The 283,412-nt window shown below is 44.0% G+C and overlaps 11 protein-coding genes and 1 pseudogene across 29 annotated transcripts in view; 3 read left to right on the top strand and 9 right to left on the bottom strand.

Annotated features, from left to right (window-relative positions):
• Nucleotides 1–1,473, top strand: part of ENSA (endosulfine alpha) — a 6,926-nt gene extending 5,453 nt beyond the window's left edge. Inside the window, exon 4 of the mRNA XM_082613157.1 lies at nt 740–1,473. Within this exon, the coding sequence (XP_082469283.1) occupies nt 740–755 (16 nt within the window). The 3' untranslated portion in view covers nt 756–1,473. The remainder of the gene's footprint in view (nt 1–739) is intronic.
• A 21,908-nt stretch (nt 1,474–23,381) lies between these two features.
• MCL1 (MCL1 apoptosis regulator, BCL2 family member) lies at nt 23,382–28,428 on the top strand. Of its 2 annotated transcripts, XM_082615368.1 has the most exons (3): nt 23,383–24,159; nt 24,506–24,753; nt 25,441–28,428. In XM_082615368.1, exons 1-3 carry the CDS (start codon nt 23,469–23,471, stop codon nt 25,555–25,557), a joined length of 1,056 nt encoding a protein of 351 aa, XP_082471494.1. In that variant the 5' UTR covers nt 23,383–23,468; the 3' UTR covers nt 25,558–28,428. The 2 variants fall into 2 exon arrangements, with proteins under 2 accessions (XP_082471495.1, XP_082471494.1); XM_082615369.1 differs by lacking the exon at nt 24,506–24,753 and having other exon boundaries at nt 23,382–24,159.
• A 114-nt stretch (nt 28,429–28,542) lies between these two features.
• ADAMTSL4 (ADAMTS like 4) lies at nt 28,543–48,542 on the bottom strand. Of its 3 annotated transcripts, none has more exons than XM_082615367.1 (18): nt 48,439–48,542; nt 45,879–46,108; nt 45,604–45,661; nt 44,937–45,292; nt 44,071–44,752; nt 43,727–43,829; nt 42,820–42,956; nt 42,245–42,449; nt 41,845–42,017; nt 41,580–41,691; nt 41,290–41,475; nt 40,965–41,094; nt 40,423–40,627; nt 39,913–40,089; nt 39,391–39,597; nt 39,118–39,297; nt 38,694–38,838; nt 28,543–32,726 (listed from the first exon to the last, which is right to left on the bottom strand). In XM_082615367.1, the coding sequence occupies exons 2-18, from the start codon at nt 45,896–45,898 to the stop codon at nt 32,701–32,703; spliced, it is 3,102 nt and encodes a 1,033-aa protein (XP_082471493.1). In that variant the 5' UTR covers nt 45,899–46,108; nt 48,439–48,542; the 3' UTR covers nt 28,543–32,700. The 3 variants fall into 3 exon arrangements, with proteins under 3 accessions (XP_082471493.1, XP_082471491.1, XP_082471492.1); XM_082615365.1 differs by lacking the exon at nt 28,543–32,726 and adding an exon at nt 37,659–38,543; XM_082615366.1 differs by lacking the exons at nt 28,543–32,726; nt 43,727–43,829 and adding an exon at nt 37,659–38,543 and having other exon boundaries at nt 42,820–42,951.
• Nucleotides 48,543–64,836: 16,294 nt separating this feature from the next.
• On the bottom strand, nt 64,837–90,372 carry ECM1 (extracellular matrix protein 1). 5 transcript variants are annotated; one of them, XM_082612803.1, is made up of 12 exons: nt 90,131–90,371; nt 88,902–88,964; nt 88,720–88,821; nt 88,537–88,614; nt 88,362–88,442; nt 86,918–87,240; nt 86,275–86,649; nt 85,540–85,760; nt 85,283–85,370; nt 82,800–82,946; nt 81,271–81,348; nt 64,837–65,532 (listed from the first exon to the last, which is right to left on the bottom strand). In XM_082612803.1, exons 1-11 carry the CDS (start codon nt 90,198–90,200, stop codon nt 81,307–81,309), a joined length of 1,590 nt encoding a protein of 529 aa, XP_082468929.1. In that variant the 5' UTR covers nt 90,201–90,371; the 3' UTR covers nt 64,837–65,532; nt 81,271–81,306. The 5 variants fall into 5 exon arrangements, with proteins under 5 accessions (XP_082468929.1, XP_082468928.1, XP_082468931.1 ...); XM_082612802.1 differs by lacking the exon at nt 81,271–81,348 and having other exon boundaries at nt 90,131–90,372; XM_082612805.1 differs by lacking the exons at nt 64,837–65,532; nt 81,271–81,348; nt 82,800–82,946 and adding an exon at nt 84,370–84,850 and having other exon boundaries at nt 85,540–85,646; nt 90,131–90,370.
• LOC309800460 (serine/threonine-protein phosphatase 6 regulatory subunit 2-like) lies at nt 71,484–76,235 on the bottom strand (annotated as a pseudogene). The gene is made up of 3 exons: nt 74,270–76,235; nt 71,905–74,069; nt 71,484–71,828 (listed from the first exon to the last, which is right to left on the bottom strand). The product of its transcript is annotated as a serine/threonine-protein phosphatase 6 regulatory subunit 2-like (transcript).
• A 400-nt stretch (nt 90,373–90,772) lies between the features above and the next one.
• On the bottom strand, nt 90,773–101,800 carry TARS2 (threonyl-tRNA synthetase 2, mitochondrial). 2 transcript variants are annotated; one of them, XM_082613156.1, is made up of 18 exons: nt 101,655–101,799; nt 101,132–101,328; nt 100,697–100,820; nt 99,894–100,018; nt 99,007–99,124; nt 98,824–98,888; nt 98,492–98,570; nt 97,161–97,307; nt 96,872–96,970; nt 96,352–96,569; nt 95,707–95,869; nt 95,352–95,489; nt 95,092–95,169; nt 93,300–93,400; nt 92,986–93,087; nt 92,738–92,810; nt 92,112–92,226; nt 90,773–91,146 (listed from the first exon to the last, which is right to left on the bottom strand). In XM_082613156.1, the coding sequence occupies exons 1-18, from the start codon at nt 101,718–101,720 to the stop codon at nt 90,998–91,000; spliced, it is 2,157 nt and encodes a 718-aa protein (XP_082469282.1). In that variant the 5' UTR covers nt 101,721–101,799; the 3' UTR covers nt 90,773–90,997. The 2 variants fall into 2 exon arrangements, 1 of the variants encoding a protein (XP_082469282.1); XR_014293327.1 differs by lacking the exon at nt 90,773–91,146 and having other exon boundaries at nt 92,162–92,226; nt 92,986–93,083; nt 101,655–101,800.
• Nucleotides 101,801–102,896: 1,096 nt separating this feature from the next.
• Nucleotides 102,897–194,135, bottom strand: RPRD2 (regulation of nuclear pre-mRNA domain containing 2). 5 transcript variants are annotated; one of them, XM_082616494.1, is made up of 12 exons: nt 192,932–194,135; nt 155,313–155,442; nt 136,105–136,205; nt 135,165–135,242; nt 133,826–133,878; nt 133,107–133,233; nt 131,458–131,633; nt 120,960–121,242; nt 119,439–119,699; nt 117,035–117,235; nt 110,619–113,379; nt 102,897–103,050 (listed from the first exon to the last, which is right to left on the bottom strand). In XM_082616494.1, exons 1-12 carry the CDS (start codon nt 193,134–193,136, stop codon nt 102,957–102,959), a joined length of 4,470 nt encoding a protein of 1,489 aa, XP_082472620.1. In that variant the 5' UTR covers nt 193,137–194,135; the 3' UTR covers nt 102,897–102,956. The 5 variants fall into 5 exon arrangements, with proteins under 5 accessions (XP_082472620.1, XP_082472616.1, XP_082472617.1 ...); XM_082616492.1 differs by lacking the exon at nt 102,897–103,050 and having other exon boundaries at nt 111,887–112,057; nt 112,198–113,379; XM_082616490.1 differs by lacking the exon at nt 102,897–103,050 and having other exon boundaries at nt 108,469–113,379.
• Nucleotides 194,136–202,472: 8,337 nt separating this feature from the next.
• On the bottom strand, nt 202,473–222,432 carry PRPF3 (pre-mRNA processing factor 3). The gene is made up of 16 exons (XM_082612800.1): nt 222,365–222,432; nt 219,497–219,684; nt 218,688–218,818; nt 216,534–216,680; nt 215,117–215,200; nt 214,696–214,916; nt 213,425–213,731; nt 212,586–212,752; nt 211,722–211,801; nt 209,591–209,734; nt 208,553–208,652; nt 208,267–208,380; nt 206,772–206,890; nt 206,422–206,505; nt 205,076–205,137; nt 202,473–202,832 (listed from the first exon to the last, which is right to left on the bottom strand). Exons 2-16 carry the CDS (start codon nt 219,639–219,641, stop codon nt 202,686–202,688), a joined length of 2,052 nt encoding a protein of 683 aa, XP_082468926.1. The 5' UTR covers nt 219,642–219,684; nt 222,365–222,432; the 3' UTR covers nt 202,473–202,685.
• A 9,348-nt stretch (nt 222,433–231,780) lies between these two features.
• Nucleotides 231,781–245,116, bottom strand: MRPS21 (mitochondrial ribosomal protein S21). Of its 3 annotated transcripts, none has more exons than XM_082616487.1 (3): nt 245,046–245,116; nt 244,493–244,607; nt 231,781–232,357 (listed from the first exon to the last, which is right to left on the bottom strand). In XM_082616487.1, the coding sequence occupies exons 2-3, from the start codon at nt 244,573–244,575 to the stop codon at nt 232,177–232,179; spliced, it is 264 nt and encodes an 87-aa protein (XP_082472613.1). In that variant the 5' UTR covers nt 244,576–244,607; nt 245,046–245,116; the 3' UTR covers nt 231,781–232,176. The 3 variants fall into 3 exon arrangements, with proteins under 3 accessions (XP_082472613.1, XP_082472615.1, XP_082472614.1); XM_082616489.1 differs by having other exon boundaries at nt 245,036–245,057; XM_082616488.1 differs by lacking the exon at nt 245,046–245,116 and adding an exon at nt 244,824–245,029.
• A 5,454-nt stretch (nt 245,117–250,570) lies between these two features.
• On the bottom strand, nt 250,571–262,620 carry LOC309801393 (uncharacterized protein C1orf54 homolog). Of its 4 annotated transcripts, XM_082616210.1 has the most exons (9): nt 262,554–262,620; nt 261,278–261,361; nt 260,805–260,863; nt 260,278–260,388; nt 254,151–254,567; nt 253,908–253,983; nt 253,597–253,675; nt 253,360–253,462; nt 250,571–251,187 (listed from the first exon to the last, which is right to left on the bottom strand). In XM_082616210.1, exons 1-9 carry the CDS (start codon nt 262,597–262,599, stop codon nt 250,660–250,662), a joined length of 1,503 nt encoding a protein of 500 aa, XP_082472336.1. In that variant the 5' UTR covers nt 262,600–262,620; the 3' UTR covers nt 250,571–250,659. The 4 variants fall into 4 exon arrangements, with proteins under 4 accessions (XP_082472336.1, XP_082472337.1, XP_082472338.1 ...); XM_082616211.1 differs by lacking the exons at nt 260,278–260,388; nt 260,805–260,863; nt 261,278–261,361; nt 262,554–262,620 and adding an exon at nt 255,134–255,177; XM_082616212.1 differs by lacking the exons at nt 250,571–251,187; nt 253,360–253,462; nt 253,597–253,675; nt 253,908–253,983; nt 254,151–254,567 and adding exons at nt 255,420–257,392; nt 258,066–258,167.
• Nucleotides 262,621–264,998: 2,378 nt separating this feature from the next.
• APH1A (aph-1 homolog A, gamma-secretase subunit) lies at nt 264,999–268,611 on the top strand. Its single transcript, XM_082615364.1, has 7 exons — nt 264,999–265,327; nt 265,886–266,056; nt 266,222–266,295; nt 266,531–266,653; nt 266,807–266,934; nt 267,355–267,478; nt 267,815–268,611. The coding sequence occupies exons 1-7, from the start codon at nt 265,215–265,217 to the stop codon at nt 267,877–267,879; spliced, it is 798 nt and encodes a 265-aa protein (XP_082471490.1). The 5' UTR covers nt 264,999–265,214; the 3' UTR covers nt 267,880–268,611.
• Nucleotides 268,612–269,178: 567 nt separating this feature from the next.
• Nucleotides 269,179–277,012, bottom strand: CA14 (carbonic anhydrase 14). The gene is made up of 12 exons (XM_082612973.1): nt 276,481–277,012; nt 274,944–275,005; nt 272,951–272,971; nt 271,807–271,986; nt 271,151–271,293; nt 270,831–270,926; nt 270,569–270,635; nt 270,214–270,371; nt 269,983–270,103; nt 269,743–269,763; nt 269,533–269,617; nt 269,179–269,410 (listed from the first exon to the last, which is right to left on the bottom strand). Exons 2-12 carry the CDS (start codon nt 274,996–274,998, stop codon nt 269,347–269,349), a joined length of 1,011 nt encoding a protein of 336 aa, XP_082469099.1. The 5' UTR covers nt 274,999–275,005; nt 276,481–277,012; the 3' UTR covers nt 269,179–269,346.
• Nucleotides 277,013–283,412: the final 6,400 nt, after the last annotated feature.

Here is a 283,412-nt window from a genome sequence, read left to right as displayed (position 1 = left end):
TGTATTCTTTTCTTTTCTGTCTGAGCTGCTTTCTCTATCGGTCAGTAATGACTCCTCAAGACTGAGGCCACAGTGAGTCTGGTTTTTAGGAAGGAATAGAAGAAATAGGGAAATCAGAAAAACTGTCGGTCTCTCTCTCCACCTGGTCATCTTCAAGGCTAAGAAAACAAAGAAGCAAGCTACGTTCTGTATATGCCACCTGTTTCCACAGCGTGAAGTACATAGCTTCCATGGCAAAGAAGGGTCATTTCAAAATCCAAATCCAAATTGCTTTGATTAAACCTAGATTATTAAGTCCACTCAGAAGAACATGTGTGCTGTCTGGCCCTGACCTCCGTGCAGTTACCACCTGATCACTGTGTGCCCCCAGTCCGTCCGTCTCCGCTGCTGCACGTGGCTCTGGCCATGCCTCTGAAACCAAGCCTGCTCTGAGCCAGGCAGCTTATACCCCTGAAAACCTCCAGTTATTTTGATCTTGTCTAAAGAATTTGTTTTTGTTTTTGTTTTCATGGGTATCTCCAAAAAGACAGAGAACATTTTGTTTTGAAGACAGGAAAAGACTGAAATTCTCTTTTTTTTCTTTTTTAAACAACTCGCTGGATAGGATTGAGACATGTGCCAGGTAGCCCTAATGATTGTTAAGTGTGGAAGAGTGATGGGGTAGAGACTGGGGTGGAACTTAGGGTTCTTTCCCTTACTGCTTGACAGTGTTTTCTTTTTCTTCTGTGTTCGTCCGCAGTGGCCAAGTTGAATGATGCTGCCCGGGGCTCCGCCAGATCCTGAGACGCTGCCCCCCTGGGTCCTGTGCTGGCTCCTGCCCCTCCCTGCTTTTGCAGCCAGGGGTCAGGAGGTGGCTCGGGCGCGGGCTGGAGAGGCAGAAGCCCCTGCCCGTCGGTGTCCCAGCGCATGGAGCCCCTTGGGCTGAGCACCAAGACCTTGAACCCTTTTTGTTTTTCCTTTTTCTCCAAATAATTGTTGGGAGACATCTCAGTGAAATCCTGGGGGTGGGGTGGGGGGTTGGGAGGGTGGAGTGGGAGATTTGGAGGAATATGAATTAGGGCTTGGAGTTGATAAAAACATTCTTGACTATCCTCCTTAACCATGTGGCTGGTGTGGGGTGGGTGTGAGGAGGAGGAAGTAAAATGGACAAAAGATGAGAGGCTCTAATTCAGCTCTGTAGAAGAATGCCTTGTTTGCTTGGATGTGGCTGGGGACCTGGTGTCAGATAAAAGAAACTGACCGTCTAAATATGAAAGATGCAGACAGCTCCTCTGGTTCTGCAGAGCAAGCTGAGAACTCAATTATTCATAAAAAAAAAAGTGCTGTCCTTGAAATAGATTTGCTGCGGGAAGAAGGGCAGTGAGCATGGGAGAAGGGGGCCATGAGCGTGGGGAGGCCCACAGAGCCCAGGGGACTTTTTCAGTTTGAAATAAAAAACAAAAGAAGATCCACAAAAAAAACCCAACCCAGAAATACTCTGAAGCAGTTGGTGTGTTTTATTGGGGTTTGGGGAAAGGGAAGAAAACAAGACTGAAGACACCATTCAAGGGGAGAAGCCAGTGTGGGGCCCTAAGTTTCTAAGGAACAGGGGCCCTTCATGTGGGATGTGTCTGGGTTCCCCGTTTCCCTAATTTACGGAGAGGGAGCAGGGACGTTGGCATATAGACCAGGACTTTTCCTGACTCCTGTCCAAGCTACTGTTTCTGTAGCTAATGCAGAAGATGCAGCCACCTCAGGTTTTGACTCACAAAATAAGGGGTTTGCCGTATTTGATCTAAATGGTTTATTGACACCTAAAGCTCAGTACAGGCTAAGCAAAAAAGGAAGCCTGCTCTTCCTTTTCCCTTTCAGTCTTCCATTCCTTCACAAGCTCTCATGTCTGTGAAGGAGAAATGTGACCTCTAGTAATAAGCCAAAAGGAACGCAAGCCTTTCTGCTAGTGGCCAGCAGGGGGCAGAGTCACTTCTTTCCTCATGATGTCCTAACCATCACTGGAATCCTGCCACTGAAAAAAGTTTAAAACTACTTGTGAATGTAATATACAAAAGAAATGTTACCCAAGGAGAAACAAGCTCACTTGTCTCCTCTCACACGCACACCAATCTACCATGTGTGAAGATTGAAACTTGCCCATTTGCCCAAGTTTGATTAGGAGAATTTATCATGGTATTTTCCCAAATGTGATTGGCTTCTCAAATGAGTATGCATCAAGGAAGATAAACAGGGTCCAGGAAACATAGATATTCCAGAGAAATCTCTATCATTGAGGGGGAGGAGTACTAAACTAGAGAAGGAATGTTGTTCTCAGTATCTAACTCATTCTTCTTAATCAGAAACTTTCCAAATAAGTTTTCAGCTACTCGGGATGTTACACTGACTTGCTCTCTCCTGATTTAGCCAGCGGATTGTGATGCCTCCTAACCATCAGCCTTTCTAAACAGCATGCTAGACACTAAGTGAGCCAGGTGGTTTGGAGAAATAAATTAAAGGCATTCCCTACCTTTGTGGGTTTATTGTCTAACTGGAAGAAAATATATGAAAAAGTTCATATACTTCAAAAGGTATAAACTTTATATCTTTTTTTTAATACAGAGAACATTTAAAATTTTTATTTAGTGATTAGAGCCATTTTTCTCTGGTCTCCATGTTTTGGGGTTGTTTTTAGATACTTCTTCATTTCTTCTTCATTTCATTTTTTTCTTTTTTTTTTTTTGTGGTCACGCGGCACATGGGATCTTAGTTCCCCGACCAGGGATCAAACCCACGCCCCCTGCATTGGAAACACGGAGTCTTAACCACTGGACTGCCAGGGACTTCCCTAAACTTTATATCTTAAAGCTAGGAGATATATGAATGTTTATTGTGGTGGGGTTTCTGAGCCTTCTCATCCTTATTCCCCTTAAACCAGTCCCATGACTTCTTTTTGAGCATGTTGTCCCTAGTTTTATGTTTGCCAGGTGGCTACAGCTGGGGAATGAGGCCAGCAAGTCTCAAGATATGGAATCATCTAGTTAGTGCAGTTTCATTTAATAAACAGGTAACGGAAGTTGACATATAGAAATAAGTTACTTACAAGGTGGCAGTGCTACTTTAGTGAAGAGCTTGATTTAATATCTGGGCTTTTATATGATTTTTCCATTATTCTTGGCTTCCCTGGCCCTTAGGTTTAAGCATAGCATTAGGGATCCTGGGGTGCTAAGAAATGTTTGTTCCTATTTCTGTTTCAGTTTAAAACTTGCCATTCCTTTTCCTTCACTCCCATGCTATAGGGCTAGGCAGTCAGGGAAGACTGATTCTGCAGTGCTTCAAACAGCTGTTCCTGCCCATTATTTTAGCTCGGTATTTTCTAAAATCTTTATTCCAAACAGTGGATTCAAGGGTTCTTCTCCCCCTCCAGCATGGTTGAGTGATAATTGTGCTGACAAGCCTCTCAGTTGAGCCATCTGATATGCAGGGTGGAAGTCACCATTTTTATTGTCCAGCAGCATTTATTTTAAGCTGTTGTGGCCCGAGCATGGAAAACACAGGCAAAAGAAAAATAGCCCGGAGAATTGCCATTGACGATATCTACAGTCAGCCAGGGGCACCCACACTAGCAGCCCTTGTGTGTATAGTGCCCTCTACTGGGCCTTGAGGGAGGTAAACAAGGAAAGGGAAGATTTCTTCCCTTGGAAGCTAAGACATGACAGTGGCATACAAATAAAAGCAAATTAATGTAAGATCCCGAGTGGCGGGAATTTCCCTGGTGGCGCAGTGGATGAGACTCTGTGCTCCCAAGGCAGGGGGCCCAGGTTCGATCCCTGGTCAGGGAACTAGATCCCACATGCATGCCGCAACTAAGAGTTTGCATGCCGCAACGAGAGTTTGCATGCTGCAACTAAGGAGCTGGCGAGCCACAACTAAGGAGCCTGCCTCCGGCAACTAAGACCCGGTGCAACCAAATAAATAAGATCCCGCGTGGCATGCGGCATCTTAGTTCCCTGACCAAGGATTGAACCCATGCCCCCTGCAGCGGAAGCGCAGAGTCTTAACCACTGGACCTCCAGGGAAGTCTCCAAATTAATGTAGTTCTAAGCAGAATTCCCACAAGCTAAGAGAAGGAGGGTCAGGAGATGAGTTGTTAGCTGAATTTTCTTAGAGACAGGTGACTTGCTAATAAAGATAAGATGAGGCTGCCCATGCTTGAGCAGCAATATTTTATTTTATTTTATTTATTTATTATTATTATTATTATTTTTTTTTTTTTTGCGGTACGCGGGCCTCTCACTGTTGCGGCCTCTCCCGTTGCGGAGCACAGGCTCCGGACGTGCAGGCCCAGCGGCCATGGCTCACGGGCCCAGCCGCTCCGTGGCATGTGGGATCTTCCCGGACCGGGGCATGAACCCGTGTCCACTGCATCGGCAGGCAGACTCTCAACCACTGCGCCACCAGGGAAGCCTGGGCAGCAATATTTTAATTCACAAGTATTGGGTTGGCCAAAAAGTTCGTTCAGGTTTTTCTGTAAGCTCTTTCGGAAAAACCCAAGCGAACTTTTTGGCCAACCCCAATAATTGTTGAACTCTAACTTTGCGATTGGAAATATTAGCAGTTGGGCAGATAAACAGTGTAAGAAATGGTGTCTGCCCTGAAAGAACTTGAAGCCTCATTGAGACAACACTTCTACATATAATACATGTCAGTGGTAAAAGAATTCTGAGAAGGGGAAATTCAGAGGGCTGGAATAATTAGGTAAATATTAGTGGAAGAAATGGAGATTGAACTGGGCCTTGAAAGATGGGTAGTATTAAATTGTCTAGTTCAATTATCAGTTAATAAGTGCCTATAATATGCCAGGCATTGTGCTAAAATATAAATGATATGTGGGTGCTTCTTTCAAGGAGATTCCACTCTGGTGGGGAAACTACACATGAGGAAATCATATGCAGTGTTAAGCTTGCAGCAGTAGAAGCCCAGCTACATAGAGGAATAGGAACAGGTATTTAATAGTAATTGCACCTAGCCCATTGCTAAGTACTCAATTGACATCATCTCATTTAGTCCTCACAAAAATTCTACAAAGTAGGTAGTCTTAGTCTTGCCATTATACAAATGAGAAAACTAAATCAGTAACTTGGCCAAGTCACAAAGCTTCCAAGAGTGGAGGCAGGATTCCACTGCCTGCAATGGGATGGGGAAAAGAGTGATCAGGAAGCACTTCCACTGCCGGGCTGGTTCAATCCCTGGTTGGGGAACTAAGATCTCACAAGCTGCATAGTGCAGCCATAAAAACAAACCAAAAAAGAGTGATCTGGGGACTTCCCTGGTGGTCCAGTGGTAAAGAATCCGCCTTCCAATGCAGGGGACATGGGTTCGATCCCTGGTCAGGGAACTAAGATCCCACATGCCGTGGAGCAACTAAGCCTGTGTGCCACAACCACTGAGCTCGCACACCACAACCAGAGAGAAGCCCTCGCACCACAACGAAGAGCCTGCGCACCACAACGAAGACCCAACACAGCCAAAAATTAATTAATTAATTAATTAATTAATTAATCTTTTTAAAGAAAAAGTGATCAGGAAAGGTATCATGGAGCAAATTCTGAAGGAGGAACAGGATTTCTCCAGAAAGGTAAGGTGAGAAAGGGCATTTTTGTACAGGGACCAACACTTAGAGAAGGATGAAACTGTGGAATCTGTGGTGATTCTGCAGTAGCAGTATCAAGTGAGTCCTGGGGAGTCAGTGGAGACCAGGCCAGGAAGGTAGACAAGGATATGGCTTGCAGGCAGGCATAGGAAACACTGAGGGGATTACAAAGAAGAAATCTTGTCAGTTCTGTGTTTTAGATAGGTCACTGCCAAATTGTGTGGAGAAGGGATTTAAAGGTAATAGATTTAGTGATGGACTGGTTCTAGTGTCAGGTTTCCTGGTTTTGATAACTTGGGACAAGTTTCTTAAACTCTCTTTGCTTCAGTTTACTTATTTTGTAAAATAGGAATGATGTAGTACCCACCACAAATGACTGTTGTGATGATTAAGCAAGATAAAGCATGAAAAGCCCTTACTTCAGGGACTACAACAGTGCCTAAGATATGGTTCCTGCCCCCAGGGAGCTTACAGACTACTGGGGGATATAATAAAGATAGGTAGACTGACAATTATTAGAATACAAGGATTCAGTGCTAAGATAGGGATAAGCACAAAATGCTCTGGAAGCACAGAATACACACCTAATTTGGGCAGGTGGGAGAAGAACAGTCAGGAAAATCCCTTCACAGAAAGTAGCTTCTAAGCTGAAATATGATGGAGTAGTAGGACTTAGGTAAAGGGATTAGATTGGGAAAGGTCTTCCAGGTGGAAGAAACAGTATGTGAAAAGATGCAGAGGTATTACGTTCTGGAAACTTAAAATAATTGAGAGTAGCTGTAGCATAGCATGCAAGGAATGAGGCCAGATGTCGGTGGAGGGAAGCAAGGGTTAGATCACAAAGGGCCCTTTAGACTTTATTCTGGAGGCAATGTGAAGCTGCTGAATAAAGATTTTGAGCAAGGAAATGACATGATCAGATTGGCTCCTTAGAATAATCTTTCTAATTGCAATGTCAGGAAGTGATTGGAGAGGGTAAAATGGATGTATTAGAGATGCTATTAATGGGATGGAAAAGTTGGGAAGGGTTAAGGCTATTGTGAAGAGGAAGATGATGAATTCAATTTGAGACATAATAAGTTTAAAGTAACAATGAAACATCTAAGTGGAGAATTCTGTACTACACTTAGTAAACTGTTACCATGGGTTAGTTATGAGTGAGACAGACTGTATGTTGCTACAGTACTGTAGGTTAGATATGACTGGGAAATAAAGAAGGTAATGATGGTGAGGATGAAGAAGAGTGAACAGATTCAAGAGATATATGAGAAGTACAATCAACAGAACTTCATGGGGGTGGGACTCGGGAAGAGATGACTCCAATAAAAAATTCCGAGGTTTCTGGCCTGAGTTGCTGGGTAAATGATGATGCCATAATCCAGAGAGAGAATACAGCTGGAAGAGCAAGTTTAGCAAGGAAGACACTGAGTTCAGTTTTGCAGAAGAGTTGATTTGAGGTGTCTATAGGACATCCGAGAGTAGATGACTAGAAAGTTACTGGATTTATGAGTCTAGAGGTTGGAGAAAAAGAATAGGAGATACAGATTCTGTACACTTTAAGATGTACTAGTAAAGCCATGGCCATGAAAATATAGAGAGCAGACAGACTGAAGAACTGATCCTGATGAAGGCTAACTTCTGAAGGGAATAGAGAAAAGGGCCCAACAAAATAGGAGAATCAGGAAGATGTCGTGCCCAAGGACAGAGTTTAATGGAGAAACTCAATCAGTCAATAGTGTAAAATGCTATTAGAAGTTAAGTTTAAAAACGAGACTATCTCACCTATGTAATAAAAAGTGCCCCCAAATTTCAGGAAAGCAGTGTGCCAAAATCGTGAATAACTGTTCGCCAGGATTATGGTTTAAGGTGTGTAGGTGTGTGTGTCCACTTTCTGTACTTTTCAGGATTTTGGCAGTGAGCATGTATTTGATCACTAGCGGTAATTTTAATTCTAAAAGCATGAATAAAATCACAAAATGTTTTTTTTTAAATGGACTAAAAGGGGCTTCCCTGGTGCAGTGGTTAAGAATCCGCCTGCCAATGCAGGGGACACGGGTTTGAGCCCTGGTCCGGGAGGATCCCACATGCCACGGAGCAACTAAGCCCGTGCGCCACAACTACTGAGCCCGTGTGCCGCAACTACTGAAGCCTGCACGCCTAGAGCCCATGCTCTGCAACAAGAGAATCCACTGCAGTGAGAAGCCTGCGCGCAGCAACGAAGACCCAACGCAGCCAAAAAAAAAAAAAAAAAAAAAAATCAACTAAAGGGTGTCTGTTTGATTTGCCAGTTAATAACCTTTTTGAAACCAGTTTCAATGGATTGGTAGAGGTAGAATCTTGCATGTAAAACTGAGTGGTGTGCGAAGGTTTTGTTGCTTGCTGTTGTTGTTTTAGGATGGGAATGATAGGCATGTATATTTACCAAGTGAAAGGAACAAGTAAAAGTAGAAGCTCAATAGAGAATGATGATAACCAAAAAGCAGGGTTCCAAAAAGAAACGGGGAGTTGGGGGGCAAGAAAGAGCTCAGGTGGATGTGGTTAATTAAACAATAGTTCAGCAAACATTTATTGAGCACTTACTATGTGCCAGCCACTGTACAAGGTGAGGTGCTGAGTTAGCAAGTCAGCTGAGTAAGGAATTGGTCTAAAGCAGGAGGATATATACCTCATCCTGCATGAGACTCAAGGTGAAGATGTAACAAAGAGTAAACTCACAGCTGTTTGTGAATAGGGGTAGGTAATTGATGGGAGTCCTTGTCTGACAGCTTCCTTGTTCTTTGTGGAATAGGATGTGAGGGAAGTGGGAGTTAGGGGGCTTAAGAAGAGTGGCCATAGTGTTGGAGAGGATGAAAGGGAGGAGGATGAAAGAGCGATGATAAAAAATACTAAGTATTTAGTATTACGAGAAGCCCGCTCACCACAACGAAGAATAGACCCCACTCGCCGCATCCAGAGAAAAGCCCGCGTGCAGCAACGAAGATACAACACAGCCAAAAATAAAATACATTAATTAAAAAAAGAAAAAACTAAAAGAGTTAGGAAACAATGTTGAGGGTATAACAGAAACCATGAATATGTGATCCTTGGAATGCATCATCCATTGGAATGGTATCAATCCATATATTTCTGCTGTCTTCTCTAGCAACACCCAACTGCCTGGGTACAAGAGCAGAGAAGACATATTATTGTATAGATCCTGGATCATGATTTGTAGACAGATGAAGAGGATTAACAAAGGAACAAGGGGATTGAAGGTGCTGGTGAAAGATGGAAGCCACCCAATTCAGACTGGCAAGGAACGTTAAACTCTGGTCAAGAGAAGTCTTGATAAGGTCAAAGAGCAGATGATTTAGAAGTGAAAGTGGTAAAACTGGAAGCACAGGCAGGACATGGTGTCAGAATGATGTTGGAGTTTAAGATTTCAGAGTTGGAACTCTTCCATATAATGACAAGGGCAATAGGAATGGGTGTTTTCTAAGTGGAGTAAAGGTAAAGATTATTGGAGAGTTAAAGAACTAAGGGAGTTTCCATATCCAACTGCCAGGGTAGGTGGCTCATGTGTCTGAGATTTTGTACTGTTATCTCTTATTAGACCTAACTATTTTTATAAAAGGAAAATGGAAGTGTCTAGCTTAGTAAATGACAACAGCAACAACAAAAGAATTATGGGCTTAGAGTGTTGGGTTAGTAAATCAAGGTGTTTAAATGAATCCAGAATTATGCAAGCCTGGGGAGAAGATGAAGCCAGCTGCCAGTCCTGGTGTGGGAGTGACCAAGAATAGCAGAGAATATGAAGGAGAGTTTAGCTTGATGGGATGAACTCCAAAGCAGGAGGGGTAGCGTGCAATAATCTTGGAAAAATAAGGGCCTGAAAATGACACTAGGGAACCAGGAGTATCTCTGTTCCCCCACTTTCTGATATAGGAGGGGAAAACCCTCTAGGTCTGCAAATAAAGTTGTGTTTGGGGATAACCTCAGTGTAATTTGAATGAGTGGGTTGGAAATTCTCTAAAGAGGAGTTTCTGTGTGAGGCATCAGAGAAATGAGGGGACCAGGAATGAAAGTATAAGTAGGAGAGATCTGTATTTGGGGCAGGGTCCAAAGATTATAGAGATGGGAACCACTTGTGCAGTGAATTAGCCTAAGGTTCCCAACTTTGGTTCAAAAGTTGTTTGGTACCAGTCTTGACTGAAGGCCCCATAGGGCTATGGAATCCAGTCTCCTCAGGCCTCCCTCTCAGGGTTCTGAGGGGAAGATTAAGCATTCCATCTCTGAGAAGACATTCTAGGAGAAAGAGAATGGAACAGTAGCTTGAACAATGATTACAAAGAGGAACAAGTAAGCTAGACTAAAGCGAACAACTGGAGGAGGGTCCTTCATTCACACCTTTATCAAGTATTTATTGAACTCCTACCAGGGCTTTGTCTTGTTCATTGCTATATCCCCAGCATCAAGTGTTTGGCACATATGTGTTCAATAAGTATCTGTTGAAGGAATAAATTGTTCACTAACTTATGTTCAGATTAATCTATAAGTATTCAGAAAACAATAAAAAGAGTTTGACCTCTTTCAACAGTCTCTGAATGGCAGCAGTAGTGGATAAGCAGGGAAATGAGACTTGTAAATGAGAGAACAATGTTGGAAGGGTACTCCCCACACAAAGCTGGGTCTCTCTTTTGGAAAACTTCTAGATGAGCCACATGACTAAAAGAACAGGTAAAGGCCGAGTGCTCAGAAGGTCAACCAAGGATAGCTTTTCTGTAAAACGTTAACATATGACAGGAAGAGAGCACTAAATACTGATAACCACATTGTGGTAAAGTGGCCTCTTCAGGTAAAAGAAAAGTTTTGGTATAAACGGAAGTTTAGTGACAGAGGCACTTAGTGTTTTTAGATGGGCTTTTTTTGAACCTTCTTCTGACATATATTTATCATGGGTAGATCTTAGAGATTAATGCAAAATATGAACTCAGTTATTAAATCTTTATTATTATATTTAGATTGAAAAGATTGAACTGAATAGAATTTACACAGTATAAGAACTTTTTTCAAGTTATTCATATTAACTGCTAGAGCTACATACCCATCAAGAAGCATCATTCTTGATCAAGTGCCAGCTACCTTACAGTTCCAAACCCAATTAGTAACATCGAACTGATACTTACGCTAAAATATTTATATTTTTAACTGCATATAAAACTCTCATGGTAGAAATTCGAACATAAGCAGACCTATGGCGGAAATTTTTTTGGGGGGGTGGGGGGCGGGTAGAGACAACTTAATCTATCTTCTTACCCAATCTGAATCAGGTGGATTCCTTGAACTGTCTTTCACCAGCACCATTAATCACCCCACGTAGATACCACCTACTCAAATATACAAAGGAAAGACCTGGAATCATTCAGTGATCATGAGTCCTGGTTTGACATTAAAGTCCACGTCTGGGACTTCCCCAGTGGTGCAGTGGTTAAGAATCCGCCTGCCAATGCAGGGGACACGGGTTTGAGCCCTCGTCCGGGAAGATCCCACATGCCGCAGAGCAACTAAGCCCGTGCACCACAACTACTAAGCATGCGCTCTAGAGCCCGCAAGCCACAACTACTGAGCCCGCATGCTGCAACTACTGAAGCCTGCGTGCCTAGAGCCCGTGCTCTGCAACAAGAGAAGCCACTGCAATGAGAGGCCCGTGCACTGCAACGAAGAGTAGCCCCCGCTCCCAGCAACTAGAGAAAGCCCGTGTGCAACAACGAAGACCCAACGCAGCCGAAAAAAAAAAAAAACCAAAAAAAAAACTGGTAAAGTCCATGTCGGAAGCACCTTTTATGATTAGGAAAGTCTGAAACACCCTCAGACTTCCCTCCATTACATTTCTGAGTCATTTCCTTGTCCATTGACCCAAATTGTGTACAGCTACATGCAAGAATTATCCAAAAGTACAGAGTTTAGAACTAAAGGAACATTTGAGATCATTGAGTTCAGTGAAACACTGGCCAAGAGATCGTGCCTTTTGTCCAGTTGCACAGCCTCCGTCAGGCAGCTTTTCTGATACCCAAGGCCCTCTTCGCTAGAAGCTGACTTTACAGCAAATTTGGGACTCCAGCTTAAATTTGTTTTTGTTAGGAGTAAACAAACAAAATACTTGAGTTGGAAGTTTGAGAGGAACTCAGGGCCCAGGGTAATAAGCTGGCATCCCATGGTATTCCCTTCAAGTAATTTGATCTATCACTGGTGCTCCTGCAATGGACGGAGGAGAGGACTCATGTAGGACCAGAATATTCTAACTTTCAACCTTGGGACTATTGACATTTTGAACTAGATATTTTGTTATGGGAGCTGTCCTGTGTATTTTTGGATGTTAACAGCATCTCTGTGCTCTACCCACTAGATGCTCAGTCAGGACAATCAAAAAAGTCCCCAGACATTACCACATGTTCCCTGGGATCCCGTGGTTGGGAACCACTGTGCTGACTAAGGAAAAGGTTCTTGTAGCTCAAGCCTGGGGCTAGTTAATCCTCTCAGCAGTGCCTATTCTTATTCCTACACCCTTGTGCCTGGTTTCTCTCCCTCACCTTTCCCTCTGGGGCCACCATGCCTTCATCAGATGGGATCCTCCGACCTCTCTCTACCCTCAGTGGCCCTGAAAGTGGCACCTGGGGTGAAAATGGGAAACAAAAGTTTCTACCCTTCCCCTCTTGCACCAAGGGGATCTCCCTCGCTGGATAGGAATTTACATAATTGGTTAAAATAAGACAACATGTAAGCAAGGCTTAGCTCTTACATGTAACTGCTGTGAATCAAGGAGAGAGCAGGGCTTTAAGCCCCTTTCCTATCTTGAGGGTGGGTTGGGAGGGAGAGATGAGGGCACACCAAAGGAATCTGCCCTTTCTGCACAATTTCCCCTTGACTCAGCGGTCCTACTTCCCCTCCCCAGCCCACACTCATCCTCACCAGTGCCCATATTTAGACACTGCAAGACTATGTTGTCATAGAGAGACATAAACCAGCTGGTTGCTATGAAGATTTACACACACACACACAAACACACACCCTAGGGTATGGCCCAGGCTGAGCAGTGGGGATGAATGGCAGTTCTTACTGGGACATGCATTTTTTCTTTCTTTTAATTTGCTATTGTCCTACCTCTCCTTTTCTCCCCATATTTTCATGCTTCTCATTCCTGCTCCCAGATGACACTTCCCACGGACGAGTATTGTTCTTAAACATCTCCCTTGCCTCAGGAAGTCACAGTTTAAAAACAGAATTACTTAACCTTTTTGAACTTCAGTCCCTTAGTCTGTAATATGAGGATAATTATAATACAAACCTTATATGGCTTTTGTTAGAATTAAATTGGATATATGTAAAGAAACTTGTATCATGGCTGGCAAAGTACGTGCTCACTAAATGGAATTTGTTCTTATGCTAAAATAAAAGCCTGCTCGGGGGCACCTGGGAACCAACCACAGGTGCCTTTGGAAATCTTGGCTTGTGTGTCCTCTCTGATAGTAGAAAAAAGCTATTGTGGGAGGGTCCCTCGTCCTGTAGAATGATGGAAGAGCAGAATTGTGTGGGAAGATTGCTTTGTTTTTTGCCTTTGTTGTAATCAGCTGGAAAGCTGTTTTGGGAAGGAAAATCTGGGTATATGATCTCTTCCTTTCAGTAGTTTGAAATGAAAGAAAAGACACAATACATAAAATCATTGCCTGGCTGAAATGGAAGAGTATAATGGAGGCAGAGTGCTCTCTGGGCCTTCGGCTCTGGCTCCCCTTCTCCAGCAGACCCCTATCCAAGAGCAGGCTGCCTGTGTTGGTGTAACAGGCTGGGGCTTATTCCCACTGTAGATTCTATGCATGATGTCTACTGAATTGTTTTCGAAAAAAAAAAAAAAAAACAAAAACCTGGAACTTTCTAATATCAGATAAAGGGCAGGTATTTCCAACCCTGAAAATAGGTAAGATTTCTCTTCTTCAGCTTGAATTTAGTGTACACCTATGTTCCTGCAGGAGGTCTCAGTTCCTCCCAACACACTGAGAAAATAGAAGAAAACATTATGCACCTGCATTTTCACCTCTGTCCTATTTCACAGAATAGATATTACTATCCTATTTTTACAGGTTAAAACAGATTTGATTGAAAAAGGAAAGATAATTTCTAAACTAAGAATTGTGGTTACATCTGGAAGGGAGTTAGGGGAATGGGATTGAAGGTGGTAACCAAAGGAAAGTTAGTCTCATCTTCATGTTTTGCTTTTTTTATAAGGAGAGTATTTATACATTAATTATGTGATTAAAATTAAATTTTGAATTAGAAGGTAAGACTATTTTACAGACGTTTAATGAAGCTCAGAAAAGGTAATTTATCTAAGGTCATTTGGTAATTGACAGACTCCAGGGTCCATGGCTGCCCCCCACCCAAAACAACAATGTCCTAGGTACACCCTCATGGAGAATTAGGTTTGGAGCCAAGAGGGAGTCCTGAGCTTTCCCTCTCATGGGCAGTGGGATCATTGTAGTGGGCCCTAGACATTAGCTTGGCTTTTTTATCACTAAAGGGAGGTGTAACCAAACCACGTCTGACCAACTTGATGACTACCCTATGACTTGGCCTGTGAAGTATGACTAAATCACATAGACTCGAAGGTAGGGAATGGGGAAGGATGTAAAGCAGGTTGATAAAGGAGATTATGTTTTACACTTAAGATTAACTGGATGTTTCAGCTGGGGTACCAAGATATAATAGGTATGAAATTCCAAAGGGAGACACCAGACAGAAATGCAAAGATTTAAAGGAAATTAAAAAGGACCAGTTCCACAAGTCTTGAATCCTCATTTCAAGAGTATAAAAAGTGGGGATAGGGTTTACAAATGAGATTTCTTTGGAGAGAGCTACTACTGTGTTGTGATACACATCCAATCTGGAGGAGAGGGTGTGGGGAGTACTTCCCTCTTCTCAAGCCTAGAAGGGGGGGCCTTATGGGACAGCTACATCTTGGAAGCAACTGCACTTCCTTCTGACAAAGGGTCAAATATACATGAATCCTGGGAACCAAGTATGAAGCCAGGGTAAATCCTGCTCAAGAGAACTTTCTGGACACATAGTGGGACTCTTTACGAAAGATTCCATGTAGAATGGACCTCTGGAAAACAGAAAGATGAGGGGGTAGTGGTGGCCATAGAAATACAATGCATCATCTCACTTAAGGGAAGCTGATATTGCCATTGAAAGGCCCAGCAGGGAAGCCTCTGATGGATCCACACAAATGCCCATGAGACAGTCAGCTTTCAACATCAGCATGAGGAGAGCATGAAGCCACCAAGAATATTCCTCCCTCTTCCTTCTGCCCCATTCTAGGAGGTGTCAGTGTCAGCATCGAGGAAGTAGAGGAGAAGCCAACTACCATTATTCCACAAAGGCAAGCTTGCAGGCTATACCGATCCTAGCTGTGGGGTGAAGAGTCTGTTCTGCTACTTAAAGTGATCACAAGACTGTTACCCAAAGGTGAAGAAATGTTAGGGGGGGATGCTGGAATTTTCATCCAGATCAGAGGGAAACATCTCCTACTGAAATAAATTTTTCAGTGTCAGGAGACAAAATTAAACTTTAATTTTACTACATCCCTTCAATTGGTACTTGTTAAACATTCCAACTATCATCTTTATATTCTCTGAGGCATTTTTTTTTTTTTGCGGTACACGGGCCTCTCCCGTTGCAGAGCACAGGCTCCGGACGCGCAGGCTCAGCGGCCATGGCTCACAGGCCCAGCTGCTCAGCGGCATGTGGGATCTTCCCGGACCGGGGCATGAACCCGTGTCCCCTGCATTGGCAGACGGACTCCCAACCACTGCACCACCAGGGAAGCCCTCTCTGAGGCATTTAATTGGCACTCATGGATAACGAGATTATTCCTTCCAGTTTGTAGTCCAAAGAGCCTTTGAAAGGCTAAGATCCTCTCCACCATAAAACAACTCAAAAGAAGGGAGTTTTAGGGATTTGGGGTTTGGTAAATCTGGCTGAGACCAAGGGAATTTAAAGTAGACTCTTAGAGTTAGTTGGAACCTTGAAGATCATCTAGTTCTAATTCCTCCTGAATTAATCTTTTCCAGAGCATCCCTGACAAGTGATCATTTAGTTTTTTCTTGAATAACTCCAGTGTCTTAGAATTTACTACTGTCTTCACCCTCATTAAAACTCTTCGAGGGACTTCCCTGGTGGTCCAGTGGCTAAGGCTCTGCGCTCCCAATGCAGGCGGTCGAGGTTCCATCCTTGGTCAGGGAACTAGATCCCGCATGCCACAACGAAGATCCCACATGCCGCAACTAAGACCCAGCACAGCCAAATAAATAATTTTAAAAAATAAAATAAAATAATACATCAATCGACCCTCATTATAAAAAACAAAACAGGAACTTCCCTGGTGGCACAGTGGTTAAGAATCTGCCTGCCAATGCAGGGGACACGGGTTTGAGCCCTGGTCCGGGAAGATCCCACATGCTGTGGAGCATCTAAGCCCATGCACCACAACTACTGAGCCTGCGCTCTAGAGCCCGTGAGCCACAACTACTGAGCCTGCGCTCCACAACTATGGAGGCCGTGCACTCTAGGGCCCATGTGCTGCAACTACTGAGGCCCGTGTGCCTAGAGTCCATGCTCTGCAACAAGAGAAGCCACTGCAGTGAGAAGCCCACGCACTGCAACGAAGAGTAGCCCCCACTAGAGAGCAGAAGCAACTAGAGAAAGCCACCCCCTGGCAAAAAAAATAAAAAACACTCTTCATTTGAGGACCACTTCTCTCTACATCTCATTTCACTAGTCTAAACATTCTCCCTTCCTTCAGTTATTGCTCCTTGACATGGTATGGACTCCTGGCATCTCCCTATTTTCTAGATGAGCTCAAATTGTGTCAATGTACCTCTCTAAGTCTGGTCCAGATGTGACCTGAATCAAGTAGAAATAAATCATCACCTCCTGGTTGTAGACTTGGACTGTGAGAGAGCCTTAAGTCCCCTTAGATTTTCTTCAGTACTAACCCTATCACTATTGACTCATTAAAACTAACTAAAACCTAGAGATGTAATTTTGGGGATGAGATAGGGTTGTTTTGATTTATTTTGATTTTATAAATAATATATGAATACAATTCCTTTATAAAACTTGTAAATAATAGAGATTAAAATCTTCATTCAAAAAAACTACAGACAAAGGCAAAGTCTTCCTTGATCATTACCCCAAATCCTGGTCCTCTAGTTATGTATCCTTCCAGACTTTTTTCTATGTATTTACATGGATATACAGTTACATGTAGAAATACGTAGTTGTACAGGATTTTTAAAACATAAATGGTATCAGATGGTTTGTGTTATTCTACATCTTCTTTTTTCACTTAACATGATTCAGATACCTTTTCATATCCGCACATGTAAAGCTATCTCACTCTTTGTAGCTGCTATAGTAAGGATCCCATAGTATGAATGTATCACAGTTTATCTAACCATTCTGTTGTTGGACATATAGATTGTTTCCAGTTTTTTGCTATTACAATGTTTCACAGAAAATTGAATTGAACAATTGCAGGCTCCACTGTCAGACTTCACAGAGGAGAAGTCTGAGTTACATATCCCAGGCCAAGAGGAGAAAAGTTAAAATTGAGTAGTAAACCAAGTTTACTACCCCTTTCATGGCTAGTCCCCTCATTGTTGTTCCTTTTTTTTTCTTTCTTTCTTTCAAGAGCCTCTTGGCTAGTCTTGGCCCTTTGGTCTTACATGTAAGTTTTAGGATCAACTTATCAATCTCCTTATCTGGAACTGCATTTAGTCTATACATCATTTTGAAGGAGAACTGACATTTTTACAATTATGAGTCTTCCTATATATGAATATGGTTTGTGTCTCTATTGGGTTTTGCTTAATGTATTTCAATAGAATTTTATAACATTCTCCATATAGTTTTACACATAGTGGTAGAGACTGCTGGTTATGCTTCCTTTCTTCTATAGTAACAGAGTCCCTCAATTTTTAGCTGGGCACACAGACATTCACAATAAAGACTGCATGCTTAGAATAAAGACTCCCTTGCAGGTAGGAGACCATGTAACTAATTTCTAGCTAACAGGATATTAACAAAAAAAGGTATGCAATTTCAGGGAAGTGTCAATAAAGAAAGCTAGATACCTTTTGCCTTCTCTTTTCTATTGTATTTCCCACTGGTTGGAATGCAGATAAGATGGGTAAAGCTAGCCGTCTTGGACCATGAGGTAGAAAAGTATGTATGAGGATAGCAGAACAACACAACAGAAGGAATATGAGTTCCCGATCATTATGGAACCACTATGCCAACTCTGGGTTTGTCAGAAAGGAATAAGGATGAATATTGGATAAGGCAACTAGCAATGTTTGTCACACCTTATGAAAGGCTACTGAACCCTAGTTCTATGCTAGTGTTACCTGTGGAGACTAGGGCCCGAAATTATAATCTTATAGGCAAAGATGATAGATTACAGTGTTGTGATGGCAAGGTAGGAAGATACTGAAGGCACAGTATGAAAGAGTATGGTATTCAGTAAGAAATGTAAGAAATGTCCAACTAAGCAAGAAGTTCAACTAATGATTTTGACATAAAAACATGAGATCAACTTTTTAGTGTGTGATCAAGAATAATCTTTAGAAATTATTTATGGTCACAGGGAGGAATGTTTGGGGAAAATTACGTACATTTTAGAAATAAGGCAAAAAGATGACTACATGATCTTTTAATATCATGTTAGAGCATTTTCAAATAAGTCCACCTGAGGGTTACTAGATTACCTTGGTGAATGTGATTTTATTTGATTAGAACCCAGGAGTTTTACAACCCTCAAAAATTAGAGGATAATGTGATTGAGTATGGTATGAAGAAGCCTTAGAAATAGTTTATAAGCAAAAGATTAGCCTCAATTTAGAGAAAGAGAACAAGGTGCTCCAGTAGTTCTGGAAATTTCTATCAGTTGAGTAGAAAGCCTCCCCAAACTTGGGTTACATATAGGGCCTCAAAACAAAACAAAACAAAAACAAAAACGCTGCTTTATTAGGCTGAGGAATAAAAGGGTTGAGTAATTAAGAGAGATGGTAAGGATAAGAGCAAGAGATTTTTAAAAAGATTTTTTTATATTTATTTTATTTAGTATTATTTATTTTTAGCTGCATTGGGTCTTCGTTGCCAGGCGTGGGCTTTCTCTAGCTGCAGTGAGCAGGGGCTACTCTTCGTTGCGGTGCACAGGCTTCTCATTGCAGCGGCTTCTCTTATTGCAGAGCACAGGCTCTAAGCGTGTGGGCTTCACTAGTTGTGGCACACAGGCTCAGTAGTTGTGGCTCGCAGGCTTAGTTGCTCCGTGGCATGTGGGATCTTCTGGGACCAAGGCTCGAACCCGTGTGCCCTCCATTGGCAGGCAGATTCTTAACCACTGCACCACCAGGGAAGCCCAAGAGCAAGAGATTTTTAATTAGGAGGGAAGGCAACATGAGATATTAAGTATGCCCAATTTCAGGCCCCAGAGAGTGGAGAACAAGACTATTTGAGTGGACTTCCCTGGCTGTCCAGTGGTTAATACTCCGTGCTTCCACTGCAGGGGGCAGGTTTGATCCTTGGTCGGAGAACTAAGATCCCACATGCCGGGACTTCCCTGGTGGCACAGTGGTTAAGAATCCATCTGCCAATGCAGGGGACGTAGGTTGGATCCCTGGTCCCAGAAGATCCCACATGCCACGGAGCAACTAAGCCTGTGCTCCACAACAAGAGAAGCCACTGCAATGAGAAGCCCGTGCGCCGCAACAAAGGGTAGCCCCCTACTTGCCACAATTAGAGAGAGCCCATGTGCAGCAACGAAGACCCAAAGCAGCCAAAAATACACAAATAAATAAATAATCAATCCCACATACCTCATGGTGCGGCAAAAAAAATTTAAAAAAAAAGGCTATTGGAGTACATCTTAGATCCTATGTTAAGACCTTTTCTTTGTCTATTTTGAAAGAAATTATGTAAATGAATTCTCTGAAACAAAGGCACATTTTAAGGAGGAAATGTGCTCACAATTTGGGGACATTTCAAAGGATTCATGCCTACAAGAAAGAATGACATAATCAAGATGTCAACAATGCTTTTCTTTTCCGGTTCAGGACTGTGGCCAATATAGTTATCCTAAGAACAAGAGCCATTCTTTTTTTTTTTTTTTTTTTGCGGTACGCGGGCTTCTCACTGCTGTGGCCCCTCCTGTTGCGGAGCACAGGCTCCGGACGCACAGGCTCAGCGGCCATGGCTCACGGGCCCAGCCACTCCGCGGCATGTGGGATCTTCCCGGACCGGGGCACGAACCCGCATCCCCTGCATAGGCAGGCGGACTCTCAACCACTGCGCCACCAGGGAAGCCCCAAGAGCCATTCTTGATATGGAGTGTGTACAAATCCAGAGGCTCCTGTGACTCTGAATAATGTTAGGGATCAGAAGACCCTCTAAGTGAAGTAAAATTCCCTGAGGACAGGACCTCCCAGACATCCTGGAAACATGCTGACTCCTTGCCTCTAAGCTGCATAGATCCCTTCCCCCACTGGTGAGAGTAGTGGCTTTCTAGGGCAGTCCATAGTAGTCTGGAAGGTGGTCTACCTGTTGATCGTGTATAATATGGATGCCTGTTTTATGATAATGTCACACTCTGTTCTTCCATCCTCTTAGTCATCAAGCCCTGTAGACTCTGCCTCCACAGTGTCATGTTATTTTTTCCATTTCTACTACCACCACCTGAGTTCAGGTCACCACTAATTCTTTTTTTAAAAAATATTTATTTATTTATTTGGTTGCGCCGGATCTTAGTTGCAGCAGGCGGGCTTCTTAGTTGTGGCATGCTAACTCTTAGTTGCAGCATGCGTGTAGGATCTAGTTCCCTGACCAGGGATGAACCCAGGCCCCCTGCATTGGGAGTGGAGTCTTATCCACTGCGCCACAAGGGAAGTCCCTAATTCTTGCCTATATCATATTGCAGTAGCCTCCTAATTTATTTACTTCCAATCCTTTCTCTCTCGATCCATTCTAAAACCAACAATTAGAGTAATGAACCTAAATTAGAGCATATATCATGGTACTCTAGTTCTTAGAGATTCTCAACTGCCTAGAAAAGTTCTAAGCTCTTCAACTGGCTTTCAAAGCCCTCAATAATATGACCCCATCCCGCTTTTCTAGCTTTTGTATATCCCATATTAGTAAACATTCAGATTTATCCATTCAACAATGGAGTGTTTGCCATGGGTCAGGCATAGCTAGGTTACAAAGGGAAACACGATAAGTGTCCTCATCAAGTGGACAGCCAGTGGAAAAGAATAAAACTGAAGAGTAGCCCACATGGAAGAAGGAAAACCAGGAGAGTATTTTTCCCTAAAAGGCACATGAAGAAAGTGTTTTAAGAAGGGAACAATTAAATACATGTTAAATACTAATGAGAGGTCAAGTAAAATGAGGACTGCAAATTAACCACTAGAGTTTGGTCATGTGGAGGTCATTGCTGACACTGACAAGAATGGTTTCAGTGGAGTGGGGGGAATGAAAGCTTGACTGGGGTGGGTTCAAGAGAGAAAAGAAAGTAAGGAGGCTAAAGATTTTTGCTACAAAGGGGAACATCAAGAATTTAGGTTCTAGGGCTTCCCTGGTGGCGCAGTGGTTGAGAGTCTGCCTGCCGATGCAGGGGACACGGGTTCGTGCCCTGGTCTGGGAAGATCCCACATGCCGCCGAGCGGCTAGGCCCGTGAGCCATGGCCGCTGAGCCTGTGCGTCCGGAGCCTGTGCTCTGCAACGGGAGAGGCCACAACAGTGAGAGGACCGTGTACCGCAAAAAAAAAAAAAAAAAAAAAAAGAATTTAGGTTCTAGGGACTTTCCTGGAGGTTCACTGGTTAAGAATCTGCACTTCCACTGCAGGGGGCACAGGTTCGATCCCTGGTTGGGGAACTAAGGTCCCGCATTCCGCGCAGTGCGGCCAAAAAGAAAAAAAAGAATTTAGGTTCTAGGGAAGGCTTTCTAAAGATGTGAGAGAGAATATCAAGTTTGTATGCTGATTAATGAAATGATTCCATAGGGAGAGAGAAAGTGATGATGCAAGGGATAACTGCAAGTACTTGAGTAGGCAAAGAAGATGGGATCCAGTGCACAAGAGGTTGATCTGAGATAGCAGAGAAGGTTCAATCATTTTAACCACAGGAATAGCAGAAAGAATGGAAACAGAAGGAGTAAATTAGTAGATTTGGTGGTGAGACATGAAGTTTTTCTCTTCTGATTGCTTCCATTTTCTCAGTGAAGTAAGTTAACAGCTGAGAGTGAGGAAGGGAGGAGGGAATTATGCAGGCTTAAGGATAGAAGAGATGATGTGCAATAGTCACCTTGGATCACAGGACAGTGAGTTGATTAAGGAAATGCAATAGGATTACTGAGCACTTGAGATTTCTGGCTATAATTAAGGTGAAACCTGCAACGCATTTCTTTTTTCAGCCTCTGAAGAAGAAAATGCTTTTGCATGCAAATTTGCTCAACCTCTCTCCCCTTGATAAAATCGCATTCTAGAAAGCAAAGCAGAAAAAGCTACCTCTTCCATAAAGTCTTCTTCCTCTAGCTCTCCTAGTCCAAAGTGAATTTTCCAACCTCTCAACTCCAATATTAGGTTGTTGATGCCTCCTATAGAGCATAAATTCCATCTCACATTATGGATAGTTGCTGTGCAAGACTGGAAGTTCCTTAAATAGAGAAACCATTTCTTATTCACTACAGCCACAAGATGTTTCTCTCCATCCTCTCTGCCACATATAAATCTCCATGGTTCTAGGTCTTGCCCAAATACATAATTGTGTGGTATGGATGCCCTATTTCCTTACTAACTTGATATTTTCGGGAATAGGAACCTTGCTCACCTTTCCTGCTTATGTCCCTGAAATATATTGCTCTTGAATTTTAGTTATTATTATTTTTACAGGTGTTTTAACAAAAAGGTTGCTTCAATTAATGTTAATTCATACATACGGTATATACCAGGATCCTTGTCCTCAAGGGGTTGACCGCTAGAGTCAAATGTCTCAGAAGAGGTGCTGACAGAGCAAGGCTTGTATGTAAATAGCACCAGAGGGTAGAGATGGGGAATGGGAGAAAGCAAACAGGGAGACAGGAATAAAATTTAGGTGGAGCAGAAAAATTTCGTTTTGTCAACTTACATAAAATGATTCTATAGGGCAGTCCATGGAGCGTCCCCATTTCCAAAGAGCTGAAGATGTGCAAAATAACTACTGGTTCCCAACAGTGCCCTCTTATTTATCCATATTATCTAAGACTGTTGTTCCCCATCCGTGGCAGAATTTACTCATTCCCTTTCCTCAAAGTCTGAGCGACTAGATGGTTAAGACTTTGGTGTGGGAAAAAAACCTCTGGCACAAAAACAACAGCAGGGTCTCGCAAATCAGGGATCAGGGAAGCCCAGAGAGAGCCATTATTAGCAAGCCCAGGTGAGCACGGGGCAAGAGAGCGAGCCCACCAGCCCAAGCGCCTGAGCCGCTGTTACGTAACCGGCCGCGAGAGGCTCCGAAGAGCCGGAAGCCCCGCCCTGCCCCAGGCCCCGCCCCTGCCCTAACCCGGCGGTTGGTGTCGTGCGCAACCCTCCGGAAGATTCCGCCCTTTTCACCATTTAAGGATACAATTTTTTTTTTTAAGCGTTGCTGACGCCATTGCGTAGGACTGGGCCCTAAAACCGTGATCTAGGAGCGCCTCTCTCACTCGTTACTTCCGCTCTTCAAGATAGGAGTTGGGGCCTCCCCCATTTTTCTCAGTAGGCGGCGGCGGCGGTTTGAGATGTTCGGCCTCCAGAGAAACGCAGTAATCGGACTCAACCTCTACTGTGGGGGGGCCGGATTGGGACCGGGTAGCGGCAGCGGCGCCTCCGCTCCGGGGAGGCGGCTTTTGGCTGCGGGAAAGGAGGCCACGGCCGGACGAGAGGTAGGGGGAGGGGAAGCCGGCGAGGTGATTGGCGGAAGCGCCGGCCCGAGCCCCCCGGCCACTCTCGCGCCCGACTCCCGGAGGGTCGCGCGGCCCTCGCCCATTGGCGCCGAGGGCCCCGACGTCACCGCGACCCCCGCCAGGCTGCTGTTCTTCGCGCCCACCCGCCGCGCCTCGCCGCCCGAAGAGATGGAATCCTCGGCCTCCGACGCCATCATGTCGCCCGAAGAGGAGCTGGACGGGTGCGAGCCGGAGCCTCTAGGGAAGCGGCCGGCCGTCCTGCCTTTGCTGGAGTTGGTCGGCGAGGCCAGTAACAGCTCGGGCAAGGACGGCTCACTCCCCTCGACGCCGCCCCCAGCAGAGGAGGAGGAGGACGAGTTGTACCGGCAGTCCTTGGAGATTATCTCTCGATACCTCCGGGAGCAGGCAACCGGCACCAAGGACGCGAAGCCACTGGGCGGGTCTGGGGCCGCCAGCCGGAAGGCGTTAGAGACCCTGCGACGGGTCGGGGACGGTGTGCAACGGAACCACGAGACGGCCTTCCAAGGTAAGGGGGTTATTCGCGAAGGCCGCGCTGCCTTTTTTCAACTCTCTGGACTCACCCACCAAAGGTGGGTGGAAACCGAAACGAGTCAGTGTTGAAACGACTCTCATCCTATTTCTGAAACCAGAATATTCTGGCCGTGAGTCATTGTTTCCACCCACTTGATTCTTTTGGAAATGGCAGCTCTGCTCAAAGCCCGGAAAGGGTGGGATGTCAATTTTCAAGTGGGATCAGCCTGAGTTCTATGGAGCCCGAATAGCGATTTCCCCCTCCGTGGGTGGGCAGGCGAATCGTGCCCTGGTTTAGACAAAAGAGGCCGTGAGAACCTGCATGCTTTTCTTCCTCTTAGGCATGCTTCGGAAACTGGACATCAAAAACGAAGACGATGTCAAATCTTTGTCTCGAGTGATGGTCCATGTTTTCAGTGACGGAGTAACAAACTGGGGCAGGATTGTGACTCTCATTTCTTTTGGTGCCTTTGTGGCCAAACACTTGAAGAGTATTAACCAAGAAAGCTGCATCGAACCATTAGCAGAAAGCATCACAGATGTTCTCGTAAGGACAAAACGAGACTGGCTAGTCAAACAAAGAGGCTGGGTAAGTTTGTTTTAAGGCTGAGGAGGGGACTTGGAGTGGAAATGAAATGGAGGATTTTATAGAGAAAGAGGGGATAGCTAAAGGTTTTTAAGATGCACAACTCGGTTTTCAAGGCTCTAACTAATGGACCTCTGGTTGCTTGATGTTGATTTAAGTAGTTGGTCCTTAGAGATGGTATGATTGTCGTGAATTGTATCAAAAATCCTGGTTTTGGGGCTTCCCTGGTGGCGCAGTGTTTGAGAGTCCGTCTGCCGATGCAGGGGACACGGGTTCGTGCCCCGGTCCGGGAGGATCCCACGTGCCGCGGAGCGGCTGGGCCCGTGAGCCATGGCCGCTGAGCCTGCGCGTCCGGAGCCTGTGCTCCGCAACGGGAGAGGCCACAACAGAGAGAGGCCCGTGTACCGCAAAAAAAAAAAAAAAAAAATCCTGGTTTTCTGTAGGCTGTTTTATTGGTTAAGAAATAAGAATCACCTGGGCGTGATAGCAAATACATTTTTGAGCGTGCTCCACCTCCCTTTTAATTGCATAATGTGTCTCCTTTGCAGTCTGGGGGTAAATAATAATTGGTTCGTCATTGCGTTTGGGGGTAATAAACCTTAGATATTTTAATTCATCTTTTCTTTGTAAATAGTGTTTTTAAGCCAGTGGAAGCCCGTACTTGAAACTGCTTTTTTGTTTGTTTTCTAGGATGGGTTTGTGGACTTCTTCCATGTAGAGGACCTAGAAGGCGGCATCAGAAATGTGCTGCTGGCTTTTGCAGGTGTTGCCGGAGTAGGAGCTGGTTTGGCGTATCTAATAAGATAGCCTTTTAAGTGCAATAATTGACTCTTAACCAACTCCAGCCACCAAAACCACATACGCCTGCTGTGAAATCAGATGTATTTATGAAGTTGGACTTCAAGCTGTGCAGGCCATAACCTCCAGGAGTTCTACTGTAGCAATATAGAAAAGCAAGCGGCAGGGGGCTTATGGCTAACAGGAATAAATACATGGGAAAAGTAATCCCTCTTGAAGAGTCACTGTCTGAAAGAAGTGGAATTCAGTTTCAGTAACAGGCAAACTTTGGGAGGCCACGGAGGAGGACTTTTAGATTTAGTGAAGACGGTAGGGTGGAGAGACTTTAATTACCTTGCCTAGAACAGGAAAGTGGCCAGTAGCCAGGCTAGTCATAGAGTTCATTAAATATGCCCACTGAATCCATTAACTTCTATAGTGTTAAAGTAGGAGCACTAACAACGCCAGCGTTATGTGTAAAATGGATTTTAAGCTACAAGTAATAGAACCTATGACTAGAAGCCTCAACACTGTACAACAGAGTGTGAAGGGAAGCTTTATCCTCTATAATTAGCTTTCCTAGATGTGCTTCTTGAATAGAAAGTCCAATGCTCAGGATGTTTATACCTGTTCTCCTTTGGCTTGGTTTGAGTGATTCCTAGTTTATTAGCCTAGTGTCATGGCCAAGAATACTTGACTTAAGGCTCAATTACACATCTGGAATATTCTGTTTTTAAGACAAAAACTTGTAATCGTCTGTAAAAATTGTATATATTTTTACAGAACATCTGGTTGAAGTGTAAAGGGAGAAAAGTCTGAAATTACATTAGCTTTTTCATACCCTTTTGAAATTTACAACTTCTGTAGTTAGGAACCTGTTTCTTATAGCTTTTTCTATTCTAAATTTTGTGCTAGTCAGTTCTAGATTGTATACAGAACCAACTGATGTAATTGTATGCAACCTGGTTGTAGTACAACAATTCTGATTCATAACTATGCAGGCTTTAATTTTCCTATCTGATTTTGGTAAGTATTTCTTAAATACCTGTTTGGGTTTTGTTTTTTGTTTTTTTTTTAAACCTGGGGCTGAGAAATTGAGGAATGGAAATTAATCCTTTCACTTTGTTACATGTGGGTTTTCAATAATTGAGTCAAGGTTTTAAGGATTTATTGGGAGGGCGGGGCACATGGGCTGATGACTTAGAAGTAATGGGCTCTGATTGGGCAACTACTCATTTGAGTTCCTTTCATTTGTCTTAATTTAACTGGTGAAATTTTAACTGAGTTCATGAGCTCATCTTCAAAGCTTTTGCTAAAAGATTTTCAGCTGTTCCAAATGGGACTTATTAGGAGTATGTATAAAAAGATCACATTGGGTGGATGAGAGACATTTGATCCCTTGTTTGCTTAATAAATTGTACAATGATGGCTTGGAAAAGCAGGCTATAGTCTAACCATGGTGCTATTACTAGGCTTGCTTGTTAAACACAGGTCTAAGCCTAGTGAGTTAATAAAACGAATACTTATTTCATTTCTATTAATGATTCTCAAACTTTGTTTCAAATTTTTGCATTGGCATCTCTATGGACTTCAGACTTGATGTTTTATCAAACTTACCGTTTATTTTCTATCCTTCCTTGAAATATTTGCTGCTTGTTCGGCTCCCTCTACAGATATTTATAGTTCCTACAAATTTACCTTGCCATCCCTGAACTCTTACTAGCCCTTTTAGTTTTTGGCTCTAGGAACCCAAGTGACCGCCCAAGGAGTCCACAGACCTTCATCCTTCTTGAATTTTATCCTTAGGAGGTGGCAGTACAATGGGTGCTGACAGTAACAGTGATGAGGTGAGAAGAGTCCCTTTTCCGTGGACTAGTATCTTACTGGTTGTTGCTTAATCCTGTCTTTGGGGAGAAATTTTCAAAATCTCCTTAGGGATTTTCAAAAGAGGGGATGATATCTTAGGTGACTTTCTCTAGGTTCTTTTGCATTTGAATATGCTCACTTAAAATTATAGAAATTGATGGGCTCTGTTAAACCTCAGAGTTATATAAAAGCTACTAGTAAACTGGAGAAAACTTTGATAGTGGAACCAGGGTCATTTTGAAACCTTCAGCTTCTGAACGTGACCTTTAGTATGTGGACTCCGGACAAAAATAGGCATGAATAAAATGACTAAGAATGTAATAAGGGAACAATTGCCCTGCCCGCCCCTCTCCAAGCCTTAAGGTCATCTAGCTAGAACTATTTTTATCTGTGTATTTATCATTCTTGATCATAAACCACTTATTTATATCATGTCTATCTCTAAGGACCTAAAAGCACTTTATATAGTTAATTAACCTTCGGATCTAGTTAAGGTGACTCAAAAGGCCTGTCTCCCCATAGCCAGTTGTGGAAATAAGCACAGAGCTGTAGATTGATGGAGTTTAGGGGCCCCACTCCCCAGTTTACTAGGTGTGACTGCTGAAATGTAGATGAGAATCTTCAGTTGCTATTTTGGGTCAGAGGCTGTGAGGGCTTAGGGAGCCCAAGTGCTTTGGGGCAGGGTGGGTGATTTCTGTAGGGAGAAGAGGCACATGTTTTAAGTGCTGACTAGCTGCGTAGTTCAGGCAAATCCTCCAAAATGGAAAGGGAGGGGCTGCCTGGAAAGATGGCTCTCAGCAACTTCTGTCTGTCTGATGCTTCTCTCAGGGAAAACCCTGCAGTCCTCTAGTGTCTGTGTACATTCTGTTGGGGGTGAACACCTTGGTTCTGGTTAAAACAGCTAATGCTGTTTACATCTGTGCCAGGAAGGGTTAGGACCAACTACAAACTAATGTGGGCTGTAAAATGCAGTGTGTTTCCCTAACTTCCTGTTTTTCCTGAGATGAAAATAATAAATCTTTTATTCAAATGCAAGGTGTGGTACCGGTGTTTTCTAATCAATGCCTGTTTTCCTTCCCCCTCTTAGGCAAGCATCTGAGGGAAGTCAGCTGAACAAACAAGTATAGGTGAATTAACCAGCAAAAGCCCCATAAAGCTGATTTGCCTTAGAGCAAAGGTCAGTTCCATTCAGAATAACCCCTCCTTTCATTCAAATTAGAGCTGTTGGGCTTTTTTTAAAATATTTTTTTGGCCACGCCGCACGGCATGTGCGATCTTAGTTCCCTGACCAGATATCAAACCCGCTCCCCCTACATTGAAAGCGCAGGGTCTTCACCACTGGACCAGCAGGGAAGCCCCGGGCTTTTAATTACATGTATTACTGCTGTACTTTGGAGTAGTTCAGAAGTACAACAGTATATTTTAATACAAAAAGCATAATCCCCATCCCAGTTTCTTTTAGTCACCAAATGTTGGTATAACTGGGGGGTAAGAGGTTTCACTACAGCAGTTATTGTATCTCCCTATCTCACTCAACCTTTTGAGGTGAGTAAAGAAGCTAGAAGAATTAACACCCAAAGTTAAGTTTCCATAAGGTTGTTGGTACTAATCTTTCAGTACCTTTCCCCTTTCTTCCCAAGAAGGAGGTGAGAATAAGCAAGTCAATTTCAGAAGCCCTATCCTGTCTTTATTTTCAGCTACCTTGAAAGGGAGCGGAATCACCATGGAAATGTGCAAATATGAGGTTTGCATATTGGTTTTAAGCCCTGAGCACCAAATGCTAATCATGCAAACAGGATTCTGCCCTTTACCCCCTTCAGGTTTTGTGCATTTCTGTTTGGCAGCCCCTCTCTTTCTGGAGCCTAACTACCAGAAGATGGCAGTTTTTTCTCATTACAAAGAAAGCTGTTTCGTACAAATGAACTCCCGAACAGGTGTGGAGGGGGAGTAGCACAGATCATGAGCGCCCAAATCGTGGTCAGAGTCAAGTTCTGCTGTGCAAATACTATTGCTCCCATTGCTCTGTTGTGATGTGAAGCTATTTCTGTGGCAATGTTCCTTAGCTTAACACCTTAAAAACTTGGGTCAAATGGTAACCAATAACATGAGTCACTGAGGGAGTCAAAATAATCAACACTTCCCTTCATTTGATACAACCAAACTTTTTCTTTCAGTTCCTGTTTTGCTACTTTAGTGCTAGCTCTTGCTTCAGACTGTTTCAGAACATTTTTCTTAAAGCAGTTGTGACAGCTGGAGGGTTTTACAAAAGTTAAAGTGAAATAATTTGTACAACTGGTGTGTAGCACGGCTCCAGCCAGATGCCCAGTGCACAGGCCATTAATTCCTGGAGTTCAAGATGATCAGCTGAGTCTGTCTTAATTTATCCTAGTTCTTTTTGGCCCCACTTTTTCAATGATTACAGAGCTTTGTCTTCTGGAACCCTCCCACACTCTTTAAAGGCTTCTCAGTTTCAAGATTTGAAAGCTTAACTCTGTCCCTCTTCTTTAGTTTCAAAGTTGTTACAGTGTTATCTTAGTTATGTGAAGCATGTGGAAAGTTGGGAGTTGGGAATCTGCCTGCAGGCAGATGTAACAGACCTCTCAGGGAATTCTGTGTTCTTTACTAATGATTCTTGTGAGGTAAAAAAAAAAAAAAAAATAGGGCAGGCTTTTGTTCCCATGCTATACCTGGTCTTTCTTTTGCAGTTCCTTTCTTTACCTGCGTAGAATAATAGTTCTTGACTGTTGGGAAATGTGTTTGGGCCAAGAATACTACTCTGGATTTTACCCCTTCCAAGTATCCATTTCCATGGCTTGTCTCTGCCATTGGGTTTCTGTATTCTTACCCACTTTGCCTTCTCTCCTCTTCCCCTGTTCAGGGGTTACTTTAGTTTATTAAGAATGTTTCAAACCTTCAATGAACTGGGACATTTAATGAGCTCAAGGCAGCCAAATGTTTGTTGAATTTCTTCATTTGTCCATTACCTGGCAGGGGACTGCTTACTATGCACCATGCACTTTTGGATGCTGGAGTTTTGAAAAGACTAATTCTTACCCTCAACGCAATCAAAAAAGACTAGGGTGGAGTGGGAGGTTGGGGTTAGCAGATGTAAGCTTTTATGTATAGAATGGGAAAAAAACCAACCAGGGAACACTCGAAAGAAACATGACAACTAAATGCAGGGTGATCTTTGATTGGATCCTGGATGAAAAAAGCTATAAAGGACTTGGGAACAATTGGGAAAATTTTGATATGGGCAATATGTTAGACAGTACTGTATCAATGTTAAATTTCTTGAGTGTGTTAATTATATGTGGTTATATAAGAAAATGTCCTCGTTTTTAGGAAATACATCTGAAGAATTTATGCATACAAATCCATGGAAAGAAAGCAATTGTAGCACAAAGTTAAAGCTCACAGTCTAATAGGAGTGATAACATAGACAAAAATAGTTAGGATACAGTACACAAAATACTATAATAAAGATACTATAAGACAAGGGGTGGGACAAAGCAGGGTGACAACTTCTGGAAGTAGAAGGTGGTCAAGAAGGCTTCAAAAACATTTGAGGTTGGACCTTAAAATGAGTAGGAAACATGCACAAAAGCATGGAGCTGGGAAAGAACCTCTGGTGGGGTGTAGGAGAAGGGGGAGATGTGTAGATAATTTTTTTTCTTCTCATTTCATCTTCCCTCCCTGCCTTCCTTCCCCTTTACCATACATGGCCAGTGAAGGTAGTATCTCTTCAGTTTCTTCCATTTAGGGCCTTATATAAAAGTATTGGAAAACACTGGTAGGAAAAAAAAAAGATGTCTCTTCAGTCTTAGAAGTCCGAATTTGGTATAAATACACACAGCTGGGTGGACTGTGTTTATCTGGGAAGTAAAGAAGATAGACTCTATTGGCCGTTTCCTCTGTCTTGTTAAAGTGGTAGCCCTGAACACACACAACCTAAAGATCATAGCCATCACTGGATCCTGGTGTAGGAGCTGGCATTGGCAGACCTGCTTTGAATAAAGATGTCTTAAGAGCATCACCTAAGTTCGCTCACACATCTCACCAGCCATCTTCACCCACCCAAGTTCACATAGGGAAAGGAACCAGGTTTTTGAACATGGACCCGAGACTGCTATGCTCTCTGCAGAACAGAATTTAATAAAGAACAGCCCCCAAAAGTTATTTAACTGGACTCTAAGATACTGAATGATGGCTCCACTCTCCCTAATCCTGTTCCCATGGGAGACTCAATTACAGCTATTCGCATCCTGGTTCAAAAAACTAGTTTGCTCTGACTGCCCAGACTTCCCCACAGGCTGCATTCTTGCCCATGAGCTCATTGTTTTGGCTTCTCTGCCTGTATAAATCCACAGACAGGGCCCGAAGTCTCAGTTCCAGCCCCCTAGCTAGCTGGGGCTGCATTCCATTCAGAATTTCACCACCCCCACTTGGTCTCCCCTCCCCCCACCCTCTGTGGTCACATGTGTATGTTTATTGAAGTTATTCTGGAACAAGGTGTGCTGGGAAAGAGCCAAGGAAGCAGACGAGGAAAAGAGTATTTAACTGTTGGGTTTCTACCTGAATTAGATGAGTTTTCTCCTTTATTTTGATTAAGAAACGCCTTCAATTCTGTGCCCCTAAAAACAGTTCGTTTTCTAGTCTAATAGGAGCTGGTTTCAGAAATTTTGGTACACATTTCATAGACACCCCTACAGGGCTGGTATGACTCAGGTGTTCAGATTTGGGGTTGAGGGGGGAGGTAGGGGTTTTCCCTAAGAAACATTGGTTTCATAAACATTTTATTCCTGAATCTCTATGCCCAGATCTTTCATGCATTCCATCCTCAGTTCACACCTCTATTCCTGAGGTTGCCTGCAGTGGTTCCCACCCATATCTAGACCCTGAACACCCAGATCTAAGGCAAGGTGGGACCCACTTTGGCTGAAGCGCTATGGGAAGGGCATTTTGCTTACTTTGTAAAGCTTTGGGTTAATACTGTATGCCCAGTGTACGCCTTTCCTGTCTCTCTTCATCATACAAAACAAAAAACAAAAAACAAAAACCAAAAAACAAAACTGCAGACTGAGACTGTGGGAGGTGACTTTTTTCATTTCTCAGAAATCCTCTGTGAGGCAAAGTAGAGAAACAGAAAGAGGGAAACAACTTCGTGTCGAAATGAAATGAGGTTGTCTGTGTGTTTTGAAATGAGGTGGCTTGTTTTCAGCTTTAAGGAACAACAGCTGTACAGAGGAGCTTGGTAATGGTGGGGGAGTGGTTGGTTACCTGCTGCTTTTGCCCCTTTCTCTCACTTCAAAATTTGATAGTTGGGGTCAGGTCTGAAACAGGATAGAGGTTCTGTATCTTCCTTTCCCCCCTCATGAACCATGATGGATAGATCTGTCAATCCATCACAGTACTATTGAGTGACAGAAAACCTAATACAAAAGAAGGATTTGGTAAGCAATCCCAGAAATAGGTTATTTTAAAAAGAAATGCAGCTGCATTGCTTTTAAGTCCAGAACATATTAACATACAACTTGGATAAAGTTTGTTCTAGGGAAAAACACTGTGACTCAGTTAGTAATATATAAGCCTATGTTTGTATGACAGTGTGTGTACCTTACACAAAGGCCATGTATATTTATTTTAATTATTTCCTGGGGCCTAAACACAATATATTTGAAAGAATTTTTAATTCCTTGAAACTTTGAGTTGAAAAATGAAATTTAGACAGGATTTTCCTAAAATGCAGAGAAGTCATGAAAGACGTTTGAAAACAACAAAAACACTTGATCCCATCCAACTTCCAGATCACTGTGGCCCAAAGAACTGAGTATTTTGATAAAGGGTGCTCTGTGGGAATGAAATTGAATAGCAGATCAAAGGAATTCGAATTTTAAAAGTTAAAAGACTAGACTTAATTTTCTCCCCTGTAAACTGGATTTAATTGTCTTCCCCCATCTTATTATTGAGAAGATTCAAAGAGAGAATATATACAAATGCTTTACCTTAAAGCACTAAACAAAGTGCTTTAAGGAATTTCGGGAAAAGTCCCTTAAGGATTTACTCTGTCAGCCATGTCCAAGTCATTGAATTCCCAGGGAGAAACCACTAAGAAGCCGATGTCAATAGATAGGATGTTGAATTAAAAGGGTCTACAGCTGTATTTTGAAGCAGAGGGGACACAAACAGGACTTTCCATGGCTGGGCATCGTGGGAGTTCAACCAGATGGAAGAAATCCCAGGGGTAAGTAAACTCCCTGCCAGCCAAATCTGCCCTATTGCCTTTTTCTGTATGGCTCAAAAGCTAAAAATGTTTTTTGCATTTTTAAATGGTTGAAAAAAGATATTTGGTGACACATTAAAATTATATGAAATTAAGATTTCAGTGTCATAAATAAAGTTTGGTTGGAACACAGCCATGCCCATTTGTTTACAAATTGTGTAGGGCTGCTTCTGTGCTACAGCAGCAGTCAAGTAGTTGCAACAGAGATTCTATGCCGTGCAAAGCCAAAAATATTCACGGCTGGTCCTTAAGAGAAAAAGGTTGCCCACTCCCCTGCTAGAGCTAAAAAGGCGTCTTATGATGTCATGAAAGAGGCAGGCAACAAAGAATCAGTAGTATCCAGGGGAGGGAGGAAGAGATGAAAGGGGGGTCTGGTTCCAGAGCAGATTAACTCTGCCCCTCCCATCAAGGGCAGGGCCTCTTGCCTTTTGGCCTAGGGATCACAGGGACACACACAGTCTTCTTTTTATGAGTAACTCCACCCTCTCACCCCTAGTTTCTTTTCCTCCTCACTCAAAGTTCTGTAGAGCTGTCTCTTAAAAAGATTCAGGCAAGGCTCAGAGGAGTACAACACACACACATACATCCTAACCTCAACCTGGGACATTCCTGAAATTGAACCCATCTCTCCTCCAATACTGAAGTTCTTTCCCAGGACATTCAAACACAGCTCTCTGGTGCTCGCTGAGAAAGTGCTCTGGCCTGGTTCCTAGTCATCCCTGCACCTCCCTGTCAGCTGGTGTGGCTGATTGGTTTCCTAGCATCTGACTGCTATGGCTCATGCATACCTTGTTTGGACTAATTTTGCACATTCCTCCCTCCAATCCTTTCTACCTTCTGACCTCAGCCATGAAACACCCCCCTCTAGAGCTTTCCCCAATCTCCAGGGTCAAGGAGCCCAAAGTCAGATTGAAGATTTGCGCTGTCTAGTTTGGTTAACCCAAACTGTTTCTCCTGTTGACTGACTTAGTCTTAGGTACTTTCCTGAGGCTTTCTACTTCCTGTAGAAGATGCCTCTCACCCTTTAAAGCAGACATCTCTTCATCATCTGCCTGTGACAGATAAGCCCCCTCCGCTCTAACTTCCCCACCCACCTGACTCCCAGAACCAGAGATGATGGATTTGAGGGATGCTGGTCGGAGAGAGGGTGGGAATGCAGGAACCCACGCCCCCACTCCACCTCCAAACTGTTGAGGTACTCTTTAGCATGATTCCCCATGCTTCAAGGAGAGGAGAGGTCTCTGATTCAGTTTACTCTGGTGGGGGAAGGGTGTTAAGTTCAGATGAAGTCTCTGTAAAACTGGGGAGAAGGGGAAACAGGAAATGAAAGAGGATCTGGTTGGAGGGAATCTGGAAGGGCCCTTCTTGCATTTTGTTCTCACTCTCATCCCTCTGCGCTCCTGCCGCCCTCCAGGTCTATCTAGATCCTCCCCTACAGGGCTCCGGAGGGAGGGTGTCTTCAGGTTGAGACACTCATGCCGTAGGTCAGCACCTGGGGCCTGTGCTCTGCTTCACTCCTCGTCAACCACAGAGGTTGGATCTGGGTGAGTGGTGAGTGTGGGTCTGGTCTCCTCAGACTCGCCCCTGCAGCTGTGAGCACCTGCTTTCAGGGAGGCCCCTGGTTGGGGAAGTGTAGAAGCTAAATTTAGTCTGAAGGCTGAAGCTTAATTGGGTGGGTAATTACCCTGGGGAAACTGGGAGGGGGGAGGGGAGAGGAATTCTGACCCAGCTGAACTGAGACCTCACAAGTTCAGCCCTAAGTCCACTGACACAGAACCACAATCCCCTTCCCCCAACAAACACCGAGAAATGAGAAGCCCTAGCAATTTGCTGGCCTGCACGCTTGATCTCTCTTGTGCACATCAAGATTGTTCCTATCACCACCCCACCCCCACCTCGATTCTCAGGGGTCCAGTTCCTCTGAGTCCTTCCCTAAATTCCACCCAGGGCACCAAACCTACGGGCCCCTCCAGCACATCTCCCTGACCTTGGGTTGCAGCTTCCTCTCTCCCCTCTGGAGGCAGAGGGTTTCAGAGGTCATCAAAGAGGCATCTGGCCACACTACTACCCTCTAAGGGGCCAGGAAAAGGGGTGCTTGGGGTCAGGTTTCCCTTCCTGAAGACTTTCACATTGACACCCCCCTCCCCAATACTGAGTGACCAGAGAAAAGAATCCTTAGGGGCTGCACTGAATCCTAGCTTTAAAATGAGGTGAAAGGGGGCAACCCCCCAGATGAAAGCCCACATCCTGAGCAGTCAGAGGCTGGAGGCTATGAGGGAGCTGGGGGCTATCACAAAGAGAAGGGAGTTACTGAAGCTGGGGGAGCCCTTAGAGGGGCTGTGGCTGCATTCCCCACCTGTGATTGGTTCTCAGGCTCAGGCCAAACTCCAAACCTGCCCGGCAACAGCCCAGAGAGGCCCAAAGAGGGAGGAGGAACTTCGGGGAAGTCAGCTGAGCTGGGGCCACCGCCCAGCCTTCAGCTTCCAGGAATCACTGGGAGGGCCCCAGCTATTCACCACACCCCTCCCTCCGTCTCAGGGCTCTGCCTTCAGCCCTCAGTATCTACAAGGCGGGCTCAGGTCCCACTTCTCTGGTCCCCCCGCGTCTTTGATCCCCTTAGGGGTTCACCAGAGGAACACATCTGACGCCTTCTCTTTACACTGAGCAGAGACACTAAGACTGGGCTTTCCTTGTACGCCCTTCCTCACTCCTCGTCCTGGACTAAAGTCAGTTTCTTTCCTTTCCTCCCCCCATTTTCTTTTGCCTCCTTCCTCATGCACTGTCCTCCCAAGATGTTGTCCGGAGTCTTCCTTCTCAGCCACTTCCAACCCAGGGAAAGCCTCCTTCCCAAGGCAACAGTATGACGTGAGGGAGCTGCCAGAGCAGAGAAGTCCTGTCTCCTCAGGCAACTCTGGGGTCCTCCCCAGTGTCTGGGTGTCTGGGTGTGCATGCTCAGGGAACAGTAGTCACTGAGTTCAGCTGTTTCTGCAGGCCTTTATTTATGGTCTTACTCGACCAGACTTGTAGAGGTGCAGGGATGGGGGAGGGATGCTTCTAATGGGGAGAGAAGCTCAGTTCTATTGCACTTCCCCTCTTCCTAGGCATGGGGACCCCTGGGAAGTCTGGCTCCCACAAGTGGAGATCTGGACTCAGACCTCAGAATTGTAGGGGTCAGGGAGAGGATCTGTGTTATGGAAAAGGCTGCCCACTCTCACACCACCTCTAGCAAGCTATTTACCTTGAGAGTGGACATGGGTGGGGGAGGGAGGAGGGAGGAGACTAGGGTGAGACATCTCTGAAGAATGTGTCTTTGGCAGGACATCCAGTACTGCCTTGGCTCCACCCTCGACTCCACCCCCAAGTCCCCTAGAGCCGGGCCAGGCTCCTCCTCCGGCCGTTTCTGCTGAGGGAGAGGGGTGTGGGGTGTGGGGTGTGGGGTGTGAATCATTTCCTTTCCTCCCACCCTATAAAGAGCGATAAACCAAAAGCTTAATAGGGAAATGGGTAATAGCAGAAAGGATGAGAGGAGCAGGAAGGCAGGGCCAAAGAAAGGGAACAGGAAAAAGGACCCCTGAAAAGGCAACCGCCATTCAGCTCAGCCCCAGATGGGACAAAAGTGCTACTAGATTCCAAGAGACTTTACAGAAAGACTTAGCCTACCAAGAAACCCACCATAGGCCAAGCAGTTTCTTCTTCAGCTCTGGACCCAAGCGCCCAACTCCATAACTAAACTGGGAGAAGTGGTGACCTCTAGTGGTCAATGACCAACCTGCAGGGCCCGAGGTCGGCCAGGATCCTCTCCCTCTCTGACCAAGGCTCCTGGTCTCAGGTGACTGGGGCTCATTCATTAGCCTTTCTGGGCCCAGACTCTCTCCACCTGGGCTCCAAGTACTGTTCCCCTTCCCACCCTTCATTCTGATCTCACACTGCTTGCTTAGGTGGCCTGAATGGCTGGGTTCCCACGAGGACAATGAAGAGCCTGTTTCTCATTTGTCATAATCATCTTTAATAAAAAATAAATTAGTTCTGGGGTGGGAACCATTTTAGGAGGTGGGGAGCGGGAGCAGGGGCTCGGGTGTCTTATTCTAACCTTTCTCTTTTCCATCCTCTGCCTAGCTGGTCCCTGCTCTGGGGTAGATAGTCTCTCTTCCTGGGGAAAAGCAGGATTGGCAATGGCTCACCCCATCCCTAGCTAACTATGAGAGGGAGGGATAGAGAGACTAAGTAAGGGGAGAAAGGGTCAGAGGACAAAAGGATGGTTTAGATGATGTGTGGCCTGAACAGGAGAAATGAGGTTTAGGACACAAAGTTGGGATTAATGGGAAGGCCAGACTCTAAGTAGCTCGGATTCCCAAAGAGTTGCAAACTTGCTTTCCTTTCAGCCTAGAAAACTCTCACGGGAACAGGCATTGTCCCCTCTCCCGGTTCCTTCTCAGTCTGTGTAACTTCTTTTTGAGAAGTGATACAGATTTATGGGCGCACACACACCCACACAGGCCCATATACACATCTGGGGGCATATGTGCACACACACCATCACACCCCCGCACAGACCCAACCACACGTCTTGACAGTTACTGTTTGTCATCTTGCCACCTTCGACCACCCTGGGGGACGTCCCGAGTGAGACCAGGACAGGCTAGAGAGCCAGAGGGTACAGAGTGGGCTGATTGACAGGTGACTGATGGTGGCATGAGAAAACCACGAGGAGAGGGTCTCCTGGACCCATTTCAGGCGGGCTCCGGGGGAGACCGCTCCAGGACATGGGCGCAAGAGCGGCAACAGGTAGCTGTGTAGTAGGGATAGACGCAGAGCCGGGCCTGCACCACCAGGGGGCAATGTGGAGAGCTGTCCTTGCATTGATCATCTGGGGACAGAGGAGGCCATTGGGCACAAGAAGTCACCAAGATCCATCCCGCTGGAGGTGTGTTGCCCACTCCCACTCGTCCTTCCTAATCTCCACCCACACTCCAGCTAACTCCGCTCTGCTGGGGGCTGGGGAGAGGGAGCTCTTTACCAGGGCGCTGGCTGCAGGGTTGGCTGTTACAGGATCGTTTCCTGGAGGGCCGCAGGTGAGGAGGGCATCGGATGCTGAGGGTCTGGTTGGCGGTCAGGCACTGGACCTCCCTTGTCTGCGTGCCCCCCTGGCAGGAGCGAGAACACTGGGGAGACCCCAGCTATCAAATCAGACTTTTGCTGTGCCCCAGGCTCCTCCTGAACCCCAGGCCTCCTCCTCCTCTGGAAGGAGTTGGGGGGCTCTCCTGGAGCATTATGAAACCCCACGTGGAGGGGGCCCACCTGTCCTCCTGGTCTAGGAAATGGGACAAGTTAAACTGCCGCTGGCTTTAGCCTGGGGCACAGAGGGAGGTACAAGGAGGGAAGCCTCTCCTCCCCTCCCCTGGAAGTCCATGCTGAGCAGGGCAAGGGTGCCAGGCACTCACCGGACTCCAGGGTGTAGAAAACCATCGGTCTTGGCAGTCCTGCCCCTGACAGGGCTGCAGGGCAGGGGGCCTGGGCAGGTGGGAACAGTTGCTAGGAGAAGTCACATTGAACTCAGTCCCCAGTTTGGACACACAGATGATGTCTCTACGCTGCGTGCCAGAGCCACATTCTGAGGAGCACTAATGGAGAAGACGGGAAGGGAGAGCAGGATTACTCCGACCTCCCCCCAGGGAATCCCACCGACGGGCCCCCCTCCCAGGCTCTCAGCTCACCTCTGCCCAGGGCCCCGTGTACCAGCACCACGTCACCTCACAGGGCCCCAAGCTGCAGGCACGCATGTCAGGGGGGCGGCTTCCTGGAGCACAGGTCTGCTCAGTGGCTCCTGCCCCTGCTTCCTCCTGGCCCTCCCCATGGGTCTCCCCACTCCCGAGGCAGACGACAGAACGTCGCTGGATTCCCGTCCCACACTCAGCTGAGCACTGTTGGGAAGCAGAGTGTGAAGGGAGGCTGGAGTGACAAGTAGGGGAAGGGGAGGGGGCTGAGGACAGACACATCCAGGATCCGGGAGTTAGGGAATGCCCCAGGGGTACCAGCCAGATATGGGGAAACTTTGCCAGGCAGGAGTCAGGATGTCAGCGTAAGTTTTTCTCTGAGTCCCCAACATAAGCAGTGTTTAGCAGACGTCAGGTGCTTGCTCAATCAACGTTATGCAACCATGCTGGAAAGGCCCCGGGAGGGTGTCCTGGGTGGGGGTACCGGGGGCGTGGGGCTCGGCTAGGGAGTGTGAGGCCCACCTTGGAGCTCCAGTCACTGTGGAACCAGGCTGTGATGCAGGGCCCCATGTCACAGGCCTCTCTGCTGGGGGGCCGAGGGGGGCCTGAGACGCACTCCTGCTCGCTCACTTCATCACCGTTGTTGCCGACGCAGCGGACCTGTCGGCTCCTCTGGCCGCGCCCACACCGCACAGAGCACTGAGGGGACGAGGGGCATTCAGGCCTGGGCTTCCCTGCCTGCCTCACCAGCCTCCAGCTCTGGGGCCTCTGAACCAGGATCTGCCTTTGATGCCTGGCTCAGCGGTTACAGGGCTTCGTGGGCTGAGGAGCAGGCTGAGTATGGGGCTCTGGGCCCCCAAGCCCAGGTTCCGTCTCTTCGCAGACTTACAGATGGAGGTTCTACATGAGATCTCATTTGTAAAAGTTTCTGCTGATTAGAACGGAGTTGGAAAAGCCACTGCTCTAGCTCACTGGTGCCCATGCCTCCAGGATCTTCCCGCTCCAAGAGCTTCCTTGCCTGGGACCACTCACCTGGCTCCAGGGGGAGCGGACCTCCCAGCGGCCGCAGAGGCGCAGCTGGCACGGCTGGGTGATGTTGGGCCGGGGCAGATGTCTGCAGCGCTCCAGGGGCACCGACGAGCCGCCGCCCCCAAACTCCTGCCGGCAGCGCAGCTGACGGTGCTGGGTGCCGGGGCCACAGGAGCGGCTGCAGGACGTCCACTCGCCGGCCTCCCAGCTATGGGCGTGGGCAGGGAGGGGAAGGGACAGAGACACAGAGGGCAAAAACAGAGATGTGTGGGACTGCCATGTTTGGGGAAGGGGACGACAGACTGGGGGTGGGGACCCCTCAGAGGAGAGTGGGCATATTTGGAGTCTGGGATCCCTTGTGGGGCTCAGGGTTTCCTTGTTGTCTATGGAATGTCAGCCTTTCTCACTGAATAACGTCTCTCTGAAGCCAGGAGATCTTGTGTTGAGTGCAGAGTCCAGGTGAGATCCTATGGGGGCGAGGATGTGTTTCCCCGGGGCAACCGTCATGTCCCCAGGACCCTAACCCTCCCGTGGGGCTCACTCACTACGGTGGGCACGGGGGGCCGTGGCAGGGTTCCTGGGAGGCTGGGGGCCTGGTGCCCACGGCACAGCTGCGTTCATCCAGTTCCTCTCCTGACTCACGAGAAATGCAGTGGAAGACAGGGCGCCAGACACCTGTAAGGGATAAAAGGGAAGCCAGGGGAGGCAGGATAGCTCGGCATCCAGTGTCAGTGGGGTCCCAGGCACTGAAGTCCGATTCGGCACAGAGTCAAGGTGTGGACCCACAATCCAGGGTATGGGGTCAGGAATGCCAAGCTGGGCATCTGGGCTGAGGGTGCCAGGAACACAGGCTGGTGGGTGAAGTCTCACCTTTTCCACAGGATGCCGAGCACTCAGAGTGTCCCACCCGTTTCCAGTATCCGGCTGGAGATCCCAGGGGTGTCCTGGGATGGGGCGGGGCGGGCATCTGGGGGATCCGCACCTGACGCTGGAGGGTGCCTGGGGTGCGGGCAGGGCGGGGTACTGAAGCAGGTGGGGGTTCTCCCCTCAAAACCTCTGCGCAGGGAGAGTCGGGTAGACAAATTAGATGCATCCCCATTGCCTCGAGCTCCCCTCAGCCTCTCCCCACCTCCTTTTAGGTCTGGGGATCAGAGTCTTACCAGGCTGGAGTTGGGGGAGACGGGGCTCTGGGGTGGGGTTCTCAAGGTTTAGAGGTGGTGAAGAGATGACATACTGGTAGAAAACACCTGGGTTTTCCTCCTGAAAGATCATCTGGGGAGAAAAAGAGAAGGTAATGAATGTTTGGGGGTGGGCAGGGGGGCATCCACTAGCCTTCTGCCCATCTTGAGACCCACAGCTTTCCCCTCAGAGGAGAGGCAGCGGAGCAGCCTCCTCCTCCCGCCCCGGCGCAGGCCCCTCGCTCACGTAGACATCCACAGGCTGGGTCGTGGGGCCTTCCGCAGACAGACTCTCCCCCACGCCCTCCTCTCGAGGAGGACGGCTGTACCGGAAGACAGTCCCGCCGGCGGCGTAGGACCCAGGGGGATCCACAGCCCAGTTTCCATTAATGATGGACCGGCCCCCAGGGCCACGAAGTGCTGGAGGTGGCAGATCAGGACATGCGAGGTTAGTCATACTGTCCTCCTCTCCCACCACTTCCCTGACAGCACAGAACGCCACATACCCCGTGCCCACGGGGGAGGGAGGAAGGGAGCCCTGACTTCCCGGGTGGCCCATTTGCCGTGCTGAATGGGGGTGTGAAGGGCAGAACCAATAGGCCAGGAATGGAACGGGGGACCAAGACTCGGGGAACCCAGGGACTCACCAAGGTAGTTGGAGCTGGGCCGGAGCTGGGTGATCCAGAGCCGGGAGGCTCCAGCAGGAATCAACAGGATTTTCTGATAGCCCAGAGGGCCCCCCCTGTCAGTGAGGTTCCCCGAGACGAGGCGACAGGTAGAATCGTCACCCCCGCAGACTCCACAGCCATCTGGACGCCTGCCCGAGCCGAGGATCCCATCACAGCCAGGGCTCTGGGGGAAAGCAGAGTGAGGGAGGGGCTGCCAGAAGCCAGACACCACCTCCAACCCTGGCCTGGTGGTCTTGGAGCCTTCGGCTCACCGCGTGTCTTGACCTTTGCACTACAAGTGAGATTTGTAGTTTCTCTGTCAGCCTCACCATCCCAGCCAGCCTCTGGGGAGCTTGGATGGGCTTAAGGGGGTCTTTCTTTCAGATGGACTCTTGACTCTGCTCAGCCCTGCTTGGCAGGTAAGAACTTTCCTCTCTGCAACCTGAGTCTGGGGTTTTGCCATTGTGATGATGAGCAAGGAGACTCTGTGTGTGTGCCTGTAGCAGTTATTAACATTGCCTCTCTCCCCATGTGCGCACCCCGTCCTCCCTCACCAGACAGCGTCCGGCCACACAGATGTCTGGGGCTCCAGGCTGACACAGGGTCCCGTCCTGGACCTTTTCGGTGTGACGGACATAGAAGCGGAAGCCACGGGGACGGCAGTTCAGTTCACAGCGCTGGGAACCCTGAACTAAGAGACAGGGTAGAAGGGTGGTTAGCTGGGGTCCCTGGCAGGAGGTTAACTGAGAAAGAACCCAGGGCCCTGAGAGCGGCTTGGCTTGCCTTATATTAGCAATAGGGCATCCTGAGGTTGCCGAGGTCACTGTGGATGAAGGGAACACGACAGTTCTGTACTCTGAAAGGTCAGTTTGAGGGTCACACAAAAGTTGGGTCAGATCAATTGAGGTCACTAAGACCAGAAACGGGGTTGTGAGCTCTGAGAGAGGACAGATACTTGAAACTATGATTATGTGAGTTCAGAGCTCATGAGGGCTTGTCTTGGTATCAAGGTGACACAGGCTGAAAATCAAACGGATGGTAGCTTGGGAGAAAGTGATACAACACTGTCCAGGATCCATGGGGCACCTCCACCGAGCTGTCACCACTGGACAGGATCTCTCTGACCATGCCCTGCTCATGTCACATCTATCCCACCTCCTGGGTTGGGCTTCTTCCCAGAGGAGACCAGCCAAAGGGCACCTCTGGACACATCCCTTCTCCTAGCCTGACCCCTCTGCTGACCATACACCGCCACCTGACAGCTAGGGCTCTTTCCGAAACCCCCAGCCCTTTCTGGGCCTGTTCTGTCTCTTCACCCCAGCCCTGGGAAACAAGGAAGACAATATGACACAGGAGAAATACAAGAGCCTACAGAGAAGAAAAAGAGGGGCTGGGTGTCTCCTTCCCCATCATCCCCCAATCTCCAGCCCCCCTGTCCAGGGAGTGGGCTAGAAATCTCACCTTCTGTGAAGGGCTCCCACTGGTACAGCTGACCCATGAACTCCTGGGAGTCAAAGGCTGCACACTGCAGGGCCCGGGGGTCTGGCTGCTCAGGGGGGCAGGGCTGAGGTGGGGGATACAGAGGAGTCAAAGCTGGGGAGGAAAATGGGGGTGTGGGTCAGGGCTGGATTGGGGGGATAGGGAGGCAGGTCAGGTCTATGGAAGAGCTCCAAGGTCCCTACCCTGAAGAGGTCAGATGCCAAGGCCCTTCTCCCTCAGGTCCAGATCTGACAGGCTGAGGACCCAGGCTCAGGGTCAGGGAAGCAGAATTGGAAGTCTGGGGAGGGGTCTAAGAAGGAACTCACCGCTTGGCTGCAGGCTCTCAGCTGCTCACTCTCCCCAGAACATCTTGGGACAGGACTACTGGGAGCGAAGAGGCTCCAGAGGGGGCTGGAATGGGGGCCAGCGCTCAGCAGAGGCAACCAGCCATCTGGGTAGTGAGGGGCAGACTCCGTGAGGGACCCGTGAAGATTCCCCCCAGGTCTCCAGTGCTCCCGGCTCTGCTGGCCTCGGCTCCGAGGGACAGAAAGGAAAGGATTAGGGTGTCTCTCTGCCAGCCGGGGACCGGCCCAACCCTGGGAACTTGGCCTTCTTGGCTGAGGGGACATGTGAAAGGAGCTACCTTCTCCTGGGGATGGAGGGAACAAGGAGGGCTCTGTGCCAGAGGCCTGGGCTCTGGGGTGGGGCCGTGTGAGGGCAGGCCTGGTTCTAGAGGGCACCTCTGTCTGAGCAGCTTCGGGGCTTGGGGGTTCTCCTGGGGGGGACAGGGTGTGGGCAGACGGTTCAGTAGGAGGGAGTTCAGTTTGCGGGGTGTGGTTTGCAGAAGATGGCTCCGTTCTTGGAGTCAGGGATGGGAGATCTGAGGTCTGCGAGAGCTCAGAGCTGGGTGGTCTCCTGGGGTGCCTGCGGTTCCGATGGAGTGGCAAAGCAAAGGGCACTCTCCCATAACCAAACATTCCTGGCTTGATGGGGTCTCGAACCCGGGACCTGAGAAAGTGTTACAGACGTAGGGTCACAGCGCTGGCTACCTCGGAGCCTGCCTCCCCAGGCGACTCCCTAGCACCAAAGATAAGCCTTTATAAACCCTGGATCCTTTGCTCTCCTTTCCTTCATCCCTAGCTCCGCCCCTTGCCTAAGGCCCCGCCTCTTCCCTCAAAGCCCCACCCCTCACCTCCTGGATCCTTGAATCTCCTGGGCCTCCTCTCTCCCTAAATGAGAAGCAGGACCTCGAAGGGGGCCACCTCTTCCCCGAGGTGGTGGCCTGTACAGGGGAAGGGTTTCTCGGGAAGTATGAGGTCTGGTGCCTTGACCCCGAGGGAGCAGGGCTTCTGGATGTCTTGGGGGCCGGGGTGGGAGGGGCAGGCCCTGGTGGAGTTGAGCTGTAGGGAGCTGACACGACCGGCTCCTGCGCTGCACCCCAACCCCGCAGGGCTGGGAGCAAGAGGCCCACTGGTCCCAAGGATCCCAGACACCCTCAGGGCCCTGGTTCTCCTCGGGAGGTGTCTGAAGAGAGTGCCCAGACAACACCTGTGTAGACAAAAAGTTCAGCCAAAATTAGAATGATTTTCGAGGGAACTGTACAGAATATCTAGTCCAATGCTGGAGGCTTGGGGCAGTAGTGACTGGCCCAAGGTCACATTCAGCAGCAGAGGTGGGACTTGAAGTGATGTGGCAAGGATTTAGGGAGTTGGGGAGGCTGGGAGGCTGGGAGGGCCAAGTGTGAGAGAAAGGGGCCACGGCTTATCAGAGGCAGTGGAAAATGCAGACGCAGCCTGGAGATTGTGGGAAGCCGGGAGGCAGGGAGAGGAAAGGATCATAGTCTCTAGTCCCTGGCTCACCTCCTGATCCAGGCAGAGCTGAGGGAGGAACAGAAGCAGCATCAGACACAACTGGGGCCTGCAAACCAAAGGCAGGAGTGAAGGTGTCAGATAGGAGCTGGAGGAGGTGTTACGACACAGCCCTCACCCCAAGGAGGCTCCGCACATCCTGATGCCAGCTGCTCAGAGTCCAGAAGTTACTCATCACTTCCCCCGGCCCCTCCCAGAGCTCCTTACCCTCCCTTCCAGAGACCGAGACCCAGCCATCCCTCCTCCAGGGCCGCCCCACCTCTTACCTGCCCGCCCACTTCTCCATCTCTCCTCCCTTGATGACCCCGGGGCCAGGGAGGTGGGGACCGGAAGTCAACTCTACTCAGGCATCTGGGCGTGGGGTGGGGGATGCGCTCTGCAGGGACCGAAGCCTGGTCCAGTCTCCAGAAAGCTGGGGGTTGGGAGGGATGACTCCTCAGAAGGACATCTCAGAGTGAGAATGGATGGGTGAAGACTGGCCCACCCCTTTATGATCCTAAGGGAGGGAGGGAGAAGGCACACTGCCCTTGTCCATCCGCCCAGGCTGGAGGGGTGGCAGTCTGCCCTCAGCCTCCCAACTCAGGCTCAGTCCCCCTCCTCAGCTTCAGGAACTTCTCAGCTCCATGTCCTAACTAGGAACTGTCTCTAGGCCAGCTCAGGCACACGCATCTTTCTTAAGATGGTTTTCATCTGGCTCCCCCTCCTGCCCTCCCAGAGGTCCTGGAAAGCTGAGGAGGGAGGCTCAGTGAGGACTTACCAGACACCCCCTCTGAGCTGCTGACTGGAAGCCCCTTGGGCTTTCCATTTCCTACCTGACTCCCAGCTTTTTCTTCCCTTCTTAGCTAATAAAGCTCCTTCTGGAACACTCAGGCACATCTCTGTCTGCCTCAAACACTTTCCAGTCAAGGGATAAACTAAATGGGCTGATGGTTTAATCTCTAGAGAAGCAGGTGATTTTTCCCACTGAGATTTAACCTCCCTCTAGGGGCCAGCGTCCAGCATTAGATCAATGAGGCCTTACTTCAGGCAAGACTCTGATGGGCTAGGGAAACCTGGGAAGGGGATATGCAGCTAGAGATGCTGTTGCTCCCCAATCATGCATGGTCTATCTTCTGAAGAGCCAGGAAGTCCCTCCTGAAGTCTAAACTTGATCCTTGGGGAAGTGGAGCTTGGAACCCTCCCCTGGTCTAAGCCTGACTCTCCCATCGCTCCCCTTGCCCTCCAGCCCCTTCCTGCTCACAATGAGCCCTTCCCACCCCCACTCCTCATGCTTCTCAGAGTTCTGCTTTCCAGGAAAAAAAAAAATGTTTCTGTTGGATCCGAAAGGCACCCGGGAGAGGAATCCAAGGAGCTAATGCCGAGGTGGGCCAGCTCAGGGGCAGGAAAATGACAGAGGGAAGGGCAGGAATGTGCTTGGGGGTAGCAACTCTCAGCCCCACTTCCCTCCCTGAGACCCCAGGACTTGGGAAGTTAAGGAAGGGATCACAGTGGTTGAGCCTGAGCTGCAGGGTCTCCTCAGCTGCTTTTGGTTGGGAAGGGGGTTGCTGATGGCTGCTCCTTCCCTTGGCTGGGCTGACCATTGAGGTCAGCAACTCCGCCCTGATGGGGGTGGGTGGGTAGGGGCTCCAGAGAAGGGCCAACGTTCCACCCAAAACTTCAGCTCTCTGCCTGACTCTGTTACTGGAGGTTGAAGGAAAGGAGAGATGGGGTGACGATCACTGCCTCTTCTTGCTGCCAGGTCCGGGTCCCCTCTCTACTCCCTCTCTGCCTCTGCTTCTCTCTGCTACCTCTTTCCCCATGGGTCTACCCAGTACACATAATCCTGTCCTGAGCTGGGTTTGGCTTTGGCAGTTCCCTGGAGAAGTAAAGGGTGGGGTGGCGTGAGCTCTTGGGGCCAGGGCCAGGCCTGGCTCCCTCTCTGGAAAAGTCCTACCCCACCCCCTGCATAGCTGGGCAGGGGGCCGACACTCCCCCTCCACCCCTGCAGAAACAGATACACATTTGTGGTTTTCACCCCTTCTCATGTTCCTCATCTGGTGTGTCTCACTGCCCAGGGTGAAGAAAGGAGAGGTCAGAAGTGGTCACGCTTGGGCCAGGCTGACTCTGGTCTAGACAAACCTGGGCTCCTCCCGGCCACACCTCCACACTGGCCAGTGAAGATCAAGGAAGAGAGACCTGGGCAGAACGAACCCCTTCACCCCCAGGGGACCCACCTCTGGGAAATGGGCGGTGCTGCGGGGCAGGGCGCCCCCCAGCAGGCTCCAGGGCTGGCTGGAGAGTCCCTATCTTGGATGAGAACTCCATGGTCCTCCTTGTACCCTCCACTGCTGGGTCCTGGAGGCCCATCCCAACAGGCATCTTTCCTTTCTAGTCGTCAGGCTGAGCTGGATCAAGAGCACCCACATGCGTCCCTCACAGCGTCCCTGTCCCCCAACTCCAGGACAGAAGACAGTGGCGGGGTTGGGGGATGGGGGAACACATCCTCCAGGAGCACCCATCTAGAGGAGGGCAGGAGGCGCCAGGCGTGTGCCGGGAGGTCCTGGCTACGTTTTCCAATTTTACTCTGTGACTTCGTAGGAATTTTGGCTGATTCTCCGCCCGAGTGATGGGGGCCAGAGTTCCAAGGGACCAGAACCCCCTCCCCAGGAATTTGACCCCAGGGACTTCCGAGGCTATAAGAGCTATAAGAGCTGCGGCTGGGGTCGTGGCTGGGGCGCGACCGCTGGGCGCAGGGAACAGGGACGGCGCGTGCGCGCAGGGCGGGGGGTCTAACGGGACAGGGGAGAGAGGGCGGCCGGGGCCGGGGGTCCCAGGGAAGATCTGTACCTGCTCTGCTCGGCCCCGGCGGCCCGTTAACCCCTCTGCGCCCGGGCGCTCTCTCCAGGCAGCCTTGCTCCGCGGCGGCCACGGTTGCCCCTGAGCCCGGCTCCGGACACTGCCGCCTCCGGCCGCGGCTCCGCCCTCGCCCCGCCCCCCGCTCCGCCCGCCCGCCCGCCCGCCACGCGCCCAGCCCGCGCCCCGAGCCGGCCCCCCGGGTCCGGGCGGCCCACCCCGAACCCCTTGCCCGCCAGGGCCACCCACCCCGGGCTTCGGGCCTTGGCCACCCCAGCCCGGCACCCGCCAACGGCTCGAGGGGGCGAAGCCGAGGGGGTCCCAGCCCGCTTCGGAGGGAGCCATCGCTGCCGGGCTGTCCCCAGGCCCGGCTGGGGCTCGGGACTCCCGGACCCCGGCTCCAGACCGGCTCCGAGTGGGCGGTGCGAGCGCTGCGCCTGCCCAGGCCAGGCGGCCACGAGTGGCGCCAAGGGGCTGGGTGGTGCCTGTACCCGAGCGGCGTGGACGAGCCCCGGGCCCCAGATCTGGGCGTTGCTGGACCGAGATGGTCCCGCCCGACGCCAGATCCGCGTTGGTCAAGGCCCTCTCCTCCACGCAGCCTCCCGTGCAAGCCCAGTCACCCCTGCCTCTCCCGAGTTGGGCTGTGAACCATGTGGTTCTGACTGCTCAGGGACCTCTATGGGCCTCGGTTTCTTCATCCGTAAAATTTTACACACGGGGCATAGCGGAAGGAATGCGCTGATTTAGGAATCAGACGAGCTGGATTTGAATCTCAGCTCGAGTACTTATCAGCTCTGTGGTCTTGGATGAATACTACAACTTTTCTGTGCTGCACTTTCCTCATCTGTAAAATGGGGCTAATCTGATATATACGAATAAGCTTGGAGATATGTCTGTCTATTCATTTATATCTGGAAGAATACACCCCAAACTCGGAATTGGGGGCAACACCTGGGCAGGGGCTGTGGGGTTGGGAGAGAAAAAAAAAACAGCTTTCACTTTTTACTCTACATGCTTATATGTTGTTGAATTTTTAACCACAAGCGTTATCTACGTTTTTAGTTATGTTAAAGAAATAAATAATATACATGAAAGTGTATGACAAAGTAGATAATAAATGGTCACTACTATTTTTAAAGTTTTAATTGCCATTTATTCATGAACCACGATCCTGTATTGCTGGGTCTACTCAGTATTTGAAAGGTTTTGGCTTTTATTCAGTGACTTGTCAATATTTTATTTTATTTATTTTAACTTTCTGGCGGCACCGCCTGGCATGCAGGATCTTAGTTCTCCAACCAGGGATCCAAGCCACGCCCCGCGCCGTGGAAGTGCGGAGTCTTAACCACTGGACCACCAGGCAAGTCCCTTGTCAATATATTATTTTAATTAATTAATTTATTTATTTGTTATTTATTTATTGATTGATTGATTGATTTAACATTTGGCTGTGTTGGGTCTTCGTTGCTGCGCGCAGGCTTTCTCTAGTTGCCGCAGGTGGGGGCTGCTCTTCGTTGCGGTGCGCGGACTTCTCATTGCGGTGGCTTCTCTTGCTGTGGAGCACGGGCTCTAGGCTCGCGGGCTTAGTTGCTCCGTGGCATGTGGGATCTTCCCGTGTCCCCTGCACTGGCAGGCGGATTCTTAACCACTGCGCCACCAGGGAAGCCCTAAAATGCTTTGAAGTGTAACAGGTACACCCTTATTTGAAGTTTAACATCCATATTTTGTTTTCTCAGTAAACCCCTAAGTTTTTGCAACACAAGGAAAGAACTTCAGACTACTTTGTGTCATCTATATTTTTTCATATTTTGCTTTTATGGGTTTTTTTTTTGTAGAGTTAAACGAAATATTTGAATTGGAATGATATAGAACAGACAAATGAGTCCCAGGTGCCCAGGCCTGCTTTCCAACTTTTTTACCCAAGCTCAGGCCCACAGGATGGTGGGTAAGCTGGCTGGGAACCCCTAAGACCCCTGTTATTTTGTGCGGGTGCAGGACGATGTTGCTAGAGCTTTTTTATTAAGTTTTTATTTTTTAAGAGACATTATAAAGCATCCTAGTTTTAAAATGTTGACAAGTCACTAAAAAAACAAGTTTAAGACATCAAGTACAACCTACAAAACATGACTGTTGCTCAGATTTGTCTGCAGGCCTTAAGTTTGTGCCTCTTCTGAAAACATCCTCAGTCTTGGTCTCATACTCCTAAAGAGCTTGGGAAGATAAAGGGTTAAGGCCCCCTCCCGGTAGGGGTGGTTTATCTTGGGACTGTTGGTGACATGCAGTCCTAACCCAGAGGCATATTTATAGTCCTGGATTTGGAGTGGGAAGCCCCTTTGCTCAGACCTCAGAGTACAATGCTGATGATGAGATGCCCAGTCCACAGGGACAGAGGAAGATATTTTAGGTCAAGGGCCTTTCAGTGCCCCCAAGTCACACCCCAGCAGCATTCACTTATCTATCAGGAGGCAAGCTGCAGGACCAGAAGGTGTGACCGAAGACAGCAGAGTGGGAAGGAAGCCTGGCTGGAGGGAAAGGTCCGCCTTTGACATTTGTAATGCTATGAACTGAGGGTCAGATATAGTCCTTTCCATTAAGAAGTGGCTGTGAGCCAAAGAGCACACGAGATTTATTACAGCTGTCACCTCCCATGACTTGGTGGTCTGAAAAGATTGTATAAGGAAAGGAATTTCCTATGCCTCGGCAGTGTGCAAAATGCCAGATGAAATTTGTGGACACTGTCTCAAGGATAAAAAGAAATTTCTTAAAAGATTATGCAGTAAGTAGATGTTCACCCAAAAGTACCTGTAGGGCTAGGACAAACGAAGGACAAAAAGGGAACAGGCTAAGTATTCATTTGACTTTGAGCTTAACGTAGTGATTTAATAATAATAATAATAATATAGCTAACATGTATATAGCACTTACTCTGTGTGCAGGCCTCATTGTAACAGATTTGGAAACAGACACAGGGAATTCTAGGGGTCTGGGTTTGATCCCTGGTCAGGGAACTAAGATCAAGCAAGCCTCACAGGGTGGCCAAAAAAAAAAAAAAGAAACAAAGACACAAAGAAAAATTCGGTAATTTGCCCCAAACCTCACAGTGAGAAGCTATTACCTGTGTATGTTGGGTGCAAGTGAAATGTTTGAGAAATTTAGCTAAGTTCACTTAATAATTCTTTTTTCTGGTAGTAGAATAAGGAAGTTTTATTTGTATTGAACCGAATAACATTTTAAACTCATGTTTCCTGTGAGACGTTGTCCCTACTCCAACATAATGCTGATGCCGATACCAGTGTGCACAGGTGGGGCCCAGAAACTAGCGTGAAACTGTATGTCTTTTGGTTTGTGGCCATAGCACCCATTTTCAGAAAGCCCAGTGTTTGCCTTCCTGCCTCTGGGAATCGTGGTTTGCTCAACTCCTTTGTTCCAGAGTCACTCTATTCCCAGTTGCTACACACCAGGCTGGTCTCCAGCTGTTGCTTCTCAGTGTCCTGTCATGTTGTTCCACACTTTCTGTCACTGATGCCATTCTGCTGGCCTAGTTAGCTTACTCCCCACAACAGTTATGAGAACAGCCTCTTGTGACCTGTTCTCTACAAGGAACCTGGAGGGTGGGGGCCACCCAGCCATGTTTACCTTTGTGTCCGTCACCTCGCCTGGCATTTAATAAATGCTTGTGGGATAAGCCATGAACGAGAAACGGTGTTCCCTGCCTCAGCTCTGGCCACATTCCAGCACTTTCTGGTTGTTGTGTCACCCATTTTGGCTGAGCTGGTTCTAGGATGATGAAATCATGAAGAAACAGGATGTGACCCGTTTGGTAAGATGAGGTCCAAGACGAGGATGGGACTTTCTGGTCTCCCAGTCACTGCTCTGGAGACATTAAATTTGGTCAGAAACTCTTAAAGCCAGGATTCTTTTTTTTTTTTTTTTTTTTTTTTGGCTGCCTTGGGTCTTCGTTGCTGCCCATAGGCTTTCTCTAGTTGCGGTGAGCGGTGCGCGGGCTTCTCATTGCAGTGGCTTCTCTTGTTGCGGAGCACGGGCTCTAGGCGCACGGGCTTCAGTAGTTGTGGCACAAGGGCTCAGTAGTTGTGGCTCGCGGGCTCTAGAGCGCAGGCTCAGTAGTTGTAGCTCACGGACTTAGTTGCTCTGCAGCACGTGGGATCTTCCCAGAACAGGGCTTGAACCCATGTCCCCTGCATTGGCAGGCAGATTCTTAACCACTGCTCCACCAGGGAAGTCCCAGGATTCTTTTTAATTTGATTACCATATTTCAATCTTCCAGGCCTTCTCAGGCAGGTCCTGGGGTCCTTGGTGACAGACTTTGCCTCAGTATCGCCCTGAGCCATGTGTCTGTCAATCGGCATTCGAAAAACAGGAAGTGCTCAGTAAATGTTTATGGAATTGAATGAATTAATCAAACATAACCCCGGCAGCCATTCAGTTTACAAAATCGTCAGTACTTTGACAACTATGTTAAGTGGTTTGAACTCATGTGCACATCTTACATATGTGATTGGAAAACATGGCCATAACCTAGAGCTTCTGGATTAGGCCTCCAGACTGTTTGAGAATATTCATTGTTTGCTAAATTGGGAAGATTTTCAGATGATATTCTTCCTCTGTTATAGTCTCAATATAACCGATTTACAGATTTAATAAAAATGGTACCCATCACCAGGCATGGGGAACAATTAGTCAGGACCCATTCCTCTGACACAGGCCTCCACTTAGTCCTGTCCTTAGGATCTTGGAGAACATTCTCAAGTGGCCACACTGCCCTCAGCTACTGGGGTCTGGGGAGCCCAGGGCAGTCGGCCGTCCCACGCTGCCACTGCCACTACCGCTGCTGCTGCAAGGTCCAGCCCTGGGTCCTAAAGAGATTAAGCGCTGATCCAGATTCCATCCCAAATTTGCATTCAGGGGCTGTGTGACCTTGGGCATGCTAAGCTTTAGGCTTCTCATCTCGAAAATTGGAGTAACAACAGTACACAGTTTACCTACTTCATGGATTATTGCAAAAGCCAAAATAAAAATAAGAGCAAGTATGTGAAGCTGTAGAGTCATAGAGAAAAGTCAGTCAGCGTTATGATTAACGATGCATTGAAAATTCTATTTTAGAGCTTCCCTGGTGGCACAGTGGTTGGGAGTCCGCCTGCCGATGCAGGGGACACGGGTCCGTGCCCCGGTCCTGGAGGGTCCTGCGTGCCGCAGGGCGGCTGGGCCCGTGAGCCATGGCCGCTGAGCCTGCGCGTCCAGAGCCTGTGCTCCGCAACGGGAGAGGCCACGGCGGTGAGAGGCCCGCGTACCGCAAAAAAAAAAAAAAAAAAAAAAAAAAAAAATTTTAGTTGATGTGCCGCGTAGATCAAGACTCTGCACTGTGTAAAGACTTAGACCTGCCCCATCGCGATGCCCATGTTCTGTGCTGAGGATCCTCTCTCAGAGTCCAGCAGGATTCAGCAAGGATTTGCCAGTGACAGAGCACATATTAAATGTGTTCTCACAGCAGGTTGACAACAGTGGCCCAGCCTCTGTGCCAGGGATTGGGGAAAAAAGTTATGTTGCTGTCTGGGTAGAAGCTATCTTCCTTACTAAGAAATCTGGCAGCAGATTGGCCACCAGGACTGAGTTCTGTGATGTCTTCCCAGCTTGGCAGGCTCCTTGTGCCTTGGGGTTTGTGGGCCAGAAGGTGAGGTACTCTGGGCTGGCACAGGTTCAGCAGCTGTTGAGGGCAAAGATGCACTGGGAAGACATTGTCCCAGAGTCACAGAAAAAAGGGCAGGCCCTGCTTGGTGGAGGTAGGGTGAGGGTTGAGGCCTCCAAGCATTTTGAGAAAACAGAAAAACCTATTGTTTTGTTCTTGAGTCTGGAATTGCACTTAATGTACTGGCCACACATAGTACTGTGACCAATTCCAAGATCAACTGCTGATGTGAATTAAGAGCAGGAAACAGTGCGTTTTGTCCCAAGTAAGGAAGGTGGCAGAAACCCATCTTTCCTCTCCAAAGGGGCTCCTACAGAGAGAATAAATGTCCGTGTGATAACTGGCCCCAGTGTCCAACCCCTCACCTAATTCCAGAAGTAAATTAAGAATTTCTCCAAGCTGAGCAGAGGTATACAGAGAGGCAGGCTCTGGAGGTGATGTGGGCCCTGTTTGTGGTTGGAACGGGGCACCCCTTTCAGAGTTATAGAGTAAAGCGGGGAGATCAGCTGATGTGCTGGACTCCATGGGCCAGAATCTGAGCAAGTTATTTCCACCACTTGAGCCTCAAGAAATGGCTTCTTTCTTTAGTGGATTGCTGCTGGAGACAGAGGATTCTAACCTCAGGACTGCCCTAAGGAAAGGGCCATGGTAATTCTCCCCACATGAATCTTGCTCTCGTGCCTAGAAGTTTCCCTGACTTTCTAGAGAAAGCCAGCTTGGTGTCAAATTAATTTTGACAAATTGTGCTGAAGGCCTAAGAAAGGCAGACATAAAAGGGTAGGAATCAGGGTACAAAACTCAAAACTGCAGCCAGAGAGGCGGGCAGGGCAGCCAAAGGAGAGGCAAGAATTTTGTACATACCAAGGACTTGAAGTCAGAAATGGAAGACTCAGAGCTTGCTCTGAAGGAAATGAGTCAAGGCAGGAGGTAGTGCAGGCTTGCTCTTCTGACCACAGGCCCAGGCTCATCTCAGAGACCTTGAGGGCCCTGTGTGGACAAGCAGGGGGCCACATCTGCTCCTGGTGCTGGAAAGGTCTCCCTTCTCTTGCTCACAGCCTTCCCTGCTCCTGGCAGCTTCAGGATCTAGTCCAGCTCTTAGCGTGGCATTCAAAGCCTTGCCCTCTTGGCCACAGCCTGCCCCTCCAGCTTCACCACCCCAAACAGGCAAAGCCCCCAGCCAGGGCGTGTGCCTCCTTGCCTGAAATGCCCACCCCCATCCATCTCCTCTGAGGTTGGAACCTTCCATGCCCCAGCACAGTCCCTCTGTGAGTGAGCCCCTCACCTCCCAGAACCACCTCTGTCCCTCTCTCTCCTTGGCCCAAAACCCTGGCCCTGGCAGCTCTCTAGGCCCAGGAGTCTCTCACTTAGGTGTGTCTGACAGTTGCCTGCGAGGATATTAAAATACAGCTGCCTGGTCCCCAGTCTGGGTGATCTCGTTCCTGAGCTCCACAGCGGTCCTGTGCACACCCACGGGGGAGGTCCACTGGTCTAAGCCACTCCTTGGGAAGTTTGCCTGTGAACCAGGTACCCATTTGGGTCCTCCAACCCAGGTATGCAGGAACCACACTTCATTTCTCAATAACAGCCTCATTTCTGTTTCAAGCCCCCCTTCCCCCAGGGGTGATGGAAACTTCATTGTCAGTTTAGGGGCTTCCCACCCTCACCTGTGGGCCCTGGGCAGCCACACATTTCCTAGCAAGATTGTGCTGGTGATGGAGAAGGTGTTTATTCACAGAGGAGAAGCTGACAAATCTGGAGCAAAGGCCAGGTCCTCTTCCTTACTCTGGCCTTGATGCAGCAGGGTCACGCTCTCCCAGGGGAGGGAAGCAGCGGATGCCAGGCAAGACTAAGAACAGATCGGCCTGTGGCAGTGGGGACCAGAACCCAGTGGAAAGAAGGGTCATGAAGGGGTACACTCAAATTTATGTAAAACTGACATCCTCTCCCCAAACCTTGCTTCCTCTCCTGACTTCTCCTGACCTCCTGTTGTTGGGACTGTTCTTCAAAATCCTAGAGTCATCTTTACTCCTTTCTCTCCTTTAATTCCAGAATAGTATGGAAATTTAGAGGTTGTTTTACCCAGTCCCTCCATTTTCCAGGTGAAGTGATTGTGGCAATTTCTGGCAAACCCAGAATTAGAACCCAGATCATGTCATGGACATGAAGTCCAGTCCTCTTAGCCCAAAGACTTCCTGTCCTTCACATAGTTATGTGTCCTCGTCCCTTCTGTGGCCACCACCTGACAAAGCTCTCCTCACCTCCTGTGTGGATCACGGTGACAGTGACCAATACTAATGTGTGACACTTTGCTCCTGGAGTCCATGGAATGCCTTCTCTCCTTCCCATCCCTTACATCCTACTCATCCTCCAAGGTCAGCTCAAATGTCACCTCTTCCAAAATCAGGTGCTGGCCCGATGTGTCCTCTCCCCCTCCAGCTGCATTTAGCACCGCACCCCAACGGCTCACGGCAGGTGAGACGGTAGGCAGGCTGCACCTGTATGCTACTCAGTTTTCCGTAATTAGATGAGAAATTCCTAGGAGCAGGGACTTGCCTTACACTTCTTGGTTTCCCCTACAGGGCCTGGCATCGAGGACTACATGAGAAAATTTCAGTTGCTGCTTGTGTGGTGTAAGCTAAGAGGGAAAACTTTAGCAAAATGCTTAGAGGTGGCCACTAAGCCGCTGGCCCAAGTGAACTGGGAACACAAACTGAGAAGGAAATGTTTAATTTCTGGGGTAAGCAAGCTCCAAGAGTGTCTGAGGGTGAAGGAAAGAACTGATACAGTCCAGCAGGCGTCTTCCAGGACAAGAGGAAAGACTCTACATACCAAGGATCTGACGTCAGAAATGGGAGGGTGTAGGCTCGCTGCAGGGGGGGATGCGGGGGAGGTGCAGGTGGAGGCAGGAGGTAACCAGCTTGTCACTCGGACCTCAGGTCCAGGGTCACCTGCCCCCAGATGCACAGATGTGCCTGGACTCTGGCTGAGCCACTGGCCCCAGCTGGACTTCTAGGGCTCTAAGGTGACCACTGCTCTTCCTGGGGCCAAGAAGCATAAGGGTCCCTGCTCTGTGGCCTCACGTTCAGTCTGGGACTGCAGCTTGGCTCCCCAGCTTCCCTAGTCTGGCTTCAGCCGCTGCTCCCACTTGATTCTCTTCAGTCCATGTTCCCGGACAGGCCCCACATGGTCCCTCGGCTCTGCTGGCTCAGTCAGTGCGCAGGGGACTCCTAGACTCACCCGCAGGGCATCCACCTTGGGCACTTGGGAGCTCACTGTTTTCCAGTGTCTGGTACGCGGTAGGTGCTCAATTACATTGTTTAACGATTGAGTCATCATTCTGGGGTTCAGTTCCCTGAGCCTCCCCTTTGAAGCCCCGACAGTCAGCCCAGGGTCAGCATCAGAAAGAAAATCCCTGTTTCTGAGCCCTTGTGTCTTCTCCTCACCTCAGCCCCCTGCTGTCTGGCTGTCCTCTCACCATGGGGAGGGGCTGCTGCCCCAGGATGGGGGGCCTGGCAGACAGGGTGACCTTGGTGGAGGATGAGGGGAGGTTATGCCCAGCACTGCCTGCCTGTCTCTCACTTCAGGGCCTGTCCTCATCTCAGAAACTCCAGGATGCAGAGGGTAAGAGACCTGCCTTGGCCCCAATTCTTCACTGTGCACAGAACCTCCAGTCTCCAAGTGCTGTTTATTTTTCTTTCTTTTTTCTTTTTTGGCCGTGCAGTTTTCGGGATCTTAGTTCCTGACCAGGGATCAAACCCGTGTCCCCTGCAGTGGAAGCACAGAGTGGACCGCCAGGGAATTCCCTCCAAGGGCTTTTTTAGATTCATCATCTCATTTTATCTTCTCCCAAAACCATATAAAGTGGGGGTGGGCCTGTGGACATTACTTCCATTTATCAGATGAGAAAAATGAGGCAGGAGAGGATGCCAAGCGCTTGACTTAGGAAGCAGAACTGGAGCCAGAACCCAGGTCCCCCCACCCCCGGCCCAGCAGCTTCCCGGCACCGTTCTGAGCCGCTGGGGCAAGGAGAAGTGTTGGCAGGCCTGGTAGTGGTTTTCCCAGCCAGCATCCCAGCAGGAGGAGCTCACACTTTTCTGGGAAGTAACCTGCAGCCTTTCAGAGCTGGGAGCGCTGGAGCAGTATAGGCTGTCCCCTCATTTTACAGAGGAAACGGCAGCCTGGGGCCCCTGACTCCAGGCCGGCAGCCGGTATCCCCACTGCGTGCTTGTGTGCAACAGTCAGGACCCTCGAGTTTGTTCTCTGATTACTGGGCCCGGATTGCATCCCATTTGATGCAAGACTGTGGGGCCCTTCTGCGAAGTGCTTTATTTTTATTGATGCAGCTATAGGCACAGCGTTCCCAGGCTGCCTGGGTTCACATGCCAGCTCCTTGACCAATTGGCTGCGTGACAGGGGGACGTGACCATGCCACTACCTCGGGGCTCAGTGGGGTTTCTTTGTGTGTGTGTGTGTTTTTATTTTTGGCTGCGTTGGGTCTTCATTGCTGTGCACGGGCTTTCTCTAGTTGTGGTGAGCGGGGTACTCTCTGTTGCGGTGGGTCAGCTTCTCATTGCGGTGGCTTAGGCTCTAGGACTTGGGCTTCAGTAGTTGTGGCACGCAGGCTTCAGTAGTTGTGGCTCGCGGGCTCCAGAGCACAGGCTCAGTAGTTGTGGCGCACGGGCTTAGTTGCTCCGCAGCATGTGGGATCTTACCGGACCAGGGCTGGAACCCGTGTCCCCTGAACTGGCAGGCGGATTCTTAACCACTGCGCCACCAGGGAAGTCCCTCAGTGGGGGGTTTAAATGGGATGATACACGTAGTCTTTAACTGAATAGCACCTGATCCATAGTAAGTAAGTAATATTGGATGGTATTATTATTTAATTTAGAGTTAGAAGACGGAGTGGTAAAATTCTATTAGGCTACACAATTATAAATGCCTGTGCTGACACCACAGAGGTGGCCCCAGGAGGAAGCTATTGAAAGGTCTGAATTTTTCCCCAGCAGGAGAGCAGCTCTGTGGTTTAATTGGCCTGCACAAAGCCACCCTGATCCCCTCCCCCAGTGTGGACAAGGAGGCCCTGGCCTGCTCTGCACCCTGCCAGGAACCTGTCATCAGCAGCTGATTCCACTCCCCAGCTCGTGGACCGGGATTGCTGCGGATCTGAACACCCTAGGGAGGCGAGTCCCTGCCCACTTACTGATCACTGAGAACAGGTGGGTCCTGAAGGTCGGGCCAGACCTATTTGTGGGGAGGCAAAGCACAAGATTCTGGAGAGAATTAAGAGAAAACCCTCCCGTCTCAGCCTCCATCTGCCTGGCTAGGGCTGGCGTGGATGTCAGGCAGAGCAAGGGAACTTTTACTCAAAGCAAAATGACCAACAAAGATCATTTGTTGGGGATGGACCCCTCATAAAAGCAGCTGAGAGATGCATTCAGATCTGAGCCCAAGGCTCCTGGTGGGGTCGGCACTGTGCCATGCTCCGGAAGACCCGGCTTCTCTTGGTGAAGTTGCAGGGCTCAGAGGAGGCTGGGGCTCAGGCAGAGGACAGTGGCCTCAGGTCCTGAGCAAGGGCATCTCTAGGCAATCTATTTTGACTGAGGCAGGAGACAGATGGGCCGCCGGGGCAAACAGTTTGAGTTTGTTCCTTGTGGACCGATACTCCGTGGCGAAGGGAATAACAGGACAGTTGAAAGAGGAGGCTGGGCCCTGCCCAGATAGAAGATAAGAGACCACATATTCCTCATTCTCGAAGTCAGGAGACCTTCCCGACTACACATGCGCAGAAAGGCTCCTTGGAGGTCAAAAGGGGTGTGATGCCAACTAATGCTCACTTACCTATAGGCCTCTTCGGTAGAATCCATCTTGGATAAGAGATGTGAGTGCACACGTGGGAAAATCCTGAGCTATACCAAATTCAGACTTTGAACCAGGCAAATCAAGATGATTGGCCAAAGGAAACCTGGAAAAATTGCCCCATATAAGTGATTTAAACTGCCATGAGGGTGTGACTCTTTCTGCGCCCGCCCGTGTGTCTATCCACGTGTACTGTACTTTTTTCTCCTAATAAATACTTGTTTCACCACTTTCCATCTCTGTGGGGATTCTTTTTCTGCAAAGCTATAGGGCCCGGGCCTTGTCACTGACCACTGATCTAGTGCCTAGGATTCGGTGCTCTCACCGCTGTGACCCGACCTCAATCACTGGCCAGGAACCAAAACCCTGCTTCAAGCCGCTGCAGGCCGAAGCCATCTGAGATCATGACCACTCTCCCAAAGCAGTGCAGTGGGTGCTCACTGGGCAGCCGAGTCCTCCTGCACAGACCCACATCTCTGGGACAAACTCTTCAGAGTTGAGGGTTGTGAGCACAGGTTAGCGGTGGGGTGGGTCAAGTTAGGACCAGCAGGTACGTCACTGCCCTGCCCTGGCTACAACCAAGACTTTTGCACCTTCCTCCTCACCCTATCCATTCTCCTCTGGCTTCAGTCCTTTACACTGAAGCGGATTTTTAAAAATAGGTAAAGCAGTGGTGATCATTTTGTAATGTATAACTAATATAACGTTTTAAGTCAATTATACTTCACTTAAAAAAAAAACAAAAATAGGTAAAGCACATGGTGCACAGTACAACGCGTCTCCCTGCTTTCCCCCCCTGACCCCTGCCCCTCACTGGCCACATCCGTGGGTCCTTACTAAGATGGCATACACGTGCACAAGCATACAAGTCAGTAGCCTCCTTTTCTATCTCTTTTGGTTACAGAGACTCCTCTGGGAATCTGACAAAGCCTGGGTTCTTCCCTAAAATAGGGTACACACATGCACAAAATTAGCGTACAACTTCAGGGGTTCACACACTCTCTGTGGCCCATTTTGTCCTCCTGAACAAGGGATTCTGGTTGTGATTTAGCAGCTGGGCCTGAGCCACCTCCTATCTCCTCAGTGCCATCCCCCCACATACACACATCCCCCAACTACCAGGATCTTGACAAAATCTCAACAAGGGAGCTCTTCTAAGGCTTTGACAAAACGGCTGAGGCAGGCAAGCCGTTTAGTGCCTTCTCTCAATAGCTTCCTATTATATTTAGAATAAAATAAAATCTAAACTCTTAACATGGCCTCGAAAGCCCTCCTTTCATGCCTGGTCTGACCTGTGCTTCCTTTCCTGGTCTCATCCCACCACTAGTACCCTCCCCTCACACTGCTCTAGCCACACCCACCTTCCTTCTGTTCCACCTTCTTTCTGTTCCATATTGAACGTATCAAACCCAGTCCCACTTCAGGGTCTTTGCTTAAGCTGCTCCCTCTGCCTGGAAAACGACTTCCCCTGGGAGAATTATTGCTGGTTCCTTCTGGTGTCAGTGCAAATGTCATTCCTCAGAGAGGTCTTCCCCAACCACATTTCTGTACGCTGTGCTGCCAACCCCAGCACCCCTTCTCTCTGTCCAACATCCTATTTTATTTTCCTCAGGGCACTTACCACTTCTGAAATTATATATATATTAAAAAATTATATATATATATATATATATATATATACATATATATATATATATATATATATTTTTAGTCATTTATTGTCTGTCTTCCCCCACTAGGGTGTGAGCTCCATGAAGTCAGTGGCCAGTGCCTGGTACACACTATGCACTCACACAGTAAATATCTGTGTTTTGGATAAAGGATTTTGGTGGAGGTTAGAAAAGAATTTTGACTCAAATCTCCATCCCACCCAAGCAGCTCCAGGCAATTCCTGCTCTGGTTCTAGGCAAGATTCCTGCCTTTCCCTCATTTTTCTATTCCCAGTTGTCCTATCCTTTTCCCAGGTCTTTGGAGCCTCTCCCTCCCAATCAGCATCTAACAATAACTCTTTTGTGATTTTTATGCCTGGGGGATTTAATCTGAGTCAATTTGGCCTCCCCAGCTCTCACTCAGTTGAGTCCAAAGGTCTGCTCAGCATTTCCAGTGGATCAGCCAGCAGCTCTGCTGTTTATGAGGGCTCAGAGCTCCACCCCAGGGGAAAGCAGGGAACTGACAGGTCTGGGTCTCTGCTCCCTGCGCTTTCATTCGGGGTCTCATGGAAATAATCAGCCAAATGAGAAAAGCACAGGCAGGCTATGTATTCTGTCCTTGCTATAGCAAGGGAGTCAGCCAAGGTCACTTGTGTTTTAGGAGAGAATCAAAGGCAGGCAGAGGAATGGGAAAGCTTCATAGTGGATAAAAGGGAAGGTTTCAGGTGTGCCCTGATTGAGGCTGTTGGCATGGGGAAGCTTGTAGGCGGGCTAACTAGAAATGGGGCATCCTGGGGCATGACTGGTTATGGGTACATATTTGGCTTTGTATGGTTGCTCCCACATTGGAAGTGGGGACCAAAATTAGGGAAGTTGTCAGTTTTTAATCAAGTCCTGGCCTTTTTCTTTTTTTTTTTTTTTTTTTTTTTTTTTGCTGTACGCGGGCCTCTCACTGCTGTGGCCTCTCCCGTTGCGGAGCACAGGCTCCGGACACACAGGCTCCGCGGCCATGGCTCGCGGGCCCAGCCGCTCCGCGGCATGTGGGATCTTCCGGGATCGGGGCACGAACCCGTGTCCCCTGCATCGGCAGGCGGACTCTCAACCACTGCGCCACCAGGGAAGCCCAAGTCCTGGCCTTTTTGATCCAATTGTTATAGAAGTTATTGGTTTTTTGTTTGTTTGTTTTTGGCTGCATCGGGTCTTAGTTGAGGCATATGGCATCTTTGTTGAGGTATGCGGGATCTTTTTCGTTAGGGCGTGCGGTCTGCTCGGGGTTTCTCTCTAGTTGCAGGGCATGGTCTTCTCTCTCGTTGAGGCGCGCGAGCTCCATAGTTGTGGTATGCAGGCTTAGTTGCCCCGTGGCATGTGGGATCTTACTTCCCTTGACCAGGGATGGAACCCGCGTCCCCTGCATTGTAAGGCGGATTCTTTACCACTGCGCCACCAGGGAAGTCCCTAGAAGTTATTGTTTATCTTCCGGATTGTTGCTAGAGATAGTCTAACTTCCTACAAATCTGATTTATAGACTTCCTGGGTGGTTTACTGTAGATGAGTGGTTGGTTTCCTGGGCAGCTTTCAGAAGGTTGTGGGTGAGTTCTCTTTTTCCGTATGATATGGCCACTGTTTATGTGCTCAGTCTCTTGGTCTACAGGGAAGATCAGCATTTCAGTGTCTCTTCCTCCCTTCCCTTAGACACGTGAATACCTTGGAATAGTAGAACCATCAAGTATTTAATTTCCTTCACTCAGCAGCTCTCTAGAGAAGGCATTTTCTGTCCAAAGAGCGGTGATAGGTGCAATAGAAGGAGTAGGACTGGGCCTGGGAGTCTGCAGCTTAGTGGGGAGGTGAGCCATGAGGTCACTGCAGAACTGTGAGCATGCCATGAAGTGGGTCCCAAACAGGGATTCTGATTAGGGGAACCAGAAAGGCTTTGTAGTCGGTGTGGGATTTCACAAGTGGGATTGTTGTAGATGGAGACCAGGGAGAGGAAGGGATGCCATGAGCAAGGGGGCAGGTGGAGGGGCCTTAGGTTTAGTCCCTTACTCTCTTTGGGTCTCAAGTCTTCACCTCAATGAACTGCTGTGAGGTAGACACGGTACATGTGAGGTGCTTTGTGAGTTGTGAAGGTTTCAGTGTGAGGGAAGTCTTGGGAGCCAGCTGCAAAGAGCTGCTCTCATCAAAATGAGGAGCTTGAATATACCAAGGCAGTAATAATAATATTAATAATAATAATAATACCAGCATTTAGTGAGTTGGACTCACTGCTCTGAGCCCATATAGAAGACCTACAACAATCCTATGAGGCAGTTACTAACTCCATATTAGAGATAAGACAACTGAGGCACAGACCAGTTAAGGAACTTGCCCCAGATCACACAATAAGTATTAGGGAGAAGAGACTACTCCCCCAAATGATGCCTCCTGATTCAACCTCTTTGTCCTGAATGTGGGTCCTGACGCATCGCTAACCATTAGGTATAATAAAAACCAGCTCTTGGAGCTTCCCTGGTGGCACAGTGGTTGAGAGACTGCCTGCCAATGCAGGGGACATGGGTTCATGCCCCGGTCTGGCAAGATCCCACATGCCATGGAGCGGCTGGGCCCATGAGCCATGGCTGCTGAGCCTGCGCGTCCGGAAAAAAAAAACAAAACAGCTCTTACTAAGTGCCAAGCATGGTCCTAAGCACTTACATGTACTAACTCATTTAATCTTTGCAACAGCTCTCTGAGATAAGGAACTGTGATTATCATTCCCATTTGATAAGAAACTGAGGAGCTAAGTGGCATAGCCCAGGCCTCTGACCCTGGAGTCTACACATCTACCACTGTGCCATGCCACCTCTCGTTAATAAGCAGGGCTGTGACTACCCATCAGTCAAGCCCTGATTGACAAAGTGGATCCACACAGTGGCTCACGGCTAGGAGCTAACCCCAAGTCAGTGGTTCTTGCCTTTCTGGATCACAGACCCTTTTGAGAATCTGGTGGAAACTACAGACACTCCCCCAGAAAAATGCACAAGCGTGCACACACACACACACACACACACACACACACACACACTTTAGGAAATTTACACATCCCCCTCATAAGCCTTTCCATGGCAAGTGGGAGATGGGGGCAGACCTCTGCAGTGAGTGCTTCAGCCAAGGGATATTCTCCAGTTTGGAATGAAAGGGCAGGCCTTTTGAGTTCTACAAGGTTTAATCTATTGAGAGATTAAATAAATTAAATAAAATTCAATATCTACTTTTACTTACTTTACCAGAGACCAGAACAGAAGGCAGCCTGTCCTGAGAGCCCCCATCTTTGGATCAATCTAATTACCCAACTTCTTTCCCACACCCAGGCAGCTGACCACTGCTGGAGGAAATCTCGTAATTCTGCCGACTGATGCCAATGCACATACACGGTTTCTAATCCCAGCTGGGTCTTTAGCACTACTTGGCAACTCTTACTTTTCCCAGATGAACATTCATACCCAGTTCTCACGATGGTCATTCCAACCCTCTGTAATGATCCTTTTTTTTTTTTTTTTTTTTCCTGGCTGTGTCACGGGCTTTCTCTAGTTGCGGCGAGCAGGGGCTACTCTTCATGGAGGTGCGCAGGCTTCTCATTGCGGTGGCTTCTCTTGTTGCGGAGCACAGGCTGTAGGCATGCGGGCTTCAGTAGTTGCAGGATGCGGGCTCAGTAGCTGTGGCTTGCAGGCTCTAGAGCGCAGGCTCAGTAGTTGTGGCACACGGGCTTAGTTGCTCTGCGGCACGTGGGATCTTCCTGGGCCAGGGCTTGAACCCGTGTCCCCTGAATTGGCAGGCGGATTCTTAACAACTGCGCCACCAGGGAAGCCCTGTATTGATTCTTTGAGCTTTAAGAGTTTTTGTCTGTTAGAAGAAGAACAGTTGCACAAATTTAAATTCACATCCTCCAGGGTTTTTATCTAGTTTCTCCCTCCACTTGTGCTCTTGATGCTTTTATTTGTCTACTTGGATAGTTATTTATTTATAAGAGGCTGCCATGCCTGGCACTGGGCTGGGCTCTAGGACACCTACCATGGTCTCTATTCTCATAGAGCTTACAGCCCAGAGAGAGACTATCATTCAACAGATATTAGAAATATGATGAGGGGCACTAAAGGGAAAGTAGAGTGTATTACTGAATGTATTGATCTGGAGGTTTCAGAAAGGCTTCCCTAAGGAAATGTTATTTAAACCTGAGTGTCGAAGGATGATATGTCAATTAGGAACACTTTGGACTGCACGTAACAGAAAACCTGACTAACAGTGAAACCATAAGAATATTTCAGAAGCTTGGAAGCAAAGGGTTCCAGGATTTTTAAGTGGCTCCACAATATAAAAAACCATGAGTTGGCACTTCTGCAATTTTCTTGGCTTTTCCCTCAGTCATAAGAGGGGTGCCACAGACTCAAGTGTGACTTCCTTCCATAACATCACCCCAAAGCACAATAAAGAGAAAGGGCTCTGGTTCCCGATCAGCTCTCTTTTAAAAGGGCACAAAAATTCATCCACAAGTTCTCAGGAATTTTCCTCTTGTGTCTTTTTATTCCCTCAGAAGTGGGTCATATGCCCACCTCAGGCATAGAAGAAGGGGGTTACCATGATTGACCTAGCCCAATTATGATTCATCCTACAGCAGTGAAGATATTGCTGCCTATTGGATCCCTCAAATGAGGGTCAAAGGGACTAACAGTTCTGGATATGGAAGCCTAGATAGTTCAGACAAACCCTCATACCAATAAAACCAAACCAAAACAAAACAAAAACAAAAACTTTACAAAGTCATCTTAAAAGCATCGGAGAAATAAGGAGATTTGAAGAATTGCTGAATTGAGATGCTGAGATACTGAAGAGCATGAGAAAGTGAAGTGAAACCTTCCCTAAAGGCTGCTTATGCCTTGGGGTTCTTGTTTTGGAAAAGGCTGAGCTGCAATACTGGCAGCCTCAAGGGGCTAGGGTGAAAATTTCAGACTTATGTGGTTCCAGATTGCTAGTGCCCTCAGGAGCTGGCAAAATAAGTTCTGTTTAGTGGAGATGATATTATCTTGAGCCTCAAGGAATTTCTATAAATAATTTCTCAAAAACTATGTCCAGCACACAGATATAACCCAAGGGTATAAAACAGCATAAATAAGAATAGGGGGACTTCCCCGGTTGTCCAGTGGCAGAGAATCTGCCTTACAATGCAGGGGACGTGGGTTCCATCCCTGGCTAGGGAACTAAGATTCCACATGCTGCGGGGCAACTAAGCCTGCGTGCCGCAACTATTGAGCTCACGCACCTCAACTAGAGCCCGTGTGCTGCAAACTACAGAGCCCATGCGCCACAACACCTGGAACCTGTGCGCCACAACTAAAGAAGAGAAAAACCCGCATACCATAACTAGAGAGAAGCCCGCGCACCACAATGAAGAGCCCATGCACTGCAACTAAGGCCTGACACAGCCAAAAATAAATAAAATAAATAAATAATAAATAAAATCTAAAAAAAAAAATTAGAACAATAGGTACCATAGATAATAGAGAGGCAGATGCCACTATATCTTTCACTTCCTAGCCTCAGAAGTGACATACCATCAATTCTGCCATGCTTGTTGGTCACATAAACAACATGAGAGAGGGACTACACAAGGGTGTGAACACCAGTAGGCAAGGGTCAGTGGGGACCATCCTGGAGGCTGCCTGCCACAATCAAGAACCACACAAGGTCAGGATGCCCTCAATCTCTGCTTCCCATCAGTGTTTTTTTGAAGTCTATCCAGGGGAGTAAAAAAGAAAAATAAATAAAAGACAAGAGGATTAGAAGGAAGAAACAAAACTATTGATACTCATAGTGGTTGTGATTGTGTGCATAGAAAATCCCAAAGACTCTACAGTTAAGGCACATCTTCTTTCCCTCCCACAGTCACTTCTGGGATGCCAGCGCCTAAGATCACATCCTGCAGTTCACGAGCCAGTTCCACTGCCAGTTCCACTGAAGGGGAGTTACAATCCATGGCAGATGTACAAGGTTGCCCTGAAAAAGTTGAAGCCAATCAAAAGAGACAGGAAAGGATAAATCTCCAGATTTTTTTTTAAAAAGTCTAAACAATATAAAAAACGAGGAAAAGCAAAAGAGAGAGTTAAATAAGAAAACAAACAAACAAACCAATAATGGTATGTAAAGAATACCTCAAAGAAAAGGGAGGAGGAGGAGGAAGAGAGGAAGACTTACTAGAGAAAACAAGGAGGGTTTTGGTGCAGCCTTGGGTGCACAGGAGATAGGAAGTCACGTCTGGGACATTTTACATCAGGTTTATCAGTGGTCCTTGTATCAATACTAACCCTCAAAATAGTTTGTAAATGACTTTGTAAATGTATATTTTCAGTAGCCCTGGAAACATTAGGTTTTTTAGTAGCTAAAAACAAATTTTCAAGAGGGAGGAAATTCTACCTCACCTCATTATTTTTTACAAATTTAGATAAATGTAAATGCATGTGTGTGTGTGTGTGTGTGTGTGTGTTTCAGTATGTGGGCCTCTCACTGTCGTGGCCTCTCCCGTTGTGGAGCACAGGCTCCGGACATGCAGGCTCAGCGTCCATGGCTCACGGGCCCAGCCGCTCCGCGGCATGTGGGATCTTCCCGGACCGGGGCACGAACCCGTGTTCCCTGCATCGGCAGGCGGACGCCCAACCACTGTGCCACCAGGGAAGCCCTGTGTGTGTGTTTTAAATGAGGCTGTTGATATTTCTGCACAACCATAAATTAGTGGCATATCAAATTAAGGGAGACATATCACCTTGACTGCAAACTTAACATTCCATAGGCAGGGAAGGGGAGTAGTTTCTATAATGGATAAATACATTTTGGTGAAATACAAAGCATAAATCAATGGCAATTTGGAATCATAATTATGTATTTAACATGTCTTAAGTATTTTAAATGGTCTATCTTCTATACCCATGTTTAAAAAAATAACTTTAGGGACTTCCTTGGTGGTGCAATGGTTAAGAATCCACCTGTCAATGCAGGGGACACGGGTTCGATCCCTGGTCCGGGAAGGTCCCCCATGCCGCGGAGCAACTAAGCCTGTGTGCCACAACTCTTGAGCCTGCGCTCTAGAGCCCGCGAGCCACAACTACTGAAGCCCGCACTCTATAGGGCCTGCATGCCACAGCTGCTGAGCCAGCGTGCTGCAACTACTGAAGGCCCTGTGCCTAGAGCCCGTGCTCCACAACGAGAAGCCACCGCAATGAGAAGCCCGCGCACCACAACGAAGACCCAATGCAGCCAAAATAAATAAATAAACAATAAATTTAAAAAGTAACTTTATTAAAGCCTATTCTGCATATAATTTAATTCACCTTTTTCAAGTGTACAATTCAATGACATTTTTAAAAGTTTACCAAGTTGGGTAACCACCACCATAAATCAGTTTAAAAATATTTTCAGGAATTCCCTGGCGGTCCAGTGGTTAGGACTCTGTGCTTTCACTGCTGAGGGCCTGGGTTCAACCCCTGGTTGGGGAACTAAGATCCCACAAGCCGTGTGGTGTGGCCAAAAAAAATTTTTTTTTCATCACTCTAATAGGATCCCTCATGACACATTTACTCTTTTTTTTTTTTTTTTTTTTTACGCGGGCCTCTCACTGTTGTGGCCTCTCCTGTTGCGGAGCACAGGCTCCGGACGTGCAGGCTCAGCGGCCATGGCTCACGGGCCCAGCCGCTCCGTGGCATGTGGGATCTTCCCGGACCAGGGCACGAACCCAGTCCCCTGCATCGGCAGGCAGACTCTCAACCACTGCGCCACCAGGGAAGCCCCAGCACGTTTACTCTTAATCCTGTTCTCCCACTCCTACCCCAGGCAACCACTAATCTACTCTTTGTCTCTATAGCTTTGCCTTCTCTGGATAGTTCCTATACATAGAATCATACAATATGAGGTCTCTTGTGTTTGACTTCTTTCACTGAGCATGCTTTTTGATGTTCATCCATGCCATAACATGTATTTTGTTCCTTTTAATTGTTGAATTGTATTCCATTGTATGGACATACCAGATTTTATCTATCCATTCTCCAGTTGATGGACATTTAGGATGTTTCCAGTTTGGTTTCCTTTTTGGCTATATTATGGAATAATATTGCTAGGAACATTTGTGTGCAAGTCCTTATGTGGATATATATGTTTTCATAGCTCTTGGGAGGACACCAAAGAGTGGAATTGCTGGGTCATATGGTAAATATATTTCAACCTTTTGAGAAACTTCCAGTTTTCTGAAGTGACTGTACCATTTTTTATTCCCATCAGGAATGTCTAAGGCTTCCTGTTTTAACACAACCTTGCCAACATTTGTTTTTATCTGTCTTTTGTTTTGGTGTGTGTTTTCTTTGGCCGACACGCGGGCACGAGGGATCTTAGTTCCCCGACCAGGGATCAAACCCCCACCCCCTGCAGTGGAAGCGTGGAGTCTTAACCACTGGACCACCAGGGAAGTCCTTCTGTCTTTTTTTTGTTTTTAATGAATTTATTTATTTATTATTTATTTATCTGTGGCTGTGTTGGGTCTTCATTGCTGTGCGTCAGCTTTCTCTAGCTGCGGCAAACAGGGGTTACTCTTTGTTGCGGTGCGCGGGCTTCTCATTACAGTGGCTTCTCTTGTTGCAGAGCACGTGCTCTAGGCACAAGGGCTTCAGTAGTTGTGACTTGTGGGCTCTAGAGCGCAGGCTCAGTAGTTGTGGCGCACAGGCTTAGTTGCTCCATGTCATGTGGGATATTCCTGGACCAGGGATCAAACCAGTGTCCCTGCGATGGCAGGCAGATTCTTAACCACTGCAGCACCAGGGAAGTCTCTGTCTTTTTGATTATAGCCATTTTAGTGGGTGTGAAATGGTACCTCACCGTGGTTCTGATTTGCATGTCCCTAATCACGAATGATATTGAGCATCTTGTCATATGCTTATTAACGATTTTTGTATCTTCCTATGTGAAATGTCTATTTAAATCTTTTGCCCATAGTTTGATTGGATTGTTTGTTTCTTAGTACTGAGGTGTAAGAGTATGGCTATTCTCTTCTGGATATACACCATGCTGTCCTTTTTTTTTTTTTTTAATTATTTTTTTTTTCGGTGAGAATAACAACTTTTATTGGGAGTTGTGGGATCTGGGTGCCCTGTCAGATTATCACAACAGTAACATGAGATAACTCTGCACACCCCCAGGACAGCTTGTCCCTGCCCTCCACGGCAGGTGCAGGGTTAGCCCCCCACCCACGGGCACTGCTGGGCCCTCCGCACCCCGTCCTGCAGCCCGTGGCCAGCTCCTGCCAGGCGCCCCCACTGCCCACTGCGGAGGGAAGCCTGGGACACCCTGCCAGGCTGCGGGGGGCTCGTTTTATTTTTAAGTCAGTCAAGTTTGCAGCCTGGCTCAAGGCCAGCTCCCAGGGCCACCAGGCAGCTAAAACCCTGTCTGGCCAGCCCAGCTCCAGACCAACATTTGTCCCCAGAGCCTCGGAGACCCTCTCCTGCGCTGGATAAAAAGTGTAAACATGTGGCTCTATCTGCGTTTTTTAAATAATGGATAAAAACAGGCTCAGAGCCTGTGGCGCCCAGCCCAGCCCTCGGTCCTCGCAGCGTCTGGAGTCACGGCCCCCCCAGGCAGAGCCCCCGTCTGAGGCCTTATTGCTGTGCATGGGGTTGGACCCTCGAGGCCCACCCACAGTCAGGCAGGAGAAATGCAGGCTGGGCCGTCTGACTGGTTCCAACTGCCAGCTTTACCAATGCAGCATTTATTTTTAAATTAAATTTAATTTAATTTAAAAACACGAAGTGCGTCACCAGGTAGTTTTCTTGGCTGGGGCGCCAAAGCTGGGAGGCAGCAGCAGCATCACATAAGGCCATTTACGGCAGCTCCTGCAGGCGGCGGCCCGTCAGTCTGCCTGTCCTTTGTCACCGTCCCTAGGGCAGCTGCCGTGGAGACAGCTGGGCCAGCTGGGGCTGCAGTGGTGACGGCCACGGCCAGCACAGGAGAGACTGCCAGGGTGGCCAGGGAGGGACCGGTGTTGCTTGGTACTGTGGTGGCTGCCATGGCAGCCTCGGGAAGGACGGCCACGACCGGGGCAGAGGTCACTTCCACAGGCTCAAGGGAGGCCAGATCTGGAGGCGTGCTGGTGGCGCACTCAGTCCACTCTGTGGGCCACACAGGGACCAGGGCCCTTCCCTGGACACCTCACAGGCCACGTCTGTCCACAACACTCCCGCCCACACCTGGGGACTGACATGCGAGGCAGGGGGCGGCCTCCTGACCGGGACCCATACTAACAGCCTCCGAGGCAACAGCCGCCATCTGCTTGTCCTCACAGCTCTTGGAGGCCACCAGGGGCGCCTTCCTGGTAACACATGCGTTCCAGGCACCCGGAGTGGCCGGGCCAAGGGTTCTCTCTGGGCCCTGGTTCAGGCCACCCTGGGCATCACCATGACCTCTGTCCACCGGGGAGCTGCACCTGGGCCCCGACTCAGAGCAGCAGAAAGGCTGGAAGCCAGGGAACTTGGCCCAGCCTTTCTCCTCTGGAGCCAAGGCACTGGGGGAGCTGGCCACCCACACACTGGAACCCACGCCCATCGCCACTGCCGGTGCTGGGACCGAGGCCATGGAATTCTCCGGCTCATCAAACACCGTCCACGGGGCACCTGCTTCTGAGCCACCCTCAACACGAGGACCTTCCTTCTGGGTGGCAGCCCAAGGGGCACCCGCCCGAGCCGTGTCCCCGTCTGCTATCGAGCTCTCCTCCCCACCCTGGCCTCGGCGCTCCGGGTCGTCCTTCCGGAAGCTCTCTGAAGCATGAGGACCCCCAAACCTGGCTCTGGTCACTTGGGCCACACAGTGTGCCTCCTCGTCCTCCCAGAGGTCATCGTCCTTGTCGAAGGGCTGGATGTGGTCACTGAAACAGGCCTCCAACAGAGCGGCACCGGGGCTGTCGACGCTGAAGTTGATCTCCACGATCCTGTCAAATGGGGCGTTGACGCTGTTGTCCTGCTCAGCAAACTCCTTGTTGCTGAAGCCAAACTGGTCCACGAAGGTGGCTGTCATCTGCTGGACCTGGTACTCGGAGAAAGCCTGCTGAAGGGACAGCTCATTAGGGAAAATGCCCTCCACGTCCTCTTCCTCACCTGAGGGGTGAAGATGGTGGGTGCTAACCAGGTCCACCGCGTTCCTGTGGTTGGCCTCCATCAGCGTCTCCTCCACAAAGCTCTCCCAGTGCCCGCGGCAGTCCCAGGGAGCCCTCGGATGACCTCGCTGAGCTGGGTCTGCATGGGGCCCCCCTCCAGGTTCTGCACCACCGTGTTGGCAACCGGGTGAGGTGTCCCATGTTCCCGCGCCTCATGCCACCCGCTGCCTGTGTGTGGTCACTGGCTTCCCAGGCCTCCAGGATCCTCTGGACCAGGCAACACTTCTGGAACAGGTGGGCCACCATCGTGCTCTCGGGGCGGCTGGCGGCAGGCTGGGGGGTCTCTGGGTCCCTGATGGAGGGTGGAGGCTCCACCCCGTCCTCAGGTCCACTGGCCAGAGCCCTGTCCACCCGGGCAGCGTGGGACAGGATGGCGGCCATGCACAGCTCCACTTGGAAGTGCAGGAAGTTATTCCAGGAGTATTTACCAAACAGGTGCAGCAGCAAACCCATGGTGTTGAGCCGGCAGAGCTCCTGGTTGATGCTGGGCATGTCCGTGTGCAGCAGAGCGGCCATGAGGCGGGCTCCGTGCGGGTTGGCTTTACCCAGGGGCTCCTCCAGCACGCTGATGGTGGTCAGGATCGCTGTTTTCTTTGGCGGGCTGAGCAGAAGCTGGTGGAAGTCCTTCAGCCATGGCTCGATGCCACGCCGCAGGATGCTGGAGCTGATGGCACACAGCCTGTCCAGTCCCTGGGAGCAGGAGTCCAGCAAGCCCTCCATCCCCGCCCTCCTGGGCTCAAGCAAGGTCAGTAACACCTGGGTCCCACTGACGAGGCAGAGCTCAGTCTGGGCTCCGTCAAACATGTTCTTCAGCAGCTGCTCCATGCAGTCCTGCGACTCCAGCACCGTGAGGAGGGGGTCTGGCTCCGGAGGCTCCTGCAGCTGGCTGCCCTGCTCCCTGCCCAGCCTGACGATGTCGCAGAGCGTCTGAGAAGCGTTGGACTGCCTATCTTCATCCTGACTCACATGGATCAATTCCACGAGTCTCTGGATGATCTTCTCTTCATTAAGCCAGTGCAGGACCTCCTGCCGGAGCCCCGTGGGCTCTACGCAGCTGACCAGGTGCAGCAGCAGGTCCATGAGGGCCGAGGTGCCGATGTGCTTCAATACCAGGCTGAGGAACTTGTCCTTCTTCCTCAAGAACACAATCACCTGTTCGGTTCTTCTTGCAATGAGACTGCCAATGGTCTTGCTGAAAAAACTGGCGAGGAGGGGCTTCCCTGGTGGTGCAGTGGTTGAGAGTCTGCCTGCTGACGCAGGGGACATGGGCTCGTGCCCCGGTCCGGGAAGATCCCACATGCCACGGAGCGGCTGGGCCCGTAAGCCATGGCCACTGAGCCTGCGCGTCCGGAGCCTGTGCTCCGCAACGGGAGAGGCCACAACAGTGAGAGGCCCGCGTACCGCAAAAAAAAGTAAAAACTGTCGAGGAGAGGATTGAGGGGCGGCTCACGGTTCAAGAAGTCGTAAAGAAGGTTGAGCCAAGTCTCATCTCCTGCCAGCCGGTCGTTGATCTGTGGCACGTCACACGTCAGCAGTTCACAGGCTGTATTTGGGTACTTGAAGTGGACCTTCTCTTCCATGTCCAGGGCCGGGTCCTGTGTGACGAGGCTCACCAGCTCCTCCAGCTCCTCCATGCTCTGCTGCCTGCACAGAAGTCCAGCAACTTCCGGTTCTGGGCCTTGCACTCCTACAAGATGTCATCTTCGTCCATTAACTCTTGCAGCGTCATGTCCTCATCCAGCAGCTTGTCGACGTGGGACGTGGTGTTCAAGTCAAACTTCCAGAACATGGTGACGGCCACAGAGCAGTGTATTTGGGGAGAAGCTTCGAGAACAAGTTGAGGAGTGGCTGTCCTTCTATGACACTGGAGAGATTCCACGAAACAATCTTCATGTCATGAAGGAGGTGTTCAGGCAGGGGAAGCAGCTGCCGAGATTACTAGGAAGCGGCATCTTCTAGACTCTTATCCAACAGCCAAATGAGAGGAACTTCAAGTTCTGCCTCTTCATTTTTTTCTGGTTAGTATAACCATCAGACAGAAGGCAGCTTCCAAAGAGAAATGTTGTCCATGTAATCATGCAGTTCCATGAACAGAGCCCTGTGAACTGAGGACAAGGAGCACCCTCCGCATAGAGCTGCTGTGAGGATGAACTGAGCTACCCGATGAGGAGCCCAGAACAGGGGCTGGCACACTTTCTCCTCAGAGGTCCTGACTTCTGTGGAAACTCCTTGTTTAAATTTTGTATTTAGGCAAAATATAAAAACATTTGGGATTTTCTCTTGTAGTATATGCAACTTTAAGAAAAATTTTTTCATTCAGTAGATTTATAATCTCTTCATCTGCCCCGCGGGCCGGGCATTGCGGCGGCTCCTCGGAGGCCTGGGTGAAGGCCAGGGCGCGGGCGGGCGGCCTGGGGTGGGCCGCGAGCACATGGGCCCGGCCGGGCGATGCGGCCACGGACACGGCGCCTGCAGACTCAGCGCGGCGGGCCGGCGGTTCGGGACCTGCTTGGGCCGTGGGCGGCGCTCCGGTCGCTCCAAAATGGCGGCGGCGGGGGCCGGGCGCGCCCATGCTGTTCTTAAGTAGAATTGCCTCCTACACACAACTATACTATGGTCTTGGATCTCCCTCTCAGAATCATGTGCTATCCTTGACATCTTTGGTAGTGTAGTCTAGTTTTTCCTAATAACGTTGATATGTGCTATGAAAGCCTAGAAATTTTTATGGAATATATGGTGTGTATAATATTAAAATTAAAAATAATTTTAGAAGTACATTGTCTGTATTAGTTTCCTATGGCTGCTGTTACAAATTACCACAAATTTAGTGGCTTACAACAGAAAGTTATTCTCTTACAGTTCCAGAGGCCAGAATTCCGGAAGCCAGAGTCTTAGAGAGCTAAAATCAAGGTGTTAGCAAGGCTCCTGAAGCAGCCTTTTGGAGGGCCCAGGAAAGAATCTTCTGCTTTTTTCTTCCAGTTTCTGGTAGCTGCCTACATGAATCACTCCAATCTCTGCTTCCATAGTTGAATTCCTTCTCTTTTGTTGTCATATCTCACTCTGCCTCCTTCTTATGAGGACCTTTGTAATTACATGTAGGGTCTGCCCAGATAATCCAAGATAATCGCCCCATCTAAAGGTTCATACCCTAAGTCACATCTGCAAAGTCCCTTTGGCCATGTAAGGTAACATTCACAGGTTCCAGAGATTAGGACCTGGATATTTTGGGGGGCCACTTGTCAGCCCCCCTGGATGTTGTCCAACAGAAATATAATATAGTGTGTGGGATTTCCCTGGTGGTCCAGTGGTTAATACTCCGTGTTCCCAATGCAGGGGGCACAGGTTAAAACCCTGGTCGGGGAACTAAGATCCCACATGCCACACCATGTGGCCAAAAGTTAAAAATAAATAAATAAATAAAAAGAAATATAGTGTGAGACAAGCCACGTATGTAATTTTTAATTTTTTAATAGTCACATTAAGAAAAAGTAAAATGAGACAGGTAAAATTAATTTTAATAATATATTCATTTAACCCAATATACCCAAAAGATCATGTCAATATGTAATCAAAAGAAAAACTATTAGTGAGATATATTGCATTCTTTTTTTCATGCTGAGTCTTTGAAATCTGGTGTTTTTTTACACCAGGACATTGCACTTCAGGCTAGCCACATTTCCAGTGCTTGAGACCCACGAGTGACTGGCAGCTACTGTACTGGACAGCATGGCCAACTACTGTACTGGAAAGTCACTGTTCAGAAAACACTTACAACATGGCTCTTCTATTTTCAATACTTACATAAAAGAATCTGTACAAATTTGTGACTGATCATTAAACAGCAGTCAAGATACTCTTAAAAAAGAACGAAGTGGGAGGGACTTGCCCTACAGATATCAAAATTTGTTATAAAGCTACAGACTGTGTAGTATTGTGCAAAGATGAACAAATAATAGAACAGAGGGTCCAGAAAGAAACCCATGCACATATGGACACTTGATTTATGACAAATGTGGCTCTGCAGAGCAGTGGGGAAACAGCAGTCTTTTCAACAAATAGTGCTGGGATAACAATTTCCAAATGGAATAAAATATGAATCATGACCCCAGTATAAACAAACATCATCTCCTGGTGGATGCTAGCCTTAAATGAGATAGGCCAAATGCTAATACTTTTCAGAAGATAGAATAAGAGAGGATTGGGGCTTACCTGGTGGTTCAGTGGTTAGGAATCCACCTGCCAATGCAGGGAACACGGGTTCGATCCCTGGTCTGGGAAGATCCCACATGCCGTAGAGCAGCTAATCCCATGCGCTGCAACTACTGAGCCTGCGCTCTAGAGCCCGCGTGCCACAACTACTGAAGCCCCTGCGCCTAGAGGCCGTGATCAGCAACAACAGAAGGCACTGCAATGAGAAGTCCCTGCACCGCAGAGAAGAGTAGCCCCCGCTCGCCGCAACTAGAGAAAGCCCATGCGCAGCAACGAAAACCCAATGCAACCAAAAATAAATAAATAAGTAATAAAATAAAATAAAAGAATAAGAGAGGATCTTTGTGATCTGAGGGTGGGAAATTTTTAAAAAACATGGAAAAAGCACTAAACATATTAACAATTACATTAAATTTAAGAACATCTTTTCATCAAAGACACTATTAAGAGGGTAAACAAATTTCCAACATATTACATGCCAAAGAGTTAATATCCAGAATAAAGAACTACAAACCAATAAGGAAAAGTCTAATAGAAAAATATGCGAGAGACTTGAGCAGGCATCTGACGGAGGATATCCAAATGGCCAATCAACATATAAAAACGTGTTCAACCTCATTTAGAGTCACAGAGATGCAGATTATACCTGCACTGAGATATCAACATAAATTCATCAGGATGGCTAAACAGGCAGACAACCTTAAGAGTTGGTAAGGATATGGAACAAGGGGAACACTCATACCCTGTTGGTGGGAGTAAAAATTAGTACAACCACTGTGGCATTATCTAGTCAGGTTGAACAGCTTCTATGACCCAGCAATTCAACTCCTAGCTGTATATTCAACAAAAATGCATACAATATGCACCATTTTCATAGTATCATATTTGAAATAGCCTAAAACTGGAAGCAATCCAAATATCCTTTAACAGTAGAATGGGTAAGTTGTGGTATATTTCTAAAATGAAAATCTATATGAAAATGAATAAACTATAGGTATATGAAATAACATGAATGCATGCTTTATTTTTATTTTTTATAATAAATTTATTTTATTTATTTATTTATTTTTGGCTGTGTTGGGTCTTCGTTGCTGCGTGCAGCCTTTCTCTAGTTGCAGCAAGCAGGGGCTACTCTTCGTTGCACTGCGCGGGCTACTCATTGCGGTGGCTTCTCTCGTTGTGGAGCATGGGCTCTAGGCGTGTGGGCTTCCGTAGTTGTGGCACGCGGGCTCAGCAGTTGTGGCTCACGGGCTCTAGAGCACAGGCTCAGTAGTTGTGGTGCTCGGGCTTAGTTGTTCCGCGACATGTGGGATCTTCCCGGACCAGGGATCGAACCTGTGTCCCCTGCATTGGCAGGTGATTCTCAACCACTGCGCCACCAGGGAAGCCCTGAATGCATGCTTTAAAAGCCAGACATAACAAAGAATATATCCTGTCCCATTGCATTCTCATAAAATTAAAAAATGGGCAAAATTAAATGATTGTGCATTATTCACAATAGCCAAAAGATGGAAACAACTGAAGTGTCCATCAACAGATGAATGGGGGACTTCCCTGGCGGGGCAGTGGTTAAGAATCAACCTGCCAATGCAGGAGACACGGGTTCAAGCCCTGGCCCGGGAAAATCCCACGTGCCGCAGAGCAACTAAGCCCGTGCGCCACAACTACTGAGCCTGCGCTCTAGAGCCCATGAGCCACAGCTACTGAGCTCATGCGCTGCAACTACTGAAGGCCGTGCACCTAGAGCTCGTGCACCGCAACGAAGAGTAGCCCCTGCTCGCTGCAACTAGAGAAAGCCCGCGCACAGCAACGAAGACCCAATGCAGCCAAAAAAAGAAGTACCTACAAATATTGTACATGAGACTCCTAGAACAGGCAAATTCATAGAGACAGAAAGTGGATTAGAAGTTACCAGGGGGACTTCCCTGGTGGTGCACAGGTAAAGAATCCGCCTGCCAATGCAGGTGACACGGGTTCAAGCCCTGGTCCGGGAAGATCCACATGCCGTGGAGCAACTAAGCCTGTGCGCCACAACTACTGAGCCTGCGCTCTAGAGCCCGTGAGCTACAACTACTGAAGCCTGCACACCTAGAGCCTGTGCTCCACAACAAGAGAAGCCACCGCAATGAGAAGCCCGCGCACCACAACGAAGAGTAGCCCCCACTCACCACAACTAGAGAAAGCCCACGCACAGCAACAAAGACCCAACGCAGCCACAAATTAATTAATTAATTAAAAAAAAAGTTACCGGGGCTGCGGAGAGGTGGAAATGGGGCGTAATTGCTTAATGGTTATAGAGTTTCTATTTGGGGTGAAAAAAATGTTTTGGAAATTATATGGTAGTGATGTTTGCACAACATTGTGAATGTAATTAATGGCACTGAATTGTGCACTCAAAAATGGTTAAAATGACAAATTTCATGTTCTATATATTTTACCACAATCTTAAAAAGTTAATAATGGAATATATTGAAAACCATTGCATTGTACACTTTAAATGGGTGAATTGTATGGTATGTGAATTATATCCCAATAAAGGTTTTTTGAAAACCTAAATGATTGTTTTTAGGATTCATATTTAGGTGGTAAAACAATAAAGAAAAAGCAAGTAAATGGTTACGATAAATATCAGGACAGTAGGACAGTGGTTACTTTGTGAGGGTTGAAGGAGTCTATGATCAGCAAGCAGTATTATGGGGGATTTCTGGGGTGAAGGCAATGTCCTTTTTCTTGAACTGGGTTGTTGTTGCAGGGGGGTTTCATTTTATGATAATCCATTGAAATATACATTTATGTTTAGTGCATTTTAAATATGTGGATTATTTTTCACAATGTTTTTTTTTTCTAAATTTAAAATTCAGCAAGGGCACTTCCCTGGCAGTCCATCAGTTAAGACTCCTTGCTTCCAATGCAGGGGACATGAGTCTGATCCCTGGTCAGGGATCCCACATGCTGCGTGGCCAAAAAGTAAAAATAACTAAAAAAGTTTAAAATAATAAAATTTAGCAAGAACAAAGTATTGGGGGGTTGAGGTGGATGGGTCGTTGAGGAGATAAGAAGTGTTTGTTAACCAATTGAGCAGAGGGGGTAAGAGAGTTCTATGCGGACAGAGCAGCATGGGAAAGTCCCTGAAGCACAAAACAGTATGGTGAACCTGAGGAACAGAAAGCCCAATTCTGACAGGGCTTAGAGAACAAGAGGAAAGAGGTGTGTGTGACATGAAGTCCAGAGACTGGGCAGAGGCCAGATGGCAGAAGGCTGGGGCAGCCATATGGAGGTGTTTTAAACCTTGTCCTAAGGGACCAGTGGGATGTCATTGAGGGGTTTTAAAGCAGCAAAGTGACCTGCTCAAATCAGTTAGCAGGTCAGTCTGCCTGGAGTGTAGGACATGGATTGGACAGGCTCAGGGGAAGGAGCCAGGAGACTAGTTGGGAAGCTGTTTCAATAATCCCGAGGGTTGATGGAAGCTTGGACTAGGGTAGAGACAGTGAAGAGGTGAGAAATGCAGCATCCTTGTGCCCTGTGTACATTTAACAACTACATGCAGCACTATCTCACTTTTTTTTTTTTTTAAGATCAACAGGTTTATTGAAAGACAAGAGCAGAGCCCCTCCTCTCCTCCTGAGGTCCTGGCAGCATTGGCCTCAGGCTCTGAGCTTCCACATGTCCTGCAGCTGGAGAGAGTGCTATCTCATTTTTGTATGTAGTTGAAAATACTTTAATGTTATATTGTATACCCTATTATATACTGTACATTACTATACACTGGCTTACACATACATAGTTGCACATACATTTTGTTTACAGAGTTGTGCACACAAAACCATGGCTGCTGTATATATATATATTTTTTTAACTTTTGGCCCTATGGTGCGGCATGAGGGATCTTAGTTTCCCGACCAGGGATTCAACCTGTGCCCCCTGCAGTGGAAGTGCCAAGTCTTAACCACTGGACCGCCAGGGAAGTCCCATGACTGCTGTATTTTATGAGTGATTTAAGGGATTTCCAAAGGTTATGTTGACTATGTAACTTTTGCCTTATGTACTGACTTTAGAACCTAACCTTGGTATAAGGTGCAACTCCATTGTTGCTGGATGTAAGAGATATTTAGGAGATTTGGTGACTGATTGGAATAGAAGGGAGAAGGAGAGGGACTAATTAAATGACACTCCCAGGTCTGTTGCCTAAATACCTGAGTAGATGGTGGTTCTGTTTATTGAGATGGGGTTCACAGGGGTAGGGAGATGTGGAGGGTAGAGATGATGAGCTCCTGTCAAAAATGCAGAAAAAGGTTGACAGATTGAATAGTGAACACCCATATGCCCACCACCCAGATTCTACAGGTCACTTATTGCTACATTTTCTTTTTCACATCTCCCCATTTACCCAGAGGAATTCATTTTTGAACAAGCTGAATTTGTGCTAAGGGACTTCCAAGTGTCGTGTCTAGGACATTCAAAGAGCAGGCTACACATGCTGCCTCCTCTTTTTCACCTCCCATTCACAATCAATTCCCTAGAATTTGGCTTTTGACATCTTCCTCCTGAAGGTGCTTTTCAATAAGGACACTGACTACTGAGGACTCCAAAACTGAACACTCATCATCCTCCTGTAAAACTTGCTCCTCATCCTGCATATCCTTACCCAAACCTCAAACTTGAGAGTCTTCCTAGACATCTCCTGTAGCAAAGAGGTTCTGTCAATCCCATCTCCTAAATGTCTTTAAAAGATGTCCCTTCCCTTTTCACCCTCTCTACCATTAACAAAGTTCTGGATTTCAGAGTTTCTCAGTTTTATTGATATTGAAGAACTACAATTTCAACCTCAGAACAGGTTCGGGTCTCTACCCTCTCCAGCTCATCTACTGCTATCCACTTGTCTGTCCATCTAATTTATCTTTTTTAAAAATAAATTTGTTCACATCACTTTTCTTTTACAACCCTTTATAGGTGCTTATCCCCAAGTTGGCGTGACTTCTATAGTGCTTCAAGATCTTCCAGAAAGCCTGAAATTTCCAACCTCATGCCTAGCTACTCCCCCACACTATTTTTACTACTTAGTGGCTCTTCAAATATACCAACCACACTTCCTGCTTTATTTCCTCCTCCAGAAGACCTACCTGAAAGCCAGGCTAGGTGGCTCCCAAAGAATCCTGAGAATATCTATCATTAGATATTCAGGTCTCCATAGAGCTAAAAATCCTTGAGGATGATTTTTTAATATTCTTTATAGCCAGAATACTTAGCACTCTGTTTAACACAAACATACACTCTGTTTACTTTAGCTGAACTTTGCATACACCCAGTGCTTTGTTCATCCTCTCTTTCCCTTCCAGCAAGATCCTACTCAAGCTTGCATTCCTCCACAAAGCTTTCCCCGGCCCCTCCAAGTAGTTAGGGTCTCTGACTCCTTTATCTGAACTTAGTACATTTTATTTTACTTATTTTTTTCTTCCAGTTTTATTGAGATATAATTGACATACAGCACTGTGTTGAATTTAATATATTTTAAGTTTTTCTATACAACGAATTGCCATAAACGTTAACACGTTCACCATTTGGTAACTAACAGCAATCCTATCCATGCTTCGGGGCTCTGTGGAAAGCCACCTCCTCCATTTAACAGTACCCCGATTCCTACAGATAATTACTTCTTTTAACTCTCAGTTATTGATGCTTATATCTATTTAGCACTTGATATTCTTTCATGATAGCTGCTTACTATTGTTTTCTTGGTTTCCTTCCTCTCCTCCCCGGTAGACTGTAAACTCCTCGGGGCTGGGACTGTGGTCCAACTCGTCTCGGATTCCCTCTCCAGACTTGGTGGGGCGCTTTGCAAATGCAGTACGAAAGCATCTCCGGGAAGCTCCTGGAGGGACAGAGCCCGTTAGTGGTGCCTCTGCCGGCGGAGCTGCCCGCCCGTCCCTCCACCGGCAGGGGCTCCGCCCCGCGAGCTGGTTTGGACCCGTACACCGAGGGCGGACGAGCGCACGGGGTCGGGGAAAGAGCGCGCCCTGCCTCTGCCAGCCCGGTCTCTGGCGCCCAGAGGTGATCAGAAAAGGGCGTCGAGAGCGCTACCCGAGCGCGCGGCCGGGGTCACGCAGGCCCGCGCTGGCCGGGGTGCCGTCGCAGGGGCGGGGCACGGAGTGTCTCTCTCCCACTCATTGGCCCCCGTGTTGACGGACAGGCGAAGGAGCTGCTAAGACGCTGATGGGTTAAAAACTGCTATGCGAGCAAAAGTGTAAGTAAATAAATAAAAGGCGGTGGAGGAGCGGAGGGAACGGCGGGTGTCAGTTTTAGAGCTGCTGGGGCTCATCTAGTCCCCGGCTGGGGAAGGACGGCAGTCCCTGTTTCACCCTCTTCCTCCGTAAGCTGGGCCGGGGACGTCCTGCTTTCTGGAAAGTTGTCCAGGCAGCAGAATCACAGAGGACTCGTCCCCACGGGACTAAGCCTTCATTCTAGTTCTTTCAGCTCCAGCCTGGAGGCTCCAGTTTCCTGTGGTCAACCTCGAAGGGCCACAGGGTCCCGCCACCCTGTGGTCTAGCTCCGGTCTGGGTGCTACGGCGCCCGCCCCTCAGGCATTGGCACGACACTGTCAGAACTGAACTGGCCTCCCAGGTTCCTGCCTGGCTGGCTGCTGACTAGACATCGTAAAAGGCAAATATGAACACATATTCTGCTTGAAACCGCCGGCAGAGGTGCCAAGATGCCCTTTAAGCCGGGCAGATGAGTCATTCGTGATGAGCTCCTGCTTATCTTTCCAGTCTCATCTGGGAGGAACAACCACCAGTCAGGTCCTTTCAGCCTTTGTGCTTCTGCAGGAGTTGCCCCTTCGCCTGGTCCGTCCCTGCCCCCTTGTACCCTCTACTTCTCCTGGAGAAGCTCCGACCTCACCCCTGCAGAGGCCTTCCCTGGTGCACCCCTACTGCCCCAAGCCCTACTCCCAGCTCTGGCCCGGTTATCAAGTGCTCTGAGCATACTGGCACTCTGGCAGCCCTGTACCATAACACTAATCACACCTGCTAGGTTCCTGGAATGTGAGCAACCTGAATGTTTTCCGAATGTGTATCCTGCAGTCTAGCACAGTGCATATCGACAGGAGTTCAATCAATGGAATAAACACATGGACTTCAAGGATCAGAAGTGAAGATTAAAAAATGTCAGGCAGGGCTGTGCGTTTTGGGGGCTCACCAAAGACATGAATCATATCTTTTTCACTTCTGAATCCTGATAGCCAGCTAACAAAGTGACATTCCTTTTAAATGTGTGAATAAATTCAAGATGACAAATACTGAAGTTAAACCATTTAATTTTGGTCCCAACAAAGCCTGTGGAAAGACTTCTGCTCAGTTAGTGGGGGTGGGGCAGTGGGCCTCAGGGGCCAGAAACTGAAGAAAATCGGGCAGGTTTAGGAGGGTGTGTTTGTGTGAGACAACAGACACAATGAGGCCAAATCCAAGAGGTGTTTACTGTAATGAGTATTCCAGGAGGGTGTGGTGGGGTGGGGTCCCCTAATCCGATCCTCCAAGGCTCTGAGGTGACTCACTCTTCCTTGGGCTCAGGGGTGGGGCTGATATTTGTTCCCCAAGTTGGGCCCTGCTCCCCCTGGTCCTTGGCATCCCTAATGTCTCCAGCCACTAGAGCCACATTACTCAGATAATTAGTGTTGAAGCAGTTCATCTGTTCATCCCCAGGACTCAGTTTACAGCAGAAGGCAGAGTCTCGCCAGAATTTACGTCGGGGACCACACAGGTCATCAATAAAGGCTGATTTCTGATGAAGGAGTAAAGCAGACATGATAGGGGAGGAAGGTTGTCAGAGGTCAGGCCTGGTTATTTGGATGTCCAAAGTCCCTCTTCCCTCAGCTTCTGCTGCTCTCTCCCTAGATCCCTTCTGGGGCTCAGAGAGAGTACAAGGCTGCCTTCCACAGCTAGATGCCTTGTGATGGACAGATGTGAACATCTGGAAATGCCAGAAGCTAGAGGCCCAGAGAAGGCATAATAGGCATTTAGAGATGGGGAGCAGGTCAGGTCAGGTCAGGAGTGAAGGCTCCTGGAACCAAGAAAAAAGATCTCCCCAGTAGTCCTCATTATTTCTGTGGGCTGATTTGAGGTACTAAAAGAAGGGGTATCCTGCAGTTCCAGCCCTCTCACTCCCCTCCTCTGTGTTCCCCTGGAGACTATGACCCCCTTCCCTCACACTCACCTCCTCCTCAGCACAGCAGGCCTGCTCTGGAAATGGCAGGTCACAGCAGCGGGCAGTCACGTTCTGGATCAGCCCACGAATCTCCTTACTATGTTGGTGGGAAACGGGTAGGGGTCAGGGTCTTTGGGTGTCTCCAGGCATCAAAATGGTGCTTGCAGACCATGATTTTGCTCTTCCCAAGAGTGCCCCAGAGGGTGCCCCAAAAGGGAGGTTTTGGAGAAGGGAAAAGAGTTGGGGAAGAACTGGGCAAGACTCACTGCTTGGTGAGAACTCTTTGATTTCCACAGAGATGACTCATGAAGTTGGGGGTGATTCGGCTGAGGTCCAGGGTCAAGATGTCCCGGTCATAGTTGGGATAGGGAGCCTGCCGGGCAAAGCACTCATCTCGGGCAGGGCTAGGAGGGTAGTGGCAACACAAGTAGTGGTGGGTATTTGTAGCCTTTTCCTGATCACAGTAGCCATTAAGGGTATCCTCCCACTGTGGGCCAGAGAAAGGAAAATCAGAAGCCTGGACACTTGGCCCTCCTGACCCACCGCTTCCCTCACTGCCCTACGCTATGAGATGAGGGACTCTCAGCCCCAGGTGCCAAAAGGGAAGGGCAAAGAACCAGAGGGCAAGGAGGCAGCTGTAGATGTATGGGATTGGGAAGGTGGAAGGGTAGAAGAACAGATGAGGTTCGGAGCTGGCCACAGGAGATGTGCTGGAACGGTAGACAGAGAGGGTCAGGTGAGGACAGAGCTGGACAGATGGATGGCAGACAGGTACATGTGTAGGGTACTGGGTGGACGAGGCCAGGAGTGCAGGATGAAGGTGCGCAATGAACAGACTCAGACGAAGAACACAGTGGATGGATGGACATTCACAGGCAGATGAATGGGCAGACATGCTCACAGTGGGTAGGTATATGGATGATGAATAGGCTGGTGGGATCAGAGGTCAGAGACAGGAGGGCAGGCAGACAGGCTCTCAGGATGCTGGGATGCCCACCTACCGCCTTCCATGTACAGGTGTGGTTGTTCCCCTGCCGGCAGCAGTGCTGGAACTCCCCCTCCAGCCGGGTCAGAGCCTGCAGCTGCCTTTGGATGGGGTCAGTAGCTGGGAGGTTGCGTGGCACACAGCGGAAGCGTCTTAGCTGGCAGATGTTCTTGATATTGTCCAGTGTGGGTAGCCCAGGGGGAAAAGGCAGCTCAGGACCCAAGGAAATACCAGGCTGGTGGCTGGGGCAGGCCTGGAGCTGGTAGTGTGGCCAGGGAGCTTCGTCTTGGAAGCAGGAGAATCGAGCCTCCCCCTGACGTTTGCAGCACCAATGGGCTCGGGTCTTGACAGAAAACTCGGCCTCACAGAACCGGGTCATTGCGTCCTCCCACTAGAGCAAGAGGAGTAGATCAGCCTGTTAGCCCACTCTCCACGTACCTGTTTTCCTCCCAGGCTCCAAACAGGACCCTGGGTACGCAGATAATAAAGAAGCAGAGGCTGTCCTCTGCTCTTCTGGCACAATGAGAAGGCCCGACGTAGAGCCAATGAAAGGGACCTGAGGTTCCTGAACACCCAGGCCTAGGCCTCTAGTCCTTGAAACACACACATACTGTCTGGGGGTTAAAGGACATCCCCAGGATCAAGAGCCCAACCCTTACCACAACTTTTGCACAGTCCAAGCGGTTGGTGTTGCTGTGGCAGCGGCAGCAGCGGGAATATCCAGTCTCCAGCAAATTGAGGGTCTCACCCTGACGAACAAGGTGGGAAAAGCCAGTCTGTGGCAGGTTCCAAGGGCCGTACACCACATGCTGACGATTAGGAAGGCAGATCTGGTCCAGATTGTCCGGAGAAGGCCGCCCAGGGGGGAAGCCATCCAGCCGGTGGCCCCAGCCACCTTGGTGGGGGCCTTGTTGGCAGTGCTGGCCTGGATTCCAAGACTCAGTCTCTGGGGGGCTGTGGTCCATGAAGGGAGCCAGCTTTTCTAGAATGGGGAGAACAGAATGGGAAGGGGGAACATGCAGAGGGATAGAGAAAGGCTGGATTGAGTTGGGAGGATTGAAAGAAGTTGGGGTTGAGGAGAAAGTGTTGGGAGGATATAGACGAAAAGGGGACAAATGAATTCGTGGCTCTTAACTTCAGAATGACTGACCTAAAGGAAAAGAGACCTGAGTCATGAAAGGTGTCACCCTTATAGCTCCCTGACCCCGAATCACGCCTGTTCCCTTTGCTGCTTCCCAAGGCTCAGAATACCTGCTCCCCCACCCCACTACCCCGACCAGGGTCTGAGCATTAAAGCTGGGGGATGGACAGACTAAAGCTGTCACTCACTCTCTCTCTGCTTAGATTGGAAGGTCATCTCCTCTTGATAAAGGAAAGATGGGTCTACTGGGGTAGAAGGATGCGTAAACAGCATTCATGTTGGGACGGGCATCTCTAGAAGACAGGCCAGTTCCCATTCATAAAAAGTAACTCAATAGAGGGACTTCCCTGATGGTCCAGTGGTAAAGAACCCACCTTCCAATGCAGGGGACGCGGGTTCGATCCCTGGTCAGGGAACTAAGATCCCACATGCCACAGGGCAACTAAACCTGCATGCCACAACTACTGAGCTCACACGCCTCAACTAGAGAGCCCACGCATTCTGAAACCTGCGCACCACAACTACAGAGCCCATGTGCCCTGGAGCCTATTGTGCCACAACTAGAAAAGAGAAAAAAACCCACACGCCACAACTAGAGAGAAACCTGCACGCCACAACGAAAGATCCTGCATGCCTCAACAGAGATCCTGCATGCCGCAACAAAGACCCAACGCAGCCCAAAATCAATCAATAAATAAAATTAAAAAAAAAAAGAAATAGCATACGCTTTAAAAAAAAAGTAACTCAATAGAGAAGTGAAAATAAATGCTACTTTTGTGTCATGTAATCTTATAATTTTATAAAATAGGTATTATTTCCCCAATTTTACAAATAAAGAAACTAAGGCTTGGAGAGGTAACTTACCCAAGGTTATTACACAGCTAGTAAGTGGCAGAAGCCCCAAAGCCCATGCTGTCAGCCATGGGTAGGCAGGAGGGTAAAGAGGGGAAGGAGTCACTTACCTTCCTTCTGTTCAATAGGGACCTGGGGAGGGGATAGCTCTGCTTGTAGGGGGATGGTCTCTTGAGGGAGAGGCGGATCCCCTGCAAGATAGGGGTGAAGACACAAAAGAGCAAGGCTCAGGCTGATGTCAGCAAGATGTAGTGGGTGGGAGTGAGGGAAAGGGCAAGCACTCACCTTTCTTTTCCACAGGGAGTTGGGGAGGGGGCAGCTCCTCTTGGACAGGGATGGCTTTCTGAGATGGAGATGGCTGTACTACAGAAAGCGGAGTGTGTAAGTAGCCCACTCCTTCTTCCCCTCCCATTCTGAAGATCAGGAAGTAAGTCAGACTAGCAACCTAGAGATGCAACTGAGACTTACCTTCACTCTGTCCTTCAAAGTGAGGGCTATGCTGAGAGGTGTCAGGGTGATCCATGGGGAGACCTCTGGTCAGAGGTGGGGAAGGGGGTGCAGCATAGCCAACTACCGGCAAGAAGGGAGATGGTCAGAGCCCACATTTCCTCCTGGAGCCCCAATCCCATGCCACTCCCCCAAACTCTTACCTTCTTGAAGGGGGTGGGTGAGGTGCACTGGCCCCAGCTCCCTCTGCCCTGAAGCCTTGATGCCTGGAAGAGGAAGGGTGAGTCAGGGGTGGTTTTGAGGGGCCCTTTCCTGGCCCTGAGCATGGGAAGGGGAGGCAGTAGATGTTAAGAGCTTAGAAAAGATAACCAAGACACCAGAGCCTCTCTGTACTGCTCCTGCCCCATGTCCCCTAAGCCACCCCCCAAACACACCTGGTCAAGGCCGACTGGGTGTGATAATCTGAGAGCCTCACCTCTACCACACTCAAAGCCTTTGGTCTCCCAAGTCCAGGCCTAAAGGGAGTGTGACACATGGGGCTGGGGAGGAAGGCCTTAATCTTGTGTCAGTGTCTTTCCCTTACAGCTTCTGGGCTCTCTCCACAGTCCAGACCTTGAACTGGCTGGAGCCTCACCTGCCCATCTCCTCCACCCTCCTGCCTACCACAGGCCCGTTAAACATCTTTGGGCCTTCTGGTAAGGAGCCCACACAGAAGTTGAAGTGCCTCCCCTTCAGCTAGTCTCAGATCCCCCTTAGTTCAGGTCTCAATTTAGGACCTGGGAAACTGGGATGGTTCAGGACTCCTGAGGCAATTCACCCCACAGCCACAGGGAAAGTAATCACCTGTAGCTGATCTGCAGTCACAAAAGACCAGGACCTGGGAAGGACAAGACAGGGCCTTCCAGATAGATTAGATCTATGACACTCTTGCAATAGTTTCCCACAGTAACATTTTGTTTGGCATCCAAGCAGATAATGTGTGTGTGAGCTAGAGAGTGGCTGTGCCTGGTCCCCTGTAGATGGATGATGCCCTCTCTTCTCCTAACCAGGTAGGGAGTCAGTCAAGGCTCTCTGGGTCAGTAAACTGGTTTTGAGCAGCCTGGAAGCTCCTCTTCTTCTCACTTCTGGCTAATAGGTGCCACATAAACATCAGGCCCCTCACTCTGTGAATCCATCCACCCCTGCAGTTGTCCGTTTGACTCCAATGTGTTTCTTGGCAGCAATCTCTAGGAGCTCCTTTCTTTCTGTACCCCTGCTCCCCTCCCTGGTTAAAGGCTCCAGTGCCTAGGCCCACCACAGGCCTGCTCAGAAACAGGCAGCCAAATGGGGCATCCTTTTGCTGGTGATGAGCCATCCGGGATGGCTGCACCCAGGCCCCAGGCCCATGCTAGCCAGGCCCCCTTTCCAAGTGCTGGCTCCGACCCCAACTCACCTCCCTTAGAGGCTACAGAAGCAACAGCTAAACAGGCCAAGACCAAGGCTGCTCTGGACGTGGTCCCCATCCTGTGGCAAGGACTGGTCAGCAGCCACTCAAGTAGGTCCTCTCAGGCAGATCTGAAGAGCTGGGCTTCTGGGAACCTGCTTCTCCAGTTGCTGTTACTGCTGTTGTGAACTTCAGGGCTGGTTCCTTCTCCTCTTTATAGTCTATCTGGGGATAGCTACCGCCCTCCTCAGCTTCCTGCCATGACTCAGTCCCAGCTGCTCCTCCTCTGGCAGACACTCCTCCCACACACCCTATAGGCTCCTGACAGGATTGAGAAGAATGGTGAACCCAACCCCAAGAGAAACTGATTCTGAGAATCCTGGAGCAAGAGAGGTCTGAGACTTTATTTTGTGCCTCAATTTCTCCATTTGGCCTTCTTTGGAGAATGGATCTGACAACCTGCTGAATTGGGGCTGGGGAAACAGGGCACTGTTAGACAGGGGAACAGGACAGCTATCCCAGGGAGCTCCCCGACCAGTGAGAGCCATGGGCTGCCCCTTTTCAATTACCCCAACCCCCCAGGACAAAAGAGTGGGAGACAGAGTCAAACTCCCTTTTATGTCCCCATCAGGAGTCAGAGATGAAGACACATTCCCAGTAGCTTCAAGTTTATTATTTTTAGTTTCACTCTCCTCACATCCAAACAGCTATAGCTTCCCCCAGACCAAATCTCTTTTCATGAGAGCAGATTCATGCCTCCACACAAGTTCTGAGGGGTCTGGGGGACTTCAGACTCTTGTCAGTTAGGTTGGGCCCCTCCGTGTTAAGGGGGCCTGATAGCTCCTACAGGTCTTTGCCACATCTATACACAAAAGCTTAGAAAATTTCTTCAGCATTTGGGACCCTGGTGTTCTGTAGCTCCAGTAGCCGCTGTACAGCCTCGGCCAAGTCCTGTTCCCCAAGTCGACGATTATCTCGAGTCCGAATGTTCACTGTTCTCTTACTCTGCTCTTTCTGGCCAACCACTGCAGAAAGAGGGGAGGTTTGCGAATCTCAGGGAAAATTTATCCAGAGGATATCTCCTTTTGCTACGCAGAAATTTAAGAGACCGAAATCTTTAGGAAGAGCAGAGCTCAGACATGGTTCCGGAAAGGATATATTTAGCTAACTCTTGCTCTCCAGTTCCCTGGTCATCCTGAGGAGATAAAGAAATATTCCAGACATTCTCCTACATGCCTTATCACTTCCACTCAGGATCCCAGGAGTCAGAGATAGTAGGGTCAGCCAAAGAAAGACAAACAGATCAAGAAGCAGATCCAGAGAGAGAGAGAGAGAGAAAGAAAGACAGAGAGAGACAGAGAGACAGAGAGAGAGTGAGTGAGTGTGTGAGTGTGTGTGTGTGTACATTAGAGAAAGGGGAGGGTGGCAGGGTGGATGACACACGTGCAAGTCCAAGGGATCATGGGCAGCTTGATCCAAGGCTGGCAGGATGAGTGGATGTGTAAAACTAGAGAACCAGGTAATCTGGCTGAGACGTTCCTACTCCTTGCCTTCAAGACAGAGCTCTGAACCTTGGAAAATGAAAAAAAGGAGCAAGGTAGGCCTAGACTACTTTTCTTAAGGCCTTTCTCCTCATCCCTTAGGGCTGGCTCTATCTAGGTGTAGAATAAGCAAAGCTAACTAATTAATGCCTTATTATCCCTTCCTGTTCCTTTCTGATGCTCCCTTGGCTAATTACTAACAGACACCAAGAGCTAGGGCGGGGGTCAGAAGAAAACTGTTCTGAGGGTCAGAGGTGCTGGTCAGGGGGTGAAGGAGCCTAGGGCCCAAATGGCTCAGGAGTTCTGAATCCTGGCTCCTGCCCAGCTCAGGTAATGAGCTGCAATTTACCCAAATACGCGGATGACCAAACGTAGTAGACAGGGAAGAACAACATACAGGCCGAGTGGAAGAGTGCAAGGCTCTGAGGGCTGTGCTGACCCGGTCTTACCGAACTGAAAATTGTAGTGGGCAAGCTGAGCCCGGCGGATCCTCCGGCCGAGGGTCAGTCCGCAGTCAGCGTCCAGGTCGCCAACCAGTCCTGCAGCTCGCAGGCTCCGCTGTGCCTGGGGTAGAGGATCATTGACAGGAACCTCATTTAACGGAAGGCTGAGGAGCTAGAACCGTCTGATGCCAGTTCTCCTCAAGCTCCCCCATCTGCCCCTCCTTCCTCTGCCTCAAGGCTCTCCAGTTCTCAGGGACAAACCTTCCTCACTCTATACATTGAGGCCTCTCCCCAGCCCCCCAGCCTCCTTGTCGGCCTCCTCCTGGAGCCAGGCCTCCCTGGACTCTGCCTGTTTCTAGACACCACTCTACCCAACCAGCTGCTCGACTCTAGTACTGTCCATATCCTTACTTCTCTCTAGAAAGGAAAAATAAAACAAACATTTCTCCAAGCCCCCTTTTGTGCCAAGTGCTCAGTTGTCAGCATTCAACATTTATTAATTTGAGTGCAGTCTTGTGATTCCAAGTGCCGTGCCCCTTTCACTACCCCATGTGGCCTCTGCTACCCATTGCTCATCCCCAGCCTCCCTATTAGTCTTGCTTCGGCCCCCATCCTCACCCCCAACTCCTCACCTCCCTGGCATATTCCTCTTGCTCAGTCCCCACAGGTATGACCACCACCTGGAATGGTGACAGCCATAGTGGCCTGATTGAGAGAACAGAGGAAGGCAAATTATTTATCCTGGCTCAGACCCCAAGTGTGGCTGCAGGGAGCAGATTCTAGAAGGAAACAGAAGCTGGAGTCTGAAGGGAGCCAGGATGTGGAGCATGCACTACCTGGCTTGAGGGCCAGAACAGGAATCGGAGGTCGGAGGTCTCACCATTTTCCCCCGCAGCTTTCCGCCAGCACTCCCAACATCCTTTCCACAGAACCTAGCACTGCTCGATGAATGAGGACTGGACGCTCCAGGGCCCCCGCCTGCCTTGGAGGGAAAGGGGAGGGGGGGTGGGTGGAATGGAAAAGTGTCACACAATGTGCACCCAAGATCACCTTCCAGTTTCCAAGAATCTTCAGCCCTGGCAAGGGAGGGTGTGGAGGATGTGGTTTAGTTTTTAGGGTCAAAGGCTGAAAGGGAAGTTGTTCTCCACCTATTCCATGGGCCAAGGGAAAAGGAGACAGGACAAGGTTCTGTACCCCTTGTACTGGAGGTCAAATCTCAGGGGCAGTTGGAAGTCAAGCTGGATTGTCCCACACTGATGGGGCCGACCCAGGGCATCGTGGAGGTGCACGTCAATCTGGAGGAGACAGAAGGGAGGACATGAGAGAAACCAGAACCAGTATCCTCCATTATGCATGCCACCCCCTTCTGCCTAGCCACATCCCAGGCTGTGTGGAGAGACGTGTCACCCAGCTGCATCGTGCTGTCCGTCACTCGCTGCAGACTCTGGTGGTGGCTCTTTCCACTTAATAGTGGTGTATTATTAGGGAACATCAACATTCACATGAATGGCCCATCCTCACCCTGGCCTCTCAATTCCTTGAGTTCTTCATCTTAGAGACCTTCATCCGCGCCCACACTATGGCTACATCCTTCATGCTGTCATCGCCCAGAATGGCTGTACCTCTGAAACAGTCCATCAGACACCTGCTCTGATTACTATCTCTTGTCCTTCCAGCTCTGACAATTATTCCTATTAATGGCTCTTCAATCTCTCGGCTCCTTAACTCCTCATTTTTCTTCCCATTCACAGGCCTCTCAGCCTCTCCCACCCCTGTTTCTTTCCCCATGAAGCTCTCCCTGGTTCCCTGGTTTCACTGTTCTTCTGTCACATCCACATGACAAAACCCCACCCTGGTGGCACCCTAGCCTCCCACCTCCTTGGCCCTGGAACAGAAGTGGCCAGTGCTGCCCAACACGCCACACCACACAGACGCAAAAACAGCGATTGATTGCAAGTCGCTGTTGGGAACCTCAATTGAACCCTTGCTGCTGCCTGCAATCCTCTGGCTGCCCTAATCAGCTCTGCATCCTGTTCTCCTCAAGGATTTTCAAGCTTTCTCCTCTCTTCCCGTCTTCAACCCCCGCGCTGACAACTCTCCTATTCCCCACTCCTATCTCAGCAAATGGTCCTGCCTCCCATCTCATGGAGAATTCTGATAGTTGGTATCATGAGATGGGAAAATGTCTCAACTTCTGTCACCACACCTGTAAATATCCTGGCACCTACCCACAAGCCTTTCCTTCTACCCCCTAAACAACAGCACAGGTGGTTCTTTCTGTGGAGGGCTCTGGATCCCACTCCTCAAGACTCCCCAGAAACTTTCCTCTACTGAAACCCCTTCTACAACATCAACTTCTCCCTGACCCAAACAGGCTCCCTCCCATCACAGCATTTAAACATTCTCAAGTCTCTCCCTTCATCAACATCTCTTTGGATCTGCCAGCTACTCTCCTTTGCATTTATAAGAGCCAATGTTCTGGGAAGTGTTAGGTTCATTCATTCACTTCTAACTCCATGTCGTCCCCACTTTACTGAAAAATGGACCCTCAAAACCTAACAGCCTTTTCACTAAATCCAGGAGACACTTTACAGTCCTTTTTCCCCGACTTCTTACACCTCTTCCAACTTGCCATGTGAGTTTTTACTCTTCGCCCCAGCCTCTGCCTACAACGTTCCCTCCTGAAGCACCTTTTTACTTGGCCAACGATTACTTTTCAGATCGGAGAGAGATTCCTATGGGAAGCCTTTCCTGACCCTCCTGAGTAACGTGCCCCCTTAGTACCTACACAGCACTGATCCCACGGTGCTGCAACACCCTATTTACCTCCCAGAGCCCTCACCAGACCTAAGTTCCATAAGAGCAGGAGATGTACTGCTTTTCTTTATATCTTACACAAATTTAAAAACATTCCTTCGTATTAAACAGTTAATAAACTAAACAAAAAAAGGAATAAATAAGACTCTAACCACGGTCCCCAGCTTACCTTAGGCCCATAGAAGGCACCATCTCCAGGGTTGAGGTCCCAGGGTTCTCCAAATTCTTCTAGGGCCTGTTGAAGGACCTTTAGAGGAAAGGATACAAGAGAGGAATATGTCATCTTAAACTTTATGAGCAACAGATCCCTCTAGTCCCCAACAGTGACCCTCTCAGCATATGCCTCTACCAGGGACCCTGATTCCCATCTCCCCTCTCCTTCCATCAGAGACTGGTTTATCTGCCTCTGCTTCCCTACCACCTGCTCACCTGCTCAGCCTGGTCCCAAAGGCAAGGCTCTCCCAGGAAGCCAGATGGCCGGGTAGACAGTGCCAGGTGGAAGGAGAACCCAAGGACAGTGTAGACAGAGCGGAGGAAATCAAGACAGCCTCGGATCTCTGCTTCCAGCTGGGGGAATAAGGGCAGGTGAGCTGCGTGCTAGCTAGAGCTCTGGGGTGGTGGTAGTTTGGGGAAAAGAGGGCAAAAACATAAAGGAAAGGTTGCGATAGAATGTAGCTAAATTATCGTATATAAAGAGGGCAACTGAGGGTCAGGAACGTTGGCAGTTCACAAGGAGAATGAAAGGCGGCTTAGAAATGCTTTGGTGGAGCTGGGGAAGGGCCACCTGATCGGGTGCACAGAAGATGTGAGCGTCATCTTGCTGGAAGCACCGCAGCCGGGTCAGTCCCCCCAGACTGCCAGAGGCCTCGGCCCGGTGCAAGGCCCCGAAGTCAGCCAGTCGCAGGGGCAGCTCTCGCCAGGATCTGGGCCGGTGGGCGAACATCAGGCTGAGGTTGGGGTGGGGAGGAGTCAGGGCCACAGGGAAAACTAGCCCCTGAAGACTGCTCCTCCGCCCAGGCTGCTTGCTTCCCTTCTCTGCACCATCAGCTAACACGCTCTCCAGCCTCGGCATGCCTGAGTCCTGTCAATCCCACTCATCACAATCTGGGCCCTGTCTGGTTCAAAAGTGAATCTCAGTAACAACAATAATAGACGTCACTTACTGTGCCCCTGTTCCGTGATAGGCACTGAACTGAAAGAAGAACCTTAGACAGCAACTCCAAACCCTTGATATTACACATGAGGAAGGAGACTGAGGCTTAGGGAGGTGCAATGATTTTTCCAAATTCACATAGGGAGCTAGAGGGCAGATTCAAGACTCAAATCAGGTGTTCCAATACGATTGCAAGTTTTCTACAACTTAGTACTTACTAACCAGCTGCCTAGCCCTAGCCCTGGGAGGACCCAGGTCTCCTGGATCCCAGCTCACCAGTGCGCAGGACAGTTCATGGGCTTGAGGGCGAGCGTGCCTGTGGGATGGCTGGTAGAGTGGGCACTCTGGGAGCCGGCATGGCTGTCAGAGCCTGGGGTCTGCAGGGCAAACATGTCTTCCCGGTAATGCTCCCAGTGCCCTGACAGTTCCCAGAGTTTCGTAGAAAACAGCGTGGGGGTTTTCACTTCTGAGAAACCACGGCGGGTGTACTCGGCCTAGAGAGGAGGGTACAGACATGGAAGGCCAGAGTGACTGGGGGGAGAGGAAGCAGGATGGCGGCTGTGTGATTCTTCTGGGCCCTCAGGTCATGCTGAACACAGCTACAACCTAGTACGCACCATCCTCCCTCGCTATGCTCCACACTGTAGACCACACATTTCTAGGCCCTTGCTAAAAGTCACTAGCACTTTACGATATTTATGTTTACACTTCTAATCCCCCTCTTTTAACACCTGGCTTCTTCTAGGCCCTCAGTCCCTCCCCAGTCTTCCTTCCCCTGAACATGGGTCCTCCTTACCCTGATAAAAGCCACGAGTACATTATACACCCTTGTCCCTCGAGGCAGGAAGAAGCAACTCCCGGGGCTCAGTTCATGGAAGAAGAAGAGCTCCTGTTCCTGGAGTCGGGAACGGCAACGGTCACTTCAACGGGGAAGCAGGGGCTTGGGAACCCAGAAGAGATAACTGACCAAGCTGCTCAGTCTGCGGGATTCCGAATCTGCTCTCAACTTCACAGTCAGGTTCCTTCATCTCTCTCCAACCCTTATCATCACCCCCACCCTGACCCCATTTTCCCAGTCTCTGTACCTTCCCAATGCGCCGGTGGTCCCGTAACTCTGCTTCCTCCCTCCACTCTTCCCAGGCCCTCAGCTCCTCTGCAGTGGGGAAGGAAATTCCTGACACTCTCTGCAGTGTCTCTGGGGTGCTGGAAAACCTCCATAAGGATGATGAGTTCTGTGGGAGGACAAAGGGAGTCAAAGGGAAGATGAGGACAACCTCTCTTTCAATCCTCATATGATACTCTGAGCATAAGCATCACAGGTATGACACTTGACAACGATCCCATCTCACCTCTCTCTCTACTTTTCCCACCATCACCACCAGGATGGCCCCTGCCATCCTCCAGACACCCCCTGCCATGTATACCACCCCGGAGGTGCCTGAGCCTTGATTTCTACATATGTCCTGCTGAATTCTAACCTTACCCTGCCACTTCTTTTTGTCCCCATTCTCACTACCACTGCCCTACCAGCACCCGTGTACTTTGTTCCTTTCCCTTCTAATCAATGACTGCTCAGGGAAGTAACCCTAAGTTCTGGTCAAATATTAGTCTATCCACCCCCTTATCAACCTCCCATACAGCTGCTAGAAAACTCAGTCTCCCACACTAGGTCCTGTTCCTGGATCCATGCAATTCAAATACCTCTGCTTATTCTTTCCTTGAACAATTGTATGGTACTAATAGGAAACAGCCTGCATTTTATAGCACTTTTAACTTTTCCTCAAACGCTTTCTCTTGCGTTAGTTGGTTTTGTCTCTATGATGTGGATTTACTGGTAGGACAGGAATCAACAGCTTCATTTTATAGATGGGAAAAACGGGTAAGGAGATTTACCCAAGGCCGTATACTTCATCAGTAGCAGAGACAGGACTAAGAGCAGATGCCTAGGTTTTCAGTCCAGGGCTTTTTGCTCTGCACATCTGCCTCTCCCCTCTCTCCCTGCTCCTATTCCGACTAATAGCTCACCTTGCCCAGGAGCAATATTTTCAGAAAGGGCAGGCCTTTGACTTAAGAGTATTCTCTCTGTGCCTGTCAAATGGTGTTCCACACTGGCTCTCTCCACAGGAGCCTTCCCTACATGACCATGTCCAGCCTGTTCATGCCCTCCCTCGCCATCTCCCTTAGTGCTAATGTCTGACTATGGACTCGGAATTGGCTTCTGGGCCCTGGCAGGGTGTCCAGTATCTGTTATCAGATGGGGATTTCTAAAAGGCAGGGACAGAGTTTCTTTCTATTTCTGGATTCCCCCATAGCTATCAGAGCAGAAAAGGGGCTGACAGAGAGGGTCACCTTCCCATTCCCCAGCTCACTCCAGTGAAAACAGTAATCTCAACCTAACCCAGCCCTCACAACTGACCGTTAGCAGCTTCAGGCCTCCAATCTGTCCAGTATGCCGAAGGTGGGGGCCTCTGCACAGATCAACCAACATACCACACCTGGGAGAAAGAAGGGGCCAGTTAGTGATTTCCAGATTCTTGAGCTTCTAGGATTCTCCCTCTAGGGTGTTTAGCTGACAGAAAGAGACATAAAGAACTATTCCACAGAGAAAGCAATGGGAGATAAAAATCAATTCCCATTTCTTTTTTGGGAGCAACAGATTACCTCTATCTTCTTTCCCTTATCCCATTTCTGGCCTTCTTTAGTGCATCCCCACCTCTCCCTGTTTCCCTCAGTCTTGACAGCTCTCACCCATATACTGTTGCCGTTGGACCTGTCACTTTCTCCTTGATCAGGTGAAGCTTAAAGGGGTTATCCTGGAAGAAGGGAAGAGTGAAGACAAGTCTTTATTCCCACGAAGAAGTCCTGAGAGAGAGCCACTCCTTCCCTCACGTCTCTAGATTATCCTCCTAAACTTGTGTGTCTCCGCCCCACCTTGAAGAGCTGCCGAAGCTGATCCTGGGAAGCCTCTAGTCTCCGGAAGGGTTGAGCAGCAGCTGCAAGTTCCTGACAAATCCGTTCCAAAACAGGCAGCTCTGAGCCCTTGATTGTCCTGGAAAGATGAGGGTTGGTTGGCTTCCATCCTCTAAGGAGCATCACCTGGGTGTTGGCCAGGGGATGAAATCCTGCCTTTCAAAAACATCTAAGATTATTGGCAAAGACAAACAGACTAGGGGAAAACAAATAGGAAATCAGGTACAAAGTTTACAGCTGGAGCAAAAGCTCTCTGTACGAAATTAAATATTGTGTGCAGGCAATCTGGATAAAGAAAACTAGAGCAACAGTAATGAGGGATGAAGTAAAAGTTGAAGAATTCATAAAAGCTAGAGAAGGTAAGTTTCAAGCAGATTTAGAAAAGGAAGGACATGAACTAGTGGAGAAAGTGGTACCTATGTCACAGTTGAGGCATGGAGGGACCTGCCCCTAGCTTTCTTTCTCCTCCAAACTGAACATGCCTGAGGCCCCAGAAAAAGGCCTCAGGAAAGAGGTACAAACTTTCAGTTATAAGGTGAATAAGGTCTGAGAGACTAATGTATAGCATGGTGACTATAGTCGATAAATTCTGTACTGCATAAGTGAAATTTGCTAAGAGCAGATCTTAAGCATTCTCACACACACAAAAAAAGCATGTGCTAATTAACTCGACTGTGGGAATCTTTTCACAATGTATACATGCATCAAATCACCATGTGTACACTTTATATTACAATTTTATTTGTCAAATATAGCTCAAAAAAACAGAAAAATAAAGTAAAATATGGTGAAATCTTTGAAAAAGAAACCACCCCAGAATCATTCTCTTCCTTCCTTGCACTACTCACCGTTCCTTTCCAAGGAAGAAATCATGGTAAAAGCCACATCCTGTGCTTGGACCTTGACAGAGGACAGCACCTAGAAGTTGTTCAGCTGCTGCCCCCAGGACACGGGTACTGGAGTGCCAGAATACCTGGGTTCACAAGAACGGAGGTCATGAGTTCATAACCTTCTCCTTTAGCCCCTAGCTCTCAGATCCTCTCCTCAGAGAAGCTGGCATGAAACCAGTATGAATAACTATCACAAAATGGGGAACCTGACTTTGGGGTGACCACCAAATAGTAAAAAGTAAAACGAAAACAAAAACAACTGAATAGAAAAGAAAGAAGGCCACTAGAAGCAATGCACAGAAGACAGTAAGCCTCACTCCTCTAGTGCTTCCGGTTCTAGAGCATAGTAGGAGGCTAGTCAGTTTTCATGCCATCCAAGCTGACATGAAAAAGTGGAGAGGAGGCCAGGCGATGTGCTCGGTTGTGCAAGCCACATTAAAATTAAAAATATGCTACAGATGACTTATAATGCATGTCTCAAGAGTTGGAGGGCTAACGTGGCATATTATCCTCTATTTTCAACTTTATATCTCTCCCTTTCACTAGCACAATGATCACTGCTTAACAGACCCAGGCTAAGTAAAAACTTTCACCCTAAGTTTCCAGCTTAGCCAGGAATAATCAAGACAAGCAATCTGCGGTAGGCCTCCCTCCCAACTGCAAATGGAGAAACTGAGGCAAAAGAAATAAATGCTAGAAGTGCCCACTTAAACGTCTCTTAGTTTAGTAGCCACTGTATCCCTGATAAGGAAGAAACTTACTGCTTTCCCCTCTGCAGAATCGAATGTCAGAAATCTGAGGTCAGAATCTGTCTCTAAGGGCCGCTCCAGATCATAAGGTTCTCCATTCACTTGAGCAGCCACTGCAGTATCTGCCAGTTTAGAACTTTAGCAGTGGGGGATGGGGAAAAAGAGAAAAACAAGGTTACCATCCAACGGGGTAGAGAGGGACTAGTCTCTTAGCAACTCCAAACTTGAAAGGGGAAATGTGTTACCAGAGCAACAGAACCTATCGTTTTCCCCGATGCATAACAGAGGAAGGGCAGAAACTATGAAACTAATGCAGATAAAAAGGAATCAGCAGGAAAAGCTGTCTTGATGAGAATGGAATAAACATACAGAGCTCTTTCCCTGCTCAAATCGAGAAAGTACAGAGATAGAAGGATTATCCTGGTAGGTACAGAATGGGCCTGATACCTGATCTGCTGGGCTAGTTGGTAAGGGGTTGTGTTCCATGCCACAGCATCCACTTTCTGGCCTCCAGGAAGTGATATCTTGATAGTACGGTGTTCCTTCTGTGTCATGCTTGCTAACCTCTTTACCTGAGCAGTCCATAGCTCCTCAAAAAGGCCAAGCCGCTCTACCAACCAGTGTGGAGGGGTCGGCACTGCTGCCTGGAGGGAAAGATGTTAGGAGGTAACACATGTCCCACCATTCCTTCTTGGGACTGGGGACAGTGGGAAATTAGAACATTTAAGTGGCCGTGGTCCTAATCCCTAGTCTTTAAAAGGACTGGGTGATAACGGGTCCTAGGCTGGGAGCCCTAGGCCCCCCAGGCTGCTGACCCTAGGAAAAAGATGGCGCATCTAAGGGTTAGAGTAGCCGGGTCTGGAGACGCAGGGCAGGAGTAGAGGGGGTCAGGCTGGGTTGAGAGCCTACACTTTGGGATTCCGCTGGGGTGGGTCCAATGTGGTTCGGAATCTTTGGGTACCTCACGCACCATGTGCAGCCCGCAGGCTTGTAACCCTGGGATCCGAAGCCGCCGCCACCTCTGATACAGCCCCATTTTCCTTCAGACCCGTCCTACATCCTCAAATAAATGATCGCCGCTTCTCCATCGCCAGATTCCTCATTGGCTTCCGGCCCAACAATGTCCATGCCTATTGGTTATTACAGCTGCCACTCCAGTCTGGGACCACCTCCAGGAACTCCGAAGAGGTACACCCCACACAGCACGAGCAGCGATGCGGGTGGTTCCGGCTGACCGGAAGACCTAAACTGTTACACATATGGGCAATTCCAGAGACCTGCAGTTTCAGACCAAAGTAGCAATAAGATATCCTGAGGCTTTGAGGGCAGGGGCAGGAAAATTCTCCAGAGTGCGAATGGGAGAAAAACAGATTAGAAAGGGTAGTCATTTTCTTTTAACCATTAAGTTTTCTTTTACGTAGTCTCCACTGGCAGGTAGGAAACAGGTAAAAGCATAGACTTTGGGACAGGACAGACCTAGTGTAAATCCTGGATCGCTATGTAATTTTGGATAAATTAATTTCTGATAAGCTTCAATTTTCTTATCTATAAAATGGGAATAATAATAGTTATCATTCTGAATTGTTGAGGTTAATTTTATGTAAATCATCTAATATACAATAATGGGCAACAATAGCTACAAGCTATGAGAACAAATGAATATAACCGCTTTGGGGCTAGAGCGAAAAATCTGCAGAGGGCACTCCTTGGAGTCCCTTCATACTCATCGTGCTTAAATAGGGGCCTTAGAAACCTCTTAATCTTACAGATGAAGAATTTAAGGTCAGAGAAGGTAAGTGGTTTAAGGCCAAACAGTAAGCACTGACGCTGGATTCTGAATCCACATCTTGTATTCTTCTACCACACCAGACTTTCTCTGGTAATAGAGTTTACTCCAATGCAATTCCCTCTTCACTTCAGAAAGAAGTGCCTGACCCTAGAATCTTAGCTCTCTGCTTCCTACACAAGACCTTTGCCTCTCATTCCCATCCTAGCTCTCAACTTCCTTTATCCCTTCTCTTCCCTCTCCCTGCTATATCCAGAACACAGTACTAGGTATATTTGATTTGTTTTACACAATAACAGTTGAAACACAACCAGATATGTAGTAAAGTATGAGGGGAAATGAATTTAGGTACAGCTGTGAGGTTCTCAGTAATTCCCATTAGTCCCCTCACCTGGGGGTGGGGCTGGTTGGAGTTGGTTCTCAAGTTTCCAATGGTGATGTTATCAAGGATTGTGGAGGAAAAGCTGTCAGAGAAAGATGTTTAATCTAAGTTTCCAGAGGTTCTGAGAGAGGCAGCAGTTGATCTGAGTCACAGGCACCACCCTGGATCTTGGCTCCATCTTCTGGTATGTTACACACCCTGAAATACAAAAAGAAATAAACAAGACTGTGGAAGAGGAAGATTACTTGTGTGTGTGTGTGTGTGTGTGTGTGTGGTTGGGAGAAGGTAGGGAATTCAGAAAGTGTGACAACAGGCAGAACTTTCCCCATGGCTCTGCACCAAAAGGGACAGGGGAGTGTTACATTGCAGGCAACAAATTGGTAGCTGCTCAATAAATAATTATTGACTTAAGAATGCACCAATCACTGTAGTGACTCAAAAGTCCAAAGTATTCATATACTGATACACACCTTCTTCAATCATTCTACTTTGTAAGGATAGTAGAGGGATGGTGGAATAAGTAGATTACACTGTTATGGTAGCTCCAGCACTCATCCCTCAAACATTTACTGACTGCTTACTGTATGCAATGCACTGAGCTGAGTGCTCAGGAGGTGCCAATCAATCAACTACTATATCATCACCTGTTTTGCAGTAGAGGAAGGAAGGAATGTCAAGTTATTCCATTCCGCCCTGTGTGGCCAGCAAACCAGCAAGCAGGCAAAAGCAAGCTAGCTAAGGCCAACGCATTAAGCACTGGTTCTTCACAGTGATTTTGATCTATGACTAGCATGTCTCAGCCTCGGAATTTTACTATGTGCCAAGTGCCATGCTTCACTATCTCATTTAACTCCTAGAACCCCGACAAGTAGTAGCTCTTCTTACGCTCCCTTTGAAACATTGAAAATGACTCAGACAAGTCAAGCTGCCGTCCGTCTGAAACCAAGGCCTGTGTTCTGCCATGCTATGCTGTCTCTCAGGGACCAGGATAATCATAATGCATCATGTTTGGTAGCACAGCTCCTTTTTTTCTCTCCAGGGTACACTTCTAGGAGCCTTTGGGGCCTAAGAGGTCTTTAATGTAGGGTGGAGAGAAAGGTCCAATAAAAAGCCAAGAAAAGAGGCAAAGAGGCATCTTATCAAATATCCTCTACCACACTAAGGTTAAGGAAAAAGAAGAGTTTAGGAAATAATGGCAGAAGATTTCACAGAAGTCTAGGGAAAAGGGAATCCTCAGTAAAGGGTATACTAGACCCTTAATTTTGGGAAATTCTCAGCTTTACTCCACTTTTAGAATAAACATCCTGTTAGCTAAAGCTTTGGTTGAGGAGGTATTGTTTTTATAACGTTAAACTATTTGTAAGAATTCTCTCCATTGAAGGTAAAGTACATTTCCCACTTGTTATCAGGATCAACACATTACCTCCAAATCTTAGTTTTTAGAAGCAAAATTTCCCTGCACCAGAGAAATTTTAAAAGATATTGGAGGTAAAAGAGAGAAATGTAAGAAGGTAAAATACATAAAGAAAGGTTTACATCATTGCCACCAAATGCTTTTGAGGCCCAAAGAACTAGCCAAGTGGTTAAGCCTACAGTAGGTACTGTGGGGAGTTTAGGTTAAAAAAAATTTTTTTTCCCCTTAGTAATGAAGATCTAGGATGCAGCCAAACTTTAACTTTGCTTTAAAGATGCTACAAAGAGAAAGTCCAGCCAAGTTTGCTGAATAAATCAAGAGGGGGAAGCTTCCTACCCAGAGCATGGGGATAAATTGAACTTTGAAGACAAAACCTTTGGCTCACCTAAAAGTCTCTACTAACATTTCCCTTTCCCAAGACATTTCTTGAGTCTGAGAAAAAAGGAAACAGCCACCTCCACTCTGACTTTTAAATGACCCTGGTTGGTCAGGTCAAGACCAACGGAAAAATATGAAGTCTCCCAAACACAGGAGTCTGTGCCAACTTAAGTTTGATGCTGAAGTAAAAAAACAAAAAACAAAAAACAAAAGCAGAGAGCAAAGTACTCTGAAAGAAGGCCCTAGCTACATCTACGGAAGACTACATACAACTATGGCCCACTACCCAAAAAACCAAGATTTCAAATTAATACTTCATTAATCTCTACTGCCTTTGACAATGATTGGCTACCTAGAAAATGGGATCTTAAGTATTGCCTCATGTGGGTGCAAAGGATTCCTAGCCAGGGGAGGAGAAAACAGAAGGAACTGGATGCTGCCCATCTTCTTTCTACCCATTCCAACTGAAATACTCCAAGAAAAATGTAGGAAGTTTCAAGTCTTATCTCCTTCCCACAAATCATGTGGCAAAGGACTTAATTCTCAAAAAGAAGGGGATCCAGTGGGGAAGGGAAAGGAGGTAATGTGGTTGGAACATCTAATTTGCTAGGAACCCCAACAGATCCAGGGTGTACTGGTTTAGCCAACACCGTTTTAAGTCAAACACAAACAGCTGCAGCCTGTATTTGTTCTGTTGGCACTGCTCACTAGCCGCTCCACCCATATCTGTGTTCTCAACGTTTGACTCTTGCCACAGTGATAACAAAAGGACAGGAAAAAAATAAAATAGAACCGTAAGGTAACTGTAATATCAGTTTCTAGATAGCTCTCAGCCTTCTTATCCCCTTCCCCTGAAACTTGTAACTAAGCATTAAAGGTTTCTTCTGTCCTCCCCCAGCAGTTCGTCAGAAATTGGTATTTTACATTGCACTTGCTCCTTTCCTTTAAGGCATTATGTGCTTCTTCCTACTTCTACGTGGGGGAAGAACAGGATGTTTACTTAGGAGCCATCTCACTTATGGGTATCCCTCTTGCAGCTTTGTCTGTGCAGACTCAATGAGTTATTACTCAGCAATTGCGAACAGCAGCTGACCGGATTTGTCCAGTTACTCATAAACAAGTATGAGAAACGCCTCAATACCCTAAAACCCATTCAGATAGTGTTTGTGTTATTCTGTCTATATACATGAGGGGTAACTCATTCCTTCTATACCATATTGGCTTAAATAGAACAATTTTGGGGAAGTTATGTATTTTCAACATGCCCAGAAAGGCCGATGAGGAATTCTAAAAGCTGTTGCTTCTTTGGGGTGGAGACAGGAATCAGGTGGGCAAGTCAAGGTCCCAACTGGAGACCAGGAAGTAAGGGTGAGCCAGATTCCAGAAGCAGCTAGCATAGTGGTACACCCTACCTGCTCGGTGTGTTCCTAGGCTGCTGCTATTTCTGAAGTGTCTGGTGACACATCTGTATCTTCACGTATTCAAGGCTGCTATTTAGAGCATTCTACCCTGCCAGTGACCCAGCCTGGTCTAGACGCAGCAACTCTCTTTACCCCTTAAGCCAACACTCCAATTATTAAGCCTCACTGGGTTATGAAAAAGGGATGGGGCAAGATAGAGGGGTTGAGTGTAGCTTCTGTATGACAGACTGTCAATATGCAAGAAGGGTAGATGTGGGCAAAGCATTGGCCAGAAGGATCCCTATCACCACTACCCCAATTTTGTTTGCTTTAAAAATGCTTCTTCGCTCACAACTGTACGACTTTTTGAAGACATAACACAAGTTATCATCCATACAGTATACCCACTTCATTACCAACCATTCCCTGAACATCTTGATCTCACCCCACCCATCATCCCTTTCAAAATTGAATTTCATAAAGGATCAAAGAGAAAACCACAAGGCCATAAAGATCTCAAGAGGCTCAGACTGCCTTCAGTGACACTGAGTGCAGAAGTCAAAGGGGACGACAGTTGGACAAGATCAGTGCGAGAGGGGAAAAGTCAACCACACAACAAAGGAAACCATACTTTATTGAACAGGAAACAAAAACAATTTTGGGGGCAAAGAGATTTAAAAAAAAAACAACAGAGGAATGCCTGGAAGAGAGGGAAGGGCAAGTGGTCACAAGGAAGGGATGAGATGGGTGGTCTGTGGCATCTGTGTTTGCCTTAGAACCGTGCAGGCACATACACCAGCCCCTTTACCCTCCATGCACTCTTAGACCAAAAGCCAATACAATTGTATCTTCAGAGATATATCCAGGCTTTTCTTCCTGCATTCTGTAGCTGGTTTCACCTTCAGCCCTGGACAGTCATGTAGGGTCTTTGCTGGAGAAAATTTAGGTCTTTCCAACCATAGGCCTGTTCCACAAAGCAGCAGTTTCAACTCCTGGAGAAGTTCCCTCCTATTTGCACTCACCAGAGAAGCCAGGGGCCCTTGGTCAAAGCCCCAGATCTCAAAGAAAAATGTCAAACCTTTAGAACTAGTTATTTTATTAAATGATATTAATACACATTTCAAAAGGATTTCATTGTTGTTGCCTCTAAAGCATGTACTTGTTTTGCTTTCCACACTGAACACGTGAGAATACCAATCCAACATATCTAATTTTAATCTTAACAGGCAACCCAGCCCATTCGAAAAAAGGGGGGAGGGGGAGGGGGGGAAGAAAAAAGGGGAAAAAGCAGTAATTTACAGCGGCTTCAAAACAATAACAGCTGAAGCTTAATTCTGCATGAACCAGTAACTTCAGGATAGATAGTGAATATTTTGCAATTAGAAGTTTAGCATATTCACATTATCTAGATAGGTTTGCTGTACCATATATATCACAAACATTGTATTCCTGGGATCGGAAAGGATAAAAGGCCTATTCTCTTATCATTTTACCCTCCCTGGAAACAAACCAAATTCTATTTATTCTCAACTTTTGGGAGGGCAGAGGGGAGCAGGGAGACAGGTTTCATCTAAGCTGACTGAAGAGTAAACTCTTACAAAATACTCAAGGACTCAATTTCTGATACTGTATCACTGGGTTTTAAGTGGTACCAGTGTATTCATGACCCCCATCCACTGATTCTCTGACTGTGATTTTACAGTGAGCACCAAGGACGTTAGTAACAACCTCACATATTCTGCTTGCATATGAATCATGTCCTTGCCAAGATACACTATGCTATGCTTTCTTTAAAAAAATCTTGTTTATTTTTTAAACTCAGGTTGAAATACAAAAGTCAGAGCATGGGCACGGAGTTTTAAATCACAGACAAAGAAAGAATAAAACCCCTTTGTTTCATGTTATGAATACCAGAATTGTCTTTTTTGTTTCACTATATCACATATATACATTGTTGTCTTCATTTACTGCTGTAGACAGATTTCCTTAAAGTTAACAACAGCTGACAAGTCACATACAAATCCTCACTTCCATCTTGAAACAAATGCACTGAGGATTTTGTGGCTTAAAAAAAAAACCACTCCACAAAAAAACCAACCCTTAAAAGTCCATCTTTTAAACTGTACAAGGTCCTTCTTTCATGGATTAGCTATCATGCTTTTGAGGACAACAGTCCTGCCCCAACATTCAGGAAGCCACTGTTCTGACAACCCCGCATTTTCTGATAAAATCAAATGGTCAGAGAGCCTTTTCAAGTAAACACTACTTTTAGCTTAAACAAGAGCAGCAAAAAGAATTCACATTCTTTTATCCTAGAATAAAAAAACATCCCACTTCTCTGCAAAGGAAAAAAAAAACTATCTCAGTTTCAAGTCAGAGAGAACTCTCCCTTTCCCTCCCCCCACCCCCACCCTCACACTCTCTTATACTTTTCTCTAAACAAATGTCTTAGGACTCAATATAACTGTACTGTTTCTTTGCTTTGCTACACTATATACCCCACCCCACTTACAAGGTCATGGTATCATGCATTTTTGCGGGGGGGAGAGCTACAGGGCAGAGAGGCTTGAGAAGGTCAAAGAAAGAAAGAACAGTTGGCTTAAAACCAGAAACGCATTAGGAAGATGAATGACTTGCAGGATCCTAACCAAAGAAAACACGGTGAGCCCAAATAAATAATATGGAATAAATTACACAAAAACTCCCAAACTATGACGCACACCTGGTTTAAGCTGCTCTTTATCTGAAAAGCAAGTTTATTCTGAGACAAATAATCACCTTCTGTCACTACACTGCCCACTCTCCCCCATCTTTAATATTTCGCTGGAGGAATCCAAAGCAATCCCCATACTTTCTACAGTTACTCCTATACTAACTTGGAAGAAAATATGAAACTTGCTAGAATTTCCTTTTCTTTTACTCATCTGGCTGGAGATGACCAGTGTGTACCTGGGGGTAAGACACTAAATAAAAAATAGTAGTAAAGCAACATTTGCCCTTCAGTGTCCCTAGATGTAAAGATATAAACACTCAGAATGCAGTGATTGTCTTTTTCCCAGTACTAGTTGTAGAAATACAAAGAAGCCTTTCAGTTCAGGGACAAGAAAAGCACTTTCTCATGGAAAATGACTAAGGGCAGAAACATCATTTTCTATTGAGGTTGGGAGGTGAGGTTAAGGACTGAGCCTTGAAATGTGACAGGCTGCTATCTGTAGAGTGGGGTAAATTTGAATTTATCGGGTCCTCCTGTTTCTCTGTAAAGATACATATAATAATATCCATTTGTCACTAAGACAGACCTAAAGAGGTATAATATAAAGAAAGATGCTACTGAACTTCCTCCTTCGAAATGCCAAGAAGAGGGGTGAATACAGGACTAGGTCAAGGGGAAAAGAAAGATAAAGACAAATATTTCCCTTTCCCTTGTAGTTAACTTTTGCTGAAAACTACCAACAAATGTCACTTACGTTAGGGAGGCACCATGGTAAAAATGTCTTCTTATTAAAAAATACAGGGATAATATTTGATAACATTTCAGTTACACCTTCATATCAATTGTCAACTGTAGTGACTTTCTTTCTGGCTAAAGCAGAAATGAAAACTGAGGGAGGAAAAAGTCAAGAAAGAAAAGCAGGAAGCAAGAGCTTGGTGCAAGATGTGTGAAACTACCTCAGCCATGTTTCCTTGTTTATGACAGATGGGCAGGTCACAACACACCATTTAACAGTTCCTTTCTCTAGCTCTCTATATTGTAGCTACTCCTTATTTTAACCTTTAAATTATATCCAGCCCCCTTTCTTTCACTCCAAGTATAAAGAGGAAAATTTACTAGGATAAAATGAGGTCCGTATCTCCTCAGTTACTGCCCGATAGTACTTTAGAAGAGGAAAAAAAGAAGAAGAAGAAAAAAAAGAAGCTCTAGATTTCAGGAGAGAGGTAAAGAACTGCAACATGCCTTTAAAAACAAAACAAAGCAGAAGAAAACAACTTGACAGGCCCAAGTTCTCCCAGGTTTCTCCCCTGCAACATCTCCTGGCTGTCAGCAGGCCACAGAGCATACAGGGAAGAGAGCCACCCTGGTTACAGCAGTAACGGAGCTGGAGAGAGAAGGGGACAGGAATCCTTCCACTGACTACTTTTGACATGCCAAGCCCAAAATAACATCCCAACATTGCACATGTTATTATCTGTACTGATGGAAGTTTTATTTCAAATGTAATAATACTCTTCCATAGATGGGGTAAGGTAAGAGCTGTTTTCCTCCCCACCCCTCAAATCCCCAGCCAAATGAAGTGGCTTTGGTTGTGTTTCTTTGCCCCCCACCCCCTTAAAATACAAACAAGTTGGAGAAGGTGGGTGTAAGTGCAGTGGGAGGCAGGACTGGATGGAATAGTGAAATGTGAGCATATGCACATGGGACTTTTTAATCTGGAAGGGAGGTCCTCTGTCATAATAAAAAAAAGGAAAAATAAATCAAAGGAGGGAAAACAAACAAAAACAATAATAAACCAAACCCCTACTTCCAATTCTCTCTAGACTGTTCAAAATGCCTTTCCCTTAGTTTCCATCAGTACCTGGGAGGGAAGAATGGGCGTTTTGGTGCAAAGAACGGAGGGCCCCTAGCGAAAGGTGGCCTGGGTCTCTTTAAACTGTGAAAAGGGTCTCTGCTGAGAAAAGGTTCCCTAGGCCGGAAGTCTGGCCGGGGACTCCGCAAGATCACACCACTCCGGTTGATGGCGTCTCTGTGTGGGGGACCCAAGGGGGGGCCGCTGCTGCTGCTGCTGCCTCCCCCGCCTCCTCCTCCACGGGCTGGGCCCAAGTGCTCCAGAGAAAGGGAGGGTAGGCTCAGGCTCTCGCGTACACGGCTAAGGCCAGGGCCGTTGAGGTCCCGTTGGGTGGGGCCCCCATGGTCCCTGGGTCCTGGGAGCACCCCAAAATGATCAGCCAGGGTCCCTTGAAGGAGGGAACTATGGTCCTTGGGAAATACTGCCACAGCCCCCGCCACTCCGTGCTCTGCCAGTGGTGGGGTCGGGAAGGGTACAACCCCAGAGTGGTCAACAGGAGGTGGAGGAGGAGGAGTGGAAAAAGGGACGCCACTCCCGCCACTGCTGCTATGTTCCCCAGGGGGCGGAGGAGGGGGCGGGGTGGGGAAAGGAACTCCGCTGTGCTCTCCAGGAGGAGGTGGGGCAGCATGGGCCAGGGCTGCCTCCTTTGTGAAGGGGTTCGAAAGATCCACAGAGGGTAGATGAGTGGGTGCATCTCGAGAGAAGATACCACCATGATCCTTAGGAGGGGCAGGTGGGGCAGATGATGGCCCCACTGGCTCTCTCTGGAAGGGTGTCCCATGTTCCAATGGGGACGGGGGGAGATGATGCTCAAATGTTGAGTTGAAACTGTTGGAACGAAAGCTGCCGACACTTTCCTGAAATTGGGGTGCTCGTTCTTTGTATGGTGCCGTTTTAAAGCCAGTGAGGCCTCCGCTGCCCCCACCCCCAAGGGATGCCAACTCAGAGGCACTTGAGGGGCCATTGTCAAAAGAGCTGCCTGAGGTGCTCAGATCAAACCAACCCACCCTTGAAGCCTCACGCCCATGTCCTCTATTTCCCTTCCCAGGAACTCGGATGGACTCTACAGTCTGTATTGGCTCCCCTGACATCCTCCTATTGGATGCATTATGATAACCCAAGGTCTCTATAGGGGCCCCCTTTTCTTCCGTACTGTCAGGCAAGTCTAAGCAGGACGAGGAGACTCGGGTCTCTATGCGGTAGTGCTCTTCTTGCTGCTGCTGCTCAGTGGCTGTCAAGCTGGGCTGGGAGAGGTTTGAGAGACTGACACCATCACTTGAAGTGCCCTTGCTGGGGGCCTGGCCAAAATGTTTATCATCTGAGGGCTTTCGTGAGGCATTTTTAAGCATATTCTTAAACTCAATCGTCGATGTGGTGGAAATGGTGGAGGCCAGGACTTTCTCCACGCCTGACGTGGGTGGGTGGCCCGTGGGAGCAGCAAGGGTATTCTGCGGAGAGAAAAGGGAACGATGTGGAACTGGGTGAGGAGAGTCTGGGTACTGCTTCTGTGGCAAACTGAGATGCCCAGTGGTAGACTGAGACAAGCTATTGTGGTTGGAGTCAGGGGTGAAAAATGAATCATTCTTACTCGGTGATGGTGACCGGTCAGACCCAGGTTCATTCCCTCTTATGCTGAAGGCACCAAAAAGCCCAGGGGAAGACGAGAGACGGTCACAGTTCTCACTAGAGTCCAGGAGGGCCCTTACAGATGGAGGGAAGGCAGGCTTTACCCCAAATTCTTGGCCCCTGTGGCTATAACTGGACAAGATGGGCTGGTACTCGGTGGTATCAGAAAGCTTGCTTGATTTCAGGATAGATTTGGCTGGTTTCTTCTCTAGGTTCATCATGGCAGAGGGTGGAGGCCCTGAATACTCAAAATCTCGGTAATCTTCATCTTCCTGGAAAGAAGTATCTGGATAGAATTTCTCCTGTGAAGAGTCCATCAGGGAAGATGGTCTCTCCATTCCATCAGAAGGCTGCTTATAGGGTGATTCACTGCCCAGGCCAAAGGGTCGATATGTAGATACAGAATTGGAGAGCTCTCGGGGGTAGCTTTCCTCTCTCCCAGGGGGTGGTGATCTTGTACTGCTGGGTGTTGAGGAACCAGGGCTAATGATCTTAGAAAGCAGGGACATCGTATCTACACTGCTGGATGTGGGCTTGTCCATCATCTCATCCTGGGTGGGTGTCCCACTCCGTTCATCCCGCACAGGGGTTCCATCAATGTTGTCGATTGATGTGCTAGTAGGGCCACGCTGGAAGTCTGAGGGATGGCTTTCTGCTGGGGCACTGGATCCCAAACTGCTCAGGATTGGGATGTTTAAGTTTAAGCCACTGAAACCAGGATTACCTTTTAAGAAGTTGTGGATCTTCATTTCCAGGCTTGGGGAGGTGGACTCTGACTCCAGCTTTGGCTTGGAGATCTCTGAAGATTGGCACATGGCAACTTCAGTAGGTGGGGCAGCAGGGCTAGTATTGTGGGTACCTGCAAACCCCAGAGTGTTGGATGGTAGCTTGAAAGTAGAGCTTGGGAGCCCTGGGCTTTGCCCAATTGAGGCCTTGCTGGCTGAGGTTGAAGAGACTTCAGAAGTTGATGAATTAGGGGAATAGCTGAAGCTTTTCGGAATAAAGGATTGGGTATTGGAGGGCAGATTCCTTCCTTTTATGCTAGAGACTGTGGTGTTGGCAGGGGAAGCCGAAGTGCTCTGGGATGCAGCTTCGCTGGACGGAACTGGGTTCCCAGTAACACTCTGAAGTAAAGATGACAGGCCTGTAGAAACAAAGATTAGAGGAGTTAAAAAGAACTCCCTACCTTCCAATGAAAACAATGTAGGCTAATTGGATATTCTCATTCATTCCACTGGGAACTAGATAGACATTAAAATATGAGATCAAAGGGAATCCAGACCAAATAAGTAATGGCTAAATGTCATAGAAAACACTGGACCTATTTATCAATATAAGAAGAGCAAATTACTGAAATGTTTCTAGTAGTCATGAAACAAGTCCAACATGGCAAAATAAAAGGCAACAGGATGGGGGAGATTTTAGTGTCAGAATCATTCACAGTTTAAACAGGACAAAGCAGGAAAAGAAAGGGTGCAAAATTACTTTTAAAATAACATTTTAGGCCAGTATTTCTTAACGTTTGGTCTGTGGAACTGTTCCTCTAAACACAAATAGATATTCTGCCCTATCCTTCCTTTCCAACCTCCACAACTGTCTAACAAGTTAACCTACACTGTTATTCTCAGGAGAGAGATAGCAATATGCAAATTGCAGGAATTTATTTGAACTGGGACGCTTTTTTCAAGGAGCATCTCTTGCCACATTGGTGGAAACAAAGCTTTGGTTGTAAAAATTTTAGTTGTAAAATGTAGCAATAATAAATATACAAACATACACCACAAAGCTTATACAGCTAGGCCATTGGGGCACTGATTCTTTCACAAGAAAACATACAATCCCCTTCTTATAGCTTGGAAAATTCAAGGATTATTCAGGCTGACACTGATGAGATTCAACCCCACTCACTGACAGACAAACTTTCTCAGAAGCACAGAGAAAGAATTCTTTGGGGCAAAGAAGACTGAAGTTCACCAAAGCAAACTGCTCTTGCAGAAAAATGCTTGGAAAAATACTTGATAAAGAGATAACAGAAGGTCCTTTAAATTCAATCACATTTTGGAAAATTTCCTCAATTTCTGATCACAAATGAAAAGTTTATGTATACTTCACCTGAATTTACAGCTTTCAGTCATACACTAAAACTGTTCCTTCATAATGATGTGAAAGAAAATATTTCATATGATACTTCAATTAATGTTTCTTCAAAATTTCAATTTTTATCCTTATTTGCTAAGAGATTTAAGGTCTTAAGAATTTTAAGGTTGCTCCATCCTTGTGACATTTTCAAATGCCATCAACTTCTAAATAATGATGCATGGCTTTTATTATCCAGTGTTTGATAATATCCAAATAATTGAAATATTGTTTATTTCAGTTATTATCCTCCTGAAAAAAAAATCCATGTTTCATTTCCAAAAAGGTCCATGGCTATATAATTTTCCCCTTCCTAACAGTCTGATTTAATTCTTAGTGGTAACTGCTCTTACCAAAACCAGAAGTCTTCAAGCACTAGAAAGTGAGATATGATAATATCATGATTTAAAAAAGATATTTCAGTATTATCTTTCAGCTGTTGTGAAATAAGTTCTTCAGAAGACCATCTTCTTAACAAAGATACTACTCAGATTTCTGGTAATAGCTGAAATAATCTCTTACTCCTAAATATTACTTTTCTTCAATCTTAAACCATAGTCTATGGCCTCTGCCTACTGAAGTCATTCTTGTTTTTAATTTTATTTTATTTTTTGTGTGTGTGGTACGCGGGCCTCTCCCGTTGCGGAGCACAGGCTCCGGACGCGCAGGCTCAGCGGCCATGGCTCATGGGCCCAGCCGCTCCACGGCATGTGGGATCTTCCCGGACCGGGGCACGAACCCGTGTCCCCTGCATCGGTAGGCAGACTCTCAATCACTGCGCCATCAGGGAAGCCCTGAAGTCATTCTTTTGTACTGAAAATCAGTCAATAATAGTTGTGGGTGACACATTCAGAGCAAAGTTCTAAGAGATTTCCTTTATGGTCTTTGAAGAACTGTACCTATTTAAGTTGCTGGACACAGTTCTTTTAAAAGGCTAGGAGAGGGGCTTCCCTGGTGGTGCAGTGGTTGAGAGTCTGCCTGCTGATGCAGGGGACACGGGTTCGTGCCCTGGTCCGGGAAGATCCCACATGCCGCGGAGCGGCTGGGCCCGTGAGCCATGGCCGCTGAGTCTGCGCGTCCGGAGCCTGTGCTCCGTAACAAGAGAGGCCACAACAGTGAGAGGCCCACGTACCGCACACACACACACACACACACACAAAAAATAATAATAATAAAAAAAAAAAGGCTAGGAGAATTCCACTTTCCATAAGGAACTGAAAGGTGATAAACTGCCCTGTTATTCCACAAAGCTTGTTTCCTGAGATTCCCACTTTTCATTTTGTCATAACACACCTAGTTCTGTTCAAATTTTGCCTGATGAGAAGGTCCACATGATACTATTGTTACAATCTGCTGAAAGAAAAAGCTTCTTCTTTAAGATCTAAGTATTATATCTATATAAGAAGTTAAAATACAAGTCAGTTCAAAATTTTTACCATAACTATAGGATGGTGATAGAAGAGGGAGTGGAAGGGAGAAACCATATAAACATGCCAATCTCTCAAACTAATTATCCCTGAAATCAGTAGTATGAGATGCACTGTAGCATCACCATTAATTCTTTTGCTGGTTCCAATATGTAGAGCTGTGGATTACTATTTCACAGTATTTAGTTATGTGTAACAAAATTCTCTTACATGGTAAGACAAAGCTCACTATAATATAGTGCCTTGCGGATACACTTACAGAACAGTTTAGGAAGTAAGAAAATTAACAGATACCTGTACTGCTGCTCTCTATTCATATAAAGCAGGATCTCAGCACCACTGACATTTGGGCGGGATACTTCTTTGTTGTTGGGACTGTCCTATGCATTGTAGGGTTAAGCAGCATCCCTGGCTTCCACCCACTAGAGGTACAGCACCCCCACCCCGACCCCAGCTGTGACAAACAAAAACGTCTTCAGACATTGCCAAATGTCTCCTGGAGGCTCCTGGTTGAGAACTATTGATAAAGAGTAAGTCACTATATTGAAGGTGTAATTCACTGCATAATTATACTGAGGTTGGTATCTGGAGGGTCTGAGAACAAAGAGCAAGGTAAGCTTTATGAAAAAATGTTAGAAGTAGACAGTTTTAGCACAAAACAAGATAATTAGCAAAGCTGAAGAGAGAGGTTCAAATAAGGTAGCGATAATAGCTAGGCAGAAAATCAGAAAAGGTATGATATCTATAGAGGCCTCTATAAAACATTAGGACATAAAAAAAGAGATAATCATAAGAGTTCTGATAGTAGATTGATCTTTCTTACTGTCTTTAGCTTCAGTTAACATTAAAATGTGTAAAACTCAACCTGTACTAACTTATACTAAGAGGTTGGGATACATGGTTTAAGTGAAAGAATACTGGACTCCAGTCAAGAAATCTGGCTTTTAGTCTCAGCTCTTCACTGAACAGACACATGTGTGATCTTAAGCAGGTCACATTACCTCACTGAGTGTTAACTTCCTCATCTGAGGAGGGTATCGGACTAGAGGATATTTAAAGTCTCTTTCAGCTTTGACATTTCAGAATTCTATAAATGCTGGTTTGTACATGATAAAGAGAATAATGAATTAACTGTACTATACATTTCATAGCATTGGATTCCTCAGAAATGGAATCCAGGATTAAGCCAGAGACAAACATTCACGATTCAAGTCCCTCTAGCTCATGTCAGTTTACCTTGCAGTGCAGGGGATGACTGTGTCTGGGTTTTGGAAAGAGCAGACAGAATGCTCTCTGGGGTGATCTCCACCTTCGAGAGGATATTTGCTAGAGGGTTATGAGATGTTGTCGTGGCAGGTGCAGGTGTTTTCAGACCACTGGTGAGGTTGCTGGGACTTGCAGGAGTTCCTGGAGAAGGTCTTGATGCAGGACTGACCCCTGGTGGCAGAAAGATTAACTCAAGAAAATGCAATTCAAAATGACCTATAAATTCATGATACTTTCCAGTCACTTAATTGAATATGGTATGTTTAATAGGAATTCTTCTGTGAATGATCCACAAATTGCCCATCTTGTACAAAGAAAAAATCTGAAAATTAGATTAAGACTTGCTCCTATCTACTTGGAACACTGTTAAATTAGGTAAGTATTAAGTCATTTTTTTCATATGTATTTACTAGTTTTCAGAGCCCCAACAGAAGGAGACCAGAGAACCTATTTCTTTTTTCTCTACCAAATGGAACCTACACCTCAGACTCCTCTAAGTGCTCAATAGATATTGCTGGCTAATTATGATCAGACTTGGCCACTGCATAATTCTATGTGATAAGTAAGTTATTTCCTTTTGAAATGGACTTTAAAATGACGTTATATAAGCAATCTTTACATTTTTACATTTTAAAATACTGGGTTGATTCTTAACACAGGAAAAACGGTATATAAAGAAGAAATGATTTTTGATTTTTTTAACAACCAAAAATATAAACAGGTATTTCACACACAAAAATGATAAGCATATGAAAGAAATTTTAACCACATCTTTAATCAAAGGAATGCAAACGAACAATTTTTTTAAGACTGAATTTGACAAAGTATAAAACAAAACAGGTTGGAGAGGTTGAGGAACAATGGGAACTTTCATATACTTGGTACATAAAATAGTACGTTTTTTGGAGATCATTTTAGTTATAACATGAAAAGACTTAAAAGCCTACATGCTGAATTTTTTAGAGTCTTTATCTTTTAGAAATAAATATTTAGTTATTTATGAAGAAATGAAATAATTGGGATTTTCTTCAAAATAATCAGTATTGAATAGGGCATAGCAGAAACAAGATTGGCCATGTGTTTACAGTGTTGAAGATGAGTCATGAGCATGTAGAGGGGCTCTACTTTATTTATCTTCATTAAAACTTCCATTAAAAAAAGTCCCATATACTTATCAACCCTTTTAAGAAGGGTTGTGCATAAAATTTTAGCATCAAGGTTGTTCATTACAGTATTCTTTGTAACGGCGAAAAATTGGAAACACACTAGATGTTCTAATAAAGGCTTACATAAATTATTGAATGCTATTAAATGATATAGCTGAATGTTTAATGACTTACAAAAACATCCATGATATGTAGTTAAATTTTAAGTAGCTGCTTGCAAAAGAGTACAGTTGTCCCTCAGTACCCATGGGGGGTTGGTTTCAGGACTCCTGAATATACCAAAATCTGTGGATGCTCAAGTCCCTTATAAAATGGTATAGTATTTGCATATAACCTATGCACATCCTTCCATATACTTTTGTTTGTTTGTTTGTTTGCCGTGCCACATGGCTTACGGGATCTTTGTTCCCTGATCAGGGATTAAACCTGGGCCATGGCAGTGAAAGCGCCAAGACCTAACCACTGGACCGCCAGGGAACTCCCTGTCCTTCCATATACTTTAAATCATCTCTAGATTACTCATAATACATAATACAATATAAATAGTTGTAAATACAATGTAAATGTTATATAAATAGTTGCTGGGGCATGACAAGTTCAAGTTTTGCTTTTTGGAACTTTCTGAAAAAATTTTTCCCCCAAATATTTTCAATCCATGGTTGGTTGAATCCTTGGATGTGGAACCTGCAGATACAGAACCGGTGAATATGGAGGACCGACTGTATACGCAATATGCTTCAATTACTGAAAGAAAAATTATTACTAACATTTTATCTCCCCAAACACACACACACACACGCGCGCGCACGTGCGCGCACACACACGCACACTTGTAAGGTTAAACACAAGTGGTTTCCTTTGGGATGGCAGAATTATAGATATTTTATTCTTTTAACTTATCTTCTAATTTTTCTATGATGACCATGTAGTGGTACGTATGTATGTATCTATTTATTAATTAATTATGGCTGCACTGGGTCTTAGTTGCAGCATGCATGCGGGATCTAGCTCCCCGACCAGGGATGGAACACAGGCCCCCTTGCACTGGGAGCATGGAGTCTTACCCACTGGACCGCCAGGGAAGTCCCTATTTTTATTTTTTAATTAAAAAATTACTTTTAATTAAAAAACAGAAACAAAACCCAGATTGATGGTTCAATTAGAAAGGTGGAAATAAGCCTTTTATCTTCTTTACTGGGGCTACTTACCAGTATTTTTCATGACTGATGTCAGGCTGCTAAGGATGGAACTGATCTTTGCCAGATCCACATTAGCCAGGTTTGGCAAAGCCAGTGCTGGAGTAGGGGAGAGAAGAGAAGTATTCACAGGCTTTGGAAGAGGTGGGGTTGCTGTCATGGTCACAGGCACTGGAGTACATGAAGAGGCCTTTGAGATACTTTCTGTTGGCTTTGTAGGTACAGCAGTGGATACAGCTGACTTCTCCACAGGTTTTTCCTTCCTGTCTTCTACTGTTTAAAAAAAGAAAAGAGATGGTATTGCATCCTACTACTTTCCAGACTCTGCTTCCAATATGAATTAACATGTCCTAATATTTCCTAAAAAGTACTATGCTTTAGAGGAAAATCATTCACTTCATGATTTTTTAAAAAAGTCATGCTCTTTATAATTTATGAACCTTCCCACCTTTAATAGCTGCTTAAAATGAATTCCCCAAATACATCTTTTATCTTACATTTAATGATTTCTTTACATCTTCTTAGTCTCTGTATATTAAATTTGTACATTTTTGGAAGCATGTTATTATTTGGTACACACTTGTGGTCTGTCTTTCAGTAATATTTATGTCATAAATTGTCCTGTCTTTTCCTTGCCATTATTAACCTGAGAGCTTTCTAAGAACAGAAACTCTGTACATATGTTAATGTATTATCCTTTGGCCTCCTGAAGTTGGTCTACTGGGGGTGCAATCAGGCACTAATGCAATGTTTTAACTCTTGATGCCTCTGCAATACATTCCTCTTAATACTTTAAAGGCAATGCACTATATGGATAGGGCATTAAATCCAACCTAAGTCAAACTGCCTAATAAGAATAATTATAAAAGCTGGGGATGTCAGAGAAACAATTCACCAATCCAGGTTAATTCTGAAAGTGTGGTTAACAAAATGTGGCTTTGGAATCTTGAAGGTCAAGAGTGACAGAGAATAAGGAATCCCAGCATAAGTGGCCCTCCCTTTAGAGCAGTGCTGTTTAAAAGAAATGTAATTCAAGCCACATATGTAAGTTTGAATTTTCTAGTAACCATATCAAAAAAAGAAAAACAGGTAAAATTAATTTTAATATTTTACTTATCTCAATATATCCCCAATATTTTCATTTTAATAAGTTATAAATATAAACAATTATTAATGAGATATTTTCACTCTTTTTTAAAGCATTAAGTTCCTAGAATCCAGTGTGTATTTTGCTTTGTTTTTGTTTTTGCCACACCACGTGGCTTGCAGGATCTTGGGTCCTTGGCAGTGGAAGCACAGATTCCTAACCACTGGACCACCAGGGAATTCCCTGAACAGCACAGATCTTAAGCAATGATTCTCAACGTACGTGGCATACCAAATCCTGAACCACTGCTCTACAGACAATACCAACTTGGTGTTCTAATTTTACAAGGATTAAACCATCTTTTAATACCTGCCTGTGATAGATTTATTGGTGGGGAAGGCAAAACAGATAAGGAGCAAGTTGTCTACTAATCATATAGGACATACCAATGATTTTTGACCCATCATCTTCCACATCTGAGAGTTCCATGTCTTCCACATCACGATTATCTGTTGCAGGCTCAGGTGTGGCAGATTTCTCACTCTCCATGGTTGGTGACTGGGATTCCTCACCTCCCATTCCTTGAAAAGGAGACTCAGAGCCAGTTGGGGAGGGAGCATCCATGCTTGGGGAAGGGACTGGTGATTCCTCAGGATCAGGAAGGGTTGACTTCAATTGATCCAGCTTTTTCTTTAAATTGTTCACTCGATTAGCGAAGGTTTTATATGCCTAAAAGAGAAAAAGAAGAGTTTCCTCCTCTGAGAAGTAACCAAGAAGCTACCATTTTGACTTGATCAGATTTCTTCATTATTATTAACTACTATATCACTGGTATAAAACAAGAAAATATCATCTGTCAAGCATGGAGTAGTTTCCAATCTCTGCTTTTTATATTCCCTACGTCAATATTACCATCCACAGTCGCCCAAGTTAGAGACTTAGAAGTTATCTGCAATTCATCCTCCCTTGCTCCTCTGTATCCCTCCAAGCAACCAGTATTTATCAAGAGCCTAAATGTGCTGGCCACTCTTCTAGGTACTGGAGATACAGCAATGACTAAGAAGACAAAAATCAAATCAATAAATAAAGCATAGCCTGAGAGGTCAAATACTATTGATTTTTTTTTAAAAAAGAAACTGTTTATTTTAAAAGTTTTAGGTGTACAAAATTACTGTGAAGATAAAATAGAGAGTTCCCATATAACCCACACCCAATTTTCCCTATTAACACCTAACATTAGTATGATACATTTGTCACAATTAATAAACATTTGTCACAATTAATAAACCAATTTTGATAATTATTATTAACTAAAGCCCATACTTTATGCATATTTCCTCAGTTTTTATCTGATGTTCTTTTTCTATTCCAGGATCCCATAATTTAGTAGTCACATCTCCTAGGCTTCTCTTGTTTGTGATGGTTTGTTAGACTTTCCTTGTTTTTGATGAACTTGACAGTTTTGAAGAGTACTGGTCAGGTATTTTGTAGACTGTCTCTTAACTGAGGTTTGTCTAATGTTTTTCTCATGATTAGACTGGGGTTATGGGTTTTGGGGAGGAAGACCACAGAGGTAAAGTGTGATTGTCATCATATATCAAGGGTACATACAATCAATACAATGTACCACTGCTGTTGTTAATCTTGATCATCTGGCTTAAATCCTATTCATCTGATTATCTTAATTGCCAGTGTCTTGAAGCTGTGTGTCTTTTTCTTTTTTTTTTGTTAAGGGTCTTGGAACAATAGATTGTGGAATCATTTTGGTTGGTTGAACAAGAAGCATTATTTTAAAAATGGAGTGGAACGGAAAATAATATGCTAGAATTGAGATTTTGTTTCATAATTGAGTAGTTTGTAGCACAGCAATGCTCCCATCAAGAACAACTAGAAAAGCCAGATATATACACATACATATCTATACACACTCACACGCATGCACGCACGTGCACACACACATATTTGAATGTACTGTAGAGTGCTAAGGCAACGAAAACCCAAGTGGCAAATTCTATAGCAGGGGAAAACCATGAGGAGAGTCAAGCTGACATTCTGCAGCTGCCTTTTCTCTCAGGGTCCTGCTGATTTTGGGGAGCTAGGCAAGAATTTGAGAATTCAGGCAAAAGGAAAAGGCAGAGGGTTACTACTAAATAATATAAAGAAAAAAGGAGAACTTTTAAAAGTCTTGCTGGCCTGTAGAGATAAATTAGAAAAAATTAGCAAGGCCAAAATTTTGATGAAAGAGGAAGGACAGAACTGGCTCAACAATATGCTATTGCTTATCCTTCAAGATGTTTGCTGATAGATAACCAACAAGGACCTACTGTATAGCACAGGGAACTCTACTCAATATTCTGTAATAACCTACAGGGGAAAAGAATCTGAAAAAGAACAAACATATGTATATGTATAACTGAATCACTATGCTGTACACCTGAAATTAACAGAACACTGTAAATCAACTATACTCCAATTAAAAAAAAAGATATTTGCTGAATTATGAAGTTTGCTTAAGAGGGAATTAAAGAAGTCAAGCAGAAAAATTCTGAAAAGCAAAGCAGAGTTAAACGTAGTCTCATGGTGCAGAAGAGACAAGGATTAGCGTTCAAATCACACAACGAAGGAGGGGCCCTAGTGATGTCGCAGGCTCTCAGTGGGAAAAATCTGTGACTTAGAAGCTGGATGAACCAGAGGAAATCAAAAGTTTGCCCAAACTGCAATTCAGCCTGAAGTCAGTTGAGTTTCAGATTTGATTAATATGATTAGCTCTTGGACTTCCCTGGTGGCGCAGTGGTTAAGAATCCGCCTATCGATGCAAGGGACACGGGTTCGATCCCTGGTCCGGGAAGATCCCACGTGCCATGGAGCAACGAAGTCCATGTGCCACAACTACTGAGCCTGTGCTCTAGATCCCGCATGCCACAACTACTGAGCCTGCGTGCCACAACTACTGAAGCTTGTGTGCCTAGAGCCTGTGCTCTGCAACAAGAGAAGCTACTGCAATGAGAAGCCCATGCACCACAGTGAGGAGTAGGCCCCGCCTACTGCAACTAGAGAAAGCTGTGCACAGCAATGAAGACCCAACGCAGCCAAAATAAATACATAATAAATAAATAAATGAAAAAATATATATGATAAGCTCTCACAATATCTGCCTAGCAAAGGAAAGGGTGAATCCTTTCTGTAGGAAGAGAAATCACTGAGACTCCAGAAATATTTTCATATACAATGTTCAGTATTCAATAAAAAATTAGCAAGCATGCCAAGAGATAAAAGACAGACACTATGAACAGACTCAAAACAAGTATAGCCAACACTGGAATTACCTAGCAAAACCCAAATAGCTATGATCTCTACGTTCAAGAAAATATAGAAAATCCCATCTTGAACAATTCAGTCCAAAATTCATTAGCAAGAGTTGAAGCGAAGCCTTGGTCGCCTAGGTTAGGTAACCGAGCCAAAATGGGGTGAGGAAAATGATTGCATGGGAGGAAGGCATTGCATGGGATGTTGAAGCCTAAGCAAGATAAAAAGAAAGCCAACAGAGATGGCTGGGAGGGATGGAAGTGCTGAAAAACTGGTTATACACATGGGCAATGATCAAATAAGTGATTATGTTGAAGATAAGGGGAGCAAGATTTTACATTTTTAGAAAAAGCAATTATAAATGTGGAAATGGAGAAAACTAGAATGAACCTCGTAGTGTTAGACTGGGATTGGAGATAATAGTGTGAACTCATGGTTTTTGACATATATAGACAGATACAGAAATATATATAGATGTAAATGTATGTATAAAGGTTAAATACACACACACAGACACACACACACATTTCCTACCTCTGTACACTGATATGGTCTGGAAGCAGTGATATCCCAATAGTAATAAGTACACCTAGAACTCAGATCTTGGTTTCGAAATATCGTTTTTCACTAAAAGGAACCAAGGCTCCTTGGAGAAATGACTGATTCCCGGGCTGGACAGAAAAGTGCAAGATAAACCTGGAATACCTTGCTCCAAAAATAAGGAAACGCTCAAAAAATGATGGGTATATGTCAAAAGAACACAGAAAGTGGCTTGAAAGGAGCTCCCACTGGGACAATTTGAGCATCAAAATAATTATTTTGCAATGAATCAGTAGTTAGTAATGAATTAGAACACTGACTAAATATGACTGAGTCCATACTGATATAAATAAATGAATAAACTGAAACTGAAGAGGAACAAAATATTTGCATAGTTTCAAAACACCTCCCCACAAGACACTTATTAATTAGTGTATAGTTTCCTAGTGTTGTGGTACTTTATTACTGAGTGACTTAAAACAACAGCAATTTATTGTCTCATAATTCTGGAGGCTAAAAGTCCAAAATCAAAGTGTGAGCAGGGCTATGATCCCTCTACGACTGAGCAGAACCCTTCCCTGCCTTTTCCTAGCTTCTGGTGGTGGCCATCAACCCTTGGAATTCCTTGGCTTGCAGATACATCACTACAATATCTGTCTTGGTTGTCACACGATATTATTCCTGTGTGCACCTGTATCCAAATTTCCGTCTTCTTACAAGGACACCAGTTATATTGGATTAAGGCTCATCCTAATGACCTCATCTTAATTTGAGTACATCTGTAAAGACCCTATTTCCAAGTAAGGTCGTTTTCACGTGTACCAGAGAGTTAGGGCTTCAACATTATCTTCTGGGGTACACAATTCGACCCACAGCAATTACCAAGTGAAAACTTTTCAGTGGACAAGCTGGGAAGATGCCACACTAATAAGATACGAAAGGGCATGTTACAGGTAGTAAAACAAATCAAACTTGTGTGCTAACTGAAAGGATGAAATGAGAAGAACACAATCACTTCTGTGATATTCCTACTGAAGATATATAACCTCAATCTGATCACAAAGAAACATCATATAAATCCAAATTGGGGGACACTGGACAAACTATTTGACTTGTTATCTCCAAACATATTTAGGTCATGAAAATTAAAGAAAAGACTGAGGAACTGTTCCAGATCAATGGAAAACGGGAATGCAATAAATGCAACTTGTGATTCTGGACAGGAGCTTTTGTTATAAAAACTGGTCAATTTGAATAGGGGCTGAGGATTAGATAATAATGCATGAAATGTATCAATTAATTTCATGATTAAACAGCTATACCTTATGGTTATGAAGGAGAAAATAATTGTCTTGGAGGAAAATACTCATGAAAATATTTGTGGGTAATGGGGTGTCAACAACTTCTTTTCTTTTTTGGGGGGTGTGTGTTTATTTTTATTTTATTTATTTATGTATATATTTACTTATCTTCATTCTTTTTTTATTAATTTTTATTGGAGTATAGCTGCTTTACAGTGTTGTGTTCGTTTTTGCTGTACAGCAAAGTGAATCAGTTATACTTATTTTCAAATGACTCCCCCCGCAGAAAAGGTCTTCATAATATACTTAAGTTTGAGAGTGTTACAAAATAAAACAAAGAAGACTGAAAAAAAAATGAGAGAGGAAAAAATGAAAATAGACTGACAGAATTTTACCAGAAAAATCGAATTATTTCTGAAGAAAAATCAAATGGCAATTCTAGAACTGAAAAATAAGCCAACTAAATTAACTGATGGGTTAAAAAATAGATAAGATTCAGCAGAAGGGAAAATTAATGAATTAGAAGACTGGTTAATAGAAAATATCTAGAAGGGCAGCACCGAGGGGAAAAGGATAGAAAATACAGAAACTAACATAAAAAGACATTTGGAACACTGATGAGATCTAGTATACAAATTAATAGAGCTCCAGGAGGAGAGGAGATATAATGGAATAGAAACAATACTTGGCAAGAAAACATCCCAAAATTTATAAGAAATATTAAGATACTCATTATGGGTTGAACTGTGCCCCTCAAATCATACACTGACAGTCCTAACTGTATACCTCAGAATGTGACCTTATTTGGAGATAGAGTTTTTACAGAGGTAATCAAATTAAAACAAGGTCATTAGGATGGGCCCTAATCCAATATGACTGGTATCCTTAACAAAAAAGTGAAAATTTGGAAACAGAGGGAAGGCAATGTGAAGAGACATAGGGAAGAAACAGCCATCTACAAGTTAAACAGGAGAAGCCAGGAACAGAATCTTCCCTCACAGCCCTCAGAAAGAATCAACCCTGCTAATAACACCTTGATTTTGGACTTACAGCCTTACAGTATGAGACAATAAATTAATGTAGTTTGAGCTACCCACTCTCAGGTACTTTGTTATAGCAGCCGTAGTAAATTAATAGACCACAGACTCAAAAAGTTCTGCAAACCCTAAACCACATGAATATGAAGAACACTACACCTAGGCAGATCACTGTATAACTACTAAAAACCAAAGATAAAGAGAAAATATTAATAGCAAATCAAATGCAGTACAATAAAAAGGCTAATAACACTAAATAAATACTGACTACATAAAACAACTATAGAATATGTATGTGTATAATTAAAATATATAACAATAAAAACATATAAACATATAAATCTGAATGGTGGAAATAGTTCCTTTGATGCTATCTCCAAGGAAGCTATGAAGTTAAAGACCTAAGCAGTGATTTCAGCAGCTGCCCAGTGCCAGGCAAAGAGTTTAGAGTTTATGCACTGTCAATTTAGAGAGGCTTAGTAAACACCTTCACTTCCTATTAAAACCCCACAAAGGCCATGGATTAGGAGTAAGGACCATGTCCCAGGACTAAGGGTTATGTCCAAACAAACCTAAAACCAAGCCTTCACATCACAGTGATCCACTGATAATTTAACTCATTGCCAGAAAAAAACTCAACACTTTTTAAAGGTAAAATGATACAATTCACAGTTTTCAACAAGTATCACCCAAAAGGTCTCCTATAAAATAAATTCTTAGACAAGCGAACAGATAGTATATATAGGTATGATTAAAGTACACACACACACACACACACACACACACACACACACACATCACAGAAAAAACAGTCAATAGGAGTATACCTAGAAATGACCCAGATACTGGAATTAACATATAAGGTCTTTAAGACAGTGATTACAAATACTACGTTAAAGAATTTTTAGGAAAAGATGAAGAACGGATGAATAGATGGGAAATCTCAACAAAGAAAAGGAGCTCTAAGAAAGAACGAAATGAAAATTCTAGAACTGAAAAATACAGCAGACTGGGCTCAGTAGAACAAAGAATATTTGAAGACAAGTAAATATAAAGTAGCCAAAAATCAGTCCAGAAAGAAAAAAGAATGAACAGAACAGACAGAAATCTAAGAACACATGGGACGTATAACTGGAGTCCCAGAAGGAAAAGAGAGAGAATGAAAAAGAAGGAATATTTTAAAAGATAATTGTCAAATAGGTTCTAAAACTGATGAACAATATTAAATCACAGATCCAAAAAGGTCAGTGAACCCCTTTTATCCCTTTGTAGCAGGATGAGTACAAAGAAGAAATCTAGGCACAGCTGACTTCTCAAGTGACGACAGGTAGAGAAACATTTTTAGGTAATGAAAGAAAAAAACTGCCAACTTGTAATTCTTTATCCAGTGAAAACATTTCTCAAAAATGAAGGTAAAATAAAGACATTTTAAGATGAGTGGCTTAGTAAACAACTGAGAAACAACTGAGAAATCCATCACCAACAGTCCTGCACTATAAGAAATGTTAAAGACTTTAGGCTGAAGGAAAATGATCCCAGAGGGAAACATGGATCTGCAAAAAAACATGGATCTGCAGAAATAGTAAAATAAAAGACTATTTTCCCCTTAATTTCTTTAAAAGTCTACTCACTATTTAAGAAAAATAATAAAAATTATACTACATGAAATATACATAAGTAAAATAGTTAACAATAGCATAAAGACCTGGGGGAAGGGAATCCTACTACTGTTAAGGTTCTTACATTATACATGAAGTAACAGAATATTAATTTAAAGTTTTATTATAACAATATTAAGATAGTAATATTAAATTAAGATAATTTAATTTAAGGCAATAAGTTAAGAGTATCAGATTTGATTAAAAAACAATAAGCATAAAACCAAACCAAGATCCAACTATATGCTGTTTGTAAAAGACACATTTAAGTATAAAAACTTGTGAGATGTGGGACTTCCCTGGTGGTCCAGTGGCTTAGACTCCGAGCTCCCAATGCAGGGGGACCAGGTTCGATCCCTGATCAGGGAACTAGATCCCACATGCCTCAACTAAGAGTTTGCATGCCGCAACTAAAAGATCCCGCATGCCACAACTAAGACCTGGCACGGCCAAAAACAAACAAAAAACTTGTGAGATGCAGCTTAGAGAGAAGTTTACTGTATCAAATACACATATTTTAAAAAAGCTGAAAATCAATTATCTAAATATTCATCTTAAAAATCAGAAAAAGTATAGGAAATGAAATAATCTAGAAGAATATCTCCCAGTGTGTACTGCATATAACAAGAGTTAAGTTTTATTTTGTGAAACTTTTGCTGTATATGTGCACGTGTGTGTGGTTCTTAGTTTCCATGTAATATCTTTCTTTCATATGGACTGTGGTCAAAATCTTTTTGAGAATATTGCTTTAAGGTTTAACTGTTTCCACAAAAGTCAACCTGGATTATTTCAATAACCTACTAACTTGTCTCCCTACCTCTAATAGTCTCCTATTCTCCATTCTGCTATCTTGATTCCAAAATGCAGACTTGATCACATCATCAGCAAAATTAAAATCCTACAACTGCCTTCCATTGCTTTCAGGGTAAAATTCAAAGACCTTAGAATAAATATAGGCCTTTCAGGACCATGTTCCTGACTCCCTCTCCAGTTTTATTTATCACTTCCTCATAAATGCCTAGCTATAAGAAACTACTTTCAGGTCCACCAATTTTGCCATGCTCTCTTTCATTCCCATGCTTTGAAAATACTCTTCAGAGAATATGGTCTTTCATTTAGCTAATTACTGCAACTTCAGAGTTTAGCTCCTTTGGGAAAAATTTTCTCCATATCCTCCATTCCCACTCCCAAATTCGCTAAAGCACCTATTCAATCTGTTCTCTTAGCACCCTATAGTTACCTTCATTATAGCATTTATTACACAGAATTGCGATTATGTGTGCTCAACGAATGCTTGCTGAACAAACTTCTCCCAGCCATTTGCTAAGGATCCTCCAAAGCAGACTAAATGATTTTATATAATTTCATAAATAAGTAACGATGGCTCACTTTTCAAAAATTATAAAATGGTCTTTTGAGTAAAAATGGTAAACTAATCACTCCTATTCAGTGTCTCTCCCTCCTGGGACTCCTATAAAATGAATAGTAAAGGAACACAAAGATATAAACCAGTAACAAGGAAAAGATATAAACCAGTAACAAGGAAAAGGTTTTGTAAGAGTAAGAAGTAATGAGGCAGGGTAGAGAAAAATGAGGTTAGGAGTATGCAGAAAGGGAAAGGAGCTGATCTGGGAAAGGAGCTGATCTGTCTTGCAGAATCCCTGAGAAGTTTTGATCCAGGAAGTGATGAGTATAAAAAAGTGGAGTGAGTACTGGGGTTGAAATCAGAAATTAAAAGTGTGAATACCTTGGGGACTTCCCTGTGGTGCAGTGGTTAAGAATCCACCTGACAATGCAGGGGACACAGGTTCGAGCCCTGGTCCCGGAAAATCCCACATGCCGCAGAGCAACTAAGCCCGTGCGCCACAACTATCAAAGCCCGCGCACCCAGAGCCCATGCTGTACGAGAAGCCACTGCAATAAGAAGCCCACACACTGCAACAAAGAGTAGCCCCCACTCGCCTCAACTAGAGAAAGCCCATGCGCAGCAATGAAGACCCACCACAGCCAAAAATAAATAAATAAATTTATTAAAAAGAAAAAAAGTACTATATACTGGGAATTCCCTAGAAGTCCAGTGGTTAGGACTCCCTGCTTTCACTGCTGAGGGCGCAGGTTCAATCCCTGGTTGGGGAGCTAAGATCCCACAAGCTGGGTGGTGCAGCCAAAAAAAAAAAGTACTTCAAGTATTATATACTTTTATAACCATATATAGTGATTAGAACTAAAAAATAAATAAAAATAAAGTACAAAACAGTTTCTTTCAGGGGCCATTAGACAAATGTCTAATTATCAACCCCTCTTCCCGTTGAGGTGGGGAGAAAGAGGTTCCTTAATTGAGTTGATGAAATTCAGAAACAATGTTTCCATCTAGTATCCTGGGTTTAAAAATATATATATATACAAACTTCTGCCCAATTTTATATCCCGTAACAGTAACTTGGCACACTCCCACTGAAACGCTAAGACATAAGGCTTTAGCAAAGCTTAATGGTCAGGGTATTCACGAACTTTAGCATCAAAAAGACCAAGGTCTTAATTCAGACACCTTCACTTGCTAGCTATAATATTACCTTGTACAAGGTTACTAACCCTCTTCAAAAGTAACTTCTTCGGGACTTCCCTGGTGGCGCAGTGGTTAAGAATCCTCCTGCCAATGCAGGAGACATGGATTCGAGCCCTGGCTTGGGAAGATCCCATATGCCGCGGAGCAACTAAGCCTGTGTGCCACAACTGCTGAGCCTGCGCTCTACAGCTCATGAGCCACAACTACTGAGCCCACGTGCTGCAACTACTGAAGCCCACGCGCCTAGAGCCCGTACTCCGCAACAAGAGAAGACACCGCAATGAGAAGCCCGCGCACCGCTATGAAGAGTAGCCCCTGCTCGCCGCAACTAGAGAGAGTCCACGCACAGCAACGAAGACCCAACACAGCAAAAAATAAATTAATTAATAAATAAATTTATTTAAAAAATAAAAGTAACTTCTTCATCTGTGAACTGGAGATAATAATGCTTATCCTAATAGAGTTAGATAACACATATAAACAGTCACAGATATATGGCAAGCAATTGATGTAAGACAGCTTTAATCATTACTTACATTGGCCACCACTTTTACTTCTTTGTACTGTGCTTCATAGAAAATTCCAGCATTTTCAAGTGCTTCTGTTAGTGACGGCCCATTTTTCACCTGCTTATCTAGTCCATTCACAAATTCCTCCAGCTTGGCACTTGCCTCTTCAAATTCTTTGGAGAACTTCTTCCCACCTGTCTTATCTAAAATAACAAGAGGAAGTATTCTGTAATATTCTTAGTCTCATAGTTACACCTTAAAAAAGCTTCTCTAAATCACAAAAATCACAAAACAGATTATTTAAATGGTTTGTGTGATCCTGCTGTAGTGAAGCAAGAGTGCATGATGAACGCACTTGTAATTGAGGTAAAGAAAAGAAAGTTCAACTAAATGAAAGTTTGTTGACTGCTTTTATTCACAAATTTGATGTCACACTGCAACTCAGGAATAATGGAATGAGGCTCAATTCTGTACACTTATACCATTAACTTTTATACTATAGACTATAATAAGATATATCTCTTAGATGAGAAAACAGAGGTGCAGAAAAGTAAAGATCAAGTGACTTCTTTGTGTATCAGGCTTAAAAATTATTCTTTCCTATCTGAAGATCTCTAGTAATTTGATATTAGAAGAGTACCATGAATTATTTTTCAATAGTGACATTGTATGACATTGTAAACTGTTTCTTACTCTCCTAAGTACTTTTTTCCCAGTGATGTTGGAATATGGCCTTAGGTGTGGATATAAATTTAGGCTTTGCAGTTTATCAGCTGTGTAACTTGGGCAAGCTTCTTATCTCCTTACGAAGCCTCAGATTTCTCATGTCCAAAACAGAGGTTTTTAACATGCTTCTGAGTTGTTGTGAGGACTAAATTAGATAACGTATGTTCAATTTAAAGCATGGTACAAGAACAAAATAGGTGCCAAAACAAGTAGCTGGTAGTCATTTACTCATTATTTCAAAAATACTTATCAAATGCCTATTATGTGCCAGGTATTGCTCTAGGCACTAGGATACAGCAAGAACAAATAAGGATAATTTCTACTTTCATGACATCTACATTCTAATAAATTAATATGATTATTATTTATAATCTACAATGTAAGGAAAAGAGAGCAAGTCACTAGATTTTATGAGGCATTACAGTGACCTTATTTATTTATTATTATTATTTTTTTGGCTGTACCATGTGGCTCGCAGGATCTTAGTTCCCTGACCAGGGATCGAACCCAGGCCCAGAGTGGTGAAAGTGCCACATCCTAACCACTGGACCACCAGGGAATTCCCTACAGTGACCTTATTGAAGAGTACAGACAAACCGGTTAATCACTCATGTGAAATACCCCTATCATAATCCAATACATCAAGAAAGGACTATAAGTGGGGAAAAGGACAGAATTTACTTATTTAAAAAATTTTTTTTAAATTTACTTCTTCTCCAGCTTTATTGAGATATAACTGGCATATAACATTGTTTAAGGTGTACAATTTGAAGGCTAGGAATTTACTTATGAAATTGACATGCATGAAATCACCATCTGGGAAAGAGGCGCCACAACTATTCTCTGTAACGTGAGGTTGTCTTTATGGAAGAAGTCAGTCTGATCACTTGAAGATGACATATATAGAAAGAAAATCCAACTTATTCTATTTAAAGGGATGTAGGTATTACCTTTTAAGCATTTGAGAGTTTCTGTGCTGCACACATCCACCCTCATAGTTGACAGCTGTTTTTCTTTCAATTCTATCTGATCTTCTGAGCGTTTGTACAGCAACAGCTCTTCAATGAGGGCCTGAGACTGAACACAGACCAGGGTCATATTTAATTTATGAAATCATCTACTTATTCTACCTTTCCACACTAAAGTAAAACATGAATAAAACCTAACAAAGCCACGAAAGGCAAAAACCCTTCATATTTCCTCATAATCAGGAATATCAAATATCAACATCAATTCTCATGTCAAAACCATATTTTCAGTTACATACTTTAAAAGATCCTTTTCCTTATTTATTCAAAGCTAATTTATGGATAGAGTTAAGATTGAAACAGACAAAGGTCCACTTATATCTTCTTTAAATTTTAACTAGATAAACGGTCTTATTATGTTAACTTTAAGCAAATTTTAATTTAATACAGTTTTACAGAAAGATAAATCCCTTGTTGGGATTCAACACAAAATCCAACCGGTAATAGATATTTCAGAAGAAGGTTACTTCGTCCTTTAGAGGTACAGATAAAACTCTTAAGTTTTAGACAGTTTGAACATGTTTAAAATGTAACTGATGTATAACTGAATAAAAATAAATCTTTCAGGATGGACTATACAGAAAACTAACGCAAAAGGGGTGAATAATATTTTGGCATGTTGAACATATTCTGTAACTTACTCGAAATTCAGCAACTATCTTAGACTTGAGAGCAGCTTTTGGATTCGTGGATGCTGTTGGAATTAAACAAAAGGTCATTTAAGAATATAGACACAAAATGTTGACTTAATATTCAGGAAAATTTCCAGTTTTATAGTTAAGGGTGTACTCTTTGAATATATGTCAAACATGCACATTTAAATCATGGTATAAATTCCTAGAATAAATAGTGGAATATGAAATTTGAACACTCCCAAGCATGGTAAATATAAAAATACACTATTTAGATAGGTCTAACCTACTTACCTCCATCATACCCTGTAAGTCTGAGGTCCTAGAATTATTGATTTGGAGATACTGAGATACATGAAGTACCTTTTTGCCTAGTCTGACTGAGTGTAAGAAGATCTTAACACCTCAGATTAAGAGTGTTCAGGAGCAGGACATCCAATTAATCCTGCACACTGGCTGAAGAAAATTTACTTAGAAGCATCAACTCTATTCCTATGTATTTAATTTTGGATTTCTTTTTCTGCTGACTCAATTCATAGCAAAAATAGGCAGGGAAAGTTCTAAGTAAAATACCACTGTGGTTGAACTGTGGCTGAAATGATGACTCTTGTTGTTCCTAAGCATGCAACTTATGACCAAAAGGATGTGAGAGGACTCCCTTAATCATGATGAATATCACATGCTTGCTGGAGCAAAGCCATCCCAAGTGTCTTGTTTCACCTCCCAATTCTCACTGTCTTTTACCTTGTTCCCTCCACACCTTCAAGTCTTTCTCAATATTCCTCAGTTTGGCCCACAGCAGCCTATCACATGCAGTTTTCCACTCCCTTGATCTCATGCTGGGTAAACATGATAAACACAGCAGGAGCTCCTGTTAAGAGAATGAGCTTCTGGCCAGGATTTGAGGCCCATGTCTAATCTGGTAGAGTATATCCCCAAATCTGAAGGATTTCATGGCTCCCACAGAAACGCTTCTTAATGCCTAGTCTCCTCTTCAGCTCTGTTGTTTAACGCCAGCTGCCTCTAACTTCACATATCTTTGAACCTGAAAGTTAGCCTGGGCACTATCATGTATTTTTTTCTTCTTTCAATCCCCCAACTACTCTTGAATCTTCACTCATTTAAACCCTTTTTCTGCATCTCCTTTGTTTAAAAGTAGTTCTATTTTTATTTTTTTAAAGAAGTAACTTCATGATGGCTTGTTTAGTGTAAGTCACTGGGAGCCTCCCAGGCCTGGAAAACACAGGCTTGCCCATGGTTTATGCCAGGTACGATGTCAAATGGTCTACATTTTCTTCTGCTCCAAAAAGAGGAGGTAATTTATATTAGTTGAGATTTTGTTCCTTACTTTGTGATTTCTTCCACTGCTTATTCGGTTGTTTGTTCAGATTTTCTTTCAGCTGCTTCTGAGTTTTGAAAGTGGTACCTGGAAAACATTTCAGTTTTTGCAATCTGGCGTTATGGGAAGCTGTTCTGTCTGTCCACTTCAGTGTCAAAGTTGTAGCATGAAAAAAGGCAATCCGAGACTGTGTGTTGTTTCTTTCTCTCCTTTTCTTTCATTTTTATAAAAAGATAAAAATACCCACCAGATCTAAGAAGCTGTCAAATAAACATGATTTTACATCAATGAAATAACAAATTTTGAGAATAGGGTAGAAGCTTAAAAACACCAGGTAACACATTCAAATGAAGAATTTAACAGCTTCTTAGAAGATGCTATTTTTAAAGCAAATTTCTAGTCAAATTATGGTCATGGTATCAGATATCACCTACTGCTATTCAATGACTTAATTACATGTATCTAATACATAGGAACTAAGTAATTTAAATAACACCAGTACACAACTTACTGCAAATCTAAACCAAAAGAGAGACCGAAGAATGCCAATACATGCTTACTATCAAACAGCTTACTGAAAACTGAAACCCTGTCCAAAAATTGTCCCGTAAGTAAGAGGACAGGGCAGTAATTATTAAACACAAAAGATGAACGGTTTAAAGCACTCAACTAAAGTAAAGCAAATGCAGGAAAATAATTAGATGGTCAACATCACTTAATATGCTTGACTTTCTTTAGTCAATAAAAACGAAATTCAACCCTCCCCAAACCAATTCTACTTAAATTTTAAGGCAAACCGATTTTTACAATTATTTAATTTTAAACAAACAGGGCCAGATCCAAAAGTTTATTTTTCGTTATTAAGCAAAAGGACCAAATCTGTAAAATATATATAATTTTAAAGACTGAACAATGACTCAATCTTTTTTAGGAGAGAAAAAATACTTACTCAAAGCTTCTCTTAACGCCATAATCATTTCTTCTGGGTATACATTTCTATCTTCCCAGATTTTAAAGATTCGTTCTATAGACTTAGAGACAGAAGGATCCCTGAGAAGAAAGAAAAAGTGAGACAGACATATAAAAATGTTAACTTACATCTCAAACTAGAAATCTGAAAATAAAGTTATCAACAAAATTATTTTCCAAATGTCTTCTCATGTTTATTTTAAAACACTTTTTTCTGGTGTCTAGGGCTAAAATCTTAAAAACTCTTATTCAACACTTTTTACTACTGACATAGATGAGGCTATGGATAACATATTGAAGTTTAAAAAAATTTACTGAGAGTAATATTGGTTCATAATATAAGTTTCATGAGTACATTATATTTCTACTTCTGTATACACTAATGATTATACACTCATGAGCATGCTCATGATCAAAAGTTTAAGTTTCCATCCATCACCATACAGTTGACTCCATTCATCCATTTCACACTCCCTCCACCACCCTGCCATGCTGGTAACCACTACTCGGTCCTCTGTATCTATGTGTGTTTGGTTTCGTTTGTTCAGTTATTTTATTTTTAATTTTTAAAACATATTCCATGTATGAGTGAAAACATAAGATACGTCTTTCTTCACCTGACTTAACTTCACTTAGCATAATACCCTCAAGGTCCATCTGTGTTGTCACAGATGGCACGATTTCATCTTTTTTTTTAATGGCTGAATGGTATTCCACTGTGTGTGTATATATATATTTCTCTCACACCTTCTTTATCCATTCATCCATCGATGGGCACTTAGGTTGTTTTCCTATCTTGGCTGTTGTAAATAATGCTGCAATGAACAGAGGGGTGCATATATCTTTTCAAATTAGTATTTTCATATTCTTTGGATAAATACTCAGAAGTAGGATATCTGGACATGTGATAGTTCTATTCTTAATTTTTTGAGGACTCTCCATACTGTTTTCCATAGTGGCTGCACGGATTTATACTCCCACCAGCAGTGTATGAGGTTTCCATTTTTTCCATTTCCTCTCCAACACTTGTTATTTCTTGCCTTTTTGATAACAGCCATTCTAATGTGTGTGAGGTGATATCTCACTGTGGTTCTGATTTGCATTTCTCTAATAATTAGTGATGTTCAACATTTTTTCACATGCCTGTCGGCCATTTGTATGTCTTCTCTGGAAAAATGTCTATTCAGCACCTCTGCTCATTTTTTAAAAAATTTATTTATTTATTTATTTATTTTGGGCTGTGTTGGGTCTTCGTTTCTGTGTGAGGGCTTTCTCTAGTTGTGGCAAGTGGGGGCCACTCTTCATCGCAGTGCGTGGGCCTCTCACTATCGCGGCCTCTCTTGTTGCGGAGCACAGGCTCCAGTCGCGCAGGCTCAGTAGTTGTGGCTCACGGGCCCAGCTGCTCCACGGCATGTGGGTTCTTCCGAGACCAGGGCTCGAACCCGTGTCCCCTGCATTAGCAGTCAGATTCTCAACCACTGCGCCACCAGGGAAGCCCCCCTCTGCTCATTTTTTAAACAGGTTATTGGTTTTGCTGTTGTTGAGTTGTATGAGTTCTTGTATTTTGGATATTAACTCCATTATCAGATATTTGATTTGCAAATAACTTCTCCTATTCAGTAGGCTGTCTTTGTTTTATTGATGGTTTCCTTTGCTGTGCAGAAACTTTTTAGTTTGATGTAGTCCCATTTGTTTATTTTTCCTTTTGTTTCCCTTGCCTGAGGAGACATATCCAGAAAAGTAATGCTAAGACCAATGTCAAAGACCGTACAGCCTACGATTTCCTCTAGGAGTTTTATAGTTTCAGGTTTTACATCAAGTCTTTAATCCATTTTGAGTAAATTTTTGTGTCTGTCGTGAGACAGTGGCCTAGTTTTGGGGTTTTTTTGTATGTTGCTGCTTTGTTTTTCCCACCACCATTTACTGAAGAGACTATCCTTCCTCCATTGTATGTTCTTTGCTCCTCTGTTGTAAATTAGTTGTCCATAAATGCATAGGCTTATTTCTGGGCTTTCAATTTTGTTCCACTGATCAAGGTATTTGTTTTTCTGTCAATACCATGCTGTTTTGGTTACTATGGCTTTGTAATATCATTTGATATCAGGGTGTGTGATACCTACAGATTTGTTCTTTTTTCTCAGGATTACTTTGGCTATTCAGGGTCTTTTGTGGTTCCATACAAATTTTAGAATTTTTGTTCTATTTTGGTGAAAAACGTCCTTCAGATTTTGATTGGAATTGCATTGAATCTGCAGATTGCTTTAGGTAACATGAACATTCTGAAGTTAATTCTTTCAATCCATGAGCGTGGAATATCTTTCCATTTATTTGTGTCTTCTTCAATTTCTTTCAACAATGTCTTATAGTTTTCAATGTACTGGTCTTCCACCTCCTTGGTTAAATTTATTCCAGGTATTTCATTCTTTTTTGTTGCAATTGTAAATGGGATTGTTTTGTTTTCTTAATTTCTTTTTCTGCTAGCTCACTGTTAACACACAGAAATGAAACCAATTTTTGTATACTGATTTCATATTCTGAAATTTTACTGTATTCGTTTATTGATTCTAATAGGCTTTTAAAACAAATTTTTTAAAATTATTTATTTATTTAGTTTTGGCTGTGCTGGGTCTTCGTTGCCACACGCAAGCTTTCTCTAGTAGTGGTGAGCAGGGGCTACTATTTGCTGCGGTGCACGGGCTTCTCATTGCAGTGGCTTCTCTTGTTGCAGAGCACGGGCTCTAGGCACGCGGGCTCAGTAGTTGTGGCTCACAGGCTCTACAGTGCAGGCTCGGTACTTGTGGTGCATGGGCTTAGCTGTTCCACGGCACGTGGGATCTTCCCGGATCAGGGCTCGAACCCGTGTTCCCTGCACTGGCAGGCGGATTCTTAACCATTGTGCCATCAGGGAAGTCCCTGATTCTAATAGGTTTTTGGTGGAGTCTTTAGGATTTTCTATATATAAAATCATGTCATCTGTAAATAGTGACTGTTAAACTTCTTCTGTTCCAATGCCTTTTATTTCTTTTTCCTGCCTAATTGCTCTGGCTAGAATTTCCAGTACTATATTGAATAAGAATGGCAAGAGTATACATCATTGCCTTGTTCCTATTCTTAGAAGGACAGCTTTCAGTTCTTCACCATTGAGTATTATGTTAGCTGTGGGTTTGTCATATACTGCCTATATTATGTTGAGGAACGTTCCTTCTGTACCCACTCTATTTTTTTAAATAAATTTATTTATTTTTTAATTTTTGGTTGCGTTGGGTCTTCGTTGCTGTGCATGGGCTTTCTCTAGTTGCAGTGAGCAGGGGCTACTCTTCGTTGCGGTGCGCGGGCATCTCATTGCAGTGGCTTCTTTTGTTGCAGAGCAAGGGCTCCAGGTGCGTGGGCTTCCGCAGTTGTGGTGCATGGGCTCAGTAGTTGTGGCTCGTGGGCTCTAGAGCACAGGCTCAGTAGTTGTGGCGCATGGGCTTGTTGCTCCGCAGCATGTGGGATCTTCCTGGACCAGGGATCAAACCCGTGTCCCCTGCATTGGCAGGCAGATTCTTAACCGCTGCGCCACCAGGGAAGTCCCTGTACCCATGAGAGTTTTTAATTATATACCTGGGCGTTGAATTTTGTCAAATGCTTTTTCTGCCTCTATCGAGATAATCATATGTTTTTTTTTTTGTTTTTTTTTTCTTTTTGCGGTATGCGGGCCTCTCACTGTTGTGGTCTCTCCCGTTGCGGAGCACAGGCTCCGGACGCGCAGGCCCAGCGGCCATGGCTCACGGGCCCAGCCGCTCCGCGGCATATGGGATCCTCCCAGACCGGGGCACGAACCCGTATCCCCTGCATCGGCAGGCGGACTCTCAACCACCGCGCCACCAGGGAGGCCCGATCATATGTTTTTTAATCTTTCTTTTTGTTAATGTATCATGTTGATTTACAGATGCTGAACCACCCTTGCATCCTTGGAATATATCACACTGGATCATGGTGTATGATCCTTTTATGATTCAGCTTGCTAACGTGTTTTTCCTTTTTTTTAAACTGAAGTATAGTTGAGTCATAATGTTGCATTAGTTTCTTTTTTTCTTAAATTTATTTATTTTATTTATATTTATTTTTGGCTGCATTGGGTCTTCCTTGCTGCGTGCCGGCTTTCTCTAGTTGCGGTGAGCGGGGGGCTACTCTTCATTGCGGTGTGTGAGCTTCTCATTGTGGTGGCTTCTGTTGTTGCAGAGCACAGGCTTCAGTAGTTGTGGCACATGGGCTCAGTAGTTATGGCTTGCGGGCTCTAGAGTACAGGCTCAGTAGTTGTGGTACACAGGCCCAGTTGCTCTGCAGCATGTGGGATCTTCCCGGACCAGGGCTTGAACCCGCGTCCCCTGCACTGGCAGGCAGGTTCTTAACCACTGAGCCACCAGGGAAGCCCCATACAATGTTGTGTTAGTTTCTGATATACAGCAAAGTGATTCGGTTATACACATATATATTCTTTTTCCTATTCTTTCCATTATAGGTTGTAACAAGGTATTGAATATAGTTCCCTGTGCTATACAGTAGGACCTTGTTGTTTATCTATTTTATATATAGTAGTGTGTATCTGTTAATGTCAAGTTCCTAATTTATCCACCTACCCTTTCCCCTTTGGTAACCAGAAGTTTGCTTTCTATGTCTGTGAGTCTGTTTTTGTTTTGTAAATAAGTTCATTTGTATCATTTTAAAAGATCCCATATGTAAGTGATATCATATATTTGTCTTTCTCTAACTCACTTCACGTAGTATGATAATCTCTAGGATCCATCCATGTTGCTGCAAATGGCATCATTTCATTCTTTTTTATGGCTGAGTAATATTTCATTGTATGTGTGCATGCACACACACACACACACACACACTACATCTTCTTTATCCATTCATCTGTCGATAGACACTTAGGTTGCTTCCACGTCTTGGCTATTACAAACAGTGCTGCTATGAACACTGGGGCACATGTATCTTTTTGAATTAGTTTTCATCTTTTCTGGATACATGTCCAAGAGTGGGATTGCTGGATCATATGGTAACTTTATTTTTAGTTTTTTTAAGGAACTTCCATACTGTTCTCCACAGTGGCTGCACCAATTTACAGTTCCACCAACACTGTAGGAGGGTTCCCTTTTCTCCACACCCTCTCCAGCATTTATTATTTGTAGACTTTTTGATGATGGCCATTCTGACTGGTGTGAGGTGATTCCTCATTTTAGTTCTGATTTGCATTTCTCTAATAATTAGTGATGTTGAGCATCTTTTCATGTGCCTGTTGGGCATCTGGATGTCTTCTTTAGAGAAAAGTCTGTTTAGGTCTTCTGCCCATTTTTTGATTGGGTTGTTTGTTTTTTTGATATTGAGCTGTATGACCTATTTGAATATTTTGGAAAATAAGCCCTTGTCAGTCTCACTGTTTGCAAATATTGTTCTCCCAGTCCATAGGCTGTCTTTTCATTTTGTTTATAGCTTCCTTTGCTGTGCAAAAGCTTGTAAGTTTAATTAGGTGCCACTTGTTTACCTTTGCTTTTATTTTTTTTTGCCTTGGGATACTGACCTAAGAAAACATTGCTATGATTTATGTCAGAGAACGTTTTGCCTATGTTCTCTTCTAGTTTTATGGTGTCATGTATTATATTTGTCTTTAAGCCATTTTGAGTTTATTTTTGTGTATGGTGTGAGGAAGTATTCTAACTTCACTGATTTACATGTGGCTGTCCAGCTTTCCCAACATCACTTGCTAAAGAGACTATCTTTTCTCCATTGTATATTCTTGCCTCCTTTGTTGAAGATTAGTTAACCATAGGTATGTGGGTTTATTTCCGAGTTGGCTTGCTAATGTTTTGTTGAGAACTTTTGCATCTATGTTCATGAGATACTGGCCTGTAATTTTCTTTTTTGTGTGTTGTCTTCGTCTGGTTTTAGTATCAGGGTGACCATAGCCTCGTAAAGTAAGTTAGGATGTGTTCCCTCCTCTTCAATTTTTTAAAATAGTTTGAGGAGGATAGGTACTAAATCTTCTTTGAATGTTTGTCTACTGCCAGGTTTTAAGGGTAGAAAGTCCTCCTACCAGAGATTTTTTACATTATAACTTATTTTCTTTCATCTCTCTTTTCATGATTAACATTTCTTTTTTTCCTCCTCTGTTTTGGTTTATTTATTAATTTAATTAATGGAAAATAGGCGTACCCTAATATTTCTTTTTAATGTTCAGCTGTATAATTCATTTAAAGACCACTGATATATAAAGGTAAGTTAAGCTCTAATCTAAACAGATTTCCAATTAATTGTTTCAATATCATAATTTCTCTTTTCCTAACTCATTTACTGTGCTTCCTCTAGAATATAATTATTAATCTTTTCCTTGGCTGTAAATTCTGCACCATTGATCCATTCTTACACTATACTGTCTTATCTTCAAAACTGTAGCTTATCTTCTCTCATTATGATTATACTTCAGGACATTTCTTTCTTTTTTTTTTTTTTTTTTCAGTACGCGGGCCTCTCACTGTTGTGGCCTCTCCCGTTGCGGAGCACAGGCTCTGGACACGCAGGCCCAGCGGCCATGGCTCACGGGCCCAGCCGCTCCGCGGCACGTGGGATCTTCCCGGACCGGGGCACGAACCTGTGTCCCCTGCATTGGCAGGCGGACTCTCAACCACTGCGCCACCAGGGAAGCCCCCAGAACATTTCTTATATTCTCATTTGCTTATTTTCCTGGAGTAAATTTAGAGTAATGTTAAGTTCCGAAAGAGGTGACACTTTGGCATTTTAAATTTGAATTATATTAGGAGAATATATTAATTTAAACAAAGCATTATTTTCTAATTAATATCTATGAATTATTAATACATTATTCTTTACTGCAGCAAAGCATTAATAAATTTATATTCAACATTCCCAAATACAATTTATTCATAAAGGTCTCACATATTTCCTGTTAAGGCTATTCTTAGGTATTTCATATATTTTATTGCTAGTATGATTCACCATCCCTCTTACTGCTAACTTCCCAGAGTAAAAGTGATTCAGAAGTTTGTTGATGGTAAATTGTTCTCAGTTTTTGTTTCTCTGGAGATATCTTTATATGGTTTGTCTAGCTCTTGAAAGTAGTTTTGCTTTGTATGCAAATCCATGTTTTTAAAAATTAATTAATTAATTTATTTATTTTTGGCTGCGTTGGGTCTTCACTGCTACACGCGGGCTTTCTCTAGTTGCAGCAAGTGGGGACTACTCTTCGTTGTGGTGCACGGGCTTCTCATTGTCATGGCCTCTCACTGTGGAGCATGGGCTCTAGGCATGAGGGCTTCAGCAGTTATGGCACACAGGCTCAGTAGTGTGGCTCGCGGGCCCTAGAGTGCAGGCTAAGTAGTTGTAGTGCACGTGCTTAGTTGCTCCGTGGCATGTGGGATCTTCCCGGACCAGTGCTCGAACCCGTGTCCCCTGCATTGGCAGGCAGACTCTCAACCACTGCGCCACCAGGGAAGTCCCACAAATCCTGTTGACAGCTATTTTCTTTCAATGTTATAAAAATATTTTTCGTAACTGCCTTCTGGTTTCACTGTTGCAGTTTAGAAGTCTGTTGTCAGTCTAACAGTAGTCCTTGTGCATGTGATCTGACTTTGTCTTTTCTCTTGACTACTTTGTTTTTTGTTTACTTTTTTTAACTGTCATAAAATAATAACATAAAATTTGCCATTTTAACCATTTTTAAATGTACAACTCAGTGGCATTAGTTATATCCACAATGTTGTACAATGACCTCTATCTGTTTCCAACAATTTTCACTGCCCTAAACAGAAACTCTGTACCCATTAAACAATTAACTCCTTATTACCCCTTTCCTCCAGCTCCTAACAACTTCTAATCTACTTTGTCTCTATGGATTTATCTATTCTAGACATTTTCTATAAATGGAATCATACAATATTTCCCGTATAACCACAATTCTACCTTCTGTTTCTATGAATCTGACTACTGTAGTTACTTCATATAAGTGGAATCATAAAATAGTTGTGCTTCTGTGATTGGTTTATTTCACTTAGCATAATGTCTTCAAGATTCATCTATGTTGTAGCATGTGTCAGAATTCTCTCTTTTTTAAGGTTGAATGATATTCTGTTTTATGTATATACCATATTTTGTTTATCTGTTCATCTGAAAATTGGGCTGGTTCCTTCTTTTGGCTATTGTAAAAAGTGCTGTTATGAACAAGGGTGTACAAACATCCATTCGATTTCCTGCTTTCATTTCTTTTTTTGTATATACCCAAGAGTAGAACTGCTGGATCATATACTAATTCTATGTTTAAATTTTTGAAGAACCATCAAACTTTTTCCATAGCAGCTGTACCATTTTACATTCCTACAGAGATGTAGAAGTTTTTCCTCATGCTCTCTAACACTTGTTATTTTCTGGTTTTATTTTGTTTTTAAATTAGTTATTCTAGTAGGTGTGAACACTTTGGCTGCTTTTAAAAATCTTTTTGCTTTGTAATTTCATCACAATGAATAACTAGGTGTAAATTTTTTATTTATCCTGCTTAGTATATGTTGTGCTTCCTATGTTTGAAGATTCATGTTTTGTTTTGTTTCATCACTTTCAAAGTGTTCTCAGCCACTTATCTCTTTGAAAGAACTCAGAAGTTCTCTCCTCCAGGATTCTCATTTGATGTTAATTAGGCCTTTCATTCTATTCTTCGTTTTTCCACTTCCTTCTCTCTACTGCTGCATTCTAATTTCTTCAGAACTATTTTCTAGTTTAATCTCTTTTTCCCTTCTAGAATTCCTACTGGTTCTTTTGCCCAAATATCTTACCCATTGTTCATTTTATTCCATTTAATCTTTAACATCTCTTATAATTGTCTTATATACCCTGTCTGATAATTCTAATATCTGAAACTCACTGTGAGGGGATCTAAATCTGCTGATTCTCCTTTGTGGTGCTTTGTTTCCCAATGTATTTGGCGACCTTTGATATTTTTTTGATCTATGAGATTCCTGGTGATCTAAGTAGGAAATGTGCTCCTTGAGAGCAAATCTATACTGGAAGCCAGGGGGACTTATGACTCAAGACTACTTTATCCCCTTTCCAGAGCCCAGATCATGTGGTAGGTACTCTGAGATAGGCATACTAATTAATGTCAGCTCTGCCATTCTAATATGTCCACTGTTGTTGGTTCGGCTTATATTTTGTCAAGAATGTAATTGTTTTATAAAAAAGGACCCTTTGGAATAGATGGCTGGCCATTCAGCCAGAAGCCAAGTCATAATTATCTGTAAATGTCTGTTTACAGAGCTTCCTCCTGGCAGGAGTTATAACTCATTTACTGTTGCTTCTTCAGCACCTACAAAGTGTTCACTAAATAGTAAATGAATGAACGACAACTGGATTTTGTCATTTTCAAACCCAACTATTCATTATGAAGTCCCAACAGCTATTCACCGAAGTCTCAAGTAAAATATGCTGGAAAAACAGCAACTGCTAAGAAATCATAAAAATAAGACCAGGGTATAATATAGTAAAAAATAGCACTAGATGGGGAAACTAGAGGTTTTAGTTCTGGTTTCAGTGAGAAGTCTTTTGGGAACTAGGTTTCTTCATTTGTAAAATGATTTTTACTAAACAATTTCTGTTAGCTCTAAAATTCTTGGCTAGATTCGTTCTTTATATGAACACAGAACTCTCAAACTTCCACAATCCAACCATCTCTTGAATTTACAAATTCAACTAAAATAAAAAACCAAAACAAAATCCAAAATAGCAGTTTTACTTACCTTATAATTCTAGACCTCTATTTCAGCCATTACTGATCACAACCTTAATTTCTACAGAACATACAATTATTACCACACACAACATAAAATAATTAAATATAAACTTTGTTGTTTGACATATAAGTAACAAAAAAATTGACTGACTTGCAGAATTGCTAGGATGTTGAATAGATGCTTCCTATGCTAGCAATCCTCGCCCCTGGACCACTTTTAAAACAGCAAGGTATTTGCAAATTATTTCAAGGCATAAAGTTGATAAGGAATACAAGAGGTGCCCAGATATCACAGATAAAGAGAACTAGGGAATTTCTTGGCAGTCCAGTGGTTAGGACTCCGCGCTCTCACTGCCGAGGGCCCAGGTTTAGTCCTTGGTTGGGGAACTGACATCCCACAAGCTGCGCAGAGTGGCAAAAAAACAAAACAAAACAAAACCAGAACCAAACAGCATAAGCTTGTGCCTCATATCTTTTCTTTATCAGTAACTTATTTCTGGGACATCATCAGAATAATGTGCTATATATCTTGCAGGTTCTTAATAAATATTTGCCAACTGACTGAATGGAAGACCAAATACTGGGTCAACTCAAGGAGGAGGAAGTCGATACTTAATCCAAAAAACCTTGTAGCTCAGAAATTAGATGGCGAGAGATTTTTATCTCTAAAAACTTGCTACTCTGGGGCTTCCCTGGTGGCACGGTGGTTGAGAGTCCACCTGCCGATGCAGGGGACACGGGTTTGTGCCCTGGTCTGGGAGGATCCCACATGCCGCGGAGCGGCTGGGCCCGTGAGCCATGGCCGCTGAGCCTGCGTGTCCGGAGCCTGTGCTCCGCAATGGGAGAGGCCACAACAGTGAGAGGCCCGCATACAGCAAAAACAAACAAACAAACAAACAAACAAAAAAACAACTTGCTACTCTGTATCTCCTAAAATAATCCCCATTTATAAAACTTATCTTTTTTATTTGCCTATAACAAATGTTTTCCCTAGTGTGTCACTTGTCTTTAATTTTATGGTGTCTTCTATAATGCAGAAGTTTAATTTTGATGTACTTAAATTTACAAATACTTTTCTTTATTATCTGTTCTTGGTGTCTTAAGAGCTTTCTAAACTAACTCTTATAGTCATGAAAATATTCATATTTTCTTCTAACATTTTAACGTTTTGTTTTATACATCAAGGTAATTCATTTGAGATATATTTTTGTGTACTGTGTTGGGAAACATTTAACATTTAATTTTATTTTTTCCACACAGAAAGTCCATGTCCCAGAATCACACTGAAGAGTTCATCTTCTCCACAATGAACTGTAATGCAACTGCTACCATTTACAGAGGTCCCATATATGTATGAGTCCATCTGTGGGCTCTCTGTTTTGTTCCTTAAATCTATTTGTCTATCCTTGTATTAATACCATACTCTTTTAATTACTATAGCCAAATAATAATTCTTGATATTTCATAGGTTAAGTCCTACTTGGCTTTTTATCAACAGTCTTGACTACTCCTAAGACACTGACTCCTCTATATGAATTTTAGAATCAGTGTAACGAATTTCTTAAAATGTCCTACTGGGAACTTGATTAAAGTGTACTGTATTTACATGCTGATTTTTGTCTTTTTGAAACAGTTTATAACTTTCTTCATAAAGATCTCAACACACTTTTGTTCTAGGTACCTATAAGCTTTTGTTGTTACTGCTAATAATATCCCTTTTTTTAAATTGTATTTTAACTGGTTATTTCTGATATACTGAAATGCTACTGATTCCTATATGTTGATTTGTATCCAGCAACCTGGCTGAATCCTCATTAGTCTGTAAATTCTCTTGGATTTCCTATGAATATGATCGCAAAGTCTCCATTTATCTTTTTACCCTATATGATTCCCCTGAAAACATTTTAGAGTTCTTCAACAACTCTAAATCAGAATTTGCAAATTAAACAAAAATACAGTAAATACCATTCATATTAACACTGATTTAAAGTGATAAATATTTAGTTGAAACCAAGTACAAGGTGCAATGCAAATATGATACTGAATATATACACTGAATTTAATACTGTTTTTAATTTATCAAGCCTATAATACTATTATCATTCAATTATTTCACCATTTTTCTCCATTTGAACTACTATGAACTTTTTTTTAGTGTATGTTGAAATTATTAGTGCCTTCAACTGATACAAACCATTATTTTTTTTTTTTTTCTTTTTGCGGTATGCGGGCCTCTCACTGTTGTGGCCTCTCCCGCCGCGGAGCACAGGCTCCGGACGCGCAGGCCCAGCGGCCATGGCTCACGGGCCCAGCCGCTCCGCGGCACATGGGATCCTCCCAGACCGGGGCACGAACCCGCATCCCCTGCATCGGCAGGCGGACTCTCAACCACTGCGCCACCAGGGAGGCCCTAAACCATTATTTATATATTAAAGCCATCTTTAACCTTTCCTCATTAGCCTTTGATAAAGTAATATTATCTATGTCAAAATACAAACACATGATAACACAGCCACTGAAAATGAGTCACAGAACTGTTAATAAGGTAATCATACGGATGACACTGAATATGCTTAGACAATCCACAGACCCTTTAAACTATATCCATGGACCCACCTAGGAATACCTAGGCCTGTACTTAAGAAATACAGCTTTATAGCTCTCCATGGTATTTCCATCCATGCATCAAGCTAACCAACCACCTATGAGGTGACAAGCATTGTGCTGGGAGCAGAATGTCTGGGAGACAGAAACTGGTGACAAAAAGCATGTGTATCAATTACAAGGCAGTGTGTTAGGTGCTATGACAGAAGTAGAGACAGGTATAATGGTAGCAAAGAAGAACTGTTTAATCCAGACTAGGAAGTAGAAGTCAGGAAGGGAAAATTTCTTGAGGATACTAAGTGTATAAGGAAGGTGAAAGGACAGAGCAAACAAAACTCTACAGAGTTCATACCTAACTGGGAATACTGTACTGCTCTATGGTTGATTATACAATTTGTTCTACTAGGCTGCCAATTTGATTTTCAAAAGGAATCAACTTCTTAAATTCATTTACTTAATACTGTAATTTGAAAACTGTTTAGTCCAAATAAATCTTACATTATGGAAAAGTTGCATATAATATATAATTACGTATGATATATATTATAAACAAATGATTAAAAAGTGAACAGCCATGTAATCACAACCCAGGTCAAGAAATAAAATATCGCTAGCTCCCCAGAGGACCTGAGTGCACCCCTTCAAGTTCACAATCCCTTCCATCTACCTGGGATGGTAGACTTTTGTGATAATTGTTTCCTTACTTTTCTTGGTTTTAACATATAGGTAGGTATAAACAAGAGTTCATTTTTTGCCAAATTTGAACTTTATATAAATGGATTCATACAATATATACATAAATATTCCTTTGTACTTTCAATCAATATTTTGTGAGATTTGTCTATGTCATTGCATATAACTGAAATTCATTGATTTTCCTTGCTGTCTGGTATTCCAGTATGCCACAGTTCATTCACTTTACTGTAGAAAAATATGTTTCCAAATTTTTTTTATTAGGACTTTCACTTTATTAATTTATTTTCTGGCTGTGCTGTGCGGCTTGTGAGATCTTAGTTCTCCAACCAGGGAGCGAACCTGGGCCCCCTAAAGTGGAAGCACAAGAGTCCTAACCAATGGACCGCTAGGGAATTCCCCAAATTTTTATTACCATAGACAATGTTGCTATGAAAATGTTCTTCCACTTATCTTGCTGCACATATGCAAAAGTTTCTCAGGGGTAAAAGCCTATGGTTGGAATCGCAAGATCTGTACATAAACTTTTAAAAATGAGGTTGTTTTATTACCAATCAACCCTCAAAGCAACAGTATATAAGAGCTTCCACTGTGCCACAATCTTGCTAATGTTCGTACTGGTGGACTTTAAGATTTATGCCTTATCTGGTACGTATGTGTGCTGGTTATTAATTTACTGCCTCTCAGCTCTAACATGCCCTTCCCTTGTGGTACCGGAGCCAGACTCTGCAAACTCTATTTCCCCTTGGTTCAGTGTTGGACTCTGACAACAGAGAGCCCTAGAGTGACACTGAGAGGCTAGAAGAGGCAGTACGGATTCTTCTTTTGGTGTTCTATTTTCAAGTGGATCAGCTTAGAGGCATTCTGGGTGCATTTTAGCATAGCTTTTGTAGTTCAGTGGTGAGTGCTCTCCAGCCTGTTTCTTAACCACTAGTGACAGGTAGCATGTTCTTACAGCAATCCACTCTTTCCTCAGGTCTGAATCTTAGCTTGGGGTGAGTCCTTATTTACTTTTCCCTCAGGTTCAGAGGTAGTAGCTGCTTTCAGCAGATACTATTCCATGACACCTTTGAGTTAGTTTATTCTTTCTAGTAGTTAGCTACCTTTTACCTACTTAACGATTCTTCATGTAAAATTTTCCGTTTAAATTACTGATATGTGATTTCTCTCTCCTGATTGGGACTTAACTTATATGATATGTAATGAGATGTCTCAGCAGTTGTAGGGCTATATGACATGATATCAGAACAGACTGAATGCAAAAAGCAGGTAAGAAAATATAGCTATCTGATATTAAGCCAGACATTAAAGAGATCTGGCAAGAATGCAAAACACCACCACTCTTCTCACTAAAATTTTAAGTGTTGGTTATTAACGTTTATTGTTTTAAAAGTTATTAATAAATATTTAAATAATTTCTGGTTTGATTTCTACAAGTGCCAGGTAAAACTAAAATCTTCAAATTTTTTGTCTTTCTCATTATTTTATAATTCTTTATGTATTCTGGATATGAACCTTTTGTTGACTGCATAAAAATATTTTCTCCCACTCTGTGGCTTGTCTTTTCACTCTTTTTTTTTTGTTTGTTTAATTATTTTTGGCTGCATTGGGTCTTCGTTGCTGCGTGCGGGCTTTCTCTAGTTGTGGCGAGTGGGGGCTACTCTTTGATGCAGTGCGTGGGCTTCTCATTGCAGTGGCTTCTCTTGTTGCGGAGCATGGGCTCTAGGCGCCCGGGCTTCAGTAGTTGTGGCACATTGGCTTAACTGCTCCACGGCATGTGGGATCTTCCCGAACCAGGGCTTGACCCCGTGTCCCCTACATTGGCAGGTGGATTCTTAACCACTGCATCACCAGGGGAGCCCTTTGTCTTCTCACTCTTTATAGTGTTTTTCAATTAAATGGAAGGGTCTTCATTTTAATGTAGCTGTACTTATTAATCTTATGAGGTAAGGTCATGAAATATTCTCCTATATTGTCTTCAAAAGATCTGTAGTTCTTTCATGTTTAAGTATTTAATATGCAATTGATTTTTGTGTATGATGTGAGTGGGATCTAATTTTTTCTATATAGCCAATTTGTCCCAGCAATATTCATGAAAAAGTTATTCTTTTTCTACTACCTAATAGTTTCATACAGAGACCAAGTATATACACTGGTCTGTTTCTAGACTTTGTATTATGTTCTACCGGTTTCTTTGGCTATCTCTGGGCAAATATCACACTGCTTTATTTATCGTAGCTTTATAATCAGTCTTGAAATCTGGTAGAGCCAGTCTTCCCACCTTATTGTTCTTCAAGAGTTTCTAGGCTTTCTCTTTGTGGGGGAAGGGGAAGAAGGAGCTCTCTGCACTTCCATACAAAATTCAAAATCAATTAATAAAATAGGGGGGAAAAACACTACTGAGAGCCTAATTAAGACTGCTTTGGATTTATAAATCAATTTGGGAAGAAATGACATTAAATATTGAGTCTTCCCTATCCACAAATTATTTCTTTAGGTTTTCTATACTGTTTCTCAATTATGTTTTATAACTTTTTCAATAGAGATCTTATACATCTTTTGTTAAGATTTATTTCTAGATACAGTTGATTCTCATTAATTGCAGATTCTGTAGCAATAAATTTTTTAGAATGTGATTTAGCTTCACACATTTAAAAATTGGGAGGCTTCATATAAGAATCTAGATTTTGACCTAGCTTAAAAAATGAGAAAGTCTTTGGAAAGTCTGAAAGCATAGGTCAACAGTGAACTCATATTTCTTTATGGCCATAGGCTAGGGTTGAGTAGCTGTTGCTCCTTTTAGATGGGTTTTTCCTTACAGTCCACCCACTTCACTCACCTGGGTTAACTGCCTGGAACTTCTAAACATTTGCCCCTCCTCAATTAAAGGAATTTAAATGATAGCCTTAGATTAAGAGAAATGAATTCACAAAAGGGTAGAAATGAGTCTAAAGTATAACCATGAACAGAAATTTAAAAGGGGGATGAGATGGGGTTGTTTATGGAATACTAAAGCTCATATCCTAATACACTCTCATTTATCATATACTTTATAATTAATTTCTTTATAAGTGAGAATATATTCTGTTTCACTGATATAGTCTTCTACTCCTGATTCTATTATTGTTTTAAAATATATACAGATAATTGACAGGGGAACTCTGACTCTGATGTTCTTATAAACAATTATCTTGAACATATATCCTTCCACATCAAACCCTACTGAGATTCTGACTGGGATTACACAATGAATTTATAGATTATATATTGGGAGAGAATCATATTTTTAACAATACCAAATCTTTCCCTTCAGAAGTATGTATTGGGCTTCCCTGCTGGCGCAGTGGTTGAGAGTCCACCTGCCAATGCAGGGGACATGGGTTTGTGCCCCGGACCGGGAGGATCCCACATACCGCGGAGCAGCTGGGCCCGTGAGCCATGGCCGCTGAGCCTGCGCATCCGGAGCCTGTGCTCCGCAACGGGAGAGGCCACAACAGTGAGAGGCCCATGTACCACAAAAAAACAACAACAACAACAACAACAAAAAACAAGTATGTATCTATCTCTTCATTTATCCAGGTCTTCTTATAAAATTTTCTCTATAAAAGCCTTACATACTTCTTATTATATTTATTTTTGGGTGGGTTTTCCTTTATTTGGGGGGGGAGGCAGTATTTTTTTGTTGCAAAAGGAATCTTTTTTTTCTAATTACATTTTTTTTTTTTTTTTTTTTTTTGCGGTATGCGGGCCTCTCACTGTTGTGGCCTCTCCCGTTGCGGAGCACAGGCTCCGGACGCCGGCCCAGCCGCTCCGCGGCACGTGGGATCTTCCTGGACCGGGGCACGAACCCGTGTCCCCTGCATCGGCAGGCGGACTCTCAACCACTGCGCCACCAGGGAAGCCCTCTAATTACATTTTTAATTGGTTACTGCTAGCATATATAGGAAATCTACTGCCTTTCTACGTTGAACTTGAATCTGGCTATTTAACTGAACTCTCTTATTAGTTGATTCTATGTAGGCCAGGGGTCAGCAAACTTCAAACCTCAAGCCAAATCTGGCCAGCTGCCTGTTTTGTAAATAAAGTTTTAGGAACACAGCCACACCCGTTTGCTTATGGCTGCTTTTATGCTAGAATGGCAGAGTTGAGTAGTGGCAACAGAGATCCTATGGCTGGCAAAGCCTAAAATACTATCTGGTCTTTTATAGAAAAAGGTTGCCCACCCCTGATGTAGGTAATCCTATTATCTGCAAATAATGATAATTCTATCTCTTCTAAATGTCTTCTCACTATTATTTATTTATTTAGAAATGAATGGAATCTCAACATAATGGTGAACAGTAATGATGATAGAAGGCATCACTCCTGAAATGCTTTTATTGTTTCACCATTAAGTCTGATTTTATCATAGGTTTCTGAAGATATCCTTCATTGAGTTAAAAACATTTTCAGAGCTTAAAATTTTAAAGGACTGTACTTTATTCTGAGATTATGCCATTCCTATGTTTTTCTGTGAAATAGTAATACAAAGTAGTTGTTTTTAAAAATATCTTTACATGGTAAAATAAAAGGTGACAACCCTATATTAATCCATGAACTAGGTCATGAAATCTAAGTATAGGATACATTAGGTTAAGTTTTTAAGACTATAATGATATTTACAGCAGAAACTCTAAGTAGTGGAGATCATGTAGCATACTGCTTTTCTTACTCAAAATTATATTGGATTTATATATGTAAAGAAGCAGCACAGACTAGTGGTTAGGTGGCAAAGAACATAAGCTTCGGGGTCTAGACAGGATGGGGTAGGAATTCTGCCAAATACCAGCCCCACCCCCCAACCCGGTAGCTGTGAGCGCTTAGGCAAGCTACTTAATGTCTCTAAGCCAGTTTCCTCCTCCTTAAAATGGGGGTAATAGTAGTAGCCACTTTAAATGTTGTTCTCAGGTTTAAACAACCTGAAGTACACAAAGTACTTTGTATAATAATAATAATATCTGGTCAATTATGACTGCTCAATAAATGTAGGTGATATTACTGTTATTATTTTATCTACTTCTGACGTGTATAAATCTTTATTACTTAGCATATAAAAATAAGACCACATTTTAATCTTTTGTAATACCAAAGTAGACATCTTAAGTTTACAATCCAAAGGAAGGAACAAGGATCATTCCATTCTAACTGAGTTAATACTAACAAATGGATCAATAATATACGATAGTCATATATTCAAACATATATTATGCTAATAAGTACATATTATTATTTTTTTTTTTGCCGTACACGGGCCTCTCAACTGTTGTGGCCTCTCCCGTTGCGGACGGAGCACAGGCTCCAGACGCGCAGGCTCAGCGGCCATGGCTCACGGGCCCAGCAGCTCCGCGGCACGTGGGATCCTCCCGGACCGGGGCACGAACCCGTGTCCCCTGCATCGGCAGGCGGGCTCTCAACCACTGGGCCACCAGGGAAGCCCGATAAGCACATACTTTGAGGAAATATTTAGCTATTTTGATTTTTCCATATAATTGTTTATCCTCCAATTGTGTGTAGATGTGTGTGTTTCTCACACCAAGCAAACAGCTTACAAATATGGATGAAACACAAGGAAAACACTATTAATACAGGGCAAAAGTAAGATCAAATATAAGTGTTCCAGCACTTTGGGAAATGCTGGATACAACTTTGCTAATGGAGTAAATCAATATAGAATTAAAAATAAATATTTTCATTTCTCCCTAATTACACTGATTTCATGAAGGGGGCAAGATTTCAGAAAGACTCTGAAAGAAAAATGGAAATGTGTAAAAAACACAAAAACAGAAAAAGCAGTTAGAAAGAAGTACAGCCAGAGAGTATGACCAGGAGATACACTCTCTTGGTCAAGTTAGGAGAGAAGAGGCAGAGCATAAATAACAGACAAGTTTTCAAAAAGGGAAGAAAGAGTCTTTAAAAGAAAAGTGTATTACCAGGAAAGTTACAATCAACAATTTGGACAAAATATCCTTGGATCTTCAAGCATGTGCAACTATTACAGTTCTTACTAACGGGAAACTAAAATTCTAAATTTTCTAAGCTTAGATCCCAAAGAGGAGTAAGAATTTACTTACTTCACTAGAGCAGCTGCTTCAGGAAGTACATCAGCAAACGATTCACGGAATATGATTGCGTTTTTCCTTTTACAGTTCTGTATGACATCATTGGCAAGGTAAAAGAGATTCAAACGGTGGGGATAGGCAGCTGGAGATGACAAAAGACAATAAATAAGACCAAATGAGTCAATTTATACTTAGTACAACTTATTCCAAATACAGTGTTCTCAAACTGTGTAACTGCTACTACAAGGATGGATGATGAGTAAACAGACAAACGAGCTAATGGATCAAGTTACTGAACCTAATGCCTAAAAACCTTGACTGCTTCACGTTAAGTTTCTGTCTAGGTATTCCTTTAGTAAATTTCTACTTCACTTTGTATGTATTTGGCACTAAAAAACCCATTAACTCTGGAGAAGCTCAAATAAAACAAAACTGTTCTCCCAAACATTTGGGAAGATAAAAAATTGAGTTGAAGTAGTTCAATTTGTTGCAAAAACACCAGGGTTAGTGGAAGGAGAATGGGTTTTAGAATCCAATCAGAATGTGACCTTAGGCAAGCAAATTGCTTAACCTCCTCTACATTATTATTGCAGACAGACTCTTCATCAACCAGTCCAGATACACCTAAGTCCTCCCATCTACTGGAAGAGAGGCTCTGCTGCCACTTTCATCACTAGGCGAATGTCCTGGGAAATAAGTAATTTGAGTCCATAAACCCACCCACATCAACCTTTATTAAGGTCCAGGACAGGGCCCAATCAATTTACTATATGGAACCTTGAGCAAAGTCACCCTAAGTTTTATTATTATCCTGAAAAATTTTACTGTCCATACGGATGATTCATCATGTTTTCTAGTCTCGACCTCCAATGCAGCGACCTCCAAGAACCACTTCTTTCTACATTTTAAAATCACCCTTTCTGACCACAACCACCCATTCCATTACATTTGTCCTTCAGTTTCATCAAGATCTCAGTTCTTTATTTTCTCTAACTCACATATAGTCTCTTCTAGTACTCAATTCTTTCTCTACCAATTCCAGAGTCTTTCTGATCCATTATCGAAACCATTCTTTTTTTTTTTTTTTGCGGTACGCGGGCCTCTCACTGTTGTGGCCTCTCCCGTTGCGGAGCATGGGCTCCGGATGCACAGGCTCAGCGGCCATGGCTCACGGGCCCAGCCGCTCAGCAGCATGTGGGATCCTCCCGGACCGGGGCACGAACCCGCGTCCCCTGCATCGGCAGGCGGACTCTCAACCACTGTGCCACCAGGGAAGCCCGAAACCATTCTTATATCAAAACCTTCATTTGCTTTTTGTCCTCCTTACAATTTAGGCTTTCTATCACATGTATTCAACAAAATCCTAAATCTGGATCAATCTAACTGAATGACTTTACCGCACCTTTATTTCTGCCCCGGGGTTCTGCTGAAGAAAAATCATACCACCAGAAGTAATGAAACAATGTAAATTCAGTCCCTTCCTTCAGTGGGCCCTCCTCCCATATGTGTCTTTAATCAGCATCCTCTCTCAATTGCTGTAAGAGCTATTTCAAACTTTTACCACTCTTGTCAAGCGCCCTCTCTTACCACATTCTTTCTCACTATCAGGAGATAAGCTTAATATGCTATTTCACAGAGAAGCAGAAATCATTAGATGGGAATTATGTTCTCTCAAAAAATGTACCCAGGGACTTCCCTAGTGGCGCAGTGGTTAAGAATCCGCCTGCCAATGCAGGGGACATGGGTTCGATCCCTGGCCCAGGAAGATCCCACATGCCGTGGAGCAACTAAGCCTGTGTGCCACAACTACTGAGCCTGCATGCCACAACTACTGAAGCCTGAGTGCCTAGAGCCCATGCTCCGCAACAAGAGAAGCCACCGCAATGAGAGACCTGCGCACCGCAACGAAGAGTAGCCCCCACTCGCCGCAACTAGAGAAAGCCCACGCGCAGCAACGAAGACCCAACGCAGCCAAAATTAAATAAATATATAAATTTATTATTTTTTTTAAATGTACCCATACGTAAACCCATCCAGATCAATTTACCTAAGTCAGTTAAGATCTTTCAGATCAGGGATCTGAAAGAGTGTTATATACTCACTGTCTCTAATTTCTAGTAACTCCATAATTATAGGAGCTACCTTTTTTTTGTACTTAAAAAATATGCGGGGGCTTCCCTGGTGGCGCAGTGGTTGGGAGTCCGCCTGCCAATGCAGGAGACACGGGTTCGTGCCCCGGTTTGGGAGGATCCCACGTGCCGTGGAGCGGCTGGGCCCGTGGGCCACGGCTGCTGGGCCTGCGCGTCTGGAGCCTGTGCTCCGCAGCGGGAGAGGCCGCGATGGTGAGAGGCCCGTGCAAAAAAAAAAAAAAAAAAAAAAAAAAAAAAAAAAAAAAAATATGCGGGCTTCCCTGGTGGCACAGTGGTTGGGGGTCCACCTGCCAATGCGGGGGACGCGGGTTTGGGCCCTGGTCCGGGGGGTTCCGCATGCCATGGAGCAACTAAGCCCGTGAGCCACGGCTACTGAAGCCGGCACCCTGGAGCCCGTGCTCCGGAACAAGAGAGGCCACTGCGATGAGAGGCCCGTGCACTGCAGCGGGGAGTGGCCCCCGCTTGCCGCAACCAGAGAAAAGCCCACGTGCAGCAATGAAGACCCAACGCAGCCAAAAAATAAAATAGAATAAAATAATAAAATAAATTTATTTTAAAAAATGCAATCTACCATGTGAGGAGCCTTACATAAATTATACTATCTCATTTATGTTGCCATCACTTCACTCAAACAGCAATTACCAATATTACCAATAAACTCCAACTTATTAAACCCAAAGGAGATTTTTCATTAATATATTTATTTTATTTATTTATTTTTGGCTGTGTTGGGTCTTGTTGCTGTGTGCCGGCTTTCTCTAGTTGCAGCGAGCAGGGGCTACTCTTTGTTGTAGTGTGCAGGCTTCTCATTGCAGTGGCTTCTCTTGTTGGGGAGCACGGGCTCTAGGAGCGTGGGCTCAGTAGTTGTGGCCTGCAGGCTCTAGAGCCCAGGCTCAGTAGTTAGTGGCACACAGGCTTAGTTGCTCCGCGGCACCTTCCCGGACCAGGGCTCGAACCTGTGTCCCCTACATTGGCAGGCGGATTCTTAACCACTGCACCACTAGGGAAGCCCCAAAAGGAGATTTTTTAAAATGCTATTTCTACAAAGAACTATCATTTCCACCAGGCTTTGGCACACAGAATAATGTGCTATAGTAATCCCTTTTTGTTTCTGTTATAATCATTCTCTTAGTTCTCCTCTGATGTTTCTAGCTCTTCCTCCATATATATACACAGGTGGACATGATAGGTAGGCAGCTCTGCTTGTGATCATCCTCCTTTATTTATTTCTTTTTAAAAAATATTTATTTATTTGCAGGTCGCAGGCTCCTTAGTTGTGGCATGCAGGTTTCTTAGTTGCGGCACATGGGCTTAGTTGTGGCATGCTAACTCTCAGTTGCAGCACGCGTGTGGGAGCTAGTTCCCTGACCAGGGATCAAACCCAGGCCCCCTGCGCTGGGAGCATGGAGTCTTATCCACCGCGCCACCAGGGAAGTCTCCATCCTCCTTTAAATGTTGATGCTCCCCAGGGTTCTCTCCTGAGCCCTCTTCTCGATTCACCCGTAGCATAGAGTTGTAAGATTTCAGGTTCAAAATGAGATAGTCTGTTCTATTCCTGGCTTTATCACTTATTAGCTTTAGGATCTTATACGTTACCTAACTTCCATATATTACTTTTTTTTTTCTTTGCAAAATGACAAACTCATGGGTTGTTACAAGAATTAAATAAAACAATGTATGTAAAGCATTTAGGACTGTGCTTAGCAAACAGAAAATGGAATGCTATCAGCATAATTATCCACACTTAACTACTACCACCTAAGTACCAATGACTCCCATAACCATAGATTTCATGCTTGGATTTCCCTTTACCAGTCAATGCACACTCTACTTCAAAGTCTCAGAGATACCTTGAACTTGGTTTTTCAATATTTTATTAATAATCTTCCTCCTCTTCCATCTGTTACTGCTCTTGTATTTAGCTAGAATTTCAGCAGTCTTTTTTGGCTCCTCTTCTTCCCTACCTGACCCTCACCCCCTTTTGATACATCTCCAAGTCCAGCCAATTTTGTCTCCAATAATATTTTTCAAATTTATCCCCTCTTCTCCTTCTCTTCCTACCATTGCTCTTTGCTGGGTCATCACTTTTGACCCAGACTACTACTGAAATAGCCTCCTAACTGGTTATCCTGCCTTGGACTTGGTCTTCTCAAATTTATTCTCTACGTTGTTGCTAAATTCATCTTCTAATACGTGAACAGTATCCAACTATTTCTCAGATCAAATCTGTCAATGATTTCCAACTGCTTACTAGAAAATGCCCAAACACCTTAGTTTTCATTTACATTCTGGATCTTACCTTCTCTTCCAGTCTCATCTCTTCCGCCTTCAAATTCAAAATTCCACCTTTAATGAATTACTCACAGTTCCCAGAAACACACCTCTCTCTCTCCCTCTCTCTCTCACAGACTTTCCTTTTCTATGATAATCCATCCTAAATAATCAGTGTTTTCTACTCACCTATAGGAAAAAGTCAAAAATTTTAAATTTAATTCATGTCAGATTCTGACCCCTCTCTACCTCAACTTCCCAAAACAAATCACCCCAAACTTTTTTTTGGCCGTGCCACGTGGCTTGCAGGCTCTTAGTTCCCCCATCAGGGACTGAACTCAGGCCCTTGGCAGTGAAAGCTTGGAGTCCTAACCAGGAAATTCCTGCCCTAAACTATTACTGGAGAGATTAAGAGACTCAAGGTACAGAGCAATCTGATGTAACTAATTTGTGTTTCTGAAATGGATATAGGTTTGGACTAGCCAGTTGTAAATGACATTTTTGGATCAACTGAAGAAATGTGAATGTGGTCTGGATCAGATAAAATGAAAATTTACGGAAATGGAAATAAATCATCAACTGGGGGGAAAACACAGTAATTACAGAATGATCTCATGTTAGGAAAAAAATCTGTGAAAGAGATCAGAAAGAATATGGAATTAAATTTTAACAGTACTGATCTCTATTTTTTTCACTTTTGCTTGCCTGTATTATAATTTTCTGTAATACATATTTGCTGCTTCCATTATTGATTAAGGAAATATAATCACTTTTGTCCAAAAAGTTTAACTGACTGTCTTTAACTAATTTGTATTTCAGCCTGGACCTGTTCTTTGAACTGCAGACTCAAATATCCAACTTCCTACCCAACATCTCTCTTGGGATATTTAATACACAGCTCAGACTCAACGTGTGATATTCTGATCTCTTCCTCTTAATTCTCTCCTCCTATAGTCTTCTCCGTCCCAGTAAATGGCATTTCTTCTGTGGTGGCTTTTTTCAGCCAAAAATCGGGTCATCCTTGACTCCCCTCTTTCACACTCCATATCCAAACTCACAATGCAGATCTCAGTAACGCTACCTTTGAAATATATACAGATTTAGGAAGTTACAAATGCAGAAAGAAGGAGGTTAGAATAAACCCTGTGGTGCTGGACTGTAATTGGAAGTCTTGGTATGAATTCACAGTTATATATAGAAAACATACACTTATTCAAGTGATAAAAGTTAATGTCACTATTAATGGGGCAGATTGACATTATGTTCCTCCAAATACATATAACGCTTTAAGAACACAGCATCACTTCTGTGGTATTCTTGCCCCAAACTGCATAACCTGAATCTAAAAACAAAAACAAAAACAAAAAAACAGACAAACACAAATTTATGGATTATTTTACAAGTTACTGGCCTATAGCATTCAAAAATTTCAGGGTCATGAAAGATAAGGAAAGACTAAAGAACTGTTTCAGACTGAAGTAAACTAAAGAGACATGACAATTAACTCTAACAAATGACCCTGGATTTTAAAGACCATTATTGGGGCTTCCCTGGTGGCGCAGTGGTTGAGAGTCCGCCTGCCGATGCAGGGGACACGGGTTCGTGCCCCGGTGCGGGAAGATCCCACATGCCTCAGAGTGGCTGGGCCCGTGAGCCATGGCCGCTGAGCCTGCGCGTCCGGAGCCTGCGCGTCCAGAGCCTGTGCTCCGCAACGGGAGAGGCCACAACAGTGAGAGGCCCACGTACCGCAAAAAAAAAAAAAAAAAAAAAAGACCATTATTGGGATAACTGGCAAAATTCAATTAAGGTCTGTGGATTCGATGGTAGTACTGTATCAGTTTTCATTTCCTGATTTTGGTGGTTGTACAGATGTTACATAACAACTGTTGCAATGTACTGAACTGTGTCTCCCCAAAATTCATATGTTGAAGTCCTAACCCCCAATGTTACTGTATGTGGAGATAAGGTCTATAAAGAGGTAATTAAGGTTACGTGAGGACATAATGGTGGGGCCTTGATAAGACGACATGAGTGTCCTTATAAGAGACATCAGAGGAACTCTGCCTCCCCCCAAACCCTCCTCCACCACGTGAGGACACAGTAAGAAGGTGGCCATCTACAAGCCAGGAAGAGAACTTTCACCAGAAACTGAACCCTGTCAGACCTTGATCTTAGCCTTTCCACCTTCTAGAACTGTGAGAAAATAAATTTCTGCTGTTTAAAGCCACACAGTTTGTGGTATTTTGTTATGGCAGCCCAAGCTTATTAATACAACTATATAAGGAAATGAACTGTTTTTAAGGACACTGAAGTATTGAACAGGGCATCATGTCTGCAACATACTCTCAAATAGCTCTGAAGAAAAGTGTGTGTGTGTGTGTGTGTGTATGTGTGTGTGTACGTGTATATGAAGCGAGCAATAAGAGATTAAAGTAAATATGGTAAAACGTTAATTACTGGGGAATCTGGTGAAAGGCACACAAGAGGTATTTGTAATATACTGCAGCTTTAAATTTGAAATTATTTAAAAATAACAAATTTTTAAAAATACATAGACTCCAACTATTACTTATCATTGCCTCCTGGTTTAAGTCATATCATCTTTTGCTTGAATTATTGAATTAGCCTCTTAACTGGTCTCCCTGCTTCTACCTTTGCCCCACTTCAGTCTAGATCCTTTCAAAATATAAATCTGATCATATTATTTTGCTGCTTTAAATCCCTCCAATAATGGCTCTCGTCCTTACTCAGGGTAAAGATCAAAGTCCTTACTATGGCCTGTAAGTCCTAAACGATCTGACCTTGCATTATCTCTCTGATCCCCAGTCCTGGTAACCATTCATTCCATTCCTGCCACTCTGGCCACCTTGCAACTGCAAGACCTACAACACACCTGGCATACTCTTGCTTCAGGGTCCTTTGAGCTCCCTGCTCCCTCTGCTTGGAACATTCTTTCCCCATGCAATCTCATGGTTTACTCTCTCGCTGCCTTTAAATCTTTGCCCAAATGTCACTTTCTCAGTGACTTTCTGTATTTCCCTGACCAGGAAAACTGCAACATCAAACCACCAACACTCCTATCACCCCTTTTCCCCCCCCAATAAACTATAATTTACTTAGTTTATCTTTTGCCTGTCTTCCCCGATGAGGACAAGGATTTTTGTCAGTTTTGTTTAGTGTTGAATTCTCAGCACTTAAGAGCATGCCTAACACATAGTAGGCTTTCAGTAACTATTTCTTGAATAAATAAATTAGAAAAAAAGGAGAAGGAAAATGTAAAGAAAAGAAAAACTACTCATGAAAATGAGTACTATAGTCTTCTATTCAGTTTGGTTAATAATCCCATAAGGTAGCTGGCTTCTGAGTACCTCCAGAGTAGATAGGGACCAGACTTCCATCTAAGATACCGTTAGGTACTGTAATTCGTGCACAATTTTAAGAATTAATCTTTTGTCTTAGGTACTGATTTTAGAACCCAAGTCCCGAGTAAATGACTTCAATGTACACTGAAAGAGCCACATCTAAGCTAAAAAATTCAAAATGGTCTCTCAACATTTGTAAAGTATCAACTCAGAAGTTCTTTGAATATTTTGCCACTAGGAACATTTGTTAAATATCGTTATATATAATTATCTAGAAATCTACTAAATCCAAACATTCCTTAACTCTAAACAGAAAACTACTCAGTGTTATCAATGATCTGTAAAGAGCCAAAAGAAAATCAGAATCTAAATATCCACCAGTAGTAGAGTTGACAATCATTAATCAAATATGAAGACCATACAGAAAATAGAAAAATGGTTTACATATTGAAAGTGAAGAAAACAAAAAATATATGTCAACCTTGCCTCTTGCTTCCCCTTACTTTTTACATTTAAGTCCTGTTAATCCTACCTTCTTATTACTGCGTATTTCTGAATTTAAGATAAGATTGTTTATAACATGCACATTTTATATACCACCAAGAAATTTAAAAAGTACTTCCAGTTAGCTGAATGAAACCATCAACTGTAAAATACATACTGCTTTCAAACATGTTAAAATGTGAAGACGATGTACATCCTAGAATTGATGAAGTACATTAATTTCTAGTTCATTTTTTCCCTCCCCATTTCTTTTGCCACTACCCTACTTCAGTTTCTCATCATTACTACAACAAACTTCTTAATAACTGATCTCTGTCTGTAGTTTCAATGCATTCTCCAGACTGCTGGGAATTAATCCCACCAGTATGCTTGTCCCTGTGTACAAAGATATTCTTGCAGCACTATTTCCAACAGAAGTCTGGAAATATCCTAAAAGTTCTTAATAGGGGCTTCGCTAAATAAATTCTGTTACCTCCATCTAGCTGAAAAGTATGTAACTTAAAAAACTTGTGTTTTTAACAGTTCATTTTATAGTTCATTTAGAACTATCTCCAAGATATAAAGCAAAAATAAGATATAATGGGTCTACTTTGCTAGTATATGTGTACAAAAAGTACAAACAAGCATATATTTCATATTTATAGAGAACACCTCTGGGAAGATATATAAGAAACTGCTAACAGTGATGCCTCTACAGAAGGAAACCAAGGGATCAAGAGAGATAGAGACAGTCATGACAGAGGAATTCATTTTCCATTGTACACTTTTTGGAATTTGACTTGGGCATGTATTTACTTATTCAAAATAATACATTAAAAATTAAAAACAAAACACCCCTATGCCACTACATTTTATGTCCTTCCTCAATACTGCTCAAGCACCTTGTATATAGATACTGTACTTTTTCACTTGGAATTTAAAACATCCATTTATAAATGTTTCCTCATCAGACCATGAGTTCTTTCAGCACACTGGCTTGGTACCTCAATGCCAATCAACTATTTATCAGGTATACAATTAATATCTTCTATTGAATAAATGAATACTAACCAAAGCTTCCCTTCTAAAATCATCCCCATCCAGGCCTCATCTTCCCCCATGCTCCAAATTATCTGTTTCTCTCTCATCAATTATCCCCAAATGTTTTGGGGTCTCCTAGATAACACCAAGCAATGATCTAGGATGTGAAGGAGACTGAACCTTTTACTCCTGTCCCTTGTTAACCAAATCCATCTTCTGTAAGTCTATACCACAGTCTTAAACAACAACCCCCCCACCATTGCTCTTTCATAAAATTTACTCTTTCAAGTTTACCCTGATTTCACTAATACGAAAATGCTGGTGATAAGAGGAATATCAAATAAATAATGTAATCTGCCCCACCTTAGTGCTAAGGGGAGTCCTGTCTCAAATACATATAGCAGAATTCTCATTCCTTTCCGAGGATGGTATAGCAGAAAGAAAACAGAAATTGGACTCAGACATACATCAATTCAAATTTTACCTCAATAACTGAGTCATGACCGTCACTAAAATTATATGTCTCTGAGCCTTTATTTCCATCCTTAAAATGAATATAATAGCTCAAAAGACTTTGCAAGGAATAAATAATATATGTTAAATGTCTGTTTATAGTACCTACTAGAGAACAAGTCAAATACTTCACTAACAGCAGTTGTTTTCTCCAGTTTTCCTTCCCTGTAAGCTAGTATATATCAGGTGAGTATGAGGGAAAAATGCCATTTGAATAAACTAATCTAAATTAAGATATGTATGACAATAGTTTCTTTCTCTTTAACCCTGGCCTCTGAAAATGGGGAGAGAAAAGGCTATTTTATTTTTAGCTCCTCCAATTCCAGGACTCCCTTGCTCTATTCTGGCTCCTGACATCTAGGAGGCTTGTGAAACATCTAGGTTGCAAAAAAATCAGAAGCGGAATCACTTGGGAACCCTAGTGTTCGGAGAAGTCCGAGGGCTTCAACTCAACCAGTTTTCTTCTCAGCTGACCTCAGAAACGCTTGGTTTGCCTATAGTAATACTAAATATAGAGATTTATATGAGTTGTTTAATTGCTTACACCTAATAACTATGCGGAGTAACTATGTACATATCATTTAATAAGCGAAATGTTTTAAAAAGTTGATTATAACCAAAACTCTGTTCAGGAACGATTCAAATGTTGGTTAATTAAATAGCCAAGCTGTCTGTTCATGGATTTAAAAAAATGTTCACACTATTTCTTCCATCTAAAATGACATTACTCTTCTCCTTTTATTATTTGAATTCTCATCTCAAAACCCAAGTCAAAACCCTGGTCCTCAAAGACAGCTCTTGAAACCACTTCCATCTTTCTTAACTCTGAACTTACACTGCTCTTATATTTAACATCATGTACTACTTCACACATTAGCTTTTCCTTGGCTTGATTGTAAACTCTTTGAAACAGAATTATATCATTTACTTCTTTTCCATCTTTCATAGTGCTGAATACAAACTAGCCATTTATTATGTTTTTGTTGACCGACTGCCTACTTCCATAGTCTAACTTGAGGCCAAAAAAAGCAGATTATTCCTTTTCATCTTCAATGAGTATTAGCACAACTATTTTTTACATTAATGAAGGGAAATACTAGTGTGGCTAATCCCAACAAATTAATTCCCAAAACATTTCCACTGTGCATTTAGAATATATCATATCAATTCTTTTAACAAATTTATCTTGGTAATTATGTACTTAAGTTTATGTCATGATAATCTACCTTACTCTCCACACCTTATACTTCTCTAACAGAGAAGGAAGAGAGATGCCACAAGTTTAGGAAAGAGTAACTTGTGAGAAAACAATCAACTTTTTATAACCAGGGTGTCATATGATATTTCAACATCAATGTTGCCACCACCACCAAGAAAGTATATGTGAAGCCAAGAGATATAAACTTATACATTTACCAAAAACTTAGAGGAATTAATTTCCATAACACTTTCATAATATGTCAGCCAATCAGCTGTCAAAGTCAGGTACTGCGCCCTTTTTTCTCCATCTATCTAATAACTATAGAAAAATTTCCAAGAAGCAGTATAATATGGCCTGGTGCAGCAGTTCCCAAATTCTGGCCATAGCCTGTGATGAAATTTCCATTGGTTTGCAGAGAAATGAGAAAAATGAGGACATAGCAGCTTATTTTTCCTAAAGCAAAATGTATCCAAGTTAAAGAATGGTTCTCTATTATCTTCTGCCTATTTTTCTGGTAATTAAAATATCTTTATGAAATGATGGTAATAATTTTAATGTCCTCAATTGGAAATATGAACAATCCTATTTCAGCACCTTTAGTTTTTCTATTTTCTTAAATTGATTGGCCCATGTCTAGAAACTACTAGTCCAATAGATCTCCTCTGATCCTGACTCACTGTGAGCTACCAAAATAAATGAATGCTTAAACACTTCATTGCTTAGTTTGCTTTTTACAATCAATAATTAGACTTGTGTGTTAACTGTGCTGGAAAAATTTCTTTCTTGAGATTACATGGACCCATGATCTGTGGATCACAAAAATGCCAGAAGCAGTATTAGTATATAAAGATGGTCTTTTATTTATCCCAAGAACTTAAGGATGGCTTTATCTTAGAAAATCTGTAAATATCATTCACTATATTTACAGAAAAATTCTTGATAAAATTCTGTCTGCTGAAGTAGATACGGTTAGCAAATAACAATTTCTGTTAGAAATAGAAAGGAACCACATAACTTGATAATGAAGTCTTAAATACAAAGAGTGAAGTACCATAGGGGTAAGACTATCATATATATCAGATCAGTTCTTCCACATTGATCAACACATTCAATAGAATTCCAGTCAAAATCCTAATAAAATACATTAAGGAATTTGAGAAGCTGATTCTGCATTTTATATGGAAGTGCAAAGGCCTAAGAATAAAAAGACACAAGGTAGAAGAATGTGGTCTCCCAGATACCATGACGTCATATAACAGGCTATGGAATTTGCACAGGTATGGCCAAACTGACCATTAGAACCAACTGGAGAGCCCATAAACAGATCTGTGTTAACTGATATTTATGACAGGGGTAGCACTGCAGATCACTAGGAAAAAAGGAGAATGCTATTCATTAAAGTAGATAGGACAATGGTGTTTCTACATGGAAAAAAAATGAAAATGAACTCTATCATGTCATATACAAAAATCAGTTCTGAATGGAATAAGGACAAATACAATAGGCTAACCAAAGGCTTCAGCAGAAAACACAGGAGAACATCTTTATGACCATAAGGTAGGGAAAGAGTTCTTAAACCAAACACAGTGTGCCAACCATAATAAAAAGTGGGTTAACCACAATACATATATAAATCTAATATTATTAAAATTAAGAACCTCTCTTCATCAAAAAGACATCATAAAGAGAGTACAAAGACATACCTCTAACTGGGAGAAACTCCTTGTAACTTCTTATGTGGGCAAAAGAAACAAATGGGCATTTCACAAAATAGGAATCTTGAATAGCCAATCAAAAAAGAACTTCATTAATAATCAGGAAAATCCAAATTAAGATCAGGAGACAGCATTTATCCGCCCCCCAAGCCTGGCAAAAAATTCAAGAGAGCTGACAGTACCAAGATTTGGCAAAGATGTGTAGAAACAGAAAGTCATCTTATTTATTGTGTTGGTGTTTTTTTTTTTTTTTTAAATCAGGTTTATTATTGAGGTTTGATTTACACACACCAAAATTCACCCTTTTTTAATGTACAGGTATATAAATTTTGACAAATTTTGCAGTGTAACCCCCACAGTTATATTACCCCCCAAATCCTTCCTGCCCATTTTTAGTGAACCCCTCTCCCTACCCCCACTCTCTAACCATATAGTTTTGTCCTTTCCATAGAGTTATATAAATGAAATTATATAATACATAGCCTTTGAGTCACTTAGCATAATACATTTGACATGTATCTATGTGTGTGTACCAGTACTTCATTTCTTTAAGTCTTTTTTTTTTTTTTTTTGGCCACGCTGTACAGCATTCAAGATCTTAGTTCCCAGACCAGGGATTGAACCCGTGCCTCCTGAAGTGGAAGCGCAGAGTCCTGACTACTGGACCGCCAGGGATTCCCTTAAGTCATTTTTTTTTTTAATTGTGGTAAAATATACAAAACATAACATTTCATTTATTTTTACTGTAAGGTAATATTCCATTTCAAGGATGTCCTAAAGTTTGTTTGTATCACAGTTTGTTTGTTGAAGGGTATTTGGGTTTTTTTGGTTTTGGTAATTATCAATAAAACCACTATAAACATCTCTTAATAGCATCTTTAAAACAGCAAAATTTCATAATTTTTTTTTTTTTTTTTTGCGGGACGCGGGCCTCTCACTGTCGTGGCCTCTCCCGTTGCGGAGCGCAGGCTCCGGACGCGCAGGCTCAGCAGCCATGGCTCCCGGCCCAGCCGCTCCGCCGCATGTGGGATCTTCCCAGACCGGGGCACGAACCCGTGTCCCCTGCATCGGCAGGCAGACTCTCAACCACTGCGCCACCAGGGAAGCCCAAATTTCATAATTTTGATGAAGTCCAGCTTATAAAAAAAATTTTTTTATGGATTGTGTTGTTGGTGTCGTAAGAAATCTTTGCCTATTCCAAGATCACAGACTTTCTCATACATAAAGGTGAAATACTGAAAGCTGCAGGATGTTCACTTTCACCCTTTCTCTACAACTAGACGTTCTAGCCAGTGCAGTAAGACAAGGGAAAGGAATAAAGGCATATAAATTGTAAAGGAAGAAATTACAACTGTCTTCTGTTGCAGAAAACATGATTTGTCTACATAGAAAAACCACAAAGAATCTACAAAATAGGTATAAGAACTAGTGAGTGAGTTTAGTAGAGTTGCAGAATACATAATAGAAAAAAAAATTTTTTTTAACATAGAACCATTTATAACAGCAAGAAAGACTTAGGTAGAATCTAGCAAAATAAGATATGTATACAGAGAAAAAAATACAAAGCACTGATGAAAGAAATCAATGAAGACCTAAATAAGTGTAGAGATATACCATATTTATGGGTTGGAAGACTCAATATTGTTAAGATGTCAATTCTCTCCCAAATTAATGTACAGATTCAGTATAATCCTAATCAAAATCCCAGCATGATTTTTAGAAAAAACAAACTGATTCTAAAATTTAAATGGGGGGGCTTCCCTGGTGGCACAGTGGTTGAGTCCACCTGCCGATGCAGGGGACACGGGTTTGTGCCCCAGTCCGGGAAGATCCCACATGCCGCAGAGCGGCTGGGCCCGTGAGCCATGGCCGCTGGGCCTGCACTCCACAGTGGGAGAGGCCACAACAGTGAGAGGCCCGTGTACCGCAAAAAAAAGAAAAAAAAAAAAAGGAAAAAAAAAAAGAGTAAAATTTAAATGGGGGACTTACTTGGTGGCACAGTGGTTATGGTTAAGAATCCACCGGCCAAAAAAAAAAAAAAAAAAAAAGAATCCACTTGCCAATGCAGGGAACACGGGTTCAAGCCCTGGTCTGGGAAAATTCCGCATGCCACGGAGCAACTAAGCCTGTGTGCCACAACTACTGAGCCCGCGTGCCACAACTACTGAAGTCCACGTGCCTAGAGCCCATGCTCCGCAACAAGAGCAGCCCCTGCTTGCCACAACTAAAGATAGCCCACACGCAGCAACGAAGACCCAACAGGGCCAAAAATAAATAAATAAATAAATTTAAAAAATAATAATAAAATTTAAATGGAAAGACAAAAACCTAGAATAGCTAAAGTAATTTTGAAAATCTTGTTGGAGGATTCACATTACCTGATTTTTTATTTATTTATTTATTTATTTTTTATTTATTTTTTTTTTGCAGTACGCGGGCCTCTCACTGCTCTGGCCTCTCCCGTTGCGGAGCACAGGCTCCGGATGCGCAGGCTCAGCGGCCATGGCTCACAGGCCCAGCCGCTCTGCGGCATGTGGGATCTTCCCGGACCGGGGCACGAACCCGCGTCCCCTGCATCGGCAGGCGGACTCTCAGCCACTGCGCCACCAGGAAAGCCCCTATTTTTATTTTTATCTTTTGCTGTACGCGGGCCTCTCACCGTTGTGGCCTCTCCCGCTGCAGAGCACAGGCTCCGGACGCGCAGGCTCAGCGGCCATGGCTCACAGGCCCAGCCGCTCTGCGGCATGTGGGATCTTCCCGGACCAGGGCATGAACGCATGTCCCCTGCATCGGCAGGCGGACTCTCAACCACTGCTCCACCAGGGAAGCCCCTCATTAGCTGATTTCAAAACGAGATATAGTAATCAAGGCAGTGAGGCATTAGCAAAAGGACAGACACAGATCAATGGGACAAAACAGAGTTCAGAAATAGACTCATATGGTTAATTGATTTTTGACAAAGGTGCACAGGCAATTTAATGAAATAAAGAAAGGACAGTCTTTTCGACAAATGGTACTGGAACAGTTGGACATCCATTAAAAAAAACAACAACAACCTTGACCCACACCTCATACCATCTGCAAAAATTAACTCGAAATGCATTACAGACCTAACTGTAAAACCTAACTACAAAACTCCTAGAAGTTCAATGTCTGCAGGATCTGTACTGTTGCTCCTTTCTCATTCCTGCTATTAGTAATTAGCATCTTCTTTTTTTTCCTTTGCCTGGCTAAAGATTTGTCAGTTTTATTGATCATTTTAAAGTACTTTTAATGGGATTTTAAATGAGAAACAAATTGACAACACACACTTGTAAAGTCAAGCAGTTGCATCCCTGCAATCTGGCGATTCCTCTCTTGCACATGTGCCCAAAAGTATCCATAGCAGCATTATTCATCACAGACAAATAACTATAATACAGATTGAATCCTGAATAGTTACAACCTTGAATGTAAGTTATAGAGATTATTTTTTAATTTGATGAGATCTGATGCAGACTTGCAAAGACATCCACTTGGATATGAAAAACAGCCTTGTTTAAAATTTTGAAGACAAAAAATTATTTCAAACTAATACTCAGCCACAAAACACATGTTAATAAAAGCAAACACACATACATGATCGTATGGCTGCTAAACCAGCTGGGTTCTAGGCCTTTTTCAGGTTTTCTATTTCTTAAGCCAATAAGGGTTCTATATATTAAGAATATATATATTCTATATATTAAGCCAATATTTTTATGGACATTTTCTCCATTTCCTTGAGGCTTTAAAAATTATTAATGTAAAGCTGAAGTTGTATTTGTTTGTAATTTTAAAAAATCTATGTCTATAGTTAGTTCTCTTTTAAGAACACACTGGGTAAACAAAATGTGATATACATCTCACACATATAATGGAATATTATTCAGCCTTAAAAAGGACAGAAACTGACACATGCCATTAATATGGATGAACCTTGAAGAGACGTTATGCTAAGTAAAATAAGCCAGTCACAAAAAGACAAATACTATATGATTCCACTTATATGAGGTACCTAGAGTAGTCAAAGTCATAGAAAGAGAAAGTAGAATGGTGGCTGCTAGGGGCTATGGGATGGGAGGAATGGGTAGTTACTGTTTAATGAGCACAGAGTTTCAGTTTGGGAAGATGAAAAAAAGTTCTGGAGATGGATGTTGGTGATGGTTGCACAACAATGTTAACATATATAAGAAAAAAATAAGAAACTGTTAATAATGGAACTTGGCATACAGAGGAAGGTGATGGGTAACTTACTTTTCATTTTGTAACACATACATACTTTGAATTTTACAATGTACTTTTATAATCATAAAAAGTTTGTTAAAAAACAAACTAGTTAATGGCTCCCTAATTCTGTACACTGAAGTGACTTTCATTTGAAAATAACCCTCCCTTAATTACATAATCCATCATAGCTACCTTCTCACTTCTTACCTTCCCTACTCCTTCAAATATTTGGAACACTGTCTACTACAATGGCCAGATGTCTCTCCATGTCCTCACCTAGGACAAGCTATTTATTATTTTAAAAAAAAGTATATATATATATATATATATATATATATATATATATATATATGTCATTTAACATTAAACATATAAAAAGTATACAATTTATTAGATGACATTCTTCTATAAAGAGCTTTTCTTTCTTGCCCCTCCCTTGTTCTCTTTCTCTTTTCTTTTTTTTTTTTTTTTGTGGTACGTGGGCCTCTCACTGTTGTGGCCTTTCCTGTTGCGGAGCACAGGCTCCGGAAGCGCAGACTCAGCGGCCATGGCTCACGGGCCTAACCGCTCTGCGGCATGTGGGATCTTCCCAGACCAGGGCTCGAACCCGTGTCCCCTGCATTGGCAGGCGGACTCTCAACCACTGCGCCACCAGGGAAGCCCCTCTTTCTCTTTTCTTTTAATGAATGTAACTATAGACACATGGATTTTTTCTTCATTCATTCTTTCTGATGTACAAACTGTCTCACAGTTAGCCAGTAAAATCCCTTTCAAGCCAGCTCTTACATCTTTTGATATGATCTCATTCGTCTTTGGGCTCTTCTGAGACCTTCTTGCCCTCCAGCCAAAGATGTTCATTCCATGAGCCTGATGTTTTCTTCATAGGAAGATTTTACAAACTACTTACTCAGTCTGGTTAATACTTACAGAGCTATTCAAATTTTCTAATTCTTCTTGGATTATTAATTTTTAAAGAAATTTGTCCATTTCATCTGAGTTTTCAAATTTATTGGCATAAAGTTGTTCGTATGATTTTTAAATTTCTACTTTATCTGTAGTCATGCCCCCTCTCCATTCCTAATACTGTTTATTTTTGCTTCCTCTTCTTTTCTTCCTTGATCAGTCCTGACAAAGGTTTATCTTTTACTTTTTTTTTTAGTATTATTATTTTTTAAATTTATTTATTTTATTTTTGGCTGCATTGGGTCTTTGTTGCAGTGCGTGGGCTTCTCATTGCAGTGGCTTCTCTTGTTGTGGAGCACAGGCTCTAGGTGCACGGGCTCAGTAGTTGGGCCTGTGGGCCCTAGAGCGCCGGCTCAGTAGCTGTGGCACATGGACTTAGTTGCTCCGCAGCATGTGGGATCCTCCTGGACCAGGGCTCGAACCCATGTCCCCTGCATTGGCAGACGGATTCTTAACCACTGTGCCACCAGGGAAGCCCCTACTGGGCTTTTGGAAGAAGCAAGTTTTGTCTTTGCTGACCTTCTCTATTTTGTCTTTCTTTTGTACTTATTCTTTGCTCTTATTTTTAATCTCCTTCCTTCTACTCTCCTTGGGCCTACTCTGTTGTTCTTTGCCTGTTTTTTTTTTTTTTTTTTTAAACAAAAGATGCTTAGCTTATTAAGTTTCAGCCTCTTGCATTTAAGGTTACAAATTTCCCTTAGGTACAGCTTTACTGCATCCCAGCCCAGACTTCTTAACTCAAGACCCATATACCTACTTGTCTAACATGACATCTCCACTGAAGTATCTAGAAGATATCTCAAACTCAACATGTTAAAAACTAAACTCTTGATCTCTCCCAAATCTTGTCTACTCAAAGCCTTCATCACGTAGTTAATGACAACTCCATCCTTCTATCACTCAGGACACAAACCTTGGAATTATCTTTAATTCCTCCTTTTTCTAATACTGTCAGCAATTCGTTCTATCTTCAAAACGTATCCAGAAATCATTTACTTCTTATGACCTTCATCCCTGTCACTGCAATCTAAGCCATCATCATCCCCTACCTAGACTATTACATTACTCTTATAATAGGTCTCTCTGTTTCTGTCCATTCCTCCTTATAGTCTATTCTTGCCATGGCAGTGGAGAATTCTTTTAAAAGGTAAGTCAGAGCATGTTATTCTCTGCTCAAAACTCTCCAATGGTTACTACTTCCACTCTAAGTAAAAGCCAAAGACTTTGCCCTACGTGATCTGCCATCTCCTTTATCTCTTTGACCTCGTCTACTTTCACTCCATTCCAGCCATAGTGTTCTGGAACACTATTCTTTGAACATACCAGATATACTCATAATTTAGCGTCTTAATTCTAACTGTTCCCTTTACCTAGAATCCTCTTCCTCCAGATATGCACCCGGCTAACTCAGTGTCTTCAGGTCTTTACTCAATTCTCACTCTCTCAATGAAGCCTATTTTAAGTGCTTCCTTTAATACTGCAACCTGTCCCCCAATCTCCACCGTTAATTCCAATGCCCTTTACCTTGCTCTTTTTACTTCTTTCCCATAAGATTTTTTCATTTTCTACCATAATAGGTAATTTACTTTTTCATTATATTTATTGATCCACAAGGTCAGAAATCTTGATGTATTCACTGATGGATCCCAAATAAACAAATGGTAAGCACTCAATAAAATGAGTTATTAGTTTTGATGTAGTGTTCTTATTACTATTCAGTGCTATGTATTTTTACATTTCCACTATGATTTACTCTCTGATCCATGAGTTATCTGGAAATGCACATTTTAATTTCCAAGCAAAGGGAAAATTTTTGTTTTGGTTATTAACTTCTAAGTTAAAAGTACCATATGGCTAAAGAACATGAATCTGCATGATATAAAGGATCTAAAATTATACTAATCTTGCATTAGGGGCCAGTACACATCACTAACTGGTTTAAATATTCCTTGTTTGTTCAAAAAAGAATGCACATTTTCTAATTTTAGAGCACAGGGTTCTCCATATGTGAGTCAGTTAAATCAGATATGGTAGTATACTATAAATTCTCTATATTTTTACATAGTTTGTATCTGCTTAAACTACCAATAATTAACAGCTACATTTTAACTCTCTCACTAGGATAACAAAGCTGGTAAATTTTCCTTTCAGTTCAGGCATACTTCAGAGATATCGCGGGTTCGGTTCCAGACCACCACAATAAAGTTCCAAATATAGAAATAAAATGAGTCACATGAATTTTCTGGTTTCCCAGTGCATGTAAAAGTTATGTTTACACTATACTGTAGTCTATTAAGTGTGCAATAGCATTATGACTAAAAAAAAAACAATGTACACGTCTTAATTTTAAAATGCTGTTTGGGGGACTTCCCTGGTGGTCCAGTGGTTAAGAATCGCCTTCTGGGACTTCCCTGGTGGTGCAGTGGTTAAGAATCTGCCTGCCAATGCAGGGGACACGGGTTCAATCCCTGGTCCAGGAAGATCCCACATGCTGCGAAGCAACAAAGCCTGTATGTACGCCACAACTACTGAGCCTGCGCTCTACAGCCTCCGAGCCACAGCTACTGAGCCTGTGCGCTGCAACTACAGAAGCCCGCACACTCTAGGGCCCGCGTGTCGCAACTACTGAGCCTGCATGCCACAATTACTGAAGCCCGTGCACCTAGAGCCCACACTTCACAATAAGAGAAGCCACTGTGATGAGAAGCCCACGCACCGCAACAAACAGCAGCCCCTTTTATTAATGTAAACATTTTATACATAATTATTTTATATTTTGTATCTTATCATTAATAGTTTAAGTCTTTAGGGGTTTGTTTCTACCAAATCTCACTCAAAGTGACTTATTTCCTTGTGTTTGGTAATTCTCTGTTGAATTTTATCTGTGGGAATTCAAAGAGCCTAACCAGAAGAAGCTTTCTCTCAAAGTGTACTTGCAAGTGCTATGGCAGAGTCAGGGTAGTACTGACCTTGGTCCAATTTAGGATCATTCTCAGAGGGTTCTTCCACTTTGCTGTGGGCCAAAGGCTTAGTTTCCCATTAGTGCTAACATGGGCATTTGCCTTGGAGAGCAACCTTGCCTTTTCTGTTTGCTCACAGCTCATTGTTCTTGCTTCAGCTGACTCTTCACTTTTGTGAGAACAGACCCTTAGCGAGCGCCCTAACTTTTTTTTAGCATACTCAGTAACGCATTAAAAATTAAGCTTGTAACCTTCCATACACAAAGATACTGCCCCCTCAAGGAGGTGGAACATCAACTCTGCACTCCTTAAGTGTGTACTGTGCACAGTGACTTCTTTCCAAAGTGTATAGTTTGATAAGGGGGTGGGGGGAGACAGTGATTTTACAGTGAAGAAACCTGATAAATACTGCCTCAGCCAGGTGATCAAGGTTAGCATCATCAGTGATAAGTCATGTTGACAGGATACTCTTGACGTGATGTGATGCAAATGGCACTTTTCCTGTGTTCTTTCCAAGAACCTATAGCCCCAGTTAATCATGAAAAAATATATGTATCAGACAAACGTATATTTTTGTTTATTCATTTGGGCCGCGCCTAGCAGCTTGAGGGATCTTAGTTCCCCAACCAGGGATCAAACTCAGGCCCTCTTGCAGTGGAAGCGTGGAGTCCTAACCACTAGACCACCAGGGAATTCTCCAGACAAATCCATATGGAGGGACATTCTACAAAATACCTGATCAATACTCCTCAAAACGGTTACAGTCTAAAGAAGCCTGAAGTGACATGATGACTAAATGTAATGTGGAATTTTGGATGGGATTTTGGGACAGAAAAAGACATTTGGCAAAAACTAAGGAAATCCACAAATAAAGTATGGACTCTAGTTAATAATGACCTATCAGTATTGGTTCATTAGCTGTAACAAATGTACCATATACCAATGTCAGATGTTAACAACAGGGGAAACTGGGTGCAGGGTATACTAGAACCCTCTATACCATCTTTGCAACTTCTCTGTAAACCTAAAGCTATTCTAGAATAAAGTTTATTTTTAAAAGTTATGTTTGTTACAATTTCTGCAGGATTTAGTTATTTATTAGGGCAAAAAAAATATAGTCTCTCTGCAAAATGTCTAGTCTGTCATATCATCAGAAACAGAAATTGTCCTATTCACCCTTCTCCCCGGTGCAATCATGCCTTTTCCCAGACCCATGTTCCTTGGAAACTCCACTGGCAAACTTTCTCTTCCCTTAATTTCTGAGAAATTACTTTGCTCTGATCTTCTCCTCTACCTAGGACACCTTTTCTTCTGAAACTCTGGTGTTTCCCAAGTTCTTTCACTGGTCCTTTTCTCTTCTCACTTAAAATACTGTGTCCCTAGAAGTGCTCATTCATTAACTACTACCAATATGATTACAATTCCCAAGTCTCCATCTCTAGTCCAAAGCTCCCTCCCAAATACAATATAGTAGTTATGAACATATTTAAGTTAGTCAGAACTAGTTTCAAAGCCCAGCCCCTATTTCCAACTGCATGACCTTTTCTCATCTATACAATGAGATGCTTTTCTCATCTATACAATGAAATAATAGTACCTACTTATTCAAAGGTTTTTCTCAAGATTACATGACAAAATGCACAAAAAACTCCTAGAATTGCATCAAGTATATAACTGTCAATAAATATTAGCCAATATTAGGATTATAAACACTATCAAAATGGTTAATTATCTATTAAACAATTTGTCTCAGATGCCCTCCAGACATTGCAACTCCATGTGTGCAAGCCTGCTTTTATCACCTATTTCCTCCCAAATTTCCTGTCACCCAAGACAGAATCCACAGGATCCATCTTCCAAGCTTTCCTCTAACTTCATCCCGTACATCCAACTGGTCAGCAAGTTCTGTCAAATTCTACTTTCTAAATACCTCTTAGATCTTATCTGTCCTCTCCACTACCACTTATATTCTTTCAAATCTTTGTCATTTGGTTAGATTATTATAGTGGCTCCTGAACATTTCCCCCAAACATATTATCATTTATTTTTGGAAACTGTAATATCAGTTTCAGGTATTGCTATTTTAAAGACCAAAATACAATATTTTTGTTGGCATAATACAAAAGCAGTTTATTCATCGTCCTTGGTTGTCTTTATCTCTTTCCTACCTACTCACCCACCCCCATTCCTCTCACTTTCACCACAAACTCCTTACACTACTTACTATGCAGTTCAGGAAACTCCCCTGACTCACCCCCCTCTACCCTTGTCACGGCCCACTTATAGGGAGAGTCTGAACCTGAGGGAAAGAACCTTCCGTAACAAAGAATCTCTCCTAGGGAAAAGAAAGGATTTAAACTTCATTAGGGAAACGTTTCCCAAGTTGGCCAAGAAAGAAGTCAAAACTTTGGCAATTCTGAACTACTGAACATAGACAGGTGGTTCCAAAAGCACTGGTCAGGGGAGTTAAATATGGCAAGAAGATACTAAAGTCCAACCCAACCAGCTACATCACACAAAGCAATTATAAAGGTACCTCAGACAAAAAGACCAAAGTCAAAGGAAGCAGCAAAACCAGGAGCAGCTGATGATTTACATTATAATGATAATCTATGTTTAATATTTATGTTTTTATAAATTTACATTTTTACTTGATGTTTTAAAATATGAAATACATTAAAAATCTGGGCTCACAGACTTAACTTCAATTTTTGAATTCTGAAAGCTTTGAATAAATCCGAAAATATACTAATACCAGTATTACAAAAAAGTAATTTTGGTCCAGTGTTACAATCACTATCTATTGTAGCTTTTGTGCCTATACACAGTTACTTTGTTTTCAACATACCTTCCCTCCCCACCATGTCTTAAAAATCATGGCTTTTATTGCTTCTCTTTGTCTTTTCCACCCTCACTTGTCTATGTGTACTTCTGATTGTTCACTCTCTGCTTCTGATTCTTTTACACCTTTGTTTGTATTTGAGATGCCTTCTTTCACCTGCTTCACATATTTTTTGAACAACTGTTTCCTCCGTGAAGCCTTTCTTACTACACACAAATATAAACTGGTTCTCTCTGCTCTTTAATTGGGGGTTTCCTAGAAAAACATCCATTAACAAAGCTTCCCAATGTGTGTTCCATGGAACAGTAATCACATGAGATGGCTAGAAAAGAAAGGAACTCCATGGTCAAATAAGTTTGGAAAATACTGAATAGCCTATCCCCCACTCCTTCTGGAAATTCATGAAGCATTTTATTAAAGGTACTAAAGTCTAGCAGCATGAAACAGGTTTAACTTTAACTTCATAGTACCTAAGCTTTGACAGTGACAACCTAAACTAAACATCACCACTTTCTAGAAAATGCTGTTGTACAAAGTCAAATTCATACTGTATTTTTTGTTTATTGCTATGTTTTATTTTCTCTGTATCTTATCCACATTTATCAGTTTATACGTATGTACTGTACATGGCAATCTGAGGATAAGAATGAATAGGAGAACAGAAATAAATTCTTATCCTAGTTTATACTAAACACAGTATATATGTGTAAGGATGACCTATAAATGGATTTCAAAAGCTGTTCACTTTTCTATTATCAGGTTTTTAAAGACTTTTAAAACAAAGTGAATTGATCTTCCAAAATGTGTCTTGTAATGAAATTTTCTTTTAAAAAAATCTTTAATTTCAAATTTAATATTTTAAATGAAAATATGATTAATATTTGGTCTTTATTATTCCAACTCAAATTTTTATAAACCCCTTGTTTTTGATAGGTTATTTTTAAAAATCCAGCAGCACTAAAGATATTGCTGTCCCTGTGAAATCCTTCTCTGAGATGCATTTTCATATTAGCACAACGGCTATAAAAATATATGAAAGATTCTTAAATTCTATGAACTGCAAGATGTTGTTATACAAATAGGTACTTGAAATACTCAAAATAGGTAAATAGTTTCCAAATTAGTGTGTTTTCCAGGCATTCTCTAGTATTAATAAAATGGCCTAGGGCTTCCCTGGTGGCGCAGTGGTTGAGAGTCCGCCTGCCGATGCAGGGGACACGGATTCGTGCCCCAGTCCGGGAGGATCCCACATGCCGCGGAGCGGCTGGGCCCGTGAGCCATGGCCACTGAGCCTGCGTGTCCGGAGCCTATGCTCCGCAACGAGAGAGGCCACAACAGTGAGAGGCCCACGTACCAAAAAAATAAATAAATAAAAATAAAATAAAATAAAAAGGCCTAAAAAAATCTGTGTTCATTCCTTTGGATTATTAACCTTAAAATTTCACCTAGGGGGGTTTCCCTGGTGGCGCAGTGGTTGAGAGTCTGCCTGCCGATGCAGGGGACACGGGTTCGTGCCCGGGTCTGGGAAGATCCTACATGCCGCGAAGTGGCTAGGCCCGTGAGCCATGGCCGCTGAGCCTGTGCGTCCGGAGCCTGTGCTCCGCAATGGGAGAGGCCACGATAGTGAGAGGCCCGCGTACCGCAAAAAAAAAAAAAAAAAAATTCACCTAGGGTATGCAGGATTAACTGGAAGAATTTAAAGCTTAAGCACACAGGCCTGCATGAAACACGGTGTAATAAAAATACATACCATAATTGCATTTAAAAACAACAATAGTTACCATTTGCTGAGCTTTCTTTATATATATATATATGTATGTATGTGTATTTTATGAAGTGTAGTTGATTTACAATGTTGTGTTAATTTCTGTTGTACAGTGCTGAGCTTTCTAAATGTCAGGTAGTTTGCAAAGCACTTTATATGAATTATCTTTCTTTTTTTTTTTTTTTGGTGGTACGCGGGCCTCTCACTGTCGTGGCCTCTCCCGTTGCGGAGCACAGGCTCCGGACACGCAGGCTCAGTGGCCATGGCTCACGGGCCCAGCCGCTCCGCAGCATGTGGGATCTTCCCGGACCAGGGCACGAACCTGTGTCCCCTGCATTGGCAGGCGGACTCTCAACCACTGCGCCACCAGGGAAGCCCTGAATTATCTTTTTTAATACCACCAACAATCACATAAGGTGTGTTGTATTATTATTATCCCTATTTAAAGGCTTTAAGAGGTTAAGTAATAATTATAATGCCTATTGGAGTCCAAAGCCCATGTACTTTGCCAATTAACCACTATACAATATTGTATATCCCCCTACATATGTAAATCTATGTAAACAAAACCATGTAAAACCTCTATAGCAACAATTCTCGAAGTGTGCTTTGTGGTCATATATAAGAAAGTCATTAATTAAGCACTTTCTATGTTCTACACCATCTTCAAGGTGCTGAGGATGTAGTGGTGGGCAAAACAAAGTCCCTGCTGTGATGGGCTTACATTCTAGTTGGGGGTGAGAGGGGACATGCATCTCAGTAAATAAACAAATAAATAAGGTAATATTTTATAATGGGAAAAGGTATATAAAGAAAATAAAATAGGGTGATGCAATAAGAGAATGATAGGTAGGAGCAAAGGGGGGTAGGCTCTTTAGCTAGGACGATAGGGATCAACCTCTAAGGAGATGACATTTGAGCTAAGACCTGAAAGACAAGGACATTAAGGCAAATTTTTCATATAAAGTGGTAATTTATAAAACGATAGTGATAAGGCTTCCCTGGTGGCGCAGTGGTTGAGAGTCCGCCTGCCGATGCAGGGGACACGGGTTCGTGCCCCAGTCCGGGAGGATCCCACATGCTGCGGAGTGGCTGGGCCCATGAGCCACGGCCGCTGAGCCTGCAGGTCCGGAGCCTGTGCTCCGCAACGGGAGAGGCCACAACAGTGAGAGGCCCGCGTACCGCAAAAAAAAAAAAAAAAAGATAGTGATAATATAAATGGTAGTGTATTTTACATCCTTATTTGGCAAAATAAGAAGTTATCAAACTTATGATCTCACAAATTAAAAAACAGTAATTAAATGGTTATAAAATAACATCTGGTAACCCCTGGGCAATACACAGTATTAAGATGAGAGACAGTGGATGTGTATGTTGCAGAAACTTGATAAAGGTCATTCTACAACATATCAGTAAGTCAGTGAATTCTCAAACCTTTTGGTTTCAGGATACCTTTACCCTCCTAAAAATTACTGAAGACCCCAAAGAGCTTTTGCTTATGTGGGTTAGTTATATCTATGCTCTTTACTGTATAATAAATTAAAACTAAGAATTTTTAAATATCTATTAATTCATTAAAAATAGTAAAACCATTCAGTTAATAAGTTACTACATATTTTATTAAAAATAACTATATTTGCAAGAGAAAAAATTTAGTGAGGAGAGTAGCACTGTTTTACATTCTTGAAAATCTAATGTTTGGCTTAACAGAAGACAGCTAAATTCTCATATCTGCTTCTATATTCAGTCTATTGCTATATACGAATTAATGAATTTTTTTCACCTCTGCAGCTTAGTGAAATCATCAAAATAGACAGGCACAGAACTCATAGAAACAGAGAGTAGGATGGTGGTTGTCAGGAGCCAGGGAGTGGGGGAATGGGAAGATGTTGGTCAAAGGGTACAAACTTGCAGTTATAAGATGAATAAGTTCTGGGGATCTAACATACAACATGGTGACTATAGTTAACAATATGGCATTATATACTTGAAAGTTACTAAAAGAGTACATCTTGCGGTAATCATTTTGCAATTTATATATGTATCTAATCATCACAACTTACACAATGTTAACATGTCAATAATATATAAAAAAGCTGGGAAAAAACAGGCACAAGGGCTGTTTGGGAACCATTATACTATATATACCACACCATGGAACACTACAAAATACCAACAGACTTTGAAAGAAGTGGAATACAGTCTAGCACAAAGGTAGAGAGTAGGCTCTGGAGTCAAGACTGCTTAGATTTTAATTCTGGCTCTACTGTTTACTAGCTATGAAACTTGAACAATTAATTTTACCTCACTGAGCCTTCAAGTGCTTCAGTTATATCATCTATACATTTTATTTTCCCTTCACCAACGTAATTTTACATATATATCACTAATAGCCTTACTAAGTAATAAAAATTACATAATATCAATACCTCATGAATTGTTATATTATATGAGATCACATGATAAGAACTCAGGAAATGTTAACTATTTATTACTAAATCTATTAGTGATAATGTTTGTGAAGTTAACTGTATTAATGATTGGAAATTTAATAAAGAACATTGTTAAATAATAACAAAGTACTTGTAAGCAACTCAGGCTTTGAATCCACAGTATTTCTTGTATTTCTCCCACTCACTCTCACCTTCTGCCTTCAGAGAACAAAACCAAGGGGGGGGGGGGAAATTAAGCTTATGCTTAGCCACCCTGAAACCAGGCAGTTTCCCTTTCCTATACTATAAAAATGGTCTGACAATTTCCTCAAAATAATCAATTGACTTCCCTAAGTCTCGGTTTATAAGAATTTTAAGTGGGGATAACTCCTACCTTGCAGAGCTTATGTTAGGATTATAGGAATATATATATATATATATATATATATATATATATATATATGTTTGATACCTAGTAAGGGTGCTCAGTGAATGATAACTTCACTCCAACCAAAAAGTGATAACTCTTCGAAACTGGTACAGCATATAAAAACTCATATTATCATACTTCCCAGAACAAGTTATTTTTGTTCAATTCTTATCTTAGTTACGAAACGTTAAGTTCCTTATAATTCCATCTCTTTCAGTGAGCGACCTAACATAAAGTTTTACATAGAGTAAGCACCCAATATTCCTAAATTAATTTTCTGAATTCTGTATCTTTGGACATAGGAATACACTATAAAAGAAACGTTAATAACTCAAGTAATACTGCCTCTTGGACAGAGATCATCATTTTAAAATAATGCGTTATGCTACCATTTAAAAACTATAATGACAGTAAAGGGAACACAAAAACAGCACAGGATCCATTCGGGTCTTTTTTAAATTAAAAATGGTAAGTTATAATGCCTAACATTAAAAAATCTTTTCCCTTCTAACAGTGAAACTTTCACTAAAGGAAATAATCAATCTCCTTTCTCCCCCCAGCCACCTCTGGTGGGTACCAAAGAACCATAGGGTGAAAGTAAGTGAAACTAATCACAAGCAAGTGAAGTGAAGGAAGAGAGATGAGAGAAAGATAAAAGGCTGCAACCAAAATTTAAACCCAGCGTATTAAACATTTTATTTCTTTCATCAAACAGCCTCTATTTCAATGTTTCTAAGAGAACAAGAAAAACAATGAGTTTTTTTTAGACTATCTTTATCTTAGCCAGAAAGACTTTAATGTTCTAAAGCACAAATGGAATTGTTGCCTTTTTCCAAAAGGAGTAACTAGGTTCTACTACTTCTCCACAAGATGTGCATCTCTCCAGTGTTCTATAACTAAAATCTGTGGATGCTGTGAAATCAAAAGCACTACAAAGCACCAACTCCTTTTTGTGCCTTGACAAACAGATGAGAAACTCAGTCAAGGTGGTTTGTGCAAGTGTTAAGTTTTTGAGTAATTTTTTTTACTAGGGTCTCTGAGCTCCTTTTACACATTAAAAAACCTCATGTAGTCTTAGTTCTCAGATGAAATTTTAAAACAACTAACCCAAAATATTTTAAAGTACTGCTGTAGAACACTAAACACTTGGGAAAAGTGGAAAAAAAAAAAGATTAAAAAAAAAGATCATAACTTGGGCTTCCCTGGTGGCGCAGTGGTTGAGAATCCGCTTGCCAGTGCAGGGGACATGGGTTCGAGCCCTGGTCCTGAAGGATCCCACATGCCGCCAAGCAACTGGGTCTGTGCACCACAACTACTGAGCCTGCGCTCTGGAGCCCGCGAGCCACAACTGCTGAGGCCTGTGTGCCTGGAGCCTGTGCTCCACAACAAGAGAAGCCACCGCAATGAGAAGCCGGCTCACAGCAAGGAGTGGCCCCAGCTCGTCGCAGGTGAAGGGGGCCCACGCGCAGCAACAGAGACCCAACGCAGCCAAAAAATTATTTTTTTAGAAAAAGGAGCCTCACAGCCCCTTCAGCCCCCTCCTTATCTTCCCACCAGCTAGCTTCACACTTGCAAATTGGTTTCCATCACCTGCCTGGTGGACAGAGGCTATTGACAGTTGTACCTTGAATCCGGAGACCAGGGATCTTGGAATTGTGGCTTTCTCTGTCCATGACTGATGCCAAGGGGGTTAAAATAATTAATTAATTAAAAAATAAATAGGGCTTCCCTGGTGGCGCAGTGGTTGGGAGTCCGCCTGCCGATGCGGGGGACACGGGTTCGTGCCCCGGTCCGGGGGGGTCCTGCATGCCGCGGAGCGGCTGGCCCCGTGGGCCATGGCCGCTGAGCCTGCGCGTCCGGAGCCTGTGCTCCGCAATGGGAGAGGCCACAACAGTGAGAGGCCCGCATACCGCAAAAAATAAAAATAAAAATAAATAATAAATAAATAAATAAAAATTTTTAAAAAGATCATAACTGAATGACAAAAGCTTAGGAGAAAAGGGAGTTTGGATGCATCTATTATTTATTAGTTTATGAAAGGCAGGAAGCCAAATCACTAAGAATAAAATCAGAAGTCTTCACTCTCTAAGAAATTACACACATACATACACTCACCCCTTCTCTACCAACAGAACTGTAATTTTGGGGTGGCCTGTTTAAGGAAATGTTAATATTAGTAATTTCCACACCACAAAATCACTTGAAGTTTGTCAATGCTGTTTCACACTTTGATTTATGGGAATGTTTATTTGCTATATAATTTAACATTTAGCTTACTATGGGATGTACAGCAAAAGTATGTTTTACATATTGCTTTAAATCCACCTAAGGCCATGTATATAATACAACCTTTCTGCATTTGAGAGACAAAGCAGCTAAATGAAGAATATAACAACTGCTTGTAAAGTTTCATAATACACATAAAAAGGTTCATTCAGTATACACCATTATAATAATCACATGTAATAATCATGGTAGCTCATGTTTTGAAACACTGTCAGAAAACATGGAAACTATCAACATCTCTATGAACCTAGGGCAATGGATGGAAGAAAAGGTGACCTAGGCATCCAAAGGGCAGAGAGAAGATTGATTGTGCAATAATTTTACAACTGGGAATTATAACAGACCTAATGCCTAACTAATCCAGAAGTGCCATTAAACCTAAACCAAGAGCAGAAATATGCTAGAGATCAAAATAGATTTATTACTTCTTTGGGGAGCTGAAAGTTTACCTTGAACCTCAGAAAGAACCACACACAATAACACATTAGACCAAGTAAGTAGAAAGAGGTATCTGAAATACCAGAATGCCCCAGAGCCTTCTCTCTGGACCTCTTCTCTATCTATACCTATTACTCTGTCTTACTACACTTACTTCTCTATCTACACTTACTTCCTAGTACATCTCTTCCAGGCTGATGGCTCTAAAGACAATTTACATACTAAGCAGATACCCTGTGGTGACTGTCGCACAACTTTGTGAATATACTAAAACAAATGAATTGCACACTTTAAATGAGTGAAGTTTGTCAATAAATGTCAACTCTTTCTAGTCACTCAGCCAAAAAAACCCCAGAGTCATTCTTGATAACTCTCCTCTCTTACCCCACATTTAATTCATCTAGAAAGCTGTTTGAATCTACCTTCAAAACAGGTCTAGAATTAAATTACTTCTTATAAAGCTTGTCCAAACCACCAATATTTTATCCCAGGATTACTTCAATAGCCACCTACTGGCACCCCTATTTCTGCGGCAACTAGAATGATCTTTTAAAAAGAGAAATCGGTTCGCATCACTCCTCTGCCCCATCTCATTCAAAATAAAAGTCCAAGAATGCCAAGAAAATTCTTTGTGATCTGCCCCTCCTGCCATATCATCCACCATAATCTCTGAGTTCATCTGCTAATCCTTACTTTCACTACTCCTTTCCAGCCACAAAAGCTTTCTTATTGTTCTTTCAACTCACCAGGCACACTCTAACCTCAAGACCTTTGTATTTTTCTGTTCTCTTTGTCTTGGAACATTCTCCTCTCACACTCTCCTATCTATATCGCCTATACCTTACCTTTCTGCTCAAATGTCACATTCTCAGTGAGGCCTTCCCTTAGCACCTAATTTAAAACTGCAAACTCTTGTAACACTCTGTATTCCCCTTCCCTGCTTTATATTTCTCTTTAGCACTCCTAATATTTTTTACCTTCTAATATATTTAATATTTTGTTTGTTTGTTGCTTGTCTCCTCTTCTGACAGTATAGGCTCTGAGAGGACAAAATTTTTCTCCATTTTATTCACCTGCTTGTGTCCCCAGTGCCTGGCACAGTAGGTATTCAATAAATATTTGTTAAAAGAACTGAATGTAAACTAGGGATTTATAAGCAAAATTCATCTTAGAACTTAAAGTAAGAATGTGTACCTAGTCCACCTATATTTGTATACATGGGATATATGATTAAAAAGCTACGGCAGTACTGTTATACTCTATATGTGTAGCCAACATATCTGCTACAAAGGATGAATTACAAGGAAAGTAAATGGTTAAAGGAATAGCTACGTTTCAGATACCAGAGCTGCAAAAAATAGTTCCAGACCCTCAGATTTGTGCAATATCAAATACAGGATTATAGACTTCACTCTCCACTGACCAATGGAGGTACCAGTGTGGTACCCCAAACTTTTTGCCACCAAAAAAGATTCTTCTATTATTTAATCTAAAACCTAACATTTAGAGATTTTTATCAAGTAAACAACTTTAGTAACTAACATGTTCAACTTGTTTTCCCTTTTTTTAAATTATAAATGACTATTAGAACTTCAAATCTATACAAGATAATCAGTTTTCCCACAGAAAGCAAAAATAAAAACAAAAATACCCACAAAGCTTCAAAATCTAGACATTCTAGTTAATCTGCATGGCCTAATATTGTAGAAAATATTTTATGAATAGGAAAGGCTGCGTAGTACAGTGCCTAAGAGTGTATGCTCTAAATCAAGAATGCCTGGGTTGAATCCTGGATCCACCACTTATTAGCTCTCTAACCATGGGAAAGTTACTCAACCTCTCAGTGCCTCTGTTTTCCCATCTGTAAAGTGGGGATCATAACAATACCTACTTCAAAGAATTATGAAGACTGAATGAATTAATAAGTGTAAAATGCTTGGAACAGTGCCTGGCACATAATATGCACTTGATAAAAAGTTAGCTAGAAAATTATTACCATCTTCACGGTCCATTCAAGGATCTGAGAAACCACTGCCATACATCAAAAATAGTAAATTGCACTTTTCGAATTCTCTGCAACAAATTAATCCTGTATTAAGAGGTTTTTTTGGGGACAGTCCATGTTTATATAACAGTTTCTCTTGTGGAGAAAATACCAGATTGTACTGAGATTTGCTTCAAATGAGGAGGAGGAGAAGGGAAAGTAAAGGGGACAGAAGAAAAAAGATCGGCCATTAAAATAACTACTGGGACTTCCCTGGTGGCGCAGTGGTTAAGAATCCACCTGCCAATGCAGGGGACACGGGTTCGAGCCCTGTTCTGGGAAGGTCCCACATGCTGTGGAGCAACTAAGCCCATGGGCCACAACTACTGAGCCTGCGCTCTACAGCCCACGAGCCACAACTGAAGCCCGCGCACCTAGAGCCTGTGCTCCGCAACAAGAGAAGCCACCGCAATGAGAAGCCGGCGCACCGCAACGAAGAGTAGCCGCCGATCGCCGCAACTAGACAAAGCCCGCGCACGGCAATTAAGACCCAACGCAGCCAAAAATAAATTAATTGATTAATTAAAAAAATAATAATAACTACTGAAGTGGGGTGATCAGTGGTGGCAGGAGTGTTATTACTTTTCTAATCTTGTACATACTTAAAGTTCGTACCAAAAACAGCTGAAGGGAAATCTTAACAGCTTTTCTGCTCTACAAATGATTCTACTTTCCTATAACCCCCTTTTCTTCAAAAACTCATTTCAATTCTCATACACCTTCTAAAATAGACCAACCCATTCAATGGTTAGAAGCAAAACAACTTGGAGATATCATGAACACAGTATTTTCCATTCTGTCCTACTAGTTCTTCAGAGAACTTGCTAATTCACTACAGAAAGCCTCGTTCAAATCATCTCCCCCTGACTGGGAATGTAATTTCCAGCACTGTTCCCAAAACAAAGTAATTATTTCGAATAGTCAGGACCTTAAGACTATCTACATCATCGTTGCCACCATAATAAATAATCTGAACATGTATGTATATGCTAGGACCTATACTAAAATACGTGCATTATCTTCTTAAATCTAGACAACAAGCCTATGAGAGATAATTATCTCTACTCACAGATCAGAAATTGAGACTCACAATTTAAGTACTGTGCCCAGGTATTAACTGATGGAATTAAGATTTGAACCTAGGTCTATTTCTAAAGTCTGTGTTTTTCTATTTTTCCATACTTATTTCCATGTTACATTAAAAATGGGACGGGTGAACAAAATACAGAAATGACAGTCTAGTCAAATTGCACTTCAAGACCATATAAGAGCCATATTTTGAAACTGCCAGCAACCATGCCTATCATTTCTTTTACTAAATTATAAACGTTGCCTTCTGATAAACAGAAATTAAAACAATTCAAGTTCTTGATTAACTATTTCACAAAATTATATTGGCAAATATTTACTGATTACTTATTGTGTGCCAAACACTGTTCTAGTTGCTTGGGGATGTAGCAGCAAAGAAGACATAGCCCTGTCATCTGGTGGAAGAAAATAAACAGTAAGCATATAAACAAATAAATAAAGTAATTTCATATACTGAAAATAAAGTGATGTGTTAGAATGCAACTGAAGGAACCATTGGAAATAAGACCATTAGGGAAGGCCTTTCTGAGGAGGTAATATTTGAGCTTGGATCTAAATGATGGGAAGATAGGATGAGAAGAAGCCTGAGAGGTAGTAGGCAGGGCAGGTGGTGTAGGACCTTGTAGACCTTTTACTTGTAGTAAAAAGAAGTTTAATCCTTTAAGCCTGTTGCAATGGGATATCACTGAAGGATTTTAAAGCACAGAAATGACATCTGTTTATGCTACAGAAAGATCCCTTTTGAAAAATGATAGTAATGGAAGCTTCAATCAAACAAATTAAAACAAGTCTGAATAAAATCAGTAGAACCCACCATGGAGTGTGTCTTCAGGAAGACTACTTGCCTTCTCTAAGTTATTTCCTTTATTGTTTTTTTAATTTTTATTTATTTATTTTTGGCCATACTGCGCAGCTTGCGGGCTCTCAGTTCCCTGACCAGGGATTGAACCTGGGCCATGGCAGTGAAAGCCCAGAATCCTAACCGCTAGGCCACCAGGGAACTCCCTAAATTATTTCCTTTAAAGTGAACAAAAGTCTCTTATTACACATTATGAAATAAAGGATAAAAATGAAAATATCTCAGGAAGAGTTAACATTGTCACTTAAACTCCCACTGAGGTCTAAATATAAATTACTAAATAATGGATGCCAAAGAAAAAAAGGAGAAGCAAAAGTGGCATCAGGAAAATGGACAGAAAGGCTGGGAATGCCAAAGACACCTATATCACAAATTTGCCTAAAGCTGACTTAAAAACCAAACTCGAACTAAAGTAATTCTAACACCAATCTCCTGAATATTTCTCTCAAAAGGCTTTATTTACAGTAAGATAAACGATGTTCACTCAATGTAAACATAAAACAACTACAAATTATCCTTAACCATTTTAGAAAGTTAAGTTGCATTCCACCAGACCAAAAAAAAAAAAAAAAAATCGGGTTTACAGAAAGCCAAAAGCATTTAACTATACAAACTATATATAATGCACTTCAAGTGAAGTACTGTCTTCCTAGAGCAATCATTTTTTTCACTCTTAAAATATCAACAAGGGAAATAAGCTCAGGCACAATATCAAAAGTAGAGGCAGAAAAATTCTGGCTCCAGTGTATCTCGTTATCGTTGACTGGAAAAAACATATTGTAATTGCATTTGTAATCCCACAGGCAGGGATGGCGACCAACTTATCCTTGCAAATGATGTAACCATACAGTTAAAGCACCAGAGCCCAAAGGTAGAAAAAGTAAAAATGTTTTAAAACAGGAAGAAAAATATGCTTAAGGAGAATACGTCCTCAGGCTTGACCACTGCTTGCTACCACTGGTATACCAAAAACATTAAAGAATAATCATGAAAACATTACTTTACAAAGTTAAATGTGGCCATTGTCATCTGATATGGTGGAGTCAAATCCCAACACCACCATTTTACTGTATAAACTTAAGCAGCTTACTTAACATTTCTGAGGCTTAGTTTCCACATCTGTAAATCAATTATTAAAAAATCTACTTCTTAGGGTTAGTTTAAGGTATAATGAGATACTAGATATATTGTAAATGACAAAGGGCTGGGCACATAGTAGATACTTACTATGTGAGTCTTTGATAATGACTGGTACTTGATATTGTATGTTCTAATTTTACCTCTTGGAAAGAAAGTAACTTTGATCTGCTATTGGTAAATATAGGTAATCCTGCCTTGGTTATACAACTCTTTCTGCATGTATTACTCAAAGAGCCACAAAACATCTCTCCCAACAATAACTTTATACACAAATGATTTGAAGTTTGGGGTCCAGGACTTTGTAAGTTTTATCCATCTGTTCCCTAAAAGTAAACACAAATTAAAACACTATAGGGGCAATAGCAAAAGTGGAATAAGAAGAATAAGTGAATGATGGGTCTCACTGGTGACGTGCCATAGACAAGAAGCAAAGACAGACCTAAAATTCAAATAGATATACATGGATTTAGGGTCAACCCTCTCTTCTCAGCAGGAAGCAACAAATGACTTCTCCACACTTTGTCCTAAAAGATCTGAAATCTTCTGCAAACAATCCATGCTTCCTGACAGTCGAACAGACCTCTTTTCTGCAGTAACGCAGCAAAGTGAAAAAAACTCCACGATGTAGACAAAAAAGCAATTAACTGGGGTAAAAAAGTAGTACCTATTCAAAAAGCACACTTCCTGATTCTTTGTTTTGATTACCTACGAAACCAATTCCTATTCTTTAAAAAGGTATCTGAACTGGTTGAAAAGTAGCCGGATATGTTTTCCATTTTATGGTGTTAGTGGCGATACTGACTACGGTTGTTTCCGGTCAGTCTCAAGAAGCCTGTATTTTACTGCAGCAAACATAGCTACAAAAACCTCTCAGGTGGTCGCCTCAGCTCTATGTGGAGCTCACGTTACCTCTTCATCTAGGTAAGGCCCTTCTTATTTTACACATCACAAGTTTTAGGTCAGTGGAAAATAGAATGGTCCCACATATTCCAGCGAAATAGGTGCATTTACTACTGCTTAAACCATAGCGTGTCTATCATCAGGAAAACAAGAAATCATAACACGTCAGGGCCTATAAGAAATAAACGGACGCGACAATTTCTGTGAAGGTTCAGTAAAAACAACATCACCTTACAAGGCTCTGAAACAACATGTAAATCTCAACAGATGCGGGCCCTACGGCCCAAGGTCACACCAAGTCAGTCGCTATAAAATCCAAGAAATGATGAGCCTCCTGCAGTTCAGGACAATCCTGGCTAGGAATAGGGTCTGAGTTTGGGTACACTCTGGTCGAAGCTTTAATATGAACAACCCCAACCGAATGCAGTGGCTCCACAGGGAAACCCTAAGCGTTTCGGGTAGTATTTCCTTCCATCCCCAGTCACCCCCCAACACTCACATCTCCGAAGCCACTTCATCCAATGGTAGACGATAGTAGTGTGGTGTTTCTTGTTCTCTATACACCAAGACGACAAGCCTTGAATAGATTCCATGGTGTTAGTTACCGACTGGAATTTTCGATCCAACGAGGACTCCAGAGCCCCTGCCGAAGAGGCCGACGAGGAGGAGGCCTTACTGCCGCCTCCGCCGCCGCCGGCCGCCATCTTCCCGGTTTGCACAAGCGCTGCTGCTCCTCTGGCGGCCGCGGCGGCCGCGGCGACGGCGGCGGGAGCGGGCAAAACAATCACTGCGAGTGCGTGAAAGCCGCAGGTGGGGAGGGAGGCCAGGGGGTGGGGATGGTGCACGCGCTAGGCTCTTCTGGAGGTAGGACGGGAGGACCAGCTGCTGGGCACGCTGGCAGCTCCTACACGCTGCAAAGAGGGGCTGCGGATTTCGAAGGTTTATCGGAATTGTTCAGGGGATTGTGTTTAAACCAGTCAGTAATCACGGAAGAACTGCGCAGAAAACAGGTCCTGCAAAGCCTTTCTAAACGCCTGGCCCGGAAATTAATGGTTTTATACTCTTCGGCTCTCAACGCTTAAGGCCGTTCCCCACACTCCTCTAAGAGCGGGCATGAATATCTTAAAGTTAATACTACCCGACTGCCCCTTCAGTTGCAGAAATCTTTCTCTCTCCTTTAGATCCTCTAGCACAGAAAGGCCCAAGGCTACCTAGTCAGGATTTTTTTTTGCAACGCAATAGCAGCAAAGGGACAGCAACACTATCGCGCACGCGCTGCTTGGCCCCGCCCCCCTGCTTCCTTCTCAACCTAGAAAAAGCAGAGGGAGCTGTGATGGCGGGGCAATCTGGCCAATCAAGGGAGAAGAACGAGAAGCGCGCGCAGAAGCCCACAAGCCCCAAGGGCTAAGGAGGCGCTTCGGTTATTCGTGCGCCTGCGCAGCAGGCCAGCGCGTAGCGGGCTGGGAGGAAAAACGGGGAGAGAAGGGTGGGAGAGGGAGTTGGTCAAACTAAGGAGAGGTTGGGGGAGGGGCTTCACCGCTCCGCCCTGCGTTTTGCTTCCTAGCGAGGTGTCTCTCTTGGGGCTGTCCAGCTCACACAGCAGGGCCGAGAAACTCGCACCGCTCAGTGGCCACTGTTATTTTCTGGCACCTGCAGCTGCCGCCGCCGCCACCGCTGCTAATTCCTTGGGGCACCGACGCGCCACAAAGTAGCTGGCAGCCATCTTGCAGTGCCTCAGAGGATGCGCATGCGCCAGCTCCTTCGAGCCATTCACTACGCAGACTCCCAGACCAAACAATTTTTTACACTCCCCTGGGACATTAACACTCACAGCCACTTGACTTTTTGGATTATAGGAAGAGGAAGTAAATGAAGTGAAACGAAAATTTTCCCCGTAGAATTTTCGAGACGCGGAAACAATAAAAGGCAAGATGTGATCTCACCTTCGCCAGATATGATAGTCTCACAATTGCATAATACATTATAGTTTACAAAAGCCTTAGCTATTTATTATTACATTGATTAATACAACCTAGATTAACCGTGCAACTGATGCCTATGTAAATTCTCTGGGCAGATTTGGAGACTTCTTTGTTCCACTGAACACATGAAGTTATTGTATTTTAATTCTTGCACGTATTCCCAGGAGACTCACTTTTTTTTTTTTGCGGTACACGGGCCTCTCACTGTTGTGGCCTCTCCCGTTGCGGACCACAGGCTCCGGACGCGCAGGCTCAGCGGCCATGGCTCACGGGCCCAGCCGCTCCGCGGCATGTGAGATCTTCCCGCACCGGGGAACGAACCCGTGTCCCCTGCATTGGCGGGCGGACTCTCAACAACTGCGCCACCAGGGAAGCCCTAGACTCACGTCTTCTGAGGCAGGGAACCTGTTTTGTCAGGCTCACGTATAGTATTTGTTAATTCAACAAAAAGTTGTTGAACGTCTTGTGCCAAGTACAGTTTTAGATGTGGGAGAGTAACATAGCAAAATAGACAAAAATCCCTTTCTTGTGGGGCTTATTGGCAGGAGACCATAAAAAATACATGTCAGGGAGTAATAAGTTCTATGAAGCAGCATGAAGAGAGGGGTTGTGTGTGTGGTCCTTAAGGGAATGGGAATGGTGGTTTGGTGATCAAGGAAGGCTTCTGGAAGGAAGTGATACTTGATCTGAATGTTGAGCACAAGGTAACCAAGCAAATATGGGGGAGGGGGAGAAAAACATGCTGGCAGGTGGAACATTAAGTGTAAAGGACCTAAAACAGGAATGGTTTGATATATTAGAGGAAGGACAAGGAGGCCATTGTGGCTAGAGAAGAGGACAAGTGATAGAATATGAGATCTGAGAGGTGAAGGGAGAGAGTTCATGTAGGGCCTGGAAGGCCACTGTAAAGACTTTGGCTTTTAACTTTGAGGTGGGGAACACTTAAGCAGAGCAGTTTTAAGCAGAAAAGTTACATAGCATTCTTTTTTTTTTTTTTTTTTTTTTTTTTACATTGATGGGGGTGGGAAAAGCCTTCTGTTTGATTCTTTTTTTTTTTTTACACAATTTTTTTTTTATTAGTTTCTGCTTTATAACAAAGTGAATCAGTCATACACATACATAGCATTCTTTTTAAAAGATTACACTGGTTGCTATGTTGAAAATAGACTGACTGCAGAGCCACCAGTTCAGGAGGCTATTGGAGTAATCCAGACAAGGAAATGATGGTGGCTTCTACTAGCATGGCAAAAAAAAAAAAAAAAAAAAGAGAGAAGTGGCATCAGATCCTGGATATAGTTTGAAGGTAGAGCCGAAAGGATTGCTCATGGATTTAAGGGGAATATGAGAAGAAGAAGAAAAAAAAGAGTCAAATATGACACCAAGGTTTCTGACATGATTAACTAGAACAGTGTTTCTCAGCCTTTTTTTCCATTGCTGTTGACCCTAAAGATTCTTCTTAGATATTTTTTCCTATTCCCCCAACCCCCATGAAATGTTAATGCCACAGTTATATTGTATATCTGTTCATGTACTGTCTGTATATTTGTGCTTTATACAAGAGTAAGCATGAAGTATACTTTTTATTCAATGCAGAGTTAAGTGTGACTAAAATCTTTGTTAAAAATTAAAAAAAATTTTTTGATGTCTTTCTTCCATTGGATTCTTCTTCTTTTTTTTGATATTTATTTATTTGGTTGCGCCAGGTCAGTTGCAGCTCGCGGGCTTCTTAGTTGTGGCATGCAAACTCTTAGTTGCAGCATGCACGTGGGATCTAGTTCCCTGACCAGGGATAGAACCTGGGCCCCCTGCATTGGGAGCACGGAGTCTTATCCACTGCGCCACCAGGGAAGTCCCAAAACTTAAATTTTTTTTTTTTTTTTTTTTTTTTTTTTTTTGCGGTACGCGGGCCTCTCACTGTTGTGGCCTCTCCCGTTGCGGAGCACAGGCTCCGGACGCGCAGGCTCAGCGGCCACGGCCCATGGGCCCAGCCGCTCTGCGGCACGTGGGATCCTCCCTGACTGGGGCACGAACCCGTGTCCCCTGCATCGGCAGGCGGACTCTCAACCACTGCGCCACCAGGGAAGCCCAAAACTTAAAAAATTTTAATGCTAATAATATTTAACTTTATAACTGTATTTGCTGAGTAAACTTTAATGTAATTTATGTATATAAATTGTAATTCACTGCATTACATATGTAAATTAACAATTTATATAAATACATAATAGCAATGAAATCAGTTTTTGATTTTTTTTTTTTTTTGGCCACACCATGCGGCTTGTGGGATCTTAGTTCCTTGACCAGGGATCAAACCCAGGCCATGGCAGTGAAAGTGCTGAGTCCTAAGCACTGGACCACCAAGGAATCAGTTTTTTTAAAAAACTTTATTTATTTATTTATTTTTGGCTGCGTTTGGTCTTCGTTGCTGCGCACGGGCTTTCTCTAGTTGCGGCGAGCGGGCTTCTCATCGTGGTGGCTTCTCATTGCGGAGCACAGGCTCTAGGCATGCGGGCTTCAGTAGTTGTGGCACACGGGTTCAGTAGTTGTGGCTCGCAGGCTCTAGAGCGCAGGCTCAGTAGTTGTGGTGCATGGGCTTAGTTGCTCCGTGACATGTGGGATCTTCCCAGACCAGGACTCGAACCCATGTCCCCTACATTGGCAGATGGATTCTTAACCACTGCACCACCAGGGAAGCCTGGGAATCAGTTTTTTTTTTTTTTTTTTTTTTTCTTTTTGCGGTATGCGGGCCTCTCACTGTTGTGGCCTCTCCCGTTGCGGAGCACAGGCTCCGGACGCGCAGGCCCAGCGGCCATGGCTCACAGGCCCAGCCGCTCCGCGGCACATGGGATCCTCCCAGACCGGGGCACGAACCCGTATCCCCTGCATCGGCAGGCGGACTCTCAACCACTGCGCCACCAGGGAGGCCCGTGGGAATCAGTTTTTAAAAAATCATTCAAAACTGTTATATTTCCAGCAGAAGTAAAATAATTGAAAAATTAATTTCTTAAAAAATTTTAGTGAACTTTTAACTTTATTTTATTTATTTATTTTTGGCTGCGTTGGGTCTTCGTTGCTGTGCGTGGGCTTTCTCTAGTTGCGGCAGGCAGGGGCTACTCTTCGTTGTGGTGCGCAGGCTTCTCATAGCAGTGGCTTCTCTTGTTGCGGAGCACGGGCTCTAGGCACACGGGCTCAGTAGTTTTGGCGCACGGGCTTACTGACTTTGCATACAATTTTTGTATCTTCCATGAACTCAATGTCATTGCTGCTTGTGTCACACCCAAGAAAATGATAGAAATTAAATAAGGAGTAAGATTTTGTTGGGTAGAGTTGAGCTTTGGAAGGTGACAAAGCATTGTAATATCTAAGACTTTTTCATCCCCCAAGAGCCAACTTTTTCCCCACGTGGGGTGATATTGCTCCCTCGGAGAATGGACTGCCATTTTCTCAGCCAGACCAGGGGAGGAAAGGGGAAGGAGAAGTCCTGTGGGAAATGAGTAGAAATCAGGATTTCAGTTAAACATCTTGAGTTTGAGGTAACAGAGGCATAAATGGCACCAGATATTGTGAGTCTAAAGTTCATTAAAAAGTTCTTGGTAGGAAACATCAGTTTAAGAATTGTCAGTATATAGATGATCTTAAAGCCGTGAGATGGATGAGGTTGCCCAGAAGTGAGTGAGCGTAGATAGAATAGAGGACCAAGGACTGGGCTATAAGGAGCAAGTTTCAAAGGATATTGAAAAGGAACGACCAGCGAAGGAGAACCCAGAAAGTAATGTTCTGAAAGCCATGTAAGGAATATTTGTCAAGCAGGAGGGAGTTATTGTGTCAGGTGTTGCTGCATAGGTTGCATAAGTTGAGGACTGAGATAACCACTGAATCTGGCAAACACAGTAGTCACTGGTGGTCTTGACAAGGGCCGTTTCCAGGAAGTGAAGTGATTGGAGGGGGTTCTAGAGAGAATGGGAGATGTGGAGTTATCATGTGTAGACAACTCTTTCGAGAAATAAAATGGGAGCAGAGAAATGGAGCTGAAGCTGGAGGGAAATGTGGGTTCAAAAGGTCATTTCTTTTTTCCAAGGTGGGAAATAATGTAGCTATTATCAGATGCTACAGTTGATACAGGATAGAGATGGGGCAATTGCTGGCTGATTTCCTTGAGTAAGGGAGAGGATAGCATCAGGTGATAGGTCCATAGACAGTTCCTTTCTTGTAACAGGAAGGTAGAATCTAGGTAGAGATTCAGGTAGGTTGATAGATTTGTTGGTGAGAATGTGCAGAAATTCTCTTCAATTGCTTCTCTTTTCTCAGTGAAATAGGTAGGCACTGCAATAGGTGCTGAGGAAGCACACTCTTAAAAAGCATCAAAGATCTATTAATTGCGAATTCCAGTGCACTGTTTACAGTCTCAGCCTTCAGCTTTTTCTGTTAGTGCAATGGTTTAGAGTAAGACACTTAGAACCAGACTGCTCAAATTCAGGCTCTGCCACTTGCCGTTGGCAATTTACTTGTGAGTGGCAATTTACTTTACTGCCACTTGCCATTGGCAATTTACTCTCTGTGGTGCTATAATTATTAAATGAGTTAATGTGTGTAGAGTGCTTAAAGTAGTGCCTGGCTTAGTAAAGGCTTGATGACGTTGATGTCAGCTATTATTTATTATACTTAAATCTTTCTTAAAATTCATTTCCCTTTGCTTCTGTTAAATATACAATCATTAATCAGATCCCACTAAATGGATCCTTTCTCTGCCCATTACTAGTTTTCTTACCCCCTTGTGTTTGCCAAAGTTCCATTTTTAGCCCTTCTCTCATTTTCCTGCTCATTCTCTCCCAAAGATTAAATTTATCACCTGCATTCAGATTTATTCAAGTTGGATATCCTAGTTATCTTTGATTCTACCCCTTCAACTAGTTATCAAATCTTGTCGACTTCTACCTAGATATTTCTTGAATGAATTCCCTTCTTTTCATTCCCCTTGCCCTCTACCTAAAGATTATCATCACCTTTCTACATATTAACAGCATCACCATCAGCTTCCTAGTATATCTCTTCAGCTTATATACATTACCAGACTAATCTCCTAGTTTTCCCCTACTCAAAAAACAAAACCAAACAACTTCTTCCTTGTTATGTACCAAGTTAAGTAAAAGCCCTAACTTTTAAGACCCTCCACAATGGTTCCAATCTAACTTCCCAGTATTATCTCAAATGCCTTTCCTCCAAGGTTCCTTGGGCTCCAAACTGTTCCTTTTCCTTAAATACATCCTGTAATTTTCTATTTATAATTAATTCTGCCTAAAATATCCTCTTCTATTACCAAAATTCTACCTATCTTTCAAGAACTATCTTAAATTGCCTCTTTCAGGCAAACTTCCCTGATCATTCCAACTGGATCGAATCTTTTGAACAGTAGCATTTTCTGCCCTGAATAAAATTACATGTATCTTAACTACAGAATATTGCATTGAATAACATGCAAAAGCACCCTGATTGCTAAACAGTGTTAGTTATGACTGAATTGTCTTATCCAAAAATAATTATTTGGTATCTATATTACAATGATATTGCCATTGTTCAAGATATTTCTGGAAATTCATCAAGGTAAGCCACAAATAGGAAGGACAAATCAGTCCAGTAACTTTATATTTGCATTTTTTAACAAAGAAAGCTATTATCTACCTTGATCATCTCACTTAATTCTCCATGATAAATTCCAAATGGCTTTTAAAGTTCTCTCCAGAACGCTACAGAGGACAAATAACTGCGGTTAACTAAAGATATACATATAACTTGAGATTATGAAAGAAATTACTAAAGTTCACAATGTATTCTAAGTGATAACTGCATCCCAAGATAGGAACTATTCTGAGTCTAGCACTCATTTGAAAGAACACGTCTGTCCCTACCACCTATTTCACAAATGAAGCAGCATGTGTAGGGACTAAGTTTGGGTTCTAGTCAAACTTGGGTTCAAATTAAACTCCATCTCTTATTAGCCATAACCTTGGAGCAAATTACTTACTCACTCTTAGCTTCAGATTTCTCACCTCTAAAATCTACTTTCCTCATAAATTTGTTCTGATAAAGGAGGCAATGCTTCTCGAGCACAATGCTTAATACAGTATAGGATCAGATAAATTAAAAAACCACCACCACCCTGAAACACAGGGAGTTAAGACTTAAAACAAGGATTAAGTCTCATTATGGGTACAGTAAGCCCCCTACAGACGAACCTTCAAGTTCAGAACTTTCAAAGATGCAAACATGCCCCTGTATGCCAGCTGTTGTACTGTACTACTGTACTTTTCAAGGTACTGTACTGTAAGATTCAAAATGTTTTGTTTGTTATGTACTCCTGTGTGAAAAGTATTACAAACCGATTACAGCAATCGTGTGAGTTGGGTTTTGTTGGATGTACGAACAAATTGGACTTATGAACGTGCTTTCGGAATGGAACTCATTCTTTTATGTAGGGAACTTACTTAACTTTATAATGAACAAAAAGACTCCTGGACTTCCCTGGTGACGCAGTGGTTGAGAGTCCGCCTGCCGATGCAGGGGACGCGGGTTCGTGCCCCGGACCGGGAAGATCCCACATACCGCGGAGCGGCTAGGCCCGTGAGCCATGGCAGCTGGGCTTGTGCGTCCGGAGGCTGTGCTCCGCGACAGGAGAGGCCTCTGCAGTGAGGCCCGCGTACCGCAAAAAAGACTCCTTTTAGGTCTTCAGCAAACAATACATTTTTGAAGTTGTGTATAAATTATTTACATGCATATTTGTAATAAATCCTTTAATAAAAGCAAAAGCACTTACTTCTGACAATTAAGTTTTCCCCTGGATTTGCTTAAATCACGAAATATCAATTCTCTAGCTCCTAAGTCTCAGATATAGGCTTTTTTTAGATTTCTTCCTGCTCTAGGAATTAGTAATGTCACCTGTCTGGGTTATAGTTTGCTTATCTCTAAAAGAGAGGTTGTATAGTTTTTCCTTAAGGCCTTTTGCAGTCCCTTGTCTCTTTCCACCTTTTTTAATCCTAGCACTCTCTAATACTGCCTTAAAATTGGAACTCTAACTAGGGCCTGAAACAGTGAACTTTTTAATTTTTAAAAATTTTATTTATTTTTGGCCATGCCACGTAGCATGTGGGATCTTAGTTCCCCAGCCAACGATCCAAACCGTGACCCCTGCCTTGGGAGCATGGAGTCTTAATCACTGGACCGCCAGGGAAGTCCCCACATTTTTTTAAAAGGGGTTAATTTGATAACATAGAATGTTTTAACTTCTGGTCAAGTATTCATTCTGACACTACTTCCTAGTAAACTCCAATTAGCAGGGAGGAACTCTAATGGCTCCTATGTTCAATCCATTCTCAATACATCCTCAACAGGCAACATGAAATGGAAGGATATTTATGGTAAGAATTTTGGACTTCTATGGATATTTATTCTGACCCAAATACTCCTGAAATTAAACCAGAAACATTAAATGCTTAAACAGAACTGCATCTTGTCAGATTCTTGGGGGCAGGTGGGAAAAAGAAATTACACATTGTCTTTTAGAAAAGGATTGGTTTCTTTAATTAGTAAAGAGAAGAAATAGGCTAAATTCCCAAATCCTATTCCCTTTTACAAACTGACCCATAACATCCTCTTTGGACTCTCCTTCTGTGTCCATTTCACCCACGACACACATTCTCATATATTCACCCATATGAGGAACTAATTTCCTGTTAAGACTACTCATCCAAGACCAGAAGTAATCTGTCAACCTTGTGACTATCCACTGAAGGTTAAGAGATGGAAATTCCCTCTCCCCTATCCACTTAATACCTTTTCCTTCTTCACTCTGCTCCAGGAAAACGGTATTTATCATTCTTGCTCTAAGATGAGGTCAGAAATTTCCATTATCCAATCATCCATCCATTCATTCATCCATTTATATATACATAAATATCAATGACAAAATTTTTTTTCCACAGCAATTGCTAGAAGTCTGGAGAAAAGATCACCTGAAGACCCAAACTCCAATACCTTTGAATGTGTGAAAAATATCATACCAACTTTAAAAATAACTCTTTAATCATATTCACATAGGGGAATAAAGGGCAGCACCAGGCTGTCTGGGGAAGGAAGCAAGGTGTTCTCCCTTTGTCAATGTCAGCCTGGCACAGTTCTGAGATCACACACACAAGTAGGGCTGGGTTTGGAAGTAGAATAAGGGAGAGGACTGAAGAGACAAAGGCAAGAAGGGAGAGGCAAGGGCTTGCAGTAGTCTCAGTCGGTGGACTCCAACACAGATTCACTCAGCGCAAGGTCCCAGTAGTGCTCAGCCCCATGCTTTTTGAAATGCTCCCGAGCCATGTTCTCTGTAGGGCACTGTTTGAACTTCATCTCCCCAAAGCTCCGGTCTTTGGCTGTACCCTGGGAAAGAGACAAAATTTTTAATAAAAACACTGCAATTTCTAATTTAAATCAGATATAATATTCCTTTATAAAACCTAGTAACATCTGTGTAGCAATGTGCCTACCTGAACATAATTTTATGGTAAAAACAATTCTAGGGACTTCCCTGGTGGTCCCGTGGGTAAGACTCCATGCTCCCAATGCAGGGGGCCCACGTTCAATCCCTGGTCAGGGAACTAGATCCTGCATGCATGCCGCAACTAAGAAGCCCACATGCCGCAACTAAAGATCCCGCATGCCTCAAATAAAAGATCCCGAGTGCCGCAACTAAGACCTGGTGCAGCCTAAATAAATAAATAAATATTAAACAAACAAAACAAAACAAACAATTCTAACCTCCACCCCCTTGGATATTTGCTGAGTTTTCATGACTTTATATGGGTTTGTTTTTTTGACTGAATGGAGGATGAGGAGTTCTGTGCTCTGGTGCCTGGATGGAAGAGTAAGTCAGGAAGGACTAGGGAGGGTGAGATGGGATGAACTTGCCTCCCACCAGGGCTCCAGATTTGGGTATTTAACGAGAAAGGAGTTAGAGGCTAAAAGGACTCTTTTCATAAGACTTAGTGAGACCGTGTATATAAGCAGGAGGTTTTGGGGCCCAGTGACAAAGAACAATACAGGGGTTTGGGGGAGAGAGGAATGGGAGCCAGGGGGGATAACCCGCAGACAACTACAATAGAAAGATTCAGTACTTAGTGGAACCGCATTCTCACCAAAGGGACTAGCTGCAATGGCAGTCACAAAATGCTACCTCAAGAGGCTTTCAGGGATCAGATTCCAAAAAGGAGGCTAAAGCACAACTTGGCTTATTTCTGAACCTGAGAAATAATTCCTGAGGACTCTCAGAGATAAATAGAACAGAATTTTAAAGAGATGAAGGGGCTGGGGGATATTAAATATGCAGATGGGGACTTATGAGACAGAGAAACAGTTATTATGGTTATTATTACCTACTTAGTATGCATAAATTGGAGGAATCTGGGGTTAGACAGAAGGATACATGAAAAACAGTAGCAATTACCTATAGAGTGGTCTTAAAAAATGAGGGAATCAGAAGGGACTATTTCAGTAAGTGCTCTTCTGTGTTGTCAGAATTTATTTTAATGAGCATTCACTACTTTTGTAGTAAAGTACTACTTTTTTTGTTTTCGGGCCATGCCGCATGGCATGTGGGATCTTAGTTCCCAGACCAGGGATGGAACCCATGCCCCCTGCAGGAGAAGTGTGGAGTCTTACCGCTGGACTGCCAGGGAAGTCCCAAAGTACTACTTCTATAATAAAGAACTAGTTACTAAATATGAGCACATTTAAAAAATAGAAGATACACACGCACATGCAACCTAAAAGAATAAAATGAAAACATTAAATCAACACAAAGGTAGAAAATATTTACAATGTATAAAATGTATTTTGGAGTGGGAATAAAAGGATTACTGCAGTACATCAGGATAAGAATATAGTTACTGAGGAAAGAAACTTTTAATGCTTCCTGGAGAAATAGGATGATATTTTACACTTCACAAAGGGTGAATGATCCTTAGTTCACAACTTGGCCTGAACAAGCATATTCATTCATTCATTCATTCTTCAGAATAGTGTGGCTCACTAAGAAAATTTGAGGGATGAAAGAATTGTATAACCATAAAAAAATTCAATTTTAAGAGTGATTTAGTCACATTTTGCAAAGCACCATTACATAATAATCAAATTAGGTTCTCAAAATAAAACTGACAATAGGGAGAGAAAATAACATCCACATTTTATAGACAAAGCAACAGTTTTTGACATTAAGTGTTTTGCCCAGCTACACAGCTAGTAAGTGATACTGCCCAGAATCCCAACTTTATATTAAGTCTAGTACTTCTTTCACTATATCCAAAGAAAAAGTCTACAATTCATTTCCCTCTTTCCAAGTCTCATATCCATGACTGTGAAATAAATAAATCGAGAATTTGTATTCTTGCCACCAGTTTCCATACTTTTCCCCAGATGGCATAAACTATATACCCATCAATTTAACTAAAATATAATCATGAAGGATTTGCTGCCAAATACTTAACAATGAATTCCAAAAAGAAATACAGATTACTTAAGGGATTAGTCATTATTTAGTTTTACCATTATATTGCTCCATTTGCATAATATAAACAATCAGGAATTAGCTAAAGTCCTGCTTCAGTGTTTAACAAAGGATCACCTACCTCCCAGACTAGTACACATTTGTTGGTTTTCTTCACAGCTTCCTCATCAGATTCCTCATCATCTGGAAAAGACAATATAGCTAAATCTTGCTCTAGACTTAGATCAGACACCAAGATTTAGGTTCTAAACAAACAGTATTCAAGCCTACCCAAATTCTTTTAAATATTATCACCTTTTCTCATGTATTGGGATCAAATGTCTTCTGTTACTATTTATTTCCCCCCAATTAGACTGAAATCTCCAAACAGGTAGGGACATTAATTAATTCAACAAACATGTATTGAGGACCAATTATGTGTCAAGAGCTGTGACAGGTACTGGGAATAAGGAGATAAATAAAAGAACAATAGGGCTTCCCTGGTGGCGCAGTGGTTGAGAGTCCGCCTGCCGATGCAGGGGACATGGGTTCGTGCCCCAGTCCGGGAAGATCCCACATGCCGCGGAGCGGCTGGGCCCGTGAGCCATGGCTGCTGGGCCTGCGCATCCGGAGCCTGTGTGCTCCGCGCGCAAACAGGAGAGGCCACAACAGTGAGAGGCCCACGTACGGAAAAAAAAAAAAAAAAAAAAAAAAAGAACAATAAAAACTTGTCCTAAGCACTTCAGATGCCAAAATGATTAAGAGTCCATTCTCAAGGAGTTTTTAGTCTAATGAAGGAGGACAGATATAATGAATGAAAATATCTTAGGAACACTTGAGAAACAAAATAAAATATAGGTCAATTATAGTAAAAAGTGTACTTTAAGTACAAAAATAGGGAAGAACGAAAAGTATAAAAGGGCCAAAGTTAAGAAAAGTAAGGTTCTCTGCACATGTTAAATGCTAACCCAGGTCTTCAAAGAAGGGAAGAATGAATATTGATGGAAGAAGATGGCCTGGAGGATGTCAAATATATATACAAGATAAACTTGGGCAAAAGAATAAAAGTTGATTTTCTTGAATGAAGCAGAGAGCTTTTTTTGACCTGAAAAATATTTTTTGCTCTCAATCCTTTAAAAAACTTTTTATCAAAAAATTATATAATATAGACAATGCACATATGAATGCGCAGGTTGCTGAAATTTCACAAACTAAATACACTTATGTAGTCAGTATCCAGATTCCGGGCTAATAGGGAAACCAGCTGGTAGAAAGGCCTTAAAGGACAGGCAGGAGAATAACTAATACTCATGCATATGATCATATAATAAATACTGTATGAATGTCTAGCATGCTTAAAGTCCAAATGGGTCTTTCTAAAATTCTTGAACATTATCTGGTATTTGCAAGAGTGTCAGAGAGAGGGAACAGATGAATGGACAGAGTACCATCCCACCTCCCACTTAATCCCCTCTAACCCCCATTCACCATCTCCCTTTGTGTTAGATGTCTGTTCATCCCACTTTATCCGATGCAGCATAAGACGCTTAAATTTCTTCTGGGCCTTGGGGCCTAGAAACAGAGGAGAATTTTGCCAGAGTTGTGGAAGACAATGGGGTAGAAAGAACGTTTGAGTGCATTCAATGCTCAGACATTAATGTGGTAGCTGAAGCAATTCCAGGAACCACATCTTAGGTCCTTCTACTCCAATAAACACAGAAACAGAGGCCCAAGATATTAAACCCAGGTATGGCTCTAAAATACTATCTTTTTCTCCTTTCTTCCCACCATGTTAATCACTTCAAGGCCTACGGTTGCCTCAATTTTTTCAGACTCACCCCCTTCCACTACTACCACGTTGACATCCTTGTGCAGTACCACCACCCCTGTCAGGTACAGCTGCCCAGCATTGGCCTCAATCTTGAACTTCTTGGCTGGGTTGCTCAAATTTCGAACTCTGGAGAAGGGAAAGTTTAGTTATGGCTTTCATTTTAGCATCAGCAGCTGCCTGAATGGAATGGCAAATAAAAATGGATCCAAAATAGTTTTCTCTCTAAAAACAAAGGCATTTGGAGTAAGCAAATATACTAATGCTTAAAGGTAGAACTGATGAATCCAGAAGTATTTCTACTGTCTTAAACTTCTTCAAAGTCTAGCACTGTACACTTTACAACAAATAGCAGGTAATCAAAATTTACTCTAATAATGAAGGAGAGATATTTACCATCATCCAAAAATATTTATACGCTAGTTGTTCTTGACAGTATAAAGACCAACAAATTCTTTGCCCTCTAGATGCTTATAATATAAAGTAGTCACAATGCTATGCCTGAAAAATTTCTCGAAGAATATACGAAAAACTGTCAGTGGCAATTACCCACAGTGAGTGGTCCTAAGGAATCAGAGAATAGGAAGGGGACTTTTTCAGTAAATGTCCTTCTGTATTGTTAGAATGTTTTTTATCTTAGTAAGCATTCACTACTTTTATAATAATGTGCCGTTTTTATAATAAAGAACTAAACAGGAGCACATCTAAACAGAAGATACACATGTACTTGACATAAAAGAATAAAATGAAAATATTAAATCAACACAAAAGGTAGAAAATATTTACAACATGGAAAGTCCAGGACTTCCCTAGTGGTGCAGCGGTTAAGAATCCACCTGCCAATAGGGGACACGGGTTCGAGCCCTGGTCTGGGAAGATCCCACATGCCACGGAGCAACTAAGCTCGTGCACCACAATTACTGAGCCTGAGTGCCTAGAGCCTGTGCTCCACAACAAGAGAAGCCACAACAAGAAGCCTACGCACTGCAATGAAGAGTAGCCCCCACTCGCCGCAACTAGAGAAAGCCCGCGCGCAGCGACGAAGACCCAATGCAGCCAAAATAAAAACAAATAAATAAATCAAAAATAAATAAATAAATAAATAAATAAAGTCCACTTTGGAGTGGTAATAAAAGAATTACTGCAATACATTAGGATAAGGATATAGTTAACTGAGGAAAAAAACTTTTAATGCTTCCTGAAAAAATAATATTTTATGCTTCATAAAGTATGAATGATCCCTAGTTCACATCTTGGCCTGAATAAGCATATTCGTTCATTCATTCTCCAGAACTAGTATTAGTTCACTAAGACCTCAGAGCTGGAAGACTCAGTTTTTAACCCTCACCAATGAAAAAGAACCACTAGCTCCTGATTTACACTAGGGTCGTGAAAAGAAAGTAGAGCTGATATTAGGTATGCTTTACACCAGTGATTCTGCCTCAATCACCTGGAAAATGTTTTGGTATTTCTAAGGAAAAGGCTGGCCCAGTTTGGACACCTACCTATAAACAGATATGTGTACCCCCTGTGAAATGTCTTCTTTAAGCTTTTTAATTTTCTTGACCTTTCTCTGTTCTGCTGTAAGTTTTCGGGCAGCGTTGGCTTCTTCATGCGCTCTGTCGTGACAGGAAGGACATCCACAAGTGAGAAAGGCATTGAAGATCAGAGGCAGGGCTGAGGGAAAGAGAGAGCAACGGAGAACTCTCCCCTCCCTCCAAATATGGATCCCCCAGAAGAGTCTGGGAAAGGTACTTGCCCTGGGTTTCCACCCAATCCCATGGCACTTACTTCTGTCTTTTTGCCATCTGAGCTCTGACATGGGCTTCTACCTTCGTGGGGTCTTGAACAGCTTCTGTTCCTAATACTCGCATCAAATTTGAAATTCTCACTGCAGTGAAGAGATGACAGAAATCAATCTCCTAAGTCATTACTCCAGCTGGGATAACCTGTCAATCTCTTCTCTACTAATTCATATCATTCACCTATTTCAAATCTCTGCTCAAAACTCACTTCTTCCAAATACTCTTACCGTGAAAGCCCATCCAATTAATTCAGCATTTGAGGGAGGTCACATAATTAATTTAAATAACTGGTATGCATTTATTCACATTGTTTGAACCTTACGAAAGACAAGGAACTTAATTTCTTTGGCATTTTTCACTCTCATCATAGCATTTAGTGAAAGATCCTATACATAACAGTGCTCACTCAAAATATTACTAACTGATAATGGAAACTACATTATCAGTGAGGTTTTTTTTTTTTTTTTTTGTGGTACGTGGGCCTCTCACTGTTGTGGCCTCTCCCGCTGCGGAGCACAGGCTCCAGACGCGCAGGCTCAGCAGCCATGGCTCACGGGGCCAGCCGCTCCGTGGCATGTGGGATCCTCCCAGACCAGGGCACGAACCCGTGTCCCCTGCATCGGCAGGCGGACTCTCAACCACTGCGCCACCGGGGAAGCCCAGGAGTGAGGTTTTTTAAACTGCATTTTCATTTTTCAAACACTTAAGAATTATGTACATAACAACTCTATGCAAATACTCCAACTACTATCTTCATGAATTTCAAGCCTATTATTCTTCCAGGAATATAGGAATGTTTTATGGTCAATATTAGTTTAAAAAAAAAAAAAAGCCTTAAATGACCTCTACAATGACTATGTTGACCTGTCTTAATAAGGAAAGGCAATAGAAAATTTAGGAAAGGAAGAACCAATGAATGATTCTGAGAAACAAAAAGCACCCAAATATAGAGAGATGCTAAAGATCCTCTAGAATGACAGAGATAAACTTGTCACCCTTTCTTCCCTGCCTCTAAGATACGTACCTTTGGGTTCTGGAGGAGGCATCAGGCCTAGCCTGACTTTCTCTTGTAGCTCCTTCTGTGCTTCCCTCCTTGTTTGCCTTCGAAGTTTCTTCTGTTCCTTCTTGGTCAGATATACCCCCAGAGTAACTGGTGTGTCATTGTCGACTGTCAGGCAGAGAAATGAATGTACCAAAGCAATAAGCATATTAGAGGGATATAGGTGAATATCAATCACATTAAAAGGAACTTTACAGCAACATGGATTGACCTAGAGATTGTCATAATGAGTGAAATAAGTCAGACAGAGAAAGACAAATATATGATATAGCTTATATGTGGAATCTGAAAAAAGGGTACAAATGAACTTATCTACAAAACAGAAACAGAGTTACGGATGTAGAACACAGACTTATGGTTATCGGGGGTAAGGGGGAAGGGATAAATTGGAAGACTGGGATTGACATATACACACTACTAATATGGACCTACTGTATAGCACAGGGAACTCTACTCAGTACTCTGTAATGGCCTATATGGGAAAAGAATCTAAAAAATAGTGGATATCTGTATATGTGTAGCTGATTAACTTTGCTGTATGCCTGAAACTAACACAACATTGTAAATCAACTATACTCCAATTAAGATTAAAAAAAAAAAGAAAAGAAAGGACCTCTAGTTTGCTTTTAGTTAATTTTAGGTCGTGATAATGGTATTATGGTTATGTCTTTAAAAAGCATTCTTTTTTTCTTTTTTTTTAAATTTATTTTTGGCTCCCTTGGGTCTTCATTGCTGCGCGCAGGCTTTCTTTAGTTGCGGCGAGTGAGGGCTACTCTTTGTTGCAGTGTGAGGGCTTCTCATTGCGGTGGCTTCTCTTGTTGCGGAGCACGGGCTCTAGGCATGTGGGCTTCAGTAGTTGTGGCTCACAGGCTCTAGAGCGCAGGCTCAGTAGCTGTGGCGCACGGGCTTAGTTGCTCTGCGGCATGTGGGATCTTCCCGGACAAGGGCTCGAACCCGTGTCCCCTGCATTGGCAGGCGGATTCTTAACCACTGCCCCACCAGGGAAGCCCCTAAAAAGCATTCTTATCTTTCATGAGTAATGTTCTAATTTGTTATTCTTTAAGCAGTTGAACCCTTCTATAAACTGAAATGTGGCAAATATAGAAAACAAAATTAGAGTTGCTCCGGCTGCTCTGTGTGAGGATTTGGGGTAGGTGGGGGGTATCCAGAATCCCATTTGGATCCTACTTATTGAACCTCAATGTGCCTATGTAATACAATTTGAAAACCACTGGCCAACATTATGACATTTTTAATTTAAGAGTCATAGAGATTAGGAAAAATCTTCTGAGCTCCCAAAGCAGATTTACTCAATTTGTTAAAGCAAACAAAATCCCCCACTTTCTTCTAATGATTCACGCTGATGACAGCTAAGTACATTCTGATTAAGTATAATTCAATGATTATTATCCTTTTATTATCACAGGGTCTCAACCTATTTTTCTGAACTTATTAGAGATACTGGCAAGCAAATTTACTGAGTAAATTTACTGAGTAAAAACTAACCTCCTCTATTCATCTCAAATTTGATGAAAATGTTAAAATCTTCTGATTACTTAAGAAGGAATATCAGTTAGTGTTATCTCTACATATGAGAAAATTCTGTATTATAAGTGATTTACCCAAGGGATTCAGCTAGTTCACAGCCACAACTAAAACCCATCTCTTCTGACTGAGCCAACAGACTTTCACTACAAAAATGATAAAGAGAAAGGCTGAAGAAAAAGAAGATTGAAGAAGGCCAGGAGTTTAGTGGTGGTGTACTAGACTAGAGTTGGAAGTCAACACTATGGCAAAAGCCCAATTTGTAATATACATCAGTGAGGCCATCTATAGATTAGACCTCAATGCTCTGCAGCTGCACTGTCCAATACTGTAGCCACTAGCTACATGTACTATTTAAATTTAAATTGAATAAAATTAAAAATTCAGTCCCTCAGCTGTATTAATGCAACTTGGTTTTCAAGTTCTCAATAGTCATGTGTGCAAAGCAGCTATAGTATAGACAGCCCAGACAGAGCACATGCCCATTATCGCATAAATTTCTATTGGCTAATACTCCTCTAGAGCTTTGATTGAGTAATCTCTACATTACCTGGAGGGTTGAGCTGGGCTGGATGTTCAACAAGATTTGTGATTCCAAAATAATCTTCTCTCTTGGGATTTTCCTCTGTACTAAAATTGGAGGAAGAAGGGAAAACAGGATATGTGGGTAGAGATGATTCCAAGAGAGAGGGAATCTCAGAAACACAATGAAAAAATCCACTCCCCATAATGCATTCTAGAACTTTTTACAGTATTTGAATGTCTATAATATGTAATATATCACATATAATTTTCAAGATAAGAAAACGGTCCCACTAAGGTTGGATGCACTCTCTATATCAGTCATTGTCAACCTTTTTTTTCTACCCTAACACCCCTGATGGACACCATATTCTCTCATTAGTAACAATAATTCGCTGGGACAGCGGTTGACAAAGGAAGCATAACGGAAGGCTGAGACAGTCTCCTAAAGCCATGTATCAGAATAATGGAGCAGATATGATTGAAGCTCGCCAAATGTTTCTTATACGCTTTATTTATCATTCTCTCCCCCATCAACTAAGAATTCTTGCTCTATTCTAGGACTGGATCTTTAAGAAATGTAAACACCTACTATAAGTAGCAAAAGAAGGTAATTAAGAAAACAAACATGGTAAAAACAAATAACCATGTATAACAAAGCAAGCAGAAATTTTACAGATTATTTGTATAGATTATTTAGACTATATGTGCCCAATCCTCCTACATTAACCCAAAAAACTAAAACAACCCACACAGCATATCCTTTACAAATATATGAGCTTGTATATGGTTATCTATCTTCCTTGGATTTAAAATTTTTACTTAACGCACAAGTACCATCTTTCCCATTAAAACTCTAGGCTTATTAAAAGCTATTAACCAACAAACTCACAGGTCAAAGCCATTGGGGATGATATAAGAGTCCCACCACTCAATTTCAGGGATATCACCTTCCTTCAACTCCTTCTTAGGAGCAATGAGGGCCAGCCTAGTTGAAGTATGAATGCCTGTTTTTCGAGCTGCCTGTGAGATCTCTGCCTGCAGCTTCTCCAGTTGAGCCTAAAGACAAGACAAGAAGATAAACTGAAGTCAAAACAGGGAAGTAGTAGAATCCCAAACTTTAAAACACTCCCTTGTTGAACTCTTTACATCTAATGCAACAAATTCATACTTTCTGAAAGCTTAGAAAAAGGAGCTGTTCTGCTTTACTTTATCCTTTACTTGGTTGATTTACATACATTTCATTCTCATCACTAGCCCTTTACCCCACAGTGCCTGCCTGAAGCAAATATGCAGAAATGGAATTTTATGGAAAACCTCATTCTGAGAGGATGAAAACAAGAAGGTAAAAGTCATCAAATATACAGTCAATCAAACTATCCAAGTGTGTGGACTGTCTGCAGTAAATTTTAACACCAGGCTAGCTTTCATTAGTTGCCCTAAGGGTTCTCAACGGTTTCCCTCCACTGACTGTTGTATGTGGAGAATTTTCAAATTCAATTTTATTTCTACCTAAGTAGAATGTAAGTAATGGAGAAGGCAAATCAGCTGAAAATCAAGTATTCCAGAAAAAAATATAGTATTTTAAAAATCACTCATTGCTTTACTACTTGTTTATCTAATTGCCAAAAACAGAGAACTGAGTTGACGGTTATTTCAGGACTATATTCAATTTCCTTTGTCACCTTTCTAACTTCTTCAAAATTCTAGATTATATTCTAAGCCAGATACCTTTGTCCGTAATCGCTGGGCAATCTTTTCAAATTTGCCCTTGTCGTGGAATTTAAAAGTGCGTCTCTGGCGCTGGGAAGGGGCAATTGAGACTCGGGGGTCAAAAAAGGTATTAGACTCCATGTCTTCTGATGGCTTTTCTTTTAGCTGTTGTTTGAATTGTTCCCTCTTCACAGCCCGAATATTGGCCTTCAGAGTAGGCATACGGTGTGTCAGCTCAATTTCCTTGCCGGTTGCATCTACAGTTCGACCTTGTTCATCAAGAATCAGTGGTGTAGGTTTAGTTTGATCTTTTAACTCCACCTTCCTGAAAAATAGCCCACAATGGAATAAATCCCATTTGGAACAATAAGTCAAGCAAAAAAAAAACCAAGCAGAAAATAAAAAACAGGACTTCCCTGGTGGCACAGTGATTAAGAATCCGCCTGCCAATGCAGGGGACACGGGTTCAATCCCTGGTCCAGGAAGATCCCACATGCTGCGGAGCAACTAAGCCCATGCACCACGACTACTGAGCCTGTGCTCTAGAGTCTGTGAGGCCCAACTGCTGAGCCCGCGTGCCTATGCTCAACAAGAAAAGCCACCGCAATGAGAAGCCCGCACAGCGCAATGAAGAGTAGCCCTCGCACAGCAACGAAGACCCAACGCAGCCCAAAATAAATAAAATTAAAAAAAAAAAAAAAGAAAGGAAAAATCAAAACCCAACAAAGACAACTAGGTTACAAAATTCTAAGGAACATAAACCCATCAGTGAATAATAACATCTTGATTGAAACTATCAAACTGGACAGTTGAATATACAGTACAATCAGATGAAATGAACTTATAAATTACAATGGTAAGAAGTTGGAATCATATCTTCCTTTACTCCTTAATTCTTGAGTCAGACAGGGGATGGCAAACCAATTAAGGTGCTAGAAATGAAGTCTATCACCTTTACCCAGTTGTAGAGAACTCTCAGATCTGGTCTCACTCAATGTGGTTTAATGGATATAGTTCTGACTTAGGATCCAGGAAACCTGGCTCTATTCCTAGCTCCAATATTAGAAGAATAATCTTAACTTCAGTTCTACCAATTGTAAAAAGAAGATAATTAAACTCTGCAACAAGGTAACCAAGAGAATAAATTCAATTGGTATTTATTGAGTATACGTAAGAAACATGAAACTAAGAAATTATTTAAGTTCCTTGCAAGAAGAGCATCAATAACATTCAAAGGTATTTATTGCTTCTCAAGCTTCAGAAACGAGTTCCATGAAACAGATACTCACGGGGGAGCAATGCCCATAGCATGGAGATTGGCCAGGCCCACCATGTTGGCATTGCCGATGAGCCCTGGTTTCAGTGCCAGCTGGGCTTGGATGCGGGCTTGTAGTTCAGCTGCTTTCCTTGCCTTCTCAATGGCATCATTCATGAAAGTGGCGGCCTGGGAGGGCTGAATAGTGTTGCCAATTGGAAGTCGCTCTGGTTGGGAGGAAGAAGGAGTCTTTGGCTGCGAGACAGAGAAAAAGAAATCAGAATCAGAAAAATTAGACAGGCAGGCAGATCTCCCCCCGCCCCCCCACCACAGAGTGGTAGACTGTGGTAAATTGGGGGTGGAACATGCAGTCATCTTCTGGACTCTCATTTGAGTGGGTGGCAAGAAATTCTGTGCTCAAGATTCTTATTTTCAGAGAAATCTGGTTACAATACCTGAGGCGTAGGGGGGCTAATGAAACTTAGTTGTTTTTTCCTTTCCTCGATTTGCCGTGTTGCTGCCTCCATCATCTGTTTGATCTGCTCTCAGTGGGGGAAAAAGTTGAGAAACTGTTAACATCTCTTTTTTATTTCTCTCATACAGGTTCCTAAACTCAAAGGGCTTTCAGGTTTAGAGAACAAAAAATTTTTGAATGACCCCATCATATCCTGCTTGTACCATAGACTAGAAAATGTAATAAAGATAAGCCTAAACAGCTGAGCACTGGAATTTTTCAACCTATCTTCCCAAGGCAGGATTGGCATGTTAAGTATTGATAGTAACATACCTTGCTAATTAAGACTCTGGAGTCAGGGAAACCTGAGTTTGAATCTTAACTCTACCATTTAATGCTTGTGTGACCTTGAACATGGTATTTAATTTCTAAGCCTCCAAGTGTCTAAAAGGGGTAAAAATGGTACCTACCTTACAGGGCAACTGTGAACATTTAGAAAATGCATGCAAAACTGAAAGAACCCATAAACATTATTACACTTAAAAAAAAAAATCACACTATTGGTCCCTGAGTTCCTAGTTTGGGTAACGGGAGCCAACAATGTAAAGACTTACTTCCTCTGCCCTAAAGAAGTTCAGAATAATAAGTTTTGAGGACATGATCAAATAACTCTTCTTGAATTTTCCAAAAGAGTCCTGTGTCAAGGCGCTTCAAGATATTTTTAAAAATTTATTTTAAACATTTTTTTGAATAGGTGGTATATTTACATAGTTTAAAATGCAAAAAAGTACAAAAGGGTATACTGTGAATTCTTCCACCCCATTTTCTATAAAAAAACATCACCATCAGTTTCTTTCCTTTCAGAAATATCATACATAATATGCAAATCCATCCATCCACCCACCCATCCATATATATGTATATATTCTATTTCTCCTGTAACAAGTTTTAAGTGGTACAAGAAATATTTACTACTTATGTGGTATTAAAATTTTTTAACAGTGCCCATTTTAAACACACAGATAATTCCTATTAAAAACATACAAAGTGAACTCAAAATTATTTAAGTGGATTATATCTTTTCTGTGTTATAGTATTTGGAAATTCTTCTCTGCCATCATGTTGAATTCTAATCATTTCAATAATTTTCGTACTGACACAGTGAGGTATATATTTGGGCAAAGGATGTATGTAACACACCTTCGTTGCCACATAATAGGTGCTCAGCAAATGCTATTTCAATAGCCTTCAACTGGAATACTCCTGGTTAAACCAAGAAATGATGAAACATAAAGCAGGACATAAAATTTTCCCAATGCTAACAATTAATTCAAATTAAGGCCACGATAAGTCTGGACCCATCCACCTCTTACTTCTTCAACTCTCAAAACCACCACTTCCAGTTCTTAATTACTAACCTGGAGCTTAGTCAGCATGCCAGGACTCTCTGAGGGAGGCCCAGGGATTACTTCTGGCTCCTCTTCCACCTCCTCAAAACGGGGTATCCGTCGCTTTTTTACTCCTGATGATTCCTTGGAGATCTCAGAGTCATCACCAAACACTTCCTAAGGGAACCCAAGATGAAAGAAGAGTTGTATCCCTGCCCATGGGAGAAGGGAAGAATAATCCTAGTCCTTATCAGCATTTTGTGGCTTTTCCCAGAGTCTTCTAGACCCTCCACCAAATGGACCATCTCACCCATCTCAACTTCATTATTCTCCTACTCCAGTCAAACAAATTTCATCCCATGTTCTTATAAATGTTCCCATCCCAAGGTCTTTGCAAATCTTACTGCCCACATTTGTAAGGATCTCCCTCAACTTTTCCCCCAGTCCAAATCCTGCCTAAAACTCACCTCCTCCAGGAACTTTTTCTCATTAATAATCTCATCCCACTCTGATCAAACTGTTGTTTCACATCCTTTTAGCGCTTAAGAGCTTGGTTCATACTAAGTAAAATTACACTGCTGATATTCTGTTTGCCAAGTGTTAAGTCTTTCAATGTTAGTACGTACTTTCTCCCAACTAGTGTCTAAGCTCTTCCAGGACAGGGGCTTTCTCTCTTTTTCAGTATTCCCCAATAACAATTTGTTCTCATTAAACAATGGGAACTCAAATATGTTGACTAATTTGCAAGGTGAACTTAACAGGACCAAGAGTGGCCAACTGGAAGGGACAATGGGAAAAAGCAAATGTACACACCGGTGGTAGGCTTTGGGTGACATCCCCTCTTCACTAGGAGGGCTCGTGTTTTGCAAGGACATATCCTCGGCCAGGGGCGAGCGCTTCCTGGAACTCCTACAGTTCAAGAAAAAGGACTCTCCCATAATATATTGTGTGGGGTGGGGACTGAATGGACCAAAATGGGACCCGAATCCCAAGGCTATCTAGATACCTCCTTCAAGAAACCATTTTTATTAATCCCACCCAATGTAGTCACTTTAATCACAGCAGACCCTCAGCACTTATACAGTAGCACGCCCTATCAAAACATAATCTTCACTCTACAGACCTGTGTATACTATGGATCAAGCATTCCCCCTTAAATGTAACAAAATTCAACTAAAGTCTGAAACTCTATAGTCAACCCTAAAATTTACATGAAACTGCTACTCAGATTTTATAATTTGTGACTGTATTTTGTTGTGCCCTCCCATCCCCCAATCCTTAAACTGCAAATTCCTTTAAGGCAAGGACTATCTTTCATTCCTCTGATAACCCTACAAAACCCTAAACACAAAAAGCACACAAATCTCTATTTCTCTTGGTTCCACAGCCTGGCCAGGGACCAAGCAGACACTGCTTATTCACTCCTGTGCCTCAGAAAAAACAAAAGGATAGCCAGGATATCAAAAGCACTTTGGAAGGTTTTTGATGGGAGTCGCAGAAAAGATTTTTTTTTTAAGAGACAGACAGAGAAAAGAGATAGATCAGCTACTTGACACTGCTAATATTGAAAGAGGCCATGACCAATCAGCAACTATAGGATAAAAAGTGAAGGAGGTAAGGGAGGTAATGATGGTCCCTTTAAGTATTCCACTCATGGGGCCAGATAACTGGCAATATGCTATGTGGAAAACAGTAGGCTCTCAAGACACACAGTAAAAAATCAATTGCTGTTAGGTGTCCCATCTACAAGCCCATTGCAGAGTAATATCTCTAAAGGACCAACAATGAGGTCTATGGCTCAGGTAGCAGTGAAGTCACATTCTGAAGCAATCTACTAGGCCTCAAGTAAATCAAAGCATAAAATCTTAGAGCAATCAATTTATTAAAAAAAAAAAAGAAAGAGAGAGACTTAGGGAAACATGAGAACCAAAACTCCTAACTGTATATGAAAAAGGACAAAGCTACCTACTGTTTCCTTGGAACGTTTCAACCCATGAACTTAGGTAGTTCATCACCATAGGATGGTGATAATACACATTCACCCCCTCTACTTCAATGTCTAAGTACCTCTCTTAAATATTAGGTATTCTAATAGTGGATATTAAAGTGTGAGCCAGGTAAGCTCAGCAACTTTGTTACCATTCAAAACACTCCAAGCTCATCAGATAGTTAACTGTAACCTACCTTTAGCTCTCGTTTTCTGCTCCTGTCACTGCTGGACTTGGAATGCCTAGAGCTTCGGCCTTCCTCCACAGCCTCAAACAGTTTGTCCACAAATCGGAGAGTAGAATCATCAAGAAAAGGTTTCAGATGGTCTGGCAAGAAAAAAAGAGGTGGTAAGGCTGAAAAGGTAAAAGTACTTAGTCCAATACTAGGCATACAACAGATGCCAACACTAGAATTTTATCACTAAGAGGGAGGGAAATGCTTTCTTAAGTTCTTTCTAGGATTCTCATACATTCTCTTACATTAAATGACCTTGCCCCACGAGATAAAAAGTTATAATTTTTTGGCGTAGGAAGTAGCATAGCCAGAGTAACCTGTTTAGGTTGAGCATCAAAGTTTAAGACGAATAACCACTCTAACTTTTCCCAAACAGCAGTTGGAGGAGACTACCTTAACAAAATCTGCCTCCCTCAACTTTTTTCATGTATTTCATAGAGACTTCTATATGTTTAGATGTCGATCTGAATCTGAATATACCCATCTGACTTTAGTATATTTCCTAAGTAAATATAATTTAGGTAACTCAGTGCAGTGGTCAAAGGAAATCAGTCTGAGATTCAAAATATGTCACAAATAGTATAAAAAATAAAAAATAAGAGAAAAAGCAATATTAATTATTTAGGCTATTTCCATTATAATGCAAGAGAAAATAAACTGTGGCCTGACCTTATTTTAGACACTTCCAACAGAGAGAATTTTAGGGAAGTTTGAAGCAGTATTTGGGGTCATCCTACATGTTAAGCCAGAAGTTTCAGAAAGGTACATACCAGCTGCCTTCTTCTTGTCCATGCCCTTCCCCACACAGTTCAGTGCTGCTGTGACCACTGTGGGCTCTGAGAACCCCAGCACCCTCTTCACTGTCTTCTCTATCCATGGTTTCAGCTCATCCAGCTCCCTCTTAGACAGTGCCATTCTTCAGGAAAAGGATAGCTCAAAATAGGATTCAATACTGCACCTAAAAAGAAACCAGTAAAGAGTTAAGTAGAGGACAGGAGAAGACTAAAATGACCCCAGGCAACAGTTAGTACATCAGGAATGCCTTCCCCACCTCTATTCTCAATCCTAGGCAAGTTCCTCTACTTCATCTCAAGCCAAATACTTTCCCTACAACTCATACTTCAAAACAGAAAGAATTACATTCTGTTTGATTTTTAACCCTAACTCAGTAAGTATCAGTGGATCAGTGAAACCTGTGGAATAAACAAACAAACCTTGGGAATAACCTAGGCTGAGAAATGAGTCCTAGCTTTTTTTTTTTTTTTTTTTTTTTTTTTGCTGTACGCGGGCCTCTCACTGCTGTGGCCTCTCCCGTTGCGGAGCACAGGCTCCGGACACACAGGCTCCGCGGCCATGGCTCGCGGGCCCAGCCGCTCCGCGGCATGTGGGATCTTCCGGGATCGGGGCACGAACCCGTGTCCCCTGCATCGGCAGGCGGACTCTCAACCACTGCGCCACCAGGGAAGCCCTTTTTTTTTTTTTTTAAAGAGTTTTATTAGCAACTAATCAAGATGCTTTTTTTTTTTTTTTTTTTTTTTTTTTTTGGCGGTACGCGGGCCTCTCACTGTTGTGGCCTCTCCCGTTGCGGAGCACCGGCTCCGGACGCGCAGGCTCAGCGGCCATGGCTCACGGGCCCAGCCGCTTCGCGGCATGTGAGATCTTCCCGGACCGGGGCACGAATCCGTGTGCCCTGCATCGGCAGGCGGACTCTCAACCACTGCGCCACCAGGGAAGCCCCTAGCTTCTTTTTTGATTCTGTCATATTCAACAAGGACTGGCAAGCATATAACATGAAAACAAGACTGAAAAAGCCCACTCGGAGCCCAGCTGTTCTGTTCTTCCTACTTCTGGGCAAGCATTCCTTAACCCAGGCCTTCTTTTTTTTTTTTTTTCCGATACGCGGGCCTCTCACTGTTGTGGCCTCTCCCGTTGCGGAGCACAGGCTCCGGACGGGCAGGCTCAGCGGCCATGGCTCACGGACCCAGCCGCTCCGCGGCATGTGGGATCTTCCCGGACCGGGGCACGAACCCATGTCCCCTGCATCGGCAGGCGGACTCTCAACCACTGCGCCACCAGGGAAGCCCCAGGCCTTCTTTTAAAATAAGAGAGGGCTTATCCAGGTCAGTCATCCTATATTAAAATTCATAATCCTTAAGACTGTTCTATCACACTTCTCTGTACTCATATTCATCCCAGTGGGAATTCTGTACCTAGATACTTTTCTCTCATGTTCTACAGGGTCTCTGTCATAACTAATCCCTCAGTTCAGAAAAGATTACCCTCGTTTTGGATGTACTCTCTCTTTCCACCTTTATTCTAATTTTTAGCTTAATAGAGAAAACACCATCATAAAAGACTCTCTACAACAATCTTTAATTTGTTGTTTAATGTAAGTTAGTACAGTTCTTAAATTTTATTCATGTTTACGTTTTTATCTCCTACTTAAATCTCAAAACTCTTCATGAGCATAAAGAAAATTTTTATTTCCCTGATTTTCTCCATATTGCCTAAAAGTCAGTAAGCTAGACTGACCTCAATTCCAAGCTAACCTCCTCCCAGCAGCGCTACATATCAGGGTCCAATCTGGGATTCAATCTTTTAAGATGTTTTAAGACATCTTTTCTCCTATAAGGTACAGTCTGATTACCTTCTACATTTTGGGCAGGTTTATCCTCTATAAGAACTGTTGCTAAATAGTGTATTTAATTTTGGTATAACCATATGAAGCTAGTAGATTAAAGTCATGAAACTAGGAGTGAAAGATTTTGTGCCTCAGTGACATGTTATATGAATACAGTGGCTCTATTTACCCATCATGAGATAGCAGTAGAGCCTATCAATCTCTACATGTGCATTGCTCAAAAGTATATTCAGACACCACAGAGAATGAAGAGCTCACACCGAGCTCTACCATTTACCAGCCTTCTGACAAGTAATTCCTCTCAGACTGGGTTCACTCCTCTTACAAAATGAGGACGACTGCCATTCCTATATGGCACTTAATTCATTCAATAACTATTTATTGCATAACTAATTCTATCAGATGAAATGTGTGCCCAAGCACCATATGAACAAATGTACTCAACTTCAACCCATTCCTCCATAAGATAACGTGCAAACTAAACAGCCAGTGGCCAAAATTAAAGTTCCAAACGGTAACTAGCTTTGTCACTAATCAAATATTCAACAATAACTGCGTGGGGCGGGGTTGGGGTGGGGTGTGGGTATGGTGTGGAAGGAGAGGAAGGCAGAATGATCTCTGAATGAGCTGGTAGCAGGTTCTAATCTTCTGAAGCATTTCCTTACTCTGTGCTCTCCTTTGCTACAAGTCCAATTTCCTCCCTGAAACCCCCATTCTTCTCTTTTTGCTCTTTCCGTCTCTCTGACCCGCCCCCAACCCAGCCTCGTTTTACCCCAACTCCTCATCTCAGAGGTAGTCTCCTCAGCTCGTCCCTTTCCCGCCCCCGCCCTTTTCCTCTCAACAATCTCATTCCAACCCGTTCTCCCACAGAACCTTGTTCTTTTCTCAGCTTCCTTTCCACTGAACCTTCCCGCCTCTGTCCTCCCCTTGGATTGAACCCTAGCCCCAGTCACTAGGACGCGAGGATACCCTCTCTGGGCCCGGGGCCACTACTCACCTCACTAACTTCAGCCCCTGAGACGGAGCCCGAACGTTACACCGGAACCGGAAACCTTCTGACCGCCCTATGGCCTGCCGTCGCTACTGCCACTGCCTCCGCCACGCCGCGGTCCCACAGCACGTGACGAGGGAGGGCGGGGCCGCCAATTCGCGCAGCCGTAGTGGGTACTTTCCCGGCGGCGGAGCGCCTGCGTGGCGGCGCCCTGAAGTTTTCCGCTTGCGCGTTCCTTGCCTCCTTCGGTTTCCCCAGGTAAATCTGTTAACTAGGTTATTGCAAAGTTAATGTTCCCTGAAGCATAAATTGGGCTGCTTGTAGTATTCCTAGTGTGGAGAATAAGTGCGCTAAGGTCATGCTAGAACTAAAAACGGGGCTTCTGCGTTTGGGCTAAACCTGGACTTTGTGGTAGAAAGTAAACCCTGCGAGAGTCGTGATCACTAGCATTAGCCTCCCCCCGCCCCCTCCTTAGCCTTTTCCCCTAACTTCGCAGTGGTGCCAGAGATCACCCAGAAAGAAAACGAGTATAGGAGGACTCTGAAGATAGTAGCCCATCCCTCCCCTTTACTGTTTTTTTCTTCCATTCATTCACGCAACAAATAATTATCGAGTGTCTATTACTGTGTGTCAGGCATCAACTGAGATTCAGTATTAATGATTAAGCAAGAGCACGAGTTTTAAAGCCAGTGTCTGTATTTGTATTCCAGCTCTCCCACTTTAGCTGCGACATCAGGCAAGTTACTTAAGCCCTCTTTCCTCACTTGTAAAAAAAAAAATCCACCTCATAGGATTGCTGTGAAGACCACAAGAGTGACAGTGCTTCTCACAGAGTTCAGTAAAGCTACTTGACATATAATAATATATCCAGTTGGCTACATAAATATATAGTAGACATCCTAAACTTACATGATGAAAACTAAGCTCCTGATTCTAACCACCACCATCCCCCCAAAACCAGCTCCCAACACAGTCTTCCTCATCTCAGTGAATGGCAACCATATTCTTACAGTTGATGACAAATTGAAATTATAATGGAGTAACCACAGTACAGGTATACAAAAATGGAGCTGGGAGGCCATTGAGGATCTGGTCTCAGACACAATTCTGCCCCACTGAGAACCTGAACTTTCTTTGAACTGTACAGAACCCAAGGACGCCACTGGTCATATTCAGAACAACACATGCCACTGCAACCTTATGGTCTCAAGGTCTCCCCTTCTAACTGTGCAACCAATTCGGACCCCAACCAACCCTTATTTAACAAGCACCCTTGGGAATTTCCTGGCAGTCCAGTGATTATGACTTGGCGCTTTCACTGCCAGGGCCTGGGTTCAGAACTAAGATTGTGTAAGCCGTGTGGTGCAGCCAAAAAAATCCCCCAAAGAACAAGCACCCTTACTTCTTGCCAGCTCCAATTATAATTCTTTTTTTTTTCAATTATAATTCTTGATAAAGAACTCACGTAACTAACTATAACCTTGTGGTTTTTGCCTTTATAAGCCTCCCCCATTTTGTAGTCTGGTGGAACACATTTCAAGTGCTTCTTGTACATGTGTCTCCCTCGGTAAGACCCCGTATAAAACTAAGCTCACAACTCTGTTGTACATTTTTCTTTCAGTTGACAGTTATGCAGGCCAATAATCTCAGTCATCCTCAACCCCTCTGTTTTTCTCCAGCCAATCAGCAAGTTCCATTGGCCCTACTTTCAGAATATATACAGAAACCATCTGCTTCTCACCACCCTACACTACTATCACCTTTATGCTTGGATTATTTTAGTAGTCTTACTGCTTTCTCTTGCTTCCACCTTGTCCTCATTTAGTCTAGTTTCATCACAGTAGCCATCATGATCATGTTAACACATCAGAAAGATTATATCACTTCCCTGCTCAAAACTATCCACTGGCCTTACATAGCACTCAGAGCAAAATGCCCTATAAGATCTGCCCCACTCCATTATCTCTGTGATCTCACCTACTACTCTTTCCTTCACTCATTCACCTCCAGGATCTTACCCTTTGTTGTTCCTTGAACATGCCAAGCATAATTTCACCTCAAGGCCTTTGCACTTGTTGCTTTCTGCCTGAATTGCTCTTCATCCAGATATGTGCATGGTTTGCTCTCTCGCTCCTTCAGATTTTTATTCAAAATTAACCTCAGAGAAGTCTTCCCCAGCCACCCTATTTAATTCTGAAGTCTGCTTGGCACAGTTAACTATCGCATTTTTTTTTCCTTTTTCCTTTTTCCTTTTTCCATAGTACTTATCACCACTTATGCTACTGGTACTAGGTAATTTTCTTATATTTATTGCTTATCATCGGACTCCCTCTGCTAGAATGTCAACTCCATAAAGGTAGGAATCATTGTTCATTGATATATCTTAAATGCCTACAATACCACCTGGCACAATTAAATATTTGTTGAATTAAAGAACAGATCTTTTTTTAGCAGTGGCTCTTACAGGCCTCAGAACCTGCTGAAGTCTGGTGTCCTAAAGAATGGAAATTCCTGGGAATTCCCTGGCAGTGCATGGTTGACTCCATGCTTCCACTGCATGGGGTGCAGTTTCGATCCCTGGTCCAGGAACTGAGACCAGGGAACAGAGATCCTGCATGCCACAAGATGCGGCCAAAAAAAAAAAAAAAAAAAGAATATGGGGGAGATGCTTGGCGACTACATAAATGTCATGTTTCTCATCAAATTTTCACCTACTAATTTTAGCATTCATTGATGACCTTGCCTGAAACAATAATAAGGCGATTGCAAAAAAAAAAAAAAAAAAAAAAGAATGGAAATTCGTTACAGACAGGAATTGTGTTACATTGTATCCCCAGGACCTAGGATAGTGCCAGGCATAGTAAGGGCTCAATGTTTTTCTCATTCTACCAATAAGCCTGTATTTTTCCCTTTCTTCAAAATGAGGCTTTAAACCTACTTTTATTTTATTTATTTATTTATTTATTTATTTTGTGGTACGCGGGCCTCTCACTGTTGTGGCCTCTCCCGTTGCGGAGCACAGGCTCCGGATGCGCAGGCTCCGGACGCACAGGCTCAGCGGCCATGGCTCACGGGCCCAGCCGCTCTGCGGCATGTGGATCTTCCCGGACCGGGGCACGAACCCGTGTCCCCTGCATCGGCAGGCAGACTCTCAACCACTGCGCCACCAGGGAAGCCCTAAACCTACTTTTAAATACCCTTTTAACCAGTGTTTCTGAAAAGCATTGTGTGTGGGTGAAGTATAGTTTGGAAAAAGCATGCCCCCAAATTGACACAATTTTATACATGGAAAATTTTTTTAAAAAGAGTTATTTCCAGATTACAAATGACAGAAATGAAAACCCTAAGATGTTTTCTTAGATAGTAGGTTCACTGGAAAAATGCAGTTATTCTCTAGGGAGGTTATTAGAATTTCCCAGGGAGCACCAGATTTTTGTATTTAAAGTCTGGTTTTTAATAAGCTTGAGAAGTATGTACCAAAATCTACCTTCCCTGATGGTGCAGCATGAAACAATGAATAAATCCTGGCTTTGAGTAGCAAACTGAGGGTACTTCTTGCTCAACTAATTCATGCCTCAGTTTCCTCATTGTATCTACAGCACCTAAAACCAATGTCTCACATAAGTAGTCACTCCAAAAAGTCTGTTGAATGGGTTAATGAGTTCCAACTCTGCAGAGTTGTAAATTTAGTTTCAGTGCTTTTAACTACCTGGATTCAATTCCCCATAGGGATTTTCTTTTTTTTTTCCTTTTTTTTAGGAACTGATTTTATTTCCAATATTTGGAATCAGACGGGTTTAATCTTAGTCTCTCAGTTACTAGCTGTGATTCTGTGATTCCTTCAGGTAATAAATTTTTCTGAGGTTGTTTCCCCAATTATAAAATGAGAACAAGTCTCTACTTTAAAAGAATATTGTGAGGATTAAATGTAACTTATAAAACATATTTAGGGACTTCCCTGGTGGCGCAGTGACTGAGAATCCGCCTACCAATGCAGCGGACACAAGTTCGAGCCCTGGTCCGGGAAGATCCCACATGCCGTGGAGCAACTAAGCCCGTGCGCCACAACTACTAAGCCCGCGCGCTTAGAGCCCGTGCTCCACAACAAGAGAAGCCACTGCAATGAGAAGCCCGCGCACTGCAACGAAGAATAGCCCCCGCTCGCCACGACTAGAGAAAGCCCATGTGCAGCAACGAAGACCCAGCGCAGCCAAAAATAAAATAGATTAAAAAAAACCAACAGAAAACAAAACGTATTTAGTGTGACACTGGCATGAGGATGGACATACAGATCAACAGAATAGATTAGACAGCCCAGAAGTAAACCTCACACATACTGTCAGTTGTTGTTTTGTTTTTTTGGCTGCATTGGGTCCTTGTTGCTGCACGTGGTCTTAACGTCCTTTAAGTCTTAAAGGACTTAACTACACATTTCTCCAAAGAAGATATACAGGTGGCCAAAAAGCACATGAAAAGATGCTCAACATCATTAGTCATTAGGGAAATAAAAATCTAAACCACAAGGAGATACCACCTCACATCCATTAGGTTGGTTACTATCAAAAAACCCAGACAATAACAAGGGTTGACAAGGATATGGAGAAACTGGAACCCTCCACACTGTTAGTGGGAATGTAACATGGTGCAACCACTATGGAAAAATGCATGGTGGTTTCTCAAAAAACAGAATTACTCTATAATCCAGCAATTCTCCTTCTGGGTATATACCCTAAGAACTAAAAGTAGGGTCTCAAAGAGATACTTGTACATCCATGTTCATAGCAGCATTATTCACATTAGTGAAAAGGTGGAAGCAACCCAAGTGTTTAATGACAGATGAATGAATAAACAAAATGTGGCATATATATATATATATACACATACATATATATATACACACATGTATACATATATATATACACAATGGAATATTTTTCCTCCATAAAAAGGAATGAATTTCTGATACATGGTACAACATAGATAAACCTTGAAAATATGCTAAGTGAAATAAGCCAGACACAGAAGGGAAAATATTGTATGATCCCACTTATATGAAGTATCTAGAATAGACAAATAGAATAGACAAATACCAGGGGCTATGGGGAGGCAGGGGGTGCAGGGTGGGAAATTATTGCTTAATGATTAGTTTATTTCAGGTGATGAAAAAGTTTTGGAAATAGATAGTGGTAATAGTTACATAACACTCAACTGTACATTTAAAAATGGTTAAAATGATAAACTTCATGTTATATATATATTTTAAAAATATTTATTTATGCATTTGGCTGTGCTGGGTCTTAGTTGCAGCACGTGGGATCTTCACTGCCGTGTGCAGGATCTTCGTGGTGGCATGTGGGATCTTACATGAAGCATGCAGGATCTTTAGTTGCGGCATGTGGGATCTTTACTTGCGGCATGCAGGATCAAGCTCCCTGACCAGGGATCGAACCCGGGCCCCCTGCACTGGGAGTGAGGAGTTTTTTTTTTGTTTTTTTAAAAAATAAATTTATTTATTTATATTTTTGGCTGCGTTGGATCTTCGTTGCTGTGCGAGGGCTTTCTCCATTTGCGGCAAATAGGGGCTACTGTTTCATTGCGGTGCGCAGGCTTCTCATTGCATGGCCTCTCTTGTTGCGGAGCTCGGGCTCTAGGTGCACGGGCTTCAGTAGTTGTGGCACGCAGGCTCAGTAGCTGTGGCTCGTGGGCTCTAGAGCGCAGGCTCAGTAGTTGTGGTGCACGGGCTTAGTTGCTCTGCGGCATGTGGGATCTTCCCGGACAAGGGCTCGAACCCGTGTCCCCTGCATTGGCAGGCAGATTCTTAACCACTGTGCCACCAGGGAAGCCTGAGTGAGGAGTCTTAACGACTGGACCACCAGGGAAGTCCCTGAATCTAGATCTTTTTGACTATGTGAAAAACTATGCATATAAGGTAGCTGGCACATACTAGAAGCTCCAATCTTTTCCTTCAACTACCTACATTTAATACAGTCTGAAGTAATTGTCCCCTACATATGAACGAGTTCTGTTCCAGGAGCACGTTCGTAAGTCCAGTTTGTTCGTAAGTCCAACAAAGTTAGCCTAGGTACCCAACTAACACAATCAGCTATATAGTACTGTACTGTGATAGGTTTATAATACGTTTCACACAAGTAATATGTACATAAAACACAAAAAATAAAACTTTTTTTTTTTTTTTTTGCAGTACGTGGGCCTCTCACCGTTGTGACCTCTCCTGTTGCGGAGCACAGGCTCCAGACGTGCAGGTTCAGCGGCCATGGCTCACGGGCCCAGCTGCTCCACGGCATGCAGGATCCTCCCGGACCAGGGCACGAACCCGCGTCTCCTGAATCGGCAGGCAGACTCTCAACCACTGCGCCACCAGGGAAGCCCAAAACATTTTTAGTCTTACAGTACAGTACCTTGAAAAGTACAGTAGTACAGTACAACAGCTGGCACACAGGGGCTGGCACGCACAGTCACATCTTTGAAAGTTTGCAACTTGAAGGTTTGTATGTAGGGGACTTACTGTATACAGTGAGTAGTTATTCCTTAGTATTTTCGGTTAACATATAGGCAAACTTATTTTGTACTTAGTGCACTCTGAAAACTTTAAAGTACAACGTCAAAGTTACTCAACAGAGTCCAATTTTAAAGGGGTACCTGTTTCCAGAGTACTAAACATGCCTGACAGAGGTAATCCAGTGGACATCTAAGAGATGTCATAGGTGCCTAAGATCAAGGTAGGAGGTATTGTATCTATTGCCCTGTAACTGTGTAAATACTAAAGCACCCCTCTCCTGAAGGTGATGCAGGAATAAAAAGATTAGGGCAGGGCTTCCCTGGTGGCGCAGTGGTGGAGAGTCCGCCTGCCAATGCAGGGGACACGGGTTTGTGCCCCGGTCCGGGAAGATCCCACATGCCGCGAAGCGGCTGGGCCCGTGAGCCACGGCCGCTGAGCCTGCGCATCCGGAGCCTGTGCTCCGCAACGGGAGAGGCCACAACAGTGAGAGGCCCGCGTACTGCAAAAAAAAAAAAAAAAAAAAAGATTAGGGCAATCCCCACTCATTAAATGACCATGAGGTATCTTCTAGTTTCCCAGAGCAGGGAGTGGAAGGTCTTTCTTCCTTTCATGACAGCACAAGCTGATTGGGACCTCACCCAGCCAGCTACCCCCTTCTCACACACGAGGCCTTTTCAACTGGCTACCTGCTGCAACCCATCATTGTTCACTGCTCCAGGGAACATGGACAGTGGTCAGGACTGGAGATTAGGACAAGCAGGGGATAATTTCAGAGACGAATTCCAGACCTTAGCCACCCCTTAGTATTTTGGAGAAGACAGAAGCAACTTTAGCCTCAGAGAAAAGCTGCCACATAACAGGGAGAAATGCTGCCAAGTAACAGACCTAGTTCTGCTATCACAAACATACCCTACCATTTTGGCAGAAGCCAGGTCTTTATTCTTTAGCAACAGCAATCGGCAACAGGTGATACCATGCTGTGGCTCAAAATCATTCAAAAGTAATGTACTGAAGACCAAATTCAGAGATTGAAAGGTGACTCAGAAGTATCAATGTCTAATTTGTTAACTTATTAAAATGAGGTTGTACAAAAGTAACAGAGTTGAAAACAGTCTGTATACAGAATCTCTCAAACTACAATGTAAGTTTCTAGAGGGCAAAGACCAGATCTTCTATTTATAAGCTGTTTCTATGTAGTGCCCAATAATATGCTTTATTCACCATGGGCCTTATTCCTGATGAGTGGAAGAAAGATAATCAAGCCCTGAGAAACAAGGAACACTGGTTCCATCATATCTGCTGTTTAATCAGTAAGTATGGTTATTGTGAAAGAGAGAAAAAGACACTGAAGACAGAATTAAGACCAGAAGAAATCTGAAGCCACGCTACTGTACCACAAGGGGGCAATATTTGAGCACTAGTAATCTGGAGAGATAGGCGGCTTGGCAGTTGGCTCTGTTTACTTTTTTTTTTAACATCTTTATTGGAGTATAATTGCTTTACAATGGTGTGTTAGTTTCTGCTTTTTAACAAAGTGAATCAGTTATACATTGTTTACTTCCTTTTTTAACACTATGCTGAGTGGGCTCCACTCAGGGTAAGGAGAGGTGGGCTAGCCACTTCCACTTAGCCTCTGCACTCTCCTACAGGGGTTGGCACCAACTCTTCTTATACTAGCAGGCATGGCTGTTAGGGGACCAAGATCAGAGGAAACACAGCAGTAGAGGACGCAGAGCACCTGGTCTTCCCACAGTGGTCAGATGCCCCAGCTGTCAAGAGTCCCATGCCCAGGAGTGCCTGTTGAGGAGAGGCAAGGGTGGTAGTTGGGACCTCCACCTGGAATCTTTTGAGTACTATAGGGCAATGGTTCTCCAATTTTAGCCTGCATCAGAATCACCTGCAGGGCTTGTTAAACTAGATTGCCGGGCTTCAACCTCAATTTCCAATTCAGAAGGTCTAAAGCAGGGTCCCAAATTTTGCATTTCTAGCAATTTCTCAGGTGATGCTACTGATCTGAAGATCACACTTTTTTTTTTTTTTTTTTTGCATTACGCGGGCCTTTCACTGTTGTGGCCTCTCCCGTTGCGGAGCACAGGCTCTGGACGCGCAGGCCCAGCGGCCATGGCTCACGGGCCCAGCCGCTCCGCGGCATGTGGGATCCTCCCGGACAGGGGCACGAACCCGCGTCCCCTGCATCGGCAGGCGGACTCTCAACCACTGCGCCACCAGGGAAGCCCCTGAAGATCACACTTTGAGAACCACTGCTGTAGGTATTTCTGGCTCTGTGCCCTTCTTTCTCTTAACACTCCCCCATTCTCTCTTTCCTATCATCCATCTACTGCTTTCTTTTCCACCAACCCTCCACTAGCCTCCTTTAGGAAAACCACAGGAAAGACAAAACAGGGGTGAATGTTAGACTGTCATAAGGATTCCTTTGGGGAAGGGTTTCAGCTCTCTACCCTGGTTGATGGGTGTTTCAGAAGTAGAATTTATTCCAAATATATACACGTTTCCTCTTCCTTTTACCTAATAGTTGGAAGGCAGTTCAGTAAAGAGGAATAGATCCTTTTCCAATAATAAAATCTTGCTTTGGGTTTCATAAAAATTAGACATGGTAGACATACTCCACTACATTTTAAAGAATTTCCCACTTCAGACTACTTTTTAAAAAATTACAATAAAATATAGGGACTTCCCTGGTGGTCCAGCAGCTAAGGCTCCAAGCTCCCAATGTAGAGGGCCCCGATTCGATCCCTGGTCAGGGAACTAGATCCCTCATGCCACAATTAAAGATTCCGCAGGCGGCAACAAAGATCCTGTGTGCTGCAACTAAGACCTGGCGCAGCCAAATAAATAAATAAATAAATATATTTTTAAAAATTACAGTAAAATATACAGAACATAAAATTTACCATTTTAATCATTTAAGTGTACAGTTCAGTGGCATTAAGCACATTCACGTTATGTAAGTATCACCACTATCCACCTCCAGAACTTTTTCATCTTCCCAAACTGAAACTTTGCTCTCATTAGACAATAATTTCCCATTCCCCTCCTCCCAACACCAGCCCTTGGCAACCACCATTCTACTCCCAGACTACTTTTGGACTCGGTTTCTCTTTGACTAATACAAGAAAGTGTCCATTGCTGACTAGTGGGATTGCTTCTATATGTGCAAGCCTTCTTGCATATATGTGAGTTTATTGTAAGAAAGGTAAGAGAAAATGGGGTGGGAGAAAGAAAAGAGGTGAAGACAGCTGGATAAGGATTTTCACATGGTGTCTCCTATCCACAGGCCTCAGCAGCCCTGCCATGGATCCGCCCGATTCTTTCGCATCAAGAAGTTGATCTTGCGAGCCATTTCCATGTTGTAGATTCGCCGGCAGGTTTCATAGCTTTCCCTCTGTCGCCGGCGGCAAGGCTTCTCGTAGTATCGCCGTCGCTTTATGTCCTCGATGAGCCCATCCATGGTAAGGATTCTGTATAAAGACAGGCAATGAAGTTAGAGGCTTAGGCTCATTATTGTTCTTTTCCAGTTTCACAATGATCAGAAGTCAATCGACCAACTAACTGGTGTCTGTAAAAATGGTGTGAAATAGTGACAATACAGCATTAACTGCCAACATATAGAGGCCAGGAACCAAACAGTAATATGTGGGGAAATAAAAAGGCAATTAATTATATAGTCCTTGTTCTTGGGGAGTTTACAGTCACGCTCATGTTCTCAACCTTTTTTTTTTTTTCCTACCACAACACACCTGAGGGATATGGCACAGTCCCAAAAGAACAGTGGCTCCCTATGGCAGTGAGTCTCAACCAAGGGGCCATTACAGAATTTTCAAATGGGGTAAGTCATTTGCAATAGGAAAAAATAACTAGGGGTGATCCCTATGTGGTCCTTAGTGGAGAATGTAGTTCCACCCCTACTGTGTTTAAGAGCTGATGCAGCTGAAGTCTGTAAGTCTGAGAAATATCGGGGCCCACTTAATACAGGGAAAGAAGAGGCCCTTATCACACCAGTGATACAAATGGGAGCATTAAAATAACAGCCTCAACCATGATTTTTCCATGTACCACATGCTCCAACCACACTGCTTTACTGACTACTCCCTGAACACATATTAATATGAAGTCCTTACTCACGCTGCTTCCTCAGCCTAGAATGCCATCCCCAACCCCTAGCTGCCAACCTTCTGAGATTTTCCACATCTTTTTGATGCTAAATCCAGATGCCATCTCTCCAAAAAAGCTTTCTCATCTTAGAGAAAATAATTTATTTTGTTGTATACCTATTTAGAGATTATTTCATTTTGCCATTCTGTTAGTTATTTATACAAATATCTCCCTCACTAGACTAATAATCCCTGAAGTCAGAAACCATATTTTATTAATCTTAATTTAGTTCAATTTGTTTTTTTCCTGCCCACCTAATTCCTTACAACACAGTTTCTCTTGGATTCATAACATGCTTAACTCAAACTAATCTCTTTGTTCTCACTGAGCCAAGAGGACACGGGGGTTTATTCTATAACCTACCTTATCCCTGGGCTCCTGAGAGCTCTGGCTCCAATCTGCAACTTGTCTCTCCCTCTCAACCCGTCATCAGTTGGTCCTGAGGAGGTCTGGAGGCACCTGCTGCTACTGCCCTCCATCCTGGCACTGTTTACATGACCCCATTCCTGCCTGCCCTTTCCTTTCATTACATGTAAAAAGTAAGTCAAAAACACAATTGGAGGTAGGGAAGTTGAGACATGGCTATTATAACTGGAAGGGGGACAGCAGAAGGAAATAAAAATAAGAGAAACTACCAGCTACTTCTGCTCAGTGGGAAACCCTATTTATTGCTGGTATGTTATACCAAAAGCCCAAGATAACAATAATAGATTGAACATGTACTTGAAAAGATTTGAGCTTTGGGTACATTACAAATGTGAACAGACATGGGAACCACTGTCCTTTGGGATCCTCTCCTAGGCTCCTGCTGATTTGTAAGATCAGTTTGTCTAGGTTTTAGTGGCAGGGAGATGGGAGGCAAGGGAATTGTTGCCAACTCCCAGAAGTGGGAGGGGTTGATAATTCAGGTTCTGTTGAAAACACAGTCATGCCCAGAAGTCATGTGGATCCAACACTAGAGTTGTACAATAGAAAAGCAGGGGGGCTTCCCTGGTGGCGCAGTGGTTGAGAGTCCGCCTGCCGATGCAGGGCACACGGGTTCGTGCCCCGGTCCGGGAGGATCCCACATGCCGCAGAGCGGCTGGGCCCGTGAGCCATGGCCGCTGGGCCTGTGCGTCCGGAGCCTGTGCTCCGCAACGGGAGAGGCCACAACAGTGAGAAGCCCGCGTACTGCAAAAACAAAACAAAACAAAACAAAACAAAATAAAACAAAAGGAAAAGAAAAGCAGGGCACCAGGGGACTTCCCTGGTGGCACAGTGGTTAAGAATCTACCTGCCGGGCTTCCCTGGTGGCGCAGTGGTTGAGAGTCCGCCTGCCGATGCAGGGGACACGGGTTCGTGCCCCGGTCCGGGAAGATCCCACATGCCGCGGAGCGGCTAGGACCGTGAGCCATGGCTGCTGGGCCTGCGCGTCCGGAGCCTGTGCTCCGCAACGGGAGAGGCCACAACAGTGAGAGGCCCACGTACCGCAAAAAAACAAATAAATAAATAAAATAAATAAAATAAAAAAATAAACTACAATAAGGGTCATATAATTTACATTAAAAAAAAAAAAAAAAGAATCTACCTGCCAATGCAGGGGACACAGGTTCAATCTTTGGTCCAGGAAGATCCCACATACCATGGAGCAACTAAGCCCCGTGTGCCACAACTACTGAAGCCTGTGCTCTGTAGGACCCACGTGCCACAACTACTGAGCCCACATGCTGCAACTACTGAAACCCACGCGCCTAGAGCCCGTGCTCCACGAGAAGCCACCACCATGAGAAGCCACCGCAATGAGAAGCCCACACACCGCAATAAAGAGTAGCCCCCACTCACCGCAACTAGAGAAAGCCTATGCGCAGCAACGAAGACCCAAAGCAGCCAAACAAAAGCAGGGTGCCAAAGACTCAGTATCTTGGCCTACAAAAGGGTCTCCATTGCTGGCTTTCTTACTAATTTACCCTTAACTGTTGGTATCCCTCCAGATTCTGACTGTAAACCACCTCCTTTTTGGTTCTACATGATTCCCTTAAACTTTACCATGGGCTTCAACCCTGTGCACAATGGAATCATTTCCCGAAGAGCCTTTAAAAAGTATTCATGCCTCGGTCCCATTCCTCAGAGATTCTGATTTAATTGGTCTCCAGTGGGGTTATACATTGGGTATATTTTAAAACACCTCTCAGGTAATTCTAATGTAGAGCCACACTTGAGAATGGACCCAGACACTGGTTGACTCTTAAATCATTATCTCAAGCCCCAATCTTATCTTAGAACTAGACTGATGTTTCCAATTGCCTTAAACCCCACAAAAACCAATTTTATTATCTCCTCCTAAAATTCATTCTTCCTCCTCTGTACTCTCTCTGCTAATGGCATCACCAGTTAGTCAAGCTAAAAATCTCACCATGTTCCTGGAGTAGGCCTTCTCCTTTACTTCCTACGCTCACATTTACAATATCCTATACATTCTATAACCTGAAATAGTTCTTAGATCTTTTCCTTCTCTCCTTTCCCTGTGGCTACAGCTCTAATTATGGTCCTTATACCTGTACTGAAATAATCATCTAACTGGTCATTTAATCAATAAGTATTTATGGAATCCCAACTCTGTACCAGACACTGTGTTAAATGCTGAGGATAGAAAACAAACTTAGGCATAGTTCCCTACCCTTGCAGTCTAGTAGAGAAGACAATTATGTAAGAATTACAATAGAATGTGATAGATGCAAAGATAAGGGAAGCACACAGGAGAGGTATATAATCTGGACTTGATAAGAAGGTGGTTATGAAAGCTTCCTAAAGGATACCTTATTTGAATTGTGAAGGGTAAACAGGTTGCCCTATTTCCATTCTCCTTCCCTACACCAATTATTGTCCTAAAACGTAAATCAGATTGTGGAACTTCCCTGGTGGCGCAGTGGTTAAGAACCTGCCTGCCAATGCAGGGGACACGGGTTCGAGCCCTGGTCCTGGAAGATCCCACATGCCACGGAGCAACTAAGCCTGTGCGCCACAACTACAGAGCCTGTGCTCTAGAGCCCATGAGCCACAACTACTGATCCCGCATGCTGCAACTACTGAAGCCCGTGTGCTTAGAGCCTGTGCAACAAGAGAAGCCACTGCAATAAGAAGCCTGCACACCACAACGAAGAGCAGCCCCCGCTCGCCGCAACTAGAGAAAGCCTGCACGCAGCAACGAAGACCCAATGCAGCCAAAAATAAATAAATAAAATAAATAAATTTATAAAAAATAAATCAGATTGTGTACTCTGATGTTAAAAAATCTTTCCCAATAAACAAAATAGTCTAAGCCAGTGGTTCCCAAACTTCTTTGCACATTAGAATCACTTGGGGATCTTTTAAAAATTCCAGTTAAGTCACAAGTGGGGAGGGACACAGGCAGGGTTTGTTAAGTTCCCTAGGTAATTGCAATGTGCAGATAAATTTGGGAACCACTAGTCTAAGCTCAAAGTCCTAAACAATTGAGCTTCACCCTCTCTCTCTCTAGCTTTATCTTTAATAACTTGCCCGAAAAAGCCTATGTCTAGTCATATTGAACTAGGTGTTTCCCAAACACACTACACATCTATTTTTTACATTTGTTCATGATGTTCTCTGAGAATATGATTCCTTTCTTTTTCTGTTTTATTAAAGGCTATTTATTCTTCAAAGGCCCAGATCAATGGGTAATGACTTTTGTAAACTGGTCCAGGAGAAATTAATCACTCCTTCTCTGTTCCCAACGCACAGTGGTTCTCAAACTTTGAGACTCATGCAACAGTCACCTGGAAAACTTGTTAAAACACTGACTGCTGTGCCACCTCGTTTCTGATTCCATAGGTCTAGGGTGGGGCCCACGAATCTGCATTTCTAACAAGTTCCCAAGTGATTTTGCTGCTAATGGTCCAGGGAGAACCAATGCCACAGTACACTTTTAAAGCACTGATCAGACAGTATTATATTTAGCCATGTTTGGTTTTTTAGTTTTTAAAATCTCCCTTACGGGGTTGTGTGTTTTCTAAGGTTAGAGATTAAGTCTTTCATTTTTGCATTTAATATAGTACTTGGCAAAAGAGCAAATATCAGTAAATGTATGACAAAAATGAATCCTCTTGGTGACTGACAAATGTCCACAGCTCAAGGGATTAAGTTACTTTCTAACAGACACAGTTCTTGGGAATATTAGCTCAGAAGGCCTCAATATTACCTTTACTAAAATGGCACATTAGACTTTAGATAGCATTTTCATATCCATGATCCTAATCATTATCCCATGAAACTGATTAAGCAGGTAATGTCATCCTTTTTTTTTTTGGCCGCACCATGTGGCATGCGGGATCTTACCACTGGACCACCAGGGGAGTTCCCGTCATCTCTTTACAGATTAGAAAACTGAAGTTTAGAGAGGCTGACCTGCCCAAGATCACAAAATGGAGCTAGCAGTAGAATTCAGGTCTTTAGTGCAGTGCTCTGTAATAGCACTCTGCTTCTCAAGCAAAAACCACTGAGGTTTGAAAGACAAACTATTGCGGTGCCCATGGGCAAAGCGAAAAATGAGGGAGGAAAGAGCTGGGCCAGGCTCCTTAATTAGAGTAAAAAGATGCAAGCCAAGAAGACATGGCACACTAAGGGAAAGGAATTGATCCAAACAATTAAGTATTTATTTCTGTCTAGACCTTGTTTACTGCTATTTAATGAAGGCCACTTTTTGGACTAGAGACTAGTATATTAGAGAAAAAACAGAAAAAAAAAAAAAGTGCCTGAAGGGAAAGACTGGAAATATAAAAAGGGCAAGGAGACTGGATTTGAGGAGAGACTATGAAAAGAACAGAGACCCTAGATATGACTTCACCTAGGAAGAAGAGCCTACCGGAATGACAAAGACAGTTTAAAGTAGTATGAAAGAAAACAGCAAAAGGAGGAGGAGTTTAGAAACATACTCAGGTATCCTACTGGAGTTTCAAAAGGGTTCTGAAACAGAAGTGATCATCTTACCAAGTAAATGCCTGTGTGGTCAGGCAGAAAAGAAAGACAAGAAAAAAGTACCAAAGGAATGTTAGAGGAGGTGAAAAAAGTGAAAAGATCGGTGGCCCCCAACATAATGATGGGGTTGCTAAATGGTGTTCCTTGGATGGTTCTATTTCCAAGACACAAACCAAATAAATTCCAAGGTGCCAGGTGAGGATTTCCTTCCTTACCTTGCACTTTCTAGGTATCCTGAAAAAGCACAGATCATCTTCAAATGTTCCAGAATCCCTAAAGTAGAAGCATCTACTCAACTCATTTCTAATAAAGGATGTAGGAAGTGTTTTGTAGAACTCATGAAGTAAATAGGGTGTTACTAATGATGCTTCTGATTTCACAGGTAGTTCAAGTCAACCAAGAGGTTTAGAGTAAACAGATCAGCCTGGAGTTTGGGCGCCTGGCAACCTAACATTTAAGGAGAACTCAGCTGCCAGTTCAACAGATTATGTAAAAGGAGCTGAGCTGCCTGGGCTGGGGAATTTGGGGGTGGCAGACTCACATGTCAGTGTAGCCAGCCTACATCAGGATCAACATGTACACAGAAGGACTCAATGGGCCCAGAAGCTCACCTACCAGGAATAAAAGGGTTCAACTGGGCATGCTTCCAGTGTGCTTGCCTTTCTTTACTTGGGCGCCAGCCAATCATGCAGGGCTTCCTAACGACCCCCACTCTCCATCTCTTCATCCCAGGGTACCAGTGAGGGCCCTTGGTTATATAATAAGCATTTTGTGGTGGTCTCACTGTGCAGACACATAGGCTGTTTCCTTTGTAAGACTACATCTGTGCTCCAAACATGCTAAAGCTTTAACCACCTCCCTCTCCTCTCATTTGCTCTCATACCTATTGTTGTAATTAGACCGCAGAACATGCAACTTATTTTTAAACTACCAACTATCAGAAAGCTGAGAGAAACGAGGAGAAGCCTGGGATTTAAGAGAGAGATACAGAAAAGGCAGCCAGAGGACATTACGGAAAACCAGAGGAAAAGAAGTAAAGTGTCAGAAAATACTGTGTTTGGATGGACTTGGAAGGCATTATGCTTAAGTGAAATAAGTCATACAGAGAAAGACAAATACTGTATAATCTCACTTATATGTGGCATCTGAAAAATACAATAAACTAGTGAAAATAACAAAAAGAAGCAGACCCACAGATATAGAGAACAAACTAGTGGTTACCAGTGGGGAGAGGGTAGGGGAGGGGCAATATAGGGGTAGAGGATTAAGAAGTACAAACTATTAGGTATAAAATAAGTTACAAGAGGAATTCCCTGGCAGTCCAGTGGTTAGGACTCACCACTTTCAATGCCAGGGCCCGGGTTTGATCCCTGGTCAGGAAACTAAGGTCCCCAAAGCTGCACGGCACAGCCAAATAAATAAATAAATAAGCTACAAGAATATATTGTACAACATGGGGAATATAGCCAATATTTTACACTAACTATAAATGGAGTATAACCTTTAAAAAATTGTGAATCACTATATTGTACACCTGTAACTTATATAATATTATACAGTAACTATACTTCAATACAAGAAAAAAAAGGGCTTCCCCGGTGGCTCAGTGGTTAAGAATCCGCCTGCCAATGCAGGGCACACGGGTTCGAGCCCTGGTCCAGGAAGATCCCACATGCTGCAGAGCAACTAAGCCCGTGCGCCACAACTACCGAGCCTGTGCTCTAGAGCCAGTGAGCCACAACTACTGAGCCTGCGTGCCACAACTACTGAAGCCTGCGCGCCTAGAGCCCGTGCTCCGCAACAAGAGAAGCCACTGCAATGAAAGCCCGTGCACCACAATGAAGAGTAGCCCCCGCTCCCCGCAACTAGAGAAAGCCCACACGCAGCAACGAAGACCCATGCAGCCAAAAATAAATAAAATAAATAAATTTATTTTAAAAAAGAAAGAAAGAAAGAAAGAAAATACTGTGTTTACTGTGTTTGACAGACTGACAGATAGGAAGGCTGGGACACTCCAGAATCAACCTGCTCACGTTTGGATGCTTAAAAGTCCTTGCCTATTCTAAGAACAAAATATTTGTTCACTTTTTTCTCCTGAGGCTAAAATACAATTTAAGGATATATATCTAACACTCCAAGATAAAAAGGAACATAAGTGCAGCTTCCTAAAGAATAAATCTACATTGACAAAATACACATCCTCCCCAAAGATTATAAAAACCACTGCCATAATACTTGCTCCAAGCTGGCTTCTTCCAACCATGCACTTCTTGCACTGTTTTCCTAGATAACCTTAGTCACAAAGTTCGAATTTTCCAAATTCATAAGGAAGCCTAGAACGAGATCATCACACCTCAGGCCCTGAGTGTCTGGGACCAGAATGTCTTCATTTTTTTTTCTGCCTAACCGTGCCTCTCCTTTCTGATCAAATTCTTTTCTTTTTCAGCAGTGTAAATTGTTTTTCCCCCCAGATCTATTCCTATGTTGGTGTTTTAATCCCTGAAGTGAGGAAAAAGTAATACCACATTTCTTACCTAGGATACTTGATAGAATGCCAAGGGTACTATCCAAAGACAAAAATCTCTGGATAAATTCAATGCATCTGCCTGGAGGACCAACTTTAACTAGAGTGGAGATGGGGGTGCTAGCCCTAAAACAAATGTAAAGACAACAAATAAAAATCACCTAAAATTTTAATTAAAAAAAGAGAGATTAAAAAAAGAAATTCCATGTTTGCTTGTGGTGGAAGAACCCCTTATAGTTCCTTCACTCTCCTCTCCTGTTAAGTATACTTTAGTGGAAAGGTTTGACAAACACTAAACTTAGGGAGTGACAGAAGATAAAGGAACATTTATATTCATTAAGTAGACATTATTGAGAGCTTTCGATGCACTTTGGTAAATGCAAGGAATATACAAATGAAAAAGCATAGGTCTCTACCCTTAAGACTATTAAAATCCTAGCTGAATATTAAAATCTCATGAGACATTGTAAAAAATGCTGCTGGTCAGACGCCACCACCGAGAGATTGATTTAGTCTCAGGTTGGGCCCTAACATCACGAGGGTTTTTGTTTTTTGTTTTAAATAAAGATTCCCCCAGGAGATTGGCAGCAGGGTCAAAAACCACATAGCGTTACACTGACCAGTTTCCTGCTGCTTCTGACTAAAATCAGCATTTCTACCCAGGAAAAAAGTATGCATAAACTGCAATTCACCTATAAAAAGAGAATCTTAAAAGTATGGGGCTCTTGTTTAACAAAAAGGAGGAAGGAGGGAAGAAGAAAGGAAAGAAGGAAGAAATCAACTTAGAGATATTTGAAAACAGATTCTTAGGAACAAGAAGGTATGAGATAGTACTAGGCCAGGCCAGATGACAGAAGGTATCCAAACACACCTCACCTTCTGTCATTTATTTCTTTTTTTCTCACCTACACCCACTCCACACCTGGGATCAGGAAAGATTTTCAGATAAAATGAAGAAAAAAAAAAAAGAAAAAGAAAAAACAGGAAAAGCAAAACCCTCATGTTGCTTAAATTGCTAAATTAGGATTTCATAAGAGGCGGAGATACAGAGATTTGTTTCCAGGCTAATTAGAACAATCACAGGCAAAAAAATAGAAGAGTCTTCTCTCAGAAGGTGAATTGGCCTTATGCTTTCTGCAGATGTGGCATCAATAGAGAGATGATCAACTCCTTTAGGCAGGAAGTTAGAAATATTTTGTTTTTCAGGTTTTAAATTTTTGTAAGTGGAAATGGGGGATGAGGGAGCAGTGCATACAGAGGGAATAAATGCTGTTATTTCAAAATGAGATTAGCATTAGCATATAGAGAAGAAGCCTTGGTTGGAAAGTATCAGCATGTATAGGAAAAGTCATTCCAATACCAGTAGCCAACTAGAGCCTCAGGACAAAATAAAGCTAAATGATTTTCTCATTTTTTCACCTCCGGGCCACCTTGAGCATAACTTGATGATCAGGGAGCATAAGAGAAAAAACAGTTAAAGCAAACTGCCAATCTCTCAAAACAAATGAATAAACAAATCACCCACAAAGTAAAACCAAAAGGGTAAAAACTCCCTTACAGTTACTTCCAAATTATAACAGCTAACACATAATGCCTACTATGTGCCAAGCACTGTCCTAAGCAATTTATTTATATTACTAACTTAATCCTCACATCAACCCTATGAGGTGGGCACTATTATTAGTTCCATTTTACTGAAGAAACTGAGGCAGAGACATTAAGTAGCTATCACAGATTATGAGGCCAATAAATGGCGCAGCAGGGATCTGAACCAGTCAGTTGGCTCTGCTCTAAACCACTAAGTTATGCTGCCTCGTTTATGTGAGAAAACTTTTTAGGCCTGGCTTTGGTCAAAAGTATTAAAGCTGTAGCTACTTTCTTTCTTTCTTTCTTTGGCCTTGTGGCCATGCTGCGCAGCATGTGGGATCTTAGTTCACGCCCCCACCCCCAATCGTGCCCCCTGCAGTGGAAGGGCAGAGTCCTAACCACTGGACTGCCAGGGCATTCCCTGTAGCTACTTTCTTGATACAATTGTAAGAAATGGTTCAATAAATAATGCTGCACAAATTATTTTTTGGTTCTTCATCAGAGTAGTTAATTTCCTAAAAACAAAATTCTTGCTTTTGTGTTATTTGTTCTTTAAGAATAAAAGAGGTGAGGGAAGCTAAAGCTGAGCCTTTGGAAATTTGTTTTACCATCAGGTTAACAGCTGCCCTTTGACATCCCTTAACAATACAAACATCACAGTCACCCTAGTTAGAAGACCCATCAAAATCCACCAAAATAAATCATACAGAAAAAAACCTGGGATTCCCTGGCGGTCCAGTGGTTTGGGACTCTGCGCTTGCACTGCAGGGGGCCCAGGTTCGATCCCTGGTCGGGGAACTAAGATCCTGCAAGCTGCACTGCACAACCAAAAAACAAACAAACAAAAAACTTACAGGAAGAGGTCAGAAGAAGGGTGAGGTAATCTACAAGACTTCCATTCCCCGAATTCAGCATTTCATCTCACTAGCTAATTCACTTCAGAGTCTGTAAAGACATTCACTTGGTGCTTCCAGTATAGGGGCAGAGAAAGATCATTAGACATCTCAACCCTCCCTCAGACATGCCACTTAAAGGTCTGAAGCAGTAGGGAATGAGCAGCAATACAAAAACATGAAATAGGATTATCTTACTGCCCTGTAACTGATTATCTTTACTTTCAACGCAAGTGAAAATGCAGAGAGAACAGCTTCTGCCCAAGGATATGACTGGCATGCACAGTCACTGAAAGAAGTAAAGAGGCTGACCCAAGACCAGATCCTTTTAAAAGACATACAAATCATCCTCAGCCTGCAACTGCTTCTCAATTACATAGCTTCTGACAGCATCTTTGTCCTCATTTATTATGGTCTTTTGCCATCCAGCCCTCCACATCTAGAACTCTTTGCTTGGACAAGAATTGGTTCTCTTTCATTTACCTTCTCAGTCCCCAAGAACCCCACCTATATTTAAACCCAATCAAATAAGGATTCTTAACTGAAGAGTCACTGCCATAGGTCTCTCCATTTCCAGAGAAACTAGTCAGTAATGCAGTAACAGAGCAAAGAACACTGCACTAGAAAAATGTGATTTATGCTTCTTTCCACCATTCAACAATTGTAGCCCAAGGAATATAACTTAATCTCCCTAGGCTTCTCTTACTTCTGACATAAAGCTACCACCTTAGTGGCCTTAAGGCAGAGGACCAGCTCATATATTAACATCTCTTTCATATAATTATTTGATAATTCAACTCAACAAGCATTTGTTTCTCCAAACTCTGCTTCACTGGGGAGAAAATAATAAGTGAAAGTCAAAATCCTTACAACTAGTGATAAGGGAAGCTTAAGGAACTATTTTCTTGAGAAACCACAACTGTGAGGCGTTTTTTATTAGAGTCATTCTACATCTCTTACCCTAGCATTCAAAACTTTTCAATAACAGCTCCTCCACTCCAGCCAGTTCATTTCCATCTTGTTTTTGCTTGTGTTGTTAACCTTTCTCTGAACCTGTAACACTTTTCTATCTCTTGCTTGCTTCTCTAAGATCCCAAATCTGAGTTCATCTTTTCCATTAGCCTTGTCCCACACCAATCCCTCACTCAGCTTTCTATATATCATGTACTATGTTTTCGCTTACTAGCAATTTTATAACTTAATTTTCCCTTTGGGCTCTTTTTAAAGTCTTGGATAGAATTCAGGTTCATTATCAAAGGAATGACTGCTGATAAGTAAGCCTCACAGTTAGGTTTGGGAAAGAATTTCATTTTTAATATAGTAAATTGAGGGTCTGAGAAGTTTCAAGGCTGTGAACACCTGGGCTGGCACTGGTGTGAGACAACCTACGACAGGGGAAGTGAGAGAATAACCACCGCACTTCTCAAGAGTTGGTCTAGGCATGATTCTGGTCCCTAACCAGTTACCTGTTTAGGGTCCTGTATGCACCTTCCACATTCCCTTCCTGTACCATCACAGTCCTGGCAATGAACTTCAGATGTTTTGCCATGACCTTGGATTTAAGTCTGCAGTCTGCAGGACCTAAAGTATGACGGAGAAAGGGGCAGTAAAGTATAGAGACCACCTAATAAAGAGAAACACAACAGAATACACAACGACGTAGCTTATTCAGGGCCCGGAAATGCAACGGGCTCTGGAACATGCGCGACAGGGGCACGTGCAAGTCCTCATATCCTAGAAAGTATACGCGACTTGTTATCAAGATTCGCCCGATCTCTTTGCCAATACAAACCCTACCATAGGGAAGAAGACAGACGGTAGCAGGCGTCCCCACGGAGATTTATCTGGCCGGTCACGGGAGACCGGGACGCGCCGCAGGCGCCCCCTGTCCCTCCCAATTACCGCTTCTCGTCCCGAGACGGTTTGGGGTGGGAGCCGGGAACAGAGTCTCTCCGTGCTTGGAAGCGGGGAATCGCGAGAACCGCGCCCTCCCGCCACACCCGCCTCACTTTATCCTACCCCAGCACAACGTCCTCACCGCTCAGCGACCAGCGATCTGGAAGCCCAACCCGACCGGAAGCGGAAGTTGCGTATCTCCAGCGCCGCGCGAAGACAATGAGGCTGAAAGGGAAATGAAGCTACGTGGAAACCATGGCAACCGTCCTTCTGGCCGGGGTTGGCTGTTTCTCTAATCCTCCCCCACCACCGCCAACCCCCGGGCCTGGACTTAACACCTGACAAAGCAAAATGCTTGTTTCCCTAAATTCCGCCCTAAACAGATTCCTCGCTTTCTCGTGGAGTCGCCGTCCTTCGGCATCAGAGGTCAGCCCGATTCCGTACCTCTTAATCCTATAAAATCTTTTTTTAAAATTGAAGTATAGTTGATTTAAAATGTGGTGCCAATCTCTGCTGTAATCCTATTAAACCTTAAATAGATATTTAATCCATTTCTTTTTCTGGAAGGAAAATAAGAAAAATAGGCGAAGCTTCCTGAGCATGCTTCCTGTTTTCGCCAAGGACAGATTCCTTGAGATCTGCTCTCCGGATGGAAAAGAGCTTTACCCCCTCATCTGCCTGAAAACTAAGGGAAAAAAATGAAATGAACATACTATCATATTCCTATAACATCACCTTCTCAGACATTTCACTAAATAAAGTGAAATCACTGAAGAAAGAATTGGGAGGGACTTCCCTGGTGGCGCAGTGGTTAAGAATCCGCCTGCTAATGCAGGGAACACGGGTTTGAGCCCTGGTCTGGGAATATCCCACATGCCGCGGAGCAACTAAGCCCGCGCCTAGAGCCGGTGCTCTGCAACAAGAGAAGCCACCACAATGAGAAGCCCGTGCCCCACATCAAAGAGTAGCCCCCACTCGCCTCAACTAGCGAAAGCCTGCGAGCAGCAACGAAGATCCAACGCAGACAAAAATATAAATCAAAAAAAAAAAAAGAATTGGGAAACACCTGCAGGATTTGGAATCAAAGACCCTTTTATGTCAGCTTCTATCCCATTTGTCTCCTAGTGACACTTAGTATAAATAACTCCTTTTTTATTTCTTCCTCACTGTGGAAACAGCTTTCCTTTTATTTTATTCGTATGTTACTTCTACATATATATCATTTTATGGTTATTCACATATGTTCGGATCTACTGGAAAACAGTAGGGAAAGGCACAGAAGAAAGTGGGTCCTAACCAGGTACTTGTGTAATAAGGTTCTTTGGTTACCTCCCCTAAAACACAGAGGCACATACACACACACAGATGCATCCTCATCAATTATGCTAATAGAACTCACACAAAAACTGAAGCTTTGGACTTCCCTGGTGGCGCAGTGGTTGAGAATCCACCTGCCAATGCAGGGGACACGGGTTCGAGCCTTGGTCTGGGAAGATGCCACACGCCGTGGAGCAACTAAGCCCGTGCACCACAACTACTGAGCCTGCACTCTAGAGCGTGCGAGCCACAACCACTGAGCCCGCGTGCCTAGGGCCCGAGCTCTGCAACAAGAGAAGCCACCACAATGAGAAGCCTGCGCACTGCAAGGAAGAGTAGCCCCCCCAACTAGAGAAAGCCTGCGCACAGCAACGAAGACCCAATGCAGCCAAAAATAAATAAATAAAAATAAATTTAAAAATTTATTAAAAAAAATCTAAAAACAAAAAAACAAAAAACCCCCTGAAGCCTGCTTTAGAGTAAGCCAGGTTCAAAGTACCAAAACAGAGCTAGACTGGGACATGATTATGCTTATCAACAAACTTTTATTGAATGCCTACTTTGTGTCATGCCACTGACTCTTGGACTACCAATGACAGTAAGTAGCCATAAAAAATAAGTAGTAAAACAAGGTAGCATATATTGAATGCAAAATAAATTATATAGGCAACAACATAATATAGTGTAAAGCACTGGATTGGAAGTCAGGAGATCTGGATTCTACGCAAGTTCTGATACTGAGGCATATGACCTTGAACAAGTCACTTAAACCAGTAGTCTACAAAATACTGCCTACCGGTCAAATCCAGCTCCACTCTTTCTTTTGTAAATAAAACTTTATTGGAACACAGCTGTGCTTTTTGTTTATATATTAGGTATAGCTGCTTTGGGCTACAATGGCAGAGTTGGGTAGTTGCAGCAGAGATGTATGGCTCACAAAGCATATATCTATCTGGCTCTTGCTGACCCCTGACTTAAATGCTCAGTCTATTTCCTCATTTGTAAAATGGAACTAATATCTGCTGTCAATCACACAAAATTTGTCATGGGAATCAAATGGGATAAAATATAAGAATACTTTGAAAGATAAGAAGAGGAAAAGTAGCATTTTTGAGAACCTACAATATACCAAACCTTGTACTAAGCAGTTTATGTACCTGATTTCATTTGATGGAGTAAAGGGCCAAAAACTAAGCATATATATCTTTAATGGAGCAAATAATTGGGAGAAGGACTTGAGTTAGTCATTGAAAGAAGGGTAGGGATTAGTTAACAGAAGCAGGAAAGGCTGGGCAAGGTGAATGGCATGAGCAGGAGTTTAGAGGCAAAAAGGCTTACAGTGTTCAGGGCAAACAACAAAAACAAAAAACAAAAACGTGGAACAGAGGGATCATACAGGGGAGTGGAGGGAGAAACAGAGACCTTGACTAAAGGTTCTAGACTTTCTTCTCAAAATACCAGGGAGCCATTGAATAGGTAATGACATGCAAAGCATTGTTCCAGGAAGATTAATCTTGTTATCAGTGAAAAGGGTTTAGAGGTAAGAGAGGCTATTGCTATAGTTAAGCTTTAGACCAGAGAGGTGGCAATGGAATGGATAGGAAGAAACAGATTTCAAGAGACATTCCAAATACAGAATAAAAGGGATTTGGTGATTAAATACACTACGTTTTAAGCCTAGTTATATAGAAAAATGATGGTACTGGGGCTTCCCTGGTGGTCCAGTGGGTAAGACTCTGTGCTCCCAATGCAGGGGGCCTGGATTCAATTCCTGGCTGGGGAACTAGATCCCGCATGCCACAACTAAGAGTTCGCATGCTGCAATTAAGAGTCCACACGCCACAGCTAAAGAACCCGCACGCGGCAACGAAGATCCCGTGTGCCGCAACTAAGACGCAGCACGGCCTCAATAAATAATGAATAAATAAATAAATAAATATTTTAAAGAATTAAAAGAAAAATGATGGTACCATCATTAACAGAAGAAAAAGAGGTTGTAAAAAGGCAGAACGGGACATCTCTAAAAGAAGGATAATAGTTTGATTGGTGAGCACTAGAAAAGGTACCAGACTGGAAAATGAGTTCTGTATGACACATTTGTTGTCTTACACAAGCTACCTAAGTTTTCTCATCTATAAAATGAAGGGGTTGAATTAGATACAGATGGTACCCTTTTGGCTCTAAAATGCTGAAATTTTCAATGTTTTAACTGTTAGTAATATGTAAATGGAACTGTCCAGCAGAAATATAGACATTCAGTATGTCATCTCGGGAAAGATTGGGACTGGAGATGAAGCTTCAGAAGTCTTCTAAGTTGAGGCAATAATTAGAACCATGAAAGGAGATGAAACCTTGAAGTGAAGGAATGTAGTTAGAGAAAAGAGCCAAGGGCTGAGCCTAAGGGAACATGCATACTCTGGAGTGGGAAGAAGTGAGGCTATTAAGAGATATAGAAGTTGTTGCCAGATAGGTAAGAGGAGAATTAGGATAGCATGCTGATATGGGATCCAAGGGAGGAGAGTTTCAGTAGGCATTACCAAGAGTGTCAAATGATACCGAGAGCATGGACTACCTAGGCTTTGTAAAAGCCCCTGGATCTTGCTATTGACTGGATGGAAGCTACATTATAATACTCTAATTCTGTAAGATCTTCTTAGTGACTTAAGAAGGTGCAGTAGAGTGATAGCAGTGGATGCTACGCTGCAAGAATTTAAGGACTGAGTGGTGGAAAGGAGTCAGAAAGAGTATGATTAGACTTCTCTTTTTTTGGTGGGGCGGTTGTTTGTTCGTTTTTGTTTTTTAATTTTTTGGCTGCACTGCATGGCATGGGGGATCTTAGTTCCCTGACCAGGGATCAAACCCATGCCCACTACAGTGGAAGCAGAGAGTCTTAACCACTGACTGCCAGGGAAGTCCCTAGACTACTCTGTCAAGAATTATAGAGAAAAGATGAGAAAGAGGGCAATTGGGCTCAAGAGATATTTTCTTTTTTTTAAAGTTATTTTAAAATTTATTGATTTATTTTTGGCTACGTTGCACGAATGGGGGCTACTCTTCATTTTGGTGCGCAGGCTTCTCATTGCATTGGCTTTTCTTATTGCAGAGCACGGGCTCTAGGAGTGTGGGCTTCAGTAGTTGTGGCTCACAGACTCTAGAGCGCAGGCTCAGTAGTTATGGTGCATGGGCTTGGTTGCTCCATGGCATATGGGATCTTCCTGGACCAGGGATCGAACCCATGTCCCCTGTATTGGCAGGTGGATTCTTAACCACTGTGCCACCAGGGAAGTCCCTCGAGAGATATTTTCAAGAAGGGGGTACCTGATCATACTTGCAGGAGGAATAATTATTACTTGTAGGAGAAAGAAAGAATAAATAATTCATAACAAATGGAAGTTACAAGGTAAAGAGGGCATAAGTGACTCAGCAAAAGTTCCAGAGGTGCAAGGTAATCAAAAGCACAACTGGAGAAGTTTGCCTTAAGGGGAGGGCATGTTGTCTGAAATAAAATGAGACAATAATTCACTGAGAACAGAGGACTTGAGAAACAGGTGAAAGATGTATAACCAGCTATGAGAAATATGCTAAGTAGCCAATGTGCAATAACTAAAATGACTAAGTAGCCTGAAACATTGCCAAGGCTGGGAGAGGACATGGTTTTGATGGAAACTGTGACAAATCAGAAAGAGTAATACGTGGAGAAGGGTAGACGTAGGTAAATTCACAGACTTCAGTTTTGCCCTTTGATGTCACTGGGTAGCATACATTTAGCAGCTGCAGTTTTTTGAAGAAGGAGGCCCAGCATCTGAGGGGACTTCCCATTCTGACAGTTCTGGGGCACCGCTTCCTCTTCAAAACTGGCAACCACAGTGGCTGTTCGGGCTTTTGTGTCCCTCCTCTGGCAGCAGTAGATTACATATGCATTTAGCCACAAGCATCAACAGCTCCCAACAAGGCAAAGAGCTACCCCAGAGCAGTAGAACCTGCTAGTCTGGGCCAGCTGGAAGGTTACAAGAGTGAGAGACACAAACAGAAAGGTACTAGTCTCTGAGCCTGAATGAAAAAACAACCCAACTCTGAACCCTGTAACTGTCCCAAGGGTGTTCCCTAGGAAGATAGCAGCAGAGAGTCCCTTTTCCTCTCCCGCAGGACGTATATTGTCCCATCCAGACTTCTAATTTGGTGGAGCTCGGGTTCACAAACATTCCCATCCCCTTTCTTTCTTGCAGCTCAGAGGATAAATATTGGTATTCGAGGCAGAAGGTTTCAATTTCCCCCAGTCAGCAAACTGTTTAGGTATAAAATTTATTTAATCAGAAAGGATTTCTCTTCCCTCAACACAAATTCACACATTAACAGTTAAAAAAGTATATAGAGAGACATATATTTACACAAATTAGAAACTACAGTCTCAAGTCCTGCATTAGGGATTGAGAGGATGGACATCAGGAGCAACAGAAGGATGGCTTCTCATCTGTTCTAGGTCTCCCATGGTCATCTCTCTGGTCATGGTGGGTAGACCAGGAGGGGATGGGGTACGGCTCCAGTCTGATGGCAGAGTTACTGGCAAATTGTGGCAACAAGGCCCCTCTCCAGATAGTTTCTTAGGATCACCAGGGATGACAGGAGATGCTGTAGTAGTAGATGGAACTGGAGTGGTTGGGGCTGAGTGGGTGAAGGGCTGTACTCCATGCTGGAGGAAAAGGATGACACCAATGCTGGTTCCAGTGCCTAAAGGACCATGGCTAAAGGAGATGGTACCTGGGGAACTGAGAGGGGGATTGCAAATTGGAGTAGTGTGGATCCAGGTGAGGTTCATAGCTGGCCATTCAGTGAGGTGCCAAGGCTGCTTTGGTTTCAATATTAGCTGTCCTAGCTGTGTCTGGTCCATCTTTTCCACAGAAAGTGCAGGAGAGGAAGCAGCTGGATAACTGTGGTGGCCTGGAGAATGCTAGGGACGGGGAGAAAAGAGAAAAAATTATGTGAGAAAGCTTTCAGATTAACTTCACCTGGTTGCTTAAACATTTGCTTTCCTTGGGAACTCTGTAATGCTAACATACCTTGTTTTATGCAATAGATAATTTCCTGTCAGGCCATGATTAAGTAAAAGCTTTAGTAACCAAACTGTACTTTCATTTATTTAACAAATTCTTGTACCACACACTATATAGGCGCTGGCTATTCACATGTATACAAAATAAAACAAACAGTCCCATAGATTCTCACTATTTATAAACTAATTTATTTTAGAACTTCTTTCTAAAAAGTCTATTTTTTTTTTGCTTTATAACAAATTTAATCAGTTATACATATACATATGTTTCCATATCCCCTCCCTTTTGCGTCTCCCTCCCACCCTCCCTATCCCTAAAAAGTCTATTTTTAACTGGAATCATCACTTCCCAATTTCTGTATTTTAAGTTCTAATTTCCTATGTTGAGTTCCTTAAGAAGTGTAGATTAATATGCAGGCAAGATCCTCCTGCTTATGTTTATGTATTTATTTTTTAATTTTTAAAATAAATTTATTTTATTTATTTATTTTTTTGGCTGCCTTGGGTGTTCGTTGCTGTGCGTGCATGGGCTTTCTCTAGTTGCGGCATGCAGGGGCTACTCTTTGTTGTGGTGCACGGGCTACTCATTGTGGTGGATTCCCTTGTTGCGAAGCACGGGCTCTAGGCACACAGGCTTCAGTAGCTGTGGCACTTAGGCTCAGTAAGTAGTTGTGGCACAGGGGCTTAGTGGCTCTGCAGCATGTGGGATCTTCCCGGACCAGGGCTCGAACTCATGCCCCCTGCTCTGGCAGGCAGATTCTTAGCCACTGCACCACCAGGGAAGTCCCCCTCCTGTTTTTTATTTTATTTTATTTATTTATTTGTTTATTTTTGACTGCGTTGGGTCTTTGTTGCTGCGCGGGCTTTCTCTAGTAGTGGTGAGCAGGGGCTACTCTTAGTTGCGGTGCACGGGCTCCAGGCACGCGGGCTTCAGTAGTTGTGGCACGTGGGCTCAGCAGTTGTGGCTTGTGGGCTCTAGAGTGCAGGCTCAGTAGTTGTGGCGCACGGCTTAATTGCTCCGTGGCATGTGGGATCTTCCCAGACCATGGCTCGAACCCGTGTCCCCTGGGTTAGCAGGCGGATTCTTAACCACTGTGCCACCAGGGAAGTCCCCTCCTGCTTATTTTTAAATCAATTATTCCCACAGCAGTTGAAAACAAGAGCTGTCCATTAGCTACAGGAGACTTTTCTCTCCCTATCATTTGAGTGCCCCCTACATACTCTATTATTTGAAGGCACAGAAAATAGGTCATTCCACACTAGATCTAAGAATCTTTTCAGGGACTTTCCTGGTGGTACAGTGGTTAAGAATCCGCCTTCCAAGGCAGGGGACATGGGTCTGGGAAGATCCCACATGCAGCGGAGCAACTAAGCCCGTGCACCACAACTACTGAGTCCGCGTGCCACAATAACTGAAGCCTGTGCGCCTAGAGCCCGTGCTCCACAACAAGAGAAGCCCGCGCACCACAACGAAGACTGGCATCCGCTCACCACAACTAGAGAAAGCCCGCGCGCAGCAACGAAGACCCAACACAGCCAAAATAAATAAAAAAAAAATAATAAAAGAACCTTTGCAACACTCTCCTTATGGGTACCCCATGGGTGCCTTCACCCCTCCCAGCGATGTACTTCTTGTGACCAGTCCTCAAAACCCATGCTTCCAGAGGGATACAAGGGTACTTGGGAAGGAGTAAAAAGAGGGAGAGGGAAAGGGGTTTAGGGGCAGCAGAAGAGAAAAGATTTGCAGAGAGAAGCTGAGGAATCTTCCTGCATGATTCATTTGGCCAGGTAAAAAGCATTCTGTATCTATGCAGAAAGCAGATAAGCTACAACATGAGGAACAGGGCTAAATTCCATGGAGTTCCTTGAAATGATCCAAACAAAATAGAACCCCAAAACACCTAGAAATCAAGACAATGAAGGAAGCTTAGGCATTCCCTTCCCTGAAAAGAAACTTGTTGAAAAGATGAAAAGATCCAAAAGAAAATGGAAGAGGGAGCCCATTTCTGCATGTGCCCTTCATTTCTTTGGTTATTTCCCCACCTTTTCCTCAGGTTTATAAGTTCTCACCTTGGTCAGCTGACTATGCAGTGATGACTTCTGGGCAGCTATATGAGGAAACCAAGTCTTTAACATTCCTTCTACCTGTAGCAGGGTTCCTAGATAACGCTCTCTGTGGGGGGAAAAAAAGCCATTAGGTGTGAAAAAAGCAACAGGACAGGACTGGAGATAGCTCCTCTTTTATGAAGTACTGAGGAAAGAGCTCCTTTTTTATGAAGTACTGAGGAAAGAATCAAGGGGACTTACCCCATCTGTGGCTTCTGCAAAACACCTACTATACGCTGGATCCTGTCCATTGCCACGCTCTGCTGGAAACTGCTCAATCCTGGGGTCAGGAAAGAGAAAGAGAGCTCAAGGATTGAGATTCAAGAATTTAATCAGGTAAAGAAAAGACAGAAGGGGTTAAAATGGATTCACCTAAAGAAATTGTCACAGGAGAAAAAGCAAATCATTCCAGGCCTCAAACAAAGACTTAAGAGAAATACACATTCAAAACATATTTTGAGAGACAGAGAGATGAATGTAGCTCAAATGAATGCAAGTAATCAGATAACTACCTCTCTCAAATCGACCCATCTTCAGTCCATTCAGTAGGTCTGTGAGAGGGGGTATGAATCCTCGGAGCTCTTTACACTGTAGAAAAACGGGACAAAGGGTATGAGAAGACCAAGAACTGCCCACACCAGTACTTATTCTTCCATCTCCCAATCTGAGAGCCAATACTATCCTCATGGGGTCCTTACCAACCAACTGGGTGCTAAACCACTTGGTCGTATCTCCTTTCCCCAGCTTTCTCTTACCTTCTGAGCAAAGAGCAGGTCTCCTTCTGTGGTACAACCCTGGATGTTTAGACTGGTCTCCAATTCACCACCTCTTGATCTTTTGACCCCAGATCCTGACATAGAAGAAGCCAAGCCCCGCTGTTCCGAGTAAGATGCTGTAGGTTGCTTACTGGAAACCTTGGGTCGTTGCCTGCAGCGGATAGGACCAGGGCTGGGCCGAGAACCTCCCCTCTGACCAACAGTGTCTGGCCTGGGGCCATGGGCCCACTTGTCCTCCCTCTCACTATCCGAGGGGAAGCCAGAGTCACTGTTCACTGGGGAGGTGGAAAAAGAGGAATAAAGAGAGTAGGAAGAAACGCTAGATGGAGAATCCATGGGTTCAGAGGTAGGGGCTGGAGAGCAGCTCCCGGAGTACCCAAACATCGGGACCTGCAACTGAAGAAAGAGCAAAGCGAGGGAGTTTGAAACCAGAATCTGAGTATTAGGAAATGGACTGGGAGACTAGGGTGTACTGTCTGCGATCATAATATCTCTTCTCTCCCTCCCCAATGTTACCTGTCTCAGGGACAATTTTAAAAGTCATCTTCCCCGCCTCCCCTCCTCCATTAAGAACCTGGATTGCCTCTCTGGCCTCCGCAGAGCAGCTCTTATCCTGACACAGACTCTTTCCCCTCAGTTCAGAGTAAATATAATGATTTGACACCTTTCCCCGGTTCACCTCTTCTGGTCTCATCCTGACCCCGCAGCGAGCCTCTCTACCTGAGACCACGCCACCGGCAAGCCGGAAATCTGCGGCACCCGCACCCACCTAGGGACCCGGCAGCAAACTCCCTCCTCTTGCCAAGCTTTCTGATCAGGATCCCTGCGCCGGACCATCTCCAGTCGCGCCTGCCACGTGATGCGATCCCTCGCAATACCAATATCCGCGTTGGGTCCCTAAGCCCACTCCCACCGGGTCTGATCCTCCTGCGCGGATCGCTCCCTAACCTGAGTCTCCTCACCTGTGTCGGTCGGCTCAGCCCAGGCTTTCTCCAGCTCCTACTCCGACTGTCGGGTCAGGGCTACCCACCTCCACCTCCCTCCCACTGGGTCCCGCCCCTTCCCCCTCCCAGACACGTGCAGCTCCGCACGTGCCTTCCCCCGGCGTACACAGACCTCGCACCCTCATTGGTTGTCTAGCCGGTGGCACGTGACTCTCGTTACTGAAGTTCACCTTCCATTTGCTACAGCATACAGGGGCTCGGCCAATAAAGAGGCAGTCAGGTGACGATTGGTTGGAGGTAAGCATTCCGTGCTCCGCCCCTACATGCGGCTAGTGAGGAGGACCCGGTGATGAGAGAAGGAGGAGGATGGAAAAAGAGTGGAAAAGAAGGGAGGGGAGGAAAAGGGCGGAGCCTGTGGCTTTAAATAGGATGGTGGTGTGCCGGAGCCGCGCAGCTGGAGTGTGCAGACTGGTTGTGTGATCTAAGGGGTGAGCCTTGAGATGTGGGACTCTTGGCTCTTCCTTGGGAACCGACCCCTCTGCCTCCTCTTTCAGCGCCTCAGCTCACGAGTGCAGCACGTGGAAACGATCAGCGACTTGCGTCTGCAACGTGTGTGAGAGAATGGATGTGTGCCACTATGTATACTCTCCCCCTCTCGGCGGCCCAGCTCTCGTGACTCCCCGGTCTCTGTTTCACCCTCCCCTCCTCCTCCTCCTACAAGTTGGGTGCCTCCTGCCCTGCTGGGTGAGGAGGGTGGGGATTGCTGCCGAGAACACCGCGTCCTTTCCCCGGCTCCCGCTGGGGCGGCTCCACCAGCCCTTTCCTTATGTAACCCGCCACGCACGTTACCAGCTCAGATGCCAGCCCGCCACGACTCCAGAGGTCAAAGCCCCGCTGGGTTGCTCCTGACTTTTCTACCCCGGTTCCCCGGGCCCTGCGCCCTTAGTTCTGTGTTTCTTAGCACAAGAAAAGGAGAGTGGGTAGGTCTCTATCTCCTAGATTATGTACTTGTCCAGCTTCAGTTTCTTCATTTGTCCTCTGGAGAAGATTTGAAGGACGGAGGGTGGCAAGTCCGGAGTTTACTATTCACTGGCCCTTGCAGTGCTTTGTTTTGTTGTTTGTTTGTTTTCTTTTGCTGTGCCGGGAGGCTTGCGGGATCTCAGTTCCCCAACCAGGAACTGAATCCGGGTGACCGCAGCGAAAGCCCGTAGTGCTAACCACTAAGCCACCGGGGAACTCCCCCTTGCAGTATTGAGAGCACAGTGGAGAGAAGGGGACAGGACCCAGGGACTGTGGGCTGATTGAAGCTATAACATCGAAGAGGCCGCAAGGGGGCAGCCCAGTTCTTATTAGGGTCGAAGGATAAAAGGAAAAAAAAAAATCTTCTTTTTAAAGTTTGTCCCTGGGCTTCCCTGGTGACGCAGTGGTTAAGAATCCGCCTGCCGATTCAGGGGACACAGATTCGAGCCCTGGTCGTGGAAGATCCCACGTGCTGCGGAGCAACTAAGCCCATGTGCCACAACTATTGAGCCTGCACTCTAGAGCCCGCAAGCCACAACTACTGAAGGCCACGCGTCTAGAGCCCGTGCACCACAACAAGAAAAGCCACCGCTATGAGAAGCCCGCGCACCGCAACCAAGAATAGCCCCCACTCGCCGCAACTAGAGAAAGCCTGCAGCAACAAAGACCCAAAGCAGCCAAAAATAAATAAATAAATTTATAAAAAGAAAAAAACAGTTTGTCCCCGAATGCCTTAATTACTAACTGAAAAGGTACATAGTTAGGGGCTGGAGGGGGGAGATAAGGGGAGGAGGGTGTGAATTTTAAAAATCTATTCTAAGTAGTTTTTGATATTTTACATATGTTTAACAATGTGCTTATTTTATAAAAAGGAAAAAAGGGTTCCACTTCAACTTCAACTTTCTCCAAACATACTGTCTCAACACCATATATGATAAAGCAAAACAGTAGAATTAGAGGGAATTATAGGCTGTGAATAAACCTGTTGTTTGTGGGTGTTTTTCTCCATTCTTCCCAAAATTTCAGGGTTTATTTTTTCACAGCCCTAAAAATTCCCTCTAACTCTACTGTCGCCTAACTCCCTTTCTAATCTACCCTTCCCACACCTATATCCTGGTGCTCTCTTCAGTGTTGCAGCTTTAGAACTGACCCTCATAAAAGAGTAGAGAGTAACCAGATTACTTCATTTATTTATTTAATCTTCCACTTTCCTCTTCCCAACTCCCCATCCAATGAGTCGTAGCAGCCTTCCCTCTCCTAAAAAAAAAAAAAAAAAAACGAAGAAAGGGAAAAACGAAAAAACAGGGTCAGGGGACTCAGGAAGCCCCTCCCACCTCTATGGAAACCCCCCAGATTTCTTATTTTGAGCTAGATTTCCCCATGACATCCACTAGATGTGTCCCCCTCCCCTCTTTACTCCTTCCTTCTGCTAAACCCCTTCATGCCCATAGTTATTTAGATTACCAACTTAAATTCCTTCCCTATAATACAGGTTTCTGTTCCTTCCCCCTTTCCACCATCTCTCCCCTACATTAGGAAACCACCCCCACTTCTGCCTCTTGACTCTGCCAGGTTGTAGGGCCCCTCCCATTTCCCCCTCTAGCACCTGAAGAGCCTTAAACCAGGCCAGGCTGGAACCAGCTTTGATTCCTCAAGGCAGACTGGAAACCTGGAGAAGTTTCTTCTCCATTCCACCTGCTTCTGCTCTAGGAGGTCCTGAAATCCTCCCAGTTAAGAAAAAGTAATGACTCTTATGACAAAGGCCTTTGCCTCAACATCTCCTAAACCTCCTTAAAGTTAGATAAGATTTTTCTATAAGTGATCCCTCTTTAAGCAGCTCAGAGAGAATTGACCAGGCTGGAAACACTAGCCAGAGATACTGGTAAAATTGCTTCACAGACTCCCCCAAGGCCAGTGGCTGCACTCTCACCTTCTACATGAAATACATCCCCCCCTGAACGAGGGCCCAGGACAGGAGGAGTGCACCAGGACTCTGCAGACTGGATACAGCATTGTTCAGATCTGGACTCTGCTAAAATACAGACATCCCCTCATAGTAGGCTAGTGTCACCCCTCCTACTGCCCACCTCCCACTCTGGAAGGATAGCCATCTCTTTACACCAATCTCTATCTTCTTTCCTCTGAGCTTAGAGAAAGATCCAGCCCTCCTCCCCATCACTATAAGAAGTCCTTTCCTCTGTGCCTTTCAGCCATTCCTGACCATACCTGGGAGACCTGACTCAATTCAATGAGATGTTTTTTGTTTTGTTTTTTAAGCTATGTGCATGACACTCTGCTAGTCACTGTGCTAGGTGCCATAGGGGGGACATAAATATAATTAAGACAGTGGTTCTGTCCTCACGGAGTTTACAATCTAAAGGGAGCCTACTATACACTTTAAAATATTTATCTGTCTTTGTCAAGCATCAGCTTTCCATTTCTACTAATTCTTCCCATCTGTGTTCAACTATATTCAGACTGCACTTTGATCCTGTTGCCCTTTCTAGCTGTTGCTTCTCTTTTTGCATTACCAGATTTCTCAGATGGTCGGTCAATCCTCTCCCTCCACTTCCTCACAATGTATTCCCGCTCTAACTCCACAAAATCTAGCTTTTGCTACATCCACTCAATTAAAACTGCTTTCTCTGTGATTATCAATCACCTCCTTCTCCTTGGCCTCTTGGGAGCTTTTGATTGATTGTATTAAGCTTTCTCTTCTAGGCTTTAAAATACAAATCTGGCTATCTGCCTACCTCTCCAATCAGCTCGTCTCCATTTCCTTTGTTGATTCCTCTTCTACTAAGTACCGGCACAGTCATTGGCCTTTTGGTCTTCTGTGTGTACTGGCTCTAATGAGCTCTACTTTTGTAACTGTGACTTTGCACTTAGAACTGTAGCACTGACTTAATTCAGCTACCTTTACGACACCCTCATGGGGCTGTCACTATAAATTCAGCTTGGCAAATGCCAAATTTATAACTTCACTCCTAAATCACTCTAAACTCCCACAGTTCCCATTCTGGTCAACCATTTTCCCAGATATCCATGTTTAAAACTTTTAAGTTATTTTAACTCTCTCCTCATTTATTGCCCATATGAAATTATCACTGGAGCAAGGCATTTTCTTCAAAATGTTTCTTATTTTTCTCCTCTCCATTCAAAATGCCACTTCCCTAGTCCAGACCCTTAATGGATTGTTTCTGGGATGATGCAAATCTCATGAGTCTCTCTCCACTCCACTGCATCCTTCATACAACCAGGTAAATCATTTTTCGAAAATACCACTTTCACTGTGTGTTTACCACACTGAAGAACTTACTAGGCTCCCTATTGCTTATAAGTCTGAACCTTCCCTGATACTTCAGACTCTGTAATTTGGCCCTATCTTCCCATATGTGAGATTACCAAGCAAATATTTGGAGCATTGTAAATTTTATTTCTTAATTTCCCACTGTTCCTTTCCATATACCCTCTCCTTCAGTCATACTCCATCCACTAAACATACCCTGCTGGTTCCATCCCCCTTGTCTATGCAGCGCTTTCACTCTTGGGATAACTATTCTTCCCCCTAATTGCTTTCATCCTTTCATAACTTCCTGCCAATCAAAAGCTCACCTATCCTTCAAAGTGTATTTCCAGCATAATTACCCCCTAAAAGCCTCCAGACAACTTCAGCCTGTGCTGGTGTCTCTCCTTCCACAGCCTGAAGGACTTGTTTGTCATGTGCTGTCAAATGTATATGCAATTTAACATTGTTACAAATCTTTTCATTTTGTTTTAAATGTTTCATAAGTGTAAACTTGAGTTTTATGAATACTTTGAGGACACTAACAACATCACACATTTCTTTTTCATCATCATCAGCATCACCAGCAGCTTTAGGCATAGGTTACTTACACACTAAATACTATTCAACTGAAATTTAACTGCACCAAATCTTCCCAGTGTTCTGTATATGGGTTAGTATTAAATCTCAGTGAAAGAGATGATGGCCAAGCTGAGATGAACACCTGCATTGTAGTACTAGTTATTTGGCTCCCCCATCCACCAAACCCTCCCTCTGCTGCACATCACCAGCCCTGGGATCCATCCAGGGTAAGAGTTGTCTGTCTCCCTCCCCCCCTTATCCCCAATCCACTCACTGGTTCCATTGTCACTGGTTTCTCTGTTACAGGCTTCTGATGGTCTGCAGGGTCTGTTTCACGACTTATGGTAGTCTCTACTGCTTCATTTACCTCCTTATCCAACTTGTTCTGCCCTCAGTAGGATTAGGAAACACAGAGTTATTACTGCCTCCATCCAACATCCTCATAGATTTTCTATTTAGAGTTCTTTTCTCCTTCACCACCTCTTCTCCCCCCTCCCCATCCCCCAAGACTTAAACTCAGGGATCTTCCCTACTTCATGTTTGCATGGATTATGTACAATCCCGTTCACCATTTCCCTTGACTCAAGGATTGTTCCTCCCTTTCAGTGTCTTAGCAAACCTACTGCATTCTGGCTTCATCCCCAGCTTTGGTTAACAAATTTGTTTTGGGCTCACTACCTAGTTTCAGTTCACCTAACTAATTTTTATTCCTGTTCATCATTTACATTTCAACAAGGCCCAGTTTCTTTTTAACTGTTACCTATCCTGATCCTCCTAGAGGGTCATGTAGATATCACTCACCAGCTTGTTCTCTGACTCAAACATAGAGTAATCAACAGTGAAGTCTGCACCAAAGTCATCTGGGGAGGAGAAAAAAAATTAGTAGTAACAAAGGTAGCACTAGATCCAGAAATGAGAAGAGAAAGAAATTGTTCAGAATACTTCAATTTGCTCAAGTTGTAAAATTTACTGGTATAATTCTAATGAACTTTTGATGATAAAATGTTTGTGAATGTGTATGCATTTATATTTTTAATCTGGTGTCTAAAATCATGTACAAATTTGAAAAATTTCACGTTGTTTCAATCAATTTCTAAAGGATTGAAAATCACTAGTTGGAGACATAACATCATGAGCTTGATAGTCTTTGCTCATAGCCACATTTCTCTCTGACCTAGTTATACCATTGTAAAGGAAAAGTCAAAGTGTCAGAACTGAGCACCACCCAAACCTCTCACCATCCTGCGAAGGGTCAGAACCTTATACATACTCACCATAGTTGGGGGTGACTGTGTAATAATAGACCACCTGATAATAGTCATCCTCTTCCAGTCCTTCTTCATCCTCATATTCTTGTCCTAGGGGGACAAGGACTAGAGGTCAGGGGGCATCTGGAACTCCTTAGCAATAGAAGGACACCTGACATTGACCTCAGCTCTATCAGTTTCCTTTCCTTCTGCCTCCACTCTACTATCTCCCTGCCTCTGTACCTCTAAACCTTTCTCAGTCTTCTGGGCTCCATAACTCTGATGAGACCTGTTACACTGTGCCCTTTCAATCCGGGAACTCCCAGAAGAGAAAACGGGTCCCTTCACACACTGTAAGCCAAACTAAGCCTTAAAAAGGTAGGAAGCAGAGGGACACCAGAAATTAAGACCTCCAAATCCACTCCTCAGTATGCTCTAAACCTACTGTATTTGTGGGAGATGTTCTATTATCAGTGTCTCCCACAACTAACACACACACACAGCCTTTTGGACTTGGGCTTTAGTTCCAGTTTCAATGCTAACTAGTAGAATATCTCTGAACAAGCCAGTTAACATCCGCTTTCTTAAAATGAGTCAGCTGGACTAAATGATCCATCTGCATTAGTTTTTCTTCCTTTCGAGGATCAAAAATATGTGGCTTGGACTTGATTGGGTCAGGAATTCTAGGCCTCCTGCTAAATATTTCCCTAAGCTCCTTGAATGCTCTCTCTTAACCCCAAGCAATGACACAGAGTCTGGAGGAAAAGGAAACAATGAGAGCACCTGGCAGACTGGGAACAAAGGAGGGAAGGAGCCAAACTACTTTGGGGACCTTGTCCCTGAAGGCAGACAGTACTCACTATCCTAAAGGCCACCCCTTCTGTGTCTTTACTAATACAAAGTTTTTCTCCAGCTCGCTGGGAAAGAAGATACCCTGGCTTCCCTCGCTTGTTTCAGACTGCCCCACCTTCAAAGAGTCCACCTCTCTCCACTCTCACTTTAGTCCTTCTCATCTTGTTCAACTCTGTGGTGATGGCAAGCTGAGTTCACTCTTGTTAGGACCTCCCCATGGCTGGGGCTCCATCCCCGTCAGCTGTCTCTTCTTTGACAGGACTATGCTCTCCTCCCCTTTTCCTGGCCCTAATTTCCAGGTTCCCCCTCTGCCCTGACATCTAACACAGCTGAGAAAGTGGTATCACTCCTTATTGAACTGCACCTCCCGCCCTCTCCTCATTTTCTTTTCTCCCACCCCATTTATGGTAGAAGACCTGGCTCAAAAGCTCAGGGAGAGACGTGTACTTACCCAGGATGAGTGGAACAGCAAGGATGGCTACAAAGAGGACATCCATTCTGGATTCTGCACTAGTGCCTTGAAAGTAAAAAAGGAAATTACAGCGTTTCCCACCAAACTTACCCCGCCTTCTGCCCTCCTCCAAAGCAGGGAAGGAGCTGCAGCAATCTTTCTCCCAGGGGGGGAATTCCCCGCCCACTTGCTGACTGACTGGGCCATCAGTTACTACCAGTGCGGTCCTCAGCCACAGCTGCCCAGATCAACAGAGGCAAAGTGAACTTTGATGGAAACATGTTCATTGAGACCCTCTGGCTCTAGACTAGATCCATTCAGGCCTCCTGCTGCCACTTCCAGAAAAACAAAACAAACAAACCCACAAAAAACCCCAAAAAACCCAAACCAAACAACAACAAAAACCCCAGCCTACCAAGGAGTTTCCCCTCTCCCCTACTTTCCTTCCTTGTTCCCAGTCCTCACAAAAAGCTCACCCTCCCTCTCTCTGTCCCTAACTTACTATCACTATCCAGAGCTGCCCTTATCTCTGAGGCTTCATCACAATCTCTTTCTTCACTGTCAAAATATTCTGAGGAAGGGATGAGCATTTTTTTCTGGACTGAAAATAGTCTCCCTTCTCTGCGTGTCTCGGACTATGAAGTATGGGAACAATATCAACATCATTGTCTGACTCTCCAAGCACCTGCTGCATTGTTTCTGATTAAAAAAAAAAAACCAACCCAACTTTCAGTTAAGACTAGTTACTTCCTCTCTGCTAAGTACTGATCTCACCTCACCTCTTTCTCAACTTTCTGCACACAGGATGGGAAAAGGGAGGAAGCAGGTAGTCTCTTTCCCTGCTGTATATGCCACACCCCTTCTCCCACTTTCAGTCACTTGGTATGTCCCCTTCATTCTAGCCTACAGGGGTGGAGTTCATCTTATCCTTCTCTCTGCTTTTATATTTCCCATTTTCATTCAATTCAATTTAGAAACATCAAACATAACGTATGTGCTAGGCACAGTGTGCTAGGCCTAGTCTGATAGGCAATTCAGGGTTCAGAGGCAAGGGAATAAGAAAAGAATGCAGGTTTTTTTTTTAAGGGAGTTAATAAACATTCATTCAACATCTACTATGAGTCAGACACTATGCAAGTCTCTGTGGGACTACCAATGAACAAGATAGGTTTGATTCCAGTTCTTAAGTCAGCAAATGCTGTGGTAACAGCTCAAAGGAGAGATGAGAAGAGTTGTCTTATCCCTATGTCTTCTGGCTTGCTATGCTCAGAAGCAAGACAATAGAGTCTTGAGCACTGGCCAGGATGTTCCCACCCTCTTAACCTTATTGGGGGAGGATTTGCGTGGTGACTTCTCACGTACATCTATATAATCTATTCCTTCAGCTCCTTCCCAGAATTTCCTGGAAAAAAATGTAAAACTCTTATGTGGATATACATCTATACATTGACATAAATCATTTCGAGGAAGGAAGGTAAGCCTGGTTCTCTCTGAAGAATTTCTATAGTTTTTTTGAGTACTTTGATTACTCTCTCAAGAACAATATTCCAGTTTCCCTCAGTTTCCCATCCTGGTACTCTTTTTCCTAAACATCCTCCCTAAGGACAAACCCCACCTGCATCCAAATGAGGATACAATACTCTCTTCTCATACTTTAATTTTCTTTCGCTCTAATATGCATCCCCTGCGCCTTCCCTTCCCCCAGCCTGAGGAAAAGACACCAGTGAGGTTCATTTTCAGAAAATAAATGGAGGAAGTATGACATAAAAGGAACTGAGTAACTTGGCGAGGTAGGGGTGGGGGGGTGTCATTTTCCAACTCCATAGCTCGAATTGCTTTTTACAAACAACTTTAACTCCCGATTTTAACTCAAAATCCCCTCTAACCTTCCTAACATTGCTCTCCAGGCTCCTTTTACTTCCCTCTGATGCTCTTGTCATTACGGATGAAGGCTTCATTAGCGATACACTGTATTTCATGCTTCCTATACTAGCCTGTTCAAAGAGCTCCTACTTTTAAGTGTAACCTTCATCTCTTAGGCAGTAGCTCTAGCTCATTTCCTCTCATTCAAGTAAGAACAATACCCGTCCCTATCTCCCTGCACCCTCTATCCTGTGCTTTCTTTGTATTTGTCCTTTAGGTTCCAACAGGATCTTCCCCCCTCTACAGCTCTTCAAGAAGCGTAGGATTGCTACCACCCTGTCCCATAAAATATCGAAAGGGAACAGCGACCAAGGTCGAACCGAACCCAGGAAACTGGGCTCGGGCCCAGCCCACTGGTTTAACCGTCTGGAGCCACTCCCAGGGCCGAGGTCCATGAGGAAGGCAGGACTACAACTCCCAGCACGTCGTGAAGCCACGCCCCCGCCCCCGCAGCTCCGCCCCCGCGGGTTCTCCATTGGCCTCCAGGGGGTGGGGATTAGATGGGAGGTGGCCATGGGGCCGCGGCAGGGGTTTGTCCCCTCCTCGGCTACCGTAGAGGAAGTCGCGCCGACCTGTATCTGGGGTTTCGGTGTCCCCGCCTTCCCGGGGGTCCGGGGTGACATTGCACCGCGCCCCTCACGGGGTCGCGTCGCCACCCCACGCGGACTCCCTGGCTGGCGTGCTTCATCCCTTCGCCTCTCTTGGCCGGGCCCCCACCTCGCCCCCAGCTGCCCAGCCATGGGGGCCGCAGTGTTTTTCGGATGCACTTTCGTCGCTTTCGGCCCGGCCTTTGCGCTTTTCTTGATCACTGTGGCAGGAGACCCGCTTCGCGTCATCATCTTGGTCGCCGGGTGAGTTAAGGGGTTGGGGAGACGCGGGAGGACGCCGAAGAGAGAGATCCTAAAGGGGCTGGAGGAACTGGGGCGAGCCTGGGAGCCTGAGAGGGGGAGACAAGTCGGAGGTGAAGATTGGAGAGGGTCGAGTCAGGGATCTGGGTGATTCGCCCTTTCCCGCAGTTGGTTTCCGTCTTCCAGAGATCGCACAGATTTCTCCTGTACTCCTCCTGCGACGTCCGAGGAGGCCCAAGGCGAAGACTTGGAAGGGGGCTGTGCTGACCTCGGCCGGCCCTAAGGGAGTATCCAGGAATGGATACCTCGCCCTCCTGTCCTCCTACACTCTGGCTCTCATCACTCTGAAGACTCTTTAATCAGATCTCTTACCCTTTCCCTGCGTTCAGATCCCTACAAACTCCCTTGGTGGAGACACCTATCCTATCTCCTCCCTGTCTCCCTGGACAATCCGGAAGTCTAACTTCCACTTTTTATGCCGCAGCCTTTGTTGCTTCCCCTCTTTGATTTCCCTGGTTGCCCCCTACCCTTGCTTGTCTGATTGCCTTTGTCTTTCCTCAGGGCATTTTTCTGGCTGGTCTCCTTGCTCTTGGCCTCTGTGGTCTGGTTCATCTTGGTCCATGTGACCGACCGGTCAGATGCCCGACTCCAGTATGGCCTCCTGATTTTTGGTGCTGCAGTCTCTGTCCTTCTACAGGAGGTGTTCCGCTTTGCCTACTACAAGCTGCTTAAGTAAGAAGATGGGGTGGTCTGGAGGGGAGAAGGGCAGAGGACTGAACTATAAGTGGGGCAGCCCTGGGTGGTGGTTTGGACGAGGAGGTACTAAGGGAAGATTTAGAGGGGAAGGCGATTCCTGCCCTCCCTCATGTTTTCCCTATCCCACCCACCCCACCCCAGGAAGGCAGATGAGGGGTTAGCATCGCTGAGTGAGGACGGAAGATCACCCATCTCCATCCGCCAGATGGCCTATGGTGAGCCAAGGGAGAGGGACTGGAGGAGGGAGTTGGACACTCCTCTCTCCCAGGGAAGTCTCTAAACATCCACATGTCCTAAGCGGCTTCTTGTTTTTCTTCATACCTGACTTCCAAGGAGAGGTGGTCCGGAGGGAGGGTAGGTGTGGGGGAACTGTGACTGGGAATGGGGAGGGATCACTTGTAATAAGGCTATAGTGATCTTTGACATTGATGAAACCCTCCCTCCCCCCAGTTTCTGGTCTTTCCTTCGGTATCATCAGTGGTGTCTTCTCTGTTATCAATATTTTGGCCGATGCACTTGGGCCAGGTGTGGTTGGGATCCATGGAGACTCACCCTATTACTTCTTGACTTCAGGTAAGATCCACTTTCTTTCTTGCCTCCATGCCCCATTCATCCCTGACCCTGATTTGATTTATTGGCCTTCCCTGGGAGACTTCTTTGGCTCAACATCTCAGGAGGCTGGGAGAAGATGAGGGATGTATCTCATCCCCATCTCCCTCCCTGCAGCCTTTCTGACAGCAGCCATTATCCTGCTCCATACCTTTTGGGGAGTTGTGTTCTTTGATGCCTGTGAGAGGAGACGGTACTGGGCTTTGGGCCTGGTGGTTGGGAGTCACCTACTGACATCGGGACTGGTGAGTTGGGGACAGGGGCCTGAGTTAGAGAGAAAAGAACTTAATGGTGAGTGGGATGGAGGGGAAATATATTCTCACTTCTTAACATTTAAAAATTTATCTTGGGAGGAGGCAGAAAGGTGAGTCTTTAGACGTCTCTCACCTCAGCATCACTTGTATAACCTGCTCTGGGGATGCTCTAGGGAGGAGTTTGAATGGATTAGTCAAACTAATGCAGATGGCCTGAGGTGAGCAGGAGTGGCAGAAACCTCTGAGGGGGCTGAAAAATCACAAATGCCCTTAACCACAAGGTATTGGTGTTCTGAAGGACTGGGAGATTCGAGTGAGATATCTGGGGGAGATTTGGGTCAAAGGCACAAAGAGAATATGGGGATTAGAGGAAGAATCTAACCTCTTTTCTACTCTTTCCCCCATCCCCAGACATTCCTGAACCCCTGGTACGAGGCCAGCCTGCTGCCCATCTATGCAGTCACTGTTTCCATGGGGCTCTGGGCCTTCATCACAGCTGGAGGGTCCTTCCGAAGTATCCAGCGCAGTCTCTCGTGTAAGGACTGACTACCTGGACTGATCGCCTGACAGATCCCACCTGCCTGCCCACTGCCCGTGACTGAGCCCAGCCCTAGCCCGGGTCCATTGCCCACCATTCTCTGTCTCCTCGTCGGTCTATTCCACCACCTTCAGGGTTTTGCTTTGTCCACTCATGACCTTTAGTCTCTAGGCTTTACCAGGAGCAGTCTGGGTTCAGCCAGTCAGTGACTGGTGGGTTTGAATCTGCACTTATCCCCACCATCTGGGGACCCCCCCCTGTTGTCCAGGACTCCCCATGTGTCAGTGCTCTGCTCTCACCCTGCCCAAGACTCACCCCCATTCCCCTCTGCAGGCCGACGGCAGGAGGACAGTCGGGTGATGGTGTATTCTGCCCTGCGCATCCCACCCGAGGACTGAGGGAACCTTGGGGGGGACCCCTGGGCCTGGGGTGCCCTCCTGATCTCCTCGCCCTGTATTTCTCCATCTCCTGTTCTGGACAGTGCAGGTTGCCAAGAAAAGGGACCTAGTTTAGCCATTGCTGTGGAGATGAAGTCAATTGGAGGCTCAAGGGTAGACGAGCTCTGAGTTTCCCAGTACCCCCTCCCTAGACTGGATATCTTAGTCTTTTTCTCAGGTCTGAGGGGAACCATTTCTGGTGTGATAAAGACCCCCAAATTGCCTTTTTTTTTTTTTGAAGCGGGAGGAGGGAAGAAGTATGTGTTAATTCTTCTCCTAACCTCCTTGGACTATATTTTCCCTCCTCAAATTGCTCCTTACGGCTGGGCGTATATCTATCCAGCTTTCCCCTTGGTCCCAGGCTTTGGGGGAAAGGAAGGAAGTGCATGTTTGGGAACTGGTATTACTGGAACTAATGTTTCAACCTCCTTGACCACCAGCATCCCTCCTCTCCCCAAGGTGAACTGGAGGGTGCTGCGGGGAGCTGGCCCACTCCAGAGCTGCAGTGCCACTGGGGGAGTCAGCCTACCGTGACATCGCAGGGAAGGAGGGCAGATTTTTTTCTAGTTTTTAATTGGGGGGTGTGGGGGGGGGAGGTTTTCTATAAACTGTATCATTTTCTGCTGAGGATGGCGTATCCCATCCTTTTAATCAAGGTGATTGTGATTTTGACCAATAAAAAGGACTTTATAATTGTGGGGGAACTTGGCTTTAAAAGGAGGGGATAACATGTTGATTGAGGTTTCTGCCCTCTCATGTCTCTTTTCCAACCTCCCTCCTAACCTGGCAACCTCTGGTTCCCTCCAAGCATAGCTTCGATACAAGGGCAGAAATCTGGGCTGGGGGTCTAACATGTCAGAAGCTCTGGGTTAAGCATTTTCCAGCAGTGGATCTCCCCTTCTCCAGGACTGGGGTAAAAGGAGTTACTCACCCATTCTTCCTTTTCCGTACCCTTTGCCCACCTCTGCCATCTGAGGCATTAAGGAACTGTCCCATTCTCAAGAGCCCCCAAAGTAAGGCCAGAGTCGGGGTCGGCAAATTTAATTTCCTAATATATTGAGGGAAAAAAACATAACAGCAGCAACCCTTTTTCCTAAGGGGAGATCTTGTACCATATCTAGGGACAGGGATATAAAGATGAGGGGGTGGGGGACTTTGGGGCACATCCCCAGCTTCCCCTACAACTAAGCACAGTTTACCCTCTGCATTGTCAACATAGGGCTGCCCTTATCTACATGTTTTGAGAGGCTGAAGGTTCTGTTGTTCTTCCTTGAGTGAGAGCCTGTCCATACCTCTGTGTAGGGGCTGTCTGGAGGAAGGAGGGATGTCAGCCTACTCCTACAGTATTTTCTGGCCAGTCCCCTGCACCCCACTTTAGAAGCTCCCTGATAGGCGAGGGGAAGGCATCTGTGGTGACCAGGAAGGAGTCTATGCCTCGGTGGCTCGTGCTGAGGTGAAGACCACACTTTTCCGGTTTCCTAGTCTCTTCTTCCTGAAAGGGAGAATGGTTCGTGGAAATGGCTAATGTCCTAGGTGAAACAGATTAGAGGTGGAGTAGGCGAATACTTTTCAGTGCCAAAGAAAGGACTGAAGGAATGGAGAATAGGACCTCACCGAATCTTTCTAGCAATGAAATAAACAGCCAGCAGAAGGCAGAGACAGCCAACCAGGATTCCCACTCCCAGACTCAGCATTTCACCTGGGAGAGATAAAGATGGAAGGTGTCAGCCTAAGACTAACATAGATATTGAGCTTTTCCCTAACTCACTGAGGAGAACCCTACCCTGCACTCCACCCCTCGATACATGGGTAGGCCTGTCTTACCTGTGGTATACAAGGATCCCACTGTAAGGGAAGAAAACTTGGGTCAGTGAGACTAGATCCCCACCCCAGTTGGGAGTAGCACACTGTGCCAGTACTCGGGGTTGGGGCGTGGTTCCCAGTCCAAGCAAGTCCTGGAAATCCCTTCCCCTGTTAGCCTTCTTTTCCTTCCCAGGGGTTCCCTAGTTCCTGCCATTGAGTCCCCCAGTTTCCCGTCTCCTTTTCCGAGCCCTGTACAGTTACCTTGGATGAATGAAGCAAAGACCGTTCGCTGATTGAGAGGCTGGGGGGCTCGATAGTTCTGTACCAGGAGCTTAGAGGGCTCCTCTTCCGTGGAGAACAGTGTCTCTTGAAGCTTTTCCAGCTGAGAAGGAGAAGAGTGGGATTAAGGGACAAGTGGCACTCGCTCTCGGGAGTGGGAAAGGGTTTGAGGTTACAGCTATGTCTTTGCTGTCTCACCTCTCCACCACTCACCTGTCCCATTGAAATCTGGGCCCTTCGACTGAAGACTGTCCAGAGCACACTCTGGTAGCAGGGCGGTGTGGTGAGCGAGCCATTGTAACGGAAGAACTGTGCCAGCAGTGGGGGGAACAACTCTCTCAGGTTGAAGGGAGGCACCGAGGTCTTCTGATCTGGGCAAGAACAGACTAGGACTCATCTCCCTCTCAGTGCACCCTCGCTTACCTAGACAGGGCTCCTAGAAGCGAACACCCTACCCACCTCCGGCCCCAACTCACTGCCTTGTTCCAGGCCTCTCAGGCCTTTCTGAGAAATTTCCCTGAAGCCTAATTAATGTTACTTTGTCTTACGATCGATTTTTAGGGCTCACCTTTATGTCTGATTTCATGCAAGTGACTCAGAATGTGTTCATAAGCTGGATTCTTTGTCTCCCCCACCTGTATGGGGAGGAAAGGGTGAGAGAGTTTGGGATGAGTCCATGTTTGGGGTAAGACATCTGTGTATAGGATAAATAGTCAGAATGGGTTGCTGACTTGTCTTGGGAGGGCGACCAGCAACAGACATGGGAAAAATAGGACTGAGGGATGCAGAGAAAGTGGAGAGAGACCAAGGAGGGATTGGGGGCCACTGACCTCAATGAGGATGCCCAAGACAGCCAGGCCCTGAGGCCTCTGAGCAGCCTCACTTAAGCTTTCGTAGGAATCAGAATCATAATGTACGATGTGGAGCTGAGGGAGGGGAGAGGGAATTGAATCATTTAATGTTTCTCCACTACCCCCTCCCAAAAGCTTTTATCCTAGCCACCACCACCACCTCCAGCATGCCCTAAATCTGTCCCACAAAGCTTGCCCTTTTCCCCCAAGTATGACTTTTCCGTTTCCAGATCCTTCCTTTCCCCTGGCACCGACAGTGCCTACCACTGTGTCCTAATCCAGGCTTTGCTCCCTGGTACCTCTGCAGCTGTGGCTTCGCCATTGATCTGGTGCTCTGACCCCCCCGGGGATCCTTTCTGACCCCAGTGCAGGTGGAGCTGGGCAGCTACGTATTTTCGGGCAAGTCCTTCCAGATACAGGGTAGGGGGCAGAGAGAGTTGCACTGTGAGGGAAAGAGAGCGAGTTAGGGTTGGTGGACGAATGTGGATACGTTCCCACCCCTGGGTCGCCACCACTTTGGGGAGATTTGGCCAGCCTTTTCTGTCTCCCTGCACAGCACCCACTTCTTCCCATAGGCCACTGCTTTTCTTTCTTCTTTTTGGCCGTGCCCTGGGTGCGGCATGTGGGATCTTAGTTCCCCGACCAGGGATCAAACCCGTGCCCCCTTGCAGTGGGAGCTCAGAGTTTTAACCCCTGGACCACTGGCTGGAAGTCCTAGCCGCTGCTTTTCAAGTAAAGATCAAGTCAATGCTATGATGCTAACCCACCCATAAAGCTTGATCATACACCTTCAGTTCCCACCTTTGGCTACAGGAGCCTGATCCCCACTCTCATGTCTCCAAATTTATAGATGAAACCTTCTGAGAATTTAGAAGTTAGGAGAATGCTTCTTCACTTCTGACTCCTAAGGTTGGAACTGGAGCTTATATCTCCTTTGGAGGCCTGGTCTTTTTACCTGTGTGGCCATTATTGTGCAGGTCCAAAGGCTCGGTGCCAGGCTGTTCATATCCATGGGGCTGCAGAGGTAGCAACTCAGGGTCAAAAGTCACACTGTCTGTCTGAATGTTGATGGGGGACTGGGCATTGCTTCCACACTCAGGGTAAGAGGCTGGCCAGTGGTCTTGACCATGTGGACCTGGTGGGGGTTACCACAGACATCTGTCCTGTCCTCCAGCCCCTAATCACCCTTCAGCAACCCTTCACCAAGCTATACCCGTGTGGAGGCAGAAATGCACTTCTCTCCACCCCAGATGAAGCCCCCAGTTGTGCGGGGCTGGGTGAGCAAGGAGCCCCTGCTGGACTTGCTGCTGCAGTCCCTTCACCTGCACAGAGGCAGTGATGATTCCCCAGCTCTCCTGATGCATGGGGAGCAGTTGCTTTTACTTACTTGTCCTCTTGTTGGAAGACAAGAAAGCTAAATGAGAGGAAGAGGGGATGGATAGAAAGCCCGCATACCCAGAAAGGTGGGATTTGAGTAGGAGCAGGAAAACTGGGGAAATGAAATGGTCCTAGAGAGGTAGGGTCTCCTAGGGACCCCCCTATCAGGTGGCCTTAAGATTCAGATCTGCTGACTTTCCATCATTCACTTCTTGCTTTCGCACTGGACCTTGCATTGACTCTGGAATTCGGTTTAAGTTATTAATCAGAAACGCAAAGGAATCAGGTTCCACCTCTGCCAGGGTCACAAACTGTCCTGCCGACCTCTTCCTCACCCCTGACCTCAAGCTCTGTCCCAATTCCAGATTCAGGTGGGGGTAGGATCCATCAGGATAGAAAGAGAGCCAGGAGGAGAATTGGCAGCTAAGCTTATGGCGCCTTTCCCCACCCAGTTTCCTTTCCACTCCAGCTCCCTCACTCCCGCACAGATTGACTGAGGACATAACTGGCTTTTCTGCTGAATCGGGGGGTGTGGGATTTGATTGTTAGAACAGGGTCTAGGAATCATATATGTGAAAGCTGGGGCATGGGGAGTCGGGGAAGGAAGGAGCTTGGGTGAGAAGCTGGAGGAAACCTCCCCACCCACGTGGCTAAGTCTTCCCGCCAGGTGAAGAGGTCCCAGTGGGGAAGGGGTGTCGGTAGGCCTTGGGTTCTGCTCTCACCGTCATATGTCCAGTGTTGACCTGCAAGGCAGAGTAATTTGAGTTACAGCCAGCGCAGCCTGGGGCAGGGCCTTCCTCCACCCCGCCCCCCTTTCTCCTCCCTCTGCTCTAGCACTTCCCAAAGGAAGCCCTGAAACTGGACACCTCGGTGGAAAGGTCGAGGGGGGGGCCTATTTAAAATCACCAGCCAGGCTGTGTTTGTGCTTGCTGAGTAAAGGGGGAGGAGAAATGAAAAGAGATAAAGCCAGGAGACTAAAATTAACCTGGATCCAAATGTGCAAAATACCCAACCCTCACTTTTCTACAGCCTCTGCCAAGCCAATCTAACCCTTAGAAGATGGGGCTGAGGTGACGGTGTAGGGTTTGGAGGAGAGGGACTGGAACAAAGAGAGGGGCAAGAAGTTCAGCGTGGGCGGGCAGTGCTGCTGAGGGGAGAGAGCCATTATTCCTTTGCTTGGAGGCATTGCAGGAAAGAAGGCACTGAGCTGTAAATTAACATTTAAGCGCCTCCTCTGGTCCCAGGAACTCTAATAAAGGAAACTTTTCCATCACCAGGAACCTCTGCTCCCTAGATTCCCAGATGGCTGGGGAAGGTGGGAATCGGGCAGGGTCCGCTCCACGTTGAGGGTAGTGGGTGGGCACAGGCCGCCAGGCTGGCAGGGACAGGATGAAAGTCAAGCGTTGTGTGTGGAAAAGAGCACTGCCAGCTGGGTCACATGCCAGGCTCTCGTGCAGTCCTGTCTCCAGCTAAAAGGTCGGGGGTTTGCTGGTCCAGCTCTCACCCAGGGCCAAACTGCTTCAAGGGGAAAGGGAGGCCTTCCTGCAGGTTGTCTCTGCATTATTCAAATTGCTAGAAACTTTGGAGAAAAATTCTAACTTCCTCCCTGTCTCTCTCTCTCTCTCTCTCTCTCTCTCTCTTATTCCCTTAAATAAATCCCTCAGACTTCTAAGATATCCTTGATCTCCTCGTTGGGCTCTTCTGCTGGCCCATCCCTTCGTTCAGACAATTCTGAAAAGCAGCGCAAGGGAGGGCTGGAGGCAGCCTCTCACTCACCAGCTCGGTGGGACACTTCAACAACTCGAATTCCCTGGTTCTGGGCAGGCTGAGAGCCTTGCCCTTCCCCTCCCACCAAATCCTCAACACAGTAGTTTTACATCTCTTCCTCCTTTTTCCCAATTTGTTCCTTTCTCCTCAGGTGCAATTTACAACTCTCCTCGGCTGGGTGCCCCTCCCCATCATCTTCTTTGTGTTCCCCTTCTGCACTCTAGATACCCCCCTCATCCTGTTCTTCCAACAAATTTTAATTACACACCTGCTATGTGCTAGGCACAGGGATCACAAAAATGAGGGGTAGGGGTTCTGGGGACATTCCTGGAGCACCTCGGCCTGTTCCCCCCAAGAACCCTTCCTCCTCTCCTGGGAGTTCCTGAAAGTCCTGTGTAAATTGTAAAGGGCCCAACAGTGTTGACTGCTATTGCTACAGCTTTCAGGAAAACCCGGGAAATTAGTCGCCCCATAGAACCGAGAGGGGACTTTGGCCATGAGGTTCATAGGGATCAGGGTGTGAGTTTGGCAGGATGCAGGAGTATCCCCCCCACCCCATCAGTCCTCTATCCTTGCACTCCAGGCCTCTTTGGCTCCCTAATTGGATGAGTTTGTAAATAAAGAAGACCAGGAGGGTTGCCTGGGACCAGGGCAGTAGGAGAAAGAGCTCCGGAGAGACTTTGTAGCCTGCAAAGTGACTCCCGCAGTGTGTACACATCCTGACCCAGGCTAGTTTGCCCCCATCCCCACAAACAGCAAGGCTGGAATGGCAAAGGGAAAAGAAGGAAAGTGGTCTCCTCCCCAGTCCTGTCTTTTTCCCTGCATCCCTGAGCCTATTATTCTAGCCCTAGGCTTCCTCTTACACTCCTCCTCCTCCATTAAGCATGCACGGCAACATGTGTACATCAGCACACACAGACACACACACAGACATCCAGATGTACCTACCCCCGTTGGCAGCCAGGGTCCAAATCACCTCTAGCAGGAGGGTGAAGAACAACATGGTATCCCTGGAAGGAACACAAGGTACTGGGAGTTTGGGGACTAGAGGACTAGGGCAGGGAGAGGGGGGAAGAGAGGAGGGGAGAGAGAGAGGCGGAGGGCTGGGGGAGAGAGAAGAGAAGTTTCCTGGAGTTGAGTGTATTTATCTTTTTCTCTTGCTTTCTTTGTGTCTCTTCGGGCTTCCAGGGGATTTAGTTTTCAGTGGGGTACCGTGAGTTTCTGGGTCCCCAGGATAAATCTCTCTCTGCCTCTCTTTCTGCCCTCTCTTTTTTTTATCTCCCTCTGCAGTCTTCACTCCACTTGCCGGCCAGCTACTGCACAATTGCCTCCCTCTTTTAAGGTGGCCCTGGACGGGTGTACGTGGGGAGTGGGGACTGTCTGGGTCGCTGGCGAACAGCTCCTTAAATAGCCGGTTAAGCATGCAGGATGGCCTTGCTCAGAGCGAAGGGCGGCGGGTTTCACAGGAACCCTGGCCCTGGCTCAGGAGCCCAGCTGGGGTGAGCTCTTCCTTCTTCTGCTATTTACACAGACACTGTTGAGAAGGGTGTCCCCTGGAATGGGCGGGGGCAGGAATGGAGGGTTTGGGGGTCCGATCCTTTGGGGTCCCATCCAGCTCCCTCAGGGGTTCTTATTCCCCATCTGGCTTCTCCTCAGATGGTGGGAGGACCCGTTCCCCACGCCCTGCAGAATCTGAGCGCCCTGGAATAAGAAGAGTGCAGAGTTAGGAGAGAGGTAAAGGAGAGGGAGCTGGGAGACTCAGGGTGCGGGTGGAGGGGAGGAAGTCAAGGACCAGAACGTGGGGTGTGGAAAGTAAGGAAGAGAAGTGAGGCAAAGAGAATTTGTTTGGAGCAATCTCTTTCTCCTGCGCCTGTCACCACCCGCTTCCCACGGTGAGGCTGGGTCCACGTGCCTGTGTGGCCTGGGAGGGGGGTGGTTTTGTTTGCTGAATAAAGCCCATTTGTGTGCCCAGCGGGGGGCGGGGCTGCAGCAACACCCTGGAAAGACAGCGGCTCCAACTGTCAGGCCCAGCCATCTCCCTCCCCAGGGAGCCCAGATCTAGGGCGGCTTTTGTCACCAACGAGGACACTGACCCCTGGCGCGGTGGCCAGGGCAGGAGGTGAGATGGGGTGACCTCAGAAACAATCACTACCGCCATCAGAAAAAAGGCGGACTCCAGGGAAAGAGAGGGGAGGGAGCAGAGAGAGACCATGTGATCCCGTTGGAGTGGAAGAGGGGCCCAGGGTCTTCCCTCCTGCCCAACAAAGGGCTGAGGCAGGACTTTTGGGACTGAGTGAAACCTGCCACCAGAGAACTGGGCAAGTGGAGCATAGAGGCTGCTGAGTCTCAGGAATGTGGGCTGGTGCTTGTTCCCCCACGGGACTGGAAATCCCGATTGGAATGTACATCCTAAATCCCTCATTACAGAATGTGAAACCCAAAGATAACTTCAGGCCAGACTTCGAAACCTCTTTTTCCTCCATACCCTTCACCGGAGTCACAGCCAGAAGGATGCACCCGTTTGAGCTCCTTCTGCCCTCCTTGCTTCTGCCAAGTAGCAATTAATAGCCAAAACAAAGGGAGCGGAAGCTAAATAAGGGTGCAGGATAAAAGCCAAGTGAACAGAATAATGCGTATGCTAGATCATCAGCCCCTGCAGAGGCAGGAGCCTACCATGCTTTTCTGTCCACTGTGATTGATCTGCAAAGCAAAGCCATTTTGTAGATGTCATTTCCTTTTTAATTCTTTCATCACCCTCTGAATTGCTTTTCCCTTACAGATAAGTTTTATGTTTTGAAGTTCCTCCAAAGCCCCACTCATCCCATCTAAGAAGAAGAAAAGGCTTAAAGTGTAAATTAGACTTCCTGGGAATCAGGACAGTTAACACAGAGGAACAGAAAAAAGGAAGAAAGCAGAGACATCTTTTGCAAGGTAGGAAAGAAGAGGCCCGGACAGAATGACCTCTGCCCGGACAGAGTTCCCCTGGAGTGTCTGGGGCTGCGATGCAGCCTCCCAAGGTAGGTAATGTGTCTTACCAGGCGCCACCTCCTGGTTGTCTATGAATTTTTTAATTTTTAAAGTTTCAGTTCAAAATGTTTTGCGTGTGATTCCTTCTGGGAAGTGTTTCACTACTGGTGGGCTTTGGGATTTTGACTACACAACTGAATAATGTTTCACAAAGATGTCTTAGCCCCAAATCAGCACCTTCCCACTTCTGAGTGAGCAGCCCCTCCGGGCCCTCATGCTTCCCAAAGGGACAAAGGCCCTGGTATCTAGGAGAGAGGGGGAAAGGAGGCAAACTCCAGGGACTTGCCTTTATTTATTTACTTTTTAAAATTTTTATTGGAGTTGCCTTTATTTTTACCTTTGGCTTTACTGTGGATATTTCTGTTGTCACCAGGCTGATTTGGAGTAGTGTCAGGAGGACCCCTACATGTTAAAAAAAAAAGTAAAGCCCCCCACAGTTGCTACTCAAACTCTGACGCCTTTGTTTTAATTCCTACTTCTCCCTCTCTAGCCCTTTGCTCACTCTGGGGTTGGCTAAAACCCTACTAAAACCAAGTTCTGCTGCCTTCTGGCGCCATCTCCTGTCCTTCCAAATGCAGTGACATGTGAACCAGTCAGAGAGTCAAAGGTATCCAAGTGTGGTGACTTTTGGGTTTGATTTTTCTTGCCTTGTTTTATTTATTTATTTATTTGGCTGTGCCGGGTCTTAGTCACGGCACGTGGGATCTTTGTTGTGGCATGCATGTGAGATCTAGTTCCCTGACCGGGGATCGAGCCTGGCCCCCCTGCACTGGGAGCGTGGAGTTTTAAGCACTGGACCACCAGGTAAGTCCCAAGGGTTTGTTTTTTCTTAAGAGGTCCTTTTTCTTCTTTTTAATAAATTTATTTATTTATTTATTTTTGGCTGCGTTGGGTCTTCCTCTAGCTGCGGAGAGTGTGGGCTACTCTTCATTGCAGTGCATGGGCTTCTCATTGCGGTGGCTTGTTGCAGAGCACGGGCTCTAGGCACGTGGGCTTCAGTAGTTGTGGCACGCAGGCTCAGTTGTTGTGTCTTGAGGGCTTCAGCAGTTGTGGCTCACGGGCTCTAGAGCGCAGGCTCAGAAATTGTGGTGCACGGACTTAGTTGCCCCGCGGTATGTGGGATCTTCCTGAACCAGGGCTTGAACTCGTGTCCCCTGCATTGGCAGGCTGATTCTTAACCACTGCGCCACCAGGGAAGTCCCTTAAAGGGTCCTTTCTTAAAAGGATATTTAAACTTACTAAATATGGTAAATAGTCTAAAACACCTTGCAGTAACCCACTAAGTGCTCTGAGTTTGTGTGGTGGGGAATATGAGAGTTCAGTGGGGGAGGGAGGCAGATCCAAAGGAAAGAGGAATGGTCAACACAGGAATTTGCTCAAACAGTACAGGTGGTGACTAATTGCCTAGAAGAGAGAATCGATGAGGAGACAGAATTAGATGGATTCAGTTCCCTAAAAGGGCAAGCAACTTTGCGCCCTGAGTAACATAGACCCAGAGATAGTCTATTTTGATAATCACATTTATTATCACACTCTTGTCTTCTGACACACTGGTACTGAAGGCCCTTAAGCAAACACAAAAGCTTTCAAGAATTAAAGTCAAAGTAATTTGGGGGAGGGGCTGGTCAGAACTCTGGATCATTTTCTCGGTTTTCCAGTTCACATCACATGACAGATGCAGTATGAGAATCTTGTAGACAGAAGACAGGTCACAGTTTGTGGTCTGAAATGTTTCAACTTTAATTAAAAAGGAGTAACTTTGTGTCATGCATTGATTCCATGCTCAGAACACTGCCTGGTACATAAATATTTGCTGATTGAATGAATGAGTCTAGTCACTGGAATATTTATTTACTTTCTTTCTGCCTTTTCCCAGAATTTTAGGCCAGGAGGGTCCTCAGGCATCCTTTCAACTCCCTTGTTACACCCTATAAAGACTGAGTTTTGAGGGATTTATGGATTCTCCCATGGCTAGTCATAGAGCTGCTAAGCTAAACCAGAAAAAGGATATAGGCGCCATTGAACTTTCTCTTTTCGGTTTTCAAACGTCATTGTACATCAGAATCACCTGGAAAGCTTGTTAAAATACGGATTTCTGGGCCTCTGCCCCAAGGTTTCTGATTCTGTAGGTTTGGGGTATGTCCAGAGATTTGCATTTTTTGATAGGTAAAAAGTAGATTTATTAATAACGCTTTGTAAAGAGGTTGGAGGAAAATGGGGCACAAGAGGATGGTCATGTCCCAGGTCTTGGGCAAGTTCCTGGGACAGACTGCCAAGTGAGGGTCCTTGGCTTCACTCAGGAAAGAATTTAAGAGAGAGCCATAGTAAAGTGAAAGCAGAGAGACGCATTCCATAGGCAGAATGTGGTCCTTCTCTGAAGGTGAGAACGGCCCAGAGATTTGCATTTCTAATAGGTCCCCAGGTGACCCGTTAGATGGTGCTGGTCTGAGGGCCCACACTCGAGAATCAGTGCCCTACACCTATTAGAGCAGCAGAGGTGGTAAGGAGTTTGCTTTTTTTTTTTTTTTCTTTTTGCCGCACGGCCTGGCTTGATCTTAGTTCCCCAGCGAGGGATTGAACCTGGGCCACGGCAGTGAAAGCACCAAGACCTAACCACTGGACTGCCAGGGAATTCCCAGGAATTTGCCATTCTTTGTAGAGATTCCAGCCATCTGGAATTGTTCTTGCAGTCCCTTTTGCAAAGGTTAGCAACAATACTTTCACTAGTTTACAAACATATATTGAGTACTTCTAGGTGCTAGGCAACATGGCAGGCCCTAGAAATAAAAAATTAATGACATAACCCCAGCCCTCAAGAACTTCACAATCTCTTTAGGGGATGCAGATACCTTACCCAATTACTAGAATACAACAGTGAGAAGTTCTAAATAGTGGTAGAACAAAGTGTTATGTGAACCAAGGGGGGTGGACAATTAGCAGTGAGATTTTCTTTAGCTGATGTCAACAACCTTTCCACAGGATGGGTGCATAACCAGGGCCTATAGTTATATATGAGAACATAAAAAGTGCACTCCACAGCAGGCAGACCCATGCTTCACTGTCTCTGAGATGACACCAAAGGATATGTTATGTTAAAGCAGGATTCTCCTTAATATATTTAATAAACTGCTTCCTCTGCAAGGAAGGATATCATGGTGCCCTGGAATTACAATAATTTGTTCCATCTGCTCTGGTGGCCATCTGATTCTGCCTGACTTCTCCCTTTTCTTTTTATTCTCTACCGTTCATCTAACTCAAATGAAGGTTGTGTTCCAACCCAAGCAAAAGACAGTAACACTTATGCCACTTCCCTTCAATAGTGAGAAGATTCTAGTTAAAGATATCTTTTTCTTTGTTTTTTAAAGAATTGTTATGTCTGAATTGCTATAGGAATAGGAATCAGATGATAATATAGCAAAATCTTGTGACGATGTTAGCTTATTACTGGTTTAATCATCCCCCAAATAAGAAGTCTGTTCTCAGATCAGATTGTGACAAATGATTTGGGTTTTCTTTGAAACCTTAAAGGAAAAGAGCTTGCTGTGCTTTCATCGACATTTTATTTGCTTCCAAATATCTATACTTTTTTTAAAAAAAGAGCATGAGTCTTGAAGGGTAAAGTGGCTTGGCTGGGGTCATGTAGAAATATTACTAGGACAAAGCAGCAGGCTCTGACAGACCCACCACTCAAAATGTAAGATACTTTAAAAACAAAACCAAAAACCTTTAAAGGAAACAGATGACATTTTTGACTCTGGCTGCTTCTGCCTCAGTTAATTCCCTGTAGCTGGTGGGGAGTCATTGCTTTGAGGAGGAAATACAAATACAAAACCAACAAACCTTTTTTTTTTTTAAAGTTTCAAGTCATTTCTAAGGCAATACCTGCAAAAGTGAAATGCAGCTATTTATGAGCTCATAGATCCTGCATTCTCCCCATTTTTCTACCATCAAACATGCTTATTGTTTCATGTATTACATATATTTTATTTAAACAGTACCATCACTGGCTGGTTACAAATCCATGCACATTGGCAAGAATTTCTTTTTGTTCCTTTTTTAAAAAATAAAAAGGTAATGTTGGAGTTGGCTCCAGAATGGTAGAGAATATCAGATCTTAGCAATGGCTTGTCACTTTTCCTCTTAATTATTATTTTACAATATACAAATAATACCTGATTATTTTAAGGAAAAGAGAAGATTCCAAAAAGCAAAAAAGAAAAATAACATCACTCAAAATTCTCCGAATTAGAGATAACCACTGTTACCATTCTGCTAACTTACAATGTTTTTTCTATGATGCTATATCTAAATGCATATATTTTGTGTGTATAAATATTATTTTTTTTACAAAAATAGGACCAAGCTATACACATAATGGGCCTATAACCTTTTTTCTTGACACTATTTTGTGAACATTCTTCTGTGTCAATAAATATATATCCCTGTCAGCAATTTAAACTGCATAGTATTGTATAGTAGAAACCCAATGTGTTTAACTAATCCTCTGCCTTTGGACTGGTAGGTTTTTTTTCGTTTTTTGTTTTTTAAAAAATTTTTACCTATGACAAACAATACTTCAATCAGAATATTCTTGTTCATATATATTTACACATTTGTCCAACTCTTTCCTAGAAGTAGAATTGAAAGAGGGTGTATACTTAAAAAAAACCCAACTCTTTATTATGAAAAATTTCAAACTCATTCCTTTTGTTAAACTCACGTTTCTGGAGGTATAATTTACATGGAGTAAAATTCACCCTTTTTTTTTCAGGTACGCGGGCCTCTCACTGTTGTGGCCTCTCCCGTTGCGGAGCACAGGCTCCGGACGCGCAGGCTCAGTGGCCATGCCTCACGGGCCCAGCCGCTCCGCAGCATGTGGGATCCTCCCGGACCGGGGCACGAACCCGTGCCCCCTGCATTGGCAGGCGGACTCTCAACCACTGCGCCACCAGGGAAGCCCCACCATTTTTAGTGTAGAGTTCTATGAGTTTTGACAAATGCATAAAGCCATGTAACCACCATCATAATCAGGACATCACCCTGTCCCGGACATAATTCCTGATCTGTTTCTGACCCTATAAGTTGGCCTTTTCCAGAATGTCTTATGCATTAAATTATACAGCATGTAGCCTTTTGAGTCAGGTTTTTTTCACTCAGCATTCATTCATGTTGTTGCGTATCAGGAGTTTGCTTCATTTTACTGCTGAGTTTTTCCGTTATACAGTTGTACACAGTTGGTTTATCCATTCACTAGTTGAAGAATATGTGGGCTGTTTTTAGTTTTCAGCAACCACAAGTAAAACCACTATAAACATTCAAGTACAGGTTTTTGAGTGGGCATATGTTTTTATTGTTCTTAACTAAATACCTAGTGCTGTGTCGTGTGGTAAGTGTATGTTTAACTTTGTGAAAACTGCCAAACTGTTCTTCATATGTTTTTATTCCCACCAGCAGTGTTTGAGAGCTCCAGTTGCTCCAGCACTTGATACAGTCAGTTGAAAAAAAAGGAGCCAATCTAATAGGTGTGTAGTGATATTTCATTTTGGTTTTAATTTGGGGTGTGTACTATTTATTTATTTATTTATTTATGGCTGCGTTGGGTCTTCGTTGCTGCGCGTGGGCTTTCTCTAGTTACGGTGAGCGGGGGCTACTCTTCGTTGCGGTGTGCGGGCCTCTCATTGCAGTGGCTTCTCTTGTTGTGGAGCACGGGATCTAGGCGTGCGGGCTTCAGTAGTTGTGGCATGCGGGCTCAGTAGTTGTGGCTCACGGGCTTTAGAACGCAGGTTCAGTAGCTGTGGCGCGTGGGCTTAGTTGCTCTGCGGCATGTGGGATCTTCCCGGACCAGGGCTTGATCCTGTGTTCCCTGCATTGGCAGGCGGATTCTTAACCACTGCGCCACCAGGGAAGCCCTGTTTCTTCTGTTTTAGCCCTATGCTCACCCTCACCTTCAAGGGTTCTTAGTGTTTCCAAATTCAAAATCTTTGTGGGGTTCTACAGTGTAAATCAGTTTGTCTCTCAATCTCCTGCAGGCAGTAAGGTTTCAACTTTCTCCTCTCTGCTAAGACAATTACCTCTAGTCTAATGGGGTCTCTGAGGGGGTCCCAATAATAGCATTCCTTCCTTGTGCAAGCATCCTGAACAAGTTGGGAAATAAAGCAAAAAGTAAATATGGAGGTCAACATATCTCCTTTATTACTGTTGGAGGCCAGATTGGAGGATGCAGCTTAGTTTGAGAGTCAGTGGGCCTGCTAACTGTACCCCAGAATCAGGCAGCCTGGATTGGGGCAGACCTCAGTGTGGAGGAGCACAGCAGAATGTGTGTTCTGATGAACAGGCTCTCTCTCCCAGGAGCACAGAGGATGGAGGGAAGTGGAATACTCCACTTAGGGT

Source organism: Mesoplodon mirus (assembly GCF_964341445.2).
Source record: "Mesoplodon mirus genome assembly, chromosome: 3".
NCBI lineage: Eukaryota > Metazoa > Chordata > Mammalia > Artiodactyla > Ziphiidae > Mesoplodon > Mesoplodon mirus.
Note: the sequence above shows the minus strand (reverse complement) of the source record. Positions and strands in the feature narration are given on the sequence as shown.

What these genes read in the sequence shown, in the direction of transcription:
- PRPF3 (XM_082612800.1), bottom strand. Translation starts at nt 219,641, where the DNA reads ATGGCACTGTCTAAGAGGGAGCTGGATGAGCTGAAACCATGGATAGAG. An exon ending in GCAGAAAACGAGAGCTAAAG is followed by an intron (nt 216,681 to 218,687) that starts GTAGGTTACAGT and finishes GGGTTCCCTTAG; the next exon opens with GAAGTGTTTGGTGATGACTC. An exon ending in AATGTGTACTAGTCTGGGAG is followed by an intron (nt 202,833 to 205,075) that starts GTAGGTGATCCT and finishes TCTCTTTCCCAG; the next exon opens with GGTACAGCCAAAGACCGGAG.
- ECM1 (XM_082612801.1), bottom strand. Translation starts at nt 90,200, where the DNA reads ATGGGGACCACGTCCAGAGCAGCCTTGGTCTTGGCCTGTTTAGCTGTT. An exon ending in CACCCACCCCCTTCAAGAAG is followed by an intron (nt 88,822 to 88,901) that starts GTAAGAGTTTGG and finishes TCTTGCCGGTAG; the next exon opens with TTGGCTATGCTGCACCCCCT. An exon ending in CCTGCTGTGCTGAGGAGGAG is followed by an intron (nt 84,851 to 85,282) that starts GTGAGTGTGAGG and finishes CTCCTTCATCAG; the next exon opens with AAATCAGCCTTTATTGATGA.
- TARS2 (XM_082613156.1), bottom strand. Translation starts at nt 101,720, where the DNA reads ATGGGGCTGTATCAGAGGTGGCGGCGGCTTCGGATCCCAGGGTTACAA. An exon ending in AAGCCTGCGGGCTGCACATG is followed by an intron (nt 101,329 to 101,654) that starts GTGCGTGAGGTA and finishes CTTTCCCTCCAG; the next exon opens with GCAGCAGTGCCGACCCCTCC. An exon ending in AGCTTCGGCAGCTCTTCAAG is followed by an intron (nt 98,889 to 99,006) that starts GTGGGGCGGAGA and finishes CCCTTCTTCCAG; the next exon opens with GATAACCCCTTTAAGCTTCA.
- CA14 (XM_082612973.1), bottom strand. Translation starts at nt 274,998, where the DNA reads ATGTTGTTCTTCACCCTCCTGCTAGAGGTGATTTGGACCCTGGCTGCC. An exon ending in CTTTGCTTCATTCATCCAAG is followed by an intron (nt 269,764 to 269,982) that starts GTAACTGTACAG and finishes CTTCCCTTACAG; the next exon opens with TGGGATCCTTGTATACCACA. An exon ending in GGGATCCTTGTATACCACAG is followed by an intron (nt 269,618 to 269,742) that starts GTAAGACAGGCC and finishes TATCTCTCCCAG; the next exon opens with GTGAAATGCTGAGTCTGGGA.
- LOC309801393 (XM_082616210.1), bottom strand. Translation starts at nt 262,599, where the DNA reads ATGGATGTCCTCTTTGTAGCCATCCTTGCTGTTCCACTCATCCTGG. An exon ending in TGCTGTTCCACTCATCCTGG is followed by an intron (nt 261,362 to 262,553) that starts GTAAGTACACGT and finishes TTGTCCCCCTAG; the next exon opens with GACAAGAATATGAGGATGAA. An exon ending in TGCATAGTCAGCTGACCAAG is followed by an intron (nt 251,188 to 253,359) that starts GTGAGAACTTAT and finishes CCCCGTCCCTAG; the next exon opens with CATTCTCCAGGCCACCACAG.
- MCL1 (XM_082615368.1), top strand. Translation starts at nt 23,469, where the DNA reads ATGTTCGGCCTCCAGAGAAACGCAGTAATCGGACTCAACCTCTACTGT. An exon ending in CCACGAGACGGCCTTCCAAG is followed by an intron (nt 24,160 to 24,505) that starts GTAAGGGGGTTA and finishes TCTTCCTCTTAG; the next exon opens with GCATGCTTCGGAAACTGGAC. An exon ending in TAGTCAAACAAAGAGGCTGG is followed by an intron (nt 24,754 to 25,440) that starts GTAAGTTTGTTT and finishes TTTGTTTTCTAG; the next exon opens with GATGGGTTTGTGGACTTCTT.
- APH1A (XM_082615364.1), top strand. Translation starts at nt 265,215, where the DNA reads ATGGGGGCCGCAGTGTTTTTCGGATGCACTTTCGTCGCTTTCGGCCCG. An exon ending in CATCCGCCAGATGGCCTATG is followed by an intron (nt 266,296 to 266,530) that starts GTGAGCCAAGGG and finishes CCCTCCCCCCAG; the next exon opens with TTTCTGGTCTTTCCTTCGGT. An exon ending in TATCCAGCGCAGTCTCTCGT is followed by an intron (nt 267,479 to 267,814) that starts GTAAGGACTGAC and finishes TCCCCTCTGCAG; the next exon opens with GCCGACGGCAGGAGGACAGT.
- RPRD2 (XM_082616494.1), bottom strand. Translation starts at nt 193,136, where the DNA reads ATGGCGGCCGGCGGCGGCGGAGGCGGCAGTAAGGCCTCCTCCTCGTCG. An exon ending in GAAGCAGCTGCTCTAGTGAA is followed by an intron (nt 136,206 to 155,312) that starts GTAAGTAAATTC and finishes CTTTCTTCTCAG; the next exon opens with GGATCCTTCTGTCTCTAAGT. An exon ending in AGATAGTTGCTGAATTTCGA is followed by an intron (nt 133,234 to 133,825) that starts GTAAGTTACAGA and finishes GTCTGTGTTCAG; the next exon opens with TCTCAGGCCCTCATTGAAGA.
- MRPS21 (XM_082616487.1), bottom strand. Translation starts at nt 244,575, where the DNA reads ATGGCAAAACATCTGAAGTTCATTGCCAGGACTGTGATGGTACAGGAA. An exon ending in GCATACAGGACCCTAAACAG is followed by an intron (nt 232,358 to 244,492) that starts GTAACTGGTTAG and finishes GTCTTTATACAG; the next exon opens with AATCCTTACCATGGATGGGC.
- ADAMTSL4 (XM_082615365.1), bottom strand. Translation starts at nt 45,898, where the DNA reads ATGGAGAAGTGGGCGGGCAG. An exon ending in ATGGAGAAGTGGGCGGGCAG is followed by an intron (nt 45,662 to 45,878) that starts GTAAGAGGTGGG and finishes TTTGGTTTGCAG; the next exon opens with GCCCCAGTTGTGTCTGATGC. An exon ending in GGCCCCCCGTGCCCACCGTA is followed by an intron (nt 40,628 to 40,964) that starts GTGAGTGAGCCC and finishes CCACGCCCATAG; the next exon opens with CTGGGAGGCCGGCGAGTGGA.